Source organism: Armigeres subalbatus, chromosome 2 (genome assembly GCF_024139115.2).
Source record: "Armigeres subalbatus isolate Guangzhou_Male chromosome 2, GZ_Asu_2, whole genome shotgun sequence".
In the NCBI taxonomy this organism is placed as follows: domain Eukaryota; kingdom Metazoa; phylum Arthropoda; class Insecta; order Diptera; family Culicidae; genus Armigeres; species Armigeres subalbatus.
In genome coordinates this window covers 118,991,639-119,279,996 of record NC_085140.1, presented here as the reverse complement: position 1 = coordinate 119,279,996, position 288,358 = coordinate 118,991,639, and the positions used below count along the sequence as shown (strand labels likewise).

The 288,358-nt window shown below is 40.2% G+C and overlaps 8 protein-coding genes and 2 pseudogenes across 8 annotated transcripts; 5 read left to right on the top strand and 5 right to left on the bottom strand.

Moving 5' to 3' along the window:
* Positions 1–5,488: 5,488 nt before the first annotated feature.
* On the bottom strand, positions 5,489–6,386 carry LOC134209190 (uncharacterized; annotated as a pseudogene).
* Positions 6,387–28,340: 21,954 nt separating this feature from the next.
* Positions 28,341–30,538, top strand: LOC134209189 (armadillo repeat-containing protein 8-like; annotated as a pseudogene).
* A 16,694-nt stretch (positions 30,539–47,232) lies between these two features.
* On the bottom strand, positions 47,233–47,802 carry LOC134209188 (uncharacterized). The gene has a single exon (XM_062685171.1). The coding sequence runs from the start codon at positions 47,800–47,802 to the stop codon at positions 47,233–47,235; it is 570 nt and encodes a 189-aa protein (XP_062541155.1).
* Positions 47,803–50,915: 3,113 nt separating this feature from the next.
* On the bottom strand, positions 50,916–51,314 carry LOC134209187 (uncharacterized). The gene has a single exon (XM_062685170.1). It carries the CDS (start codon positions 51,312–51,314, stop codon positions 50,916–50,918), a length of 399 nt encoding a protein of 132 aa, XP_062541154.1.
* Positions 51,315–56,869: 5,555 nt separating this feature from the next.
* Positions 56,870–58,228, bottom strand: LOC134210734 (uncharacterized). Its single transcript, XM_062686972.1, has 3 exons — positions 58,031–58,228; positions 57,659–57,968; positions 56,870–57,556 (listed from the first exon to the last, which is right to left on the bottom strand). Exons 1-3 carry the CDS (start codon positions 58,098–58,100, stop codon positions 57,136–57,138), a joined length of 801 nt encoding a protein of 266 aa, XP_062542956.1. The 5' UTR covers positions 58,101–58,228; the 3' UTR covers positions 56,870–57,135.
* A 4,709-nt stretch (positions 58,229–62,937) lies between these two features.
* LOC134210733 (armadillo repeat-containing protein 8-like) lies at positions 62,938–91,849 on the top strand. Its single transcript, XM_062686971.1, is given in 9 exon segments — positions 62,938–63,085; positions 81,003–81,435; positions 81,438–82,108; positions 82,168–82,239; positions 82,303–82,530; positions 82,593–82,775; positions 82,840–82,983; positions 90,358–90,515; positions 91,282–91,849. Coding segments are annotated over 9 exon segments (1,965 nt in total). The 5' UTR covers positions 62,938–63,055; the 3' UTR covers positions 91,328–91,849.
* A 7,521-nt stretch (positions 91,850–99,370) lies between these two features.
* LOC134215017 (islet cell autoantigen 1-like protein) lies at positions 99,371–101,338 on the bottom strand. The gene is made up of 4 exons (XM_062694283.1): positions 101,175–101,338; positions 100,587–101,104; positions 100,242–100,499; positions 99,371–100,181 (listed from the first exon to the last, which is right to left on the bottom strand). Exons 1-4 carry the CDS (start codon positions 101,236–101,238, stop codon positions 99,594–99,596), a joined length of 1,428 nt encoding a protein of 475 aa, XP_062550267.1. The 5' UTR covers positions 101,239–101,338; the 3' UTR covers positions 99,371–99,593.
* A 5,806-nt stretch (positions 101,339–107,144) lies between these two features.
* LOC134210725 (nucleosome-remodeling factor subunit NURF301-like) lies at positions 107,145–149,974 on the top strand. The gene is given in 12 exon segments (XM_062686964.1): positions 107,145–108,095; positions 126,196–126,690; positions 126,887–126,975; positions 126,978–127,067; positions 127,069–129,513; positions 129,515–130,825; positions 130,883–131,012; positions 131,085–131,510; positions 131,577–131,906; positions 132,041–132,417; positions 146,785–147,997; positions 148,072–149,974. Coding segments are annotated over 11 exon segments (6,939 nt in total). The 5' UTR covers positions 107,145–108,095; positions 126,196–126,338; the 3' UTR covers positions 148,248–149,974.
* Positions 149,975–150,152: 178 nt separating this feature from the next.
* On the top strand, positions 150,153–281,113 carry LOC134209186 (nucleosome-remodeling factor subunit NURF301-like). Its single transcript, XM_062685169.1, is given in 24 exon segments — positions 150,153–150,209; positions 150,264–150,388; positions 150,452–150,706; positions 150,916–151,104; positions 151,401–151,598; positions 165,013–165,082; positions 165,163–165,367; positions 165,450–165,577; positions 165,646–167,074; positions 167,077–168,401; positions 168,459–168,588; positions 168,661–169,086; positions 169,152–169,481; positions 169,616–169,992; positions 189,014–190,226; positions 190,301–190,461; positions 210,433–210,865; positions 210,928–211,239; positions 211,242–211,501; positions 211,560–211,786; positions 211,938–212,096; positions 212,157–212,324; positions 212,387–212,582; positions 281,081–281,113. Coding segments are annotated over 24 exon segments (8,406 nt in total).
* Positions 245,739–280,210, top strand: LOC134210724 (nucleosome-remodeling factor subunit NURF301-like). Its single transcript, XM_062686962.1, has 10 exons — positions 245,739–246,904; positions 246,962–247,091; positions 247,164–247,589; positions 247,656–247,985; positions 248,120–248,496; positions 257,288–258,500; positions 258,575–258,735; positions 278,928–279,360; positions 279,419–279,996; positions 280,055–280,210. Exons 1-10 carry the CDS (start codon positions 245,876–245,878, stop codon positions 280,199–280,201), a joined length of 4,824 nt encoding a protein of 1,607 aa, XP_062542946.1. The 5' UTR covers positions 245,739–245,875; the 3' UTR covers positions 280,202–280,210.
* Positions 281,114–288,358: the final 7,245 nt, after the last annotated feature.

Genomic DNA, 288,358 nt, shown 5'->3' with positions numbered 1-288,358 from the left:
ATCTCCACTAACATCTGGCAGATGCTGGACAACGATCTCCATCTAATTCTGCCAGGCGACTCAAACTTAGTTGCCAAATATGGCGCTGAAGCGATGCCGTACGTCACGATACACAGCTCTATGATTCTGATGGATCGGTGAGGTTACGCCAGAAAATTCTCTCAAACTACGATCACTGGGCTGTATGTACTAGTACCATACGGTACATTTTTCGACGTCGGCCACTATTGCGTATTGATTCCATCGAAAGCGTGGACAATGGATAGCAGATCATCTTGTACTGTGGCCCAACCATAAGGGCATTGTTGAGTGACACTCCTGGTCGTTGCAAACACATCAAATACGACCCGCAGTTTCGTTGTGGTGCTATCTGGCTTCAGGATGCAGTGGTGAGGAATGTGTATTGGGTCTCCTTTCGCCTCAGTCAGCTCTACCATTGATCCAGTCTACGATACTCATGGATGAATTCCATGTACATCCTTTTCGTTTCTGCTGCCTCCAGTCTCTTCTCTAGGCTCAAAAAACGTTTCAGTGCTGTGCTGGGTCTCCCAATCGTTGGATGAGAAACTCCTTCTTCGGTAGCGTTACAACAAGTCTCCGTTGCACTCTCGTAGCCTGGCCAATGCCGCTTACTGAGAAAGACTCTTGGCTCTTCTAAACTTCAGCTTCTGCGACAGGTTCTCGACATAAACTGGACTGGGAACCTAGCACGCCGAACTGACTATGGTCTCTCGACCTTGAATCCGTAAACGAGCGGCTTAAGCGCCCCTCAATCAACATTGAGGCCCCCGTCTGTTTTGTGCCGCAAGAATCCCAACCTCAGGGCAGGTTTCTTGAAGGAATTCAGTGGATGAGAAACGCACTAGCAAACGAACGGTTATAAAGTACTTCCGTTCTTTTCGAGACCGAGCCGTCACGCGTAAATTTGCGATGGCTAGAGATCGTCGTTCGGTTAGTCACTGTAGCTCAAATTATCATCTTGAGAACCAACCTCACAATTCTCCTTCTCCTTTAAGAACGGAAAAGGAGGGACTGAGTTTCCCTAGTCCAACTAGAGAAAATCACAAAATGACAAAAAAAAACACTAACCGAACGACATCAAAAACCTTTAGTACCTGACATACAAACTCTTGCATTTGAATGGAAACATTTATTTTTGTGAGGCAAAACGCAACGATTAACAAACTGTCTTTATTTAGTTGCAACTTATCCTAGGATCATTCTCTTTTCCTTTTCCTTTCTCTCTACTTTATCTTGTCTGTCTACTTCATTGTGCGTATTTATAATTTAGCTAGCTTTTTATGTGTGTGTCAATTCATTTACGCATGCATTTCTACCGGTACCGTGGATGTTTTCTGGTGCTCTGCTTTACCGACCTTTCTTGATGTGGCTCGCTGTCGAAATGGTATTGCGGCAACTCCGCAAGTGACCGCGAGGTTCGCGAGCCGGCGAACGGACTGTTCGATGATGGTTGGTCTTGCGGAGGAACGTTACCAACGCGTGTCGTTGACGCTGCGATCGCAATGGCGATCGATGGCTGCTACACAATAGCGGACGGATGGCGGGTTCGGAAACGATGGTCGAACAATACAGGCGTCTCGTGGAACGCGCCACCGAAGATGGCAACAAAATGGATTCCGTGGGCAGCCGAAATGACTGCTCGGCTACGGACGAAATGATTCGTTTTGAAGGTGGCGGTGGCCAGACAGGGACGCAATGGTGACGTGCGGTCCCTTTCCGGTTCAGGACCAAAAGCCGCAACTCGGAGAGTTTTCAACGAGCGCGTGGATCGACGAAAACGGTGGCCGAGAGGTTGGGCGATCGGTCGATATCCAGAGGTCGGTAGAAGCGTCGGTTCAGATCGTTTTCAAAAACTGGCAATAAGCCGTCAAACGGCTGTTTGACGCGTATAACCATTTTGGAACACACATATTTAACATTATTATCTATTTCTACGATACTCACGAAAATACTAACGAACCGCACTAACCTCTTTAACTGGACTTTAGCCTAACGGAAAGGAATAAACGTAAAATCTAAAAACCAAAGCTTTCTAATGTCGTTTTAACATACCACACAGTTTCACGATACTAGAGACTAAAACTCGCACTCCGGATCTTTCCACGGTCTCATTGAAATGATCCAGTTGTCCCAAATTGCCTCAGATATGGGTCGTGGGTTGCGAATCGTGTCCGGGGTTGTTGAACCTTCCGAAGATCAACCTTCCGATCTATCTTTAGCCATCATAAACCTACGAATGAAACTGCCATCTCATTCCCTCATAACGTATCGGATGCAAGGGTTCTCATCCTTTGAACCTCTTGTCCCACCTTGGTTCAGACGGTCTGAAGTTCACGAAGCGACCTGTGAACTGAGTTCATCTAAGATGAACAACGTTCATTCTTTGAATGAACGTTTACTCAGACATTTAACATATGTGTGAGTAACTTGTCAGGTGTCGAATTGGTATCTATATTGAATAATTTATAACAAAAGATCTAATGAACATTGAACCATAACTTGAATCAAGATTTACATAACAGAACCAAAACAATTTAAATTATTATTATCTAATTTCATTTACCATGTAATCATCTATTATAGTTCTATTTACATATTTACAATAGCCATCATGCCACAAACCACTGTCCAGTAAGGCTCAGGACGACATAGTACTGCAAACTATCTTCAACAATAACTTATGCGTTGCAAGTAAGCTGAGTCGATCGTTTGTTGTTGTTAGAAGAGATGCATTGTACTGTACTTTGGGGTTGTGTTGTGTGTTTTGTGTGCTTGTGAGGTTGGAATTGTGCATTGTTTGATTGCTGAGATGGATGGAATTCTTTGTGGTGTTGTGTTGCTGAGGTTGAAGCATTCTGTGTCTGTATCTCTGGGTTCTGGAGGACGTTGGAATCCTTGACTGGCTGTACTGACTGACGAGGAGAACGATTGAGTTTTGTAGATGTACCGAGTGATGCCTGACACACGCACGAAGCTGCACAATTTAGACACGTGACCACGACCTAAGAGTTAAAGAATAAACGTTCATTATCACTGCATTTCTTCTTTCTTCAACCTTTAGAGTCTTGAACTTTCCGCACATGAATGGTGAATGCTGATTCCTCCCAAAATGGGCAGACGGATGTGGCTTGAAGTTGATTCCAGTGTACGCTGGCCGTTTCGTTGTCTTCTTCTGATACGACTGAAAGCTCTTTACACCAACCGACTGGAGAGCGATACAGTGGTTTTCAGGAACTTTAGCATGGCAACTTTAGCACAAAGCAAGACCATGATTGGCTGGGTTCGATTCCCAGTGCCGGTCTAGGAATTTTCAGTTGAAATTGTCTCGACTTCCCTGGGCATAAAGTATCATCGTTTGGCCTCATGATATACGAATGCAAAAATGGTAACTGGCTTAGAAACCTCGCAGTTAATAACTGTGAAGTGCTTAATGACACTAAGCTGCGAGGCGCTCTGTCCCAGTGTGGGGATGTAATGCCAATAAGAAGAAGAAGAAGAAGCATGGCATTATACGTTGGAACATCTATGATGCTCGGTTTCCAGAGTTTCAGAGTTGTAGTGTCAACTTGCTCGCCAACATGTATGCTAAAATCGTGCTCCTTTCAGCAGTTCTTTTCCCAGCTTATCAAGCATTTGAAGATGTTTATCAAATTCATAAAATGTGATTCAGTGTCGAAGCATTCCTTGCGTACTGGCTCAACACAAAAGAGCGTCCAAATGCGATTTGACCAAGAGCTTCTTGTTTTCATACCTTGACTCAAGAGCCTGCCACGCTATGGTATGTTGACTGCGGTCATCTCATCGACTCTATCTCTTGGAGGCTTCTCCGGGAAAGCGCTTGAACGGATCAACAACAGCACAACAGGATAAACTAGCACGATAGTCTCCGCCAGGTAGCAGATACACTTTCTTTTCGTTCACTTCCCAATAGAATGATTATTCTTCACCACTTTGCTCGATTGTTACAAACTACTATGGCGAACTTGCCTCCTGTAGGCATTCAATCAATTGGCGGAAATGTCCACAAAGTCAGAACACATAAAGTGATTCGTCCCCTTGCTTATTGTTCAATGCGACCGGCACTTTCACTGAGGTCTCAGACCAGAACTATACACTGTCCGTTAAACAATACGTATAGACGGATGAGCGTATCACATCACAATATGATACCGCAATCGAATTAGCACCCGACGATTTGCTATCGATAATCCGCGCATATTTACGATATGCACTTTTCTTGATATCCGGTTTGAAGGACCAAATTAAATTAACGTCTTCGATTTTTGACTGGTTTTAAATAAAACATAACTTTAAGTGCATAAACACGACGCATTTGAAAAGGCACTATCCGTCGCGCGTTTGCTTTATTGATTGGAACTGACTAATTACAGAGGTAGACAGCTTTCTCCCCTCTTCGCGCTAGCTAAGAGTTGCAGAAGAATACTGCAAAGAGATGAGAAGGTATCATCTCTATCCTAGATTGGATGCTGTAAGATAGCCTGACTCTCACAATGACATGTGAATGACATTTTACGACCTGAAACAGTTCAGTAACATTGAAAATTGGTACCAATAAATATATATAGGTTGCCACTGCCCGGCGACGGAAAACAGGCAACAACAAAAATAAAGAAGAACAAATTGAGAAGGGTTTCATGGTCATGGTCATGGTTATGTTGGCTATAGCTGGATATGTGAACATGTAGATCTTACCCGTAACACATCACGTCAAGGGTGGTCAAGGTAATCTATCGTAATATGCCAATAATGTAATATGCAAATAATGTCAAAATTCTCTATATCAAGAGATATAACTCTATATAGTCTGGAAGGGGAAATTAGCTCTATGTAAGAAATGTATTTTCTTTTTCTCTACTTGATTAAAATGACCTTGAGTATTGTTTTATATGATTTTATTTTTGTATTTCAGTGGTAGTACCAAGTTTTTTTGTTCCATGATTTGAATGTAAAAAATAATTGTAGCAAATATTCTAACAATTGTTCATTTTAAATAGAAAATTATTTAAAGCATCCAGTAAGTTAATGCAATGCTCATTTGCACTTTCCAGCAGGTCACCTTCAGTATCTCAACTTCGTCAAGAACAAGACACTGAAGACGATGTTACTGCAGAGGTCGCATATGTAAAGTTAAAATCAATTGTTGAATTTAAATGGAATGGTACTAACTCGTCTTATTCTAAGAAATTGATCATTCACATGAAAGCATATTCATATATTTATATCAAAATTTGTATACAGATATTAGTACTGAATTGAAAAGTCCATGGTGGGGACATATCTTTCCATAAAATCACTATCTCCCGTCTCCGGGGCTATTTTCTGTGCTTGTAACTATACTCATTATAAAATGCTCTTCAAAAGATTCTAGGGTATCACTGTTTACATTGAATGGCAAAGTATGGTGTATTAAATCGTATAACGAATAGAGCTTACCTGCCTTAGTGCCTCAATCCCTCCTTCTGTGCTGCTTCGGACAGAGTTGTTCATCATCAATTAGGAAACAAGTTGCTGGTACCGGCAGCAAGTGGTCATATTGCCCATCCGAGACGTTTGTTCCGGACCCCTCGAGGCATGCTCTCAGTGAAATCTTCCACAACTTCGTTGTAGAACCGAGAACTCCAGTAATGCTCCCCACGCTACAAGCGCGAGGACGATCCTTGGATGGCAGTATCGACGGTGATTATGTCTCAAGGCATCTCTGACGATGTTTTCAGTTGCTCAACTTGATCCTTGTTTGCATGGATGGTAGAGAGCGACGACGGCACCATGCTCCGCGTTATGACCAGCGTTGCGTAGGGACGTATTCATATTCTCCGTACCTTGGCCAAAGCGGGCGATGTGTACCACTGGAAAAAAATAAAAGATTGTATTTCTTCTGGTACTCATGCGCTATTGGATGAACTTGAGGTAATCCAATCGTAATTCATCCCACTTACAAAGTTGGAATCCGTTCTTCATAGTCAATACTGGTGTTCTCCTTGACTTACTGCGCATCCGGAATGTCGTACAAAGGTTATCAGCAGTTCCATTTGTAATCGCCGCTATAGTCATGCCTGTTTCAAACACGGAACACAGTGGAATGGCGAACGTCGTACGGATCGAAATCAATCGTCAATTCTTATGGCATCGTCACAATCCGGATTATCTACGCCCATCAGGATCCGTCCGTCTCGTCTTGTGGGATGCCTTCGATTCCGGAACACTGGAAACCATTCTCCTTTCCATTCGTCTGACAAAACGTATGTTTTTTCATTGACTCAATTTAGATATAAATCGTTCATACCTTTTTCCGCAACTGCAATAATCACAGTCAAACTTAGTAATATATTACTAAGAGCAGACATTTCACCATATTTTATCAAAATAACGGTTGAAATTTACGTCACGAGAATTTGGATTTAGAATATCCAAACCTGAGGAGATTCCAAACAAGTTTCGTTCGACTTTGTTTACGATGAGAAAATAAAACGTCAAATCAAATCCATTTCAGACTTGCTTTTGATAGGGACGAAATTTAAAAGTCATAATTGATTTTTAAAATATTTTCAATAATTAAGAATTTCAATAACTTTCAAGAGAAATCGTTTTTATACAACAAAAGTGGGTTGGGTGGTGAGTATTAATGTTTAAGGCAGTCAATTAATTTAAGTGTTAAATACGTTTTGTGACTTTCGTCCTTATGAAACGAGAATATCAATTTATTTTGTTATTATGTTGACAATAAAACAAAGCAAGCAACGAAACCAAGGAAAGCTTCTGTCACGAAGAGCTTTTATATATAGAAGTCTACGAATAATCAATGATTTTCAAATGATTTCAAATTAGCTAAAAGTTTCCCCGAAAGGAAACATAAACCAACGAATCTTTTAATTATAAATAATTTTGTGGATTTTCTCAAAATGGCACGCGGCGTACCCTTCAGAAAGATACCGCCGCGCTTTCTCCCCGTTACTTGATTCTTAGTTGGTATCGTGTTCAATAGATTTTTTCTATCCCAATCATTTATTATACTATGTTCGCACTATAGGGCCTTGTAACATGTTATTCGGCTATTTGATGAGCTTTCGATAATTTGGGCTGTGAACCATCCCACTGATTCGTTTAACTTTTAGTTAAATTTGACACTTCGATGGTTATTTTCCATCGTGGTTAAAATTTTACTCAAGCCGACCATTTGGTTTTGCAGATTGATAGTTATTCGGAACCAGAAATGGATTGGCGCTAATTTTCTCGCGAACAAAGTTTATTGTCGCGCTTATCTTTAGAATGCGGCGGCGGTCTTACACTCGCAGGCTCGACTGCAATAAAACGTCACGATAGCCGCCGTGTTAAAAGATAGGCAGAATTTTCCCTCAAAACAAAACCACTTGCTTTTCGCGAAATGACAGCAGTGTTCGACTGTTGGTTTGAGGCAACCAGTCACTGAGTACATGGAGAGCTGGGTACTGCGATGAAGCCGCTTTTCTGCGCTCAAGCAAGAAGGGATATTTGAAATCACTCCATAAACAAAATTATTTTGCAGTTACTTGGCTGTCAAACATTTCCCGCTCTTCAATTTCTCTTTCCAGCTGGCAAGAGCGCACAAATGCGCTAGACTCTACTTGACTTTACGATTGTTTACATACATTCATGCTCCGATCAGCTGCTGAATCTCTGAAATTTCGTAACAAGTCTTTTAGTTTGCATTCCCACAATTTTCCTCGAAATATAATGAGAATTTATTTACAAATCTTTGTCTTGTAATCTTGTAATATCAACGCACCCTCTGACCATAGCCTATCTGCGTTGTATTTAAATACCACTAGAGCGATACGTCTACTGGGCAACACGTCCGTGTGCACTCACTAAGATCTCATAGATGCAACCGGACCGAGATCTCAAAGCTCCCAAGGGTCCGTTTCGTTGTGATATGTTGCCATAAAATAGAAATATACTTGCTTTTCAATCTACGGGAATATTTAAATTTACTAATGATGTTGATTGGTGACAAGTAAATTCTTCATCGATCAGATTAGAACGAGCTCATCAATTAAAATTAAACACAATACTTATCTGCAATTCACAGAAGATGTTGGATTGTCTGAAGTAATCACGTTGGGAACACAGACCCTGTATTGACGGTGTTTATTGAATATGAATAGCACTGCTGATACCGGAACAATAAGATTTTCTTCATCACTGGTCGTCTGGAAGAGGTAGATAAAAGAATTGGGCCGCTTTCACTCGCCGACCCGCAAAAACATTAGTAAGTAATTAATCTTACTACAAAGACAAAAATACAGTTCTAATAATTCTGTCTTATTAATGGATATCACACATGCCCATCTGATACTCAACAACCAAAAACATATCCTCAATACTTAATAAAATGATAACTGTATATAGTTTCTATTATTGTCCATATTACCTACTATTCAATCTAGGATTCCAAATCGGATAAATTAATTCGATTTACTTCAAAAGCTTATCCTCAACCTTTGGCTGTCAATAGTCTCCAATATGAACCTTAAAGGTTATAACTTTGTTCAATCCTACATCTGTTTATATTAAAACTCATCTAACTGCCCCAGAAACCGCTTTCTAACACAACTGCCCAGCACACTACATGCCGACCCACAGGACCCCAATCGAGGACAGCCTACACTATACCGTTGTGAGCTTACACCCTCTCTGGGCTGTGCGACGCTGAAAACATGTCCTAACGTTTGATGCTAAAAATAAAAATAATTAAACTAATTACACTAAATCTTACACTTTTGATCGAACCCGGCTGACATTCGCGTTAAACAATGTATTTCCGATGTTGATCCTCATGATAACGCCGAATCGGGAATAAAATTCAGTTTAACGCAGAGTTTAAACCCTCTCTTCGCTAAGTAATGCTGAAAACCTAACTTCTAGGAATTTGATTCGTGAAACAAATTATACTGAAATTATGCGTGGCAAAATAAGTTATACTATTAGCTAATTTATTAAACCCTGACTACCCACATTATACTGGCCCGTTTGGAAGTCATCCAGTGGCACTTGGTCTTAGCATTGTTTTCTTTAAATTCTATAACAATTCACCACGCTTACCCCCATATTTGTAATATATAGAACGAATCTTGACTATTACTATACTAAGTATGATAAAGACGGAAGTAATAATTGGGCCAGCCACCACCAATGATGAGAATATTTTACAAATAATACAAAACTCAAACAAAGTTTATTTTTATTTTTTCTCCAAAATAATAACAATACTTCTCAATGATAATCAGAAACGAACATAACCCAATCTTCAATGTTTGGCTCCGGCACAATAGAAAATTTTGCTTCAGTTTGACAACGATCGATTCTATCCGCACCACCCAGTAGAGTGTTTATCATGGCAAGGTGTACGGTGGGTAAGATTTTCATTGACTCTGTCGTGTTTAGTGATCGTTGCGATTACCTTACACGTAAAAATAACCTTATATGTTATGGCAAAAAAACATTCGAAAATACTTATACTCTTAATACTCCACCTAATGAATGATCCCATTCAAAAGCTATAACATTCATGATTAATGAAAGTATAAGTTTCCGAGATGTATGCGACTAATACGATGTACAGTAGCCATTCGATAACTGCAAAATGTTTACTTTTCAGTTAACGAATGCCGTTCGATAACTGCAACGCATTCTAGACGTCAACATTGTCAATCGACGTCAGATGCAATAAAGTGCATCCTAAATGTGCAGCGCAATGCAGCTGTCCATTGAGTTTGACATCAGTTTGAAGTTTACGGTCGATAACTGCAAGGCTATTGCAACATCGATTGCAGTTAAAAACATTGCAGTTAAATGACTTGCAGTTATCGAACGTCCTGTATAAGTTTTTCTTATACATGTCATTAAGCGCCTGCTTTGGCAAAAAAATATTGATAATAATAAACAACATTAAATTTTTTTACGTGTAAAAGCAACCAGCAGGAAGCCGCAGTATTCTATTTTATCTCGAGATGCATAATAACTATCGAACTGTCAAATCTAATATGCTCCGGAGCAGGGTTATTTTAACCACGGGAAATAACCATCAGACTATCAAATTTTAACTAAAAGTTAAACGAATCAGTGGAATGGTTCACAGCCTGAATAGCATTTATCTAAGGTCAAAAGTAATCTTCTCTGAGCAGGGTTATTGAAATGTTGAACTGTTAAGCGAGCCTTGTAAGTTTAATTTCTCGAGCAACATATGATTACGCCAGCCAACAATGCTGAACCGAAAAATGAGGTTCAAGTTTTCTATGACTAATTTAATTCATTTATTGAATTTGAAACTCATTTCATGGCCAAAACCATGTCAATACTATCGCAAATGGCTTATATTATAACAGCAGATTAAGATTAATTGAAAAACATTCGAAATCTACAAAATTTCAGCAAAACAAATTGCGCCGTTTACTCGCATTACCGGCAACACGTCTGGTTTTAAGCCGTTTTGAAAACTAGTAACATCATCGTTTGTTTAGATTTGTTAGTGAGTAGTTCTGCTATACGATATCAAAACCTAGTAGAATATACATTTGAAATAACTTGAAGCTAGTTTTCCTAAATAAACAATATAAGTGAACGGCCTAAAAACCAAACCAAACATTCCGCATGGTAGTTAAGGGCGCCAACAAAGGACTTAAAACACACTATGGTGCAAATGGTTCATGGACTTCACTCAAAATAACCAATAAATGTGTTTCTTAAGAGATATTAAGTACGGAGTTTTACCTACGATAAAGAATAATTTACAAAGCAATCATTTATGCTAGAAATGAAAATCATGGTTTTGGTTTATAAGCCGTAATCATATGTTACGCGAGATTGATTTTAATTCAAGCCTAAATAATAAATGATCGATAACATCCTTACGCCCATCATCATTATCGGTTCAGACCTATACTCTCATCGAAAAAGCTCCGTGAATGACGATCAAAAGCTTCTGTCATCGTACCTCGATCCGTCATCGCTGTGCGAGAGAATGTGAAAAAAATAAATTGCGTGTGTTTGGATTCGCTTGCAGTCAGTTGATTTTCGGAATTTTACCGTAAAAAAGTGATCCAATCTTCGCCGAAATTCTGCAAACTGTGCACGATGGCTCTGGAACCGTTTGCGTATGTTTATGTGAGTGCTCCCTTCCGGACGTGACCGGAAATTTCACTTTTCAACGACAAGTCTCGGCAGCTGCGGCGGTGTCTCTCCTACTTGGATGGTTCTCCGCTTTTTTTTCAGGTGTACGTGCGATGGCGGACGTACATACACACAGAGACACAGCGGCGACAACCACATGCACATCAGGAACTTTAATATTTCGCACACCTTGAAGGAAAAGATTTTTGTTATTTACAACGGTACACAGCTCTTCTATGCATAGTGCACAGTGGTTTCACTTTCACGGAAGGTGGCGTAAAGTAGATTACGTAACATGTACTATAATCAAAATGTTTTCAGTGAGATTGAGGATTAAATTTATTTAGCTATATCAAGCAAAAATCCTTCGTTGCCATACACAATAGATAAAGAATAAAGAATTTGTTTAGTTTATTGAAAGTAGCACAACAAGATATAAAATGACTCAATGTATCGAAATATAACTAAGATTAAAAACCGCATATCTCAGGCATATTAAAGGACGTATCGTGATTGTAACAAAGATTCCAACATCGATTGTAATCTGATGGTCCTTCTACATAATTAATACGCGAACAGGCAACTGACTCTGCTACCTGGTCGTGTGGTGATGGTTTGAGTAGATGCCATCAGGATTGGAGAAAATCAACGTTTGAATCTTTGTTTGAATCACATACGTCTTTGAATAAGCCCAATTATAGTCTATGATATTCAGTATTTAATGCAATGATATAGCGTTAGGTATTAGCAAAAATAAAAGTAGAGGGCCAAGAAAGATATGATACCAAATTGAACGTAGAATTACGTAAAGTAAGCGAAAGTGGATGCAAACATTGATCATCACATCAACAAAACATCGAAGCCAGAAATGTGGCAGATTTTATTGTTAAAGTGCTATTTCAACATTGACTACGCTAAATTGACATTTTCAATATTAAATGCATTGAATCAGTATTTTACATACCGTATGAACAATATGAACTACAGAATCGTTGAAAACACTGAGTTTATTGGCCTCGTGCACTGGACCTCTTTCCGAGACGGTATTAAATTTGAAACTTGGAATGACCCCATCTTGCGAATGATCAATTCTCGTCAAAGGGAAACAAAAAGACTTTAATTCTTGTTTTGCTGAAATTCTAGAATAGGTTGCTAATCAATTAAAGACTGTCATGTTTTGTAAATCAATTAGATTTGTTTTTGGTTTGATACTCGTCTATCAACATGATAAAATGTATATAACAATTATTGACCATTGAGATTGACATACAACGCCGTTATTCCGCTATGGTCCATGCAGACACAAACGGCCCAGCTCTGCAACTACGGTTTCTCCTGATGTTGCATGATCTGTGCTCCTATGTGGTTGCAAAGTAGTCGTGATACGATCCGCTTTGTACTATGGTGCGTGTTGCTTGTTGGGTCACTCACACACATAATCACGAACGAAAGGTGCATTGATATGCGATCCAAGTGTCGGACAGTAGTTGCGCTTGTCGACGATTATGGAATCTACGCTCATGCACACATGTAAGATAATTCATCGATGGACAAAGTTAGTAATCTGGTACGTGTATGAATTTTTGAGCAGTCTTTCATTATAATATTATTTCTATCCTTACCTCTTGGCGGCAACGATATATTATTGAACTTCGTTTTATTGTCTTCAAGTTATTTATTCCAATCTGATTTGTTGGTTATTTGGTGATAAAACATGATTTAGAAAGAAGATCTACTTATAATATCTATTAATTTAACCACATTTAACATGCCAATGCTGGGAATTTAGATTTATCAGTAAGCTGCGAAGGTAACGGAGGTCCACCGTGGTATAGGGTGGAGAAAGCACTAGAGAGTAGCGTATCATGTGGATCATGAATTCAAACTGCACCGAACGAAGTGGCTACTTTCGAATTAATCCATCATATTGTCTATACTCTTAAACAAGGTAAAAGTTCAGTTGGTTAAAAATACCAGTTCTAGCGCACTGAGGTCGTGAGGTTTGAGTTCCTCTCATATCCAAGAGTGAATTTACCTCACATACATTTTCAATGAAAATTCCCACATAATGCTTGCATATTTACTTCTGGTTTCTTCGACATTGTAAATATACTAATAAAAAAAAAATGAGCCACTAAAATCTTGTTGTGTAGCAAATTAATTCATTTATCTTTATTATTAAACTATCAGACAGAAAACACCAATAACGAAAACAGTCAGCAACAGAACATCAACAATCATTAATATGACAATAAAATATTCGTCATATTTAGGTTGTGGCTTTTCAAACGAAATCAAGTTGTAGAATAGAATTTATTATTCGTTAGGCTATATCCTTTGTATCTTAAGCCAAATTGCCACGTCTTTTCCAACTCTGCGTGCACGCGGTGTCAAAAGGAGGCGCAAGGGGGCTTCTATACAATCGTCGCGGATTTGTCGTTTTTCGCAAATTTCGCGGATCTGTTTTCCGTCGCGAAAATCGCGGTTTTTGAGAATGTTGTCGCGAAAATCGCGGATTATATTTCGATAATTGCAATTTAAGAATTTTTGAAATTGATTGGATAAATTATAATGCTAATTCTTTTAGGTGAGTAGATAGGAATAGGCGTCACTTTTGGGATCCAAACAAATTATATCCTGAATAATAATATTCTAGTTATCGTATGATCGTATAGTGCTATAAGCCAATTTTGGAGTTTGTAGATGGAGGAAGTTTCAGATTCTCATAGTGTTAAGCAAAAATCGTGATTACTATACAATTTGGGCAAGAGCACTTTGTTTTGCTGTCCAATGGTGTTGTCCTCAGATCGCATTGAAATTCGCTTCTTGTAACACCAGAACTTAGCTGAAGATGCTGGTTGTCGAACATAATTTCATGTCTGGTTGTAATCGACTCTGTTCACTGTTGGTTGAGCATAGAAAGCTCTTCATCTTTCTTGACCTTCCCTACATCCAGTTCTGCTCCATAGTGATTTCAGTACTCAGGCTGCTTATTCCAACTATTTGCTTGTCAAGTTCATTGCACTGTCATTAGCTCAATTACACATTCATTGCTTGGTTAGTCATTTTTTTCTTAAAACGTTTTGCCGTTTCGTGATAAAATTCTCGCTTTCTTCGTTGCTTGTACCCTAGCGTTGTAAAGGATCGCATGTATGCAGCCTTCTCTGACTATTAGTCGGAAACTTTTCCTAAAAAGAACCTTAAGCCTTCTGATATTATAGCGCACTTAGACTCATTTTATCAGTATTCGGTATAATTTACCGAGAATCTCGTGACGTGCATAAATTAATTTTGATTTTTTGAATTTTTCCATTGCTCAACTGTCAAATCACCGAAAATCAGTAAAATAATTTGAACAGTTCAGGGTAGATTTGCAAGTAAAAATAGAATCAAGTAATTTATTTTAAGTGTAGTACATGTATATGAACCCACACTTCAGTAATTCCTATATTTTTACGTAAAGGCACATTGTTTAAATATCAACATCTGAGACTGGAGAGTGATTTTTTTCTCAAAATGTCAAATTGTCATTTGATATGATATCTTGCCTCCATACGCCTTGACTGCAAATATTTATCCTCAAAGCCTGCTTGCACTAGTCACTAAAAATCATATAATTTCTGAATTTCTCAACGAGGTGACAATCAACCCCACAAAGAATGTCACTCAGATATCTATTTCTGGAATGGATAATATTTGTATGCATTGCTCATTTGGTTTAGGAAATATTCCGGGGTGTATCTGGTAGGTTTTTTGCATCCTTAGAACATTTGTTTAGCTTGCTTAATTCAGCGTGTGCATGTTAAACGTCTATTTTGCTAAATAAGTTCAATTGTAAACCATCAAGATAGCTTTTTTGAATCATGGAGGACGCGTTCAGGAATAAGTTCATAGACCTGTATCCGCTGTTATATGACTCATTTTCCTATCAGTGATAAACCCCTAAGCTAAGACATCTCAAATCTCACGATTATACAAAACAGATCAAAGGAGCGCATTTTGAAGGGTTTCTGACAAGTTTGAGGAGTCTTCTTCAAGCATTGCTGGGTAGATTTTAGGACTGTCTGAGAATCAGATTTTTGAAGTCCAGTTATCAAGGATTCTGGTCCTCGGGTTTCTAAATAGTTAAACATAAAGTTATTAGCTCAAGATTATCATCTAACAATTTGGAAGGAGTCAAACTGCACGTGTTTGTTAGTGGTGAAGTTGATTTTGAGAAAATGGTGCATCAGCTTTTCCTCTTTTTCGCTTCACAGTTGTATGAAGTTCAAAAATACTTATTTTCGTGAATTTCACATTTTTATTAAACTATACACTATTGGGAAGCTCAAATCAAATATTTTCTGATCATGTCTACCCTCTCACCATGGATTCGTTAAATCTACGCTCTGGCACTACATCGTTCGATGTGTGAGAAATCTGTATATCATTTGGCAAGTACCAACTGTCTTATGCTAGATCAATCAGAATCAGCATCAAACTTCAATTACTGTAAAGAAATAGCCATGAGATTTTTGGCTGAATTTGAAGTCAATTCTGCTTGAACGTATAGCCTATTTTACAGATCTTATCATTTGAAAATAATGTATTTATGAATCATGTAATTCATGTATTTTCAGAACAAATTTCAATCATGAACTTTAAAATCCGAAACACAATTTGTGAAATAGGGAGTTTGATTGGATATTAGAATTATAGGATCCATTTATATAACTGGCGAAATTATTTCTGCTTTACTCAGTTAATTTTCTTCTGATCAAAGTTCGATAAGATTTGCCACAGCTATTGAAATTTTGCATTGAAATGGTTTCACATGATAAATCATTTATTTTGCTGGTCGCGAGTTTTTGGTTTTTTAAGTCGCGGATCTCACTTTCACTAGTCGCGTATTGCATGTTCGAATTTGGTCACTTTGTAACAGCCCCTGCAAGGTATGTATCGTAAAAACGCAGCGTTAATCGCTTACGTTGCACACGATGACTTTACTGTGCGTTATTTTAACGCTTGATCAGTGGCGTTTCTAACCTCAATCTACCTGCAGTGGAGGAATTAGATGTGCCGAAATACGCTGTAGAATAATTCAGATTATGATTAGTTTAAACGACTTCTGATAATTTTGTATTACATTTGGGCTGTCAAAATATCAAATCTTCATTTTTTGGGTCAGTTGCACAGGTAAAAAGTGGAAGATGCGAGTCCACTGCGTTGCATGCACGAGCGTTAAAAACCTTATTACGGGCATCGGGCCTAACGGCTTGTGTCTTCTAACATCGTCATGGGCTGACCGCATTATTTTTGTAAGTTGTGAATAGGGTTATTATCACTGTTGAAAGATATATTCTCTTGTGAACCCATTTTTTGCAGCACTCGTGTTCAAAGTTATTAACCCTTCAGCCCATTTTTAAAAATTTGATATACATTTTGTTTTCGTGATTAATAATTGAGAATGAACAAAACAAGTGAATTTTTTATGATGGTAGATCACTCAAACTGTCCTTGAGCAGGAACTTGCGATACAGTTACCATGTTCCAGATTTTTTTCATCACTCCAAGCTTGGATATGTAAGATCAAAAGGGTAGCAGGTAAGATGGTTCCAGGATATCCTGGGTCATCAAAACGTCCTTGAGTCCAGAACCCGGATCTACAGCCACAGCAAAGCCCGTACGTGCAGCTATAACGTTATCTGAGTGCAAACATGCTTTTACTGGCTCTGTAATAGCTTTCATATTTGAAAGACGGAAATGTGGTTTAACTGGTTACTTTGGTTTCCGTCCCTCAAGAATATTTATGTGCGGTTGTGTATGGAAGGAAACGCAAACTTTATCCAAACAAGTTTTTCTGAACTGTTTGGATCCCAATCAACTATGCAAAATATGACCTCGATTAGTTTAACGTCTTCCTTCTCGTATGAAATTAATATGGAATTAGTATGGAAAAATACTTCTTACATTTTGCTCTTAGCAGCTTCAATTTATCGTCATTCCACATGACTCAATTCGTAAACGAAGTCGGTTGCCAAAGAATTTACGTAGCTGACTCTACAAAAATTATTACGCCTCAAAATTGATTGTTCAAACCAACGCTGCGAACAACCTATGATTGTCAGGGATAAAGAAACCCATCTTCCTTCCTGTCGGAATTTTACATTTGTGAAATGATTGCAAATAACTCCCTGGCTCCAGAAAGCCTGGAGCTCCCCAATACGGCCCGCGGCGTCTTAGAAAGAATACTTCATAACCGACCAACAATTTTTTCTCTCTGGCTCGAGCTCCTTCTTATTATTTATTAACTTTCCGGGACTCGCATGGATTCTGGATCGCTCACTCGCTCGCCCTGTTGTGAACGACAAGCGAGTTTTTTCGAAGGTGTTGTATTTTTCCAATGTCGCGGAGTCGAAAGGTTAATGGTAATGTGGAGTATTAATTTAAAAAATAAATTCAACGAAGTTGAACGGAGGGGCTGTTATGGAATGCATATCGACTGTTGTTGATATGGTGCTCCTAAAAAAACCCAAATTAATCCACCTAACGGTGATGATGCCTTCCTCGTGCATTATAGATTATATTAAAAAAATCCATTAGAAAGGTCAAAAAAAGCTCTTTGGAAATAGATCCCACATTTTTCGATCTTTTAATATTTTTTGCCTGCCATTCAAAAATTGTTCTTTGAATTTTCAAGGGGACCTTTGGGGAAAACAATGTTTTCAATAATTCAACAATGATCAGGCCCATTTCCAATAGCAAACAATTCCATCCAGATGCAACTTGTGCGGTAAATCAGATAATTCTAAGTTCAAAAGTGTGCCTACGGTTGTACACATACACACACACATACACAAAAAACAGACGTCACCTCCAGTTTGTCAGGCTGAGTCAGTGGTATATAACACTATGGGTCTCTCGGGCCTTCTATCAAGTTTTTTAGCAATCATATAGCCTTTTCAATTTTAACTTTGTTGTACGAGAAAGAAAATATATGTTCAGGACCGGATTAGCCGGAAGGGGCCCCAGGGCCGACGGTATGTGGGGCCCCAAATGAACAAAAAGGTTGGTTTTGGTACATAAGATTTGTGGGGCCCGGGGCCATTTTATAAATCCGTGGCCCCTGCATATTACAAATGTCACGATCAGTACATTGATACAATGAACAGCGATAAATAAGCCTGACTGATTAGCGCAACGGCGCGCGTTTTAGAAAAATACATATGGTTAAAATTCGATATGTTTCCAACACCTGATTCCACGTAGTGTTTTTTCACCAATGTAATATTATTAAAGTTCAATAATACTACATGGTTATGTATACATTGATTTGCATCCCTTTGTTAATAATTGTACCAAGTAACGCTTTTCTCACCGAGAATGAACTACCGTGCAAATTTGTTCAAGTACCAAAATAAGTACTCCACACGTCAATTGTATAGAAATTAGCGGCTTCAATCAAAACATCTTCCTTGCACCAGAGACGTTGTTTATGATTAGAGACCCGCAAAGGGTGAAACCAGTACCAAACGAACAAATCAAACGCGGTACCAAACGAGCAAAGTAAACAAACATTGAAATCGGTACTAAATGCGGGACCCAGGTATTGTAATCTACATCAATGAAATTATAAAAAGTTTGAAAAGTTCAGTAAATGAAAATGTTTTCCAGTGTTCTCACTTAGCAAATTTATATTTGTGTAATCATATATTATTTCAATATATGGAAATGGTACTAAAGAGACAAACTATGGTTGGAACGGAAACGAAAAAGCACTCACACTGAGAGTCACTTCAAGTTCTCCACAAATTTTGATGTTGCCGATCGCACAGGATTTTTTTTTGTCTGCTGGCCGTAGGACCAAAATGCTTTTATTCTCTCCGCGTGTCTCTATATAATACCATCGTCTCTGCCTTGCATATAACACACCTCAAACAGCTCTTTCTTCCAGTGGAACGTCATCCATATATACTGGAGAAACTGGTGGGAACATATTTTGGTGGGACAATATTTCTAGATTGCTTTGAGAATAGGTCGTATGTGCAAAGAGATTCTCTTTGATCCGCTCTCTTTCTCGCTAATATATTGGCTAGTTTGGCATGTTTTGCTACATTTCCACTTCAGCATGATGAACAAGCTATTGTCTTTGTATACCTGCAAAATTCGTAATAAACTGTTGTATAGTTTCGCGTAATAATCAAAGAAAATAGATCAAAGAGACTCTCTTTTGCACATACGACCCTATTTCAAAGCACTCTAGATTTGTTGCATAGTAGTCCAGACACACGGCGCAAAATTTGCAATACATTTGTGAAAATGAAACCAACAATTCACATAAATAAATGAAAAAGCCGCATAATATGGAAATAAGGAGGTGTATGAAAACGAACGTTATGTTCAAATCCCCATATGCCCAAATACATCATTCCACCAAACCAGCAAACCACCCAAACCAAAAGCAGTTAGCCTTAATGGCCGCCTTCTTTCGGCCCAAGCATGAAGAACAAAATGGCAGCAAAACGTAACGAGCGCGAAAGCATGCCGTAGGTATGCGATTTTTATTTCCAACGACCAAACTTTTACAGCTGTGTTGGGGCGAGCAGCTGAAGTCATCGGCTTCAGGTCTCTAAGCGCGTGTGTGTTCGTCGTGGTTTTCATTATTCCACATTTGAAGCTTTGGAAACTTTGCTTGAGAGGTTAGCATCGTAATAAAGCACGAAAGAAGCAACACAAACATTCATGTATCAGTTATATACACGGTGCGAATTTATTCACCGCATGCGGAAATGCTACACCCTTAATTTGTTTTACTCAATATTGTTTGATTTACTTGCTAAGTTTTAAACTTTATTAAGTGTTATTTAATCTCAGATTATGTTCAACACCATTACTTGCTAAATGGACACAGTCGGTTAAGTAGCTATTCCTTAAATAGTTCGTTAAAGTAGTCGCTAGATTATTCGCTGTTGGTTGAGCGGACAGAGTATGTCAAAAAATTAACCAGCAATCTGCGAACGTGTTGTTCGAAATGAACGTTTATCAACCAATGGACTTTCTGCTGTACTATAAGATCTCGCATAATTGTCATAATTTATCAAAGGACCTAAGTAACATTTTTTCCTTGAATTAATTTGAGTACTCTGCAATCAACAGAAGAACAACATGAAAGCTATTGCGATTCTTTTCTAAAATTAGCATACTGGCTCACCAGTTACGCTTGAGTCCCATGCGCCGAGTTGTGCGCCATACGAAAATAAATAAACCAATGTCAAATGAATCAAGGCTTTCATTAGCTTTCCACATTCGCCTGTAAGGTATAGCATATTGTCGTCTCTTTACGAAAGATATTTTAAGCGTGAAATTGTTCGATGTTTAGTAGTTTTTTGCTTTTCTTTCAACCTGTGTTGCGTTCAGGATATTGTTTAAGTGGATATTAGTAGTGCAATTATGTTTAATTTGTGATGTAATATTCTACATAAGTTGAGTGAAATACCATAATATGACACAATACATAGCGGCGCACTGACTAAGCGAGGCAGAGGTGAATGAGCAAAATACTATATATCTCGAGAATCACAATGACCAGTTGCAGTATTCAAATTAATTCATGAAAAAAAATGTTACTTACGTCCTTTTGAAAAGTTAAGCGAGAATTCCATGAAAAAATTTACTTAGGTCCTTTTTGAAAAGTTATGCGGGAAATGTAATAAAATACGTAAAAGCAAAATAGAACTTTTTGGAACTTTTACCAAGTGTTCTGATTGTTTAAATTTGACTTTTTTGTAAATTTATTGGTCAATATTTAAAGAAGTGCAGTTAAAGAAAAGAATTGCATGTAGTTTTATTCAAATTTGATTCAGACTATCTTTTGAAAGGATCAAACTTGTTTTACTGATTTTTCAAATGGTATAATCGAAAAACGACCCTTCTAAAAAAGTGTTGTATGGTGACTATCGCAAAATCTGTCAAACTTTCTAATAACTTTTCTTAAAACTTTTTGAAAAACTCAAAATTGAACCCTACACTAAAAAATCGATTTAAAAATTAAAAATCAATTTGCAAAACAACGCCCTTTTTGATTTGAACGAAATTTTGTCTCAAGATAGGTGATTATGTTCCTACCAACCGTCCATACATCGCAAGCTAGGCACTTTGAAGGGAAAAAAAATTTCTAACAAAACTTTTTTCTTGACGGAATTGATTTTTCAGTGTCTTTAAGGGGTGGATTTAGCATATGTATATAATATACTCATATTAAGTATTTCTGTACAGTCAGGCAAATTACAATGTTTTGGTCGTAACTGGTCTAAACTAAAGAAGCTAATATTGAATAATATTTTTTTTGAAGATATAAACCCCTTCTTAATATATTGAGTAGAGTGGGCAAGAGTGCGCGTGGGGTAAGAGTACGTTTTCGATTTTTTTGAAGTAATAAAAAAAGATAAACTAGCAGCACTGCATCAGTTTGACCAAATTATTCTATTGACTAATATCATGTGTAATTATAAACGATTTAGTAAACAACAAGGGAGATATGGAGTTAGATAACTTTTTGGTCATTTGCTAAAAATAATTGGTTCCGCAACTAGTGTTTCATTACCATATATACGTTCAAATCAATTGAACATTATACCATTCGATAACCTATTGTATAAGTACTTTATGGTAGAACACCAATCAGTTAGTTTTCAAAGTCAAAACCATTACTTGCATAATTTTTTGGGACTGTGGGGTAAAAAGTACGCAGGAACCGGTGGGGCAGAGCCATATGAATCTTCAAGTTGATGTCAAACCCGTATCACCGGCCGAAATAAAGACTTCTTCCAAAGCGTAAAAGATCACAACTAAGAAAAGGGACAAATTTGATCATCACAAGTTTTAGGATGATTGAAGTAATTCGGTGTTAGAAAGGACTTAGCGAACAAAGCACTGTGGCTTGAAATAGTAAGTGTAGTTCAGGACTTGTTGTACACTAAACATGGTACGGCTACAATTTCATCTTAATGATAATTTCATTTAATCAAAAGAAACATTCATAAATTACACGCAACGCGTTTAGTTGGGAGGGTTGTGAGATCTGTGACGATCCATATAATTTTAGAGGATTCATACAAATAGTGTAAGATAGGGGGAGGGGTGATGAAAAAGCCAAATTTTACGTTGCAATGATTGGTGGACTTTCTTTAAGGAAAATGACTTTTGTATACGCCACATGAAACTGATATATATTTTCACCTCTGTAGTTTTTGTATATATAAAAAAAACAATGGTTTCGTGAAAGTGCATTTTAGAACCCCCTCCCCTTTAAAAGTTGCGAAATCTTTGAACATTCCTAATATATGCTCATTAAACATCAATTAAATGTTATTAACTCTTATTTGTGTTAATATATACCTAAAGCATGATTGGATAAATGCGTACTCTTACCCCACCGATGCACTTTTACCCCACCGGTGGGTAAGAGTGCGTTTCACTGTCTTGCAATAATAGTTCTACTAAAACGAATCTCAATAATTTCAATATTTTCCACTGGGTAACATAAAGGAAGAGTATATGAATCATCGACACTATGATTTGATATGCGAAGCTTTGCTTATAAGGGCCACATGATCGATTGAAAACTAAGTGCGTACTCTTGCCCCACTCTACTCTACTCTTAATTTAGAAACAAACTATATTTAGTGACTAAATTGAACAATGTATCATAAAAATAAGATTTGCTTGAGGGGTTCTATAACGATGGCTTTCATTGGTTTAATTTCAGATAATACACTGAAAATAATTCCGACAAAGAAAAGTTTTGTTAAGAAAACTTTTTTCCTTAAATGCCCAGCTTGCGATGTATGGATTGGTTGGTAGGAACATAATCACCTATCTTGAGACAAATTCATTTAAATAAAAGGCGTTTTTTCATAAAATCTGACTTTAAAATTTTTAAACTGATTTTTTGTTAACTTGAATCAATTTGGTTCATTTCCGATATTTTCACTAGAAAGTTTGACTGATTTTGATAGTCACCCATACAACACTTTTTGTGGGATGCGTCGTTGTTCTATTATGTCATTTGATATTGTATTTAATTTCAGCTCTTTTCAAGGATAGTCGAATTAAATTTGGAAAAACATTTTTGTTTTCATTTCGGATCATCTGATTTAATTTCTCATTTTTCATTTCTTACTTCTTACTTTCCTCCTCACTTGCGCTTCTCGTCTCCTTTTCACTTCTGCTCATCGGCCATAGGAAAATAATAGAAATGACACTTAACTTTAAAAGAACATATGTCACCCTTTATTCATGAATTAATTTGTGTACTGCAATCAAAAGGCTATCATATTGGTCTGTTGATCGCAATATTAAAATTCATTCATGAAATATCATTCTTAGGTCATTTGAAAAAATAAACGAGAATTTTCAGTGTATACGCTTCAATCTTAGAAATAGGTACTTTTAACTCATTAATGGGTTTCTATGTTTCTTTGTGAAGTTTTTTTCTTCCGTGTAAGCTGTATTCTATGCTGTCAATTGTGCGCAGTTTCGAATAAATTATGTAGGAGAACATAGCCTAAAAATCGATAGCTTATTTATTTGAAATATTGATGTCTCGCAACTTCTTTGAATATTTACCACTGAGAATTGCCATCATTTATAAGAACTCAATAGTGAACAAGAAAACATCAGATACAGCATTTGTATAAAATCGATTCAAGCTTAGTACACAGAAAAATTGGCCTAATGTTTCAATGTGCACACACATACGCACACACACACACGGACACACACACGGACAGACAGACATTTGCTCAGTTTGTCAGGCTGAATCAATTGTATATAATACTATGGGTCTACAAGCGCTCTATAAAAAGTACGTTTGGGGTGAAATGAAAGCCTTTCTGGCTAACTTTGTTGTACAGAGAAAGGCAAAAACTCCTCAGTAACATTAGTTTGTCCTTAAGCACGGCAAAAATTAGAGTTTTCACAGAACATTTAGAAAACTACGTTACATCAGAAAAAACCACTTCCTGAATTTGACTGCTAACAATCGGTGAAAATACTGAACGTAAAAGAAACAAAAGGTACAGTTAGCTCTCTCTGTAAGAAATTGATGATCATCTTTAAATTACAGAGAATTACTTGGTTTTGATTTAAGTAGTGAAAACGACTACCACAGGTATAGACCTGAGGAAGCTGTTGAACATGTAGAAAGAACTCTTGTTGAAAACTTAAGGCCTAACAACTGATGGCTCCGGCCAATGACGGAAAAGAACATAGGCGTTGTGACACTTGAACATTAAAGGCAATTTTGTTTATATGGTAATCGATTGTTAATCTGCCACGAAAGTTAATTTGTATTTCTCTGCACATTGCATTTATCAAAAAGAAGATCTATATGTACAAACAGTCAATATTCGTGTTTAGCAACTTGTCGTTATTAAGAAAATCAACAACACCACTAATTCAAATTATGTTGACGAAAATGGCTGGAGCAGAATATCAATGCAAGCTGTTATCCTGAATGGGTGAGTGGTTGGCCTTTATTATTAGATGTCTGAAACATCTCGTCGTCAACGACGACTTTTATTATCCAACATACAAACTATTGAAACAAAATTGACACAATTCCCAATTGATTGTTGTCCTGTAGAAAACAGTCAAACGACATTCAACAGAAATATTTGATCTATTCGCTATTTTTTTTGGGTTAGTTCCTCAACACCGTTTATTGATGTGAGTAATATATTTGGAATGTTTCAAATGGGAGATAATTGACCTCCAATGCAGCAACGTGCTCAATCTAAATTTCAGAAAAGACTCATCTTTCGTAGATAACTCTCCCCAAGTATATCTGTGGATAACTCTCATCAATAATAAAAGCAGTAAATAGTAATTGTTGATCTTCATTATCTGCTTGCAAACTCGATTGAAAAAAAGATTATTCAAACGTAATTAAATCGTGTTTAGTCTTTTCAAACAATTTGGTCTCAGCAAAACTAATGCCATATTTTGCTTTGGGTATTTTGAAAATGTATGAAAAGTATCAGATATTTTGGCCCGCCAACAAAAGGCCATTCTGAGTGGCCCGTGGCTTGAAAGTTAAGGCAGGCCTGCTATTAGATCCAATAATTATAAAAATAACATAGTTAAATTATTGGTCACGTAGTTCGGCAGTGCTGGCAGAATAAATTTTTGCATATGGTTTGAACAAGCAATCAATTTGAACAATTATAAAGTTTTTCGTGGACGTTCCCATGGCATGCCTTCTTTATGAGATTTTCCGCATCCTTCGGAGTTGTTCGTGAACAGCATGTACTTGGTTTACAATAAACTAAACCTCTAGAGTAAAGATGCAAAAATACGTTTCTCATACTAATTTCCACCCCAAACTTCATTTTCGCTTGCGATGTACGAAGCAAGGAAGCCCATATTCCACCTGATTGTTTGGGACCCTGAATGGTTTTTCGAAAAACCGTTGATACTGCTCTAATGGTTATATACGAAGTAATAATCAGGTTAGGGACAAAAGTCAAAGGGACAAAAGGTCAGAAAAGGATTAAACGTCAGAAAAGGACAATAAGTCGAGAAGAACACAAATCCAAAAGGGACAAAAGATCGGAATAGACAGAAACTGCAACGGAGAATCAATCTCCTCGCACAATGGCTTTATTTATTTCTTAAATCAACAATATTTTTATCTTCTGCAAATTCAGTTGAATATTCATATCGCGCTCAATAGATAACGAGCAACGATAAAGAAAGCCAAAAACAGTTGCGAATCTGTAAGCCATGATAACAAATTTTATCGAAAAGCATAAGTGCGAGAAAATAGAATCGGATGAGCAGTCCACAGAAGTAGTGATTCTCGCTGTTCACGCTCATTTTGTGTTAGGACCTCCACAGCTGTATAGAACAGATTGAAGTCATCATCAGATTAAAAGACCCCGCTTTTGAGCTTAAGTAATTTATCCTTGGTGTAGCCTTCCGAATCAGTTCTTATCATGACACTGAAAAGTCTCTCGGCATTCCACATTATCGTATATGTGCAGGATGATAAAGGGAGACTTTCATTCTCTTTTGAAGTTAAATGCATTTCACAATTCTGTTGAAATATACCCCATGTTATCAACTTGTTCTTGATCGACCTTTCAACATTTTGTCCTGGGACCTTTCACAAGTACGTAACACTCTGGGAGGGGGAGGGGGTTAGGCCGCGCGTTACGATCCATAAAAAAACCAAATTTATCCCCAGTGGTAATGGCGTTGCCTCTCGTTTCAATATATTTGAATTCGAATTAATGTTGTAAATGCAGTGCTTATTTACCTACGTTTCGGCGGTAAAAAGATTCAATTGCAATTCTAGTACGTTGTAAAAATTACTTACCGTAGGTTTGCGCCACAGCTAAAATGATTAATGATTCAATGGGCATTTGTGTTTTTGTTGATTAAAAATAAAATATAATCAAACTGCTTGGTTGTTAAAATACAAAACAATAGTGTCCAACTACGAAATTTGCTCCATCGAATGAAACCAGTTGCACTCGAATCTGTCATGAAACGCATTTAACAAAAAATATTTATGGGCTACACACACACTTACACACTTTTGGAGTGAAATTATAGCCTTCTGAGTACAACTTTGTTGTACGTGAAAACAAAAACAAACCTTTATACAAAAGTGTTACGAGGATAATGAGGTCAAAACCATAAAATTTAGCGTTACGTAATTTCAGAAAGAACCCATTACGGCGCACATCCTTTTCCGATCTTTTATTCCTTTCAATATTTTTGTCCTTTGTTTCTGTCCCCTTTGACTTTTTGTCTTTTTCGGCATTTTATCCGTTCGATCTTTTGTGTCTTTCTACCTTTTGTCACAGATTCACAAAAATCTTACAAGGTACAGTGGGGCAAATGAGTTAAGGAAAGCGTGTAAAATTCCGGTAAATCTTAAAAGTTGAATATAATATTAAAGTTGATCATGCTTATAGTAAAATTATCTGATCAATCTATATATTACATCAGAAAAAGATTTCTGAAAAGTAGTTTTAGGAAAAATAGCTCAATAACAAAAAAAACCGTTAGATTTGCCGCCTTACTTGTAGTAAGTGAAAAATAATGACTTTTGAAAAAGATTTTCAATATAGAAACATTCCTGTTTATATATTTCATGTAAATTATGATTATATTGAAATAGGCATAATTCTGATCTGTTATGTTCCTTCATGTCGAAGCACACATTGTCTTTAGTAGTTTGCCATGCATAACAGAAATGCTGCAGGAATTATTTATTATCGAATCAAAGGGGTTGACTCAGCAAGAAATCTACATAGCAAATGGCTAAGTCTTCTCAACTACGTCATAAACCGTAATTGTTGAAATTTTTAACAATAGCATAAACTGATATATGAGTTCATAAGTAAACTAAACAAGTTTTTTTTACATGAAGAATTTGCCATGGGCCTTTAAGAATACTGTGATATATTTTCCCCTTTTGGTCTATTGACCATTCACTCAAACTATTAAATGCCTTCGAATGATTTCGATTCGCATTATTTGTTTATCTACCTCAATATAAACTATTTGGATCCTGAAAAAAAATCCTTCGATGTTGAAATTTTTCACTTTTACAAAAACATGTTTTTCAATATTTTTTGTAGTTCTTCACTCTATATTTTGCTGGAATGTAAAATTATTAAGATAACCAACATCAATATACTAACTGAACGTGGTTTTGAAATAAACTTGAAAAAATCATATTCATTGAGCGACAAATAACTCGTTCGAAGATCAACCGACAGAGTGAATAAACGTTTTATACTCGCTTGAAATGGTAAAAGATAACATGTTTTACTTATTCAGAGCATTTATTTGAATGGCCATGTAGGATTGTGAAGAGAAATTGATAAATCCGAAACATTATTATTGAAATGTTTGAGATTTTCTTCCTTATCCCACTATGCCTTATGAAATTTTACTTAGATAAACAATTTCTCGCTATTGTTCATTTGTGCGCAATGGATCCCTTGGTTGCAATTCCTGTAGAAGCAGCAAAGATCACGATCGTAGATCGAATAGAATATTTTGTATTTCGGTAACAATTGCAGGGCGAAAGCAGCTTTTCTCGATCTTGATGATTTTTTTTTTGCGTTTTCCGTGTAATGCCAATAACAAATGAGAAGATGACGAGGGTGTTTCAGATTAATCTGGATTACATTGAAATTCAAAAGTCAACCTCGTTTAAACTTTTTGCCTACAATAATGCCATCTTGACTACATCACATCATCTCTTCCAGGACGTGGAACATTCCCGTTCGTACATCGACGAGCTCTATTCGGAGGACAACTACAAGTGCCAGGAGGCGATCGTGTGTGTGAAAATCGGTCATCAGGTCGAACAAGAAGAAAGGCTCCGTTATTTCAGGGCATCGTGCCCGTTTGACTCCTCCTCCGGGACGACACGAAGGATCCGAACCTGCTGGATGCAGCAATCGTCATCGGATCGCTTGCCAAAGGAACAGAATCTCAGTGCACTCGTTGATCTACTGCGAGACGGACAGGTGCTGCTGGGAATCAGTGCTCAGTCCGGGTACCGACAGACCTCGCCTCGGAAACCTGCCTCAGCCTGAAACTTTCTGCATCCGTTTGCACCTGACATTGCACTGTAACTGGGCAATCTGGTGCGATTGATGCACTGGCTTCGCTGGTACTCCATCCAGTGTCAGGTGTACGTGGCCAACATCTTCGTTCCCTTTGCCACTCATCCCACCAGCAGAAGTCTCTCAGGCCAACGTAATTCCATTCCTCGTTAGACTGATGATCAGTCATCTCACGATCCTACAGTACCTGCTCTCAAGGTCTCGCGCTATGTGTTTCACCAAAGTCGTATCGGACAACGTATGTGACCTGTCACGAGGAACGATCATTCTGGACATTCTCCGAGCTCTGCGAACCCGCGACGTCCAGATTCAACTCTCAGCAAGCGCTGTCTAATTATCTACATCATCCGGATCGCTGCAGGGCAGATGACTACGGGATCGTGTCAAAACTCCTTCCAGTTTAGCAAGGCTCTGCTCGGAGGACTTCGATGAGGAGACCCGTGCAACGGCGGCCGAAACTCTGGCTTATTTGGCGAAATTGATTCCAATTGCAGCGTAGCCGCTATCAGCAATCATCTGATCTGCTCGTTGCTAACTTGATCCGGTGTCCTTCACCGCTGTCACGACAGGAGCATTCCGATGCTTCGCCTCGCTGGCTGCCAACGATGAGGACATCCGCAAACGGATTATAAAATGGACGGGCTCATGGAGGAAGTGTAAAATGGATTGAAAGACACGTGTCCGGAGGTAAGCTCGGAATATAGTTTGAATGCGTTTTTTTTGACTCTAAGAATTTTCACCGAAGGTACGACTGTCTGCCGTCCGATGTCTGCATTCGCTGTCGAGGTCAGTTCAACTGCTAAGAACAACGTTCCAGGTAAATAAGTGATTGAAAATGTGAATCTCAAATCCAACTTACGACTTCTTACAGGATCACTCAGTGTGGCGCCCGATGGATCTGGTTGAACTATCTAGACTTCTATTGTTACATCGACGATATGCAACTGCTACTGGGTTTTCCCTGCAAAGACCAATGCTCGATTCCGGAGCAGTGGAAATTGTTGAGTTGACGAAGCACAGCGATCCAGCTTACGACTGAACGGGTTGGGCGTTGATGAACATGGCTTTCCAGGTATATTATGGAAATGTGTTCCTAACACAAAAATCATTATTTTATCTATCGCAAGGCTGAACAAAAGTTAAAAAATCATCGACACGCTGGGAACGGATCGAATATTCAGCTGCTGAGATTCGGACGAACGGGTCATCATGAAAACCCTGGGACTTCTAAGGAATCTCCTTAGCAATACGTTCATTGAGATTATAATGTCGAACATTCTCGGAATGCTGCGAGCGGTAATTTGGTATTTTTCGATTGGTACCAGTTTATTAGAATTGCTTTATTTTGAACTTAGGTGAATTTGGTTCTGGATGGTTCATCCGGCGGAAGTGAAGGAACAGGCTTTAATTATTATAAGCAACATTACGGCTGGTGCGCGTGATAAGGACTACGTAATGGAAGATGAGAACATCATCAAAAAGATAGAAGGTTTTGGTAAGTATCTTGATTTGATGTTTTCAGATTTGCTTCTTTACTTGACATATCGTAATAACTTCATTCTCTCTGATAAAAATATTACAATCCATTATGAAAAAAAATCTAAACACGAGTATGTACTATTACGTATATTTATTTATTTTTACTTTATCATTGTCTACTCTTGTCTCGTACCTAATTGGCAGGTGAAGCTAAGTATGATTCCGCCGAGTTGTCAGATTGAACTGAAATTCAGTAAAGACAGATCGTTAATCATCATTTCAACATTCTGCGGAATTCGACACCTTTATTCCATCGCCGGACGTCTACTCAAGCTTTACGGCGAAAATTGCAAGCAATTGAAGTGAGGTCGAGACTCCAAATAATTTACCTGGCTAGTAAATTCGCCCAACAAAAAGGTTTAATTACCGCTCGATGCAGACGCCTCCTAAGCTGGAGGATTTGAAGCTTCTAAAACAACAAACTTACTCGAAACTGCTGAGGATTCCGTAAGTGCAAGGAACGACATCACTCTGTTCCATGAAAGACCGCTCCTAGCACCATCTCCCACGGCACCCGAGTTACCAGTCAACTCTCTTACACGAGTGTTTCACCTTTGTGTTTTCGACACCTCGTCGTTCTTGTCGAAAAAACGTTTAACAATTTACAGCGGGCTCTATTAGATTGCGTTACAAGCCAACTTTAGCAAATCTTACGAAGAACTGGGGTTGAAGTCAAACCGAATAAACTTGTTGAAAGGATTTTACGGACTGATGCAAATCACCAATTCGTCAGGGTAGATCTGAATTCACGATTACAACATCCGATTCGACTGTGTACTTATCATCAAAGATTGTGCGAATCCGATTCCGCACCAATTCGCCGACATTTGACTGGGAACCATAATGGCCGCCGTTGTCAAATGAAAGTTTTAAAAATTCCCACAAAACGCGTATCACTGGGACCTATGAGAACAGCCCTAGCAGGATTCTTTGAGCCAACAATCTCCACTTAGAAGTCCCCAATATGTTTTGTGCCCAATAACGACTCTGAGGCATAGCCAGCAATTTTTCGCCATTCTGGGAGATAGAATTGAACCAGCAAGCATCGTAGGGAGTTTGTAAAGAAAACACGCAACTACAGTCCTGACGGACGTATGCAATGAAGCTTCCATTTATACAAAATCATTAAGATTGCCTGGCAGCCAGCCACGTTTCAAAGTTTCCTGATCTAGATCTTCCGAAGATCATGTCATCGAATGGTCTGTCGTTCAAGGGCCTTTACAAACCGCCTCAACGTTTGCATACCGTATCTACAGATACGTGTGATCAGGGACAATAGCAAGCTCATCCGACTGCTGTGGTAGGACAGAACAACAGTGGCGAAATCAGGAATCAATGCCATTAGATTTGGTATGTTCTCGCCTGCCGTATCAAAACGTTAAGCTAATACAGGATGAGGTCGCGAATTGCCGTTAGCAAGGAAGGCGATTGAAGACTTTTTGTCAACTTTTTATCTTGCACATACGAAGAAGCAATCGAAAAGCGTCGTCAAATTCCACTATGCTGCAACGAGGAGGTTTTCGGAGAAACCCCAGAAGACCAAAGGTGAATTATTCACACTGTCTATGTCAAGATACTATCATAAGATCCATGGCCTTCATTGGCAGTATCCAGAAGATCTCCTCACTTGCAAGGCAATGTGACTCTCAACTATGATCCATGTCTCGATCGTTATCGCAAAGGATCAGTTTAATCATCAGTGGCGAACGTATCTTCTGCATTTACAAGACGTCTGGCGAATCAGCATACTCGTCCTGCATCACATCAACGATCCGGTGCAATACCAACTGCATGGCTTCAGCGATGTTTGGTGAAGTGGTTGTCTATATTAGGGGATCCACGTGAATATAAATACAGCTTGCATCTGCCCGTTCGCATTTTCGAGTGGCATCAATAATAGGCCGTTTCTCCCAATAGAACTGGAGCATGTGCACACATTGTTGCTGACTTGGTCAAGGTCATGAAAAACTCACTTCAAATTCCATTCCGTTGGAACAATGGGGTATGATTAGACAACCTCAGTAGCATAAATTTCCGGTGATCCCGCTCGATGACAAATATTTGTGGCTAATCGAGCAGTTCAGTCAAGTCCGTCTCCAATATCGGATTGGAGACATGTGCCAACCCACAGAGTAGCACCATGCGCGCTAGCACATCCAAACTTTGACCCGATTGAAGTTATCACTGACACTCTAATATTTCCGACTGTAACCGCAACGGAGAACGAGACATTAGATTTGACGTCTTAAGCAGCCATTCCGTATGCATCACGAGCGCCGACGTAATAGAGGGTTTGACCAACGATTCGTTTTACTCCAAGCTATGGTGACGACATGGATTCCAATGCCGAACGCAGTCAACGTACCACTGATCTCTGTCGCAGCAGAAGTGCTACAGCCGAAATCTCTTGGTTTGATTACGCAACCAAGTCTATGCTCAGAAAGGTAACTAGGGCAGCTGAAAAAGAGTGTAGTCGATATGAATGCATGGTACTTGGCGAGCAGTCCAATGTTCATCTAACAAGCTAGATGTCCCTCACTGTCGCCAGATTATTTTGGAATATAATGCGAAACCCTAATAATCCTGGTGAACTGCAGGCTTGCATCACAGTTCTACCATTGTGGAGTGGACTTGGAACAATCACGTTATTGAGAGGAGATGCCGAGGATCCGAAGGTCGAAACCCTAGAAAATCAGCTGGACGAAGGCCCTTGACCGGATTCCAAGAATAATCTTTCTTGGATATGTCAACAGTACCATCAGCTTGAGTAACCGGACCAACAACGTGCGAGCATCATCATTGCCAACCTTGGCAGCGCGAAACTTAACTTTCTGATATGGCTCCCCATATCTTCGCGGCCAAGCAGAATCGATGATTTTCGCTATGCTCTCATCACCAATGTTTTCTTGGTCCGTGAACGCATTCAGCGATCACACCCCAATTTGTATCACACGGACAAAAGGGCCCTCTTGAGACCTCGAGAAGACTGCGGTCACAACCAAGCTGATTGAAGACTTCCAAACATATTCGAAGCCGAACTGAATACCCATCTCAATTCAATCTCAAATTACTGGGTTTAAACCTTGAACTCGCCAATTCCCGAACAGTCCAAAACCGGACGCCGTGGCTCCACTGCGATAAGATACATTAAAAAAGCCTCAAATTGCGTAGAAAACTTAGAGCAGTAAAGTGCGAGAAGAAATGCTGATCACCCAAGACCCGTACCCTGGACGAGTATCAGGCTGTCCGTAATAGCTGCAGGCAGGTGACCAGAAAAGCGAAAAACAATCCCGGCGAGTTTCTCGACTCCATTAATGAAACCATCCCTCATCAGAGATTGGAGGCGAAATGAATAGTACATTACAGGAAGAGATGACATAAAGGAATGGCTATCAAAGTGAAATACAATAACAAGAGTCCGAAGATTATCGCTGATGCCCTGATGGTCAGACTGCGCGGATACCCGATGCTGTACAATTTTATGACAGAGGAAGATAGCCTTCTCTCCGCCATCAATCAGGTGGACTGCAGAAACGGTTCCGAGCAGCTGGGTTCCTTGGCTTTAATCATAGCTATCCCTAAAACAGCAGGTCTGTCGACGATGTCAGCAGCTACCGGCCAATCGCTCTGACAGCTGGCACTCAATTATGGAGCGAATGGTTAATTGTTGGATGATCAGTTTCTTACTGAAAATCGGAAACTAGACTTTCGACGCCTTCCGGCGGCGAAACCAACTTATCTGGCATCTCTTTGGGCAGATCATTGATGACGATTAACAAAGGGCTCCACATTGAGATGGTGTCATGGATCTTGCCCAAACCTCAATGAGATTGGTGTCCTGGCGTCCTAGATAGAGGATTTGGCGATCTGGGGAATTACTGGAAACATGTGCTTACTTTCATTGATAATTTCTTGGGTAGACTTACCTTCCAGGTTCTCGCGAGCAATTACAGATCAAATATACTCAAAAGAAGAGCAGGCGTCCCGCAAAGCTCAGTTGTTGCAGTCCTCTATTTCTTGGGAATATGGGCGGTATCTTTCGTACTTCCACTGGAATATCGTTTACGCCGACGACATTTGTCTAACATCGTGTCGCGGAATGCGACTCACATTTGGTCAGGCTTCAGCCAAACCGGACCATGCGGCTTTTTGACTGACTTGTGATATTTGTTCGTAAAGGACAACGGCAATAGTTTCACATCATTTAAACATTACATTTGCAGTAGGATATCTTCAGCTATTGGATTGTGAGATATCCGGTACGATTTACATTAACTAAATCTGCTAAACGGTTGAGCGAAAAATGGGTGTATTTTTTTCGTTGGCGCTTGATGATTTGGTTGAACCCGACCATTTAAAGAGTTTGCTACACTGTTCTATTTAGCCAGCCTCCGTGGAGATGCCCCAAAAGATTTACAGCCGCTCCTCCGGGACATTTCTTGATTGGAGAACCATTTAATCAACCACAATAATCAACGATCAGCAATCAAACACGATGAACCGTACAATGCGTTAGATTCGCGCTACATTCACCGGACTGCGTCAGCTTTTTAATTCTCTGGGCCTGATGACATGCTGCATGAAAACGACCTGATACTGATGGTAAAATTACCAACCAATGGATCGTCGAAGGATTCTTTGTCTTCATCAAACACCTGACGGTAGCTTAGACGAACTGCCAACCAACTGTTCTTTGGATATTGCCAAAGCTTTTAGCAGGATTATGGTCCTCAAACAACTTAGAATGGCGCATCACCTTTATAAAAAGCTTCCTCACCGCACCGGACCCTCACGGTTCTGATTGGAGGAACTGCGTCTGAAGAATTCGCCGATGAGACCGGCGTCCCCCGAAGGTCAGTTCTTACGGTCACCCTCTTTGTCGCTGAACAGGGTTTCGGCGTTCTACCAGCGAATATTCAGGTGGTTCAACTCTTCGATACCGCCGACGACATTCTCAGGTCGTGGTGGGTGTCTCCTGGACGAACCGGATAAAGAATTTTGAGCAGCGATTGGTGCCATTCACCGTATGGCTGCCGCCCATCAGGTTTATTATGAACGCCGGAAAATGCATTCGGGGCCGTTTGCCGAAGCCGTCGCAACCCCGGACCTTCCAATGGACGTAGCCATGATCCCAAAACCGAACAGAAAAATCGTCCGTCAGCAGGTGGACATCGATCGCGGTCTTGTTCCACTTCCAGGCTGTTATAAGTCCTATAGGTCCGGATTAGTTTGATGAAAACCCTGGCCAAAACATCGGACTAACAGCAGACACACCAGTTTAATTATGGGCCAGGCGATTCTGAATGGTCGTCTACTCTGCGGCCTGTAGCTAACCAGCTGCGCGGAGCAACCTGTTGATATCCACTCCCGGTTTTCAACAATTGTGTTCCAGTTAGCCCCACCTGGACTACTTCCTTCCACGCTGCAGAAGCCGCTTGTGTTGACGCCGGTATCCTCCTTTCGACACCAGTCCTAATGGATATCTGCTACTTCTTTTTTGCGGCTGCCACCTCAAGTGCAGGATCCCTATCCTCGATGAGAGCTGACCGGATCTTGCAAGCCTTGGCCGACACTAATCTCCCCCAGTAGCGAGGGTCCACTGGCACGGAGCAAAAGCTAGCTAATGCCCACTCTGCAGGAATTGATACACCATAGCCACCCGGTTTAAAAGTGGGAAAATACAGACAGAGTTGAAGATCGTTCCTAGAACTGGCGGAACACGATTTCCAGAACCATAAAATCCGATTCACCGATTCCAGTCTCCAGCCGCGGTGTCCCGGTTTTGGAGTTTCCGGTTCCGGTTTAAATAGATCGAACAGTTTGGCTAGTCAATGCGGCATCTGCTCGGCTGAAGCTGCTGCTCGTCGCAGCCACAGTTCGACCAATAAACCGATCGTAATCGCCACAGGTTAGCTGGCGTCGTCGCTGTTCTCCAGACGACAGTCCTGGTGCCCTTAGATCCAGGAATACTGGCGTATGGCACCAAATGCTTATCGCCTGGATCTCCAGCCATTGTGGCATCAGGGGAAACGTGAAGCCGATGCTCTAGCAAGCGTTGGGCTGAAGGTCTTCTACCCGCTCCGTCCGCTGGTCGACATTAAAAAGTGGACAAAGAAGTGTTGTCAGCCAGAACTAGGCGCGGATTTGGAGTATAACCACACGATCCTAAGGAAGATCAAAACTTACTGGTCCATGGAAGACGGCTTTAGGAAAAGCTGGAGATCGTATCAGTTGACCGGTCATACAAGGTCTCCCACAACTGGTGGAGGCCCTTTCCCACCCTCAATGTGACCTGTGTTGAGTAGAAACAGCGTGGGCATTCACCTGTAGATGCCCTAAATACGAATTCCCTAAAGGAACTTTATGGGATCCCAGAGCGGCATTAGAAGCTCTAGGCAACGACGAAGCCAGAATGGCAGCTCTTGTTTTGAAGGCTGCGGGCTCTATTGCAAATATAGGACCCCCGAACACCTTTTCAGGAATAGGAATCCATCTGTCGAGGCGAACGGGCTTTCCCAGTATAAGTCCACCCCTAAGTGACATGCCTTCAGCTTAGGGCTTCAATCTCTATTTTCAGCCTTGTACACGACATTCTGCCACGTCTTGAATTTTTTCCTTTTCACCAAGGTTTCAAGGGAATACCTTCAAGCAAGATGGCTCCTCCAAAAATTCCGGGCTCCTGAAATTGCCATTTTACCACACATTTGGCTCGAACTTTTCCATGAAGGACTGAACGATCCTCACTGGCGTGCATTAAGGCGTGAAACGGCTGAAAAACATAAAGACCAAAGTATAGGCAGACCCCAACGCAGCCCACATCCTTCAAACCTGAAATTGTACTGAATATCATTTACTATTAGATTTTCTCATGCAAAGTGACTCATGACAAAACACCCTATGAGATTTCTTCTCTGCAGGTCATACGTCTAAAAATAAGCCCTTAAATGGAAGTCCGATGTGGTGAGAAACCTGATGGAAAGGCAAATCAGAAGATGCTATCTTGAGCTTCAACATCGCTGAGAACCTAGAGAGTTAATCACATTACGACCCCGAGAATCGTAACGTATCGTAGAAGAGTAAGTATGAATATCCACGAACACGGGTTATCAGTTTACGTTATTCTTTCTTTCGTTTGTACTTTTCGATACAATAGTTGAAGAGATTGTAATTGATATTTGCAAATATAATTTATACATAAAGGTGAAACCAAAATACGGAAAGTTATCTTCAATCATTTTTTGTTCGTTGACCCATAACTTGATACTTGCCCAACTCGTTCCCAACAGAGAATCAAGACGTTGTCGTGAGGTTGAATTCTACTTACTTAGATCTGGTTGCATTCGTCGTCATACCATGTTGACCACCTATGGTGATGTTGAGAAATGTTGTTACGGTTTTATGGGACTAACGTACTTAAAAAATTATTATTAACAATTCAGGAATTTTTATGAACTTGAAGATGCTTAAAGGGTCTATAATTTTGTCTATTACATAATTATTTCTGAATACAAAGTAGAGACGTGAACGAAATTACATAAATGTCCACGAAATATAAAATTAACGTCTTCGATTTTTCGGCACTGGTTTTAAATAAAACATAACTTTTAAGTGCATAAACACGACGCTTTTAAGAAAAGGCACTATCCGTCCGGCGCGTTTGCTTTATTGATTAGAACTGACTAATTACAGAGTTAGGCGACTTTCTCCCCTCTTCGCGCTAGCTAAGAGTTGGGCAGAGAATACTGCAAAAGAGATGAGAAGGTATCATCTCTATCCTAGATTGGATGCAGTAAGATAGCCTGACTCTCACAATCTCATTGAAGCTGAGGATTGCACAGTGGTTCTGATGAAGGAATGGATAATTTTAGTTACAGTCGCTTTACAGATATTTTACATCACCGGCCGCCTTGAAATACGCGGGATTTCAAACTCAAACTTATGAATAACATCTTGACTTATCAATCTAAGCTTTACAACATTCAATTTCACAGTACATTAAACGACACAAAACAATTTAACCGAGACTGCTCTCATACGAATATGATCTTTAGTGCTTCCAGAAGATGACTGCTTGTTACGACTCCTGTTGACGACCCTCGTTGTTGACCCGCTGCATAGCGACTCTTGCAGAACTTCTCTGGCTTTTACGGAATACTCGGGCGTGCACTCCCAAGTTCCGTAACCTTGCGATGATAAGCGACCTGCATCAGATGAGAGGAGGTAATTTTCAAGAATAAAACGAGAATAACTTAACTTCCCTGGTGCGGAGGCTTGCGCGCCTCCGCGGGCGCTCCTGCGCCGATGTGTTGCGTTCGGCAGTGAGCAAAACGTTAGATGAGAGCTACCTATAGTGCGGCAGCGTGATTCCGTGCATCGTGAGAGTCTTACACCAGATACGCAACTCGTTGTGTGACGTTCGTGTGGACCGGCGTAGTGTGACATTGGGCTCACATCCTTCTTGCATACACTGAAAATAATCTTGTGGTAAAATTAACAGCGCAAACATGTTCAATTCTACTATATCAGAACATAGTAATATTAACTAAAGTGATACTTATTTTAACTAAAATTATTTTGATTCTACTATGAAATGTCAATAATAAAATAGTATTTTCGACAGTCTCTGGTAGTTAACTCCTTCGAACATTCTATAGAAATGTCTCCATTTTAAACGTGTTTGTCTCGGGGTTCAGAGATTTTGCAATTAAATTATTAAACATGAAAACGTCTTCTTGGTTTGCAAGGTAAGTAGATTGTGTACTTCTTGATAAGACAAACGAATGTTTACAACATTTTCAAGGGTTCCCTCGGCAATTGGAACCAGACATTCACAGGAAGATTTTGCACCTGCAATCTCCACCTCGATTTCAACGAGCATCGGAATCGCCACTTGGAAGTCATGCAGCAAAATGGCCTGGCAAGTGGTTTATTCTTTGCGGTATCTTTATCCTCTGGTTCGACAAAGAGATCCTTTCCCGCAGAAGAGAAGCAATCTTAACAGGATCCGTATCAAAATGAAATGACATTCTGTGATTATGTAGATTTTGAATGTACTCTGGCCGCTCCTCCATATGGAATATTGTTATTAAATGTGAAATAATAAATATTCAACCAGTGAGAATGAACAAATAATCGAAATAAAAATTTTTGTTGTTAATATTACTACGATCATTCAATGCGCATAGTAAAAAGGTAAAATATACTACAATGTTTACAGCTGCACATGGTATATTTAACAACAATATACGGTCAACCCGGCGGAATGTCAAAAAAAGCTTCATAGTAAAATCAACTGCAGTTATGGTTGATTCAAACGGTATGTGTAGTCTGCACAAATCAAGTGGTAAAATGTTTTTAATTTTACCCTCGATTCGGTCAATATTACCATGACGCTTCTTTCAGTGTAGTGAGACGTACATCTGAGTACACTGAAAACCAAAACTACCCAAAAGTGGGTTGTTTGCACTCAAAACCGTGGTTTGGGCCAATAACCCAAATTTGAGTAAAATGACTTTTCTGGCACTAGGTAGTTTGCCTTTAATCCCATGTAAACAATTTACCCAAAGCTGAGTTTAATTTATCCAAAGCGGACCTTAATCAACCCAAAATAGAGAATATTGAATTTACTCAAATTTGGGTTATTGGGCTGAGCAACCTCGGTGAGGTGTTTGCATCTTGCTCTAGTTTTGATAGCAATCATGGGAAAGAAAGGGAAAACTACCCAAATTTGGGTAAATCTTCTCTGCGATATTCTCATGAGTGCGTATATTGAACTCAAAGTTTGGGTTGATTTATCTGTCCGTGTAGTGGTGACGTGTTGAGGAGTTGACGTAACCTTGCGTGACCATCATGCATCATCCTTCCAGCGTACTTGTAATGACGATGATAGCTTGACGTTTTCCGAATCAATACATGAAACCAGAATGTGCGCATCATAATGGAAACAAACCGGTTCTCAACCGGTATGATGGAAGTTGTCAGCTAAGGGAATCGAGAATTGAGCAGCGAGGCAAGGAGTGAAGCAACAAGGCATCGCATCGTGGTAGAGGCGCAGAGCCTCCGGAGCAGGCAGGCAGCTATGGCGGACGAAACATTCCATAAGTTTTTTTTGTCAATTGTTAAAACACAAACACTTAACTGGTATGCGGGGACCGGTTAGTCCCCGCAGGTGCACCTGCACCTATGTTGATGTGATGACATCCAGGACACTGATGGACATCTTAGTGGAGGCGCATGCCCTCCTGTGGGCGTAGACGGCTATGGCGGACGGAACATTCTTTGAGTTTTTTCATCATTCATTGAAACAAAAATACTTAACTGGAGTGCGGGGACCGGTTGGCCCCCGTAGGCGCTCCTGCGCCTTCGTAGGAGGACTATGGGGTCCTCTAATCGTGTGGCAGGTTAGTGTTTTCGTGAATGGGCAACACACATATTTTGGAAATTGCCCGGGTAAACGTACCGTCCTTCGTTTTTACCGCCACCACTCTTATCGTTTCCATCCGCTTCTGCGTGGATTTATACCACTCGACCGAGCAACCATTTTAGGGGAGGCATGTTGTCTTCTTTTATGAGCACCATGGTTCCCACACTCAAATTGCTATTTCTCTTTGTCCACTTCGTCCTATTATGTAGATCGGACAAGTACTGCGGTGACCATTTTGACCAGATATATTGAACAAACGCCTGTGTTTGCTTGCACCTTGGTAGTTGATTGTCTGGTAGCTCTGGAACCGATGGCTGGTATAGCTACAAGAGGCCACTGGATAAGAAAGTGTCCAGGAGTCAACACATCCATGCGCCCTGGATCGTTAGTTAACGGTGTAAGAGGCCGTGAGTTAAGGCACGCCTCGATTTGCACCAACATGGTCTCTAATTCGTCTGGAGTTATGATCTTCAACCCGATTTTCCTTCTCAAATGGTGCTTCATCGATTTTACAGCAGCCTCCCAGAGGCCACCGAAATTCGGTGACTTAGGAGGAATGAGGCGAAACTCGATTCCTTTGTCGGCTGCTGTGGACACGATTGCTTTCTGCGCTTGCTCCGTCATGAAGAGCTGCTGGAGTTTCCAGTTTGCGTCTCGCTCCTACAAAATTGGTTGCGTTATCGCACATAATGACTTCTGGGATCCCCCTTCTGCCCGTGAATCGCTTCAGAGCACTTATGAAGGCCAAAGTAGTCAAATCGCCTACCATTTCAATATGGACGGCTTTAGTCAGACAGACAAAAATTGCCACGAAATATAACCATGACCCTCTTCCGGAATGGGTAATTAACTTGGAAGGGGCCACAGTAATCCACGCCCACTCGAAGAAACGGTGGCGCAGGTGTCACTCGAATTGCCGGCAAATCAGTCATTAGCTGTTCCTGAACGCTGGGTTTGTTACGAAAACATGTAACACATTCGTGAATGACTCTGCGTGTTGGGTAGCCGGCTTACCTCCTTCGATTTTTTGGCAGTGGAACCTTCGCCGACTCCAACACTGCCTTGGGGACCTTGTTTCCCGTCCTACTCCCGTACTAGTGGGTAGATGATTTGGGACCGTTTTTCCCTTCTTTCCAGGGAGCAGTCCAGTGGCTGGGAGTTTCCGTTCAATAACACCAGTAACACTCGCGGGTTAATTATACAAAACACGACATTTATTAAAACCAACACTAATCAATTTAACATTTATTAAAGAACTACATTAACTTAACTACGGACAAATTTTAACCGGGTGATATATTCCCGTCGGCGATCGAAGCGTACTGACTCTCATCTGCTACAACGGTCATCCTCTAGCCTATGGTCAGCCATGTGTAGAGACTCTCCTACGAACGTTCAGGTGGTCATCAGGGAAAAGAATAGTTTTCTCTTCCCTCTATCTGCTGCTCTCGATATCAACTAGCCATTGGTTTGTGTTGCTGCCTTGTGATCCATGCAGATGGAAGATTTACCGCGAAACGATGGCGAAATCTAGACAACAGAACTGCAATTGCCTTTGCCCATCAGCTTGACTGGTCAGCTGTAGTAGCGACGGTGATTTTGATCCAGGGCTGTTCAGTCTCGTACATCCTTACCCACCCAGAATATTGCCAAATTTCTGAAAATAAATAGAAAACCTCTTCGACGGGATGGGAATTGGAAAGGTATAGGAGTAGGTGATTACAGCAATGGTTCATCTTCTTCTTCGCGGCTAATTGGTAATGGAAGCAAACAAATTTTTTCAACCGGACGTTTTAGTTCCCCCGAAGAAGTTTTCAGTGTCACGACTCTCACGATATTATCTTCGCCGGGATGTAATGCGATGATTCTTGCCAACTTCCATCTCATCGGAGGTAAATTATCGTCCTTCACAACTACCAAGCTTGCCTACATCAACTGGAACTGCTGGTTTCCACCTCTTCGCTCTTCCTTGCAGTTGACTCAAATATTCTCTACGCCATCTCATCCAGAATAGTTGTAGTTTTTGCTGCATCAAATTATAATAGTTCAGCCGATTCGCTGGGATGGACGTGAGCTCAGGACTGGGGAGAGCATGCAACGATGATCCAACTAAGAAGTGAGCCGGAGTCAAAGGTTCCAAATCGTTTGGATCATCGGACATCGGTGTCAAAGGGCGGGAGTTTAGACATGCCTCGACCTGTGTCAAAAGCGTGGAAAAATCTTCGGCTGAGACCGGTGTTTCGCCAATCACCTTAATGAGATGGTTCTTGGTCGACCGGACTGCAGCCTCCCAAAGTCCACCGAAATGTGGCGCACTGGGCGGATTAAAATGCCATTGGATGCCATCTTTAGCCAATTCACTCGTAACCTTTTCACGATGGGTATGATCCCTCAGCAATCTGTAGAGTTCTCCTAGCTTGTTCCGTGCACCGACAAAGTTCGTACCATTGTCCGAATAGATATCCGAACACCTGCCTCTCCTTGAAATGAACCGTTGTAAGGCCTGTAAGAATCGGTCCGTGGAGAGATCAGAAACCAGCTCCAGGTGAACGGCCTTGGTGCAGAAGCACACGAAGACCGAAACATAGGCCTTCACGGCTGCTCGTCTAGGTGCTGGTCGAATGTAGACTGGGCCAAAGTAGTCTACTCCAGTTTTCAAAAAGGGACGCGAAACAGAGACGCGAGGTGACGGTAATTCTCCCATAAACTGCTGCATGGTAGTTGGTTTCGTGCGGAAACATTTTATACATTGATGAACTACCTCTCTTGCTACATTTCTTCCACCAAGTGGCCAGAATCGCAATCTGACTGTTCCTAACAGTAGTTGTGGGCCCGCATGCAATAGGCGTTCGTGAAAATGGCGCAGAATCAACCGAGTCAACTGGTGCCGTGCCGGTAGAGCAACAGGATGTTTGGTATATTCTGATTCTTCCGAATTTTGCAGTCGCCCTCCAACTCTGATGAGTCCATCCTTGCAAATGAACGGATGAAACCATCTTAGCGGTGATTTTCTTGACACAAACTCTCTTCGCAACAATACCCTTCTTTCTTCGGCGAAAACTTCCAGCTGTACGTTCCGGAGTATTACATTCTCGGCATTCTGCAGCTCAATAGTAGTTAGGAACCCGGTAGCAGATCGATCTGCTGCGGGAACTCGTAAAAGCTTCATGAGACAGAAGCCAGTAAGCTGTACGACGTACTAAATCTGAATACGATGCAAATTTTCCGATATATATTTCTTTGACTTCTGCCGTGGGTGATACAGCACAAGCCACAACTGTGCGGCGCCTTTCTTCTTCTCCTTCTTCCCTATCTGACTTGATGCCTCCAGGCCACAATTCAGGTGCCTCCTTCCAGCCAACTTGGACCTTCCCACCAAAGTGCATTGTGAACGATGTCTTCGGGCAGCACTCCACGTGATATCAGGTCTGCTGGGTTGTCCGTACCAGGAACGTGTCGCCAATTCCAACCCTCCGTAAGCGTTTGGATTTTTGCCACTCTGTTGGCAACGAACGTAGTCCATGTTGTTGGTGGTGATTCTATCCAACGCAACACGCAAGTTGAATCCGTCCAGAAAAGGTTTGGATCGTCAATCTAGTTGATTCTTTCACTTGTTCGTATAGCTGCGACAACAGAACGGCACCACAGAGCTCTAGGCGAGGAATAGATTGGCAGCGTAGTGGAGCCACTTTAGATCGAGATGACAATAGCCGTACCATAGTCGTTCCACTTGAATCTTGACTACGTAAGTAAACGCAGCCGCCATACGCCTTGCATGAAGCATCCGAGAAACAGTGTAACTCCACCAAAACTGCTCTGGGCAAGATTACACACCGATCGACACGAATTTCATTCAAGAAAGGGAGTCCTGCATGAAACTGTTTCCAATTCTCACCCACCATTGAAGGTACGGGCTGATCCCAATCTAACCGATTACCTTCTCCGTCTACCAACGTCCAGAGCTGCTGCATGAAAATCTTGGCTGATGAAGTCGTGGCCCCAATCAAGCCAAGTGGATCGAATAATGTTGCGATCTGTGAGAGTATTTGACGTTTCGTCAAGGGAACTCCTGGTTCGATCGGTGGGACAGCAAACTGGAAACGAAGAGTATCGGTATGGGGTATCCAAGTTAGTCCTAAAGTGTTGACGGATTGCTCAGGATCCAGATTGATCCCCTTGGGATCTCGTATTGCTAGGTTTTCCTCGGGTACACCATCAAGAACTTCTGGGACATTACAAGCCCACTTCCGGAGCTTAAACCCACCGCATTGCATCATCTCCGTCAGTTGATTCCTAGTACTAACGGCTAGTTCCACTTCATCTGTACCGGTGATGACGTCGTCCATGTAAACATCCTCTCGAATTGCTCTTGCTGCGAGCGGGAAACGATCAGCTTCGTCAGCAGCCAACTGTTGAAGGGTTCGGGTGGCTAGATAGGGTGCGGGTTTTGTTCCGTATGTAACGGTGTTGAGTTCGTACACTGCAACTTCCTCCTCCGGGGCAAACCGGAATAGTATGGATTGGAGTGGCAGATCCGTTGGCCAAGCGAGGATCTGCCGAAACATCTTCTCCACGTCCGACACGAGGAGCACCTGCTTTGTTCGGCTGCGTAGAATTATTGACCTCAAATCATCCTGTACAACTGGCCCTACCAGAAGTACATCATTTAAGGACACCCCAGAAGACGTTTTGCATGAAGCATCGAAGACCACCCTGACCTTGGTGGTACTACTGGCCTCCTTGACCACCGGATGATGCGGTAGAAAACATCTTTTAACCTTGTCCTCTGTAGCTTCCTCAACCTTGCGCATGTGTCCCAATTTCAGGTAGTCGTCCATGAAGGAAATGTATTGCTCCCGCAAATGAACGTCCCTTGCCAGTCTTCTTTCTGTACCAAGAAGACGTCGGAATGCGATATCCTTAGACTCGCCCAGGGTTGGAAGAACGTCCTCGTTTTTAGGTAGTGGAACAATGTAACGACCCTCTGGACTTCTCTGAACTCCCCGCTGGAAAATTTCTTCACACTTCTTCTCCTCTAGCGAACAGGTATCCGAAAATTCCACCTCCTCGCAGGACCAGAATCGCGCCATCAACTTTTCCAGATCCTTGGATGTTGAGAAGTGGCAGTTGATTTGGAGGGGTTCGCTAGGAACTGAGCACCCACCACAAACTACCCAGCCAAACACTGAGTCCGTAAGGCTTGGTAAGTTTTTATCGATTGTGATCCGTCGCCCTGACTCGAAGAATTCAAAGAAGGCCTTGATGCCTAACACAATGTCGACTTCCTTGGACGTGAAGAATGCTGGATTCGTAAGCTCAATCCCCTTTGGTAGAACCCACCGCTCCGTATTGATTGAGGTTGTGGGTAGGTTTTCGGTCACCTTGGGCAGTACCAGAAACCTCATGTCTCGCGAGAAGTTCGAGACTCGGGAGCGAATGACTGCTTGAACCATGTGTTTGACCCTGGAAGCCCCTTGTCCTATGCCCAGGACTGAAACGTCGATATTCTTTCTGATCACCTTCATCCTTTGGACTAAGCATTCCGAAACGAAGCTACTCTCTGAACCCGAATCAAGAAGACCATGAGCATGGTACTTTACGCCAACGTTATCCTCAACAATGGGCACCGCTGTTGCCAGCAAAACCTGCGACGTAACTTGATTTGCTATACCGTTCACCGAAACGTCTGTTGCTGCCATATTCTCCACTTGAATAGAAGTGGAACCTGATGAACCCTGAGAATCCTTTGAGTTTGAAGGATGGCTACTCCCCGGCAGCCTCTGCGCCTGATGCAGTATTGCCCTTCTCCGATTTAAAACAAACCAGGGTGTGGTGACGTTTCTACAGATCCGGCAGCGAAATTTGGATAAGCAATCTCTTGCCTGATGCCCCGGCCGGAAAAAAATTCGGCAAAGCCCATGGGATTTCAAAAGAGCATCCTTGTCCGCCACAGAAAGTTTTGGAATGCGGAACATTGAAATAGATGGTGGCTATCCTTGCAAGCCACACATCTTCCTGATGATGCTTCAACCGAGTTATAACTGGCCTTGGTTGTTGAAACTCTTGATTTGGTCGTTGTTTGTTGTGGATGGGTAACCTTGGAATCCGCCTGCCTAGGCGGAAGGATTCAAAACTTGGATTCGCTGGCGCAGGAATTCGATGAGGTCTGCCAGCGAGTCCTTTTCCTTGGAGGCTGAGCATTCCTCCCATGCTCGACGAGTAGACAGGTCCAATCGCATTGTGAGGAAATTCACCAACAAAGATCCTTGTAATCGACAGGTTCCACAACTTGATCTAGTGTTAGAACAATTCGATAAAAGCCCTCTACCAGAGAACGCAGATCAACAAAGGATTCTCTGCCCAAAGTCCGTAGCATGAAGAATGATTGAACCTGTTTCTCCTTCCTTCCTTGTTGTTGATGTACCTTTTCATCAGCGTCTCCCAAGCTATCTGTTAATTTTCCTTGGTAATCTTCAGGGGATCGATTAGGCTTTTCGGCTCACCCTGAAGGCACCCCTTCAAATAATGAAGCTTCTCCACTTCCGGCAAATCGGTTCTCCAGTGGATGAGCGACGTGAACAAGTCTCTGAAGCTCAACCATTCATCGATGTCACCACTGAACGTTTGGAGATGAATTTGAGGTAACCTGACATGATCAATAACACCTGCCACTGGTTGTTCCAGAAGTGAGTGTTCCAATGCCGGAGGGGCATGAAGGGCTTTGCTTTTGTCCAACAAAAACGTTTTAGCTTCGTAATAACGATCACTCATCTGCTTGCGCAACTTCCCATATTGATTCTCTTCGTCTTCAAACTCTTCATGAGATCGTAGCTCGACCAAGTTCTCGCTAAATCTCTCCCACAAATCGTCGATTCGTGCTAATCGAACGTCTACCTGTGTAGCAGTGGTTGCATCAGAGAACTTCTGAATGAAGCCACAGATGTCGTCAAACGAGGATTGCAATTCTTCCAGCTGAACCTTCAGCTGCTTCAGAGACGATAATGCTTTCCGAGTGATGGGCATGATGATGTGACGTCGAACAATCGGTAAAGAGAACGTTGGTGTAGTATTCCACGAGTATCCTTGCTTCGGCGAACATATACTGCTCGCTTTAACTAACCTGGAAGAACAGGTAGCTGTTCTTGTCTAATTCCGAAGCGAACCAATGAAGTCGGTGACGTCACATCAATCTTTCCTCAATAAGATGCACTCAGATTCGGGTTGCAATTAATGAAGAGGAGAAAACAGGGTGTAGTATTCAAAAAGGTATGCCTCGGCAAGGCATATACTGTGGCAGCCTACCTGGAGGTACCATCAGCAGTACCGATGCAACTATGCCGAAACAAATCCAAACCACGTCAATGAAATTGCTCGAAGTGCGCGCAGGTTGTAGGGCGAAGAGAAATAACCAGTATGTAGTAATCGTATTGCCTTGCTTCGGTAGGACATATACCGTGCAACTAACCTGGAGGACTAACAACTGCACCAATCAATAAATCAACCAGTCGAGAATGCAATTTGGGATTGCAGCAGACTTGCTCTAACGAGCAGTTCCAATGCAGGGATTGCGTTGTACAAGAAGAGGTTATACAGGTAATTCCATTAAAATTGTGTATTTCTGTAATGCATAGCTCGGATGTGACATATACGTAAAATATTCACTCACCGGGAAGGGAGTAAATGGCCGCCTCCTCTTCTATCACACGTACAATTATCCTTCAATGGAATGCGGGTCCACAATGGTTTCCTTAATGAGCCTCCAGATTTATTAGACCGTCCGTTAGAATGCTGGCCTCAATCCTCCACAGAAGCTCCGTTCCATGCAACAAACAAAGGGCATGCGTCGAAATGTTGGCTTTAGTATAATAGAAGCCTAGGCTTCGGCTGGACACACACCGAACTTGTAATAATTACCTGGACAAGCAGATATTTCTGCTGATTCGGTGCTCCAGCGATGATAAAAGTTGATATTATCCGATCAACATTCTCAGCATGCACGAAATCCTCATCGACCATGCAATGATCCCGAATGGCTCCGTTTTATCCACTCTCCCCAGAGACGATGGCGCTAATTATCCTGAATAGTCCTCAATATGATGATTGCACTATTATGCACCGGTTGGCGATGGCGATCTTAAAGGTGTTGTAAAGCATCCGCGATGGGGATACCCCAATTGTGTCTTTTCTCTGATGGCGATTGGAATGGCGATAATAAATTCCTCCTCACAATGGTGATCACTTGATGTTGGTTTCCTCTTACTGGTCCCCAGATATCCGGTTCGGTGGACCAAATGTTGGGTAGCCGGCTTACCTCCTTCGATTTTTTGGCAGTGGAACCTTCGCCGACTCCAACACTGCCTTGGGGACCTTGTTTCCCGTCCTACTCCCGTACTAGTGGGTAGATGATTTGGGACCGTTTTTCCCTTCTTTCCAGGGAGCAGTCCAGTGGCTGGGAGTTTCCGTTCAATAACACCAGTAACACTCGCGGGTTAATTATACAAAACACGACATTTATTAAAACCAACACTAATCAATTTAACATTTATTAAAGAACTACATTAACTTAACTACGGACAAATTTTAACCGGGTGATATATTCCCGTCGGCGATCGGAGCGTACTGACTCTCATCTGCTACAACGGTCATCCTCTAGCCTATGGTCAGCCATGTGTAGAGACTCTCCTACGAACGTTCGGGTGGTCATCAGGGAAAAGAATAGTTTGCTCTTCCCTTCTATCTGCTGCTCTCGATATCAGCCAGCCATCGGTTTGTGTTGCTGCCTTGTGATCCATGCAGATGGAAGATTTACCGCGAAACGATGGCGAAATCCAGACAACAGAACTGCAATTGCCTTTGCCCATCAGCTTGACTGGTCAGCTGTAGTAGCGACGGTGATTTTGATCCAGGGCTGTTCAGTCTCGTACACTGCGTGTCAGGCTTCTGATGCTAAGAATCCAATATCTCTCCCTTACGCTGGCGATCAATAGCTGCTGAACGGCATGAAGAAGTTGCTTGTGGTAGTGACGCATTATAAGCAATGACAGAGGATGATTATTGTCGAAGATGATGGGATGCTTTCTACTCGCCGAGATTGGAGCATTCTCCAGCCGGCCGCCGACTCGTATTATGCCATCCACCAGTCGTGGATTCAATGAAACGATGCGGGATGTAGTTTTCACTTATTCTCTTCTGCTCAGATCCGCAATCTCTTGTCCAAAGCATTCTCGTTGAGCGATAAGCGTGAGTCTGTGAATGGTCCCTTCTCGATCAGCATGTGTAAGCGGTCCAATACGTCTTTTTGAGCGGTCAGCTTGGAGCGTGTTATCCTTGAATCTGATCCACCATGCAACAATATTCACTAGCGTATGGAACGACGACGTCCGAGTGAAGATAGTGTTAAACTCCTCAATGTTTACTACAGCGGCAACACTTTGATCTGGATGTACATTCTCCTCTAACAGTGCTTCGTCTACTTGCGATCTGGAGACCGCGATAGTTGTTGGCCAGCTCGACTTGTCTTTTAGCAACCAGCTAGAGTCGTTCCACCAGAGGGAACAGTTTTTGAGCTGTTCCGGAGTTGCTCCTCGTGATATTAAATCGGCTGGATTATCTATGCCAGGGACGTGGCTCCATTGTCATTTTTTCGTCAAATGCTGCACTTCGGACACTCGATTCGCTACAAACATCTGCCACCGTGATGGAATAGAAGCTAGCCAATACAGGACAATCATAGAGTCCATCCAAAAATAGCCCTCAAACGAATTCGGAATACTTTTTGAAACTGCTTCGTACACGTGGGCTAGCAGCAAGGCAGATGACAGTTCAAGCCTGGGGATGCTTTGCAGCTTCCTTTTCTTCTTGGTTGAACCTTCCAAAGGCGCCACCCTGGATTTTGCTATCAGCAGACGTGATATTATCTCTCCATCCCAATGTACGCATCGTATGTAGATACATGCACCGTATGCTTTTGTGGAGGCATCGCAAAACCCATGCAGTTCAACCGACTTGAGTTCCTTTCGAAATCCGATCCATCGAGGAATCTGCAGCTCCTTTAGACCTTCCAAACTGCTTCGATACTCACGCCACTGTTGCTGTAGATCTTCAGCTAGCTCTTCGTACCATGATATCTTAATCATTTACAGATGCTGAATGAATATTTTTCCGGCCACAATAACTGGCCCAATGAGATCACTTGGATCGAAAATTCTTACAAGGTCAGAGACAGCGACGCACTTCGTTATGGCAGACTCATTCCACTCAGGTGCTTTGAAGTTGAAAAAATCTGATTGAGGCTCCCACACAAGCCCCAAGGTCTTGATTGCTGCACTTGAACCATCTAACTCGAAAGAAGTTCTTTCGTCTCGATACTCTGGAGGTATCTGCTCGAGAATCTCGGGACAGTTTGAGCTCCATTTTCGCAGGGTAAACCCTCCACCGCGGAGTAGTTCTTGGACGTCTGCACAAAGTGTAATGCCTTCCTCGATTGAATCAACGCCAGAGAGCATGTCATCAACATAAAAATCCTTCACTAACATCTTGGCAGATGCTGGACAACGATCTCCATCTAATTCTGCCAGGCGACTCAAGCACTTAGTTGCCAAATATGGCGCTGAAGCAGTGCCGTACGTCACGGTACACAGCTCATAGATTCTGATGGGATCGGTAGGGGAGTTACGCCAGAAAATTCTCTGCAAACTACGATCACTAGGCTGTATGTACTAGTACCATACGGTACATTTTTTCGACGTCGGCCACTATTGCGTATTGATTCCATCGAAAGCGTGTGACAATGGATAGCAGATCATCTTGTACTGTGGGCCCAACCATAAGGGCATTGTTGAGTGACACTCCGCTGGTCGTTGCACAAAACGCATCAAATACGACCCGCAGTTTCGTTGTGGTGCTATCTGGCTTCAGGATGCAGTGGTGAGGAATGTAGTATTGTGGTCCTCCTTTCGCCTCGTAATTCAGCTCTACCATGTGATCCAGTCTACGATACTCATGGATGAATTCCATGTACATCCTTTTCGTTTCTGGGCTTGCCTCCAGTCTCTTCTCTAGGCTCAAAAAACGTTTCAGTGCTGTGGCCCTTGAGTCTCCCAATCGTTGGATGAGAAACTCCTTCTTCGGTAGCGTTACAACAAGTCTACCGGTTGCACCTTCTCGTAGCCTGGCCAATGCCGCTTACTGAGAAAGACTCCTTGGCTCTTCTAAACTTCAGCTTCTGCGACAGGTTCTCCGACATAAAACTGGACTGGGAACCTATAGCACGCCGTAGCGACTATGGGGTCCCTCGACCTTGAATCCGTAAACGAGCGGCTTAAGCGCCACCTCAATCAACATTGAGGGCCGCCCGTCTGTTTTTGTGCCCGGCAAGAATCCAAACCTCAGGGCAGGTTTTTTGAAAGAATTCAGTGGATGAGAAACGCACTAGCAAACCCGAACGGTTATGAAGTACTTCCGTTCTTTTCGGCGAGATGACCGTCCCACGCGTAAATTTGCGATGGCTAGAGATCGTCGTTCGGTTAGTCACTGTAGCTCAAATTATCATCATTGGCAGAACCAACCTTCACAATTCTCCTTCTCGCTTTAAGAACGGAAAAGGAGGGACTGAGTTTCCCTAGCAGTCCAACTAGGAGTAAAAATCACAAAATACGACAAAAAAAAACACTAACCGAACGACATCAAAAACCTTTAGTACCTAGACATTACAAACTCGTTGCATTTGAATGGGAAAAACATTTATTTTTGTAGGGCAAAACGGCAACGATTAACAAGCATGCTTTTATTTGAATTACAAACTTATCCTAGGATCATTTTACTTCCTCTTTTCCTTTCCTTTCTCTCTACTTTATCTTGTCTGTCTACTTCATGTGTGCGGTATTTATAATTTTAGCTAGCTTTTATGTGTGTGTGTCAATTCATTTACGCATGCGCATTTCTACTCACGGTACCGTGGATGTTTTCTGGTGCTCTGCTTTACCGACCTTTCTTGATGTGGCTCGCTGTCGAAATGGTATTGCGGCAACTCCACCAAGTGACCGCGAGGTTCGCGAGCCGGCGAACGGACTGTTCGATGATGGTTGGTCTTGCGGAGGAACGGTTACCAACGCGTGTCGTTGGACGCTGCGGATCGCAATGGCGATCGATGGCTGCTACACAATAGCGGACGGATGGCGGGGTTCGGACAATAACGATGGTCGAACAATACAGCGTCTCGTGGAACGCGCCACCGAAGATGGCAACAAAATGGATTCCGTGGGCAGCCGGAATGACTGCTCGGCTACGGACGAAATGATTCGTTTAGAAGGTGGCTTGCGTGACCAAGACGGATGCAATGGTGACGGTGCGGTCCCTTTCCGGTTCACGGACCAAAAGCCGCAACTCGGAGAGTTTTCAACGAGAGCGCGTGGATCGACGAAAACGGTGGCCGAGAGGGTTGGGCGATGCAGTCGATATCCAGAGGTCGGTAGAAGCGTCGGTTCGAATCTCGTTTTCAAAAACTGGCAATAAGAAGCCGTCAAACGGCTGTTTGACGCGTATAAGCACACACATTTTGGAACACACATATTTCACAAATTACCTTCTTTTTCTACGATACTCGCACAAAAATACTAACGAACCGCACAACACTCTTTAACTGGACTTTAGCCTAACGGAAAGGAATAAACGTAAAATCTAAAACACTAAAGACTTCCAATGCCGTTTAAACATACCACGACAGATTCACGATACCAGAGACTACAAAACTCCCACTCCCGGATCTTTCCACGGTCTCGGTTGAAATGATCCAGTGTGGTCCCATATTACCTCAGATAGGTCGTGAGGTTGTTCGAATCGTGTCTGGGGTTATTGAACCTTCCCAAAGGCCATCAACCTTCCCGATATAAATCCTTTGCCATCATAAACCTACGAATGCAACTGCCATTTAAGCCCCTTATAACGTATTGGATCTGAAAGGTCTAATTCTTCTGAACCCTCTTAAGTCCCACCCCTTGGTTTAGACGGTCGTGGAAGTTCACGAAGCGACCTGTGAAGCTGGCGGTTCATCTTAGATGAACTTGAACGTTCATTCTTTGAATGAACGTTTACGTCAGAACATTTAACATATATGCGTTGAGTGAACTTGTCAGGTGTCGAATTGGTATCTATATTGAATAATTTATACACAAAAAGATCTAATGAACATTGAACCATAACTTGAATACAAGATTTACATAACAAGAACCAAAACAATTTAAATTAATTAATATCTATTTCATTCATTTACCGTAATCATCTATTATAGTTCTATTTACATATTTACAATAGCCATCATGCTACAAACCACTGTCCAGTAAGGCTCGAGCGAGCATAGTACTGCCGAAACTATCTTCAACAATAACTATTGCAGTTGCAAGTAGAGCTGGTCGATCTGGTTTGTTGTCATAAAGAGATGCATTGTAGCTTGTACTTTGGGGTCGTGTGCTTGTGAGGTTGGAATTGTTGGCAATGTTTGATTGCTGAGATGGATGGAATTCTTGTAATAGTGGTTGTGTTGCTGAGGTTGAAGCATTCTGTGTCTGTATCTGTGGGTTCTGAGGAGGACGTTGGAATCGCTTGACCGGCTGTGACACTGACTGACGGGAGAACGATTGAGTTGTGCTTAGATGTACCATAGAATGATGCCGTTGACCACACACGCGACACGAACTCCGACTGCATGATTTAGACACGTGACCACGACCTAAGCAGTTAAAGAATAAACGGTTCATTATCACTGCATTTCTTCTTTCTTCAACCTTTAGAGTCTTGAACTTTCCGCACATGAATGGTGAATGCTGATTCCTTCCGCAAAATGGGCAGACGGATTGAGCTTGAAGTTGGATTCCAGTGTAGCTGCCGGCCGGTTTCGTTGTCTTCTTCTGATACGACTGAAAGCTCTTTACACCAACCGACTGGAGAGCGATACAGTGGTTTTTCAGGAACTTTAGCATGGCAACTTTAGCACAAAGCAAGACCATGCTGAGGGTGGCTGGGTTCGATTCCCAGTGTCGGTCTAGGCAATTTTCGGATTGGAAATTGTCTCGACTTCCCTGGGCATAAAAGTATCATCGTGTTAGCCTCATGATATACGAATGCAAAAATGGTAACCTGGCTTAGAAACCTCGCAGTTAATAACTGTGGAAGTGCTTAATGAACACTAAGCTGCGAGGCGGCTCTGTCCCAGTGTGGGGATGTAATGCCAATAAGAAGAAGAAGAAGAAGCATGGCATTATACGTTGGAACATCTCGTGACCGATGCTCGGTTTCCCAGAGTTTCAGAGTTGTAGTGTCCAACTTGCTCGCCAACATGTATGCTAAAATCGTGCTCCTTTCAGCAGTTTCTTTTCCCAGCTTATCAAGCATTTGAAGATGTTTATCAAATTCACTTAAAATGTGATTCAGTGAATCGAAGCATTCCTTGCGTACTGGCTCCAACGCAAAAAGAGCGTCCAAATGCGATTTGACCAAGAGCTTCTTGTTTTCATACCTTGACTCAAGAGCCTGCCACGCTATGGTATAGTTGACTGCGGTCATCTCGATCGACTCTATCTCTTGGAGGGCTTCTCCGGGAAGGCATGAACGGATCAACAACAGCAGCAACAGGATAAACTAGCACGATAGTCTCCGCCAGGTAGCAGATACACTTTCTTTTCCAGTTCACTTCCCAATAGAATGATTATTCTTCACCACTTTGCTCGATTGGCCGTACAAACTACTAATGGCGAACTTGCCTCCTGTAGGCATTCAATCAATTGGCGGCAAATGTCCACAAAAGTCAGAACACATAAAGTACGATTCGTCCCCTTGCTTATTGTTCAATGCGACCGGGCACTTTCACAGTAGGTCTCAGACCAGAACTATAGACACTGTCCGTTAAACAATACGTATAGACGGATAGCGTATCACATCACAATATGGATACCGCAATCGAATTAGCACCCGACGATTTGCTATCGATAATCCGCGCGATATTCACGATATGCACTTTTCTTGATATCCGGTTTGAAGGACCAAATGTAAAATTAACGTCTTCGATTTTTTGGCACTGGTTTTAAATAAAACATAACTTTTAAGTGCATAAACACGACGCATTTAAGAAAAGGCACTATCCGTCCGGCGCGTTTGCTTTATTGATTGGAACTGACTAATTACAGAGTTAGGCGACTTTCTCCCCTCTTCGCGCTAGCTAAGAGTTGGGCAGAGAATACTGCAAAAGAGATGAGAAGGTATCATCTCTATCCTAGATTGGATGCTGTAAGATAGCCTGACTCTCACAATGACATGTAGATGACATTTTACAAGCCTGAAACAGTTCAGTAACATTGAAAAATTGGTACCAATAAATATATGCAGTTGCCACTGCCCGGCAAGCGGGAAAACAGGCAACAACAAAAATAAAGAAGAACAAATATTGAGAAGGGTATTCATGGTCATGGTCATTGTCATGATTTGGCTATAGCTGGATATGTGAACATGGTAGATCTTACCCCGTAACACATCACGTCAAGGGTGGTCAAGGTAATCTATCGTAATATGCCAATAATGTAATATGCAAATAATGTCAAAATTCTCTATATCAAGAGATATGACTCATATAGTCTGGAAGGCGGGAAATTAGCTCTATGTAAGTAAATGTAATTTTCTTTTTCTCTACTTGATTAAAATGACCTTGAGTATTGTTTATCTAGATTTTATTTTTGTTTATTCGTAGTGGTAGTACCAAGTTTTTTTGTTTCCATGATTTGAATGTAAAAAATAATTGTGGCAAATATTCTAACAATTGTTCATTTTAAATAGAAAATTATTTAAAGCATCCAGTGCAATGCCTTTAATTATAATAGGACGAGTTAGCACTGTCCTATTTAACTCCATCATCTGATTGTTACTTTACAAATGTGTATTTTCATTTCAGCAGGTCACCTTCAGTACCTCAACTACGTCAAGAACAAGACACTGATGACACGATGTTACTGCAGAGGTCGCATATGTAAAGTTAAAATCAATTGGTGGATTTAAATGGAATGGTACTAACTCGTCTTATGTCTAAGTAAATTGATCATTCACATAAAAGCATATTCATATATTTATATCAAAAATTTGTATACAGATATTAGTACTGGAATTGTAAAGTCCATGGTGGGGCATAACTTTTCCATAAAAATCAGCTATCTATAAACCGTCTCCGGGGCTATTTCCGTTGCTTGTAACTATACTACATTATAAAATGCTCTTCAAAAGATTCTAGGGTATCACTGTTTACATTGAATGGCAAAGTATGGGTGTATTAAATCGCATAACGCCAATAGAGCTTACCTGCCTAGCGTATTTGCCTCAATCCCTCCTTCTGTGCTGCTTCGGACAGAGTTGTTCATCATCAATTGTGGAAACAACCGTTGCTGGTACCAGCAGCAAGTGGTCATATTGCCCATCCCGAGACGTTTGTTCCGGACCCCTCAAGGCATGCTCTCGAATGAAATCTTCCACAACTTCTTGTTGTAGAACCGAGAACTCCAGTAATGCTCCCCACGCTACAAGCGCGAACGGACGATCCTTGGATGGCAGTATCGACGGAGTGATTATGTGTCTATAAAGGCATCTCTTGACGATGTTTTTCAGTTGCTCAACTTGATCCTTGTTTGCGCATGGATGGTAGAGAGCGACGACGGCACCATGCTCCGCGTTATGAAGCCAGCGTTGCGTAGGGACGTATTCATATTCTCCGTACCTTGGCCAAAGCGGGCGATGTGTACCACTGGAATTAAAAATAAAAAGATTGTATTTCTATATCTGGTACTAAATCATAGCTATTGGATAAGACTTGAGTAATCCATAATCGTAATTCATCCGCACTTACAAAGTTGGAATCCGTTCTTCATAGTCAATACTGGTGTTCATACACTTGTGAATAGCTACGTACGCATCCGGAATGTCGTACAAGGTTATCAGCGGTTCCATATTGTAATCGCCGCTATAGTCATGCCTGTTATCCAAACACATGAACACAGTGGAATGGCGAACGTCGTACGGATCGAAATCAATCGTCAGATTCTTATGGGCATCGTCACAATCCGGATTATCTACGCCCATCAGGATCCGTCCGTGCTCGTCTTGTGGGATTGCCTTCGATTCCGGAACACTGGGAAACCATTCTCCTTTCCATTCGTCTGACAAAACATGTTTAAATGTTTTCATTGACTCCGATTTAGATATAAATTAACGTTCATACCTTTTTCCGCAACTGCAATAATCACGGTCAAACTTATGTAATATATTACTAAGAGCAGACATTTCAACATATTTTTATCGAAAGAACGGTTTAAATTTTCGTCACGAGAATTTGGGACTTTAGAATATCCAAACCTGAGGAGATTCCAACCAAGTTTCGTTCGACTTTGTTTACGATGAGAAAATAAAACGTCAAATCAAAATGCATTTCGAGTTTGCCTTTTGATAGGGACGAAAGTTGTAAAAGTCATGATTGATTTTTTAAAAATATTTTTCAATAATTAAGAATGTTCAGCCAACTTTCCAAGAGAAATCGGTGTTTTATACAACATAGAAGTGGGTTGGAGTGGTGAGTAGTAATGTTTGAAGGCAGTCAATTAATTTAAGTGTTAAATACGTTTGTGACTTTCGTCCTTATGAAACGAGAATATCGAATTTATTTTGTTATTGTGTTGACAATAAAACAAAGCAAGCAACGAAACCGAAACTGGAAAGCTTCTGTCACGAAAGAGCTTTTATATATAGGTCATTACGAATAATCAATGATTTTCAAATGATTTCAAATTGGGCTCTAAAAGGTGTTCCCCGAAAGGAAACATAACCCAACGAATCTTTTAATTATAAATAATTTTTGCTGGATTTTCCAAAATGGCACGCGGCGTACCCTTCAAGAAAGATACGGCCGCGCTTTCTGCTCCCCGTTTACTTGATTCTTAAGGTTGGTATCGTGTTCAATAGAATTTTTTTTTCTATCCCAATCCCATTTTATATACTATGTTCGCACTATAGGGCCTTGTAACATATGTTATTCGGCTATTTTGATGAGCTTTCGATAATTTGAGGCTGTGAACCATTCCACTGATTCGTTTAACTTTTAGTTAAAATTTGACACTTCGATGGTTATTTTCCCATCGTGGTTAAAATTTTACTCCGAAGCCGACCCATTTGAGTTTTGACAGATTGATAGTTATTCGGAACGAAATGGATTTGGCGCTAATTTTCTCGCGAACAAAGTTTATTGTCGCGCTTATCTTTTTTTAGAATGCGGCGGCGGTCTTACACTCGCAGGCTCGACTGCGAATGTAAACGTCACGATAGCCGCCGTGTTAAAAGATAGGCAGAATTTTCCCACTCAAAACAAAACCACGTGCTTTTCGCGAAATGACAGCAGTGTTCGACTGTATTAGTTTGAGGCAACCGGAGTCACTGAGTACATGGAGAGCTGGGTACTGCGGATAGAGCCGCTTTTCTGCGCTCAAGCGAGCAGAGGGATATTTTGAAATCACTCCCATAAACAAAATTATTTTGCAGTTACTTGGCTGTCAAACATTTCCCGCTCTTCGAATTTCTCTTTCCACGCTGCATGAGAGCGCACAAATGCGCTAGACTCTACATGACTTTACGATTGTTTACATACATTCATGCTCCGATCAGCTGCTGAATCTCGTGAAATTTCGTAACGAATGCTTTTTAGTTGCATTCCCACTAATTTTCCACTCGAAATATAATATGAGAATATTTGTTACAAATCTTGTAATCTTGTAATCTTGTAATATCAACGCACCCTCTGACCATAGCCTATCTGCGTTGTATTTAAATACCACTGAGCGATACGTCTACTGGGCAACACGTCCGGTGTGCACTGCACTAAGATCTCCTTAGATGCAACCGGACCGAGATCTTACTTAAGGCTCCCAAGGGTCCGTTTCGTTGTGATATGTTGCCATAAAATAGAAATATATGCACTTGCTTTTCTAATCTACGGGAATATTTAAATTTACTAATGATATTGATTAGTGACAAGTAAATTCATTCATCGATCAGATTAGAACGAGCTCAGTGCAATTAAAATATAAACGCAATACTTATCTGCAATTCACAGAAGATGTTGGGATTGTCCTTGAAGTAATCACGTTGGGAACACAGACTTCCTGTATTGACGGTGTTTGTTATGAATATGAATAGCACTGCTGATACCGGAACAATAAGATTTTCTTCATCACTGGTCGTCTGGAAAGAGGTAGATAAAAGAATTGGGCCGCTTTCACTCGCCGACCCGCAAAACATTAGTAAGTAATTAATCTTACTACAAAGACAAAAATACAGTTCTAATAATTCTGTCTTATTAATGGATATCACACATGCCCATCTGATACTCAACTTAACCAAAAACATATCCTCAATACTTAATAAAATGATAACTGTATATAGTTTCTATTATTGTCCATATATACCTACTATTCAATCTAGGATTCCAAATCGGATAAATTAATTCAGTTGCTAACTAAAAGCTTATCCTCAACGCTTTGGCTGTCAATAGTCTCCACAATATGAACCTTAAAGGTTATAACTTTGTTCAATCCTACATCTGTTTATATTAAAACTCAATCCTAACTGCCCCTGAAACCGCTTTCAACACATAACTGCCCTGAGCACAGCCACTACATGCGACCCACAGGACCCCAATCGAGGACGGCCTACACTATACCGTTGTGAGCTTACACCTCTCCTGGGCTGTGCGACGCTGAAAACATGTTCCTAACGTTTGATGCCTAAAAATAAAAATAATTAAACTAATTACACTAAATCTTACACTTTGATCGAACCTGGCTGACATTCGCGTTAAACAATGTGTTCCATGAGTGCTGATCACTCATGAGCACGCTCTAAATCGGCGAATAAAATTCAGTTTAACGCAGAGTTTAAACCCTCTCTTGCGCTAAGTAATGCTGAAAACCTAACTTCTAGGAATTTGATTCGTAGAAACAAATTATACTGAAATTGGTGCGTGGCAAAATAAGTTATACTATTAGCTAATTTAGTTAAACCCTGACTACCCCACATTATACTGGCCCGTTTGGAGTCATCCAGTGGCACTTGGTCTTAGCATTCGTTTTCTTTTTAAATTCTATAACAATTCACCACGCTTACCCCCATATTTGTAATATGTAGAACGAATGCTTGACTATTACTATACTAAGTATAGTAAAAGACCGGAAGTAATAATTGGGCCAGCCACCACCAATATGAGAATATTTGTTACAAATAATACAAAACTCAAACAAAGTTTATTTTTATTTTTCCCAAAATAATAACAATACTTCTCAATATTAGATCAGAAACGAACATAACCACAATCTTCAATGTTTGGCTCCGGCACAATAGAAAATTTTGGCTTCAGTTTGACAACCAAATCGATTCTATCCGCACCACCCAGATGGAGAGTGTTTATCATGGCAAGTGTATACGGGGGGTAAGATTTTCATTGACTCTGTCGTGTTTAGTGATCGTTGCGATTACCTTACACGTAAAAAAATAACCCTATATGTTATGGCAAAAAACCATTCGAAAATACTTATATTCTTCATTATGCCACCTAATGAATGATCCCATATCAAAAAGCTAATAACATTCATAAGTTAATGAAAAGTATAAGTTTTGGAATGTACAGTAGCCGTTCGATAACTGCAAAATGTTTACTTTTCAGTTAACGAATTCCGTTTGATAACTGCAACGCATTCTAGACGTCAAGCGGTTGTCAATCGACGTCAGATGCAATAAAAGTGCATCTAAATGTGCAGCGCAATGCAGCTGTCATTGAGTTTGACATCAGTTTGAAGTTTAGCGGTCTGATAACTGCAAAACTGTTGCAACTATCGGATTGCAGTTAAAAAGCATTGCAGTTAAATGACTTGCAGTTATCGAACGTCCACTGTATAAGTTTTTTCTTATACATGTCATTAAGCGCCTGCTTTGGCAAAAAAGTATTAGAAATATTAATAATAAACAACATTAAATTTTTTTTACGTGTAGAAGCAACCAGCAGGAAGCCGCAGTATTCTATTTTATCTCGAGATGCATAATAACTATTGAACTGTCAAATCTAACCATGCTCCGGAGCAGGGTTATTTTTAACCACGGGGAAATAACCATCGAACTATCAAATTTTAACTAAAAGTTAAACGAATCAGTGGAATGGTTCACAGCCTGAATAGCATGTTATCTAAGGTCAAAAGTAATCTTGCTCTGCGAGCAGGGTTATTTGGAAATGTTTGAACTGTTAAGCGAGCTTGTAAGTTTAATTTCTCGAGCAACATATGATTACGGCCGAAAAACCAACAATGCTGAACCGAAAAAAATGAGGTTCAAGTTTTCTATGACTAATTTAATTCATTTATTGAATTTGAAACTCATTTCATGGCCAAAACCATGTCAATACTATACGTAAATGGTTATATTATAACAGCAGATTAAGATTAATTGAAAAACCATTCGAAATCTACAAAATTTCAGCAAAAACAAAAATTGCGCCGTTTACTCGCATTACCGGCAACACGTCTGGTTTTTAAGCCGTTTGGTCAAAACTAGTAACATCATCGGATTTGTTTAGATTTATTAGCCAGAGCAGTTCTGCTATGCGATATATCGAAACCTAGTAAGAATATACATTTTGAAATAACTTGAAGCTAGTTTTTCTAAATAAACAATATAAAGTGAACGGCCTAAAAACCAAAGCAAACATTCCGCATGGTAGTTAAGGGCGCCAACAAAGGACTTAAAAACCACTATGGTGCAAATGGTTCATGAGACGTTCACTCAAAATAGCAATAAATGTGTTTCTTAAGAGATATTAAGTACGGAGTTTTACCTACGATAAAGAATAATTTACAAAGCAATCGTTTATGCTAGAAAATGAAAAATCATGGTTTTGGTTTATAAGCCGTAATCATATGTTACGCGAGATTTGATTTTAATTCAAGCCTAAATAATAAATGATCGATAACATCCTTGCACGCCCATCATCATTATCGGTTCAGACCTCTGCGTACTCTCATCGAAAAAGCTCCCGTGAATGACTGTCAAATAGCTTCTGTCATCGTACCTCGATCCGTCATCGCTGTGCGAGAGAATGTGAAAAAATAAATTGCGTGTGTTTTGGATTCGCTTGCAGTCGGTTAGTTTTTCGGAATTTTACCGTAAAAAAGTGATCCAATCTTCGCCGAAAATTGCTGCAAACTGTGCACCGATGGCTCTGGAACCGTTTGCGTGTTTTATGGTGAGTGCTCGCTTCCGGACGTGACCGGAAATTTCACTTTTCCCAACGACAAGGTCTCGGCGGCTGCGGCGGTGTCTGCTCCTACTTCGGATGGTTCTCCGCTTTTTTTCGGGTGTACGTGCGATGGCAGACGTACAATACACACAGAGACACGGCGGCGACAACCACATGCGACATCGGGAACTTTAATATTTCGCACACACCTGTGAAGGAAAAGTATTTTGTTATTTACAACGGTACTGCAGCTCTTCTATGCATAGTGCACAGTGGTTTCACTTTCACGGAAGGTGGCCGTAAAGTAGATTACGTGACATGTACATGTAATCAAAAATGTGTGTTCGGTGAAGTTGAGTTAAATTTATTTAGCCTAATTATCAAGCAAAAATCCTTGCACGTTGCCATACACAATAGATAAAGAATAAAGAATTTGTTTAGTTTATTGAAAGTAGCACGAACAAGACTATAAAAATGACTCAATGAATATCGAAAGGCAATAACAATAAGATTAAAAACCGCATATCTCGGGCACTTATTCAAAAGGACGTATGTCATTTTGTAAACAAAGATTCCAACATCGATTTGTGCAATCTGATGGCCCTTCTACGCAAACCAATACCACGAACAGGTAACCAAAGCCTTCTGCTACCTGTCTGTGGTGATGGTTTGAGTGGGAGTGCCATCAGATTGGAGAAATCAACGTTTGAATCTTTGTTTACGAAATCACATACGTCCTTTTGAATAAGTACCCGAGATATGTTCATGATATTCAGTATTTAATGCGCAAATGATATTAGCGTTAGGTATTAGCAAAAATAAAAGTAGAGGGTTGTATGAAAGATATGACCGCAAATTGAACGTAGAATTACGTAAAGTGCGAAAGTGGATGCAAACATTGATCATCAACATCAACAAAACATCAAGCCGAAATGTAGGCAATTTATTGTTAAAGTGCTATTTCAACATTGACTGGCTAAATTGAATTTTTCAATAATTAAATGCATTGAATCAATTGTTTACAACAGTATAGAATAATACAAAAATCTACAGAATCCGTTGAAAAACTACTGAGTTATTGGCTCGTACTTCCTGACCTTTTTTAGAGACGGTACCAAATTTGAAACTTTGGAATGACCCCCTATCTTAGCGAAGGACGTAATTCTACGTCAAAAAGGGGAAACAAAAAGACTTTAATTCATGATTTTTGCTGAAATTCTAGAATAGGTTGTAACAATTGTAACATACATGTTTTATGAAATCTAAATTAGATTTGTTTTTGGTTTGATACTGTTTGTCTATCAACATGATAAAAAATGTATATAACAATTATGACCATTGAGATTGATGAAGCAGCACGCCGTTATTCCGTTATGGTCACATAGACACAAGACAGCCCAGCTCAACACGGTTTCTCCTGATGTTTATGTATCTGTCAGTCTATGTGGTTGCAAAGTGCATCGTGTATCGTCCGCCTTAACTATGGTGCTGACTCTACACACATAATCACGAACGCAAAGAGTGCATTGATATGCGATCCAAGTGTCGGACAATAGTTGCGTATGTCGACGGATTATGGAATCTACGCTCATGCACACATGTGAAGATAGTCATCGATGGACAGTTATAATCTGGTACCGGTGTTTTAATTTCTTATTGGAAGTCTTTCATTAACATATTATTTCTATCATACTCTTGGCGGCAACCGATATATTATTGAACTTCGTTTTATTGTCTTCAAGTTATTTATTCCAATCTGATTTATTGGGTTATTTGGTGATATAAACATGATTTAGAAAAGAAGATCTGACTATAATATCCATTGAATATAACCACATATAACATCCAATGCTGGGAATTTAGATTTATCAGTAAGCTGCGAAGGCTAACGGAGGTCCACCGTAGCATAGTTGGAGAAAGCACTAGTAGAGTAGCGTACTGTGGATCATGAATTCAAACTGCACCGAACGAAGTGGTACACTTTTCGAATTAAATCCATCACATATTGTTCATACCTTAAACAAGGTAAAAGTTCAGTTGGTTAAAAATACCAGTCTAGCGTACTGAGGGTCGTGAGTTTGAGTCCCTCTCATTGAAGGACAGTGGGTACCTCCAATACATTTTTCAAATGAAAATCTCCCACATAATGTACATATTTACTTCTGAGTTTTCAGAACATTGTAAATATACTAATCCAAAAAAAATGACACTAACAATCTTATTGTGTAGAAAATTAATTCATTTAACTTTATTATTAAATATCAGACAGAAAAACACCAATAACAAAAACATGTGTAACAGAACATAACAATCCATTCAATATGTGCTCATAAAATATTCGTCTATTTAGGTTGGGCGCACTTTTCAAACGAAATCAGAAGTTGTAGAATAGAATTTAATATTTCGTTGTATTATCCTTTGTATCTTAAGGCTCGATGCCCACGTAGCGTCTTTTCAACTCTGCGTGCACGCGGTGTTAAAAGGACGCAATTGCAGGGCTGTTACAACAGTCGCGGATTTTGCGTTTTTCGCAAATTTCGCGGATCTGCTCTTCCAGTCGCGAAAATCGCGGTTCCTTGAAATGTTGTCGCGAAAATCGCGGATTTATATTTCGAAAATTGCAATTTAAGAATTTTTTGAAATTGATTGGATAAATTTAAAATGCTAATATCTTTTAGGTGAGTGTATTAGGAATAGGCAATACTTTGGGATCCAAACAAATTATATCCTAATAATAATATTCTAGTTATCGTATGATCGTATATGGCTATATTGTAATTTTGGATTTGTAGATGGATGGAATTGTGTTCAGATTCTCATGAATGTTGTTGCAAAAATCGTGGATTATTATTACAATTTGGGCAACGGCACTTTGTTTTGCTGTCCAATGGTGTTATTGTCCAAATCAAACGCATTGAAATTCGCTTCTTGTAACACCAGAACTTAGCTGAAGCATGCTGGTTGTCGAACATAATCATGCTGGTTACCGACTCTGTTCACTGTTGGTTGAGCGATAGAGAAGCTCTTCATCTTTCTGACCTTCTGCTACATCCAGTTCTGCTCCATAGTGATTCTCAGTACTCCAGGCTGCTTATTCCAACTATTTGCTTGTCAAGTTCATTGCACTGTCATAGCTCAATTACCACCATTGCTTGGTTAGTCATTTTTTCGGTTAAAACGTTTCTGCCGTTTCGTGATAAAAAATTCCTCGTTTCTTCGTTTGCTTGTACCTAGCGTTGTAAAGGATCATATGCATGCCATTTGACTATTAAGTCTGAAACTTTTTCTAAAAGCCTTAGTAACTTCATATTATACACACTTAGCTCATTTTACAGTATTCGGTAAATTTTACCGAAATCTCAACCGCTGAACTGTGCGGTAAATTAATTTACAGATTTTTTGTAATTTTTTCCATTGCTCAACTGTCAAAATCACCGAAAATCAGTAAAATAATTTACCGAACAGTTCAGCGGTTGAGATTTCGGTAAAATTTTACCGAAGTCGGTGATTTATTTTAAGTGTGTAGCATATTATTAATGAACCCACACTTCAGTGGTCCTATATTTCTAACCAAAGGCACATTGTTTTAAATATAACATCTGAGACTTGAGAGTGATTTTTTTTTCTCAAAATGTCAAATTGTCATTTGAATGACATCTTGCCTCCCACGCCTTAGACTACATATTTATCCTCAAAGCCTCGCTTGCACATAGTCACTAAAAAATCATAATTTCTGCATTTCTCAACCGAGTGTGATAATCAACCCCACAAAACAATCACTCAGATATCTAGTTTCTGGAAATGGGATAATATTTTGTATGCATTGGCTACTTGGTTTGGGAAATATTCCGGGGTGTACTGGGGTAGGTTTTTTGGCATCCTTAGGAACACTTGTTTAGCACTTCTATAAGTCAGCGTGCGGCATGTTAAACGTCATGATTTTGCTAAATAAGTTCAATTAAGGCCATCATGATAGTTTTTGAACATGGAGGACGCGTTCAGGAATGTTCCGTAGACCTGGTCCGCTGGTTAATATGACCATTTCCTATCAGTGATAAACCCTAGCTTGTGACATCTCAAATCTCATGATTATACAAAACAAGATCAAAGGAGCTCATTTGAAGGGTTTCTGGACAAGTTTGAGAGTTCTTCAAGCATTGTTGGGTAGGATTTTAGGACCTGTCTGGAGAATCAGTTTTTAAAGTCCAGTTATTAAGGATTCTGGTCCTCGGGGTTTCTAAATAGTTAACACATTTCAAGTTATTGCTCAAGATTATCATCTAACAATTTGAGGGAGTCAAACGCACGGCTTTGTAAGTGTGAAAAAGTTGATTTTGAGAAAAATGGGTGCACAGTTTTCCCTTTTTTTCGCTTCATACAATTTGTATGAAAGATCAAATAATTACTTATTTTCCGTGAATTTCCACATTTTTTATAAACATCGTACCAACTATATCAACATATTGAGGCAAAGCTCGATAATCAAAGTATCTTTTGCTGTAGTAAACTAAACGAAAATGTCGTTTACACCCCTCTGCTTTTAACCCCCTCATTTGTGATTTACGTGTGAACTAACGCCATCTGGACAACTTACTTTGAACCTCGTATCGATGTCAGTTCAAGTGTGTAGAATCCAAGCTGGCGTCCTCCTACTTTGGTACCACCAATAATTCGGAGACGCCTATTGTTCTTATCACACTAGAATCAAATTCATGCAATTGCAGGCATCGAAACTCTTCAATTTACTGTGAAATAGCCATGAGGTTTTTTGGCTGAATTTGAAAGTCAGATCTGCTTGAACGTATAGCCTATTCACGAGTCTTATCATTTGATAAAATAATGTATTTTGATATGAATCATGTACTTTATTTTCAGTAAAATTTCAATCTATGAACTTTAAAATCAAAACACTATTTAAAGCCTGGAGTCTGATTAGGATATTAGAAATGCTATGATCCATTTATTTATAAACCATGAAATTATTTCTGCTTTACCATTTATTTTTTCTATTGATCAAAATTTCGATAGATTAAAAGCAACAGTATTGAAATTTTGCATTGAAATGTATTTCTACGTGATGAGGCGATTATTTTTGCTGGTCGCGGTTTTGGTTTTCAGTCGCGGATTTCATTTCATTAGTCGCGGATTTCGCGGATTGGAATTTGGTCACTTTGTAACAGCCCTGCAAGTGTGTATCGGTAAAAAAAGCGTTAACGCTGCGTTGCTTTGCACACGATGCACACTTGCGTTATTTTAACGTTGCATCAGTGGCGTTTCCCTAACCTCAATCTACCTGTGCAGTGGAGGAATTAGTGTGCCGAAATACATAGAATAACTAGATTATGATTAGTTTAAACGACTCTGATAATTTTATATTACATTTGGGCTGTCAAAATATCAAAATCTTCATTTTTTGGGTCAGTGCACAGGTAAAAAGTGAGGTTACGCGACGCCACTGCGTTGCATGCACGAGGCGTTAAAAAACCGCTACACATGGGCATCGGGCCTAACGGCTTGTAGTCTTCAACACGTCATGGAGCTGACCGCAGCTTATTTTGTGAAGTGTGAATAGGGTTATTATCCTGCTGAAAGATATATGTTCCTTGTGAACCCATTTTTGCAGCACCGGTGTTCAAGTTTTATTTAACCCTTCAAGCCCATTTTTTAAAAATTTGGTATACATTTTGTTTTCGTGATTAATAATGGAGAAATGACAAAACAAGTAGAATTTTTTTATGTGGTAGATCATCCAAACTGTCCTTGAGTCCAGAACTTGCGATTTACAGTTACCATGCTAGATTTTTTCATCACTCCAAGCTTGGATATGTAAGATCAAGGGCCATGGTAAGATGGTTTCGGGATATCCTGGGTCATCCAAAACGTCCTTGAGTCCAGAACCCGGATCTACAGCCACAGCAAAGCCGTACGTGCGACTATAACGCTATCACAGAGTGCAAACATGCTTTATACTGGCTCTGTAATAGCTTTATATTGCCGAAAAGACGAAATGTAGTGCAACTGGTTACTTTGGTTTTCCGTCACTCAAAGAATATTTATGTGCAGTTGTGTATGGAAAAACGCAAACTTTGTCCAAACAAGTTTTTTTTCTGAACCGTTTTGGGATCCCAATCAACTGTGCAAAATATGACCTCGATTGGTTGCGTCTTCGCTTCTCGTATCGCGTTTTAAATTAATATGGAGATTAGTATGGAAAAACGTACTTCTTACATTTTTGCTCTTAGCGGCTTCAATTTATCGTCATTCACGTGACTCAATTCGTAAGCATAAAGTCTGATTTGCCAAAGAATTTACGTAGCTGGAAGCTCTACAAAAATTATTACGCCTCGAAAATTGATTGTTCAAACCAGCACTACCGAACAACAAACTATGATTGTCAGAGGACAAAACCCATCTTCCTTCTTGTCGGAATTTTTACATTGTGAAATGATTGCAAATAACTCCTATTGGCTCCGAAGCCCTATTAGGGCTCCCCAACGTACGGCCCGCGGCGTGTTAGAAAGAATACTTCATAACCGACCCAACAATTTTTCTCTCTGGCTCGAGAAGCTCCTTCTTATTATTTATTAACTTTTCGGGACTCGCATGGTTCTGGATCGCTCACTCGCTCGCCCCTGTTGTGAACGACAAGCGAGTTTTTTTCGAAGGTGTTGTATTTTTTCCAATGTCGCGAGTCCCGAAAAGTTAATAAGTAATGTAGATTATTATTAATTTAAAAAAAATAAATTCAACGAAGTTGAACGGAGAACTTGTTATGGAATGCATATCGACTGTTGTTGATATGGTGTGCTCTAAAAAAAACCCAGATTAATCCACCTAGCAGTGATGATGCCTTTCTCGTGCATTATAAAATATATTGAAAAAATCACATTAGAAAGGTCAAAAAAGCTCTTTGGGGAAATAGATCACATTTTTTCGATCATTTTTAATATTTTTGCCTTGCCACCATTCAAAAAAAATTGTTCTTTGAATTTTCAAGGGGGACCTTTGGGGAAAAACAATGTTTTTTCAATAATTCCGAAAAGCAATGATCGGGCCCATTTCCAATAGCTAACAATTCGAATGCAACTTGTTGCGAGTAAATCGGATAATTCTAAGTTCTAAAAAGTGTGCCTACAAAATTTGTACACATACACACACACATACACAAAAAAAACAGACGTCACCTCAGTTTGTCGAGCTGAGTCGATCGGTATATAACACTATGGGTCTCCGGGCCTTCTATCAAGTTTTTTTTAGCAATCATATAGCCTTTCGGTACAACTTTGTTGTACGAGAAAGGAAAAAATGCATATGTTCAGGACCGGATTTAGCCGGAAGGGGGCCCCGGGGCCGACGGTATGTGGGGGCCCCAAAATGAACAAAAAAGGTTGGTTTTGGTACATAAGATTTGTGGGGGCCCGGGGCCACGGCCCCCCCATAAATCCGGCCCTGCATGTTACAAATATGCGATCGTGCGGTAGTACAATGATTAGCGATAGTAAATACAATGATTAGCGCAACGGCGCGTTTTGAAAAATACATATGGATTAAAATTCGATATGTTTCCAACTTTCCTGATTCCCACGTAGTGTTTTTTCACCAATGTAATATTAAAGTTCAATAATACTACATAGTTGTATGTCATACATTGATTTTGCATCCCTTTGTGTAATAATTGTACAAGTATTGCTTTTCTCACCGAAGAATAGACTACCGTGGTACCAAAACAAATGCTCACACGTCCAATTGTATAGAAATTAGCGAAAGCACAATCCAAAACATCATTCCTTGCACCAGAGACGTTGTTTATAGATAGAGACCCGCAAAGGGTGAAGCCGAAAGTACCAAACGAACCGTCAAACGCGGTACCAAACGAGCAAAGTAAACAAACATTACAAATCGGTACTAAATGCAGGACGGGTATTGTAATCTACATCATAGAAATTATAAAAAAGTTTGAAAAGTTCAGTAAATGAAAATGTTTTCAGTGTTCTCATAGCAAATTTATATTTTGTACTTAATCATATGTATTGTTCAATATATGGAAATGGTACTAAAGAAGACAAACTATGTAGTTGGAGCAAACGAAAAAACTGCTCACACTGAGAGTCACTTCAAGTTCTCACAAATTTTGATGTTGCCGATCGCACAGGATTTTTTTTTGTCTGCTGGCCGTGAGACCAGAAATGCTTTTATTCTCTCCGCGTGTCTCTATATAATACCATCGTCTCTGCCTTGCACCTTATAACACACCTCAAACAGCTCTTTCTTCCAGTGGAGACGTCATCCATATATGGAGAAACTGGTGGGAACATATTTTGGTGGGACAATATTTCTAGATTGCTTTGAGAATAGGTCGTATGTGCAAAAGAGAGATTCTCTTTGATCACGCTCTCTTTCGCTAATATATTGGCTAGTTTGGCATGTTTTGCTACATTTCCACTTCAGCATGATAGACAAAGCTATTGTCTTTGTATACCTGCCAAGAAATTCGTAGTAAACTGTTGTATAGTTTCGTAATAATCAAAAGAAAATAGATCCAAAGAGAGACTCTCTTTTGCACATACGACCTATTTTCAAAGCACTCTAGATTTGTTGCATAGTAGTCGAACACGGCGCAAAATTTGCAATACATTTGTGAAAATGAAACCAACAATTCACATAAATATAAATGAAAAAAAAAAGCCGCATAATATGGAAATAAGGAGGTGTATGAAAACGAACGTTATGTTCAAATCACCCATATGCCCAAACTACACCATCATTCCACCCAAACCAACCAAACCACCCAAACCAAAAAGCAGTTAGCCTTAATGACACGCCTCTTCTTTCCTTCCAAAGCATGAAACAAAATGGCAGCAAACGTAACGAGCGCACGAGAAAGCATGTACGTAGGTATGCGATTTTTATTTCCAACGACCAAACTTTTACAGCTGTGTTGAGGCGAGCGGCTGAAGTCATCGGCTTCGGGTCTCTAGCGCGTGTGTGTTCGTCCATTAGTTTTCGTGTTCCACATTTGAAGCTTTGGAAAACTTTGCTTGAGAGGTTAGCATCATCAATAAAGCACGAAAGAAGCAACACAAACATTCATGCTGTCAGTTATATACACGGTGCGAAATTTATTCACCGCATGCAGAAATGCTACACCCTTAATTTGTTTTACTCAATATTGTGCGGTTACTTGCTAAGTTTTTTAAACTTTATTAAGTGTTATTTTAATCTCCAGATTATGTTCAACACCGTACTTGCTAAATGGACACGGTCGGTTAAAGTAGCTGTTCCTTAAATAGTTCGTTAAAGTAGTCGCTAGATTATTCGCTGTTGGTTTGAGCGAGACAGAGTATATGTCAAAAAAAAATTAACCAGCAATCTGCGGTGTATTGTTCGAAATGAACGTTTATCAGCAATGGACTTTCTGCTGTACTATAGATCTCGCATAATTTATCATAATTTATCAAAAGGACCTAAGTAACATTTTTTTCATGAATTAATTTGAGTACTCTGCAATCAACAGAACAACATGAAAGCTATTGCGATTCTTTTCTAAAATTAGCATACTGGCTCACCAGTTACGCGCCGGGTCCCATGCGCCGAGTTGTGCGCCATGCAAAAAGTAAATAAACCAATGTCAAATAGATGTGAGCTTTCGGTAAGCTTTTCCACATTCGCCTGTAAGGTATGTAGCATATTGTCGTCTCTTTACGAAAAGATATTTTTAAGTGAAATTGTTCGATGTTTAGTAGTTTTTTGCTTTTCTTTCGCCTGTGTTGCGTTCGGGATATTGTTTAAGTGGATATTAGTAGTGCAATTATGTTTAATTTGTGATGTAATATTCTACACTTAAATTGAGTAAAGTACCATAATATGACACAATACCTTAGCGGCGCACAACTAAGCGAGGCAGAGGTGAATGAGCAAAATGCTATAATATCTCGAGAATCACAATATTGATTGCAGTATTCAAATTAATTCATGAAAAAAAATGTTACTTACTTTAAAAAGTTAAGCGAGAATTCATGAAAAAAATTTACTTAGGTCCTTTTGAAAAGTTATGCGGGAAATGTAATAAAATGCGTAAAGCCAAAATAGAACTTTTTGGGAACTTGCAAGTGTTCTGATTGTTTAAGTTGACTTTTTGTAAATTTATTGGTCAATATTTAAGAAGTGCAGTTAAAAGAAAAGTGCATACTTAGTTTATTCAAATTTGATTCAGACTATCTTTTGAAAAGGATCAAACTTGTTTTTACTGATTTTTTCAAATGGATATAATCGAAAAACGACCCTTCCTACAAAAAAGTGTTGTATGGGTGACTATCGCAAAATCTGTCAAACTTTCTAATAACTTTTCTTAAAACTTTTTGAAAAACTCAAAATTGAACCCTACACTAAAAAAAATCGATTTAAAAAATTAAAAGTCGATTTGCAAAAAAACGCCCTTTTCGATTTGGACGAAATTTTGTCTCAAGATAGGTGATTATGTTCCCTACCAACCGTCCATACATCGCAAGCTGGGCACTTTGAAGGGAAAAAAAATTTCTAACAAAAACTTTTTCTTGACGGAATTGATTTTTTCAGTGTCTTTAAGGGGTGGATTTAACATATGTATACATAATATACTCATATTAAGTATTCCTGTACAGTCAGGCAGAGTACAATGTTTTGGTCGTAACTGGTCGCAACTAAAGAAGCTAATAATGGAATATAATATTTTTTTTGAAGATATAAACCCCTTCTTAATATTAGAGTAGAGTGGGGCAAGAGTGCGCGTGGGGTAAGAGTACGTTTTCGATTTTTTGAAGTAATAAAAAAAGATAAACTAGCAGCACTGCATCAGTTTGACAGGTATTCTGGCCAACTATTATCATGTGTAATTGTAAACGATTTGAATAAACAACAAGGGAGATATGGAGTTAGATAACTTTTTGGTCATTTTGCTAAAAATAATTGGATTTCCGCAACTAGTGTTTCATTACCATATATACGTTCAATCAGGTGAACATTATACCATTTCGATAACCTATTGTATAAAGTACTTTATGGTACAGAACACCAATCCGGTTGGTTTTCCAAGAAGTCAAAACCATTACTTGCATAATTTTTGGGACTGTGGGGTAAAAGTACGCAGGAACCGGTGGGGCAAGAGTACGCATATGAATCTTCAAGTTATGATGTCAAACCCGTATCACCGGCCGAAATAAGACTTCTTCCAAAGCGTAAAGATCCACAACTAAGAAAAAAGGGACAGAATTTGAAATCATCACAAGTTTTTAGGATAAGTTGAAGTAATTCGGTGTTAGAAAGGACTTAGCGAACAAAGCACTGAAGCGAAATAATGAAATTGTATTAGGACTTGTTGTACACCTAAACATAGTACGAAAACACAATTTCATCTTAATGATAATTTCATTTAATCAAAAGAAACATTCATAAATTACGCAACGTTTAGTTGGGAGGGGTTGTGAGATCTGTGACGATCCATATAATTTTTAGAGGATTCATACAAATAGTGTAAGATAGGGGGGAGGGGTGATGAAAAAGCCAAATTTTACGTTACGTGATTGGTGGACTTTCTTTAAGGAAAATGACTTTGTATACGCCACGCGAAACCTGATATATATTTTCACCTCTGTAGTTTTTTGTATATATAAAAAAACAATGGTTTTTCGTATGAAAGTGCACATTTTTAGAACCCCCTCCCCCTTTAAAAGTTGCGAAATCTTTGAACATTCCCTAATATATGCTCATTAAACATCAATTAAATGTTATTAACTCTTATTTGTGTTAATATATACCTAAAGCACATGATTGGATAAATGCGTACTCTTACCCCACCCGATGCGCACTTTTACCCCACCGGTGGGGTAAGAGTGCGTTTTTCACTTGTCTTGCAATAATAGTTCTACTAAAACGAATCTCAATAATTTCAATATTTTTTCCACTGGGTAACATAAAGGAAGAGTATATGAATCATCGACACTGATTTGATATGCAGAAGCTTGCTTCATAAGGGCCACATGATCGATTGAAAACTAAGTGCGTACTCTTGCCCCACTCTACTCTACTCTTAATTTAAAAACAAACTATATTTAGTGACTAAATTAGACAATGTATCATAAAAATAGATTTGCTTGGGGTTCTATAACGATGGCTTTCATTGGTTTAATTTCAGATGAAAATACACTGAAAATAATTCCGACAAGAAAAAGTTTTGTTAGAAAACTTTTTTCCTTAAGAGTGCCCAGCTTGCGATGTATGGACGGTTGGTAGGGAAACATAATCACCTATCTTGAGACAAAATTTCATTTAAATAAAAAGGGCGTTTTTTCGCAAATCGACTTTAAAATTTTTAAACTGATTTTTCAGTGTAGGGCTCAATTTGGATTGTTTCCGATATTTTCACTAGAAAGTTTGACTGATTTTGCGATGGTCACCCATACAACACTTTTTTGTGGGATGCGTCGTTGTTCTATTATATCCATTTGAAAATATTAGCAAACAAATTTCAGCTCTTTTCAAAGGATAGTCTAGATTAAATTTGGAAAAACATTTTGTTTTCATTTCGGATCATCTGGTGATTTTCATTTCTCATTTTTCATTTCTTACTTCTTACTTTTCACTCCTCACTTCGCACTTCTCACGTCTCACTTTGCACTTCTCACTGCGCACATCGGCCCATAGGGAAAAGAAATTGCAGAAATGACGCTTAACTTTTAAAAAGAACATATGTCACCTTTTATTCATGAATTAATTTGTGTACTGCAATCAAAAGCTATCATATTGGTCTGTTGATCGCAATATTAAAATTCATTCATGAAAATATGTTTCTTAGGTCATTTTGAAAAAATAAACGAGAATTTTCAGTGTATACATGCAATCTTAAAATAGGTACTTTTTAACTCATTAATGGGTTTCTATGTTTCTTTGTGAAGTTTTTTCTTCCGTGTAAGCTGTGTATTCTATGCTGTCAGTGTGCCGGTTTCGAATAAATTATGTCTTGGGAGAACATAACCTAAAAAATCGATAGCTTATTTGTTACGAAATAATGATGTCTCATAACTCTTTGAATATTTACTATTTTTTGAGAAGTGCCATCATTATGAAACTCAATAGTGAACAAGAAGAAAACATTCCCCATCGAATGCAACTTGTTGTAGCAAAATCGATTCAGGCTTAGTACTAGAAAAATTGGCTAATGTTTCAATGTGCACACACATACGCACACACACACACACGGACACACACACGGACAGACAGACATTTGCTCAGTTTGTCGAGCTGAATCGAATTGTATATAATACTATGGGTCTACAAGCGCTCTATAAAAAGTACGTTTTGGGAGTGAAATGAAAGCCTTTCTGGTACAACTTTGTTGTACGAGAAAGGCAAAAAGACTCCTCCAGTAACATTAGTTTGTCATAAAGCACGGCAAAGAATTAGAGTTTTCACAGAACATTTGAAAACTACGTTACGTGAAAAAGCCACCTGCTTCTGAATTTGACTGCTAACAATCGATGAAAATACTGAACGTAAAAAACAAGGTACAGTTAGCTCTCTTAATAAGGGAAATTGATGATCATCTTCAAATTACAGAGGAATTAGCAGTTTTGATTTAAATGATGAAAACGACTACCACAGGTATAGACCTGAGGAAAGCTGTTGAGACATGTATGAAAGAACTCTTATTTGAAAACTTAAGGCCTAACAACTGATGTAGCTCCGGCAATGATGGAAAAGAACATGGGCGTTGTGACACTTGAAAATCAAGGCAATTTTGTTTATATGGTAATCGATTGTTAATCTGCCACGAAAGTTAATTTGTGTTATTTCTCTGCACATTGCATTTATCACAAAAAAGAAGATCTATGTACAAAAACGATCAATATTCGTGTTTAGCAACGCTCGTTATTAAGAAAATCAACTTAACCACCACTAATTCCAAATTATGTTGACGAAAATGGAGCAGAATATCAATGCACAAGCTTCATTATCCTGAATGGGTGAGTGGATTGGCCTTTGTATTAGATGTCACGAAACATCTCAATCGTCAACGACGAACTTTTATTATCCAACATACAAACTATTGAAACAAAATTGAAACAATTCCCACAATTGATTGTTGTCCTGTAGAAAACAGTCGAAGCCTTTCAACAGAAATATTTAAGCCTATTCGCTAATTTTTGAGGACATAGTTCCTCAACACCGTTTATTGATGTGAGTAATATATTTGGAATGTTTCAAATGGAGATAATTGACCTCCAATGCAGCAACGTGCTCAAATCTAAATTTCAAAATCTTTCGTAAGATATTTTCCCTTCCCAGAAGTACATATCTGTGTGGACAACTCTCATCAATAATGAAAGCAGTAAAAAGTAATTGTTGATCTTCATTATCTGCTTGCAAAACTCGATTGAAAAAAATAATTTTCAAACGTAATTAAATCGTGTTTAGTCTTTTTTAAACAATTTAAGTCATTCTGTAAAACTAAATGCCATATTTTGCTTTGGGTATTTTGAAAATGTATGAAAAATATGTATCGAATATTTTTTGGCCCGCCAGCAAAAGGCCATTCTGGAAATTGGCCCGTGGCTTGAAAAGGTTGAGCAGGCCTGCTATTAGATCAATAATTATAAAATAACACTCAGTTAAATTATTGGTCCACGTAGTTCGGCAGTGCTGGCAGAATAAACGATTTTTGCATATGGTTTGAACAAGCAATCAATTTGAACAATTATAAGTTTTTTCGTGGACGTTCCAGCAACGTACCTTCTTTAGCAAAGTTTTTCCGCATCCTTCGGGTTATTCAAGTGAACGGCATGTGCCACTTGGTTTACAATGAACTGAAACCTCTAGAAGTAAAGATGCAAAAATATACGTTTTCTCATACTAATTTCCATACAAACTTCATTTCGCTTACGCGATGCGGAAAGCGAGGAAGCCCATATTCCGCACAGTTGTTTGGGACCCTGAATGGTTTCGAAAAACCGTTGATGCCTCACTCTAATGGTTATATACAGTAATAATCGGGTTAGGGACAAAAAGTCAAAGGGACAAAAGGTCGAAAGGATTAAACGTCGAAAAGGACAATAAGTCGAGAAGAACACAAGGTCCAAAGGGACAAAAGATCGGAATAGACAAGAAACTGCAACGGAGAGAATCAATCTCGCACAATACAAGCTTTATTTATTTCTTAAATCAACAATATTTTTTTATCTTCTACAGAACTATTTAGATATTCATAATATCGCGCTCAATAGATAACGAGCAACGATAAAAGAAAGGCAAAAACAGTTGCGAATCATAACAAGCCATGATAACAAATTTATCAAACTTGTATAAGTGCGAAAAAATAGAATCGGATAGGCAGTCCAACAGAGAAGTGATGATTCTCGCTTTGTTCACGCTAATTTTGTTTTAGGGACCTCACAGCTGTGTAGAACAAGTTGAAGTGCATCATCAGACAAAAGACCCCGCTTTTGAAGCTTAAAGTAATTTATCATGAGGTATAGCCTTCCGAATCAGTTCTTTATCATGACACCTAGCGAAAAAAGTCTCTCACGGCATTCCACATATCGTATATGTATGCAGAGATGATAAGGGAGAGACTTTTTCATTCTCTTTTTGAAGTTAAATGCATTTCACAAATTCTGTTGGAATATACCCCACATGTTATCAACTTGTTCTTGATCGACCTTTCAACCTTTTGTCCCTTAGGGGCCTTTCACAAATTACGTAACGCTCTATGGGAGGGAGGGGGTTAGGCCGCGCGTTACGATCCATACAAAAAAAAACCCAAATTTATCCACCGGTGGTGATGATGCCTTTCTCGATTCAATATGTTGAATTCGAATTAATGTTGTAAATGCAGTGCTTATTGCCTACGTTTCGGCGGTAAAAAGATTTGGTGCAATTCTAGTACGTTGCTTAAAAATTACTTACCGTGGGTTGCGCCACGGCTAAAATGATTAATGATTCAATGGGCATTTGTGTTTTTGTTGATTAAAAAATAAAAATATAATCCAAACTGCTTGATTTATTAAAAAAACAAAAACAATAGTGTCCAACTACGAAATTTGCTCCGTCGAATGAAACCAGTTGCACTCGAATCTGTCATGAAACGCGTTTAACAAAAAAAATATTTATGGGCTACACACATACACACTTTTGGAGTGAAATTATAGCCTTCTGGTACAACTTTGTTGTACGAGAAAGGCAAAACTAAACCTTTTATACAAAAAGTGTTACGAGGGGGGTGGTGGGGGTCCAAAACCATAAAATTTAGCGTTACGTAATTTCAGAAAGAACCCATTACGACCTTTTGTCCTTTCCGATCTTTTGTTCCTTTCAATATTTTGTCCTTTCGACTTTCTGTCCCCTTTGACTTTTTGTCTTTTCGACATTTTATCCGTTCGATCTTTTGTCTTTCTACCTTTTGTCACAGATTCGCAAAAATCTTATAAGGTACAGTGGGGCAAGTGAGTTAAGGAAAGCGTGTAGCTAAGGTTCATTAAATCTTAAAAGTTGAATATAATATTAAAGTTGATCATGCTTATAGTAAAGAATTATCTGATCAATCTATATGTGCATGTGGAAAAGATTTCTGAAAAGTAGTTTTAGGATAAAAAATAGTTCAATAACAAAAAAACCGTTAGATTTTTTCATTTGCCCCACTTGGGGTAAGTGAAAAAATGACTTTGAAAAACGATTTTTCAATATAGAAACACATTTCCTGTTTATATATTTCATGTAAATGCCAATTATATTGAAATGAGCATAATTCTGATCTGTTATGTTCCTTCATGTCGAAGCACACATTTGTCTTTAGTGGTTGCCATACGCATAACAGGGAAATGCTGCAGGAATTATTTATCGAATCATAGGGGTTGACTCAGCAGAAGAATCTACATTAGCAAATGGCTAAGTCTTCTCAACTACGTCCACATAAACCGTAATTGTTGAAATTTTAACTGCAATAGCATAAACTGATATATATGAAGTTCATAAGTAACTAAACAAGTTTTTTGCGCGAAGAATTTTACTTACATGGATAACCGAATACTATGATATATTTTCCCCTTTTGGTCCTATTGACCTATTCCTCAAACTATTAAATGCCTTCGAATGATTTCGAATTCGCATTATTTGTTTATCTACACTCAATATAAACTATTTGGATCCTGAAATAAGGAAATTCCTTCAATATTGAAAATTTTTCACTTTTAGTAAAAACATGTTTTTTCAATATTTTTGTAGTTCATATCTATATTTTTGCTGGAATGCAAAATTATTAAGATAACCAACTTATCAATGTACTAACTGAACGTGGTTTAGAAATAAACTTAGAAAAAAATCATATTCATTGAAACGACAAATAACTCGTTCGAAAGATCAACTTGACAAGTGAATAAACGTTTATACTCGCTTGTTGAAATGGTAAAAGATAACATTTTTTACTTATTCAGAGCAATGATTTGAACAACCATGTAGGATTGTGAAGTGAAATTGATAAATCCGAAGCATTATTATTGAAGTTTGAGATTTTTCTTCACTCACCCCACTGTACCTTATGAATTTTTTTACTTAGATAAACAATTTCTCCCTATTGTTCATTATTGCGCAATGGATCCCGCTGGTTGCAATTCCTGTAGAAGCAGCGAAGATCACAGTCGTAGATCGTAATATTTGGTATTTCGGTAACAATAGCAGGGCGAAAGCAGCTTTTTCTAGCGATCTTGATGATTTTTTTTGCGTTTTCCGTATACAATGCCAATAACAAATGAGAGAGATCGAGTAAAGTCACTAGACTTTAAAATCGTGGTGTTTCGTTAATCTGGATTACATTGAGAATTCAAAAGTCAACCTCCGTTTTATAACTTTATTACCCACAATAAAGCCATCTTGACTGACATCACATCATCTCTTCCAGGACGTGGAACATTCCCGTTCGTACATCGACGAGCTCTATTCGGAGGACAACTACAAGTGCCAGGAGGCGATCGTGTGCTTGAAGAATGCGGTCATCGGGTCGAACAAGAAGAAAGGCTCCGTTATTTCACAGGGCATCGTGCCCCGTTTGATCTCCCTCCTCCGGGACGACACGAAGGATCCGAACCTGCGCCTGGATGCAGCCATCGTCATCGGATCGCTTGCCAAAGGAACAGAATCTCAGGTGCACTCGTTGATCTACTGCGAGACGGTACAGGTGCTGCTGGGAATTGTGCTCAGTCCGGGTACCGACAGACGCCTCATGGAAACCTGCCTCGGAGCACTAAAAACCATTCTGCAGTATCCGTTTGCACCTATTGAACTATTGCACTGTAACATAGGCAATCTGGTGCGATTGATACAGCTGGCTTCGCCGGTAGCTCCATCCAGTGTCAGGTGTACGTGGCCAACATCTTCGTTCCCCTTTGCCACTCATCCCACCAGCAGAAGAATCTCTGTCAGGCCAACGTAATTCCGTTCCTCGTCAGACTGATGATCAGTCATCTCACGATCCTACAAGTACCTGCTCTCAAGTGTCTCGCTGCTATGTGTTTCACCAACAAGTACGTATCGGACAACGTATGTATGACCTGTCACGAGGAACGATCTATTCTGGATATTCTCACCGAGCTTCTTTCGCGAACCCGCGACGTCCAGATTCAACTCTCAGCAAGTCGCTGTCTAACTTATCTACACCGATCCGGATCGCTGCGGGCAGATGACTACAGGATCGTGTACAAAACCCTTCCCAGTTTAGCAAGGCTCTGCTCGGAGGACTTCGATGAGGAGACCCGTGCAACGGCCGCCGAAACTCTGGCTTATTTGGCCGAAATTGATTCCGAATTGCAGCGGCTAGCCGCTATCAGCAATCATCTGATCTGCTCGTTGGCTAACTTGATCCGGTGTCCTTCACCGCTGTCACGACAGGGAGCATTCCGATGCTTCGCCTCGCTGGCTGCCAACGATGAGGACATCCGCAAACGGATTATAGAAATGGACGGGCTCATGGAGGAGGTGCTGAATGGATTGAAAGACACGTGTCCGGAGGTAAGCTCGGGAATATAGTTTGAATGCGTTTTTTTGACTCTAACGAATTTTCACCGAAGGTACGACTGTCTGCCGTCCGATGTCTGCATTCGCTGTCGAGGTCAGTTCAACTGCTAAGAACAACGTTCCAGGTAAATAAGTGATTGAAAAATGTGAATATTTCAAATCCAACCATTCGGTACGACTTCTTACAGGATCACTCAGTGTGGCGCCCGTTGATGGATCTGTTGGTAGGTGAACCATCTCTAGAACTTCTCACCGTGGTTACATCGACGATATGCAACCTGCTACTGGAGTTTTCCCCTGCCAAAGAACCAATGCTCGATTCCGGAGCAGTGGAAATGTTGTGTGAGTTGACGAAGCACAGCGATCCAGCGTTACGACTGAACGGGAGTTGGGCGTTGATGAACATGGCTTTCCAGGTATATTATGGAAATGTGTATTTCCTAACACAAAAAAATCATTATTTTTATCTATCGCACAGGCTGAACAAAAAGTTAAATCCAAAATCATCGACACGCTGGGAACGGATCGAATATTCCAGCTGCTAAGCGATTCGGACGAACGGGTCATCATGAAAACCCTGGGACTTCTAAGGAATCTCCTTAGCAATACGTTGCACATTGAGATTATAATGTCGGAACATTCGTCGGAAGTGCTGCGAGCGGTAATATTTGGTATTTGTTCGATTGGTGACCAGTTTATTAGAATTGCTTTATTTTTGAACTTAGGTGAATTTGGTTCTGGATGGTCCCCATCCGGCGGAAGTGAAGGAACAGGCTTTAATTATTATAAGCAACATTACGGCTGGTGCGCGTGATAAGGACTACGTAATGGAAGATGAAAACATCATCAAAAAGATAAGAGAGTTTTTGGTAAGTATCACTTGCGATTTGATGGCTTTTTCAGATTTGTATCTGTACTTGACATATCGTAATAACTTCATTCTCTCTGATCAAAAAATATTACAATCCATTATTGAAAAAAAATCTAAGACACGAGTATGTACTATTAAGTGTATTTAGTTTACTTTATTTGTAACTACTCTTGTCTCGTACTAATTGAGCCAGGTGAAGCTTAATATGTTGTTCCGGCCAGAGTTGTCAGATTGCACTGAAATTAAATGGAAATACTAGATCGTTAATCATCATATTCAACATTCTGCGGAGCACCGTTATTCCATCGCCGGACGATCTACTCAAGCTTTACGAAACGGCGAAAATTGCAAGCAATTGAACGTGAGGGTCGAGACTGCAAATGAATTTACCTGGCTAAGGTAAATTCCGTGACCCTAAAAAGGTTTAATTAGACCGCTTCGATGAAGACGCCTCCTAAGCTGGAGGAAATTTTGAAGCTTCTAAAACAACAAACTTACTCGAAACTGCTGAGGATTCCCGTAAGTGCAAGGAACGACATCACTCTGTTCCATGAAAGACCGCTCCTTGCACCATCTCGCCACACGGCACCCGAGTTACCAGTCAACTCTCTTACACCGAGTGTTTCCCCTTTGTGTTATTCGACACCGTCGTCGTTCTTGTCGAAGCAAACGGTTAACAATTTACGGCTGGGCTCTATTAGATTGCGTTACAAGCCAACTTCATTACGGCAAATCTTACGAAGAAACTGGGGTTGAAGTCAAACCGAATAAACTTACCTTTGAAAGGAATTTTCGAACTGATGATCAAGATCACCGAATTCGTCAGGGTAGATCTGAATTCACGAATTCACGATTACAACATCAGATTCGACTGTGTACTTACCATCAAAGATTGTTGGGAATCCGATTCCGCACCAATTCGCTGACATTTGACTGGGAACTGCATAATGGCCGGCCGTTGTCAAATGAAAGGTTATAAAAATTCCCCACAAAACGCGTATCACTGGGACCTATAAGAGACAGCCCTAGCAGGATTCTTTGAGCCAACAATCTCCACTTAGAAGTCCCCAATATGTTTTGTGCCCAATAACGACTCTGAGGAGCCGTAGTCAAGCAATCGCCAAATTCTGGGAGATAGAAGAATTGGAACCACGCAAGCACCTGACGTAGGAGAAGTTTTGTAAAGAAAACACGCAATCTACAGGACGTAATGCAATGAAGCTTCCATTTATACAAAATACATGTAAGATTGCCTGGCAGCCAGCCACGTTTCAAGGATTTTCCTGATCTAGATCTTCCGAAGATCATGTCATCGAATGGTCTGTCGTTCAAGGGCCCTTTACAAACCGCCTATCAACGTTTGCATACCGTATCTACAGATACGTGTGATCGGGGACAATAGCAAGCTCATCCGACTGCTGTGGTAGGACAGAACAACAGTTGGCGAAATACGGGATCAATGCGCATTAGATTTGGTATGTTCTGCGCGCTGCCGTATCAAAACGTTAAGCTAACAGAGGATGAGGGTCACGAATTTCCGTTAGCAAGAAAGGCGATTGAAGACTTTTTTGTCAACTATTTTATTCTTGCACATACGAAGAAGCAATCGAAAAGCGTCGTCAAATTCCACTATGCTGCAACGAGGAGGTTTTTCGGAGAAACCCCCAGAAGACCAAGCAGTGAATCCTATGCACACTGTCAGTGTCTACTGTCAAGATACTATCATAAGATCCATGGCCTTCATTGGCAGTATCCAGAAGATCTCCTCACTTGCAAGGCAATGTGAAACTCTCAACTATTTTCAAGATTTTTAACTTCCTTGGACTGATCGTTCCTGTGGTCGTCATAGCCAAAATGTTGATGCAGGGACTGTTGAAGATCCAGGTCGATTATTCGAAGGCGAATCAGTTTAATCATCAGTGGCGAACGTATCTTCTGCATTTACAAGACGTCTGGCGAATCAGCATACCTCGTCACTGCATCAGCATCAACGATCCGGTGCAATACCAACTGCATGGCTTCAGCGATGTTTCGGTGGAAGTGGTTGTCTATATTATGGGGATCCACGTGAATAGTAAATACAGCTTGCATCTGCCCGGTTCGCATTTTCGAGTGGCATCAATTAATAGGCCGTCTTCTCAATAGGAACTGGAGCTATGTGCAACAGCATTGTTGGCTGACTTGGTCAAGGTCATGAAAAACTCACTTCAAATTCCATTCCGTTGGAACAATGGGGTATTGAGATTAGACAACCTCAGTAGCATAAATTTCCGGTGATCCCGCTCGATGACAAATATTTGTGGCTAACCGAGCAGCTTCAGTCAAGTCCGTCATCCCAGTATCGGATTGGAGACATGTGCCAACCCACAAAGTAGCACCATGCGCGCTAGCATCATCCAAACTTTGACCCCGATTGGAAAGTTATTACTGACACTCTAATATTTCCGACTGTAACCGCAACAGAACGAGACTTAGTTGACAACAAAATTGGACGTCAGCGCCGACGTAATAGAGGTTTTGACCAACCGATTCTCGTTTTACTCCAAGCTAATTCGAGTGACGACATGGATAATCCGATTAGAGGAAAATTGACATCCGAACGCAGTCAACGTACAACTCTGTCGGCAGCAGAAGTAGCTACAGCGCGAAATCTCTTGGTTTGATATACGCAGCACCAAGTCTATGCTACAGAAATAACGGCGCTGAAAAAGGGACTACAGTTACTACACCGAAGATGCTGGCTTCGAGTCCATTCATCAACAGCTGTTCCCTCACTCGCCAGATTCTCTTTGGAATATAATGCGAAACATCCATTAATAATCTCGGTGAACAGCAGGCTTGCATCACAGTTCTACCATTGTGGAGTGGACTAGGCGGAACCAATCACGTTAATTGAGAGAAGATGCCGAGGATCGGAAAGTTGGCAAACCTAGAAAATCAGCTGGACGAGGCCCTTGACCGGATTCCACAGCCAATAATCTTTCTTGGAGATATGAACAGTCACCATCTAGCTTGGGGTAGACGGACCAACAACGCGCAAGGCATCATCATTGCCAAGCTTGTCAGCCAGCGAAACTTAACTATTCTGAATGATGTTTCACCCACATTCTGCCGCGGCCAAACAGATCTGCGATCGATATTTCGCTCGTATCGGCTCTCATCACCAATCGTTTGCTCTGGTTCGTAGACGATGATTTCAGAGGAAGCGATCACACCCCAATCTGTATCACACTGGAAAATAGGGCCGCTCCTGAGATCTCGAGAAGACTCCGGTGGCTCCGGTGGCTTCCAAACCACATTCGAAGCCGAACTGAATACCCATGCTCCAATGTCAATCTCAAACTTAACTGCGGTTATAAACCTTGAAGCTTAGACCAATATCCCGAATCAGTCCAAAACCCGGATGCCGTGCGCTCCACTGTTGAAATGACTACATTAAAAAAGCCATCAAATTGCGTAGAAAACTATTATGAGCAGTTAAACGTGCGAGAAGAAACCTACTTGATCACCCCAAAACGACCCGCACCCTGGACGAGTATCAGGCTGTCCGTAATAGCTGCAGGCAGGTGATCAGAAAAGCGAAAGACAACCCTGGTCCGAGTTTCTCGACTCCATTATGGAAAACCAGTCCCCATCAGAGACTTGGAGGCGAATAAATAGTACATGTACATGTACAAGGAATGACATAAAGGAATGGCTATCAAAGTGAATGATACAATAACAAGAGATCCGAAGATTATCGCTGATGCCCTGGTGGGTCCAGACTGCATAGGATACCCGATGCTGTACAATTTTACAAACAGAGGAAAGACCAGCCTTCTCTCCGCCATCAATCAAGAGTGGACTGCAGAAACGGTTCCGAGCAGCTGGATTCATAGCTTCGTCATAGCTATCCCTAAAAACACCGAGTCTGTCGACGATATCAGCAGCTACCGGCCAATCGCTCTGACCAGCTGCAACTCAATTATGGAGCGAATGGTTAATCGTTGGATGATCGAGTTTCTTGCAGAAAATCGGAAACTAGACTTTCAACGCCATCCGGCCCGGCTTCGGAAACCGGCACCTATCTGGCATCCCTTGGGCAGATCATTGATAACGATTAACAAAAAAGGGCTCCACATTGAGATGGTGTCCTTGGATCTTGCCTAAGCCTCCAATAGAGATTGGTGTCCTGGCGTCCTGGATAAGTTGGCGATCTGGGGAATTACTGGAAACATGCTTACTTTCATTATTAATTCCTTGAGTAGACTTACCTTCCAGGTTCTTGCGAGCAATTACGAATGAAATATACGCAAAGAAGAAACAGGCATTTCGCAAAGCTCGGTTATTGCGGTCACTCTATTTCTTGTGGCCATAAGCGGTATCTTTCGTACTTCCCACTGGAATATCGCTTATGCCGACGACATTCGTCTTAACATCGTGTCGCGGAATGCACGACTCACATTTGGTCAGGGTTCAGCCAAACCGGACCATGCAGCTTTTTGACTGACTTGTGATATTTTGTTCGTAAAAGGACAACGGCAATAGTTTCACATCATTTTAAGCGTACATTTGCAGTAGGATATCCTCAGTTACTGGATTGAGGAATATCCGTGCGATTTGCAACTAACTAAATCTGCTAAACGAAAGTTTGAGCAGAAAAATGGGTTATTTTTGGTTGGCGCTTGGTGTGATTTGGTTGAACCCCGACCATTTAAAGAGTTTGCTACACTGTTCTATTTAGCCAGCCTCCGATGGAGATGCCCCAAAAGATTTACAGCCGCTCACTCCGGGACATTTCTTGATTGGGAGAACCATTTTAATCAACCACAATAATTAACGATCAGCAATCAAGCTTTGACGAAGCGTACAATGCGTTAGATTTCGCTACATTCACGGACTGCGTCGGCACTTTTGAGTTCTCTGGAGCTACAAGTGACATGCTGCATGAAAACGACCTGATACTGGTAAAACATTCAAAATTACCAACCAATGGATCGTCAGAAGGATTCTTTGTCTTCATCAAACACCTGACGGTAACCCCAGAGCAGACTGCCAACCAACTGTTCTTTGGATATTGCCAAAGCTTTTAGCAGGACCCTTGGTCCTCAAACAACTTCAGGAATGGCGCATCACCTTTATAAAAAGCTTCCTCACCGCACGGACCCTCACGGTTCTGATTGGCGAAACTGCGTCTAGAGAATTCGCCGAGGAGACCGGCGTCCCCCGAAGGGTCGGTTCTTGCGGTCACCCTCTTTTGGTCGCAATGAACGGGGTTTTCGGCGTTCTACCGGCGAATGTTCAGTGGTTCAACTCTTCGTCTACGCCGACGACATTCTCCTGGTCGTGGTGGGTAATACTCCTGGACGAACCAGGATAAAGACACAGGCAGCGATTAGTGCCATTCACCGTTGGGCTGCCTCCATCGGGTTTATTATGAACGCCGGAAAATGCATTCGGGGCCACGTTTGCCGGAGCCGTCACCAACTTACCGGACCTTCCATCAGACTCGGCCATGATCCCAAAACCGAACAGGAAAATCGTCCGCGTCCTTGGAGTGGACATCGATCGCCGATTAACCTTCGTTCCACACTTCCGGGCTGTTATAAAGTGTCCTGTAAGTCCCGGATTAGTTTGATGAAAACCCTGGCCAAAAACATCGGACTAACAACAGACACACCAGTTTAATTATGGGCCAGGCGATTCTAGATAGTCGTCTACTCTACGGCCTGTAGCTAACCAGCTCTGCGCGGAGCAACCTGTTGACTGTCCACTCCCCGGTTTTCAACAATTATGTTCAGTTGGCCTCTGGACTGCTTCCTTCCACGCCAGCAGAAGCCGCTTGTGTTGACGCCGGTATCCTCCCCTTTCGACACCGAGTCCTAATGGCTATCTGCAGTACTTCTTTTGCGGCTGCCACCTCAGGGGAGTGCAGGATCCCTCTCCTCGACGAGGCTGACCGGATCTTGCGAAACGTGGCCGGCACTAGTCTCCCCCCAGTGGCGAGGGTCCACTGGCACGGAGCAAAAAGCTGGCTAATGCCTCCTGCCAGGGTCGACCACACCATAGCCACCCGGTTTAAAAGTGGGAAAAATACAGACGAGTTGAGAAGATCGTTCCTAGAACTGTTGGGAACACGATTTCAGAACCATAAAATCCGATTCACCGATTCAGTCTCCAGCCGCGGTGTCGGTTTTGGAGTTTCCGGTTCCGGTTTAAATAGATGGAACAGTTTAGCTAGTCAATGCAGCATCTGCTCGGCTGAAGCTGCTGTTATCTTCGTCGCAGCCACAGTTCGGCCAACAAATCGATCGCAATCTTTACAGATCCAGCTAGCGTCGTCGCTGCTCTCCAGAGCGACAGTCCTAGACACCCTTGGATCCAAGGAATACTGGCGGCTATAGCACCGAATACTAGTCTCGCCTGGATCTCCATTGTGGCATCAGGGGAAACGTCGAAGCCGATGCTCTAGCAAGCGTTGGGCACGAAGGTCTTCTCTACACCCGCTCCGTCTCGCTGGTCGACGTTAAAAAGTGGACAAAAAGTGTTGTCGGCCAGAACTAGGCGCGGATTTGGAGTAGCAACCACACACGATCCCTAAGGAAGATCAAAGGCTTTACTGGTCCATGGAGGGAACTGACTTCCCAGGAAAAGCAGGAGATCGTATCGAGGTTACTGACCGGTCATACAAGGGTCTCCCACAACTTTGGTGGAGGCCCTTTCCCACCTCAATGTGACCTGTGTTGAGTAAGAAACAGCGTGGAGCATTTCACCTGTAGATGCCCTAAATACGAATTCCCTAGGGAACTTTATGGGATCCCAGGCAGCATTAGAGAAGCTCTAGGCGACGACGAAGCCAGAATGGCAGCTCTCTTGTTTTTTGAAGGCTGCCGGGCTCTATTACCAAATATAGGACCCCCGAACACCTTTTCCGGGAATAAGATCCTCTGTCGAGGCGAACGGGCTTTCCCCGAGTATAAGTCCCACCCCCTAAGTGACATACTGTTCAGCTTAGGGGGCTTCAGTCTACTCCTCTATTTTTCAGCCTTATTTTACACGACATTCTGCCACGTCTTCGAATTTTTTTCACCTTTTTCACCAAGGTTTCAAGAGAATACCTATTCAAGCAAGATGGCTCCTCCAAAAAATTCCGGGCTCTGAAATTGCCATTTTACCACACATTTGGCTTTCGAACTTTTCCATGAAAGGACTGAACGATCCTATAGCGTCCATTAAGGCAGTAAACGGCTGAAAAATATGAACCAAAGTATAGGCAGACCCCAACATAGCCCACATCCTTCAAACCTGAAATTGTATGAATATCATTTACATATTAGATTTTCTCATGCAAATGACTCATAAACAATAATCTACATGGATTTCTTCTCTGCAGGTCGTATCCGACAACAAGCTCCAAATGGGTGCCGTATTTGTGGTGAGAAACCTGATGGAGAAAGGCGGCCGACAGAAGATGCTTCGTGAGTCGGGCATCCTTGAGAACCTAGAGCAGTTACTACACATGACACCCCGAGAATCGCAGTTCTACGAAGAGTAAGTATGAATATCACGAACACGAGTTTATCAGTTTACGTTATTCTTCTTTCGTTTGTAATTTTCGATACAATAGTTGAAGAGATTGTACTGATTTATAATATAATTATACATAAAGGTAGAAACCCAAAATATGGAAAGTTTATCTTCTAATCACATTTTTGTGTCGCTGGTGACCTCGTGTACTTATGCTCACTGCCGCCAACTCGTTCCCAACAGAGAAATTTCAAGACGTTTCGTGGCGTTGAATTCTACTTACTTTGTATCTTCGGTTGCATATTAGTCGTCGTCATACCATGTTGACCACCTATGAACAGTGTTGAGAAATGTTGTTGCGGTTTTATGGGACTAACGTACTTCAAAAATTATTTACAATTCGGGAATTTTTTATGAACTTGACGTGCTTAAAGGGTCCGTTTAATTTTGTCTATTACATAATTGTTCTGAATACAAAGTGAGAGACGTGAGAACGAAATTACATAAATGTCACAAAATGTCGTGACAATAAGCCCATTTGAAATTAATTTGGCTCGCACGCCACTGGAATGTAGTTCTCACTAGCGAACCTGGTGGTGGAAGGCACGCTTTACTGAACAACGAGCATTAGACATCAGCGCATGCTTTGGTACTGCGTCGCTCACGTGGTGCCCCATATTTGAACACAATGCAAACTCGTCTGTTACAATCCTATAGTGAAATAAATGAATTTCTCTATTTTCCTTTCTCTCTGTTTCTCTTCCACCCAATGGATTGCTACATCACACAGCATACGGCAGGAGATTCTAAGGTTCGACTTCTCGGACGACCACTGAAAGATCACAGCCCTGGCGATCGCAAATGGGGGCACAGATGGGCCCTATACCTGCCTACCTGGTGGAGTCTGTTTGGGAGCAGTGATTATTTCGATGGGAATTATTCCTATGCTCCCCCCTTCCCTATAAAGTGTTTTATGATTGTTGACCAACAGTTACGAATTGTTTTGTTTATGCTTGTGTGTGTGCATGTGCGTGTTTGTTGTGTGTAGGTGCGCTGGTGAGTGTGTGACAAGTGCGAAAGGTGATATCGTATAATTTTGACCATTTTGTTGCTGCACTACACCGCGTACGTTTACATTTTTATAAATCCGTATGACAATTGTTTAGTTTTCCTAATTTTGCTTGCTAATTCTACCTCTTTACAAACTCGTGGTAATTATATAAGAAGAGAAGTAGTAGACGTGGTTGACTTCATTCGACCATTGAGTGCGTTCTGAGTGAACATAATTTACAGTAACAAGGAAGGAACAATAGTGAGTTTGGATTCCTATAAGTGGCTCAATAAACCATGCATCTAAATTCGTGTACATTTTCATTGCGAGGCAAGCAACTACTGGATATAAGGACTGCAGAGTTTTGTTAAGTTTATCCTAGTTTTATTTATTTATTCAGTCAAGTGTGAATGGCTTGGTAACTTGAGGGGCTCGAGAGATGCGAAATCAAACGAACACGTATTTCGTTGCACAGCTTTTAGGTTTGTTTTATCTTCTCAAAAATGCTTACATATTCCTTTTGCATGGAAGAATAAAAAAAAAGTTGATTTCGTATTATGACAGATGTAATTTAGCGCCCTCGGCAATGCTATTTGATAAAAAAAAACACATAAAGTACACTGTTGTACATATAAGTTAGCACTTTTGAGATTATGATTGTAAATATTTGGCTAAGATTTGACCCAGAAACTGTGTCTGGGAAAACGAGTCCTTACGAACCTGTGAAAATCGATAGGAATAAGGCACAGTAAGAGATAACAAAATTCCATCATCATGAAACGCATAAGAACTGATTGAGAACCACTATAGTAATGGAAAATGAGATCGAGAGAAAGAGACCGAGTGAGAGAGAAATATGGACAGGATCTTCCAGTGCAATGGAAATAAAACTATTAGGCATTATAGTGTGTAGCGTCAGAACGCATTTATGCATACGAAGTTTATAGCTAACAATCAACCATCAACAATTGTAACACCTCGAAACAGGACTGCAACTTTGGTTTGCTTCGCGCAATGACGATGCCAAAATCTCCTGAGAACGATGGTTTACTACAACTGGCATATAATAAAGGGTGGCCAAAGGGCAACTTGAACGAAATGAAAGTTTGTCTATGTTAATCCGCGACCAGGGATAAGCGAGGAAAAAAAAAGAAAGAAAACTATATAGGTCTTATAAAATTAAAACCATGAGTCTTTTCGTATGTTATATCACATATCCATTGCTTTCCATTATTGTTGTATCTTTCCGCCTTTCTCGTACATATTGGGGGTGAGAATGGGTCATCGCTCTCACCGACAGTCTGGAGGTCGGATAACGAAATCGTTCTTATAACTTAGTCTACTTGCCCTCAGATACATTTAATATTTTACAAGCATTCTAATAACTTGAAACAATGACCCATTGTCATCAACTATGGCGGTACCTACAGGAATGTTCCCTTCAAAATCAAATTTTAATAGTCCCGGAGATCCATAATGTACTGGGGTCGCGTTTTACGAGGATTTTTCGAATTAACGCGGAACGAATTCTCCGCGTAAAACCCGACTACAATCTATTATTACTTGTTCAGACTTATAAGAGTGGCCTCTGTAGTACATAAAAGTCGTCTTCATTCAGCTCGGTCTATGGATGCACGTCGCCAACCACGCAGTCCATCGTTATCCATCTGATTGACCAATCTTCTACGTGCTTCTTCCACCTCGATTTCGTCACCACTGATGCAAGTTCGCGGTGGGTGGCTCACATTGTCTTCTCTTGAACCTTTTCCTATCAAGTACTTCGTCTTCGACGTGTTGATGACTTGTCCGGTCAGCTTAGCTTTCCTCTTCAGTCTGATGTATAGGCTTCCTCCATCTTCTCAATATTCTTAAAGAAACCAAATAGCTGTACGGACTAATTGAAAATTGCTGTTCCACTTGTGTTAATACTTGCTTTTCGTATTAGCCATTTTAAAGCGATGTTGAGTAGCAGACACGAAAGACCATCACCTTGCCGTAAGCCTCTACGCATTTCAAAGGGACTCGAGAATGCGCCTGAAACTCGAAATTCGCACATCACCCGATCAACTCATTAAGTTACAAATACAACAGGCTGTTAGAAATCACAGTAATCGAGTTAATTGTTAACAAGCGTAGCAACCAATGAGTTATTGACACTCCTTCTCTATTCGTTAATTTTTGTCATTCGCATTTAAACCCTCAACCAATATAGAAGTCCAATAAATATTAATTAAGCTGTTTGACCCTGCGTTAGTATCAATTATTCAAAGGTTATGGGCGATGCACGTAAGGAGGTTGCCGTATACGGCATTCCCCAGTTCAAGGGTACCGACTATGAAAATTGGAAGTTCCGGGTTGAAAAATATCTGAAGTCCGTTAGTCTGTCCGGGCATTCATGGTAGACAGAAGAGAAGCTCGAAACAGCAGGCCTGGTAGCGGGTCACTTTTTAGTGACTTGGTCACTAAAAAGTCTCTTTTTTCGACCTCAAGTCACTAAAGTAACTTTTTCTCGCAAAAAGTCACTATTTTCAACTATTTTGAAACTATTGACCAAGATTGTTTATAAAGCTTTATGTATTGATCGGATGATTCTTTGCTCATGGCGGAAATGAAATTACGGATCTTGGAAAATTTAATTCGCTGCTCTTATTGGCATTTCACCAGTAGCTAATTGAAGGTGTTTTACGTCACAATTTATAAATTGGTATACAGTCATCAAGTCCTGTCCGGCAAGAAGACCTGTCGATTTCAAGTTTTTTTTTCTCAAACTCAATCTTTATACAGTAGGGAAAGGTGATCGTTATGTGGCGAGTTATTTTTTTGATTGACAACCTTATTTGCTCTATTATTTTCTGTGTTTTGATCCTCCTAAAGATGTTTTTTAGTGACCACGCAAAATTCGAAGAACTTCTCCCAATAATGACCAAATGTTATCATTTTTTCGCAGCACATATTTATAAATAAGCTTAATGATCTTCATTGATAAAAATGCATTGATAACAAATACATTCTACGATTCTACCACAATTTCAGGATTTATTGGATTTTTAGTTGTTGCCTCAATTTGAGAAGATTTGATCACTCATTAATCATCCATACAAAAAAAATCTAAAAAATTCAAGAAATTTTTTTTTTTCAATTCTTTGTAATTGGAAAGATGTAATGAGGGGTTTGCTCTAAAAAAAAATTATATATATTATAAATAAAAATATAAAAAAATAGATATCATAGAAAGGAGATCAAGTCTCCCCAATTTTGAAGATTGCATGCGCTGTCGAATTCCATAGCAAAAATCGTTCATGAATACGCACAGCAAGTCGGAAAATCTGCGTATTTTGGAGGAAAAATATTTAAAAGTTCAAAGCGCATGGTCCTCATTACAAGCAGGAGGTCGAGCGTTCAATCCCAGGCTCGTTGTACATGAATGTTCACAAGTTTCATTTCGTTTTCTACCAAAACGATCCGTACTGTTATTCCTGTCGCACTAAAAATTCCAAAAACTTCCTCGGCACCAGTGACAAATCGTAGAATTCTCTGCATCTTTCTAAAGTAGGTTTTCAACCAATCCAATGATCGCAGATCGCAGATTTTCGCCGAGAAATCCTTTTTGCGAAAGAAAAACAGGTTTTATGAGTGATAACCATATTTCGCTCATTTCCAGTGGCGTAAAAATTTTATTTGCTTGCAAGACTACTCATAGTTTTGAGTAGTCTTGCTTTTAACTGATATTGAGCATAAGAAAATTATTTTGAGCTTTTTAGTGGAATGTCTTCACTTGTCATAAGACGAGTTAATACAATCCCATTGAATTCCACCACTTAATTGTATCTTGACAGATACGTATTTCGACCTCAACAGTAAGGCCGTCTTCAGTGTCTCGTACTTGACTCGACTTTAGTCAAGTACGAGACACTGAAGACAGCCTTACTGTTGAGGTCGAAATACGTATCTGTCAAGATACAATTAAGTGGTGGAATTCAATGGAATTGTATTAACTCGTCTTATGACAAGTGATATTGAGCAGAATTTCCGTGGGGATAAAAGAGAGGGCAATACAATTTTACTTAGTCACTGATTAGAAAAAAAGTTAGCGTGTACGATTTTCGTTTCTCTTCTGAGTTTCTTTTAATAGAAAAGAGTGGTGAGGGTGGTGAGTGAAAGATGTTTTCCGCCACAAATTACGGAAAAATTATTCTCCTTCGAGGGAAAACGCTTGATTTCGTCTCATCGAACTTGTAACTGAAATTGGAAGTCACTATTTGGTCACTTTTTCAGCAACTGAAAGTCACTTTTTGGTCCCTTTTTTCGTCAGCTTTGGTCACTAAAGTCACTATTTTGAGTGGCTTCGGTCGCTATCAGCCCTGAAACAGCGATGAACGAAAGAAGCTGATATTCAAGCTTGACTCTGGTGCCAGCGACCATCTTGTCAACGAGAAGAATTGCTTCAATCGCTTGGTCAAATTGAATCATCCTATAGTGATAAATGTTGCTAAGGATGACGAATCCATTCAAGCTTGGTACAAAAGCTGTATTTCTAGATTTAACAACATGTGTGTGCAAGTTACTATCAATGATGTTCTATATGTACCTAACCTGCGAGCGAATCTAATTTCTGTTAAGAAGTTGACCAAAGCAAATATCAAGGGAACGTTCGATAAAACAGTTGCGAAAATGGAACTTGAAGGCGAAGTAATCGGAGTATGCCCACTACGCATACGGAGAGATTTCTATGAACTTGACGTTTATTATGAATACGGAACAGCAAACTTATGTGAAGTTAATCATGTGAACCTCTGGCATCGGAGGCTAGGACACCTAGGAAGCAGCAGTATGAAAACACTGACACTGACAATCTGTTCCACAATCTGGAGAAAAAGAATTTTGTGAACCATGCATATTTGCGAAGCAGTGTAGAGAACCATTCAAGGGCACCCGGGTGCGTGCGAAAAGGCCATTGGGTGTCATTCGGGTGTATGCGGCCCTATAACACTAACTGCATGGGACGGTTCGCGCTACTTTGTATCCTTCATGGACGATTATTCACACTTTGCCGTAGTGTACATGCTGAAAAGAAAGTCACAAGTGTTCGAAAATTTTTGAAACTTTGAGTCAATGGCAACTGTTGCCACGGGATTTCAAATATAAAAAATGACTGTCGATCAAGCTAGTGAGTATTTTTCAAAAGTTCAAAAGGATTTCATGAAACGCATCAAAAGGCATTCAAGTAGAACCAACCGTAAGTTATACTCCACAGCAAAATGGAGTGTCGGAACGGTTCAACCGAAGGTTCGTGCTATGCTGACGGAGTCTTAAGTTCCGAAAAGGAACGAAGCAGTATTAGCATCAGAATACTAATTGAACAGAAGCCCGACGAGCGCATTGGATAGTCTTTGGAAGTAAAGCGTTCGCCTGAAGACCGTCTCAATTGCGGAAGAAACTGGATTCGAAGAGTCGAGCAGCTGTAATGGTAGGATATGCACCGAGTGGATATCGCTTGTGGAATACAGTAGATAGAAAGTTGTTCATCGCAAGAGATGTTAAGTTCAATGAAAACTGTTTCCCTTACGCTGGAAAAGACGATAGTTCACAGTCCCATTGGTAGTTGTTCCGTTTGATGTTGACGATGATGTTTTAGAAGCTGCTGAACTGAAGCCCCTGCTGTACACATAATTGATTATCAAGGTGTTCAAGATTATCATGATCCAGATGTTGAATCTGTTGCAGAAGTTGATGTGATGGAAGTAGATGACAATGAAAATATGGATTCTGATCGTATCCCAATAGTCCATCCGCAACCTGAACAAGATGAACATTTATTAAGGCGCCCTGAACGGGACAGAAAGGTTCCGGGTAAATGGATAGATTATATCGTTGGCAGAATCTTCATTGCCCAAAGTACTCCTGTCTCAACACTCGAGTATCCATTTCTTGATCCACCTCAAACGTATAAGGATGTCTACGGACGTTCAGATGAAGACCATTGGCGAAATACAATTGAAGGCGAACTGATGTCTCTCAAAACTAATAAGGTGTGGCGCTTGGTAGAATGTCCAAAAGGTGTAACCCCGTTGAAGTCAAAATGGATTTTTCGTTTCAAGGAGAATGAAAATTAACTATCTGTCCGTTACAAAGCTTGATTGGTCGCAAAAGGCTTTCTGCAACAGTCTGGACAAGATTATGCACAAACATATGCTCCTGTTGCAAAGTTGGTCACCATTCGTACAGTGCTTGATGTTGCTGTTCATAGGAAGCTCCACATTCATCAACTCGATATCAAAACAGCATTTCTTCACGGTGAACTAAAGGAGGATGTGTACATGGTAATTCCAGATGGCATAACTGCGAAACAAAATCAAGTTTGCAAGCTAGCAAAATCCCTCTATGGCTTGAAGCAAAATCCGAGATGCTGGAACGAGAAATTGAACGATTTGCTTATCAGGATTGGATTCAAGCATTCCAGACATGACTACTGTTTGTATGTGAAAAGCACCGAGACTGGAACTACATACGTGATTATCTATGTTGACGATTTGCTGTTAGTTGGAGATGATTATGTTGAAGATAGAAAACAGAAAGTTTTATCAAATGAATTTAAAATGTCAGATTGTGGCACTGCCAAACATTTTCTGGGAATCAAGATAACGTACAATCGAGACGATGGCATAATGGAATTATCACAAGAAGCAGGAATCGATCGAGTTTCAACAAAGTTTGGATTAGAAAACTGCAATTCCGTCAAAACACCGATCGAAAAGATTACAATGCAGCAAGACTCTAAAGAATGTGTTGATCGTCCCTATCATGAGCTTCTGGGAAGCTTGATGTATACAATGCTATGTGCTAACAAAAACCTACTGAAGTTCGTTGGCAGATGCTAAAAAGAATTGTACGCTATTTGAAAGGTACTAAATCAATGAAGCTCAAGTATCAACGTAAAATGAGTGAATCGCCTCTTGTCGGATTTGCTGATGCTGATTGGGCCTCGGACACGATTGACAGGAAGTCAGTAAGCGGTTACTTGTTCAAAGTGTAGGGATCATCCGTATCCGGGGCAAGTAAGAAGCAGCAAACCGTCGCAACTTCATCAAGCGAGGCTGACTATATTGCTTTAATCGCTGCAACATCTGAAGGATTATGGCTTAAAGGTATACTGGAAGATTTGAAGGAAATAGAAGAGAAGGACTCGTTCATCATTTTTGAAGATAACAGAGGAATGCAAACGCGTGAAACATATCGATATCAAGCACCACTTCATAAGAGACCACATCAATAACGGTACACTTGAAGTCGAAGCTGTTAACACCACTGACCAGTTGGCTGATATATTCACGAAAGGCTTAGGTGCCCGCCAGAGTAAACGCGACGCGACGTGCGATGCGACGCGACGCGACAGTGCAATTTGACAGCCTGTTGGTGATGATTGTTATTCTTTTACGTGAGTCGCGTCGCGTCGCATCGCACGTCGCGTTTACTCTGGCTTCACTTTTAGAATCTGGATGTTTGCAGATGCTGAGATCTAGCATAGGATTAGCCGATTAAGACGGATGTTAGAAATAGCATTAATCGAGTTAATTGCTAACAAGCGTAGCAACCAAAGAGTTATTGACACACCTTCTCTATTCGTTAATTTTTGTCATTCGCATTTAAACCCTCAACCAATACGGAAGTCCAATAAATATTAATTAAGCTGTTTCACCCTGCGTTAGTATCGCGCCTGTTATCCACCATTACGATAGAAGGGTGTCATGCAGGCCACCGGATTCAACAATAGAGATATGTTTTTCACAATGTGTATGCTTGGCGAGTACTTATTTTAGTATTACACATTCACGCGATTTTTATTGATTTCCATTAGTGAAGCACGTGATAGTTGTACATACATTCAAAGAAGCTTATACATATGATTAATAAAAAGAACATCGCATAGTCCTGCGAGCTCATCACCATCGTAATCTATCGGAATCATAATTAGATAACACAATGCATAGTAATAACATCTTGATTCTGCGAGTCGTCATTCATCATATACTCGGTTTGATTTTGCCACCCAACTAAGCCGCCAAACTGTTGTTGGGCACATCAGCCTTGGACGGAATTGCGTCCGGATTGGAAAGCGGATCCAACTCGGCGAACAGCTGGTACCATCCGGAGAGATCCTTACCCGTCTTGCCATCTTTGTGAGATTTCTTCGCATCCGGCGCATGACCAGATGCTACCACTCCATTCGCGTTGGAACTCCTGGGGATGCGGGACAGTATAGTTTCAAACATGTCACGTGATGTCTTCTCGGACTTCGGATTCATCGGTGCAGGGAACTGCTCGAGATCGGAAATGTGATCCAAGGTGGACGGTATGATGGTTTCCGGATTTGTGAGCAAAGTCGATGGCATGAACGGAGCCGGCGAGGAAAGGAAGTCGGAAAATTCATCGTCCATGGTTAGACCGAGTAGGTCTGCAGAAGCCGAAGTTGGGTCAGTTCGGGATTTCAGTTCGTTGTTAAGGTCAAGCTGAGGAATGTCCGACAGAAGGTTTGTTGCCGCAGGATTTTCCGAGAGAAGTTGATCGTCATCATCCGGATTGAAACTTGTCGGTTTAGCTTCATTTGGCTTCTTTTCGACATCTTCGTCTTTGAATTCGTCCTGCGAACAATTGATAGATTAGATTACAATTTTTTGGATTTTGAAAATAAATAATTTCACCTGAAAGAACAGCATTTGATCATCGTCTGCCGGTTTGTCCACTTGGTCCTGACCTTCTGTTTCCTCCTCCTTGGTATTGGGGTTCGCTTGAGTGAGTTCCTTTAGAATGGAAAAGTTGTAGTGCGGGTCCTTTGAGAGGCTCTTTAGTGCTGTTTTGTATGTTTCGTTGCTCTTCTTCGCAAACTGAAGCATCGAGTTCTGATAGCCCACCAACGCGTGGGAGAACATGTTGCATCTAGCAGCTGCTAGCAGATCAATCTGTAACCAGTCGCTCATTAAAAACATTTTTCGTAGAGGAAGTCAATTCGATATTATTTTTAAATATTGTTGAAGGTTTTCACCTACCTTCTCCAAACAATCCAACGAGTACTTGTCGAACTTCGTCTTGGCCGTCTTAACGTGTCGCTGCGCTTTGCGAAATTTTTCCAGTCCCCTTCCAGTGTCCGGATCCAGCTGTATGCTGACTGATTTCATCCAGCTCAGCGCCGCCCGGTACTCGGTGCGTTCCCGTTCCATCTGTTGGAGTGTCTTCTGGGTATCCACCACGGCACGCCCCTTGAAGGTTTGCACGTCATGATGCAGTCGCAGCAAAGGCACCCGAATCGTAATACGCTGCTGACCACAGTAGGAGATTGCCTTGCCCGTGTTGGACATCAGTTTACCCGTGGTGGGACATTCCTTGCTGACCTCGCGCAGGAATTTTCCCAACGAGTTTTCCTCCTGAGCTAGTATGCATACCCTTTCCTGATATTGGTCGATGATGCGGTACAGTTGCCGAGAACTGTCCGCCACCGATTGGAATAGCTCAATTTTCGCGTCGAGCTCTCCATCAGAAGCGACTATATTTTCATCCTCTTTTGAGCCTAAACCGAAAACAGAGAATGTCGTCATTAGAGCAGTGCGAGTACATATTGCAAGTTACACCACGCCTACCGAGCTTCCGTTGGACCGCCTTTTTGGTGACCCAAAATTGATGCTGGAATTCGGACTTCAACATTTTAAATCGAGGCAACGACAAAGCAAAATTTTGAAAAAATAAACGGAAAAGCAGGAAAACTTCTCACAGGTGAACTTCTGTGCCTTCCTGTGTGTTGTATTTTGACAACTCAAGAAAGGGAGTCATTTATCGATTTTCCAGCCTTCTGTACAACTGGAACGGTGGATGACATGGGTGAGAAAAACCTTCCCCTTGTTATCACACTTTGGTAGGACGAAACACGTGCGCAGAAGCACCGCTTTACGATAAGAATTTGAACATTTGTATCCACTGTTGTTGATTGATTGACCGTTAGTTGAACATTTGCTATTCTCATGCTTTATGATGCTCAATAACCTAATTTAGAATAGAATAGACCACATCAGAAGATTGCAAGGAATAATCTATATAATAGAATTGAGAATAATATTTGTAAATAAATTACGAATAGAAAATAATATTACAGAATAAAATTAAGTGAAAAAGGTATGTAGGTAGGTATACCAAATAAGTTCAGAATAAATAATAAAATAGGTTCCGATTTAAAAACAAATTTGTGATTTTGTACGCATAATTCGTACATTCCCTAAGATCACGAAGAAATATTCCTTTGAGTAAAAAAATAAACTGGAAGGTTATTTGTATTTTCTTTCTTATTTATTCTGTGTTATTATTTCTTCCTAGGAGCCCTCCTTAGCCGTGCGGTAAGATGCGCGGCTACAAAGCAAGACCATGCTAAGGGTGGCTGGGTTCGATTCCCGGTGCCGGTCTAGGCAATTTTCGGATTGGAAATTGTCTCGACTTCCCTGGGCATAAAAGTATCATCGTTAATGTGACCAGACGTCCAGACGCGTTTCGCGGGACGCTGCATTTTTCAACTTCGTTTTACAAACTTATTGCAATCCATACAGCCTTACAAATATTTTTCTAATTTTTTTTGGGCCAAAATCTATGCGAAATGCACTTTTGGAGGAACCACTTTCAAGCCAGTAACCCAATCCAGACAGGCGTCCCGCGTTTCGCAGGACGCTTGCTGGTCACATTAATCATCGTGCTAGCCTCATGATATACGAATGCAAAAATGGTAACTTGGCTTAGAAACTTCGCAGTGAATAAATGTGCAAGTGCTTAATGAACACTAAGCTGCGAGGCGGCTCTGTCCCAGTGTGGGGATGTAATGCCAATAAGAAGAATAAGATTATTTCTTCCTTTTCTAAATACATTTGTGCAATTTTGTGTTTGAGCATGAGCTGTACATTTCGTAGTTGCTACTCTATTAATGAACGGAACAATCGTAATTGCACTGGGAACCAATGCGGATTTGCTTTTTCGTTTAATTTCAATAAATATAATTATTGATTATTATAAGATTATTCAACAGATTCAACATAGACGGAGGCAAACTTTGTCTCATTTTAGGGCGTAATTGCCTGACGAAAATTCCTGTCGGAATACCACCTCTGGCATCTTGTTAAAGGAATTTGCTCCAGCGTATTTTTAACGATATATCAAGCATAATTTGAAGTCTTATTACGTCCTCAACGTTAATTACATGACCGCATTTTAACCAAACGTATTATTTTGTACTATATTTTGTACTTTTAGAAACCTGAGATATTGACCATGTGCCAAGCGATTCGGTTGGAATGTAAATTAAGCGTTGGTAACAGTAACAGGAACTGCACTTTTCGCCTTTCTCATATACAAAGTATACTTATGTTAAGGTATGTTAAGGCAAAAGGATCACTCCAAAACCGAATTTATGATAGAAGGCTCGGATACCCATAGTGTTATATATACCAATCGACTAAGCATTATCCTATTTGGTCCTTGCAATCGACACGGAATGCGGTCTAGTTATTTGTTATTCACAATTTGCTCGGTTGGTCATTGCGTTCCAGAATTAATAAAAAAAAACTTTGTTTTTTGCCAATAAGGTCCCAATCCATTGAACAAAAAAAATTCAAAATCGATCAAGAATTTTTTTTAACACATACGACGTTAAAGGTATTTACACTCCAATATTTACACACATTCCCGTTACAATATGTGTATGGCTGCCATTTGGCCCCGTTTGGTTGGTTTTATTGTTTCCATCGTTTCCACCAATGGCACGTCGTGTTGTGCATGGTCCCGAGTTTCCATTCATAATTCGAAACAAAGCACGAAATTACAAAAAAGCATAACTTTTACGCGACAATGGCAACACTGTATTTAGCAATGACTAGGGGTGTTTTTTTTATAGATACAATCATTTTGTCGATTTATCTCGTATTGAATAAATTGACCTTTTCCGTCAACATTTTTATTCGCTTAATTGGCGCTTTGATGATGCATGAAGAAGAAGAAGCAGAAAGATGATAATTGAAAAAATCTCGCTTAACTTTTCAAAAGGACCTAAGTAACATTTTTTCATGAATTAAATTAAGTCAATAAAGATTGTCGCTGTCCGGATCATCTTTTGGTGACGAGGATAGGGGGTCTATATGTCAAGTAAGGAAAAATATATACGATTTGACAGTTAGGTACCACACATGCTTCGAACAGCTACAATCTTTATCTGGTAACTAAAATATCTTGACAAAACCGACAAAACCGCATCAGATAAATACAGTCGCGATTCGCTGGTTGGAATTTTAATACTTGGGCCACTTTTTATTAGGGCCTCCGCTGGTTGGGTCATGGCCCAACTAAAAAGTAACCTTACGTCAGAATTTAATGTAAAACGGGTTTGAGCGTCTCTGGACATCATTTGTGATGTTCAAGTCGAAATACACGTGTTTAAATGGCTGTCAGTTGACCCAACTAAAAAAACGAATTCGTTAATTGAGTCGAGGTTGTGGCCCAACCAGCGAATCGCGACTGTAATTCATCTTTATAAATATTTATATAAAATGAATTTGCATTTCGTTTGGGGCAATATTTATAACTCACTAATGAGTGGACCGATTTGCAAGATTATTGCACTTGTCGATTCGTCTTGGGCTGCCAGCTGTGTTTAGATCATCTACAATGATGAACAAAAATTGATGCGTTTGATGGGGAAAAAATAGTAAAAAATACAAGGTTTCACAAATTCGGAAAAAAATCAGTTTTAATTGAAATCCAGAAAAAAAAATTCATTCGTCTCGCCTGAAGGGAAAAAAAATAGAATGCGTAATGTCTTTGCAAATCTATTGAATTAAACTTTACTCACTTACCCAATCTAAACTGAACAGAAATTTGCATACAGTCGCGATTCACTGGTTGGGTCGCAACCTCGACGCAATTAACGAATTCGGTTTTTTAGTTGGGTCAACTGACAGCCATTTAAACACGTGTATTTCGACTTGAACAACACAAATGATGTCCAGAGACGCTCAAACCCGTTTTCCGTGTTTACATTAAATTCTGACGTAAGGTTACTTTTTAGTTGGGCCATGACCCCATGAAAGTGGCCCAAATATTAAAATCCCAACCAGCGAATCGCGACTGTGGTTGTTTCGCTCTAAGGGAAACATATTGGTAATTTGACAATTTTTTGCAAGTGAAATAAAATTGAGCTTTTGTCTAGAAGTTCTTCTATGTGATGCATACGTGACAATTCCCTCTGGAAAGAAGTATTTTAATTTTCCTCATAGGAATGACATTTATTAACAGCCAGACCTTCGTTTTCAGGGCAAAAACATTATTTCTTTTTTGCATAAAAATTGAATTTCAGAAGTAAAAAGATGACTTGCAATAGAGATATTCTCCAAAATCCTCCATGTAGCGAATTCAATGTGCCTGTCTTAAAATTATGAATATCATCTCAGCCTAGACTCCAGCTAAAAATTGTGGCGGTGTTTTTGCATGGAATTATTATTTGGACATTATTTGGATTTTTTCCATCTGAAAGAATCCAGCTTTTTATTATAGCTACGGATCAACTATGGTAGTTCAATTTTGACACATGCTGTGTACAACCATTATAGCGTCGTTATAGTAGTCATTGGATCGTTTTAAAATGTCATATTTTGTCTCATTGTTTCTGTTTATATCCAAAGAAGAGTTGTTTCCAGTGAATAGGTATTCAAATTTTACTATATTTTTATTCAAGAAGCCTTATTATTTGATTTAAGTTATATTCAAGGTTAAAGAGACACCTATCCTGTTTCTTCGACATGCACGTCTAAAATGGATCTGGAACTTGATAGAATTCGATAATTCGATCTAAGTCAAGTACCATTCAAAATCGCTTCATAAAACAATGGCCCTGTTCAACGTTCTTGGTTCTCGGCTAAACAACAGGGACGTGCAAGGAGAAGAAAGAACCATTCGATGTAAAATGACCTTCCCATGGCTATGATCCTGACGTGTGTCTGCCATGAAGGCATCGAAGACATCAAGCCTCAGTGGCTGTACATTGAAGTTCAATGGAGCGGCTTCAGACGTGTTGAGTTCGGTTCGTCCGTTAAGAGCCAAAACGAATGGAAATGTTATTAACATTACGCTAATAAATTAATAGTTACACTTTAACGTTCCAAGTTAGATGAAATAGTAGTATAGACAGAACTTTATTTTTATTTCCTAGGCGATCAAATCCGATTTTACTTCAAAAACTAAATGTCGTTTCCCCAGTGTCATATTTTATTTCCCATATTGCATCCCACCATTTGAGGCAGTAAAATAAAGTAACATCAAATTATTAAAAGATCATCAATAATAAATATGATGAAATAACAATCGGTCTTGAGTTAAAGAAACAGCGCCAAGCTAGAGTATTGTCATGGTCCGTGGACTTAACAACGATTAAATAGTTTTCAAATAATGCTAGAAAGCTCACATTTATCAGAAGAACTATTTGTAGGTGCTTCGAAGTAGCCGGATTTCAATTGTTTTTTTGAATTCGTAATAAATAATCTTTATTTTGGACACATGTATGACTTCGAACCTGCATGAATATTCGTAATCATCTGAAATAGAACAACATAAATTATTGTTTATGTCTATGTAGGTAGGACTCTTTTTATATATTATCCATTTGCCTTCATCTTATTTAGTTTTGATATTGAATTGAATCATCTAAAACTAAAAAACAAATGAAAATTAATTACTAATTAAACAATGAAGTATGAACGACTTATCAGGATGCATCTCACGTAAACAAGGTGAAAATTTGCCCCCTGTAAACAATGTTGTATCCTGTCATAAGACGAGTTTCAACAATCCCATTGAATTCCACCACTTGATTGTATCCTGACAGATACGTATTTCGACCTCAACAGTAAGGCCGTCTTCAGTGTCTTGTACTTGACTCGACTTGAAGAAAATGATCGCAGCTTACACTATTTATACTATGCGTAGGTATAATATCTGTCAGGATACAATTAAGTGGTGGAATTCAATGGGATTGTTTAAACTCGTCTTATGACAGGTGAAAACATTCCACTAAAAAGCTCAAAATAATTTTCTTATCAAAATGTTGTATCCTTGGTAACAAGAGTTGAGCTATAAACGTTGGTCACAGCTAGTGTCAAAACCAAACTACCATAGTTGATTTATAGCTAGCGTAAAAAGCTGGATAGAATTAAAATGCTTTGCACAATAAATTATAAACTTTTGACGACATAATAAATATCATACGACTCAAAATCTCAGCTCTGAATAAACAAGGTGAAAATTTTCGCATTATAAACAATTTGATATGTATCCTAGGAAACAAGAATTGCGCCATAATCGTTGTACACAGCTAGTGTCAAAAAATTATTTACCATAGTTGATTTATGGCTAGCGTAAAAAGCTGGATAGTATAACTAAAAATCACTAAAATATCTTTTGTTTTGTCCGAGCAAAGAATATCGTTTAAATTATATATGCCAATATTTTTCAACACCCCTAGTGCAGCTCACTTGGCTTGGCAGCAACGAACACAACAAACAACAACATCGACGGCATCAGTCAGCGTCAGCGCGGCCTTCGCAGCTTCACGTCGGATACGCTTTGCAACATACCAACCCCGCATACTACGCCAGAGTCCAGCCAGCGACGACAGCCTCCACACAACAAAACGATTCGAGACTCCGTCAGTGGCGGACGCGTTTGTGGAAGTCAGTGCAAATTTATTCGCATAGTTGCAAAAGTCTTATCAACTTGCAGCAGTGTGGTGCGGAAAAGTGTAAACATCGCGATAGAAGCCGATTTCCATCCGGAAAAGGTCCAATTAGAACACGATAAGCGAATTTTCCATCGAATGTGAAATTTTGTACACACACGCATACAGACGCAGCAGAAGAGAGAGACAAGGTTCAAGATTTTCACCTGAGTGCTTGCTAGTGTCGGTGAGACGGGAGAAGGTAGTGACGGTGTGTGCGTTCTGGCGACTGCGAAAAATAGAAGGACGCTTCTGATTGGTTGACCGTTTGACAGGCGCTGGAGAAGATTTTTACAACTTTGTTCAAAGTGCCATAATTTTCGGTGCAAAGTGCAATAATTTGCGGAAAATTGCTTAAAGTGACAAAGTTTTACGAATTTTTAAGCATAAAGTGTGTTTTAGGGTAGTGGATTTACAAGTAGAAAAAGTGACCGAGCGCAGCTCTGTTGGACAAGATGGCGACGGCTGCGAGAGCCAATCAGCGTCGAGCTTCTGTCGCTCGGGTACAGGATGATGATTTTTCATACGTTTTCGCGTCATCGTTCAGCAGCAGCAGCAAAATTTAGTGCGTCCTCGTCGCAGAAGGAAGAACAAAACCCAAGATCAGCAAGTGAGGAAGAGTGTGTGCAAGATTTTGGGCTCGCGCGGAAAAAATCGAACCAAATTGGAGTCCGAGAATATCTCCCTGACATGTGTCAGGTGAAAATTGGTGAAATTGGTTAAAGTGCTGGTGGAAATCGCTGGAAGTGTCCCGAACGAAAATTCGGTAAGTTGCTACTGCAGAGTCAAAATGGTTGCCAGCAGGCGATTTTTCTTGCTTCATGCTGTAGGGGGGAAATTTTTCCTTTTTGCTGCTACGGTGTCCTCTCCCCGACACAGGAAAAATCAAGAGTGCTGTTTCTTGAGACGGCGATCGCGACGGCGGCCTGCTGGCACACAACAGCATGAAAACAAAAACAAATCGAGTTCTGGAGAGACACAATCGAAACATAACCTTTTACCCCTTTCCGTGGGGGGTGGTGGCAAGACGATTCCCTTTATTTCCCGACCTACTACTGCGTTGCGTTATCAGAGGAAAATTTATGGCGATGGGAGGAAGGCACTTTTCCAGAATGCACCAAATTGCACTGGTCTCCCCTCTCCGCCTTTCGAGGCGGAAAAGATGCACTTTTACGATGATGCTTTCTTGATCGGATGGTTTCTCAACAAAGAAAAAGTGGTACATACCTTATTTTAGCATATTTTGAAACGGGATATTTGACAATCAAATTGTTTGTCGATTATGATAATTTTGATCCTAATCAATATTCACAGCAATATCAAATTATGCGATTTTTATGATTTTGGCTGCAGTTCGTGTCAATTGTTTCAATTATTATTGCATTGCAATTGGAAATTTGACGTTCTTGTTGATTTACATATCTTCTAGCCAAGTTGTAGGATGTGTATGCGATTTTATAATAAACTAGAAAACTAATACTTGGTATGTGTAAAATGTAATTATAATTCGTTTATCTATAATCGTAAATCTATTATAAATCGTTTTATGTAATTTGGTAATCTTCCCATAATCACACATTTGAAAATCCAGTAAAGATGAGTATATTTCTCGCAGCTTATAAACCATAGAGTCTAAGCGGAGCCATAGCATTATTTACTAAAGGAAATAAAATGTTCAGTACACCTATTTTATATTAATTTGATCTTATCGAAAAGAAGTAAGCATAAAAAGTTTTGTTGTTCAAAGTCAGTAAATAAGGGCTAGAAGTTCATAGAAATGGCTGAACTGAAAGTTTTTCATGGGTGTCTATAAAGTACATCACAGAGAAAAGGAAGCAGGAAAAGCATTACATTTTTGTATACAAAGTTTAACTTATAGTGGGACTGTGGGTTTATAAGCACGGCTATACAGATCAATAAACGGGCCAATAAAATACAACTCTGAGTCGCCATCAAGCAGGAGGATCAAGGAAAAAAATCAACTTTGGACTAATCTGGAATTGATTTTTATTAGTTTAAGAAAATAAGAAAAATCCATAATGAATACTGATGGTCATTAGGAACATTATCCCCAATCAGCTAATTACCTATTAACAATTTTATTAATTAAATACTTCGTTGTCGAAATCCTTCGATGCAGATTTTCCTATATAGGGTAAATGATCACCTTAGTGCCTAATTTGGCTAACCCTGAAAAACTATCGATCAGTATTTACAGTGAAGAAGCATAAGGGTTATATCTCCTGTTACAGCTAATAAAACTTTCGGAAATTGCTTTATTTTTGGAGTTATGCGAGTATGTTTAAAGTTGGGCATTGATTATTGTTGTTTCGTAGTTTCATTTGCAACATTCTAACGAAACAAGCAATATGATGCATATGAATCGACAGTTTTACACTGAATAGAATTCGAAGAGTTTATTCCATACGCTTTGTACCTATTTTATTTTCTGGCGGATAATCGCCGACATCGACTAATGTTGACTTGACCAATCTTATAGGATAGTGCCTGCAATAGCTTTCAAAGCCGATGAGTAGAATGATGAACATGTCTTATATAAAACACAATTTTTGAAGATGTCCTATGTCAGGCCTGGTAGCGAGTCACTTTTTAGTGACTTAGGGCCGATTTCTTCACCTCCGCTTAGGCCTTAAACCAGGTTTAAACGTATGGGTAAGCACCGCTTAAGAGTTAACCCTTAAATGCGCAATGTTGTTTTAAAACAACAAACCGAAAATACGTTTAATGTTAATGATTTCAATGGTTATTTACGTTAAAAATATTTCCGACGATTTCTAAAAAAATCGCCTTGCGCCTTTAAGGGTTCAGCGAAGGTGAAGAAATTGGCCCTTAGGGTCGATTTCTTCACCTCCGCTTACTTAGTGCTTAAACCAGGTTTAATCGTATGGGTAAGCACCGCTTAAGAGTTAAGCGGAGGTGAAGAAATTGGCCCTTAGTCAATATTTTGAGTCTAGTCGGTATTTGCATCCAAAAGTCACTTAAGTCACTATTTTTCGGAAAATGGTCACTAAAGTCACTATTTTTGCACCATCTGTTGAAAAAAAGTTAAAAAAAAACAAAAAAAAATACAATTGGACCTTCTTTTATTATCAATCGAATCAAATGTAAATCTGGTAGCAATCAGCAATGTATACAGTTTAAGTAATATGCTCCAAAAAAGCGCCAAGTGTACACCCCCGGAAATAATTATGAAGCATTCGTTGATTTTCATACAAGATGATCATAGTTGAGGATCACAATCTCGAGTTATAGCTATCAGATTGAGAACATTTTTGGCATCCCAAATTATGATTGTTTTTTGTAGGTCTGTTTACTGAAAGTTTTAGTTGTAAATAATTACAGGGCTGTTACAACAGTCGCGAATTTCGCGGATTTGTCGCGGATTTGCTCCTCCAGTCGCAAAAATCGCGGTTCCTTTAAATGTTGTCGCGAAAATCGCGGATTTATTGTATTGCAAAATGCAATTTTCGAATTTGATGAAATTGATTGGATTGTGTTTAGAACTTACTCTTCGTTTCCAATATGTTTCTACAGTGGATCCTACAAAAATGGTAGCAAAATAGAGGATTATATTATTACGTTTTGCGGAACGACTCTTTTACTCTTCAAGGGTGTTATCATATTCGGCCATTCTGAACGCCGGTGGGAGCCCTTTCCGTACAACTTGCGACGTCTGTGATGTTCGCGGAACACTTTGTCTGCCGATGCTCCGAATATCAGGTTTCTAGACATACTTGCGGGATACCTGCTAGCATCAGGGAAGTCTATCCGACGATGCTGCCAGTACCGTCGCCCTAATCTGTTTTTTAAAAGATGCGAGATCCTGAGATCGATCCCTGATGGTCAGGCAGCACGGGGACCTTAACCCAGGATCTAAGCCCCATTAAGCATTATCTACGAACTTCAACAAGGTCAGCTGGGGAGGGCTCGCACTTTATGATTTCTAGCACCGTCGCTAAACTTACTTGAATTCCATGGTCTTTTACCGTAGCAGTGTAAGACCGAAAATGCTGCTTTCCAACAATAAGCTATAAAATATTATAATTAAGTTCACTTTTAGTAAATTTTGCCAATATAAGGTTACACGATTGGGCCTGAGGATTCCTTCTCCTCCTGCCAAGTGCTCCTCCTGAAAGAAAAAAGGTTTCTGCCATTTTGCGATTCAAGATTTCTTGTTTTTTTTCGTTTTCACATGCCTGAACACATTACAGAAATTAATACTCTTTGGGACATCACGATTGATAACAAATCCAATGATTCACTGCTCACGGGGGTCAATACTTGTTTGTACATAAGGAATCGTGCAAATCTTGCATACCCCTCTGCTCCAATATGCGCAGTGATTCTTCACATCGTCGACAGCACTCGATCGATTTGTTAGACAATCCACAGACTTTACAGTCATTTTTTTTTCATCCCTGTATCCTTTTGTCAGAGTTTTCTTCAAGCTTTGTTAAGTAAGATTTAAGGCTTTCTCTTCAGAATCAGTTAACCCTTTCCTTCCCATGGTAGCTGTAGAGCTCCATCAAATTTTGCACCTTCCAACATTCATCGATTTATTCCAACAACAAAAAGCAGTATTTGGCACAACTTTATGGTTTCAGTAGACTGCAAATATAATCAAGCAATCAAGTAGTTATTGATTTACAATCAAAAAAATTTTTTTTTTTCGTTTTCCACTAATTTAAGCTATGTTACATAACTTTTGTTCTAGAATTTTTTTCGTAGATGATTTCTTCCTATTGAAATCCTTGAAAAAAGTCGTGGGAAAGAGAGGGTTAAGAAAGGTCGAGTTATAAAAGAATCCGGTATCCTGTGTTTCTAACTAGTCAACGAATTTTTAATTACTGATTTTTAAGATTTTGTGAGATAATAACAGAATAATATGACATAACGCACAAGAAAGTATGCTTCATTTACCAAATTGTGATGTACGTGTGACTAAACGCCATCTGAACAACCTAATACAACAAATCGCACTAGGGGCAGTAGGGGCAATATGAACATACGGGGCAATATGAGCCACCCTCATTTTGAGCTTATTGACAAGTTTTATCATGTAAAAGTTATATCAAGCATAATTTTTCATAACAACGTATGTAACAAATATGAGGATTCGAGAAATCCTTTGCAGAAAGTTGGCAAAACTTTTTCTAAAACTGTTTTGAAACTAAATCTTTTTTCAATACTTTTTTCCGCTGGCATGCATCATTACAAGACACGTAGTAAGCGTGCTTCACAGTAAAGCTCAGTTCATTCAAATTCATTGTGAAAACGATAAAATTATACATACACCGGTATGCTACACGTACGTCGGTGTACATTGGTCGGTTTTCCATAGTGCACGATTGACGCAACTGCAGTTTTGTTCTGTTTTGATTTTTTTGTTACATAGGTCGCTCTTAGTTCCCATATGTTAAAGCGACGTATGTAACAGTGAGACTTCAAAAATAGAAATTTTTACATACGTCGATTCGCAAAAAAAAAAATGAATTAAAGAATTGTAAGATCTGAAATCAGTAAAATCGATGAGTATTATATAAAGCCGCGTGTGATTGTCACGTTGTATTAAAAACCCCGTTTTGTTTACTTTTGTTACATACGTCGTTATGAAAAATTATGCTTGATATGATCTTTAAGAGGATGCTCCACATATGCAGCAACGTGAAAACCGCAATAAATTCAATTCAAACATGATACACTTGAAAATGTAAATTTTCGCTGCATAGGCAAAATTATTATAAGATTTGAAGTTTATAAATGAGGTTTTGCCACAAAACTGATTAAAATACAGGTCAAAAATACACCACAATCAAAAAATATATTAAATTTGAATATTGTGCACACATGTTTGTATTGATCAAAATCTGAATTTATCATAAAACTTTTTCTTCCCAAAACCAGTCTCTATGGCAGGCCTGGTAGCGGGTCACTTTTTAGTGACTTGGTCACTTTTTTCGGGCAAGTCACTAAAAAGTCTCTTTTTTCGACCTCAAGTCACTAAAGTCACTTTTTCTCGCAAAAAGTCACTATTTTCAACTATTTTGAAAATATTGACTATTTTTGAATGAAGCTTTATGTATAATTTTACTCGCTGCTCTTATTGGCATTCCACCAGTAGCAAATTGACCTTTCCCGTCAAAAATTTTAATTTGCTCAATCGATTCTATATTTTATTTAAAGTCAACTTTCCCAAAGAACCCATCTTTTTTACGCCTCTAAGTATTTTTTAAAATTTAAACCAAATTTAAAAAAAGTGCTGTTTTTCAAGATTGGGCTAACATCCGCCTGATTTTGAACGAACAGCGGGTGAATTTTTAAGACCGGGTCACACGTGCAGCATTTTTTCAAACATTCGTTTTCGATTTTTAAAATAGTTAGATGCTTGAGAGAGAGTTGAAAGAGAAAGAAAGTTGAACTTAGATAAGCCAAAGAATCGATTGAGACAATAAAACGAGATGCAATTTTTGACGGAAAAGGATATAGATAATATGTAAAGGGGATAAAGTCTCCCCAATTTTGAAGATTGCATGCGCTAAGATACATCGAAAATGAGAAAAGTGGATTAAGTGCCCAGTATCCCAGTATCAATTGCATTATTGGCGGTTCAGACTAATCTTTTCAATCTTAGATATTCTTCCTGGTGCATCAGGGTAACCAATAGTTGATGGAAGGCTTGTTTTTTAGTGCATACCTAAAACAAACATGCTCATCAGTTTTTATTATAACAGAAAATTGTTTTATTACAAAGCATAGGGGCGTAACTGCATTAATCCATTGCTCTTCGCCGATGTTTTCTTTTTATCATTGTAGCGAATTGCGGTACTTTGCCGAAGATTTAATGGTTTGATAAAGGATGGTTGTATCTTGCACCAGACGCAACAATCACGGTTGTAACCAAGATGAATACACAGCTAGGTGTTGCATTCTGCCCAATTTATGGACAAGAAGAGGGCGGGGGTGAAAAATTCATTTTCGGTGCAAAACATAAACAAACCGGCTGGCTCTCCCATACTAAAATCCAAGATGGCTGAATCGTGAATTTGGCAGATTGGAGCACCTAGTGGTGTATTCATCTTGGTTGTAACTGTTGAGTTATTAACGAAGTTATGCTTCTCAGCGCGTGATATTTTGGTAAAATAAAAATATTATTATTAATAAAATAGGGGGAATGACGGCTTTGGCAGGTTTTGTTCTATTATTGGCAGGGGGGTTTTTATGACTGACTAGGCTCAAATTTGGCCTAAACATTCTTTTCATATCAAAGAATATTGTGGCCAAATTTCATAAAATTTGGTTGACAAAAACCCCCCTGCCAATAATAGAACAAAACCTGCCAAAGCCGTCTTCCCCCCTATTTAAAAATCGAAATAATGATATTTGCATCTATGATTGTACTGCAATCGAATTGAAAGGGCGATACATTGAATATGTAAAGGATCTCCAAATCAATATTTTGGAATTTTTTTTAAATATATTGTGATGATATATTTATGCATTTGAAATAGCATAAAGATTCCAATCGTGAATTTTTTTAGATTTTGTTAGATTCGTTAGCCCGACGGTCCTGCATTATAAGCAGGAGGTCGAGCGTTGAATCCCAGTTCGTTGTAACTGAATTTTCATAAGTTTTGTTTCGTTTTCAACCAAAACAATCCGTACTGATGTTCTGATGTTCCTGATGTTCCTTTCGCAAACCTATAGCAAATCTGCAAATCTGTAATTTTCACTCATTCTTACTCATTTTACTCATTCTTTCATTGTTCATTCACGCAGATTTTTGCCTAGAAATTATTTTTCGGGGAAGAAAAGCAGGTCTTCTGATGAGTGATAGATAACTATGTTTAACTCACTTCCAGTGGCGCAAACGTTTGATTTGTTCGCAGGACTACTCATAGTTTTGAGTAGTCCTGATGCTTTTGACTGATATTTAGTAAAATTTCCTTGGGATAAAAAGAGAGGGTAAAAGTGCACGATTTTCGTTTCTTTTCTGAGTTCGTTATGAGAGAGTGGTGAGTGAAAGATGGTTTCCGCCACAAAATACGAAAAAAATTCTCCCTCGACCCAAAAACGATTAATTTCGTCTCATCGAAATTGCAACTGAAACTGAAAGTCACTATTTGGTCACTTTTTCTGCAACTGAAAGTCACTATTTGGTCCTTTTTTTCGTCAGCTTTGGTCACTAAAGTCACTATTTCGAGCGGCATTGGTCGCTACCAGCCCTGCTATGGGGCAATATGGGCATACCTGCATAGAGCAAGATATCAGGCCCTAAAATGCGAACAAGCTCAAATTTCAGTAGTCAAATACAAGAATATTATCATATACGTAAGATTCATTACGGAAAAATTACAGCAGCGCATAACTGCGATTGAAACAGAAAAACCCAGATTAATCCACCTAGCGTTGGTGGTGCCTTTTTCGCATTTAGTTAAGACACCAACCTTATATGGAGTTAATATGGTCCGATGTACCATTTTCTTCATAACTTTTAAACGCATAACCGATCGTTATCAGTGATCAGAAAGCTCTTGTCCCCTATAGAATAAAACTTGTTGCGAGAAAATCGGTTAAGGATAACTATACGAAAAGTTGTCTAATGTTTTTTATAGCTTTTGTGCACACACATACACACATACATACACACGGACAGACAGACATGTGCTCAGTTCGTCGAGCTGAGTCGATTGGTGTATAACACTATGGATCTCAGAGGCTTCTATAAAAAATTCGTTTTAGGAGTGAAATGATAGCCTTTCGGTGCAACTTCGTTGTACGAGAAAGGCAAAAATGACCATTGACAAATTGAAATGTGGCTGAAGAGTGAAGAGAAATGGTGAAGAGTGGCAAATCGGTTCAGTCCACTGTTGGGCGGTTTTCCAATTTTATTTGGTATGGAATACTCACAACTGTTGTAGGAATATCATATTCCTCCATATTACGATACTTTTTTCGCCTAAATAAACGTTTTGGATGGGTGGCCCATACTGCCCCAACTGCCCGCTAACAGATTTCTCACACTAGATACTAGATACAAACCCTTCAATTAACTGTGAAGAAGCCTGGGCTATTACGAATGCAAGGATCCGTTTATTTATAAACCATGAAATTAGTTCTACGTTACCATTCAATACATTATTGCAAAAGTAACGTAGGAAACGAAAATTTCAAGTTACTTTTTCACTTCGGGCGTAGTTTTATATTGAAATGTGTTTTAGTACTACGGCTATTATTTTTGTTTGTCGCGGTTTTGTTTTGCAGTCGCGGATTTCGCCGATTGAAATTTGGTCTGTAATTATAAAGCTTTTTTATATTAAGCTCCGAACAAGTGGAGTGACTTTATAATGATTTCCAATGATATTTTACAACTATATATTTTTATCAAACGTGCCTTTTCAATAAACATGCATACAAAACACAAACAGGTTGCGTTGGGGACTAACTGCACAAGTACTTGGAGAAAAAAAGTTGCTGATTACAGGCTTCTTTACCAAAAAAATCAGATAGTGACACGGCACCTCTCATTTTTGCTAACGCGGGTGTTCGTTTAGTTCAATTTTACTGTGCTGCCCCCACTTGCATAAGTCACATTTGACTTTTATCAATATACCCTATCGCAATATACCCTACCTAAACAAAGACTGCTTTGATGTCGTAGCTGTTACGATTTTTAAGAGTATTTCTGGCGTAACATAATTACGGCTTATAAACCAAAACCATGATTTTCGATTTTCTAGCATTAACGATTGCCTTGTAAATGAATCTTCATGCTAAGTAAAACTCCGTTATTGATATTCCATAAACAACACTTTTATTGCTATTTTGAGTGAACGTCTCATGAACCATTTGCACCATAGTGGTTTATAAATCCTTTGTTTGGCGCCCTTAACTACCGTGATGTGCCCTAATTTTGCCCGCGCCCTAACTTCGTGCATCATAAAATTATTTATTTTTTTCAATTTTAAGATATCAGTCAAAATTAAAAAAAAACGGGAAGATTATAAAATATTGTTGTTACACATTATTAAAGCTGAAAAAAAAGTTGAATATTTTTCACGAAAGAATTTGAAAAACGAACTTAGTTTAGTACACCAAATAAAATTATTTCAATTTGTTCCTCCCATCGACCGCCATATTTGCTTGTGCTTAGCACAGAGACGAAGAACATGACCTAAGTAAACAAATGATTTTACTGCAATAGTGGTTTTTGGAACTATTTGTATTCATTATGCTCTGTTGGATATGTTTATTTGTCATTACTATTGAAAAGTGTGAAATTTAGTGTATTTTGTATTTATTTAGACTTTTGTTTTGTGCACGAAATTAGGCAGTAAGAGTCAGTAGGGTGCCTAATTTCGTTCATTGTTGTTTCTTAGTTTCATTTGCAATATTCTAACGAAACAGGAATCGATTGTTTTACACTGAATAGAACCCGAAGATTTTATACGCTTTGTATCTAATTTTCTGGCGGATAACCACCGACATAGAATAATGTTGACTTGATAAATCTTATAGGTTAGTGCCTGCAATAGCTTTCGAATGCGATGTCAAAAATGATGCTAATCTTAAGTCAAGAACGAAACTTTCGCAGCTTTTTCGATAATGTATATAATATTGAAGATGCATTATGTAAACACACATATTTAAAGATTTCCTGTGTGAAAAATAGCGGACTCTCATACATGATGTCTCTGAAGTAAAAACTTTTTTCAATTCACCAGCTTCATATTGCTCATACAATGCCTTTTTTCCTGAAATATGTTTTATATAACAGAAAGAAACGATATATGAGGAATTATGACTCGGAGACGAGCCAGCCTCGGGCTGAAAGTCTCCCTAATAAAGACATAAAAAAAGGAATTATGACTTGTGTGAACTTTTAGATCATAAACTAAAATCTAAGCAAAGTACCAGGGTCGAAATATAGGGGTGGGTACTGACGGGTGTCTGTTACCACTATCTGCATATTTTTACCAATGGGTGCATGCTTCTATTGGTCAATTGATTATATTTCATGAAACCAATAACGATATTCAATTCTAAACATGAGCAAAATTAGGACCTTTTTTGCGCCAAATTAGGAACCCTCCTATCTTTATGCGCGAAATAAGGAACATACTATGGTCTCAGATTCATACCGCATTTTTTTTTTTATGTACACTGCAAAAATTCCACACATTTTTATTGGCAAAAATCCATTAATTTAATTCATGATTCTAATTAGTGCACACATAACCACTCTCCACGCGAAGTACAAATATAATCTATAATCAAATAAAATGTATGTGTGGTCTCTAATATGCAGGTATTGAATTTATGTGTGGGTACAAATTGTATATATTTGGGTCGCCAAATTGCAAAAATTTATGTGTGCGACAAATATATTCAATTTAAAGAATTTTCTCAGTGTAGCAGCAAAATTTGCAAGTAACATTTTTTTGAGAACCCAAAATCATTCTACTACGTGATGCAGTAACAAATGTTCCCAAATGGGCATTACCTACATTTTTTTCTATGAACGTTTCAACTTTGTCAGATCTTAAGGTGATTATACAATAAAGCCAGAAATCGGCCATTTTGTAAACCACGTGCTTTTCCAATATTTTTTTTCAAGAGCACGAGATGAAAGAATCATAACGCGTATAGGGCTGAAATAATGGTAGATCGTTTGCTTAGTTATGCTGAACAATCATAATTTGAGTTTCGGCACTGTACGAAAACTATTACGCCAGATTTGGGCTTTTGGAAATGTATGTAAATAAACGTGTGGTGAATTTTAAATTCACCACGGGCTTCGTTCTATGATCACCTTAAGTGCGCGAAATTAGGGTACTTCACGGTACCATGCTGAGCGTTTTGTTTTGGTTTTTAGGCCGTTCACTTTTTATTATTTATTTGAAAATCTGGCTTTAAATTATTTTAAAATGCATACATTCTTACTAGGTTATCAATATTTCGCATAGCAGAACTGCTCTGGCTAACAAATCTAATCAAACCCAATGATATTACTAGCTTTGAGCAAACGGCTTAAGAGCCAGACGGCCGCAGGTAATGCGAGTCAACGGCGCGATTGTTGTTTTAGCTGAAATTTTGTAGATTTTGAATAGTGTTTCAATTAATCTAGATTTGCTGTTATAAAATAACTTTTTTTACGTATATTGCCGTCATACGTATATTTGTCCCATGTTTGCTGGGATTCCCTATATACATGGGACAGTTATGCGTATAACGGCAGTATAGCATTGACATGTTTTTGGCAATGGAATGAGTTTCTACTTCAATAAATGAATTAAATTAGTCATAGAAAACTTGAACATAATTTTTCTCGGTTCTGCATTGTTGGCTTTTCGGCCGTCATCATATGTTGCTCGAGATTTTTACCTCAAACAACATTTAAACAATATAGCTAGCCGATACTTACTTAAAGTTTTATAAAATCTCAATTATTTGATGATATTCACATTTGAAAAAAGTGGTGATTCGCCTTTCAGCTGGCAGATTCGCGTCGGCGAATTAGCATTCTGGTATGGGCCGTGCATGGGGACGCATACTCCTACTGTTATTGGAAAAATCTAATTGCTGATGGAAAAATCGTATTTAAAAAATGTATTCATTATTTTACTTTCTTTAAGTTTTTCTAACTACTAAAGATTTATAAGCTTTGTAAGTTCAAATAATACTCTGTCTAGGAATCAATTAAATTATTTTTTACCATTGCTTTGCAGTTTCACGGAAAACTTCGAGCTCATATTAAGCATTACTACTACAATGCTGTAGAGTTTGCGTCAAATCGTTGCTGAAATTATAAACTTGTAACTCACTACCTGTTTCCGTGACACCGTGTTTATACATTTTTATGGTGTGGCCATGATAAATCATAGGTATTTACCTATGATTTATCATGGCCACATTGCTAGCTTTCGGATGAACTAACGAATACCTTCCTCATCATCCAACTCCGTGGTACTTATGAGGGTGTCGCTAAGTCGGTGGCCTCTCGTTAAGTAAGTACCATCAACACTTCCTTCCTCTTCCCCTTCCTCCTTCCTCTTCCCTTCCACTTCCTAGTTACGGTGAAGATGGGCGTGGCCAGGAGTAGTAATCCTCATGCTTTTGTTATTTTTGTTTAAGACCGGAATCAAGGATCACTTCCCTTCTTAATTTCTGATAGCATTCTAGATAAGGATCTCAAAAGCAAAACATGAATATCACTAGTGTCCAATCTACGAATTACACCGTAACAATGCTAATGCTATGCCAGCGGGAACAACAGCAGGCAATAGCTGGACAAATAGAAAATTAATCCATTAACTCTAGCCTTGAGAAAGGCTGTTTGAGGAGAGCTCCACGGCAAGAAAAAAGGCACGGTTTCACTTCTTAACCCTTTATAAGGCAGACGAATCTAAACAATAAATTAACAAGAACAACAATAGGACACAATGTTGACATGGTATTAAACTCAAATGTATGTTTGTTATACATTAAACAGTTCAGAAACATTGAAAAATTGGTGGCAATATAGTTGCCACTGCCCGCCAAGCGGGAAAACAGGCAACAACAAAAATATAAAAAGATTTTTAAAAATTTGGTTTTACGTAGAACCAGTCAAATCAATGTACGTTACATTTTTTGGTGAAGAGTCCTAGTCAGAAAACGCATTAAAAGTGAAAAAAAAAAAAAATTTCGCGTTTTTTCACAAAAAACACAATTTTGTCAAAAATCCAAAAACCAAATATACAGAAAGGCAAAGCTTTTTTCACGCTAATCACATAGTAATCTAACACAGGAGATTCAAAATAATTGATACCAACGGGAAAAAATATATCTTTGTCGTTTTTTGCCTTTCTCGTATACCGTGGACCCCCGATAATTTGAACGGTACCTCATTCAAATTAAAGGGGTTCATTTTTAATTTGAACTTCTGGTTACTCTATGAGCATCAGAAAAACTGGTTTCTGGCTGCTCTCTTTGCTGGTTTGTTTTGATTCCGTGTTCCATTCCACGATGTTCCATTTTTCTTTTCTCGAATCCACGTGCTAAATGACGTTTGAACCATTTTTAATTTGAACGATGTTCAAACCAACGGGGTTCAAATTAAAAAGTGTTCAGATTAAAAACGGTCATATTATCGGGGGTCCACGGTACTAAGTATACGGTAAAGGCTATATGATCGCTCCAAAAACAAACTTTTTATAGAAGGCCCGGAGACCCATAGTGTTATATACCAATCGACTCAGTTCGACGAATTGAGGTGATGTCTGTGTGTGTGTGTGTGTGTGTGTGTGTGTGTGTGTGTGTGTGTGTGTGTGTGTGTGTGTGTGTGTGTGTGTGTGTGTGTGTGTGTGTGTGTGTATGTGTGTGTGTGTGTGTGTGTGCGCAAAACTACTCAAAAAATGTCACTCATTTTTCGGGCACTTATCCTTAACCGATTTGCTCGCAACAGGTTGCATTCGACGCAGAATCCTGTCCCATTGTTTCCTATTTGAAATTGGCCAGATCGGACTATGGGATCGCAAGTTATGGCCAAAATACAAATTCATACGAATAAATCGCGTTAAAAATGTCACTCATTTTTCGGGCACTTATCCTCAACCGATTTGCTCGCAACAAGTTGCATTCGACGCAGAATCCTGTCCCATTGTTTCCTATTTGCAATTGGCCAGATCGGACTATGGGATCGAAAGTTATGGCCAAAATCCAAATTCATACGAAAAAATCGCGTGAAATATGTCACTCATTTTTCGGGCACTTCTCCTTAACCGATTTGCTCGCAACAGGTTGCATTCGACGCAGAATCCTGTCGCATTGTTTCCTATTTGAAATTGGCCAGATCGGACTATGGGATCGCAAGTTATGGCCAAAATACAAATTCATACGAATAAATCGCGTTAAAAATGTCACTCATTTTTCGGGTACTTATCTTCAACCGATTTGCTCGCAACAAATTGCATTCGACGTATAATCCTGTCCAATTGTTTTCTATTTGAAATTGGCCACATCGGACTATGGGATCAAAAGTTATGGCCAAAATACATTTTTTACGAAAAAATCGCGTAAAAAATGTCACTCATTTTTCGGGCACTTATCCTTTACCGATTTGCTCGTAACAAGTTGCATTGGACAAAAAATCTTGTCCCATTGTTTTCTATCTGAAATTGGCCACATCGGACTATGGGATCAAAAGTTATGGCCAAAATACATTTTTTACGAAAAAATCGCGTAAAAAATGTCACTCATTTTTCGGGCACTTATCCTTAACCGATTTGCTCGCAACAAGTTGCATTCGACGCAAAATCCTGTCTCATTATTTTCTATATAAAATTGGCCAGATCGGACCATGGGATCAAAAGTTATGGCCAAAATACATTTTTTTACGAAAAAATCGCGTAAAAAATGTCACTCATTTTTCGGGCACTTATCCTAAACCGATTTGCTCGCAACAAGTTGCATTCGACGCAAAATCCTGTCTCATTGTTTTCTATATAAAATTGGCCACATCGGACTATGGGATCAAAAGTTGTGGCCAAAATACAGTTTTTCACGACAAAATCGGGTAAAAAATGTCACTCATTTTTCGGGCACTTATCCTCAACCGATTTGCTTGCAACAAGTTGCATTCGACGCAGAATCCTGTCCCATTGTTTTCTATTTGAAATTCGGACTATGGGATCGAAAGTTATGGCCAAAATACAAATTCGTACGAAAAAATCGCGTAAAAAATGTCACTCATTTTTCGGACACTTATCTTCAACCGATTTGCTCACAACAAGTTGCATTCGACGCAGAATGTCTCATTGATTCTTATTGAAAATTGGCCAGATCGGACTTTGGGCTTAGAAGTTATGATAAAATTACTATTTATTGTGAAAAAGAGCTCAAAAAAGTCTAGCACACTTTTTTAGCACTTAGACTTCATCTATTCCCCAAGCAACACAAGTTCAACAAATCTGGTTGCAGTAACCATATTGTGACTGAATCGGGTCATATATAAGTTACTGTGATTGATGTGCAATATGTGTGCTTTTCAGGTCTCTCGCATCAGATTGCATTCGACGCAGAATATTGTCCCATTGTTTCCTATAGAAACTTGGCCGGATCGTACAAATGGGTCAAAAGTTATGGCGAAATGACTAATTTCAAAACTACAAAATAAAATGCCATTTTTTGCTCTTATGCTCATCCGATTTGTTTGCAACAAATTGCGTTTGGCGAGAATTTTTTTTATGCATATAAACAAAAATGAAAAATAAGACCAATCCACATATTGGTGTTATTTTAGAAACCTTTTGAACGAACGAGAAAGGCACCATCACCGCTAGGTGGATTAATCTGGGTTTTAACGAATTATAACTGAAAATCCTTCCTCCACTCGAAACTTACGATCTGTTCGTAAAAAAACTGTTCTCAAATTGACATTTAAATTTTTTTTATGGCTCAAATTCATCTGAAGTGTTACTAGGAAGCAAATAAAGTCACTACATGTGAAATAATAAGTAGAGCTCTTGTTAATAAATAGAAAAACATATTATTTGTTGGTGGCCACTGCCTTATAAAGGGTTAACTGACTAGTGTATTGATCGATTGAATTTTACAAACTGAATGAATGAAATAGGAAAAGCAGACTTGTTATATACTGAAAATTTTTGCATCGGATGTTGAAGTCTCATTTTTTGCTTCGATAAAATGATGCTCGAATGTGTTGGTCGATCGATGACAGATGCAAACCAAACAAACGACAGTGTGTGTGAAAAAGAGCATAAGAAGAATTTTCTAAATCTGTCTAAACGCATTGAAATTTCGCGAATAGGCGCGAACAAATGCCACTTGGCCACTACCGTTCGGCTGAACAAATTTGACGTTTGGAAAGGGGAATGGCTTAAAATGTCATTTAATCGAACGGCCAATAATGTCGCTTGGGCTTGTTTGTGTTTTGGGCTTAATTAATAGTGAATGTAAAAAGTGTGTAGCGAATAATGATAATTGAGGTCAGAAATGGGAAGTGATAAATAAGGAGTGGAGTGAGGAAAGAGAAATAAGTAAAAAGTGTAATGTTTCTCATTCCTCATTACGCATTTCTTAATGCGGAAAGTTAGGAAAGAGAAGTAAGAAGAAATTACTAGTGAGAAGTGAGATGTCTCACTTCTCATAAAAAGTGAAAAATGAGAAGTGAGTGATTCACTTTGCACTTCTTTGTTACTCCTCATTTCTCACTGTAAGAAGTGAGAAGTTATGTAATACGTATCACTTCTCACTACTCACTTCTTTTGTCTTACTTCTTAGAGTTATATAATTTCCGCTTTTAAAATCTGGTTTAATCCCAGTAATCGAATTGTCAGCTTTACAATTTTATTATTTTATTTTTTTTTTCTGTACAAATTTCATGTCAAATTCATGATAAAAACCCAGAATAATCCACCTAGCGTTGGTGGTGCCTTTCTCGCATTTAGTTAAGACACCAACCTTATATGGAGTTAATATGGTCCAATGTACCATTTTCTTCATAACTTTCAAACGCAATGACCGATCGTTATCAAATTTAATAGTGATCAACAAGCCCTTGTCCCCTATAGAATAAAACTTGTTGCGGTTAAGTATTACTATACGAAAAGTTGTCTAATGTTTTTTATAGCTTTTGTGCACACACATACACAGACACACGCACACACATACACACATACATACACACGGACAGACAGACATGTGCTCAGTTCGTCGAGCTGCGTCGATTGGTATATAACACTATGGGTCTCAGAGACTTCTATAAAAAGTTCGTTTTCGGAATGAAATGATAGCCTTTCGGTGCAACTTCGTTGTACGAGAAAGGCAAACGTAACTAATGACTAATTGACGCAAAAAAAAAACAAATTATAAATCTAAACTTCATTAATAATTACTCAGAGCAAACCTGGCTGAGGTTGGGACGAACCTGTGGGGAATCGAGATCCAACCCGATTGAAAAACTTCTCACTTATCACAAGAAGAAGTGAGAATGCGAAGCTAGAAGTAAGAAATAGAATATGAGCAATGAGATGCGATAAGTGCGAGACGTCTCGCACTTCGCGATTCTCGGTATTCGTGCATATGACTTTGTTTAGTAAACGACACTTAGGGCTAACAAATATTTTTAGTCATATGATCTATTCGGCCAAACCAAATGTTGGGTTGTATGACCCGTTCGGCCAAATGACATTTTCGGCCAGATGGGATTCGGCTTAATGGTTTGTTCGGCCAAACAAGTTGCGGCCTAATGGCCTTGGGTCAAATAACTTTCGCCCGAATGACTTTCGGTCAAACGGCCCTTCCTCATTAGACACTCATTTTGTCAGGAATCCTTCTGAAACAATTTGTGGTCCCTTTCGCCCCACAATAATCAGCTCTTGGGACGACCGTTCCGACGTCAAAACATCATATGGCCGATGATTTCTTATCAAATAATGGTTCTAAAACAGTTCAGTTTCTTCTGAATGAGTTTGTGACCACCTTAGGATCCACGGGAAACTTTTTCCTGAATGATCGTTCCGAGAACAAATCCTCAGATGGCGCTTCAACGTTGATAAATCGTAAGGATCGTCTAAGGATTCATAACTCAGGATACAAAATATTTACATGTGATTTATTCAAATGATCTGATCTTAGGCTTTCTGGCCATCTGGCTTAGTAAATCCGGAATTTCGATAACCAGGTGAACGGAATCGGTTCTATATCACATACTTCAGTAGACATAATTCTGTTAAGCCTTAAATTGATGTCAAACCAGTGTTTTTTTCAAGTAGTTCATTTGATAAATTCAGTTCATATCAAGTTGCTTATTCTAATACTGTTGTTATTTTATTTCTTTTCAGCAGATTCTACCAAGTAAACTAGAAAGTACCAAAGAGCACACTAAGCGACTCCATTTTGGAAGTAACGTTACCAGAAACGTTAGTATTGAGCTGGTTCAAATACCAGACCCAACCTCTATAAGACAACAGTTCATCACGGCTTCCAAATGAGTAGCCGGAAGTCTGCGGCGGCAGCCGCCGCAGCCGGGCAGGGCTCCTCTGGTGGTAAGAGGCGCGGTCGCCCACCAAAGTCACAGTCAGCCGCCATGGAGCGGCCGAAGAGCAACTTCCAGTACCATCTACTGAAGAAACCGAAATATCTCTGCAAAGACGGTGGCAACGGGGATTCACGTTTCAGCACCCCGTCGGCATCTCGTGCGTCGTCACCGCAGGGCAGCGAGGAGAGCCGCCCTTCCACATCAAGACGATCGGCTCCGGCCAAGGCACCACGCTCGGCAAAGGCCACAAAGGGACGACGATCTGCGAGTGGACGAGGGCGAGGTGGAAACAGTCGAAAAAGTAAGTTCTATTTTTGCCTTCATTACTTAAACGTTTCGTTTCTATCACTACATATTTTGATGTCCTCCTGTGTTTAATTAATCTACTTATTAAATAAATGAAAGAACATCTTATATCTCGTCTGTTCTCATGTTGATAATATGCAGTTGCTAAGACCAAAAATGTGGAGATATTCTGATATTTACAACCTTCGCAGGTTACACCTACCACGAGTCGGAGTATCATTACGGCTCGGACTTTGGCGACGACAGTGACAAAAGCGACGCCTATGATGATTCCATGCGTGCTCAACCAGTGATTCCGAAGACAGCCTTGCGAATGAATCCGAGTCCGATTTTTCCATTCAAAGTTTCAGTGTGTCGACGGGAGTTGTCTGCACAAAGGGAGCCATCTCCGGATCCGGTGTGGCTTCAGGAACGCAATTATCCGCCATTGGAGTTGCCGGCCTCGTCGGAGGATTTGCTAGTTCCAAACAGTATTGTTCTGAAGTGTACCTCGATCTACGAAATCATCAGACGGTTCAGAAATTTGGTACGACTTTCGCCATTCCGGTTAGAGGACTTTGCGGCAGCGATCATGTGCGAAGATCAAAGCCCACTGATGACGGAGATACACGTTATGCTTCTGAAGGCTATTCTCCGGGAGGAAGATTCCCAACAGACTCACTTTGCACCTTTGGATCAGAAAGACAGTGTCAATATAGCGCTTTATTTGATAGACAATATTACGTGGCCAGAGGTGTTGCGGAGTTACATTGAAAGTGACCCTAATTTAGATCAAAAAGTTTTGGAGATACTCACAGTCAACGAGTATCCATTTGTATCAGCAGAAAAGCGTTTGACAGTGTTGCAATTTTTGACGGATCAATTCTTGGTTACCACCACAGTTCGAGACGACATGTTGCAAGAGGGTCCAATCCATTACGACGACCATTGTCGTATCTGTCACCGGTTGGGAGATTTGCTGTGCTGTGAAACTTGTCCCGCTGTTTTCCATCTGGAGTGCGTTGATCCGCCGTTGGTGGATGTTCCGAGCGAGGATTGGCAGTGTAATCTGTGCAAGCTTCACAAGGTATCTGGAGTGATGGACTGTATTACGGCACAAGAGAAACAAGGAATGCTTTGCAGGCAGGAAATGATTGGATATGATCGACATGGCCGGAAATATTGGTTCATCGGCAGGAGAATTTTTATAGAGACCGAAGATTCTTCCGAGGTGTGGTATTTCAGTACGGTCAAGCAGTTCGAATATTTGTTCTCAAAGTTGGATCCTGATGATTTGGAAATGCATCTCTGCAAGGAGTTGGATGAAAGGAAAGATGAAATAATAAAACATATGACTCTCACCGAGACAATAACCAATCAGCAAAAGGGCAATAAAAAGTCCTACATTGAATTGGACAATCAGCGATTGGAGAGGTTGTTGGAAGAAAGACAGGCAAGTAAAAATCCTGATGGAAAAATGGATGTCGACGAGCTGAAGGACGGTGGCGATAGTGAAGCATCCAATGAGAAGTCCAATGATGCAGCCAACGGAGACGAGTCCTCGAGTAAGGAAGACGACGACTCTAAAGCTTCGAGTGACAAGCATGTGACACGATTGAAGACGGGATCATTGGCTCCACGGACTTTCACTGCCGAAGATATGAAGAGAAAGAATTCGTTAACTAAAGAGGATGATGAGTCACGAATAACTCGTAACAAATTAACTCAGATATCTAATGGGACACTCCACTTCAAGTTGGGTATGGAAAATGGGTTCAAAGCATACGTGAATCAATACTCCATCAATCCGATTGCGCTGAACAAGCCCCAAAGAAATGAAGACAGGGACAAGAAAAGACATTTGTCGCACAAGTTCTCTCTAACCCAAGCTTCTGAGTTCAAATGGCTCGGCGGAGGAATGAATAGCACACAAACGCAAATTATTTCGACGATTAAACAGAGCATCATCGCGTTAGAACAGGCAGTCGCTTCGCCTTACCTTCACCAAAACTGGACAAAGTTAAGAAAAATTTGGATTGGCGCTATTAGCGCTTGTACCAAAGCAAAAGATTTTGCTCGAATCCTGTGTATTCTGCAGTCCTGCATGAGGAGTGTAATATTTGCTGGTGTGTGGCACGAACAACTTGGTCACACTAAAATGTACAAAATAACGTCGGCCGAGCGAGAAGAAAAAAAGAAACTTGAAAAACGGGAGAAGCGAGAACGAGATGATGAAGAAGAGCGCAACCGAAGCACGTTTAATTTCGTCAAGTATTCGCTCGGACTCAGGCATCAGGTTTGGAAGCAGAAGGGAGAAGAATATCGTATACATGGACAGTGGGATTGGGTCTGGATGTCCTTCAGTCGAAGAAAAGTCAAGAAAATTGGCCGAGAAACAAATGATTTGAGTCACGTTTTGTTACCGATTGTGGCTGAAGTGCACAAGAAGCTTCTGAAAATTGACGCCAAAACGCATGAGGCGTACCAACTCGTACGCAATGGAAGCACAGATCTTGACTTTTTAACCGGAAATGAAGCGTTGGATAGTCGGTTAGAGGACAAATTCAATCAGACGGAAACATTCCACGTTCCAGAAACGTACGATCAAATTGACATTTGTAAGGCACTTTCTACACCAGGCGGCCGAATTTTGTATCCCAAGATCGCCAAGACTGCTTCAGTACTGGACGGATTACTTCAACGACGAGTTGATCTAAAAGAAGCGGAAGAGCAAAAATTCGCCAAAGTGAAGGATGATGACGACATCGAAGTGAATGTGATTCACAAGCCGGAAACAGTCCAAACACGGCCAGGCGAATGCGTAGAAAAACAACTGCAAAACCATCATAAACAGTCGTCACAATTCCAACACAAGGAATCAATTGCCAGTCAATAGACAAACGATTCGACTGAACGGTGAACAGTTAGAATCTTTGATTGAAAAAATCCTTCCTCTACGTTCCAAATACCAAAAAGTAAATGCTCTGGTCCAGCAGAGCAAGTGCTACTCGGTAGATTGCGAAAATGGTCAATGTTATTCGCCTTTATGCTTGCAAAAACAATCCATCAAAGATGAACTGTCGCCGCTTCTGAAGCGCGCTCAAGCACTGCAATCCACTCCAATGGCCACCCCAACGGCCGGTGTAAAGTCAATCCTTGAGCAGAAACTGACCGAGAATAAGGCGGAAAATTTCGACTCCATGCTGGCCAATTTTACGATGACTCGGTATCGCTCGATTCTCGATGATTGGGACTGTGCTCATCAGCATCTGATTGAATATGACGAACAACTTGTTCAAACTATGGCGGCTCCCAAAATGCCAGACGAACACAACAACAATATAACGAATGAGGTTGAAATCAAGACCGAGGACGCTCCCGATATGGTTGTAAAAGAGGAAATTGTCAGCACGGAAGGGGAGCCTGATTTAAATGTCTCGGAAAAGGTGGATGATAGTTTGAAGCTGAACGAGAACTCCAATTCTATCTCGGAAAATTCGTGCGATGAACCACGCTCCACCCGTCGGGGACGCTCGCGAAATAGCAAAAACAACTCAATAGTTGTTGAAGAAGCTGAGGTCAAGGTTAAAGAAGAGGAAGTGATTGTTTTACCAAAGAAGGAACACAAACCAAATCGCCGATTTGCTCTGCCATCCCGTTGCGTAAAGAAGGAAGAACCAGAAGAGCAAGAGCTTGCATCCGATGGTAGTCCGCGGATTTATTCCGCCAGTGCTACCAAAGGAAAGATTTATCTTCGTAAAGCCCTGGTGCCCGAAGGAAAAGATGAGAAGGTTAAAAGTGAAAGTAAATCGACTGTTGTCGGTCCGGTAAAACCAAAATATCCTGCGGTCAATTACTTCTGGACTCGCAAACAAACTACCTCGATTATGGTTCTGCCCACACATGAGCTGCTCAAGTTGGCCCGCAACGGAGGTCGCTTGGCAGTGGCAGGTTTCCACCATGTAGCCAAGAACAACAACTCCGTGTGGCCTTATCCGTGTGCGAGACCATTGTTCAAAACATGTTGGCTGTATCGCACGCTCAATTTGAGCACGTTGTCTGCTGTTGGTCTGCAGTTGCGCATCCTATGGACATGCCTACGGTGGGACGACATGGCCATGAAACCGGTCACAAGCGACGGAAAACATCAGGTAAGTGGTGAACGTTGCTTATAAATTATCGATTTTTCAACGTTTCTGCAATAACAGGTAACAACCGAGTCAGAGATTATGTCACTGGAAATTCTCAAACATCGGTACGCAGGAATCTTCAACGAGAGAATGCAATACTTGCGACGAAAAGTAGTCATTCCACTGGAGCTTCCAAAGACTGTTCGTGGTAAGTAGTGAATCGCTTTCAAATCAACATTCTTTGTCAAATGTTAACGTGTTTATTATTTCCGATACTCAGAGGTGCAATCCATCCGTTCGGGTTTACGAAAGCGGAAACGTGCCGAATCTCCACAGCAAACCGAACCGCAGGTCAGCGAAGAGTGGATCGATGAAGACAAGCTAGAGCTGTGGGAAATCAAGCTATACGGAGAAAAGCAAGAGAAAATTGCTGCGGCACAAGCCCAACATGTCACCCGCACCAGTACCGGGAAGCTTCCTGTTACTCGTCCGACACCTACATCGTCTGGTGAATCATCCAATTCGTCGACTCCAACCAACAATGGCAGTGTTAGCAGCAACAATGTCTCATCCGGTAATATCCAAAACAAATCAGCGGTCATTTCCAGTAAAGCCTCTCGAGAGGAGATCACGGAAAAAATGGAACAGCAACTTCGGATACAACGAGCAGCTCACAATCAGAAACGTGCGATGGAACTCAAACAAGGTTTGAATTGTTATATTTGATTAATTTATAGTTCAATTGATTTTGACATTTTTTTTTCTTATCTAGGTCAATCGACGGATGGTGCCACCCCTCCCAAGCAAACAATCGTTCAGCGACGAATAATCGTCAAAAATGCTGACGGCACAACAAAAGTTATTCAGCAAAATATCACCCAACCGGCTCGAGCTTCTCCAACCCCAGCACCATCGGCGACTCCCAGTCCCCAACAATCTAAGGCTCAGCAAGCAGCTACCCCTCCGGCGAAACCCGACGGTCCGCAAAAAGTTCAAATCATTCGGGGTCCAGATGGAAAAGTTAGCGTACGTGGTCTGAACCCGGGACAGCAGCTGATTCAGACCGCCGACGGAAAACTGCATGTTCTCAGCGCAGCACCTGGTACGTTGGAAAAGTTTCTAAAGTTGTACAATAAACGGCGATGTATCGTTCCAGCCAAGAAAGCCGCTGGCGGCCAGGGGGAACGACTTGGCCTTCAAACTTACATTTGTGTTTTCCTCTTATTTCTCTTGAAGGAGCAAACCCCGCTAGCAAACAAACCATAGCCGCGAAGGTCGGTCAGAAAATCATCACCAAGGTGGCTGCTGGCGCTAGTCCTGTTGCAAGTGGTTCCGCCGCTTCCAGCAGCAACGTGGCGCCCAGCACAGCAGCCGCCTCGGTGACGGTGACGCCTCCCGCGATCACTCAGCCCCAACCGCAGCAAATTCAGGTGCAACAGCAGCAAGTCCAAGTGCAACAACAACAGCCGCAGCAGCAGCAAGCTGCCCCTGTGGTGGTTAGCTCCCCTGCGATGGTAACTCAGCAAGTTGTAAATAAATCGCCTAGCATTGTGGTTCGAAATCAGGCCGGTCAGCCAATCAAACAGATTATTCAGAAGCAAGTAGTTCAGAAGGTGAGTTTAGCATTTGGAATCGAATTAGTAATAAGGGCGGTGAAATGTTTAGGAAATACTTGCACAGGTTGTAAAATCTGGTCTATGCAAGTCGATGCAATGAATTGTAGATCGGTTTGGGAGAAAAGCCCAAAGCCTCGGATTACGGTCCTTACACCCGGGTTTGACCCGGAAAGCAAATAAAAACGGTTTAAATTTAGATGCAACGATACAGGTCCCCATCCTTAAGGAAGCAAATGAGGCTCATAATTCTGGCTGCGCTGTCGGCAAGGACATCTCTCATGCTGTTGGGTACTCCGGGGATCCCATACGCTTCTCTATGAATGTGGTATTTTGGACACAGGTATGTTCAACCGAATTATGGGCGCCATAGACCGCAGGGTGTCCGAATGGGAATCGCACCAACATTGTGTGAGAACGGTGTATGTCCGGTTCGGGACGGGTAGATAGTTTGTTGGTCCCTTTAGTTTAGTAATTCAGTCCAACCGGATGTGGTCCCTTTGAATTGGTTTGGTTTCTTCAGATAGACTCTGCGAAATGCGGCAGGCAAGTCCCCCGGTGAATGGGGACTCCGCGCACTTTTGGATTACTTTCTGAGTGAGGATGGGATGCTCCCCCAACCCCAACAATCGGATTTCGTTAAGTGTTTGACCAAGACGGTCAAAGTTTGACACGAAAAGTTTTCCAAAAAGAGGGGGGGGGAGGGTGATACGGGAAAATTTCGAAAACGATTAGTAATGCATGAAACGTAGAGATCTGGTGTTATATTAAAAAAATGACTTTTTGGGATATGGAAAGTTTTTCGAAATCGATTTTTTTTCTATGACGAATGTCATAGACATGCAGAAAACGTCGAGATCTGGTGTTATCTCGAACTTTTTGGGACATGACAAATGTATTCGTGCAGCGTTAAACGTCCCAGCAGGTTCATTGAGCCGATATGATTTTATTAATTATTTTCTCAAACTACAATAGGCCCTCCATGATTCGATGTTCTTCGACTCGATATCGACTCGTGGAAGCAAATGATGCCATACTAAAATTATTTTCTTGGTTACTCTGATGGTTCTGTTCTATTGGTATCATTTTCGGCAGTCACCAGTGAGCCCAAGTACACAAATTCTTCTACCACCTCGATTTCGCCACTACGATGCAAATTCGCGGTGGATGCCTCACATTGTCTTCTCTTGAACCTCTTCCCATCATGTACTTCGTCTTCGACGTGTTGATGACCAGTCCGATCCGCTTAGCTTCCCTCTTCAGTCTGATGTAGGCTTCCTCCATCTTCTCAGAGTTACGTGCCATAATATCTATGTCGTCGGTGAAGCCAAATAGCTGGACGGACTTACTGAAAATTGTACCACTCGTGTTAATCCCTGCTCTTCGTATTACCCATTCCAAAACTCCAGAACGTTTTGGAATACTTTGAGCATCTCGTATTCAAGAAAATTTAGTTTGCATGATGCGTATATGATGCTTATTGGACCAGATTGGGCGAATACCGACGATGAAGACATTGCAAAAGCCTTGGTTGATCTGATAGATACCGTGGGCTGAACTCCAGAACGTTTTGGAGTATCTTGAGCATCCCGTATTTAAGAAAATTATATTTGCATGATGCGTATATGCTTATTGAACCAAATTGGGTGTATATCGACGATGAGCACACTGGTCGAAGTCGTGATTGATCTGATAGATACCGTGGGCTAAACTCCAGAACGTTTTGGAATACTTTGAGCATCTCGAATTCAAGAAAATTTAGTTTGCATGATGCGCATAATCCTATTGAACTTAGTTTGGTGTATACTGACAATGAGGACATTGCAAAAACCTTTGTTGGTTCGGTAGATACAGTGGGCTGAACTCCGGAACGTTTTGGAGTATCTTGAGTATCTCAAATTCCTGAAAATTAATCACACGCATAACGTTCAGGATGGCTCAACTTGTCTTGTCTTTTTTTTTTCTTGAGCAAGGGTAAACGGAAATCTGCAACCAGACACCTGAGGAGGTACTCAGGTAGTGTGGGGATATGTATGTCATGTAACTCTTACCCGACCCACTAAAACCAAAACCCTTTCGCCAGTCCGTACCCCCGGCCCGCAATTAAGCAATACATCAGGGGGGGGGACTATTGAGAACGCTCACGCCTATGCTAACGCACTTGACGTCAATACACACAACATCGACTTCAAGGGTGGCTACCTCACCACCCGTCGATCGCAAGCTATGATAGTAACCTAACGGTCCGTATCATAATCTCACGTTGGAGACGAGCACCCCGACAACAACCACCGCGCGTGAACCGCAATGACCTCTATATCTACATACTGAGGTCCTCGCAGCCCACCCGCGACATGTTGGTTGTCGGGGTGAGCAAAGTGTTCACTGCATCACAGGTGCCCTTACTGCACACGTTGGTTTTGTTCAAGACGCCACCACCGCTGCAGTTTCGACATAATCTGTTGAGATGCTGTGTTCACCGCATTCCATATAGCTTCCTCCCGGCACATCCTCTCGACGAGGTTGTCCGGGGTTGTATCCATACCATTAATAAGCAGCATGGCATTGCGTTCTATCTCGAATCGCGGGCATGCGAACATCACATGCTCTGCCGATTCTACCTCACCTACACATTCAGGACACTCCGCAGAATCTGCGAAGCCAAACCTGTGTAGGAATTTCTTAAAGCAGCCATGTTCAGACAACACCTGTGTTAGGTGGAAGTTGATTTGACCATGCTTCCTATCAACCCAGTTGGACACATCTGGAATCAGTCTGTGGGTCCAACGACCTTTGACTGCGGTGTCCCATGCTCTTTGCCATTTGAGCAACGAAGCTGCTCTCTTGACACGTCGCACCTGCACCGAGTCCCTTTCGTTGTAGCACTCCACATCCTCCTCTAAGAGTATGTCGATCGGCATCATTCCAGCTATAACGCACACCGCCTCATATGATATGGTGCGATATGCGCTCGCGACACGTAAACACATCAGCCGGTGTACTCTGATCAATTTCTTTACATTGTACTTGGCTTTTTAGTGCTACGGCCCATGCCGGCACGCCATAACGGATGATAGACAATGCTACGCCAGCTATCAGCCTACGCACTTGACTATGCACCGCCGATCTGTTGGACATCATTCGTGATAAAGATTTTATCGCCAATGAAGCCCGCTGACATGCATAATCGACGTGGCTCGTAAAATTGAGCTTATCATCGATCATCACGCCCAGATGCTTGAGAGACCTCACGGAGTTAACTGTGCAGGTCCCTACTCTTATCCTCGCCTGTTGCAGCCCATGACTCTGCCAATCGCGTATGAAGCCTTCAGTTCGACTTCGTCGAGAGTGTCTCCTGTTACCTCCAGCATTACGTCATCCGCGAAGCCTTCTATTTTCACACCGGCCGGGAGACTTAGGCGTAATACTCCATCGTACATAATATTCCACAGAACCGGTCCGAGGATCGATCCCTGTGGAACACCCGCTGACACTACGATCGACTTTTGACCAGCATCAGTGTCGTATAACAGCACCCTATTCTGAAAATAGCTTTTCAGTATCCTGCACAGGTAATCCGGAACTCTCAATCGGTGCAGGGAGTCAGCAATTGCTGCCCAGCTAGCATTGTTAAACACGTTTTTTACATCAAGTGTAATCAACGCGCAGTACCTAATACCTCTTCTGTTTAAACCTCTCGCTATCTTGGCCGTATCCGTTACCGCTCGAATTGCTTCGATGGTAGAACGGCCCTTACGGAAGCCATACTGGTTGCTAGATAAGCCACCAGCACACTCTGTATAAGCCGACAATCTATTCAGAATGACCCTCTCTAGAATGACCCTTTCCAGCTGTGTCGAGTAGGCAAATTGGTCTGTATGCCGAAGGATCCCCCGGCTGTTTGCCAGGCTTCGGTAACAGCACCAATTTCTGCCGTTTCCATCGATCTGGGAAGTTTCCTTCGTCCATGCATCTCTGGAGGCAGCTCCTGAACATATCTGGATTGGCAAGAATGGCGTGTTTAAGGGCCAGGTTTGGAATACCATCCGGGCCTGGCGCCTTATTGAGCTTAAGTTTTCTTGCGGCTACGATAAGCTCTTCGTTAGTCACTAGCGGTACCACGTCAACTGACTCGTACGGAGTAGCGGGCCAGTTCGATGATTCATGCCTCGGAAACAACCCGTCGACTATTTTGGCCAACATCCCCGGAGATTTCTCAGGTGGCGTGGTATTGTTCCTAGCCATCACCATCCTGTATGCATCTCCCCATGGATTGTCGTTTGCCATCCTGCACAGCCGCTCGAAGCAGGCTCTCTTACTACATTTGATCTCGTAGTTCAGAGCTCTGCTCGCTGTCTGGAACACCCTGCGTCTCTCGACCTTATCAGTGTCTGTTCTGTCACGTCGCAGCCTTCTCTTTGCTCGAAGACAGGTTCTACGAAGGTCTGCAATTGTGTCAGTCCACCAGTACATAGGTTGCCGGTTTCCGAGAGGTTTGGTCCTCCTAGGCATCGTCACATCGCATGCACGGGTTAGTACATCGATTAACTCGTCGCCACTTAATCCCGTTGTTCGCGTCTCCCATCGTAGTGATTCCTCCAAGAGTTCTGGGTTGAACTGCGAGGTGCGCCATCCTAGATCGGCTTTGCCGATCCGCCTTGTGGTTGCTACGGGGTATACCGGATCATAAAACGAATTTCCTGATGATCGCTGGAGGTATGCCCCTCATGAACCTCCCATTCTGGCTCCACCGTCCATCCCGCGCTGCAGAAGGTCACATCGATGCATGAATCACCGTTCGGTCCCCTGAACGTTGGCACTTGGCCTTCATTCAGCAGGACTACGTTCAATACCGCTAGCGACTCTAGCAGGGTATGACCTCTGGCGTTTGTGGACCGGGATCCCCAGTCCACTGCCCACGCATTGAAGTCGCCTGCTACAACTAACGGTTTTAAGCCAGTTAGTTTTGCTGCAAGAATATCTACTACCCTAGTAAACTGCACTATACTCCACCTGGGAGGACAGTAGCAGCTACAAAAGTAAACACCGTTTACCTTTGCTATAACGAAACCCTCATCATCAGGTGATGATACTATCTCCTGGATGGGATATCGCCCGCAAGTCCAGATGGCCACCATCTGAGACTTATCCGCAATCCAACTACCGTTACCGGCAGGGATGCGGTATGGATCGGACAGCAAAGCTACATCAGCTTTACACTCAGTAACCGACTGTTGTAGCAGCAATGAATCGACTGCTTTGAGCGTGCTTACAGCGGCACACAAGAAGTTAACTTTCTGAAATCAGTATGGCGAAAGGCATCTAAGGTTCGATTTCTCAAAATTAAGCACTTTAATCGAAAAAATATTTGGTATGCGTAGTAGCGGACACCATCCCTCATAACCGGTACCAAATAGTTTTTCATGAAAAGCTCCTAATTTTGAGAAAACCAGCGTTAGATGTCTTTCGCCATACAAATTTCTGGCGGTTAACTCTTGCCGGCTATTTTGTGCATATACTATAGCGCCTGGATGTGGCTGCGGCGAGTAGAAAATCAGCCACTGCCAATAATTCATTGAGCCGCCTTGCAGTGGTTCAGATTCAGCTGTGTTACCTGCGTGTCTGGATCCTTCTAGAGGCCGGACAAGCCTGGACACCGGTGAGGTGTCTGTTGTCTGTACCCGGGGGACAGATCAGACACCTTGGTGCAGCCTGACAGGTGCGAGCTTGGTGGCCTTCAGCTCCACACCTACGGCATAGCTTACTGCGATCAGGTCCTTTACAGTCATAAGACTTATGACCGTTGCAGGACCGGAAACAGGTCTGAAGCGGTTGGCTTATACTTAGCGGACATACCGACCAACCCACTTTCAGTTTAGCCTTATCCATTACCTTTTTGGCCTCAGCCTGAGGTACTTGGAATGAGGCAACCTGCATTCCTCATGAAGTTTTGCGTAACTGAACCGTAGATTCCTGGATCTCGACATTGCACTGATCTCTCAGTGCGTCGACCAGGTCTCTAGCCTCGGTTACTTCATCCAGGCCCTTGCACTGGATGTTCGAAACTGGACATAGGGCTCTTACTTGAACCCCATCGCCCAGGACTTCCTCCGTCAACTTTTTGTACTCAGTACTCTTCTGAGCAGCATCCCGCTTCAAGACGAGAATCATCTCGCCTCTCCGCGTCCTTCGGATGCAGTTGACATCCTCTCCTAGGCCAGCGAGTTTGTCATCAACTCTCATGGCCTTCAAGACTTCGGCGTAGCTCTTGTCATCAGTACTGACGATAATCGCCTCGCCTCTGTCTTTACGCTTACCACTGACATTGGAAGGCGCACCCGTCTCCTTCTGGGCTCTACCCTTCTTAGCAGTGGCGCGTATCGCTCCGCCTGCCGCTTTCTCTGCGGCCTGCTGCCGTTGCCTTCTCGCCTTCTTGGGATTCACGACCTCCCTCCACGGTAGATCTTCCTCCCGGCGAGCTTCAGTGGTCCTCGATGGTGGAGGCACTGGGTTCACCGGCTTGGGATGGCCATCCTTCTGCTCGTCCTTCTTCCTTTTCTCTGGCTTCGGGGCTGCGGACTTCTCGACAGCTGCTTTCAGGTTCGCCTCCTGCGTAACCTTACTCAGCTTCGGGGTCGCCCCTGTTACAGCCATCCTTTTGCGGAGTTCCTCGACCTGGCTCTCCGCCAGTCGTTTGCTTTCGGACAGGAGACGAATTTTCGATTCTGCCTCCTCTTTGTCCTTATCCGCCTGCTTCCGCTCCTTGACAAGTTTGCGGAGCTCTCTCTCCGCACTCTTGCTGGCCTCTAGTAGGGACCTCCACTCCGATTTGGCCTCAACTACTAGGGCACAGAGTGCCTGCACAGCAAGTTTCAGATCCTTGCTGTACTTAACCCGATTGTCTAGGAACGACATAATCACGTCGGATACTTCCGTGACTACCTCCATCGTGTGACCACCGCGTTCTTCGTGGTTCGCCATCACAGATTTGATGACGCGGGTCAGGGTGGGGCCGTCCATCTTTACTTCAACCGGCACCTCCTCAGACCCTCCACGGGCTTCTCCATCGCCTTCCCCGGCGATCTTTGGGGAGACCTTTCAAGGCCGCTACGTCTGGTGAAAGGGTTCTCCTTACCACCATTCGCCTCACCTGCATCCCTCGACGTTTTGTGTTTTGTGTTGTTAGAATTCATCGCTGTTGGGTCCTCTTGCGGCTGCTGTCGAATACTACTGGTGTAGTCGCCTTCGCGATCCCATGGTTATCTATACATACCTTGCGGCATGCAGGGAGGCCATGCGAGGTTGACACTTTCGTGTTCAGAGCCAGATCAGCGCTAGTCAGGGAAAAGCATCTGTTTACTCCCACTCAGCTGCCAGCTGAGCGACAGGATTGTACCGCGTGCTACAAGGCCCGCCACGGTTTTAGGGGACGGAAGACAGCCTGGCCATTAGCCCATTCGCCGTTTCCAGGTCGGTGTCACCCGGCCTTACTAAGAGAATAGAATAACCAGACTACCAGCCCTCGCGTTCACAATATCTCAATATCCAAAAACAAGACCAATAACATGCAACCAGTATACCATAATCAGGATCTTACTGGGATCAATCCTGATGTGCCAATGGCACTCCCTGGGCTTGTGCTTTTGAAGCGGCACACAGTCGCTTTGATAGAGTCTGCTTACGGCACTTGTGGTTTTTTGGGAGGGATTTTAGCAGAGCCCACTGCTAAATCCCTCCACGCCCTAGGCAGTTCTCCCTGACTCACAGACAGCTGGGGAGGGGTCGTCAAGCCCTTGGACATGGTCCCTGCTGCCCCAGGCTGCCCATGGCTCAACTTGTCTGAGTATTCAGAACTATCAAACGATGTGATTTAGGATTCAAACAAGCCAGATTTATTTGCATGATCTCAGAAGCGGAATCTTTCCAAGGCATATACCCATCCGTCCTGAAAGGGTTAACCAAATATTAAACAGTTTATCTGTGTAATATGATTAGTTTGGTTTGTTTTGCGCTCAAGATGGAAGTGAGTCAAGTGGAGAAGCGTGAAAAAAAATGTGTACACTGACTTGGAAAATTCGAAGCTGTCCCATCTTGCTTTAGAAAAAATGCTGCAAATCAGTGACTCAACCGTTTCAAGAATGTCGAAAGGGTTCAATGACCCATTGACTTTGGATGACAAGCGGAGGGCAAGAAGGAAACAGGGCGCTGCATGTAGGAAGATGGAGGGAAAGGTTAAAAGTAATTTCTTCAGAAATCCCAACATATCAACATTTATGTTGCCAAAAAGGTGGGCGTTTTCCAAAGTTACGTCCCGAAGGTGTAGTCAAGAGCTGAATTAACCCTTTATAATGCAGTGGCAACTATATTGCCACCAACAAATAATATGTTTTTCTATTTATTAACAAGAGCTCTACGTATTATTTCACATGTAGTGACTTTATTTGCTTCCTAGTAACACCCCAGATGAATTTGAGCCATAAAAAAATTGAAATGTCAATTTGAGAACGTAACGTAAGTTTCGAGTGGAAGAAGGATTTTCAGTTATAATTCGTTAAAAAAAACGACAAAGATATATTTTTTCCCGTTGGTATCAATTATTTTGAATCTCCTGTGTTAGATTACTACGTGATTAGCGTGAAAAAAGCTTTGCCTTTCTGTATATTTGGTTTTTGGATTTTTGACGAAATTGTGTTTTTTCCCAAGGGTCCCCCCTTGGGAGAAAAAACGCGAAAATTTTTTTTTCACTTATAATGCGTTTTCTGACTAGGACTCTTCACCAAAAAATGTAACGTACCTTGATTTGACTGGTTCTACGTAAAACCAAATTTTTAAAAATCTTTTTATATTTTTGTTGTTGCCTGTTTTCCCGCTTGCCGGGCAGTGGCAACTATATTGCCACCAATGTTGTCCCGCTTCGCGGGCAGTGGCAACTATATTGCCACCAATGTTTTACCGCTTGGCGGGCAGTGGCAACTATATTGCCACCAATCCAGTGAAAACACTCCAGTGTATTTTCAGTGCGCGCGCTCCTGTGGCTCTGGAGTGCAGTTTTTTGACAGTTTGCCATGACATTTAGAAAATCCAAATATCCTTCTATTAGTTGAACTTAGTTGAGACTATAAAAACGTTTAGATGGAGTAAAATCAAAGAGCAGAATTTTTTGCCCTGAGTGTAGGACAACACTGCCCGTAATGCAGGGTAGACACCTTTTTGTGGTGCATTACGGAGTAAGATCTACCAGTTCTCACTAGTCTTGTTCATACTTATGAGTAATGGTCGGAAGAGTATGGACTACTATAACTTGCTTTTAGATGACCCACTTTTTGTACCTTTCGGATGGAGTCAATGGAGTAAATTACAAAAATGTAACTCAATTTAGGCTGGTTTTGAAGCCTGATTAATTAGGAAAGAAGCGGATACGAATATGGTAGATCTGCTAAACTCTGACTGATCAGAGCTCTGTGTTAAGGTGAGATTCCGAAATTCCAAAAGCAATGAAATCAGATCTCTGTACAAAAACGAATTCGGAACTCATAAGAAGAAGCAAAAATATGTTTGAACTTTAGTACCGATGCATGGTTAAAATCAGTGTTAGCCCACTTTTCGATGAAGCCGAAACTGATTGAAAACACTTGAGTAATTCTCGCTGAAACCGGGCCACTATTTGCACGAGGTTCTTAAAAATGCCTAAATTTACATTCTTTCGAAAGCTTTCGGCAAGTATATTAAGGATCCGAGTTAAATTCATCAGAAATATGAACCCCTCGTTAGTTATTCACGAAATCATTTTTATGGATCCCTCGATTTCTGTCAATTCTTGACTCACCAAAACTGTCATAACTCCAGAATTTCTCAACCGATCATAGAGATCAGCATATCGTTGGAAAGAGGAAGAGTGTATCCTCAATTTGCAATAGAAAAAATACAAGCAGCCATTTTGAATTTGGCCGCCATCTTGGATTTCTTTTCAAAAATCATTTTTCCGCCAAGTTCGCAACCACCGATTTTGAATATTAATACATCGATGAAAAGCTTAGCTTATATTGTGCATTGTGTCCGAAAATCTCAGGTGTATGTTTTTTCTATCAAAAGTTATGTATGATTTCCCAAATTATTTTTTGAAGGGCCATCTGACCAACGAACATTATTTTTATGGTTTATATGGTAATACGACGTCAGTTCCTTGATTTCATACACTATTCTTAGCCAAATATGTTTCAAAAATCAAAAGCATATCTACAACAGTATTTTATTTGAAGGGCTCAAAAGTTTAGAGCATAACGAAGCCGTATTCAAGTTATTGTATTAAATAATTCAAGAATTTTTGTATTGGTAAATCGTACATAACTGTTGATAGAAAAAACATACACCTGAGATTTTCGGACACAATGCACAATATAAGCTAAGCTTTTCATCGATGTATTAATTTTCAAAATCGGTGGTTGCAAACTTATCGGAAAAATGGTTTTTAAAAAGAAATCCAAGATGGCGGCCAAATTCAATATGGCTGCTTGAATTTTTATTATTGCAAATTGAGGATACACTCTTTCTCTTTCCAAAGATATGCTGATCTCTATGATCGGTTGAGAAATGTTGGAGTTATGACAGTTTTGGTGAGTCAAGAATTGACAAAAATCGAGGGATCCATAAAAATGATTTCGTGTATAACTAACGAGGGGTTCATATTTCTGATGAATTTAACTCGGATCCTTAATATACTCGCCGAAAGCTTTCGAAAGAATATAAATTTAGGTATTTTTAAGAACCTCGTGCAAATAGTGGCCCGGTTTCAGCGAGAATTACTCACTTTGAGAGTGGATATAAGTCATATCTCGAAGGGTATAAATAGCGGGGTATCTCAATGTAAAGAGGCCTCCCATTAAGTTTAAGAAAAGAAGTTTTGCAAAGAAGTTTTATGATTTCTCGACGAATCGGGGAAAATGGAGCAACTTTGCAAAAATTACACGGCCGTGTAAAAAATATTTGTGTAAAAACAGAATCGGGTGTACTTCATTTTTGGCTCAAATTAGTATGGGAAAAACTTTTTTCAAATTTCTTGATAGGCCGCTCTCTTCGATTCCATTTGATGCCCTGATGCTCTGGACAAAATTTTAGTCAAATCGGTCAACGTTTGGTCGGTGGAAGTTTAGGCTAGATCTGGGACGGGACTTGCAAAGAGGAAGAAATGTAACTTCAGCAGCTGCCAGTCAACTGCTGTCACGAACTGTCAGGTGTAGCCAGCACCTTTTTGTGTGAAAGTATTGGAATCCCAAATAAAATATTCCGCATGAATTTTGTTTTACGAAGACTTTTTCACTTAAACGAGTATTCCAAATCATCCGTTAGGCTTATTAATAATCAGTTATTAACGTGTGTTTTGTTCCCGGTATAAAAATCCTTATGAAAATAAATTTACTAATTCGTGAATTGGATACACTTTTATTGTGCTCAGAAGAGTCCACCCGGGGCTTAGGTGAAACAGCCAAGGAAACAGTTGAAACTCGATGGTCAACTGTGATGAAAAAAAGAACAAGTGTCAAAACAAGGAAAAAGAAGCTGTCTTTGCCGGTCTCGTCTCAGGGCTAGATGTACCAGTTATGGCTACAGAATCAGTTGTCGCACTAGTGCTTTATATGTCAAATGGCCAATCAAATCACCGCAAACCAAGTTCATATCGATAAAGCATATTCATATGATACGATAACACCTTTGATCTCTTCCAAAACAAGCAAAGCATAATTGTAAAAATTGATTTTGCTTAATTTTTGACGTCCTTTGCTTATTTGCACCAGTCGCACTAGTGGTCCCAATTTAGCCAATCGCATAAGAAAACAATGGGATTTGCCAAATAAGAAACCAAAAATAAGAATAGTGCTACAACTGGTGCATGCGTTTCTATTATGGATTAATCAATTTTGAGAATTCTAACAAATTTGGCTGTTCTAAAGAGCAGGAAATAAACCTTTCGCTTGATATATAAAGAACACCCACATGCCTTTTACTTATTTTTTTTAAACAAATAGTTTTTCTTATGTATGTTCTTCTTCTTTCTTTCTTATTGGCATTACGTCCCCACACTGGAACAGAGCCGCCTCGCAGCTTAGTGTTCATTAAGCACTTCCACAGTTATTAACTGCGAGGTTTCTAAGCCAGGTTACCATTTTTGCATTCGTATATCATGAGGCTAGCACGATGATACTTTTTATGCCCAGGGAAGTCGAGACAATTTCAAATCCAAAAATTGACTAGACCGGCACCGGGAATCGAACCCAGCCACCCTCAGCATGGTCTTGCTTTGTAGCCGCGCATTTTACCGCACGGCTAAGGAGGGCCCCTTCTTATGTATGTCTATATGGGAAAATGTATGCAAAAACATCGAAAAACATTAATTTGCAGTTTGACGGTAAAATTTACGATAAAAAATATGATACTTATCCAGTTCCAGTATAATTTGATACAGTATTTTTAACGATTAACGATTTTGGCTTACTTTGTGTTGTCCCATCTTTATACATAAAAGTTCAGAATATACACAAATCCAAGCCTGTCCACTAGGGTGGCTCAAATTAGTACGGAAAAAAACTTTTTTAAATTTTTGAATGGGCCGCCCTCTTATTCGGTTCTATTTGATGCCCTGATGCTCTGGACAAAATTTCAGCCCAATCGGTCAACGTTTGGGCGGTGCTAAACTCGTTGGAAGTTTATATGCAAAAATGTATGCAGAAACATCCAAAAACAGTAAATTGCAGCTGGACTACACAACTTACGATGAAGAACTATGATACTAATTCAGATCTTGGGGAATTAAAAAACAGAATGTTATGCTGAAAACCGCGAGAAGATTAGAGTTTGTCCGGCTAAGTTATTAGCATTTCTCTGGAGTGGGGTTTGAGCATAGGGGAAATGACGGCTTCGGCAGGTTTTGTTCTATTATTGGCAGGGGGGTTTTTATAACCAATTATGCTCAAATTTGGCCTAAACATTCTTTGCATATCAAAGAATATGGTGGCCAAATTTCATTAAATTTGGTCAACAAAAACCCCCCTGCCAATAATAGAACAAAACCTGCCAAAGCCGTCTTTCCCCCTATTTCGTTTCTTTTACCTTTGAAAAGAAATAAATTCACCCCTACAACACTCCAGTAAAATGCTAATATCTTAGCGTGATAAACTCTAATATTCTCGCGGTTTTCAGCATAACATTCTGTATTTTATTCTACAAGAACTGAATGAGTATCATGGTTCTTGATCGTAAATTGTGCCGTCCAACTGCAAATCACTGTTTTTGGATGTTTCTGCATACATGTTTCCATATAAACTTCCAACAAGTTTAGCACCGCCCAAACGTGTCAACGCGATTTGGCTGAAGTTTTGTCCAGAGCATCAGGGCATCAAATAGAACCGAATAAAAGGGCGGCCCATAAAAAATATGGAAAAGTGTTTTTTGAGCCACCCTAAAGTCCACGTTAAATTTTGGACACCTATTTTCCAATGCGACTTTTTAACATTTTCACAAAGCACTGAGACGATCAATTTACATGACAGCTGAATATCTCCGCTTTATGTGCAGCTTTCAGCATGTTTCCATTCTCGTCCAAATTGATCAAATGGCCATAATAAATTGACCATTATCCCAGTGTTCGGAATTTAACGTGGACAGGCTTCAATTATCCCCTACCAAAATGTATACAGATAAAGAATATTATGTCAAATTTTTAGAAAGATTCCAGTTTCTTTTATCAATTGATTAGATTTTCTTGTATTTCTGTAAAACAAGTTTGGAAAATTCAACGGCAACTGAAAGTCCAGTCGGAGAAAACTGAAATCGGACTGCCACGCAAATAAGGGTAGTCGTAGTATACAGTATGCATCAAAGTCACACGCGTAATTTTTAGGGGCAAAGTTCCAGATAACCAAACTACGCTCTACGAATAAAAGTTATCCCATTGGTTACCTCCTACTGGTGAATACTTGAATTACTTTTCAGGATGGTTCATTATTTGGTTCACTGAATTGTGCGCTTGATGTGGTTGTTTTTCTGCTTCCCAACCCCTACTGGGACATTGCCGCCTCGCAGCTTAGTGTTCATTAAGCATTTCCAAAGTTATTAACTGCGAAGTTTCTAAGCCAATTACAATTTTTGCATTCGGATATCATGATGATACTTGCCCAAGAAAGTCGGGAAAATTTCCAAACCGCGAAAAATGAACCGGCAGCGGGAATTGAACCCAGCCAACCTCGACATGGTCAGCATGGCAGACAAAATCGGGGAGCGACATAATCGGGTCAACACTGTATTTATGTATTGTAACAATCAGACATGGCTTACAGTTAAAATTACCTCATTTATCATCCTTTTCTCCCTCAGGTGCAAGCGACCAGTACGACACCGCAACAGCCGGTTACTCCGCAGAAGATAATCATCAACAATCAGCAGGGAACAGTGCAGAAAATTATCACCTCAAGTGGACAGCTGATAACCACAACAGGAAGTCCCGTTCAGAAAGTGGTTACACAATCCAATTTACAGCAACTGCTGCAAAACGCTGGGCAAAAAGTCGTGGTTGAATCGAACTCTGGTCAGAGTCCGGTGCAGACGCAGAAGGTTCTGGTCGCCACAACTCCCACCGGCCAGCCCGTGCAGAAACAGATACTAATCCAGAACGCTACATCTCCCCAGCAGATTATTATCAACCAAGCCGGTGGGCAAAAGGTAGTTCAACAGATCGTTGCCTCACCAGGTCAACAGATCATGATCGGTGGCCAACGGATTATGATAGGTGGCGGTCAAAAGATTATCAGCAATCAACCCATTCAAATCCAGCAGAACCAACCGATCCAACAGATACAGCCAATCCAACAGGTACAACCGAAAGTACAGCAAGTGCATCAAATCGTTACCTCCTCGCCACAGCCTCAGCAACCCCAGCAGATTCAGATACAGATACAGCAACCTGTTGCTACACAATCAACCCCGCAGCCACAGGTTCAAACTATTCAAGCGCAATCGTCTCCTCTCTCCCAAGGCCAAAGCCTAACCCAACAGCTGTCCAGTGGCAAGCTCCAACTGGCCAACTTCAATGGTCAGCAAGTGCTAATACGGCCCTTGGGTAATAATCAGGCACAGGTTGTTGCCCACATTAAAACACAACCCAACGGAACCGCGCAAATCATTCCTTTGGCAAATGCGGTCGATCCTCCCGCTGCACCAGTTCAAGCTCAGCCAATGCAACAAGTCATGCAAGCCGCTCCGGTGCAACAAACGACCATCCAGCAGGTTGTACAGCAGCCAATAGCACAAACCACGGTCGTCCAGCAAGCATTCAACGCATCAGGAACCTCTCAAACTACGTTCCAGCAGCTTGCCGCCGCGACTCAACAACAGCAGCAGGCACTGGATCCGGTGGAGCAGACCTTACTGCAAGGCCAACCGCCAGGAACGGTCATCAAATGCGTCACTGCCCAGGTGATACAGACTCAGCAGGGCCCGCGGATAGTGCTGCAAGGTTTGCAAGGTTCCGAATTTACCCCTGCGCAGTCCGCCCTAGTGCAGCAGCAGGTCAAACAACAGCTGCTCAAAGGTTAGTAATCCATTGCATGCAACACGCAATTCGAATGATTCACCTAACGTATTGATTTTCTTTTTGTTGAGTAGCCCAGGAATCGAACGGTAAGCAGGGTGTTCTCGGACCGACGAAAATCTACTTGGCCATTCAGCCGTCCCAGCAGCAGGCCGTGGTAGCCCAGCCGCCGCCATTGGCCCCGGTACAGATTAAACACGACGGTGGCACAACCCATATCCAGCTGCACCAGCAAGTAAGTCGCTACTAGAGATTTTGTTTTATTTTCGTTTGTTCTTTATTTTACCATTTTCGGATTTATTTTTTATTCCGTATCGTGATGAGATTTTTGCGAGCCCATGTGATGGGTCGCGCGATAAAGAGAATGGTATGCACGATTTCTTCTTTCCTGGAGAGACACGGCTCGAAGAAGGGAAAGTGGTGCGCGAATCGAGATTAGGATTATTGTACATATAGTGCCCTTATAATTAACAGTATTGTATATATATATATAGATTAGACGCGCTTTTTTCAGAGAAGCATTCAACAAATTCTAAAACCTTAGTGTGTAGGTGAGAAGTTATCGTGCATTCCAAAGTATTTGAAATTGTAGACAAAGGCCTAGATTGTGGGTTTTGTGCAGTCATACCCCACGGTGCAGTAATCTTGAGGTATATGTCTCTTTTTAGCCTTAGCGTTTAAGTAAACTGTGTCCTGTGTTTTAATACTTTTTTTTAACTGATCGATTATGAAATCTATATGGGCATACATTTTATCTGTGACCAACTACACAATTATTTTAGAATTGAAAGTAACCAGAATAGCGATCCATTTATATATGGAAGTAAATTGCATAATCTCATTACCAATATCCTCAGTTTAGTTGATTTAGTTTGTGAGTTCTTCTCACGGCAGTATAACTTTCAGCCTCCCATTTTTTTTACGAATTTTGCGTGACCTAAAATAAACGATATCTGCTCCACTATTCAAAACATGTTCATATATAAGTTGTATTCGCACTCAATCACACACAATCGTTGTTCACTGAATCACAAGGTTTTGAATATTTGTCCTTGAATATGGGTACATGAGTCTGAATTGTGGAGCAGAAACACTGTAGGTTGAAAGTTTTAGAGCAAATTTTATTTTTTGAGCTCCCGCTTTGTTTACGATAACCCACCTTTTTACGCATTGCATTGGAATATCCAAATTTTGCTTGATTACTGATTTGGGTAGACGATGTACGAACTTTGAATACTACATGTGATAATCACAACCAGCCTGATATCATATGCTCGTATCTTGGACTTCACTCAGATGTTACGAGTTGAAAAATAGAGAAATTCAAAATTTTACAATTTTTTGAAGTTTCGAGTTTTTTGGGAGCTGTAATCTGTAACTGTAACTGTAATCATTCAAAGGCTGTCGATACAAAATTCCAAAATTTTAAAATTAAATTTGCTTTATATTTCCAACAACGTTTTCGTATTTCACCGTCATTGACATCACAGATTTTACGTACCTTTTATCAAGTTCCTAATGTACATGATCGATCCAAATACTATAGAAATTGGTAAACATTCTAGATTTTTCATTCTTATTGAACCTATTCGCCGTCAACTTGTCAGCTCTTATTGGTTCATTGTCTGTCCTTAGTCAAGTTAATTCAAAATATTCCATGACAAACAGCAAACAAAACAAAGCCTATACATAAAGCATCTCTTGAGACTGAACAAATGGAAATGGACAGCATTTACGATTGGTTTTTCCTGTTCCTAAGAATAAGCAAAGCTCCAGAAGTCTAACAATACATGCATAGCTTTCAAGCGACATTCCCAGTTCTCCACTTCCGTTTAATGTCCTGACTAACGATAAACAATCTGCTGATGCCACGTCCCATTCAACTCCAATCGTGGTAGAGCACTTCTCGATATGCCTATCCTAACGAAAGAAAAAAAAAACGACGTAGCAGCAAATCTCCGCAACGTTGCAGAGTAATCATTACGAGTGCTCGTTGGCCGCAACGGAGGTCGCTTTAGTGGCAGGTTTCACCATGTAGCCAAGAACAACAACCTGTGTGGCCTTATCCGTGTGAGACCATTGTTCAAAACATGTTGGCTACGCACGCTCTAATTTGAGCACGTTGTCTGCTGTTGGTCTGCAGCGCATCCTGGACATGCCTACGGTGGGACGAATGGCCATGAAACCGGTCACAAGCGACGGAAAACATCAGGTAAGTGTGAACGTTGCTTATAAATATCGATTTTCAACGTTTTCTGCAATAAAGGTAAACAACGAGTCAGAGATTATGTCACTGGAAATTCTCAAACATCGGTACGCAGGAATCTTCAACGAGAGAATGCAATACTGCGCGAAAGTAGTCATTCCATGGAGCTCCAAAACTGTCGTGGTGTAGAATCGCTTTCAAATCAACATTCTTTGTCAAATGTTAACGTGTTATATTTCCGATACTAGAGGTGCAATCCATCCGTTCGTTACGAAAGCGAAAACGCGCCGAATCTCCACAGCAAACCGAACGCAGGTCAGCGAAGAGTGGATCGATGAAGACAAGCTAGAGCTGTGGGAAATCAAGCTATACGGAGAAAGCAAGAGAAAATTGCTGCGGCAGCCCAACATGTCACCCGCACCAGTACGGAAGCTTCCTGTTACTCGTCCGACACCTACATCGTTCGTGAATCATCCATTCGTCGATCCAACCAACAAGGCAGTGTTAGCAGCAACAATGTCTCATCCGGATAAATCCAAAACAAATCAGCGGTCATTTCCAGTAAAGCCTCTCGAGAGGAGATACGGAAAAATAACAGCAACTCGGATACAACGAGCAGCTCACAATCAGAAAGTGCGATGGAACTCAAACAAGGTTGAATTGTTATATTTGATAATAAGTTCAATTGATTTTGACATTTTTTTTCTTCTAGGCTCACGACGGATGGGCCACCCTCCCAAGCAAACAATCGTTCAGCGACGAATAATCGTCAAAATGCGAGGCAACAAAGTTATTCAGCAAAATATCACCCAACCGGCTCGAGCCTAACCCCAGCACCATCGGCGACTCCGTCCCCAACAACTAAGGTCAGCAAGCAGCTACCCTCCGGCGAAACCCGACGGTCCGCAAAAGTTCAAACTATTGGGTCCAGATGGAAAAGTTAGCGTACGGTCTGAACCCGGGAGCAGCTGATTCAGACGCCGACGGAAAACTGCATGTTCTCAGCGCAGCACCTGGACGGAAAAGTTTCTAAAGTTGTACAATAAACGGCGATGTATCGTTCCAGCAAGAAAGCCGCTGGCGGCGGGAACGACTTCCTTCAAACTTACATTTGTGTTTTCCTCTTATTTCTCTTGAAGGAGCAAACCCGCTAGCAAACAAACCATAGCCGCGAAGGTGTCAGAAAATCATCACAAGGTGGCTGCTGGCGCTAGTCCTGTTAGTGGTTCCGCGCTTCCAGCAGCAACGTGGCGCCCAGCACAGCAGCGCCTCGGTGACGGTGACGCCTCCCGCGATCACTCAGCCCCAACCGCAGCAAATTCAGGTACAGCAAGTCCAAGTGCAACAACAACAGCCGCAGCAGCAGCAAGCTGCCCTGGTGGTTAGCCCTGCGTGGTAACTCAGCAAGTTGTAAATAAATCGCCTAGCATTGTGGTTCGAAATCAGGCATCCAATCAAACAGATTATTCAGAAGCAAGTAGTTCAGAAGGTGAGTTTAGCATTTGGAATCGAATTAGTAATAAGGGCGGAATGTTTAGGAAATACTTGCACACGTTGAAAAATCTGGCATGCAAGTCAATGGATTGTAGATCGGTTTAGGAGAGAGACACGTAATACCAAGAAAAGCCCAAAGTCTCGGATTACGGTCTCTACACCGGTTTGACCCGAAAGCAAATAAAACGGTTTAATTTAGATGCAACGATACAGGTCCCCATCCTTGGAAGCAAATGAGGCTCATAATTCTGGCTGCGCTGTCGGCAGGGACATCTTCATGCTGTTGGGTATCACCTGGGATCCATACGCTTCTATGAATGTTTGGACACAGGTATGTCAACCGAATTATGGGCGCATACGACCGCAGGGTGTCCGAATGGGGCTCGCACCAACATTGTGTGAGAACGGTGGCGTCCGGTTCGACGGTAGATAGTTTGTTGGTCCCTTTAGTTTAGTAATTCAGTCCAACCGATGTGGTCCCTTTGAATTGGTTTGGTTTCTTCAGATAGACTCCGGAAAATGTGGCAGGCAAGACCCCGGTGAACAATCCGCGCACTTTGATTACTTTCTGATTGAGGATGGATGCTCCCCAACCCCAACAATCGGCTCGTTAAGTGTCACCAAGACGGTCAAAGATTGACACGAAAAGTTTTCCAAAAGGGGGAGAGGGTGACACGGAAAAATTTGAAAACGATTAGATGTATAGAAACGTAGAGATCTGGTGTTATATTAAAAAATGACTTTGGGAATGGAAAGTTTTTCGAAATCGATTTTTTTTCTATGACCAGTCATAGACATGCAGAAAACTCGAGATCTGGTGTCTGAACTTTTGGGACATGACAAATGTATTCGTGCAGCGTTAAACGTCCCAGCAGGTTCATTGAGCCGATATGATTTTATTAATTATTTTCTCAAACTACAATAGGCCTCCATGATCTGATGTTCTTCGACCTGATATCGACTCGTGAAGCAAGATGCCATACTAAAATTATTTTCTTGGTTACTCTGATGGTTCTGTTCTATTGGTATCATTTTCGGCAGTCACCAGTGAGCCAAGTACACAAATTCTTCTACCACCTGATTTCGCCACTACGATGCAAACTCGTGATGCCTCACATTGTCTCTCTTGAACCTCTTCCTATCATGTACTTCGTCTTCGACGTGTTGATGACCAGTCCGATCCGCTTAGCTTCCTCTTCACTGGATGGTTCCTCCATCTTCTCAGAGTTACGTGCCATAATATCTATGGCGTCGGTGAAGCCAAAAGCTGGACGGACTTACTGAAAATGTACCACTCGTGTTAATCCCCGTTTCGATACCCATTCCAAAACTCCAGAACGTTTTGAAACTTTGAGCATCCTCATTCAAGAAAATTTAGTTTGCATGATGCGTATATGATGCTTATTGGACCAGATTGGGCGAATACCGACGATGAAGACATTGCAATAGCCTTGGATGATCTGATAGATACCGGGGCTGAACTCCAGAACGTTTTGGAGTATCTTGAGCATCCGTATTTAAGAAAATTATATTTGCATGATGCGTATATGCTTATTGAACCAAATTGGGTGTATATCGACGATGAGCACACTGGTAGTCGTGATTGATCTGATAGATACCGTGGCTAAACTCCAGAACGTTTTGAATACTTTGAGCATCTCGAATTCAAGAAAAGTTTGCATGATGCACATAATCCTATTGAACTTGGTTGGTATACTGACAGAGGACATTGCAAAACCTTGGTTGGTTCGGTAGATACGTTTGAACTCGGAACGTTTTGGAGTATCTTGAGTATCTCGTATTCCTGAAAATTAATCACACGCATATCGTTCAGGATGGCTCAACTTGTCTTTTTTTTTTCTTGAGCAAGGGTAAACGGAAATTCCAACCAGACACCTGAGGAGTACTAGGTAGTGTGGGATTTTGTTGTCGCAACTTTACCGACCCACTAAAACCAAACCCTTTCGCCAGTCCCGTACCCCGGCCCGCATAAGAAACATCAGGGGGACTATTGAGAACGCTCACGCCATGCTAACGCACTTGACGTCAATACACACAACATCGACTTCAAGGTGGCTACCTCACCACCCGTCGATCGCAAGCTATGATAGTAACCTAACGGTCCGTATCATAATCTCACGTTGGAGACGAGCACCGAAACAACCACCGCGCGTGAACCGCAATGACCTCTATATCTACATCGAGGTCCTCGCAGCCCACCCGCGACATGTTTTGTCGGGGTGAGCAAATGTTCACTGCATCACAGGTGTCTACTGCACACGTTGGTTTTGTTCAGACGCCACCACCGCTGCAGTTTCGATAAATCTGTTGAGATGCTGTGTTCACGCATTCCATATAGCTTCCTCCCGGCACATCCTCTCGACGAGGTTGTCCGGGGTTGTATCCATACCATTAATAAGCAGCATGGCATTGGGTTCTATCTCGAATCGCGGGCATGCGAACATCACATGCTCTGCCGATTCTACCTCACCCACATTCAGGACACTCCGCAGAATCTGCGAAGCCAAACCTGTGTAGGAATTTCTTAAGCAGCCATGTTCAGACAACACCTGTGTTAGGTGGAAGTTGATTTACATGCTTTATCAACCCAGTTGGACACATCGGAATCATCTGGGGTCCAACGACCTTGATGCGGTTCCCATGCTCTTTGCCATTTGAGCAACGAAGCTGCTCTCTTGACACGTCGCACCTGCACCGAGTCCCTTTCGTTGTAGCACTCACATCCTCCTCTAAGAGTATGTCGATCGGCATCATTCCAGCTATAACGCACACCGCCCCCATATGATATGGTGCGATATGCGTCTGACACGTAAACACTGCCGGTGTACTCTGATCAATTTTTACATTGTATTGGCTTTTAGTGCTACGGCCCATGCCGCACGCCATAACGGATGATAGACAATGCTACGCCAGCTATCAGCCTACGCACTTGACTATGCATCGCCGATCTGTTGGACATCATTCGTGATAAAGATTTTATCGCCAATGAAGCCGCTGACATGCATAATCGACGTGGTCGTAAAATTGAGCTTATCCGATCATCACGCCCAGATGCTTGAGAGACCTCACGGAGTTAATGTGCAGGTCCCTTACTTATCCTCGCCTGTTGTGGCCCATGACGGTTATGCACTACCAAGACTTCCGTCTTGTGATGTGCAAGGACAACGCCTCGAGTTGAGCCATTCTCCACTCTGCCAATCGGCATGAAGCCTTCAGTTCGACTTCGTCGAGAGTGTCTCCTGTTACCTCCAGCATTACATCATCCGCGAAGCCTTCTATTTCACACCGGCCGAGACTTAGGCGTAATACTCCATCGTACATAATATTCCACAGAACCGGTCGAGGATCGATCCCTGTGGAACACCCGCGACACCACGATCGACTTTGACCAGCATCAGTGTCGTATACAGCACCCTATTCTGAAAATAGCTTTTCAGTATCCTGCACAGGTAATCCGGAACTCTCAATCGGTGCAGGAGTCAGCAATTGCTGCCCAGCTAGATTGTTAAACGCGTTTTTACATCAAGTGTAATCAACGCGCAGTACCTATACCTCTTCTGTTTAAACTCTCGCTATCTTGGCGTATCCGTTACCGCTCGAATTGCTTCGATGGTAGAACGGCCCTTACGGAAGCCATACTGGTTGCTAGATACACCAGCACACTCTGTATAAGCCGACAATCTATTCAGAATGACCTCTAGAATGACCCTTTCAGCTGTGTCGAGTAGGCAATTGGTCTGTATGCCGAAGGATCCCCGGCTGTTTGCCAGGCTTCGGTAACAGCACCAATTTCGCCGTTTCCATCGATCTGGTTTCCTTCGTCCATGCATCTCTGGAGGCAGTCCTGAACATATACGGTGCAAGAATGGCGTGTTTAAGGGCCAGGTTTGGAATACATCCGGCCTGCCTATTGAGCTAAGTTTTCTGGCTACGATAAGCTCTTCGTTAGTCACTAGCGGTACCACGTCAACTGACTCGTACGGAGTAGCGGGCCAGTTCGATGATTCATGCCTCGGAAACAACCGTCGACTATTTTGAACATCCCCGAGATTTCTCAGGTGGCGGTATTGTTCCTAGCCATCACCATCCTGATGCATCTCCCCATGGATTGTCGTTTGCCATCCTGCACAGCCGCTCGAAGCAGGCTCTCTTACTACATTTGATCTCGTAGTCTTGAGCTCTGCTCGCTGTCTGGAACACCCTGCGTCTCTCGACTTATCAGTGTCTGTTCTGTCACGTGCAGCCTTCTCTTTGCTCGAAGACAGGTTCTACGAAGGTCTGACGTGTCAGTCCACCAGTACATAGGTCCGGTTTCGAGAGGTTTTTCCTCCTAGGCATCGTCACATCGCATGCACGGGTTAGTACATCGATTAACCTGCGCCACTTAATCCTTGTTCGCGTCTCCCATCGTAGTGATTCCTCCAAGAGTTCTGGGTTGAACTGCGAGGTCATCCCAGATCGGCTTTGCCGATCCGCCTTATGTGCTACGGGGATACCGGATCATAAAACGAATTTCCTGATGATCGCTGGAGGTATCTCATGAACCTCCCATTCTGGCTCCACTGTCCATCCCGCGCCGCAGAAGGTCACATCGATGCATGAATCACCGTTCGGTCCCTGAACGTTGGCACTTGGCCTTCATTCAGCAGGACTACGTTCAATACCGCTAGCGACTCTAGCAGGGTATGACCTCTGGCGTTTGTGGACCGGGATCCCAGTCCACTGCCCACGCATTGAAGTCGCCTGCACAACTAACGGTTTTAAGCCAGTTAGTTTGCTGCAAGAATATCTACTACCCTAGTAAACTGCACTATACTCCACCTGGGAGGAGTAGCAGCACAAAAGTAAACACCGTTTACCTTTGCTATAACGAAACCCTCATCATCAGGTGATGATACTATCTCCTGGGGATATTGCCCGCAAGTCCAGATGGCCACCATCTGAGACTTATCCGCAATCAACTACCGTTACCGGAGGATGCGGTATGGATCGCAGCAAAGCTACATCAGCTTTACACTCAGTAACCGACTGTTGTAGCAGCAATGAATCGACTGCTTTGAGCGTGCTTACAGGCACACAAGAGTTAACTTTCTGAAATCAGTATGGCGAAAGGCATCTAAGGTTGATTTCTCAAAATTAAGCACTTTAATCGAAAAATATTTGGTATGCGTAGTAGTGGACACCATCCCTCATAACCGGTACCAAATAGTTTTTCATGAAAAGCTCTAATTTTGAGAAAACCAGCGTTAGATGTCTTTCGCCACTAACTGGCGGTTAACTCTTACCGGCTATTTTGTGCATATACTATAGGCCTGGATGTGGCTGCGCGAGTGAAAATCAGCCACCGCAATAATTCATTGAGCCGCCTTGCAGTGGTTCAGATTCTGGCACCTGCGTGTCTGGATCCTTCTAGAGGCCGGACAAGCCTGGACACCGGTGAGGTGTCTGTTGTCGTACCGGGGACAGATCAGACACCTGGTGCAGCCTGACAGGTGCGAGCTTGGTGGCCTTCAACTCCACACCTACGGCATAGCTTACTGCGATTAGGGCCTTTACATTCATAAGATTTATGACCGTTGGGGAGAAACAGGTCTGAAGCGGTTCTTATACTTAGGACATACCGACCAACCCACTTTCAGTTTAGCCTTATCCATTACCTTTTTTCCTCAGCCTGAGGTACTGGAATGAGGCAACCTGCATTCCTCGAAGTTTTGCGTAACTGAACCGTAGATTCCTGGATCTCAACTGCACTATCTCTCAGTGCGTCGACGATCTCTAGCTCCATTTATCCAGGCCCTGCACTGGATGTCGAAACTGGACATATTTACTTGAACCCCATCGCCCAGGACTTCCTCCGTCAACTTTTGTACTCAGTACTCTTCTGAGAGCATCCGCTTCAAGACGAGAATCATCGCCTCTCCGCGTCCTTCGGATGCAGTTGAATCTCTCCCAGGCCAGCGAGTTTGTCATCAACTCTCGGCGGCTTCAAGACTTCGGCGTAGCTTTGTCATCAGCATGACGATAATCGCCTCGCCTCTGTCTTTACGCTTACCACTGAATTGAAGGCGCACCCGTCTCCTTCTGGGCTCTACCCTTCTTAGCAGTGGCGCGTATCGCTGCCTCGCGCTTTCTCTGCGGCCTGCTGCCGTTGCCTTCTCGCCTTCTTGGGATTCACGACTCCCTCCACGGTAGATCTTCCTCCCGGCGAGCTTCAGTGGTCCTCGATGGTGGCGACTGGGTTCACCGGCTTGGACCATCCTTCTGCCTGTCCTTCTTCCTTTCTCTGGCTTCGGGCTGGGACTCTCGAGCTGCTTCGGTTCGCCTCCTGCGTAACCTTACTCAGCATCGGGTCGCCCCTGTTACAGCCATCCTTTGTGGAGTTCCTCGACCTGGCTCTCCGCCAGTCGTTTGTTTCGGACAGGAGACGAATTTCGATTCTGCCCCCTCTTGTCCTTATCCGCCTGCTTCCGCCCTTGACAAGTTTGCGGAACTCTCTCCGCACTCTTGCTGGCCTCTGAGGGACCTCCACTGATTTGGCCTCAACTACTAGGGCACAGAGTGCCTGCACAGCAAGTTTCAGATCCTTGCTGCTCTAACCCGATTGTCTAGGAACGACATAATCACGTCGGAACCGTGCTCTCATCCATCTGTGACCACGCGTTTCGTGGTCTGCCATCACAGATTTGATGACGCGGGTCAGGGGCCGTCCATCTTACTTCAACCGGCACCTCCTCAGACCCCAGCTTCTCCATCGCCTTCCCGGCGATCTTTGGGGAGACCTCTTCGCCGCTACGTCTGGTGAAAGGGTTCTCCTTACCACCATTCGCCTCACCTGCATCCCTCGACGTTTTGTGTTTTGTGTTGTTAGAATTCATCGCTGTTGGGTCTTGCGGCTGCTGTCGAATACTACTGGTGTAGTCGCCTTCGCGATCCCATGGTTATCTATACATACCTTGCGGCATGCAGGAGGCATGCGAGGTTGACACTTCGTGTTCAGAGCCAGATCAGCGCTAGTCAGGGAAAAGCATCTGTTTACTCCCACTCAGCTGCCAGCTGAGCGACAGATTGTGCGTGCTACAACGCACGGTTTTAGGGGACGGAAGACAGCCTGGCCATTAGCCCATTCGCCGTTTCAGGTCGGTGTCACCCGGCCTTACTAAGAGAATAGAATAACCAGACCTCAGCCCTCGCGTTCACAATATCTCAATATCCAAAACAAGACCAATAACATGCAACCAGTATACCATAATCAGGATCTTACTGGGATCAATCCTGATGTGCCAATGGCACCCTGGCTTGTGCTTTTAGCGGCACAGTCGCTTTGATGAGAGTCTGCTTACGGCACTTGGTTTTTGGGAGGGATTTTAGCAGAGCCCACTGCTAAATCCTCCACGCTCCAGGCAGTTCTCCTGACTCACAGACAGCTGGGAGGGGTCGCAAGCCCTTGGACATGGTCCTGCTGCCCCAGGCTGCCCATGGCTCAACTTGTCTGAGTAGAACTATCAAACGATGATTTAGGATCTCAAAGCAGATTTTTTTGCATGATCTCAGAAGCGAATCTTTCCAAGGCTATACCCATCCGTCCTGAAAGGGTTAACCAAATTAAACAGTTTATCTGTGTAATGATGTTTGGTTTGTTTTTGCTCAAGATAGGAGTCAAGTGGAGAAGCGTGAAAAAATGTGTACACTGACTTGAAAATTCGAAGTCCCATCTGCTTTAGAAAAAAATGCAAATCAGACTTAAACCGTTTCAAGAATGTCGAAAGGTTCAATGACCCATTGACTTTGGAAGACAAGCGGAGGCAAGAAGGAAACAGGGCGCATGGAGATGGAGGGAAAGGTTAAAAGTAATTTCTTCAGAAATCCCAACATATCAACATTTATGTGCAAAAGGTGGGCGTTCTTTCAAAGTTACGTCCCGAAGGTGTAGTCAAGAGCGAATTAACCCTTTATAATGTAGTAACTATATTGCCACCAACAAATAATATGTTTTTCATTTATTAACAAAAGCTCTCACGTATTTCACATGTAGACTTTATTTGCTTCTAGTAACACCCAGATGAATTTGAGCCATAAAAAATTGAAATGTCAATTTGAGAACGTAACGTAAGTTTCGAGTGGAGAAGGATTTTCAGTTATAAATCGTTAAAAAAACGACAAAGATATATTTTTCCGTTGGTATCAATTATTTTGAACTCCTGTGTTAGATTACTACGATTAGCGTGAAAAAGCTTTGCTTTCTGTTATTTGGTTTTTGGATTTTGAGAAATTGTTTTTTCCCAAGGGTCCTTGGAGAAAAAACGAAAATTTTTTCACTTATAATGCGCTTCTCAGGACTCTTCACCAAAAAATGTAACGTACCTTGATTTGACTGGTTCTACGTAAAACCAAATTTTAAAAATCTTTTATATTTTTGTTGTTGCCTTTTCCTGCTTGCGCAGTGGCAACTATATTGCCAAATGTTGTCCGCTTCGCGGGCATGGCAACATTGCCACCAAGTTTTACCGTTGGCGGGCAGTGGCAACTATTTCACCAATCAGTGAAAACACTCCAGTGTATTTTTAGTGCTCGCGCTCCTGTGGCTCAGGCATGCAGTTTTTGACAGTTTGACATGACTTTTAGAAAATTCAAATATCCTTCTATTAGTTGCACTTAGTTTAGATTATAAAAACGTTTAGATGTAAAATCAAAGAGAATTTTTGCCCTGAGTGTAGGACAACACTGCCCGTAATGCAGAGTAGACACCTTTGTGGTGCATTCGAGTAAGATCTACCAATTCTCACTGTCTTGTTCTACTTATGAGTAATGTGAAGAAGTGGACTACTATAACTTGCTTTAGATGACCCACTTTTGTACCTTTCGGATGGAGTCAATGGAGTAAATTACAAAATGTAACTCAATTTAGGCTGGTTTTGAAGCCTGATTAATTAGGAAAGAAGCGGATACGAATGGTAGATCTGCTAAACTCTGATGATCAGAGTCTCTGTGTTAATGAGATTCGAAATTCCAAAAGCAATGAAATCAGATCTCTTGCAGTAAAAACGAATTCTGGAACTCAAGAATAGAAGCAAAAAAGTTTGAACTTATACGCATGGTTAAAATCAGTGTTAGCCTACTTTCGATGAAGCTTTGCAAACCAGATTAGTACATCATTGAGATTAAATTTTGATCTCAATTTGAATTTAGCTCAGCCATCTCGATTATTCGTTCCATTTTTCCAAGTTCGCAACCACCGATTTTGAATATTAATACATCGATGAAAAGCTTAGCTTATATTGTAGTGTCCGAAAATCTCAGGTATGTTTTTTCTATCAAAAGTGTATGATTTCCAAATTATTATTTGAAGGGCCATGACCAACGAACATTATTTTATGGTTAATATGGTAGTACGACGTCAGTTCCTTGATTTCATACACTATTCTTAGCCAAATATGTTTCAAAAATCAAAAGCATATCCAAAGTATTTTATTTAGAAGGCTCAAAGTTTAGAGCATAACGAAGCCGTATTCAAGATGTATTAAATAATTCAAATTTTGTATTGGTAAATCGTACATAACTGTTGATAGAAAAAACATACTGAGATTTTCGGACACAATGCAAAATATAAGCTAAGCTTTTCATCGATGTATTAGTTTTCAAAATCGGTGGTTGCAATATCGAAAAATGGTTTTAAAAGAAATAAGATGGCGGCCAAATTCAATAAGGCTGCTTGAATTTTATTATTGCAAATTGAGGATACACTCTTTCTCTTCCAAAGATATGCTGATCTCTAGATCGGTAGAGAAATGTTGAGAGACAGTTTTGGTGAGTCAAGAATTTACTAAAATCGAGGGATCCATAAAATCGATTCCGTGTATAACTAACGGGTTCATACTTGATGAATTTAACTCGATCCTTAATATACTCGAAAGCTTAAAGAATATAAATTTAGGTATTTTAAGAACCTCTAAATAGTCCGGTTTCAGGAGAATTACTACTTGAGAGTGGATATAAGTCATATCTCGAAGGAAAATAGGGTATCTCAATGTAAAGAGGCCTCCATTAAGTTTAAGAAAAGAAGTTTTGCAAAGAAGTTTTATGATTTCTCGACGAATCGGGGAAAATGGAGCAACTTTGCAAAAATTACAGCGTGTAAAAAATATTTGTGTAAAAACAGAATCGGTGTACTTCATTTTGGCTCAAATTAGTATGGGAAAAACTTTTTCAAATTTCTTGATAGGCGCCTCTTTCGATTCCATTTGGCCCTGATGCTCTGGACAAAATTTTAGTCAAATCGGTCAACGTTTGGTCGGTGGAAGTTTAGGCTAGATCTGGGACGGACTTGCAAAGAGGGAAAATGTAACTTCAAGCTGCCAGTCAACTGCTGTCACGAACTGTCAGGTGTAGCCAGCACCTTTTTGTGTGAAAGTATTGGAATCCCAAATAAAATATTCCGCATGAATTTTGTTTTACGAAGACTTTTTCACTTAAACGAGTATTCCAAATCATCCGTTAGGCTTATTAATAATCAGTTATTAACGTGTTTTGTTCCCGTATAAAATCCTTATGAAAATAAATTTATAATTCGTGAATTGGATACACTTTTATTGTGCTCAGAAGAGTCCACCCGGGGCTTAGGTGAAACAGCTGCGAAACAGTTGAAACTCGATGGTCAACTGTGATGAAAAAAGAACAAGTGTCAAAACAAGGAAAAGAAGCCGTCTTTGCTGGTCTCGTCTCAGGGCTAATGTAAAGTTATGGCTACAGAATCAGTTGTCGCACTAGTGCTTATATACAAATGCAATCAACTCACGCAAACCAAGTTCATATCGATAAAGCATATTCATATGATACGATAAACTTTGATCTCTTCCAAAACAAGCGCATAATTGTAAAAATTGATTTTTTAATTTTGACGTCCTTGTTTATTTGCACAGCCGCACTAGTGGTCCAATTTAGCCAATCCATAAGAAAACAATAGCATTTGCCAAATAATGATCCAAAATTAATAATAGTGCTACAACTGGTGCATGCGTTTCTATTATGGATTAATCAATTTTGAGGATTCTAACAAATTTGGCTGTTCTGAAGAGCAGGAAATAAACCTTTCGTTGATATATAAAGAACACCCACATGCCTTTTACTTATTTTTTAAACATATAGTTTTTCTTATGTATGTTCTTCTTCTTTCTTTCTTATTGGCCTTACTTCCCACACTGGAACAGAGCCGCCTCGCAGCTTAGTGTTCATTAAGCACTCCACAGTTATTAACTGCGAGGTTTCTCAGGTTACCATTTTTGTCGTATATCGTAGGCTAGCACGATGATACTTTTTATGCCCAGGAAGTCGAGACAATTTCAAATCCAAAATTGACTAGACCGGCACCGGAATCGAACCCAGCCACCTCAGCATGGTTCTTTTGTAGCCGCGCATTTTACCGCACGGCTAAGGAGGGCCCTTCTTATGATGTCTATATGGAAAATGTATGCAAAACATCGAAAACATTAATTTGCAGTTTGAGGCAAAATTTACGATAAAAATATGATACTTATCCAGTTCCAGTATAATTTGATACAGTATTTTTAACGATTAACGATTTGGCTTACTTTGTGTTGTCCCATCTTTATACATAAAGTTCAGAATATACACAAATCCAAGTCGTCCAATAGGTGGCTCAAATTAGTACGGAAAAATACATTTTGAATGGGTTGTTCCTGATTCTGGACAAAATTTCAGCCATTGGTCGTTTATGAGAACTGTTGGAAGTTTATATGCAAAATGTATGCAGAAACATCCAAAACAGTAAATTGCAGCTGGACTACAACATACGATGAAGAACTATGATACTAATTCAGATCTTGGGAATTAAAAAACAGAATGTTATGCTGAAAACCCGAGAAGATTAGAGTTTGTCCGGCTGTTATTAGCATTTCTCTGAGTTTAAGAAAACAGGGGGTTTTTATAACCAATTATGCCTCCATTCTAAACATTCTTTGCATCAAAGAATATGGTGGCCAAATTTCATTAAATTTGGTCAACAAAAACCCCCAATAATAGAACAAAACCTGCCAAAGCCGTCTTTCCCTATTTCGTTTCTTTTACCTTTGAAAAGAAATAAATCATACAACACTCCAGTAAAATGCTAATATCTTAGCGTGATAAACTCTAATATTCTCGGTGTTTCAGCATAACATTCTGTATTTTATTCTACAAGAACCGAATGAGTATCATGGCTATCGTAAATTGTGCCGTTCAACTGCAAATCACTGTTTTTGGATGTTTCTGCATACATGTTTCCATATAAACTTCCAACAAGTTTAGCACCGCCCAAACGTGTCAACCGATTTGGCTGAAGTTTTGTCCAGAGCACGGGCAACAATAGAACGAATAAAAGGGCGGCCCATAAAAAATATGGAAAAGTGTTTTTGAGCCACCCTAAAGTCCACGTTAAATTTTACACCTATTTTCCAATGCGACTTTTTAACATTTTCACAAAGCACTGAGACGATCAATTTACATGACAGCTGAATATCTCGCTTTATGTGCAGCTTTCAGCATGTTTCATTTCCTAAATTGATCAAATGGCCATAATAAATTGACCATTATCCCAGTGTTCGGAATTTAACGTGGACAGGCTTCAATTATCCCTACCAAAATGTATACAGATAAAGAATATTATGTCAAATTTTAGAAAGATTCCAGTTTCTTTTATCAATTGATTAGATTTTCTTGTATTTCTGTAAAACAAGTTTGGAAAATTAACGGCAACTGAAAGTCCAGTCGGAGAAAACTGAAATCGGATCGCCACGCAAAAGGTAGTCGATACAGTATGCATCAAAGTCACACGTAATTTTAGAAAGTTCCAGATAACCAAACTACGCTCTACGAATAAAAGTTATCTCCATTGGTTACCTCCTACTGGTGAATACTTGAATTACTTTTCAGGATGGTTCATTATTTGGTTCACTGAATTGTGCGCTTGATGGTTGTTTTCTGCTTCCCAACCCCTACTGATTGCCGCCTCGCAGCTTAGTGTTCATTAAGCCCAAAGTTATTAACTGGAAGTTTTAAGCCAATTACAATTTTGCATTCGAATATCGAGGCTAATATGATGATACTTGCCCAAGAAAGTCGGGAAAATTTCCAAAACGCGAAAAATGAACCGGCAGCGGAATTGAACCCAGCCAATCGACATGGTCAGGCAGACAAAATCAATGGGAGCGACATAATCAGGTCAACACTGTATTTATGTATTGTAACAACTGACATGGCTTTCAGTTAAAATTACCTCATTTATCATCCTTTTCTCCCTCAGGTGCAAGCGACCAGTACGACACAACAGCCGGTTACTCCGCGAAGATAATCATCAACAATCAGCAGGAACAGTGCAGAAAATTATCACCTGCGGACAGCTGATAACCACAACAGGAAGTCCCGTTCAGAAAGTGGTTAATCCAATTTACAGCAACTGCTGCAAAACGCTGGGCAAAAAGTCGTGGTTGAATCGAACTCTGGTCAAAGTCCGGTGCAGACGCAGAAGGTTCTGGTCGACAACTCCCACCGGCCAGCCGTGCAGAAACAGATACTCAATCCAGAACGCTACATCCAGCAGATTATTATCAACCAAGCCGGTGGGCAAAAGGTAGTTCAACAGATCGTTGCCTCACCAGGTAGATCATGATCGGTGGCCAACGGATTATGATAGGTGGCGGTCAAAAGATTATCAGCAATCAACCCATTCAAATCCAGCAGAACCAACCGATCCAACAGATACAGCCAATTCAACAGGTACAACGAAAGTACAGCAAGTGCATCAAATCGTTACCTCCTCGCCACAGCCTCAGCAACCCCAGCAGATTCAGATACAGATACAGCAACCTGTTGCTACACAATCAACCCGCAGCCACAGGTTCAAACTATTAAGCGCAATCGTCTCCTCTCTCCCAAGGCCAAAGTAACCCAACAGCTGTCCCAGTGGCGATTGGAGAGGTTGTTGGAAGAAGGTCAGGCAAGTAAAAATCCCGATGGAAAAATGGACGTCGACGAGCTGAAGGACGGTGGCGATAGTGAAGCATCCAATGAGAAATCCAATGATGCGCCCAACGGAGACGAGTCCTCGAGTAAGGAAGACGACGACTCTAAAGCTTCGAGTGACAAGCATGTGACACGATTGAAGACGGGATCATTGGCTCCACGGACTTTCACTGCCGAAGATATGAAGAGAAAGAACTCGTTAACTAAAGAGGATGATGAGTCACGAATAACTCGTAACAAATTAACTCAGATATCTAATGGGACACTCCATTTCAAGTTGGGTATGGAAAATGGGTTCAAAGCATACGTGAATCAATACTCCATCAATCCGATTGCGCTGAACAAGCCCCAAAGAAATGAAGACAGGGACAAGAAAAGACATTTGTCGCACAAGTTCTCTCTAACCCAAGCTTCTGAGTTCAAATGGCTCGGCGGAGGAATGAATAGCACACAAACGCAAATTATTTCGACGATTAAACAGAGCATCATCGCGTTAGAACAGGCAGTCGCTTCGCCTTACCTTCACCAAAACTGGACAAAGTTAAGAAAAATTTGGATTGGCGCTATAAGCGCTTGTACCAAAGCAAAAGACTTTGCTCGAATCCTGTGTATTCTGCAGTCCTGCATGAGGAGTGTAATATTTGCTGGTGTGTGGCACGAACAACTTGGTCACACTAAAATGTACAAAATAACGTCGGCCGAGCGAGAAGAAAAAAAGAAACTTGAAAAACGGGAGAAGCGAGAACGAGATGATGAAGAAGAGCGCAACCGAAGCACGTTTAATTTCGTCAAGTATTCGCTCGGACTCAGGCATCAGGTTTGGAAGCAGAAGGGAGAAGAATATCGTATACATGGACAGTGGGATTGGGTCTGGATGTCCTTCAGTCGAAGAAAAGTCAAGAAAATTGGCCGAGAAACAAATGATTTGAGTCACGTTTTGTTACCGATTGTGGCTGAAGTGCACAAGAAGCTTCTGAAAATTGACGCCAAAACGCATGAGGCGTACCAACTCGTACGCAATGGAAGCACAGATCTTGACTTCTTAACCGGAAATGAAGCATTGGATAGTCGGTTAGAGGACAAATTCAATCAGACGGAAACATTCCATGTCCCAGAAACGTACGATCAAATCGACATTTGTAAGGCACTTTCTACACCAGGCGGCCGAATTTTGTATCCCAAGATCGCCAAGGCTGCTTCAGTATTGGACGGATTACTTCAGCGACGAGTTGATCTAAAAGAAGCGGAAGAGCAAAAATTCGCCAAAGTGAAGGATGATAACGACATCGAAGTGAATGTGATTCACAAGCCGGAAACAGTCCAAACACGGCCAGGCGAATGCGTAGAAAACAACTGCAATCCATCATAAACAGTCGTCACAATTCCAACACAAGGAATCAATTGCCAGTCAATAGACAAACGATTCGACTGAACGGTGAACAGTTAGAATCTTTGATTGAAAAAATCCTTCCTCTACGTTCCAAATACCAAAAAGTAAATGCTCTGGTCCAGCAGAGCAAGTGCTACTCGGTAGATTGCGAAAATGGTCAATGTTATTCGCCTTTATGCTTGCAAAAACAATCCATCAAAGATGAACTGTCACCGCTTCTGAAGCGCGCTCAAGCACTGCAATCCACTCCAATGGCCACCCCAACGGCCGGTGTTAAGTCAATCCTTGAGCAGAAACTGACCGAGAATAAAGCGGAAAATTTCGACTCCATGCTGGCCAACTTTACGATGACCCGGTATCGCTCGATTCTCGATGATTGGGACTGTGCTCATCAGCATCTGATTGAATATGACGAACAACTTGTTCAAACTATGGCGGCTCCCAAAATGCCAGACGAACACAACAACAACATAACGAATGAGGTTGAAATCAAGACCGAGGACGCTCCCGATATGGTCGTAAAGGAAGAAATTGTCAGCACGGAAGGTGAGCCGGATTTAAATGTCTCGGAAAAGGTTGATGATAGTTTGAAGCTGAACGAGAACTCCAATTCCATCTCGGAAAATTCGTGCGATGAACCACGCTCCACCCGTCGGGGACGGTCGCGAAATAGCAAAAACAACTCACTAGTTGTTGAAGAAGCTGAGGTCAAGGTTAAAGAAGAGGAAGTGATTGTTTTACCAAAGAAGGAACACAAACCAAATCGCCGATTTGCTCTGCCATCCCGTTGCGTAAAGAAGGAAGAACCAGAAGAGCAGGAGCTTGCATCCGATGGCAGTCCGCGGATTTATTCCGCCAGTGCTACCAAAGGAAAGATTTATCTTCGTAAAGCCCTGGTGCCCGAAGGAAAAGATGAGAAGGTTAAAAGTGAAAGTAAATCGACTGTTGTCGGTCCGGTAAAACCAAAATATCCTGCGGTCAATTATTTCTGGACGCGCAAACAAACTACCTCGATTATGGTTCTGCCCACACATGAGCTGCTCAAGTTGGCCCGCAACGGAGGTCGCTTGGCAGTGGCAGGTTTCCACCATGTAGCCAAGAACAACAACTCCGTGTGGCCTTATCCGTGTGCGAGACCATTGTTCAAAACATGTTGGCTGTATCGCACGCTCAATTTGAGCACGTTGTCTGCTGTTGGTCTGCAGTTGCGCATCCTATGGACATGCCTACGGTGGGACGACATGGCCATGAAACCGGTCACAAGCGACGGAAAACATCAGGTAAGCCATGAACGTTGCTTATAAAGTATCGAATTTACAACGTTTCTGCAATAACAGGTAACAACCGAGTCAGAGATTATGTCACTGGAAATTCTCAAACATCGGTACGCGGGAATCTTCAACGAGAGAATGCAATACTTGCGTCGAAAAGTAGTCATTCCACTGGAGCTCCCAAAAACTGTTCGTGGTAAGTAATGATTCGCTTTCAAATCAGCATTCTTTGTCAAATGTTAACGTGTTTATTATTTCCGATACTTAGAGGTGCAATCCATCCGTTCGGGTTTACGAAAGCGAAAACGCGCCGAATCTCCACAGCAAACCGAACCGCAGGTCAGCGAAGAGTGGATCGATGAAGACAAGCTAGAGCTGTGGGAAATCAAGCTATACGGAGAAAAGCAAGAGAAAATTGCTGCGGCACAAGCCCAACATGTCACCCGCACCAGTACCGGGAAGCTTCCTGTTACTCGTCCGACACCTACATCGTCTGGTGAATCATCCAATTCGTCGACTCCAACCAACAACGGCAGTGTTAGCAGCAACAATGCCTCATCGGGTAACATCCAAAACAAATCAGCGGTCATTTCCAGTAAAGCCTCTCGAGAGGAGATCACGGAAAAAATGGAACAGCAACTCCGGATACAACGAGCAGCTCACAATCAGAAACGTGCGATGGAACTCAAACAAGGTTTGAATTGTTATATTTGAATAATTTATAGTTCAATTGATTTTGACATTTTTTTTCTTATCTAGGCCAATCGACGGATGGTGCCACCCCTCCCAAGCAAACAATCGTTCAGCGACGAATAATCGTCAAAAATGCTGACGGCACAACAAAAGTTATTCAGCAAAATATCACCCAACCGGCTCGAGCTTCTCCAACCCCAGCACCATCGGCGACTCCCAGTCCCCAACAATCTAAGGCTCAGCAAGCAGCTACCCCTCCGGCGAAACCCGACGGTCCGCAAAAAGTTCAAATCATTCGGGGTCCAGATGGAAAAGTTAGCGTACGTGGTCTGAACCCGGGACAGCAGCTGATTCAGACTGCCGACGGAAAACTGCATGTTCTCAGCGCAGCACCTGGTACGTTGGAAAAGTTTCTAAAGTTGTACAATAAACGGCGATGTATCGTTCCAGCCAAGAAAGCCGCTGGCGGCCAGGGGGAACGACTTGGCCTTCAAACTTACATTTGTGTTTTCCTCTTATTTCTCTTGAAGGAGCAAACCCCGCTAGCAAACAAACCATAGCCGCGAAGGTCGGTCAGAAAATCATCACCAAGGTGGCTGCTGGCGCTAGTCCTGTTGCAAGTGGTTCCGCCGCTTCCAGCAGCAACGTGGCGCCCAGCACAGCAGCCGCCTCGGTGACGGTGACGCCTCCCGTGATCACTCAGCCCCAACCGCAGCAAATTCAGGTGCAACAGCAGCAAGTCCAAGTGCAACAACAACAGCCGCAGCAGCAGCAAGCTGCCCCTGTGGTGGTTAGCTCCCCTGCGGTGGTAACTCAGCAAGTTGTAAATAAATCGCCTAGCATTGTGGTTCGAAATCAGGCCGGTCAGCCAATCAAACAGATTATTCAGAAGCAAGTAGTTCAGAAGGTGAGTTTAGCATTTGGAATCGAATTAGTAATAAGGGCGGTGAAATGTTTAGGAAATACTTGCACAGGTTGTAAAATCTGGTCTATGCAAGTCGATGCAATGGATTGTAGATCGGCTGGGGAGAGAGCACACGTGTAATACCAAGAAAAGCCCAAAGCCTCGGATTACGGTCCTTACACCCGGGTTTGACCCGGAAAGCAAATAAAAACGGTTTAAATTTAGATGCGACGATACAGGTCCCCATCCTTAAGGAAGCAAATGAGGCCCATAATTCTGGCTGCGTTGTCGGCAAGGGCATCTCTAATGCTGTTGGGGACTCCCAGGGGTCTGCAAAGTGGCCATGTTTCTGATGCCAGCATCAAAATCATCGATTAATTTATTACAAAGGCGTAATCATAGTCGTTGAAACTTGCCATTAAAAATATGTTTTAAATATCATGATATTTTGGCGAAGTTTGGTGCCGATTGAAATATGAAAATTTATTAAAGATATCAATATTTTGGTTGAAATACACCTCGCATTCATACTTTCGCACAAGTTCTTGAAAAATGATGAAAAATAATTACGTCTATTTGGAAAAAATCACTTCGGAATAGTGGTTTGTTTACAAAATAGAATTGTCAGTGGGAAACCCAATTTCAACCGAACAATGGGAAACTCAAAGATGTTGGCTATTGTTAAACGTAGAGGTAGGATTGGGGGTGCCAGATACCTGGGGACTCCATACGCTTCTCTATGAATGTGGTATTTTGGACACAAGTATGTTCAGCCGAATTATGGGCGCCATAGACCGCAGGGTGTCCGAATGGGGCTCGCACCAACATTGTGTGAGAACGGTGTATGTCCGGTTCGGGACCAGTAGATAATTTGTTGGTCCCTTAAGTTTGGTAATTCAGTCCAACCGGATGTGGTCCCTTTGAATTCACGGAGCAGCGTGGTGGCGAATGCTCTACAGTTTCTTCAGATAGACTCCGCGAAAATGCGGCAGGCAAGACCCCCGGTGAATGGGGACTCCGCGCACCTTTGGATTACTTTCTGATTGAGAATGGGATGCTCATGCTCCCCCAACTCCAACAATCGGACTTCGTTAAGTGTTTGACCAAAACGGTCAAAGTTTGACTGAAACACGAAAAGTTTTCCGGGGGGGGGGATACGGGAAAATTTCGAAAACGATTAGTAATGCATGAAACGTCGAGATCTGGTGTTATATTAAAAAAAAAAATGACTTTGGGATATGGAAAGTTTTTCGAAATCGATTTTTTTTCTATGACGAATGTCATAGACATGCAGAAAACGTCGAGATCTGGTGTTATCTCGAACTTTTTGGGACATGACAAATGTATTCGTGCAGCGTTAAACGTCCCAGCAGGTTCATTGAGCCGATATGATTTTATTAATTATTTTCTCAAACTACAATAGGCCCTGCATGATTCGATGTTCTTCGACTCGATATCGACTCGTGGAAGCAAATGATGCCATACTAAAATTATTTTCTTGGTTACTCTGATGGTTCTGTTCTATTGGTATCATTTTCGGCAGTCACCAGTGAGCCCAAGTACACAAATTCTTCTACCACCTCGATTTCGCCACTACGATGCAAACTCGCGGTGGATGCCTCACATTGTCTTCTCTTGAACCTCTTCCTATCATGTACTTCGTCTTCGACGTGTTGATGACCAGTCCGATCCGCTTAGCTTCCCTCTTCAGTCTGATGTTGGTTTGCTCCATCTTCTCAGAGTTACGTGCCATAATATCTATGGCGTCGGTGAAGCCAAATAGCTGGACGGACTTACTGAAAATTGTACCACTCGTGTTAATCCCTGCTCTTCGTATTACCCAGTCCAAAACTCCAGAACGTTTTGGAATACTTTGAGCATCTCGTATTCAAGAAAATTTAGTTTGCATGATGCGTATATGATGCTTATTGGACCAGATTGGGCGAATACCGACGATGAAGACATTGCAAAAGCCTTGGTTGATCTGATAGATACCGTGGGCTGAACTCCAGAACGTTTTGGAGTATCTTGAGCATCCCGTATTTAAGAAAATTATATTTGCATGATGCGTATATGCTTATTGAACCAAATTGGGTGTATATCGACGATGAGCACACTGGTCGAAGTCGTGATTGATCTGATAGATACCGTGGGCTAAACTCCAGAACGTTTTGGAATACTTTGAGCATCTCGAATTCAAGAAAATTTAGTTTGCATGATGCACATAATCCTATTGAACTTGGGTTGGTATACTGACAATGAGGACATTGCAAAAACCTTGGTTGGTTCGGTAGATACAGTGGGCTGAACTCCGGAACGTTTTGGAGTATCTTGAGTATCTCGTATTCCTGAAAATTAATCACACGCATATCGTTCAGGATGGCTCAACTTGTCTGAGTATTCAGAACTGGTTGTATGTCAATGCCCAGAATACCAATCCCCAGAATCAGTTCCCCAGAATGGTATTTCCCAGAATTCCATTTCCCAGAACGACCAATTCTCCAGAATGATATTCCCCAGAATGCACCATTTCCCGGAAAAGAAATCCCCAGAATGACCCATTCCCCAGAAAAAAAATCCCGAATGACCCATTCCCCAGAAACCAAAAACCCAGAATGACCCGTTCCCCAGAAAAAGGTATCAGTCTAAGAAACTATGTTTTCGCTGTCATTTCTATAAATTAAAAATACTAGATACTATATTTCTATGCAAAAATACTTATATTGAAGTACGCATTTGCCCGGAATAAGGCAAAACGACATATGCTGCCTTATTTTAAAGCGCGCATTTGCCCGGAATGGAGCCCATTTGATATGTTCGTTAGGGCTCACATATAATACGAAGGAGCATATAATCAATTATACTCGTTGTTCATATTGGGGGAAGCCCATATGGCATAATGCAGTTTGGCATAAAGCCGTTTGGCATAATGACCATTTGGCATAATCGTTGAAAAGAGTATGAAATGCAATGGGTCGTAAGAATATATGATTTCCATTTTTGGAAGTATGTATTTACCTGGAATAAGACAAAAGAGTAGATGACTCCTTTTTTTAAAGTATGCGTTTGCCCGGAAAAAGGCAAACGAGTAGATAACTACCCGAGCAAAGCCTGACATCATAATGAGAGCAAAAAGAAAACATATTTTGATATCGACATCAAATTGAAATCATAAACTTAATCATAAACATAAACATCATATCATAAACATAAACATAAACAACACATCATAAACATAAACTTTGATATTTATGATTGATAACTTATTTAGGTATCAATTTGATGTTGATTTCTGAATAATATGAACTGATATTAAACTGATTACTTATTTCGTTATCCAAAACCAATATCAATATCAGTTTTCGATTTGCTCTCATCGACAGCAGAAATAGTTTTCAATTTGATGTCACAGTAAGATTTTTCTGCTATACATTTTGTTATTTTAACCGTTAAAACGACCAAAAGGATATCATGCTGAGTTATCAAAACTAGGCGATTTCACAACAACAAAATTAGTTATCGATTTGCTCTCCATCTTTGCTCGGATACTTCTTCAGAAGTATGCATTTGCTCAGAAAAGGTAAAAGAGTTAATCACTCATTTTTTAAAGTACGCATTTGCCAGGATAATGCAAAAGAGTAGATGACTCCTTCTTTAAAAGTACGCATTTGCCGGGATAATGCAAAATATCAGATGACTTCTTCTTTAAAAGTATGCGTTTGCCCGGAAAAAGGCAAACGAGTAGATAACTTCTTCTTCAAACGTACGCATTTGCCAGGAAAAAGGCAGAATAGTAAATGACTCCTTTAAAAGTATGCATTTGCCGGAATAAGGCAAAAGAGTACATGACTTCTTCTTTAAAATACGCATTTGCAGGATGAAGCAATTACGAACTATTTAGACTAAGCTAGGAAATGGTGCATTCTGGGGATTAGGACATTCTGGGGAATGTCTTTCGGAGGATGGAGGCATTCTGGGAAATGTCTTTCGGGGGATAGGGGCATTCTGGGGAATGTCTTTCTGGGGATTGTGGTATTCTGGGGAATGGTTTTCTGGGGAGTAGTGCATTCAGGGGAATTCATTTCTGGGGAATCACTTTCTGGGCAATGGGTTTCTGGGGTATGACATACAATCTTCAGAACTATCAAACGATGTGATTTGGGATTCAAACAAGCCAGATTTATTTGCATGATCTCAGAAGCGGAATCTTTCCAAGGCATATACCCATCCGTCCTGAAAGGGTTAACCAAATATTACACAGTTTATCTGTGTAATATGGTTAGTTTGGTTTGTTTTGCGCTCAAGATGGAAGTGAGTCAAGTGTAGAAACGTGAAAGAAATGTGTACGCTGACTTGGAAAATTCGAAGCTGTTCCATCTTGCTTTAGGAAAAATGCTGAAATCAGTGACTCAACCGTTTCAAGAGTACCGAAAGGGTTATGACCCATTGACTTTGGATGGCAAGCGTAGAGCAAAAAGGAAACCGGGAACTGCATGTAGAAAGACGGAGGGAAAGGTTGGAAGTCATTTCATTAGAAATACCAACATATCAACATTAATGTTGCCGAAAAGGTCGGCGTTTTCCAAAGTTACGTCCCGAAGGTGTAGTCAAGAGCTGAATTAACCCTTTATAAGGCAGTGGCAACTATATTGCCACCAACAAATAATATGTTTTTCTATTTATTAACAAGAGCTCTACGTATTATATCCCATGTAGTGGCTTTTTTGCTACCTAGTAACACCCCAGATGAATTTGAGCCATACAAAAATTGGAATGTCAATTTGAGAACAGTTTTTTTTACGAACAGATCGTAAGTTTCGAGTGGAAGAAGGATTTTCAGTTATAAATCGTTAAAAACGACAAAGATATATTTTTTCCCGTTGGTATCAATTATTTTGAATCTCCTGTGTTAGATTACTACGTGATTAGCGTGAAAAAAGCTTTGCCTTTCTGTATATTTGGTTTTTGGATTTTTGACGAAATTGTGTTTTTTCCCCAAGGGTGTCCCCCCTTGGGAGAAAAAACGCGACTGTTTTCACTTATTATGCGTTTTCTGACTAGGACTCCTCACCAAAAAATGTAACGTACCTTGATTTGACTGGTTCTACGTAAAACCAAATTTTTAAAAATCTTTTTATATTTTTGTTGTTGCCTGTTTTCCCGCTTGCCGGGCAGTGGCAACTATATTGCCACCAATGTTGTCCCGCTTGATGGGCAGTGGCAACTATATTGCCACCAATTTTTCAATGTTTCTGAACTGTTTAATGTATAACAAACATACATTTGAGTTTAATACCATGTCAACATTGTGTCCTATTGTTGTTTTTGTTAATTTATTGTTTAGATTCGTCTGCCTCAGAGGCGCATCCACGTTCGGAGTCGTGGGTAGGACAAATAGGAAATGCCGATTTGGGCAACAGTTCTGGTATTAACAGTAGCATTAAGCGCTTCGCAGGCGTTACAAGACTATTTCGTTACTTACATCCGTTCACAAAAATAATAATTTTGGACTGATCACTGGAAGCAAGACACTCTTCAACAGTCGAGATCTGTCCTGACCACGTTCTTGTGAATGCTGGAGGGAAAAGAATTAATAGTGTGGGCACCTATATTTGATAAAGGAGCAGAGAACTCTACGTCCTCCCATCGGTGTCACAGGCATACAGAATAGGAAAAGGCGAGCCTGTGATCGAACCCATGATCTCCTGCTCAATGGCAGAAACGATAGCCGCTAGATCACCGATCATGTCTCCGATTTGGGCAACAGTTCTGGTATTGAGAAATCGATGCAAATTTTACGTATACTGCCGCTGAAAGCATAACTGTACCATGTTGATATGAAATCCAGTTCAAAATGGAAAAGTTATTCTTGCAATATAATCAATTCTAGAAATAATCTGAACTTGAAAAGTTCTTGCGGCGTTCTTGTTATTGATATAATTTGATAAAATTTCCTCGATTTTATCCTCGAATATATTTACAAGCTTCCAGAAGAAGTCACCGGTCACAGAAATAAAAAAAATTCTTTCTAACTGCTAGGATTTCATATTACCTCCAGGATTTAGCGATCCAAACTACCAAAAAATCGCAGGATTGTCAAAGAATCTGTTTTCGAATCTCAGAGCCCTTTAAGAGCGGTCTTCGGTATGTTTCTGGTTCCTCAGATTTCAATAGATCTTTTGAGGTTTGAAGAAGACTTTTTCCGTAGGCTTTAATTAATCCATTCAATCGTGCTTTATCATAACATCCCTGTCCATGGATAAGAGGCTTGACGTTGATATTTCAAGTGTCTTAAAAAGATTTTTATTTTATTTTTATTTTTGTTGTTTAATAGAGTAATAGAGTAATTTTCAAACAAATTAAAAAAATTAAGATATTTTTCCATTTGTTAGATCTCCTTCACAAGAATATCGTTATTTTAATGGTAATGGTTTGAAAATAAGCTCCGTAGAGAAACTTTTATCACATCTTACTTAAATAAGGTCAACAGTTATACCAAACACTTGAGGTACCATGCCTCCAAGTTAACTAATGGTTAGTGTCGCACGATCTAACAACAACTGCCTATTGGTAAATTTGGAGGTGCCGGCAGGGCTCAGTAGGGGTCTAACTAACATAACTCTAATACTAACAAGACCCTGAAACAAACGCTTATCCAAATAGCATACATCTATTTATACTTGTAGTAGTAGCTAACAATCATTCATTTTGTACCCGTATAGCTGAAGTAGAATTTTAGTAGTGAAAAGTAGAATTTGTAGATTTACTAATTTGGCATTGGAGATAGTGAATGTATCTATTATATCTTCTCGATAATCTTTTTATTTTAGTCTCTCTAGCTGCATGGATCAACGCAAAAAAAACTGTTTCTCTCTTCCTTCTATTAGGTTAGTTAGAAAAATTAGCGGATATATAGGGAACAAGGGAACATGACTTAGTGTTTCTCGTATTAAGACAAATTCGCTGACCTTTACCTTATAATAAAATAAATGACCGATAGTAAAATAAATGACTGAAATTTAATGATATCAAATAAATAATAAAAAACGAAAATAAATACATGACCATCGGTGGACAGAAAGACAAGAGACAGAGTTCTGTTTAGAATAGTTAATTGAGACCATTGCACTCACAAGATAGAGAATAACTAGTACCACTATTATTGCTACAAGACTAATAACTTGACCACTTACGGAAATGAGGATAGACCATATGATGCGTTCATCCGCTATTATATTGAATATTGTATACCCTGAATCTGAATAACTGAATTTTAGACCTCATTATTTTAATAAATAATAAAGGTTTGAATATTAGAAAAGGGAATAGAACTTGACCAACAAAAAGCAATTACGGAACAACTGGAGAGAAATTTTGTATAATGATCACTATTAGACTACTGAAACTTTAACATATGACATTACTGTGACTGATATGATACAATTAACTCGACGACGTATTGACAAACATCCGATACTCAATCGTGTTAAAATAAGGGAAGCTCTTCAATGTGTCCATTTATTAGAATAGTACTTGCATTAATCTATTTTGTAACTACCCTACCAGAATGATATCATTACATCTTTGTTCAAGATTATTACATGGAAATGACACCAGTACCACCCGTTGTCAACATAGACTACTATTAGGTATTGAATGTCGGCTCCAAGTAACTAATAATTAAATTTACATATTAACTACTTATTCAGAAAACATCTATGTACATGTTGAGCTTCCATTATTTGTTCGGTTTATAATTGACAGACTGTAGATAGAAAGAATAATGTATCGGTATGATCACAATACAAACCCAGGCCGCAGTGACCTAGTGAGCAACATAGCTTGAGTCGTCTGCTAGTATTGTGTATCACATGGAGAGCCCAGTCGAGATACCAGTCTATTAAGACTACAACTGGTCAACTCAAGATTTATCATAACATCTGAAATATTTAAATAATCACATTTGCAAATTTCAGCAACTTCTATTTCACCTCTGTAAAACCTAGACATCTTAGAGCGCTTTAAAGATTTTAAAGTGCCTGAAGTCCTGAACAACAATCAGTAGTCTATTGCTTTAGGATCCCAAATACATCTATGACTATTGTTTGGACTCTGATAAACTTTAAAATCATCTTCTGCTAACACACAAATTCGTGCCATCCAATGTCTTCATATGTTCTTATCACAATCATGGGTAGGACAATGCTTTGACTGTCCCACCCAGGAAAATTCATGCGTAGGACATGTCCTACCTGTCCCACCCACTCCCGGCGCCACTGGTCTGCCTTATAAAGGGTTAAAAGCCTAAAAGATACAAAACTTTCCAAACCGTGATAAACGACAGAAAACTGTTGCCGAGACCCATGCTACGAAGCTCTACATGGAGCTGCTGACCAAATACAAACCATACGTGAAAGCTGACCTTGAACAAAAGCCAGGGCAGGAACTTTACACTGGCAAAGATAAGTGGTCGCAGTGGTACAGCCGAACAGGAAAAAAATGTAGGGCTCAGGACAGAGTACTCCAAAAGTCCAAACGGTGCATGTTAGTGTTCGGATGATTATTCTTCTACAGTGACTTCCAAAGTTCTGTCCTCCTGGAAGCTTTATCATTATTTTAGGACTCGAGTGGTGAAGTGGACCCGGCGCGTTTTATACAGAACCGCGTCATGCCACACCGAACCATAGGCTTTCTCCAGGTCTAACAAAATTAGCACAGTAGAGTATTCTTCGTCAAATTTTTGTAACAGGATCAGCAGCAAACTGGTTACTCTAAAACATGCTTTATCTCAGTCGAATTCGAAGTATTGGAAGTGCTTAATGAATACTATGCTAGGCTGCGACTTTGTCCAAGTAGATGGATGCAATTTCAAGAAAAACAAGGGAGAATATATATTAAAGAGAGCAGGGTATGCAGAATTTGATCTATATTGATTATGATAGACGACGAGAGCATACATCCATCTCACACATCCATCTCTTGTGCTCACACAAGATTATCGCAATCCGATATAAGCGTAAAACAATATTTGAAGATAAATTATCTCAGCTAAGGTAAAATACTTTGTTCTCGATCTTTTGCCTTTGGTGACCTTTAATAAGGTGTGCGCGAAATCATTTGTGTAGTTTGTATACGAGGATGTCTTCCCGTAATCAGTGTTGTCCTACACTCAAGGCAAAAAATTCTGCTCTTTGATTTTACTCCATCTAAACGTTTTTATAGTCTCAACTAAGTAAGTTCAACTAATAGAAGGATATTTGGATTTTCTAAAAGTCGAGGCAAACTGTCAAAAAACTGCGCTCCAGAGCCACAGGAGCGCGCGCGCGCTGAAAATACACTCCAGTGAAAACACTCCAGTGTATTTTCAGTGCGCGCGCTCCTGTAACTCTGGAAGTGCTGATTGACAGTTTCATATTTATTAGAAAAAAGGTAGTGGTTGATCCTAGAAGTTATGCCTACCTCCGTTCTGCTCATGTATCTGGAGTTGTCAGCACTCATTATTATATAATGTAAGGGGCTTGCGTGAAATAGAACTTGAAACAAATGAGTGTTTAGAACAGGTATCCAACACTAAACGGATCAACTTAAAATATAAATTTATGCTTATGCAATCTGATAACTTTTATTTTTTCACGCATCAATTTCTTAGGAGGTTTGTTTTAGTGCATATTACATAACGCAAGAGAGGGTTTAAACTCTGCGTTACATTGCATGAATTCCCCGATTCGATGCGTTATTACTACAGTAATAAGCTGTTTCAGGGGTAGTTGGGATCGAGTTTGGATAACTAAAGTAAACATGATTTATTAAAGCATGTGCATGTAAATGTTGTAGTGTACTTCTTAAATACTTTACGAACTACCGAAACGTTCCATTCATATGACAGCTGATTCTTTTAGAAACGAATGTGCTGCTTCAAATATGTTTCAATTCTCGTCAAAATTGATAAAATTACGTCGAATCCTTTGGATATAACATAAGTGTTTAATATAGTCAGACTTTTTTATGTTTAGGCAAACAATCTGGTAGGGACACGGCAGGTATTTCCGTTCATCGTCGTAAGGGCTAAAACCAATGAAAACAACATCCATTTGCTAGAACTCCACTATAGCAGAACGTTTCTCCTGAGCTTACGATTTGGTACGGATGAGTTTGGGAAAAGTGTCTCTTATATTGGTTTTCATGACTATGACGAACAGACGAAAAGGCCTGACTTAACCCCATAGAATAAGACTGTGTGAAAACTAATAGTAATAACAATAATATGAATGACAAAAGTTTATACTTGTTAAGGGGGTCAATTAGGGGAAACCGCCAAATGTTGAATGGCTAATTTTGTCGCCTATTGTTGAACTCCCATAAGAATTGCACGTGCGTTCAACAATAGGCGAAGAAATTAGCCGTTCAACATTTGGCGAATTACCCTATGTGACGAGTAATTTTATATTTATATTACAGAGAAACAGATGATGCGTGGAATTGGGTGAAAATTTTCGAGAAACTGATTTAATTTTATTTTGTTTTAAATGTAACGTATCTTTGAAGCAGTTGTCCAGTGTTTGGAATGTTTCTTTAGTGACTTTAATATCAACAAGAACTTTATTTGGACAATTACTAATATTCCAGGGTCAATTGGCGGAGGCCCTTTTATTATTTTTGTTACAGACGACCGGCATTTGAAGAAAATGAAAATCCATATGAACAGAAAGATTATACTCCCACCAAACATAGACGGAGCTACAGATATCGGTTGAAAGAAAGGCGTGGAATCGAACATCTAGGGATGCAAGGACTAGCATCCGTCCGTGGTGCACAATTACCATACTAATCATAATTCATTTGTCTCGTTTCAGCAAACGCAACTCTTCTCCACTAATATTTCCCTTTCCTGTCAACTCTCTTTTCTTTAATGTATCCGACACTTGTGGGACTGGTTAAGCCCAGCGCCTGCTTGTGGTTGGAAACCGGTGTACTATACGGTCTAGCGCATGCTAACGGTGAAGGCTTGGTAGGTCTTCACCTAACTTAAGTGTAGATGGGCGGACAGTGTCTGCCAGGGTGAAGGCTGATAAATTACAATTACAATTACAATTACAGTTTGCCATGACATTTAGAAAATCCAAATAACCTTCTATTAGTTGAACTTAGTTGAGACTATAAAAACGTTTAGATGGAGTAAAATCAAAGAGCAGAATTTTTTGCCCTGAGTGTAGGACAACACTGCCCGTAATGCAGGGTAGACACCTTTTTGTGGTGCATTACGGAGTAAGATCTACCAGTTCTCACAGTCTTGTTCATACTTATGAGTAATGGTCGGAAGAGTATGGACTACTATAACTTGCTTTTAGATGACCCACTTTTTGTACCTTTCGGATGGAGTCAATGGAGTAAATTACAAAAATGTACCTCAATTTAGGCTGGTTTTGAAGCCTGATTAATTAGGAAAGAAGCGGATACGAATATGGTAGATCTGCTAAACTCTGACTGATCAGAGCTCTGTGTTAAGGTGAGATTCCGAAATTCCAAAAGCAATGAAATCAGATCTCTGTACAAAAACGAATTCGGAACTCATAAGAAGAAGCAAAAATATGTTTGAACTTTAGTACCGATGCATGGTTAAAATCAGTGTTATCCCACTTTTCGATGAAGCCGAAACTGATTGAAAACACTTTGAGAGTGGATATAAGCCATATATCGAAGGGTATAAATAGCGGGGTATCTCAATGTAAAGAGGCCTCCCATTAAGTTTAAGAAATATCTGCAAAGAAGTTTTATGATTTCTCGACGAATCGGGGAAAATGGAGCAACTTTGCAAAAATTACACGGCCGTGTAAAAAATATCCGTGTAAAAACAGAATCGGGTGTACTTCATTTTTTCTCATTGGAAATGGAGCAGAAAGACATGCACTAGGGTGGCTCAAATTAGTATGGGAAAAACTTTTTTCAAATTTCTTGATAGGCCGCTCTCTTCGATTCCATTTGATGCCCTGATGCTCTGGACAAAATTTTAGTCAAATCGGTCAACGTTTGGTCGGTGGAAGTTTAGGCTAGATCTGGGACGGGACTTGCAAAGAGGAAGAAATGTAACTTCAGCTGCTGCCAGTCAACTGCTGTCATGAACTGTCAGGTGTAGCCAGCACCTTTTTGTGTGAAAGTATTGGAATCCCAAATAAAATATTCCGCATGAATTTTGTTTTACGAAGACTTTTTCACAAACGAGTATTCCAAATCATCCGTTAGACTTATTAATAATCAGTTATTAACGTGTGTTTTGTTCCCGGTATAAAAATCCTTATGAAAATAAATTTACTAATTCGTGAATTGGATACACTTTTATTGTGCTCAGAAGAGTCCACCCGGGGCTTGTGAAACAGCCAAGGAAACAGTTGAAACTCGATGGTCAACTGTGATGAAAAAAGAACAAGTGTCAAAACAAGGAAAAAGAAGCTGTCTTTGCCGGTCTCGTCTCAGGGATAGATGTACCAGTTATGGCTACAGAATCAGTTGTCGCACTAGTGCTTTATATGTCAAATGGCCAGGCTTCGGAATTCTCACTCATATGAATAAAAACCCGGGATTGATCCCAACAGCGGAGTGCAATTTTTCCAAATTCTCCTTTGAGCAAGTGTTCTCACACAATATTTTATCCGGATAGAAAGACGGGCGATAAACTCGCGAGCGGCGGCTTGCCGGATAATTTAATTTTGGGCCTCCAAATTCTCCATATCGCCACTTCTCCAGATAAGTTTTAAAAGCATATTCACAAAAATGTAGGTCCGCGACGGGATTCGAACCCAAAACAATTTTAAAATGTATAGAGCGCCCACTATAACCACGCCACCACACGAACCGATTGAAAGCAAATAGAAAAACTGCTGTCTTGAACCTACTACTTATCGTGGCGCATCGTCGTATGCAATCAGTTCGGAGAAGCAAAGTAAGCAGCATTTGATTTTCACGAAACATGGGAAGAGGGATAACAATTTTTCGCAACATCGCTTGTGCCGGAGTTTATCGCACTGTAATTTATCCGGATAAAATGGATGGTGGATCGATCTGTTGTCGCGTGAGTGAGTGAGAAATCCGAACCCTGCAAATGGCCAATCAAATCACCGCAAACCAAGTTCATATCGATACAGCATATTCATATGATATGATAACACCTTTGATCTCTTCCAAAACAAGCAAAGCATAATTGTAAAAATTGATTTTGCTTAATTTTTGACGTCCTTTGCTTATTTGCACCAGTCGCACTAGTGGTCCCAATTTAGCCAATCCCATAAGAAAACAATGGGATTAGCCAAATAAGGAACCAAAAATAAGAATAGTGCTACAACTGGTGCATGCGTTTCTATTATGGATTAATCAATTTTGAGGATTCTAACAAATTTGGCTGTTCTAAAGAGCAGGAAATAAACCTTTCGCTTGATATATATGTGGGTGTTCATGCCTTTTACTTATTGTTTTTAAACAAATAGTTTTTCTTATGTATGTTCTTCTTCTTTCTTTCTTATTGGCCTTACTTCCCCACACTGGAACAGAGCCGCCTCGCAGCTTAGTGTTCATTAAGCACTTCCACAGTTATTAACTGCGAGGTTTCTAAGCCAGGTTACCATTTTTGCATTCGTATATCATGAGGCTAGCACGATGATACTTTTTATGCCCAGGGAAGTCGAGACAATTTCAAATCCAAAAATTGACTAGACCGGCACCGGGAATCGAACCCAGCCACCCTCAGCATGGTCTTGCTTTGTAGCCGCGCATTTTCCGGCACGGTTAAGGAGGGCCCCTTCTTATGTATGTCTATATGGGAAAATGTATGCAAAAACATCGAAAAACATTAATTTGCAGTTTGACGGCAAAATTTACGATAAAAAATATGATACTTATCCAGTTCCAGTATAATTTAATACAGTATTTTTCACGATTAACGATTTTGGCTTACTTTGTGTTGTCCCATCTTTATACATAAAAGTTCAGAATATACTCAAATCCAAGCCTGTCCACTAGGGTGGCTCAAATTAGTACGGAAAAAAACTTTTTTAAATTTTTGAATGGGCCGCCCTCTTATTCGGTTCTATTTGATGCCCTGATGCTCTGGACAAAATTTCAGCCCAATCGGTCAACGTTTGGGCGGTGCTAAACTCGTTGGAAGTTTATATGCAAAAATGTATGCAGAAACATCCAAAAACAGTAAATTGCAGCTGGACTACACAACTTACGATAAAGAACTATGATACTAATTCAGATCTTGGGGAATTAAATACAGAATGTTATGCTGAAAACCGCAAGAAGATTAGAGTTTGTCCGGCTAAGTTATTAGCATTTCTCTGGAGTGGGGTTTGAGCATAGGGGAAATGACGGCTTCGGCAGGTTTTGTTCTATTATTGGCAGGGGGGTTTTTATAACCAATTATGCTCAAATTTGGCCTAAACATTCTTTGCATATCAAAGAATATGGTGGCCAAATTTAATTAAATTTGGTCAACAAAAACCCCCCTGCCAATAATAGAACAAAACCTGCCAAAGCCGTCTTTCCCCCTATTTCGTTTCTTTTACCTTTGAAAAGAAATAAATTCACCCCTACAACACTCCAGTAAAATGCTAATATCTTCGCGTGATAAACTCTAATATTCTCGCGGTTTTCAGCATAACATTCTGTATTTTATTCTACAAGAACTGAATGAGTATCATTGTTCTTGATCGTAAATTATGCCGTCCAACTGCAAATCACTGTTTTTGGATGTTTCTGCATACATGTTTCCATATAAACTTCCAACAAGTTTAGCACCGCCCAAACGTGTCAACGCGATTTGGCTGAAGTTTTGTCCAGAGCATCAGGGCATCAAATAGAACCGAATAAGAGGGCGGCCGATAAAAAATATCGAAAAGTGTTTTTCGAGCCACCCTAAAGTCCACGTTAAATTTTGGACACCTATTTTCCAATGCGACTTTTTTACATTTTCACAAAGCACTGAGACGATCAATTTACATGACAGCTGAATATCTCCGCTTTATGTGCAGCTTTCAGCATGTTTCCATTCTCGTCAAAATTGACCATTATCCCAGTGTTCGGAATTTAACGTGGACAGGCTTCAATTATCCCCTACCAAAATGTATATACAGATAAAGAATATTATGTCAAATTTTTAGAAAGATTCCAGTTTCTTTTATCAATTGATTATATTTTCTTGTATTTCTGTAAAACGAGTTTGGAAAATTCAACGGCAACTGAAAGTCCAGTCGGAGAAAACTGAAATCGGACTGCCACGCAAATAAGGGTAGTCGTAGTATACAGTATGCATCAAAGTCACACGCGTAATTTTTAGGGGCAAAGTTCCAGATAACCAAACTACGCTCTACGAATAAAAGTTATCCCATTGGTTACCTCCTACTGGTGAATACTTGAATTACTTTTCAGGATGGTTCATTATTTGATTCACTGAATTGGGACATTGCCGCCTCGCAGCTTAGTGTTCATTAAGCACTTCCAAAGTTATTAACTGCGAAGTTTCTAAGCCAATTACAATTTTTGCATTCGAATATCATGAGGCTAATATGATGATACTTGCCCAAGAAAGTCGGGAAAATTTCCAAACCGCGAAAAATGAACCGGCAGCGGGAATTGAACCCAGCCAACCTCGACATGGTCAGCATGGCAGACAAAATCGGGGAGCGACATAATCGGGTCAACACTGTATTTATGTATTGTAACAATCAGACATGGCTTACAGTTCCTTCCCCTCGGATATGTTACCTTGCCGCGGTGGGTCGGCTTACGCCATTAGCACTGATATGGCAACCAAAGACATATCCTGTCGTGGTGGTATCACATGTTGACTATTTTTGTTTGGTGCCGCGTTACATATCTGGCATTGACGCACCAATTTACGGCATATGCATTAGACCTGTTCACCATTTTCAAAAGTATTCCAGATTAAAAGTGCCACCCCTCTGTTTCAATGAGTATCTTAAATGGAGTCCCCTGACCAATTTTCAGCCAAATCCATGAAGATTTGGAGGTGCATCAAACGAGATTTGTGATTTTTTAGACTTTTTCGTAGAAATGTCGTCTCAATGCATCAATTTAACTCCACATAATAAAAGGATTAATCGTTGATAGCTTCTTTAGACTATTATCTACCACTTTGTCATTGATACTAGGATGTTTAAATGGCTTATTCTATGACTTTTTATTAGATTTAGCTGAAAAAAATGCCTGAAAACCAGAAAAATAATTTTAGGTGCTTCTGGGGTAGTATAAATTTAAATATGTGCCCAATTCAATTTTTCCTTTCATTTCCTTCGAGTGTTGCGGAAGTTTCGTCCATACATCACTTTATTCTGAAAAATAAACTTCGCCATGTAATAATGCAGTTTTCATGAAATACTCAACATTTGAATAGGGTAGTCAAGCAAGACCATTCCCCCCATGCTAAAACAAAGTTGACCATGATTTATGAGCAATGTCATCCAGTATTTTCGACCCATTGGTATGGATCTAGAGTGGGCTATGTGGTAGTGTCAGGGCCTGCAGATCAACAGGTCCACGGTTCGAGGCGCCGAGTAGATAAAGATTTTTTCTTGTCAAGTCTTATGGAAATGCCATGTTTTCAATGACCTTTTGGGGTCGTTAACTACATTTGAATGTTATTGATCCTATACCCTCCTCCTAGTTATTGCATCACTCATGCCACTGACTAATTTCAAACAACTTTCACTGATTGAGATTATAATAAGTATATGTCCATCATTGCAGTCATCAATTGTGAAGTAATGGTTTGTTAATGGGAGGATCGATCAGGTTTTGTTCGATGTTCGTTGTGCCATGAGTGTGGTACAATAACTAAGGAGAGGATAACTAGTAAATCACGATGTTTTTTAAACCACATAAGATTTTTTTATCACGTTCAATTTAAAGTATGTTTCCGACCGCGACAACAGATTATCGACAAAATGGAATTGAATACATGGCTTGATAAATAAAATATTTTCAACTGCTAGGCGCCTCGAACCGTGGACCTCTTGATCTGCAGGCCCTGACACTACCACATAGCCCACTCTAGATCCATATCAGTGGGTCGAAAATACTGGATGACATTGCTCATAAATCATGGTCAACTTTGTTTTAGCATGGGGGGAATGGTCTTGCTTGACTACCCTATTCAAATGTTGAGTATTTCATGAAAACTGCATTATTACATGGCGAAGTTTATTTTTCAGAATAAAGTGATGTATGGACGAAACTTCCGCAACACTCGAAGGAAATGAAAGGAAAAATTGAATTGGGCACATATTGAAAATTTATACTACCCCCAGAAGTACCTAAAATTATTTTTCTGGTTTTCAGGCATTTTTTCAGCTAAATCTAATAAAAATTATAGAATAAGCCATTTAAACATCCTAGTATCAATGACAAAGTGGTAGATATTAGTCTAAAGAAGCTATCAACGATTAATCCTTTTATTATGTGGAGTTAAATTGATGCATTGAGACGACATTTCTACGAAAAAGTCTAAAAAATCACAAATCTCGTTTGATGCACCTCCAAATTTACATGGATTTGGCTGAAAATTGGTCAGAGACTTCATTTAAGATACTAATCGAAATAGAGGGTGGCACTTTGAATCTGGAATACTTTTGAAAATGGTGAACAGGTCTAATATGCATGTAATCCAACGGACATCGTGTCTTGGAGCCTTGAATGGTAGTGCAGTCAGGCAGAGGCCTTTTTCATCAGTGATAATGATGTGAGTTCTCTTCTTTTCGGCAATACTTTTCTGATGCGTTCCCTGTGACGATGAGTCGTAGCCACGCTTACATTTAGCTAGCTAGGCATTTATTGAAAAACAAAGTATTCAAGACATTTGTAGGGAATCGACTGCTGGATTCACTGAGTAGAAGTTTTTCCAAAACTAGGAACGTGGCGCCAGTTTTATTTTGTTATGCCTCACTTCGAAGAGCAATAATAAAAAATACCACACATTATAATGATGGTATATGAACAATCTTATGACGGCTTCATTCTCGATAATTTTTACTAGTAGTAGGGAATAGGCGTGATGAAGCTTTACTTTGCCACCGAAAAGTGAATCCTATAGCTGACTCATAGCTGATAATTAGTACATTATAGATATTGACAGTTTAGAAACGATTAAGCTACTTCTTAGAACATTATAATAGTCTTAGACTACCTTGACAAATGAATAACAATAAAATAGACCAAATGCACGAACAGTTTCAACTTTTTACAAGACATAATTTACATTGTGTTTGAGAGTATTGACACAGAACGAAACCATGAAGAACCAATATCTTAGGTAAACAAAGTAATTCGAGGAACCCATACTTCATACCTTCTGACCATAAAGACAAAAATGACATCGTACACATCAATCTATATAATTAAGAATGAGATAATGGGAGAGAATATCTATTAAAGTTGTAAAAGACATTATTTTTGACCCAGTTCAACAGTGTCTTAATGGACGACATGATCCTTGTACGGCTGGAAAACTGCTTCAAAAGTTATTAGCTCGTCATTTTTCATAAATCGGGAATTGAACACTTTCTTATATTTGATAAAAAAAAACTTCCGTCTCAGTTTCTACGATGAAGCATTGGGCAGCATGTACCATGTGAGTCGGATAAACTGCTTCGGTTGATTTTGAACGCGTACAATGACAATAGACGTCTAAACTGGCTAAATTATGTGACTCTGACAAGAAAATGACAAAAATGACTATAAACGATTACGATGTTAGTTAGCATGAGACCTCTCTGACTGTCTATGAACGTAATTCCCTCTGATTCAGTTGCAACAGCGTCTTCTTGGACGACATGTTCCGTGTACGGCTGGCAAACTGCTTCGAACGGAATTATGCAACGGTATCATCAAAGGCCTGGTGCAGAGGTTTCTACTCTATTCAGAGTCCCGCCAGTCAACCTTCCTAAAAAAAAAAAAAAAACAATCAGACATGGCTTACAGTTAAAATTACCTCATTTATCATCCTTTTCTCCCTCAGGTGCAAGCGACCAGTACGACACCGCAACAGCCGGTTACTCCGCAGAAGATAATCATCAACAATCAGCAGGGAACAGTGCAGAAAATTATCACCTCAAGTGGACAGCTGATAACCACAACAGGAAGTCCAGTTCAGAAAGTTGTTACACAATCCAATTTACAGCAACTGCTGCAAAACGCTGGGCAAAAAGTCGTGGTTGAATCCAACTCTGGTCAGAGTCCGGTGCAGACGCAGAAGGTTCTGGTCGCCACAACTCCCACCGGCCAGCCCGTGCAGAAGCAGATTCTAATCCAGAACGCTACATCTCCCCAGCAGATTATTATCAACCAAGCCGGTGGGCAAAAGGTAGTTCAACAGATCGTTGCCTCACCAGGGCAACAGATCATGATCGGTGGCCAACGGATTATGATAGGTGGCGGTCAAAAGATTATCAGCAATCAACCCATTCAAATCCAGCAGAACCAACCGATCCAACAGATACAGCCAATCCAACAGGTACAACCGAAAGTACAGCAAGTGCATCAAATCGTTACCTCCTCGCCACAGCCTCAGCAACCCCAGCAGATTCAGATACAGATACAGCAACCTGTTGCTACACAATCAACCCCGCAGCCACAGGTTCAAACTATTCAAGCGCAATCGTCTCCTCTCTCCCAAGGCCAAAGCCTAACACAACAGCTGTCCAGTGGCAAACTCCAACTGGCCAATTTCAATGGTCAGCAAGTGCTAATACGGCCCTTGGGTAATAATCAGGCACAGGTTGTTGCCCACATTAAAACACAACCCAACGGAACCGCGCAAATCATTCCTTTGGCAAATGCGGTCGATCCTCCTGCTGCACCAGTTCAAGCTCAGCCAATGCAGCAAGTCATGCAAGCCGCTCCGGTGCAACAAACGACCATCCAGCAGGTTGTACAGCAGCCAATAGCACAAACCACGGTCGTCCAGCAAGCATTCAACGCTTCAGGAACCTCTCAAACTACGTTCCAGCAGCTTGCTGCAGCGACTCAACAACAGCAGCAGGCACTGGATCCGGTGGAGCAGACCTTACTGCAAGGCCAACCGCCAGGAACGGTCATCAAATGCGTCACTGCCCAGGTGATACAGACTCAGCAGGGCCCGCGAATAGTGCTGCAAGGTTTGCAAGGTTCCGAATTTACCCCTGCGCAGTCCGCCCTAGTGCAGCAACAGGTCAAACAACAGCTGCTCAAAGGTTAGTAATCCATCGCATGCAACACGTAATTCGCATGATTAAACTAATGTATTGATTTTATTTTGGTGGAGTAGCCCAGGAATCGAACGGTAAGCAGGGTGTTCTCGGACCGACGAAAATCTACTTGGCCATTCAGCCGTCCCAGCAGCAGGCCGTGGTAGCCCAGCCGCCGCCATTGGCCCCGGTACAGATTAAACACGACGGTGGCACAACCCATATCCAGCTGCACCAGCAAGTAAGTCGCTACTAGAGATTCTGTTTTATTTTCGTTTGTTCTTTATTTTACCATTTTTCGGATTTATTTTTTATTCCGTATCGTGATGAGATTTTTGCGAGCCCATGTGATGGGTCGCGCGGTAAAGAGAATGGTATGCACGATTTCTTCTTTCCTGGAGAGACACGGCTCGAAGAAGGGAAAGTGGTGCGCGAATCGAGATTAGGATTATTGTACATATAGTGCCCTTATAATTAACAGTATTGTATATATATAGATTAGACGCGCTTTTTTCAGAGAAGCATTCAACAAATTCTAAAACCTTAGTGTGTAGGTGAGAAGTTATCGTGCATTCCAAAGTATTTGAAATTGTAGACAAAGGCCTAGATTGTGGGTTTTGTGCAGTCATACCCCACTGTGCAGTAATCTTGAGGTATATGTCTCTTTTTAGCCTTAGCGTTTAAGTAAACTGTGTCCTGTGTTTTAATACTTTTTTTTAACTGATCGATTATGACATCTATATGGGCATACATTTTATCTGTGACCAACTACACAATTATTTTAGAATTGAAAGTAACCAGAATAGCGATCCATTTATATATGGAAGTAAATTGCATAATCTCATTACCAATATCCTCAGTTTAGTTGATTTAGTTTGTGAGTTCTTCTCACGGCAGTATAACTTTCAGCCTCCCATTTTTTTTTACGAATTTTGCGTGACCTAAAATAAACGATATCTGCTCCACTATTCAAAACATGTTCATATATAAGTTGTATTCGCACTCAATCACACACAATCGTTGTTCACTGAATCACAAGGTTTTGAATATTTGTCCTTGAATATGGGTACATGAGTCCGAATTGTGGAGCAGAAACACTGTAGGTTGAAAGTTTTAGAGCAAATTTTATTTTTGAGCTCCCCTTTGTTTACGATAACCCACCTTTTACGCATTGCATTGGAATATCCAAATTTTGCTTGATTACTGATTTGGGTAGACGATGTACGAACTTTGAATACTACATGTGATAATCACAACCAGCCTGATATCATATGCTCGTATCTTGGACTTCACTCAGATGTTACGAGTTGAAAAATAGAGAAATTCAAAATTTTACAATTTTTTGAAGTTTCGAGGTTTTTGGGAGCTGTAATTTGAAACTGTAACTGTAATCATTCAAAGGCTGTCGATATAAAATTCCAAAATTTTAAAATTAAATTTGCTTTATATTTCCAACAACGTTTTCGTATTTCACCGTCATTGACATCACAGATTTTACGTACCTTTTATCAAGTTCCTAATGTACATGATCGATCCAAATACTATAGAAATTGGTAAACATTCTAGATTTTTCATTCTTATTGAACCTATTCGCCGTCAACTTGTCAGCTCTTATTGGTTCATTGTCTGTCCTTAGTCAAGTTAATTCAAAATATTCCATGACAAACAGCAAACAAAACAAAGCCTATACATAAAGCATCTCTTGAGACTGAACAAATGGAAATGGACAGCATTTACGATTGGTTTTTCCTGTTCCTAAGAATAAGCAAAGCTCCAGAAGTCTAACAATACATGCATAGCTTTCAAGCGACATTCCCAGTTCTCCACTTCCGTTTAATGTCCTGACTAACGATAAACAATCTGCTGATGCCACGTCCCATTCAACTCCAATCGTGGTAGAGCACTTCTCGATATGCCTATCGTAACGAAAGAAAAAAAATGACGTAGCAGCAAATCTCCGCAACGTTGCAGAGTAAAAACACAATGAGAAAGAGGCATTACAATCAAATTGACCCTAGGATCTAAGAACATAACAATTATATAGTCAAACACAAAGTTAATATCTTATCTCCCTCAACACAACTGCAGATCATTTACTGAACAAAAAATACTAGCACTTAAACAATTTAGCTGATACGAGTAATTTAATGTTGAAAACAACAAACATCAAGAAACAAAAGTATCCTTAGTAGAGATTAGTAAAGCAAGCTATTATTTGTTTCCTAAACAAAACAGCACGCATGACTTGCATGCGTTGTCGTGCGACTGAGTCATGTCACAGTAGAACAACAAGTGGTCTTTTGAAGAAAAGAGCATAAGAAAAATAAATTAAATCATAGACGAATGCCTGTGTACTGAGAGAACGAGCAGCACTGATTGGCCCGTTTCTGGGTGTGTTGAACCTTGGAGCAACACTCTCCGCAAGGCTAAAATAATGAAAATATACCTATTCATTGTGCATTTGAAAGAACGGAATGAGACATTCGGGAAGAAACGAAATTTTTTAGATTCGTATGTTCGATGGTAGAATATTCAAATTGAAGAAAAGCAAAATGTTGCAACATCTGTCAGCATTCATTTCTTTTTATGTTTGGTTTTATCAAATATTATCGATTTTTTTTTTGTAATTTTTGCTATTGACTTACCTACTTATTATTTCTTTTTATGAGAAATACCGGAATTCCAATAAACTACACAAAACAAAGAAAACATTCGGCTTAGGCTAGAAACTATTTGTTTATTAAGTTTTCCTTTAATCAAATAATTTGAAATGTCAGCATCGTCGATTGTAAGAATTTGATTAGGCAGATAAAAATGTACATTGCAAACAAATGAAGAGATAAAGAAAAGTAAACACGAAATAAAATTGAAAGCTTTTCATATTAAATGAGTTAAAAAAAACATATTTGTGTTCAGCTAGTTTTTCTTTTCCGATACAATATCAATTGCCCTCCAATCGATTCCCCTGGGTATCGATTTAAAGCAAGCTAGAAAAGAAGCCACATACAAAAAAACAAGCAAGCTACCAAAAACTGCCAGAGAAATGTACCCAATTCTGTTGGTTTCGCTTTTCCTTGAGACCTCAGATATTGACTCAACCGCGTGCTCTACGTTCCGCCAAGAGAAAGAGCAAAAGAATTCCCTATCAGATCGAAAAAATCGAAAAGAAAAATAAACCGAGCAAGAAAATAATGCACACGGTTGCAGCAACACACAAAGATAATATGCCTTTGGTTTAATGTCAAACTTCTCAGTTAGTTTATTAGTTTGTTCAAAATTATTGTACAGAATCACATTTCATTGGATTTGTTACATCACTTGATCTTCTCTATCCCGGGTTCCATTCCAAACGCGCGACCTTCTGTTAGAAAGCCAGAAAAAGGCAAACAACGCTTGACAGAACCACCGGATTGTTGAATCCGTTGCATTTCAACGATGAAATAATCGAAGGCGAATCGTTCCGAAGCGATGTAGATATCGAATTGAACAAAACGTATTTCTAACAAAAGCACGATGAAATGGTGTATTTTGATTATTCCGACATAATTTAATTTATTTTCACCCTTCAGAACAAAATAACTTGTAGAGACACGAATCAGTAGAATATCGTTTAAGTTTTGTTGTTTCAGTAAGCTTCGTTTATTTCTTTGTTGAGACCGCCGCCCGTTCATGCTTGAGCCGCAAGCCAAAATTTCCTGTTGAAATGTTCCATACTTGTTGACAACCAGATACAGTTACCTGCTGTAAAGATTACTAATCATTTCCCGTACGAAGCATGGAGATTTTCTGTTTTGAGTTTTGTTTTTGCGTAATTATTGTATTGGTTTGATTTTATTTTCGAACAAGCTAAAAAGCTACGATAGACGGTCCACTAACTCGCAATCATCACAAATATGAAATATATGTTAGAATAATGATGAATTTAAGCTAAAGGCACATTTATTCAGATTGGAGTATTTGCTGAAACTGTGAGCAACCGATGTAAAGCATTTAGACCAGGAAATACTACTCTCGAAACGCGGAGCATATCAGAGGATTCTTTTGTTGCTAGATACGATCGGGAGCATGCAGTTCAAACATTCTGTGGTTTTAACAAAATATTATTTTATTGTCCTAATTGGTGTGGCTACTTTACTACTTGCGTGTCTCGTTCTCCTGAAAGATACGTCGTCGAGTTTTGTCCACCTTGCCAAAGACGTGGTTTCTACACCAATACTTTTGAAAACATCGAGTTATAAGGTAAGTACAAATTATTAAAAAATGATGCGTAAATAATTTTTTTGAAGGCGGTGAACATGTGCTACTACTTGTAGCTTTTATTGATCAATGTACGTGTTAGAAAAGGAGACCGTGATTTTTTTTGGAAAACTGGAAGGGGTATTATACTGCCCATGATCGCATATTTGTAACACTCGCATTTTTGTTCATTTTGTAAAAAGCCTTCGAATCGTTCAGAAAGCTTAATGTACTGCATCTAATCCCATAACAGTAAAATAGGCTTTACTATCTTGCTTATCCGTGGTAAGCTGGAAATGATTTAATTTGTGGGGTGGATTTACAAACGATTTACAAAATCAACCAAAATGCAAATGTTACAAATATGCGATCATGGGCAGTATACTCTCTATAATAGAGATGATCGACGAATTATTAAACACGCGTAAGCCGATATTACCGATATTGCCGACTGGTTACTGATGAATTCAAGCCCATGGTCCAATATTCGCAATCTATTTTCAGAATAAGCTCTTTTCGCGCACATTGTTGTAGCACATTCAAATCAAAAGAGGAGTCAGATTTCGTTTACCACGGTGATGTCAAATCATACTACCTAATAAGGTTGAAAGAAAAATCACAGCGATGGGTGAAATATTCAAAGGGCGGAACGTAATCACCGGCTAATGACTGCCACTTACTGGAAATTCCAGGTTCATATGGACCAATTCAAAGCCAGACTGGATGAGCATTTGGAACGAATTCTCGGCCCTATTAAGCAGAAGTCAATCGTGATGGAGTGAAGTATTAGGGTTCTTTCACAAATTATGTAACTCTAAATTTGATGATTTTGGAATCCCATCCTCCCCCTCGTAACGTATGTTGTATGGACCGTTTAATTTTTTTTGTATGGATCATAACGCTCAACCTGGTCGCCTTCTTTCTCCTCCAGCGTTTTGTATTTTGTAAATGCCCCTTAGTATGTCACTCTATCCCTACCGTTAGGGCTGACAAATATTCATCGTGATAGCACGAAATGCCACAGGCATTTTAAATGTTATGAAGGCATTTTAAATGTTATAGATATATTGTTACCAAAGTTCCTACTTTGTTTATTTGAGACGTCATTATGTCGGCACAAAGAAATCAAATAGCTGTTGCGTCGTGCAATGACAAAGACTATTTTTTCGCTTTCTTTTTTTTTTTTTTTTTTAGCTAATTTTATTTGCAAATTATCTAATACATGCATTCATCTCTTGACTAGGTGTTCCGTGTTTTCTTAACACTATCATCCTTATTTGCTATGTCATATTTTTAGTTATTATTAATACATTTCAATTGCCTCTGGCGGTTAGAATTTTTTTCCTCTGGTTGAATTGAACCATGTAGGAATTACAATGTTTTCAACTTAAACTAAACTTAACCTATTTTATACTAAGGGTACAAGGAGTTAATCGTTGCAATAGAAGATTGCAACGATTTTTGTCTAAAATTGGAAATTATTTTGTTGGACATTTGTTGTAATGTCTCAATATTAGAAATTCTATGAAGTTCATTGGTACTATACCACGGAGGCAACTTCAGAATCATTTTCAAAATTTTATTTTGATTTCTCTGGAGTGCCTTCTTTCTGGTATTGCAGCAACTAGTTCATATTGGCACTGCATACAACATGGCAGGTCTAAAAATTTGTTTGTAAATTAAAAGTTTGTTCTTAAGACAAAGTTTTGATTTTCTGTTTATAAGTGGATATAGACACTTAATATATTTGTTACATTTGGCTTGAAGGCCTTCAGTGCGACTTTGGAAAGTTAATTTTTGATCTAGCAGAAGTCCTAAATATTTAGCTTTGCTAGACCAAATAATTGGAACCCCATTCATAGTGACAATATGTCTGCTAGAAGGTTTCAAATAAGAAGCTTTTGGCTTAAGTGGGAAAATTATAAGCTGAGTTTTGGAAGCATTCAGGAAATTTTCCATTTTGCAAGTAAGTGGAGAAAATATCCAAACTTTTTGCAATCTACTACAAATGACACAGAAAGGCTACGCCCTTTGGCTGAGAGAGACCTGTGTCATCTGCGAACAAAGATTTTTGACACTTTGGTGGTAAATCAGGTAAGTCAGAAGTAAAATGTTATACAATATGGGCCCCAGTATGCTGCCTTGGGGAACACCAGCTCTTACAGGTAATCTATCAGATTTAGAATTCTGATAGTTTACCTGCAGTGAGCGATCTGATAAATAATTTTGGATCAGTTTAATAATGTACAGAGGAAAATTAAAATTCATCAATTTTACAATCAAACCTTCATGCCAAACACTATCAAATGCTTTCTCTATATCAAGAAGAGCAACTCCAGTCGAATATCCTTCAGATTTGTTGAGCCGAATTAAGTTCGTAACTCTTAATAACTGATGAGTGGTTGAATGCCCATGGCGAAAACCAAATTGCTCATCGGCAAAAATAGAATTGTCATTAATATGAACCATCATTCTATTTAAAATAATCTTTTCAAACAATTTGCTTATTGAAGAAAGTAAACTGATCAAGGATAACTAGAAGCCTCAGCTGGATTTTGTCCGGCTTCAAAATTGGAACAACTTTGGCGTTTTTCCATTTGTCTGGGAAGTATGCCAGTTGAAAACATTGGTTAAATATATTAACCAAAAAAGATAAAGAGCTCTCAGGAAGTTTTTTGATAAGTATGTAGAAAATACCATCATCACCCGGGGCTTTCATATTTTTAAATTTTCTAGTAATAGATCTCACTTCATCCAAATTAGTTCCCAACGAAGGGTCAAAAACATTCTCTTGATTGAGAATGTCATCGAAGCTCCGTGTAACCTGATCCTCAATTGGACTAGTGAGACCTAGACTAAAATTATGGGCACTCTCGAACTGCTGAGCAAGTTTTTGAGCCTTTTCGCCATTTGTTAATAAAATTTTATTTCCCTGTTTAAGCGCTGGAATTGGCTTTTGAGGTTTTTTAAGAATTTTTGTTAATTTCCAAAAGGGTTTCGAACTGGGATCCAACTTCGAGACATTATTCTCAAAGTTGGTATTTCTCAGAATAGCGAAACGTTTTTTAATTTCATTTTGCAAATCTCGCCAAATAACTTTCAACGCGGGATCGCGAGTTCTTTAGTATTGCCTTCTTCTCACATTTTTAAGACGGATCAGTAGCTGAAGATCGTCGTCAATAATAATGGAGTTGAATTTAACTTCACATTTCGGAATTGCAATGCCTCTGGCTTCGACAATTAAATTTGTTAAAGATACGAGAGCATTATCAATATCACTTTTGGTATCGAGAGGAATATCAACATCAAAATTCCTATCGATATACGTTTTATATAAATCCCAATCAGCTCTATGATAATTAAAAGTAGAGCTGATTGGATTATAAATGGCTTCTTGTGAGATTTCAAACGTCACAGGAAGATGATCAGAGTCAAAGTCAGCATGAGTTACCAATTGGCCACACAGCTGACTTGAATCCGTTAAAACTAAATCAATTGTAGAAGGATTTCGACTGGAAGAAAAACAAGTAGGGCCATTGGGATATTGAATAGTATAATATCCCGCAGAACAATCTTCAAGCTTTGAGCATTATTCCATGAACGGTGTTTGGCATTGAAGTCACCAATTACGAAGAATTTTGATTTGTTGCGAGTCAGAATTTGAAGATCAGCTTTCAACAAATTCTTTTGCTGCCCATTGCATTGAAAAGGCAAGTAGGCTGCAATGAAGGAAAATTGTCCAAAATTTGTTTCAACAGAAACTCCCAAGGTTTCAAAAACTTTGGTTTCGAACGAAGAAAATAATTTATGTTTGATACGTCTATTAATGACAATGGCGACCCCACCACAGGCGCTGTCAAGACGATCATTTCTGTAGATAAAATAATTTGGATCTCTTTTAATGGAGAGTCCTGGTTTTAAATACGTTTCAGTTATAATGGCAATATGCACATTATGAACTGTTAGGAAGTTGAATAATTCATCTTCCTTACCCTTTAGAGAGCGGGCATTCCAATTTAGAACTTTCACACAATTATTTGGATCCATTAAAACGGAGTCCGATAACAATTTTTTGTGTACTTTATACCAACCTGAACAGCTTCAGGTATGGTATTTGCTTTGAACATTGCATCAATCATGTGGTGCAATTGTTCAGTTAAAAAATCAAAATCGGAAGCAGACATGCTACCTGAATCGGCAACATGACCATTATTTTCCGTTGGGACATGGGTATAAACCTCATTTTGAGAAGAGAAATTTTGTCTACCAGCAGCGATGTTTGCATACGTAGGTACATTGGAAAAATTGGAATTTACTGAAGTGCTTGCTACCCGTTGACGAGCGTCAAAATTTGTTTGTGAATTGTGGTGGGTATGAATTGCTCGACCGGTAACCGGTTTCGAAATTTGAGCGTTTGAAATATTTCTACCCGTCGAATCTGGGATCCGATTGGAATTTCCCGTCATCAATTTTGCACGGGAATTCAAAACTTTTTTGCGTGAAGGGCATTCCCAGAAATTGGATTTATGATTGCCCCACAATTTGCGCACTTAAATTTATTGGAATCTTCTCTCACAGGACATGCGTCCTTGGCGTGAGAGGTTCCACCACAAATCATGCATTTAGCATCCATGTGACAATGTTTGGTTCCATGACCCCACTTTTGGCACTTACGGCACTGGGTGGGGTTTTGGAAATTTCCCCCAGGCCTGCGGAAATGTTCCCATGTAACACGGACATGAGACATAATACAGGCCTTTTCCAAACTTTTCATATTACACCCAGGTTTTTTTACACGGTTTGGTTTTAGTTGTTTAAGACCTTCAGCGTCAATGAAACAATGAGTTAACCCCACGAAAAAATTCACAAAAAATCAAAGAAAAATCAGGTGTTATTTAAAAAGCTCTAAAAGTTCGAGTTAACCGAGAAATTAATGAAATCCAACCGCGTAAAAAAAAACCTGGATGTATTTAGTTCACTTTTGTTAAAATGAACTAAATAAAATTCTTGAGAAATGCCCCTCTGGGAAGTACCAGAGTGGGATTTCTTTTTCATCTCAATTACTCGGACTGGTGAAAATCCAAGTAATTGAGAAGTTTCAATTTTAATCTCATCCAGTGATTTGTCATCACTGGGGAGACCTTTCAAGACGACTTTGAACGATCGCTCAGTTTTGTCGTCGTATGTGAAGAATTTATGGCGCTTCTCAGTTAAATACTGAAGAAGACGTTTGCGATCGTCAAAAGATCCCGGCAAAACGCGGCAGTCACCCTTCCTAGCAATTTGAAATGAAACCTTGATCCCTTGAAGGTTACTCAAGATTTCATTCCGAAAGCCAGAAAACTCGGCAACAGATACCACAATTGGCGGAATCCTTTGTTTCTTCGCATGAATCGAATCACCTGGGCTAAAGGTAGATTCGATTTGCTCAATTTCATCATTAATCAAATCGAACTGATTGCTCAGTTCGATAGGAGAAGAAACAATGTCAACATTAGATTTAGAAGGAATATCTGAAGTCTCCAGCTTCCTTCTATTTTTTTCCGCGCTTGGGCAGGACGGTCTTGAAACCTTGTTTCTTTGAAGGAAGTGGAGAATTCAGAGACTCCCCCTTCCTCTTGTTTTTATTAATGCTCATGGCTGAGCGTGGAGACGTGACCTTCTAAGAGTTTTTTTTTCCCAGAACGGTGTCCCTGCAGGATTACCACCGCTTGTCGGAATTTTACTTCCGCAAACGGGTCCAACGTAAAACGAAGGCACGGGTCCTTGCAAAGATCGTAACGCTGAGAAGCACTGTTGAAATTAAAATAGCTTCGGGTAGTATTAAAAACTTCCTTCCGCAAAGAGAGAAAGAACCGCACAGCACGAAAGCACGATGCGGTCTGATTTTCGCTTTCTTCATAAGACGAGAATGACTATTAGGGGCAGTAGGGGCAATATGAACATACGGGGCAATATGAGCCACCCTCATTTTGAGCTTATTGACAAGTTTTATCATGTAAAAGTTATATGATCTATAAGAGGATGCTCCACATATGCATCAACGTGAAAACCGCATTAAAATTCAATTCAAACATGAAAATACACTTGAAAATGTAAATTTTCGCGGCATAGGCAAAATTATTATAAGATTTGAAGTTTATAAATAAGGTTTTGACACAAAACTGATTAAAATACAGATCAAAAATACACCACAATCAAAAGATATATTAAAATTGAATATTGTGCACACATGTTTGTATTGATACAAATCTGAATTTATCATAAAATTTTTTTTTCCCAAAACCGGTCTCTATGGGGCAATATGGGCATACCTGCACCGAGCAAGATATCAGGCCTTAAAATGCGAACAAGTTCAAATTTCAGTAGTCAAATACAAGAATATTATCATATATGTCAGATTCATTACGGAAAAATTACAACATCGCATTACTGGGGTTGAAACAGAAAAAATGACCATTGACCAATTGAAATGTGGCTGTTCAAACGGTGAAGAGTTACAAATCTTTTCAGTCCGCGGTTGTGCGATTTTTTAATTTTATTTGGTGTGGAATACTCACAACTTTTGCAGAAATATCGTATTCTTCCATATTACGATACTTTTTTCGCCTAAATAAAGGTTTTGGATGGGTGGCCCATACTGCCCCAAATGGTGGCTCATATTGCCCCGTATAGTCGGGAACACACATTGAAATCAATACATTTTCAAAAGTGCATTCCAACAATTTTCAAACGCATTTTTCGTCATTCATCGACGTTATATGAAAGGTAACATTCTCTAGTATAAGTCAACTACATTTAAACGACGTTTTTTTGGGGTTTTCCGCGCTTTTCGGAACGATTTCCTTAGGTGGCCCATATTGCCCCGATCACCCCTATCAGCCCTGCCTACCGCTCTTCAGCACGCAGGTCCGGAGCCATTATCACCATCTGATTGCTGGTAGCGTTCTATTTAACTTGAGAGAGTTTAGTTCGTTATCGTAATTGACCAGACCTAAGAACGGACATACCGTGCTGTGCCCTTATTCCGTTCACCTAAGACAATGCACTATGTCTAAAAGCTCTAAAAAATAGCCGTTTAGTATTTTGAAGCTGCAATTTCGCTACATAGTGTCATTTTCTATATACAATTGAAAATAAAATATGTTGGGATGCATCCATAAACTTAGGGTCCACTAGTGAAAACAAAATTGACCAATTATGTTGTCCTAATTCCAATCATCTGAAATGGCATTGTTCCTAATTCCGTTCATTCGTGTTCCTAATTCCAATCACCCGAAAAACATTTAATTTATTGGAGATGCTAATACCAGGCATCATTTTTCTCATAAATCCATCTTTTCATTTATTATAATATTGCAAATAAAAAGCTTAAAATGTAATTTCCTTCCAAATTTAAAATACAATGAATGATATTTCCCTAGTATAGCCAAGTTGATTGTTTTTTCGTTTGTTTCACGTACCATTCGAGATATATTCAACATGAACATTGATGCTAGCTGCCCAGTTGCATTAGGTACCTCAGAAAAGGACTTATCGGAGTTTTACATCTTATCCTCAACGTAGTTTTGACTAGAGCCTGGATACTAGGCCTTTAATTCTGATCTGAACCTTCCAAAACAATGTCTCTGTTTGTTTGGAATTGTTTGTATCACTGTTTCGTTCAATTTGAATATTCTTTAAAGTTCCGGTTCTTTAAAGTACCGGATAACCCTACTTCTACGAAGAATTAAAGGATTTCGGTAAAGCATAATCTTATTTGCAGCTCAGAGTTGGCAGTGTTTTTTAATAGAAATTCGCCAAGAAATTTCCGGATAAAGCTTTTAAACAAGAACGGACTGCTTAAAACTGTCCGTATTCTCCGGAAACCCTTTCTTAACATTGTCCAGCATTCACTTTATAAATCATCATTAAATCATTACCTGGAAAAAATGTATTTTCCCAGCACGAGTTGAAAAAGGTCTCGAGTAGAGTCGTTAACGGAATTCTTTTCGGTCTGCCTGCTCGCGGAATAGAATTTAAAATGTTCACCATTCATATGGCTTCATGTACGATGTACTTTTTCTTGCTCACAGATTGTATTCTCAAACACGGAATTTTCGGAATCCATCCTCTAAACCCAATGAACGGAATAAGGAACGAGTAGATTTAGATGTACCCTTATTCCGGTCAAGATATTTTTCACTTTTCAACATTTTCTATCGGGAAAATACAGGCAACAATTTGGTGATACGCTATTATGTTGCCTGTTTTGTCTTGTTATGCTGCTGTGCTTGAAATCCAGGGCAAATTTTCACTTAAAAATGCTTAAATATTATGACAGACGTTCTTAGCAAGTGGAGTAATGAAAACAGTCAAAATGGCGCTCGTAGTGACGACCAACAAATTTTGTTTAAATTTTCAATATTAATCGCTAAAAATGACGCTGGTTTTCATTTCATTTCATGCATACATAACCATAGAAAAGTACAAGGATATTTTTCTGTTGTTTTTAGACAAAAACTCTTTATTATTCATCATTTTGTCTTGCGTGAACGGAATTAGGCGCTGATTGGAATAAGGGCACAGCACGGTACCTACGCTAGGAGAAGAAAGAACGCTGTCATCAAAAGAAAAAGTAAAATCATGATGAAATTGCCACAGCAATGGTTGCGGCTTTCCAAATAATTTAAAAAATTTCCGACCTATGATCGAAGACAGTGATCCTATTTTATAACTGGCCGGGGTTTTGCCAAATTGCACCAACCGCCTATACAAAATTAATCATATGTTTAACCTTTTGTCTGTGCTCTGGGGTCAATATGACCCCAGGCCACTTTGAGTGGCTGCCATTTTTTTTAGTTTTCAACCGATTCTCCTAATTTTTGGTAATTTAGTAAAACTCGCCGAGATCTGTCTGCAAATTCAAGGTGCAAATTCGAAAAATCTTGAAAATATGCGCTACAGTGTACATTTTTCACGCTACAGTGTACTTACGTTGTCCACAGACAAACAGACATAACACTCCTCAAATTCCCATCGTTTACTGATTTACTGGTCAATTCAAATAATCATTAGTTGACCAATCGATCACTCGTGGCGCGTGCATAGTTTTTGCTCGAGTTTGACGTTTGCTCACTACCGCCATCTGGTTCGTGATTTGCCCAACTAACTGAAATCAACAGATGTCGTTAGTGTTTGAACGACGATGAATTTGGTGAGTAAATGTTCAATGTGTTATGTCTGTTTGTCTGTGCGTTGTCTGTGCTCTGAGGTCAAATTGACCCCAATTTTGGATTTATGGGGCAGTTGAATCGAAAGATAATTTAATTATCTTTTAGGTAATTACCAAAGATTGACTATAGGTGGGCGGGTACATCGCGGGGAGGGGTTTTCGTAAAAAAGGGTACAAAAACAGTGATTTTTTATGCTTATTGTACTTATATCTGAAAATCCTACCCATTTTGAACTGCACCTTTTCAAAAAGGTTATGCAGGAAGGCGTGTGCTTTGACATGAGGCATTGATTAGTTTAGAGCTTGGTCGCTAGGTGGCGGTATATTTGAATTCATTATTTTAGATTACTCAAGTAATTCCGATTTATGGAATTTTCCTCATTGTAAATATTCTTATCGCACAAATTTGAAATTTGTAAAAATGACGTTTTTAGCAAAGGTCGTCTGGTGGGATGGGACTCTCATGTGACCGAATAAATAATTAGGAAATTTATAAATAGGCGGCGCTAGTGTACTTGCAATATTCTTGCATATTTGAAATATTGCTGTAGCTTGAGATCCCTCATACCTACACCCAAGTTGTAATCGGCAAAATTGTTCAGGATGTCCAGGACTGCAAAACGGTGCTCAATATAATGAGCACTTCTTCCAAGATACGGCGCTAGTGAGCTGTTATATTTGAGTATATTGTTCCATGTGAGATCTGATGTAGTCCAAGTGGATCAAATAGTTTTGCAACCTCAGAGCACACAGTTCGTTTCGTGATTGACTGTGACAATAGTTGTGGTAGGGTTGATGTGCTGGCGATGAGAAAGTTGTCGGCTTTGGGATCCCAAAGCAATCCTAGCACCTTGATGACATCGTTCACTCCAGATTCATGCAAAGACATCTGTTTTTCCCGTTCATGCGGTGGTATATGTTGCAGAAATCCTCAGAATTCGAATACCACTTGTGTAATTGGAAGCCACCGCGAGCTAGCAGAGCCTTCAATTGGGAGTGACATTCGCTGAGCTCATCCAACGTATCGGCGCCGGATAATACGTCTTCGACGTAGAAATCTTCCCTCACAATCGGAGAAGCGACAGGGAAATCAAAAGCTTCATCCTCAGCTAGTTGCATGAGACAGCACGTTGCTTGGTACGGAGCCGAAGCTGTTCCATATATAACCGTATTTAGCTCCAATACTCTTAGCGGTTGTGATGGGTTCTGTGGCCAAAAGATTCGCAGAAATCGTTGGTCCTCCGGCGCAATGAGCACTTGACGAAACATTTTCTATATATCAGCGGAAAAAGCATACGAGTATTTCCGGAAGCGCAGCATGATCGAGTATAAGTCACTCTGTACGACAGGACCTATCTGTAGAACCTCGTTCAAAGACAGTTTCGTAGGTTCCGACTTCGCACTAGCATCAAAAACCACTCGACATTTTGTACTAGACTTCATAGGGCTTAGAACTGCGTGGTGCGGTAGGTAGTACTTGGCTTGATGTGGAGGGTCGTTGGCTTCATCAACTTGATGGCAGTGCCCAAGTGACTCATACTCAGGAAGAAAATCAATATATTGACTTTGTAAGATGTGATCACGCTTGAACCGCTTTTCCAACATCAGGAATTGTTTGAGTGCTAAAGCGCGACAGTCGTCAAGTTGGACCAAATTCTGCTTTAATGGAAGCTGCGCTACAAATCTTCCGGAAGAATTACGCTTATACGTTGACAAGAAATGGTCCTCACAAGACTGCTCTTCGGCTGAGCGACTGGAAGCGGTTGGCACTTCTTCGAGTTTCCAGAATCTGTGCATCAGATCCTCAACATCTTCAATGGTTGCAACATTGGAATGAAAAGCATTTGCACTTGAATCTCCTGATGTACTGATGGTTCCTGCGACAATCTATCCTAGGCTGGTTTCACGAAGTGTCGGTAGATTTGGACCTAGTGCGATGTGACCGGACTTGAAAAAGTCGAAGAAAATTTTATTTATTATCAGACTAAGGCCGGAGTGGCCTGTGCTGCACATAAAAGTCTTCTCCGTTCAGCTCGATCCATGGCTGCACTTCGCCAACCACGCAGTCTGCGGAGGGTCCGCAAATCGTCCTCCACCTGATCGATCCACCTTGCCCGCTGTGCACCTCGCCTTCTTGTTCTCGTCGGATCGTTGTCGAGAACCATTTTCTCGGATTACTGTCCGACATTCTGGCTACGTGCCCGGCCCATCGCAGTCTTCCGATTTTCGCGGTGTGAACGATGGATGGTTCTCCCAACCGCTGATGCAACTCGTGGTTCATTCGCCTCCTCCACGTACCGTCCGCCATCTGCAACCCACCATAGATGGTACGCAACACTTTCCTTTCGAAAACTCCCAGTGCGCGTTGGTCCTCCACGAGCATCGTCCAGGTCTCGTGTCCGTAGAGAACTACCGGTCTAATAAGCGTTTTGTAGATAGTCAGTTTGGTACGGCGGCGAACTCTATTCGATCGGAGCGTCTTGCGGAGTCCAAAGTACGTACGATTTCCAGCCACTATGCGTCTCCGAATTTCTCTGCTGGTATCGTTATCGGCGGTCACCAGTGAGCCCAAGTACACGAATTCTTCAACCACCTCGATTTCGTCACCACCGATGGAAACTCGTGGTGGGTGGCTTACATTGACCTCTCTTGAGCCTCTTCCTATCATGTACTTCGTCTTCGACGTGTTGATGACTAGTCCAATCCGTTTAGCTTCGCTTTTCAGTCTGATGTAGGCTTTCTCCATCCTCTCAAAGTTGCGTACCATGATATCAATGTCATCGGCGAAACCAAATAACTGGACGGACTTCGTGAAAATCGTACCACTCGTGTCAATCCCTGCCTTTCGTATTACTCCCTCAAAAGCGATGTTGAATAGCAGACACGATAGACCATCACCTTGCCGTAACCCTCTACGCGTTTCGAAGGGACTCGAGAATGTCCCTGAAACTCGAACTACGCACATCACCCGATCCATCGTCGCCTTGATCAACCGTATCAGTTTATCCGGAAATCCGTTTTCGTGCATTAGCTGTCATAGCTGGTCCCGATCGATTGTATCATATGCGGCTTTGATGTCGATAAATAGATGATGTGTGGGCACGTTGAATTCACGGCATTTCTGCAATACCTGACGTATGGCGAACACCTGGTCTGTGGTAGAGCGTTCACCCATAAATCCGGCCTGGTACTGCCCCACGAACTCTCTTGCAATTGGTGTTAGTCGGCGGCATAAAATTTGGGAGAGTACCTTGTAGGCGGCGTTCAGCAATGTGATTGCGCGGTAGTTGCTACAATTCAGCTTATCGCCCTTTTTGTAGATGGGACACACGACACCTTCCATCCACTCCTGCGGCAGAACCTCATCCTCTCAAACATTGGTAATGACCCAGTGCAGCGCTCTAGCCAGTGCCTCACCACCGTGTTTAAACAGCTCTCCTGGTAGTTGGTCAACACCAGGATTTGTTGTTTTTCTGCTGCGCGTAGTCTTGGGCTAGTCTACCGTCTTGTAGCCGCCCAATGTTTAGCCGTGGCGGACGACTCCGACGCGTGTTGATCACCGTCGAGAGTTTTGAGCGCAGGCATACTGCAACGAGGTAGTGGTCGGATTCAATATTCGCACTGCGGTAAGTGCGTACGTTCGTGATGTCGGAGAAGAATTTACCGTCGATTAGAACGTGGTCGATTTGGTTTTCCGTTACTTGATTGGGTGATTTCCATGTGGCCTTGTGGATATTCTTACGGGGGAAGAAAGTGCTTCGGACTACCATTCCGCGGAAGGCTGCAAAGTTTATGCATCGTTGGCCGTTGTCGTTCGATACGGGATGCAGACTATCCGGTCCGATGACCGGTCTATACATTTCCTTCCTTACTACCTGAGCGTTCATGTCACCGATGACGATTTTTACGTCCCGCAGTGGGCATCCATCGTATGTCTGCTCCAGCTGCGCATATAACGCTTCTTTCTCGTCGTCGGATCTCCCTTCGTGTGGGCAGTGCACGTTGATGATGCTATAGCGCGTCTTACCGCACGGCTAAGCAGGTGCTTGTCCTTTTTTGCATAAGTTCTGAAAAATGCGCGCATTGAACGGTATGAAGCACCCGTTTTGGACAAAAATAAACTTTGAACGTTTTAACCGCAACAAATTTAGTAAAGTTAGTGGAGCTGGATATACTTCGGCAGATGGCATCAGACTTGCCCTCCACTGAATCTTTGTTGAAGGATTTATGCTCAACTAATTCTAATTATTAGACGTCATAAAAGAGTCTTATATTGTAATTTCTCGTCACTACCCCCCGTGCCGGCATTGGGTAATTTACGCGCCAACCATGGTGGTTCTCTAAACTGCCATCAATAGTTGATAGTGCTGATAATTGAAAGATCCGTCGGCTGTGCGAGATCATACGATCAACAAGATTATCCAGATTTCAACTCCAGTGTCACTCCAGTGGATTGACTAATAATGGCTCTTGCATAGCTTAACGTTTGAAACAAGTGCATATTACTGCTAGGATCGATTATAATTCTCGGCGTATACAGCCATTCAGACATGCACAAGGCCATTCAGACACGAAGAAAGCTATTTATGGTTGAATGAACGCTCTATCAGCTTCCAATGTTTGATAGGAACTTACCTTTTTCGCTTTTTTTCTCAACTTATAAACCAACTCTACTAGATACAAATCATAAATTATAATTTTATTAGTGTTTTGGTGGTTCGAAAATATTGAGCAGAGTTTTCACGCATTCAGTGCAGTATAAGCTTGCTAATCAGAAATTTCTCTGAAAGAATAAATTAAGTATCCAGCCTTTTATATGCACTGTTCATCATAATTCATCATTTGCTCACTGCAAACACTCATCTGATAGGCACGATTTTCGTTTATATTCCAAGGCTAGCTATAGAGAATAGTATATTCCAAATTATCACAGACAAACAGACATAACACATTGAACATTCACTCATCAAATTCATCGTCGTACACAAACACTAACAACATCTGTTGTTTTCAATTAGTTGGGCAAATCACGAACCAGATGGCGTTAGCGAGCAACGTCAAACTAGAGCAAATCCGATGCGCACGCCACTAGTGACCGATTGGCCAACTAATTATTATTTAAAATGGCCAGTAAATCAGTCAACGATGACAATTTCATGAGTGTTATGTCTGTTTGTCTGTGAAATTATTATACAGTTTCTGTACACTCTGAAAAATCTTCACGTCATGTTTACCTGAAAACAAATGTGGTTCTCATCCACCACACTTTTCACGTAAGAGTGACCTGAATGGCATGTAACCTGAACAAAACTTAGCTTCGGTGAGTTACGTGATTTATCAGGTGAATCTGACTGGATTTTCCAGTACTAATGACGTGAAGTTTGAAAGTAGTTACGTGTTTGATCAGGTGAACCTTACGTGATTGCTACGTACTGGTTACGTGAACTTTTAGTGAAAGCTACATGATATCAGGTATGCTTTGAAATATATTACAAAATTGTTTTTTTTTAATGAATGCAAAATAAGTTAGTAACTGCCAGCAGCCGTAAATAGGAAACCTCTTCGCGTTGCTGATGCGCTTGATGCGTTGAAATGCATTTGATGCAAAATGATGTCTTTAATATTAGACAAGGAATGCTGTCATTCGGCAATTGCACTTCGGAGTTATCGCTAAAACACTGTTGGAGAACAAATCAACGAATGTCGAATGAAATTTATCAGATTTGGACAGCAATGTTGAAACTAGATTCTTTCACAAACATTGCTGCTATTTCCGATGTTGAACCAATCAAAAGGTAGTCCATCCTTGGACGTTGAAATCTGAAATAAATTTTTTATGCTAACGCTGCCGAAAAACTGTAGTTCTAGACTTCATACAGCTTAAACTTCTTCCAAATCACTTTTCTACGAATCTTCTAAATTTCATGCGACTTCCGTTGATATTTTTTTCCAAGGAAGGAACTGAAGGTTCGGAAAATTCTCGCCTAGTTGCACCTAAAATATCCTTTACCTCTGCGAAGCCTAACTATGTTTAGGTTATGTATCATTCATTCTTACGTGATTGTCAAGTCACTTCCACGTGAAAAGTATGGTGGATGATAACCACGTTTGTTTTCAGGTAAATCTGACGTGAAGATTGTTTACAATGCTGGTTTTCCGTAAATGCCGAAGCTGCAATCACACTAACACAATCTCACTTAAGTTGTTTACGAGTACATACAAACATATTCACCAAGATTTTTAGTAAAAAGTTACGTGAATTTCAGGTGAACATTACCAACGTCACGTAACAATCGTCGTTTGTTCAAGACAGTTCAGTTACGTGATTTTTCACGTGAATATGACGTGATGATTATTTAGAGTGTAAGGTTCTTATGCAAAACTGTATTAAAATCTGCCATCCACTGCACAATGGAAGAAAATTGTCCATAAAGCGAATCAATTCAATATCTCGGTTCGGTACGGGCGATCGACACAAATCGTAGAACTTTCAAGGGAATCGTGCAAAGGTGGATAAGTTCACTGCACGAAGCTGCAAGACCTTGTTTTACCCCGTATAATACGTCTGATTTAGATAGCCATTCCGAAATGTTTTGAAAATATTTTTTTTTCGATTTTATCACATTTCCTATTTTATCACCCCAAATTCACCAGAGGGATTTGGTTGTCGATATAGACTGAGTTAATAGTAACTTCTACACCACAGCTTGCCTAGCCTAATACAATACCGAATAACTCAACGTTTGTATTTGTGCCCTATAGGCCGATTCAACGGTTACAACGACAACGCCAACCATGGAGGATTCAGAACTTCCTGTTTCGGGTTCACTAACAACTACCATAAAAACGGCAGCCAGCACCAGCAGTAATGATAGCAAGCCCCAAATTTTGTCCAACATTGTTATCAACGGAAGTAACAATTCGGCCATTAATCCGATGGTTAAGAAAGAGTTGCAGAAAGTTCTCGCAAGTAACCTGAGTAAGCAAAATGTGATACGGATACAACCGCAGCAGCTGCTACCATGCCCGCAAGCACAACCGATGCATGTGGAGGAGCATCAATCGGAGCAGCCGAACCAACCACTGACAGAGGAAGCTGAAACCGTGAAGGACGAAAATGTGCCCGAAGGGGATCCTAAAATAATCGACGGAAAGGATGACTCGTTTGTATTGACGCCGGATTACATTCAACAAAGTAAGTTTCTTCGTTGATTGGTCTCAGAAGTTTACACTACATGTGTTAATCTTTTATTTCAGCAATCAAAAACGCCTTGAAGCAAGAGAACCTTAACCCAGAAATAGAGGAAAAATTGCTTAACCTGCAGCGGTATCAAGAAAAGCAAATGAAAACGGATGATCGATCCGCAGCCATCGCCCTTCAGCACAATTACAGCAACTTGAGTTCGAACAGAGAACATCATCACAGCACACCAGTCAAGTCAAAGAAGCGACCCCACCGTGGCGAGGACGATGATGATGAATGGATGATGGATACACCGAAGCGACGACCAACCAAATCCGGTGGTAGCTCTCTTAGTTCTGTCGAGCGAAAAGTTCACCAGGGTGCTTCCAGGATGGTGATGCACCCAGTTCCGCTAAGAAGCGGACGATCTCTCAAAATGATTCTACCGCGGCAGCTGCTGCTGCAGCAGCTGCGGCAGTGTTAGCTTCTGTTAGTGCTGAGTGTGCGGCGGCGAAGGAGATGTCAGTTCCGGAAAGCACGGCTACTCCTATTCCCAATGCTCGCTCGGAAGCTGCTCGCAGGAGCAACGAGAAGCGCAAACAGCAGCAAGCTTTGTTGCAGCAACAACAGCGGCAGAACAAGTTGCAGGTATGTATATGGGTGTATAAATGGTGGAATTTGTTACGCAGGATATACATTTTCCCAGGCTCAACTGAACCGCCACAAAGAACAACTGAAGAAAGACATTCTCAAGAAGCGATCTCATCTCGAACGGGAATTACAGGTACAAATTCAGAAGGAGCTGTCCGCTGAACTAGCAGCAAGGTGCAAATCGGAACAGCAACAGGCTAAGCAGGAACACAGTGGGAAGCAACATTCGGCGGCGGCGACTGCATCGACGCCCGCCGAGAAAGGTGCCCAAAGTAAGAAGAGGTACGTCATTATAGATATGCATATTGTTGGATTGTACACTCTTTCCGTAGAGATGAATTAAGTTTGTGTTAATTTGCTACTGTTGAACTTATCGTACCCAAAAGTAAAACGAAAGAATGCAAACAGTAATTCAAAATGAATCATATTACAGATCATCGGCATCCGCCTCGAAGGAGAATCAGAAAACAACAGCAAAGCATGCACAAGGCTCGAGCAAGGCAGAGAAGCCGTCCAAATCGAGTGCCAAGAAAGGATCCAGAAAGAAAGAGAAAATTTTATGCCTCTGTCGAACGCCGTACGACGACACCAAGTAAGATCTGTCAGATTGTGTCCTCACACGAATAAACTAATTATTTAACAAATTCGTTAGGTTCTACGTTGGTTGTGACCTGTGCCATAATTGGTTCCACGGGGACTGCGTGGGAATCTCCGAAGAGCAGTCGAAGGAGATTGACGAGTTCGTGTGTAGTGAGTGCAAGCATGCTCGGGAGACACAAGAATTGTATTGTCTATGCAAGCAACCGTACGACGAATCCCAGTAAGTTACTTGTGTACGTTCTTATGCATCAGCAAACCTATCAACAAGTTTTCTTGCTACAGATTCTACATATGCTGTGATAAATGCCAGGACTGGTTCCACGGGCGTTGCGTGGGAATCCTGCAGAGTGAAGCTGAGTACATTGATGAGTACATTTGCCCCAACTGTCAGATCAACAATTCGGTCAATTTTGCTAACATGAAATCGTTGAGTGTAAAAGAGTTTGACAATTTAAAAAAGTTGATCAAGCAAATCCAGGTAATTGGCATGCATTGAACGGTGAACAGTTAGAATCTTTGATTGAAAAATCCTTCCTCTACGTTCCAAATACCAAAAGTAAATCTCTGGTCCAGCAGAGCAAGTGCTACTCAGATTGCGAAATGGTCATATTATTCGCCTTTATGCCCAAAACAATCCATCAAAGATGAACTGTCGCCGCCTAGGCGCGCTCAAGACTACAATCCTCCAAGCCACCCCAACGGCCGGTGTAAAGTCAATCCTTGAGCAGAAACTGACCGAGAATAAGGCGGAAAATTTCGACTCCATGCTGCCAACTCACGGACCCGGTATCGCTCGATTCTCGATGATTGGGACTGTGCTCATCACATCTGATTGAATATGACGAACAACTTGCCAAACTATGGCGGCTCCCAAAATCCAGACGAACACAACAACATAACAAAATGAGGTTGAAATCAAGACCGAGGATGCTCCGATATGGTCGTAAAGGAAGAAATTGTCAGCACGGAAGGTGAGCCGGATTTAAATGTCTCGAAAAGGTAGATGATAGTTTGAAGCTGAACGAGAACTCAATTCCTATCTCGGAAAATTCTTGCGATGAACCACGCTCCACCCGTGGGACGGTCGCAAATAGCTCTTCAATGATGTTGTTGAAGAAGCTGAGGTCAGTTAAAGAAGAGAGTAGTTGTTTTACCAAGAAGGAACCAAATCATGGGATTTGCTCTACTGATCCGTTGCGTAAAGAAGGAAGAACCAGAAGCAAGAGCTTGCATCGATGATGGCATTCGCGTTGTCCGCCAGTGCTACAAAGGAAAGATTTATCTTCGTAAAGCCCTGGTGCGAAGGAAAGATGAGAAGGTTAAAGTGAAAGTAAATCGACTGTTGTCGGTCCGGTAAAAAAATATCCTGCGGTCAATTACTTCTGGACGCGCAAACAAACTACCTCGATTATGGTTCTGCCACATGAGCTGCTCAAATTGGCCCGCAACGGAGGTCGCTTGGCAGTGGCAGGTTTCACCAGAGCAAAGAACAACAACTCCGTGTGGCCTTATCCGTGTGCAGACCATTGTTCAAAACATGTTGGCTGTATCGCACGCTCAATTTGAGTTGTCTGCTGTTGGTCTGCAGTTGCGCATCTTATGGACATACTGGTGGGACGACATGGAGAACCGGTCAAGCGAGAGAAACATCAGGTAGATCATGAAGTTGCTTATAAAGTATCGAATTTAACGTTTCTGCAATAACAGGCTGAGTCAGAGATTATGTCACTGAAATTCTCAAACATCGGTACGCGGAATCTTCAACGAGAGTAATGACGCGCGTCAGAAAGTGTCATTCCTGGATCTGAGCTACTGTTCGTGAGTAATGATTCGCTTTCAAATCACATTCTTTTGTCAAATGTTAACTTTTATTATTTCCGATATTCAGAGGTAATCCATCCGTTCGGGTTTCGAAGCGAACACGCGAATCTCACACAAAGAACCGACCAGTCAGCGAAGAGTGGATCGATGAAGACAAGCTGAGCTGTGAAATCAAGCTATACGGAGAAAAGCAAGAAAGATGCTGGCACAGGCCCAACATGTCACGCACAGTACCAGGAAGCTTCCTGTTACTCGTCCGACACCTACATCGTCTGGTGAATCATCCAATTCTCGACTCCACAACAACGGCAGTGTTAGCACAACAATGCCTCATCAGGTAACACACATCAGCGGTCATTTCCAGTAAAGCCTCTCGAGAGGAGATCACGGAAAAATGGAACAGCAACTCGGATACAACAACAGTCACAATCAGAAACGTGCGATGGAACTCAAACAGTTTGAATTGTTATATTTGAATAATTTATAGTTCAATTGATTTTGACATTTTTTCTTATCTAGGCCAATCGACGGATGGTCCACCCTCAAGCAAACAATCGTTCAGCGACGAATAATCGTCAAAAATGCTGACGGCACAATTATTCAGCAAATATCATTCAAATCAATCGGAGACCCAGATGGAAAAGTTAGCGTACGTGGTCTGAACCCGGGACAGCAGCTCAGTTCAAACCGCCGACGAAAACTGCATGTTCTCAGCGCAGCACCTGGCGTTGGAAGAGTTCTAAAGTTGACTAAACGGCGATGTATCGTTCCAGCCAAGAAAGCCGCTGGCGAGAGGAACGACTTGGCCTTCAAACTTACATTTGTGTTTTCCTCTTATTTCTCTGAAGGAGCAAACCCAGCAACAAACACCATAGCCGCGAAGGTCGGTCAGAAAATCATCACCAAGTGGCTGCTGGCGCTGTCCTGTTGCAAGTGGTTCCACTGCTTCCAGCACAACGTGGCAGCCAGCAGCCGCCTCGGTGACGTGACGCCTCCCGCGATCACTCAGCAACCACGCAAATTCAGGTGCAACAGCAGCAAGTCCAAGTGCACAACAACAGCCGCAGCAGCGCGCCCCTGTGGTGGTTACCCGCGTGGTAACTCAGCAATTGTAAATCGTACATTGTGCGAAATCAGGCCGGTCAACCAATCAAAAGATTATTCAGAAACAAGTGGTTCAGAATGAGTTTAGCATTTGGAATCGAATTAGTAATAAGGGCGGTGAAATGTTTAGGAAATACTTGCACGTTTGAAAATCTGGTCTATGCAAGTCAATCAATGGATTAGATCGGTTTAGAGAGCACACGTGTAATACCAAGGAAGGCCCAAAGTCTCGGATTACGGTCCTACACGGTTTTGACCCGGAAGCCAATAAACGCAGTTTAAATTTAGATGCGACGATACAGGTCCCCTATGGACGCAAATAGGCTGTTGAATTCCATCGTGAGAGAGTACTACAAACGACGGAATACATAACTAACCCCAAGGAAAGATGGCGCAAATGAGTGAGAAACATGATTTTAGCTTACATCAGTATGAAAACGCATTTTATGTCCCTATGCTTTCCCTAGCAAATGGTGGTTGCGAACCAAGATGCATTTTCTTTATCAAGACAGGGATTTTACTCACGGTACCGGGCACACGCTAAACCTACGCCGCCACGCCATGTCGGCGGTGCAACATGACACAGTGGCCGATTCTTCGGCTCGTCGGTTGGCGGAAACGATCCATCCGCCTTGCGCTCGCCGCGCGTGGTCGTGGCGCGAGAACAACCTCGAATTCCCTCTGGTCTCGTTGGGCTCCTTCACAGCACCGGACTGAATGACCGCCCGTCGATGCCCGCTTCCCGGACTGTCCGGTTTGCCTTCCTGCTCTCGTGGAGATCACTGCCTCGTTACGGTCCGCTTCTGGCAGGCCTCACCGCTAATCGAATCCGGGCTGCAGCTGTCAAAAACACCCTTTCGGGGTATTTTTCCGTCTCATCAATTAGACACTGCGCGACCTTTTGACCAACCGTTCGGATTGATGCGGAAACCCGTTACTCGCCGAGTGCACGATGCTACTGGCACTTATTTCCGTAGTTGCCAATTCCGTTTCGTTGCATGCTATAGTGCGGTCGTCAGCGGAAAGTGTCGCGTCCTATCCGTGATACCAGAGGTGCGAGGCCACTTATTTTCAGTACCAGGCCACGTGTCCAATCAATCAGTTGATTTTCCGATTCGAAACGCTGCAAATAGTTGCCAGGGGATTTTTCAATGGCGTCGGCGTGCCCTTTTCACTGCGCCGAGACAGTGGATTTAACACTGGCACTATCACGCACAATCGTGGGCGACCCCTTCCCCTGCGGACAATGAACGACTCAAATGTCGATACGACGATGCGTTTCTGCCTCTGACGGATAATTGTAGTAGTGGTGATGTAATGGGTTGACTTGACGGTTTCTTTCTTTACGTTTTCTCGCCCTTATCATTGACGGATGCGAATCGTCGTATCGACATAGCTCGTTCGTTGATCAAGGGTGCATTTGAGTTGGCAGTTGACGTTCGACGTGGACTACCGTTTGATGATTACATTTTTGTTCTCGTTTCGAGTACTATAATGGTACGTGCGTGCTGATGTTACCTCACTAAACTAAACTGTAACAAGGCCCATAATTCTGGCTGCGTTGTCCAGGGGATCTCTAATGCTGTTGGGGACTCCATCGCCTCTCTGATTGGTATTTGGAACAGGTATGTTCAACCGAATTACGGACGCCATTGACCGCAGGGTGTCCGAATGGGGTCCCCTAACATTTGTGAGAATCGTATGTCGGTTCGGACCGGTAGACAATCTGTTGGTTGGGTATGTCATTCCAACCGGATGTGGTCCTTTGAATTTACGGAGCTGCGTGGTGGCAGCCTCTACAGTTCTTCAGATGGACTCCGCGAAAGGGGGTAGGCAAGTTAAACCCCCGGTGAATGGGGACTCCGCGCACCTTTGGATTACTTTCTTATTGATGGGGATGCTCCCCAACTTTGTATTCGGACCTTTTATGATTCTCCTCTGCAAACAACCCACGGACGTATTTAATTCGGTCAAGAAAGAACATCCAACAAAATGTCGCATATTCCTACAATAATCGAATGGACTTCCAGATCGGATGTTTCCCAAAAGAGTGAGTAAATTTTTATCCAAATATGCGTAATGCATGAAACGTCGAGATCTGGTATTATATTTAAAAAATAAGTTTTGGGACTCGAAATCGATTTTTTCTTTGACAAATGTCTTAAAAATGCGAAAACAGATCAGCCTGCGTCCACTATTTGTCTCTTTATCTCCGCTGATCTTATGCACGCAAATATGACTTACTATTTTCGTTGCATGAGATCACAGGTGTGAATAGACAACTATAAGTAACGCTTTACGCAGCGCTGATCTCCCCTACACGCACATTGATATACTCTTTTCGCGAAATACACTCTTTGCGGAGAATGGGATACCCACAAAGGAGTAAATTTGATCATAAAAGGATAAGTTTTACACATTTTCCTGTTTTCATGCATAAAGTTAATCATTTTGAATAAAATAAGTCATAATTGTGCATAATATTTATTCCTTTTTTGTGTAGTCCCATTCTCCCACGAAGAATACTTTGAAGTCATAATTGAATACTTTATAGTCAAAAGAGAAAACTTCAAAGTCTTTTTTTAAACTTTTTAGCAGTTGAAGTTAAGTCAGCTCACTGATCTGGTGTTATCTCGAACTTTTTGGGACTTGACAAATTTTTGGGACTTTTTTCTCTTTGATGCCAAATTCTTTACAATTTCAACCAGATCTCATAAGTTAATTTTTGAATTTTTCTGTTGTATATATCTTGACGATTCATGCATTTCTGAGACATTTGGCATCAAACACAAATAGGTCAGCGTAATGTTCTGGATGTAACATTGGCTCATCACGCAAAATATATCAATATTTCAGCGATAATACGTCGATTTGTGGGAGATATTAATCATTGGTTCTTTAGAAAGATGTATCAAACATATATCTGCTTCATAACTCTAGATTTATACACTTCTTAAACTATTAAAAGCAATTATCTTGCGTGAAAATCACTTTGACTCGTTTTTAGCATGATGTTTGCTGACTTATAGGCTGGCTGTTCTACAGTTTTTGCCCAATAAAAGATTTTCTGAATGAACATACCTTCGCACATCAGATGAATGGATAACAACCACACTATGTTAGCTATCATTTTTATCTCACAATTTCCATTAGTATAGCGACATAATTAACCAAAACTTTTATAGAACCACATGGGGCAAATGGTGGCAGCTATTCGATTTAGCACTACGTTAGTATAGGTGAAACTCTAAAATCAAATTCTCCAATAACCCGTACTGGAGAAAATAACCAAGCTGCAGATAGAATATCCGATGCTTGCGATTAGGTTGCTAAAATTTTTGTAAAACAGTTAATCCACTCAGCGGTTAAATTTCATTCGCAAATGTCATACAGCTAAACTCACCCAAGCCTCAAGTAATGCTTCATGTATGGTATATAATTTAAAGTCCTTAACGCTCAGACAAGTACCTCCCACCTAAACATCATGTAGTTTGTGATCCCTCATGATGCTCTTCTCGAATCACGATATAATCGCTTTCATTCACAGAACATACCAAAAATAATTGCCTACCTTGGCCTCAAACACGATTCAAGCAAAAGCAGTTCAAGCATCAACCTGGTTCGATACATTTTCTTCATAAGTTCGCAATAAATTATTCAAATTGTAAGCAGTGATGGGAAATGTAAAAAAATGTCATGGCAGTATTACTAATTTCAAACGCTTTTTCAAAAGTCATTTACGATTCTGTTTGATTAACATGTAGTACTTAAAGGGTCCTAGAACTTTGTCAAACAGATAATTGTTCTATACAAAGTGTGAGCCATGAGAGCGAGATTTAAAAATGTCACGGAATCAGACATTAATGTCATTTGACACTAATTCGGCTCTCCGCCTGCCAATATCATATTAGAGAAATACCTGTAATAAAGGTTTTCGAGTTCTTTGGCTACATGTTTATAGAAAACATAATTATAAATACTTGTGAGAAAATTATAACAAGATTAGTCCCATGACATCGATATGACATCCCGTCACTGAGTGTAAGCATATTTAGTTTTATCATCTTTCGCAGAATCCATTTCTCATTTAATAATGGAAGAGATACAATGGATCAGTGTTTCATTAGATAAACTTTCAACGTCATTTCATGATTTCATGGGAATAATTTCAAGTCAATGCCTTGACAAATATCTTCATCAATTTAGATTTATTACTTGCAAAAGATATTTTGATCTGTAAAATGATACCGAAAAGTATTCTCTCAACTCGGAAGTTGAAACATGTGAGAGTTTTAGAGGATTCCAGCTAATCGATATAGAGAGGTGGAATCAAACGCACGTACCAATCATGAAACTTCAATGCAGGCAGAGTTAAAACAAGCATCCAATAATTGTATTTATGAATAATGTGTAATAATATCAGGTATTGGCACAGTTATAACTGTTTATGCACAGTACATGAAGAAATTGCCTTGAATAAGTTTTACAATTGCTTTCTTAGTAGTGCGTTGCATCATCCCCAAAAGCATTGTTTACGTTTTTGGAAAAAGTTTCTTTGAGAGTATCGCAGGAGCAGGCAACACAACTGCCATGGTTTCAACTAGCTAAAATCTCAAAATTATGCGGCAGAATAATTCGTATGCAATTTGTTTGAAGGCACAAAATGGGGGCTGGAACATGTAGCCTTTTTTGTAGTTTTAATCTGATTTCATTTTCTAAACTTCTTCGCACAAATATGGTGAATATTTGGGAAATAAATGATTCATATAAGTATTTTCGTTAGCATGTCTGGCGTGCGTGTATTGAATGTGAAACGCACTCTCAATCAATGTGGTAGTATTTACATACAACCAATAAAATTCACGTACAATAAGATGTTTTGATTTTCTCTGTTTGTTTGCATGCCTTTTTCAACAAACAAAATGACTGGTACTATAAACACAACCCATCTTTATCTCTTGTTCGAAATCACAATCACTCGTCCAAGTGGGCTGAAAAATTATCCACTTGATAGGGACAAGGATGCCAACATTTTGTTCATTTCTCTCGAGACTTTCGCTGGTTTTAATGAGATATTGCGGACGTTCATCGTCGTTTTTGCTATTTGGCGTCAAAACCAAATGTAAGCAAGCCGCTGGTGGAATAATTCTGGCAAAATGCAATATAAAGATTTATAACGATAAATGTGCTCAACCAGCATAATGGGCCAAGGTTTGAGCCGTTACCCTATTTCAATTTCGCAACAAGTCAAAAGACTTCACTATTCTCCCATCTCTACCCTTGTATCAACACTCAACAGATATTTTGATTCAAATTCTGAACATGACTGATATTCAAACAATCGCTTTTAAATGGTCATTATGGCTTTATTCGTCAGTTTTCTCAATAAGAGTTTGAATTAGTTTGTAATATTCACCCTCAGTAAGAAAAATCTATTATTGTTTTGGTTTGAGGGCTAAAGCCAGTGTTCGGAATATGAGTCATGTTTGGGATTTGAGTCAAAACGGTACGTATTTTGTTTTCTACTTGAAAACCTTCTCACTCTGAAAAATCTTCACGTCATTTTACCTAAAAATAAATGTGGTTTTCATCCACTATACTTTTCACGTAAGATTGACCTGATGACAAGTTACTAGAACAAATATTTCCTTGATTTACGTGATTTCGGTGACTCTGGATCTTCCAGTACTAATGACGTGAAGCTTGAAGAAGTTATTGGAAGATTATTTATCCATAGTAATGGGTATTCGACATGCATTAAACACTATCCTAAAGGATACGGGCAGTTTTATGTCTTTCTAAGTTTAGTTTCTTTGAACTACGTATTCAATTTGTGCAGAATTTGCGAAGAATGTTTGCAATTTATGGAAATGTTCGACTTTTGTTTCCAAAATTTCGGACACGGGTGGGGTTGGATTCATATTTCGCCACAAAGATTCATACTTCGGACACCTGATTACATAGTACCGGGAAGAATAAATGTAAACCATTTTCACTGCTCAGGCTGTCTTTAAATAATTTCGTCGCATTGTTTTAACATGTCATATTGGGTAACTATACTAATGAGCTAAAACTATTAGTCCTTGACAGTTTGGAGTCATTTCGATAATATATCAGAAAATTTCCATACGAATTGAGCGTCAAGTTTGAGTGTGTCCGAATATGATTATCCACGGTACATGGGCTTCATTTTCATTGGCAAATGTTTTGAGATCACAAACTTACTTTTAGCTTTTAATAATATTTTCGGATATTCCAAACGCTTTGAATACATGTGTTGTACTCTTAGCATTCTTTAAACAAATGTTATGGAGGATAGAATATGACACACACAAACACGAGAATGTTCTTTGGTTTGATGCAGATCCTCGTTTTAATAGGTGCTTCCACAGAATGACGTTCAAAATTAGAAGATGATTCTCAAAAGTTATTTCTCTAGGATTTTTACGATATTTTCGGATAACTTAAATGGTATTTTACAGGATTACCAACAGAAAACGAAGAAACCTCCTGAAGCAATTTCTCACAAGGACCCTATGAGAATCCTTGCATAAATTCCTTTTATACATTTCACAGTTCATCAAAGTTAATGAACCACCGCTTGGACATATTTACAATGTTGGAAACTCATGGTGAATAAGTACATTATGTTGAAGATATTGATTTGAAAATGTATGAGGTAACCACTTTCCTTCGATGCTGATGAGGAATGTGTAGCCGCCAGACATTCTAAATACTCACGCTCCTCTAATGTGAACGTGTACTATACACATGTTTTTACTCGACTAATGGATTGCGCCAATTTGAGAATCTCGAGCCGCTAGGCTGCGAAGGCCGAGATCCTTTAGCTTAGTCGGTTAAAGCTTCTAGCGTACTAAGGTCGTGGGTTCGAGTCCCATCGAAGGGAAAGTGGTTACCTCCAATACATTTTTCAAATCAATATCTTCCGCAAATGTACATATTCACATGAGTTTCACAGCGATTGTCATTTCAGCCTAAAGAAATTCTGCAATATTTAAAATTCGAAAATAAGACAATAAAAAAAAAAAATCGAAAATTATAAAGAATTTTTTGGAGAACTGCCTGCAGATTTTCTTGTTATCGCAGGAATGACTAAAAATCTGCAAGAATGCTTGAATTAACAAAAAAAATAATCAGGAAGATTATCGGGCTCTAGCGATGATAACAGAATTTCTTAAAAATACAGCGGTTTTTTTCTAAAGCGATTTCGCAGAATTTCAGAGATTTTCCACTGGTTGTTTTTGGAGAATTTACTTGAAGCCAGAACTGATTGAGAATAAGGACCATTTGAGAGTTGATATAAGCCATATCTCGAATGGTATAAATAGGAGGTATCTCAATCTAAAGGGCTCACTTAAGTTTAAGAAATATCTGAATAAAAACGCTGCTTTTTTCTCATTAGAAATGGAGCAGAAAGACATCATGTGTCTCAAATTAGTAGGAAAAACTTTTTTAAATTTCTTGATAGGCTTGATTCCATTTGATGCCCTGTTGCTCTGGACAATATTTTATCAAATCAACGTTTAAGCAGGTGCTTAACTTTGGAAGTTTACAGTCAAACCTCCATGATGTCATGTACTGATATCGACTACATGGAAGCAAATATCCATATTAAAAAATATTTTCTGATACTCTGTGTCCTTAAACAGCTTGCCAAGGATTTCTATTCCATCATCGATATTCCATGAGTCGATGGTCCTTCAATATCGACTCATGGAGGTTTATTTAATATGAGAAAAATGTGAGAAACATCGAACCATTGATTTGTAGTTAAAGGTACATCAAAGACACAACATGCTAGGGTCAATGTACTGAATAGCAAACTACTACAGATGAAGTTATGTTGATTACCTCTACTGGTGAATACTTGAATTACTTTTCAGGATGGTTCATCATTTGGTTCACTGAATTGCGCTTGATGTGTTGTTTTCTTCTTTGTTGACATTATAACTCCTACTAGGACATTGCCCCTCACAGATTAGTGTTCGAATATCATGGAGGCTAACACGATGATACTTAATGCCCAGAAAGTCAGGAAAATTTCCAAACCGCGAAAATTGAACCGAGAATCGAACAGCCAACCTCATGGTAGCATGGTAGACAAAATCGAGGAACGACAAAAGTATCAACCTTTATGTATTGTAACAATTAGACATGGTTTACAGTTAAAATTACCTCATTTATTATCCCTCAGTAGTGGTACAGATTACTCACGCGAAGATAATCATCAACAATCAGCGAGAAATGCAGAAAATTATCACCTCAGAGTGGAGCTGATAACCAGAAGTCCGTTCAGAAAGTGGTTCATTCCTTTTACAGCAACTGCTGCAAAACGCTGGGCAAAAAGCGTGGTTGAATCCTCTTCAGAGTCCGGTGCAGACAGAAGGTTCTGGCGCCACACAGCCAGCCCGTGCAGAAGCAGATTCAATCCAGAACGCTCATCTCCAGCAGTTATTATCAACCAGGCCGGTGGGCAAAGGGTTCAACTCGTTCCCTCACGGGCAGAGATCGCGATCAATCGTGGCCAGATTGAATAGGTGGCGGCCAAAGATTATCAGCAATCAATTCAATTCCAGCAGAACCAACCGATCAACAGATACACCAATCAACAGGCACGCAAGGTCAAGCAAACGTGTCAGTCCTCCTCCGCCTCAGCCAACCAGCGAGATTAATACAGATGCAAAACCTGTTTCTACACAATCAACCCAGCCAGGTTCAAACTATTCAAGCGCAATCGTCTCCTCTCTCAAAGGCTAACCAACAGCTGTCAGTGAGCTCAACTGGCCCCTTCGTCGGCAATTCGGCCCTGGGTAATAATCAGGCACAGGTTGTTGCCCACATTAAAACAACCCAGAACCGCGACCAAATCATTCCTTTGGCAAATGCGGTCGATCCTCCCGCTGCACCAGTTCAAGCTCAAATGCAACAAGTCTGCAAGCCGCTCCGGTGCAAAACGACCATCAACAGCAGCCAACACAACACCACGGTCGTCCAGCAAACATTAACAGGAACTCTCATCCATTCACAGCTTGCACGGCTCAACAACAGCAGGCACTGGATCCGGTGGAGCAGCTGCAGACCGCCCGCCAGGAACGGTCATCTGCGTCACTGCCCAAGTGATACAGACTCAGCAGGGCCCGCGAAAGTGCTGCAAGGTTTGCAAGGTTCCGAGTTTACCCTGCGCAGTCCGCCCTAGTGCGAGCAGGTCAAACCAGCTGTCAAAGGTTAGTAATCCATCGCATCAACACGTTATTCGAATAATTTATTAATATTGATTTGTCGAGTAGCCCAGGAATCGAACGAACAGGGTGTTCTCGGACCTACGAAAATCTACTTGGCCATTCAGCCGTCCGCAGCAGGCCGTGGTAGACCGCCGCCATTGCGGTACAGATTAAACACGACGGTCACAACCCATATCCAGCTGCGCCGTGGTCGCTACTGAGAGATTCTGTTTTATTTTCGTTTGATCATTTTTGGTTTTTTTATATCGTGATGAGATTTTTGCGAGCCCATGTGATGGTCGATAAAAGAATGGTATGCGTATTTCTTCTTTCCTGGAGAGACACGGCTCGAAAGGAAGAGGCGAATCGAGATTAGGATTATTGTACATATAGTTTATAATTAACAGTATTGTATATATATAGATTAGACGCGCTTTTTCAGAGAACATTCAAAAATTCTAAAACCTTATGTGTAGGTGAGAAGTTATCGTGCATTCAAAGTATTTGATGTAGACGAGCCTAGATTTGGGTTTTGTGCAGTCTTACCCAGCGTGAGTAATCTTGAGGTTATGTCCTTTTAGCCTAGCGTTTAATGTAAACTGTGTCCTGTGTTTTAATACTTTTTTAACTGATCGATTGTAAATCTTATATACATTTTATCTGTGACCAACTACACAATTATTTTAGAATTGAAAGTAACAGAATAGCGATCCATTTATATATGAAGTAAGTACATAATCTATTACCTATATCATCAGTTTAGTTGTTTTACTTTGTGAGTTCTTCTCACGGCATATAATCAGCCTCCTTTTCTTTTACGAATTTTGCGTAACCTAAAATAAACGACATCTGTCACTATTCAAAACATGTTCATATATAAGTTGTATTCACCTCAATCACACACAATCGTTGTTCACTGAATCACAAGGTTTTGAATATTTGTCCTTGAATATGGGTACATGAGTCTGTGTGGAGCAGAAACACTGAGGTTGAATGTTTTAAAACAATTTTATTTTTTGTGCTCCCTTTTTTCGATAACTCACCTTTTTACGCATTGCATTGGAATATCCAAATTTTCCTTGATTACTGATTTGGGTAGACGATGTACGAACTTTGAATACTACATGTGATAATCACAACCAGCCTGATATCATATGCTCTATTTTGGACTTTACTCAGATGTTACAGAGTTGAAAATAGAAATTCAAATTTTACGATTTTTTGAATTTCGAGTTTTTGAGAGCTCATGGACTTAATCATTCAAAGGCTGTCGATATAAATTCCAAAATTTTAAAATTAAATTTGCTTTATATTTCCAACAACGTTTTCGCATTTCACTCATTGACATCACAGATTTTACTACCTTTTATCAAGTTCCTAATGTACGATGATCGTCCAAATACTATAGACAATTGGTAAACATTCAGAATTTTCATTCTTATTGAACCTATTCGCCGTCAACTTGTCAGCTCTTATTGGTTCATTGTCTGTCCTTAGTCAAGTTAATTCAAATATTCCGACAAACAACAAACAAACAAAGCCTATACATAAAGCATCTCTTGAGACTGAACAAATGGAAATGGACAGCATTCGATTGGTTTTCCTTTCTAAGAATAAGCAAAGCTCCAGAAGTCTAACAACACATGCACTAGCTTTCAAGCGACATTCCCAGTTCTCCACTTCCGTTTAATGTCCTGACTAACGATAAACAATCTTTGATGCCACGTCCATTCAACTCCAACCATGGTAGAGCACTTCTCGATATGCCATATCGTTACGAAAGAAAAAAAGACGTACAGCAAATCTCCGCAACGTTGCAGAGTAAAAACACAATGAGAAAGAGGCATTACAATCAAATTGACCACGAATCTAAGAACATAACTTATATAGTCAAACACAAAATTAATCTTATCTCCCTCAACACAACTGCAGATCATTTACTGAACAAAAATACTAGCACTTAAACAATTTGCTACGGTAATTTAATGTTGAAAACAACAAACATCAAGAAACAAAAGTATCCTTGTAGAGATTATAAAGCAACTATTTGTTTCCAAAAAAACAGCACGCATGACTTGCATGCGTTGTCGTGCAAACTAGTGTATCCAAGTAGAACAACAAGTGGTCTTTTGAAGAAAGAGCATAGAAAAATAAATTAAATCATAGACGAATGCCTGTGTCTGAGAGAACGAGCAGCACTGATTGGCCCGTTTCTGGGTGTGTTGAACCTTGGGCAACACTCTCCGCAAGGCTAAAATAATGAAAATATACCTATTCATTGTGCATTTGAAAGAACGGAATGAGAGACATTCAGGAAGAAACGAAATTTTTGATTCGTATGTTCGATGGTAGAATATTCAAATTGAAGAAAAGCAAAATGTTGAACATCTGTGCATTCATTTCTTTTTATGTTTGGTTTTATCAAATTTATCGATTTTTTTATATTTTTTGCTATTGACCTTACTTATTATCTTTTTATGAGAAATACCGAATTCCAATAAACTACACAAAACAAAGAAAACATTCGGCTTAGGCTAGAAACCATTTTTTTATTAGTTTTCCTTTAATCAATTAATTTGAAATTCAGCAGCGTCGATTGTAAGAATTTGATTAGGCAGATAAAATGTACATTGCAAACAAATGAAGAGATAAAGAAAAGTAAACACGAAATAAAATTGAAAGCTTTTCATATTAAATGAGTTAAAAAAACATATTTGTGTTCAGCTAGTTTTCTTTTCCGATACAATATCAATTGCCTCAATCGATTCCCCTGGGTATCGATTTAAACAACTAGAAAAGAAGCCCACATACAAAAAACAAGCAAGCCAAAAACTGCCAGAGAAATGTAACCAATTCTGTTGGTTTCGCTTTCTGAGACCTCAGATATTGACTCAACCGCGTGCTCTACGTTCCGCCAAGAGAAAAGAGCAAAATTCCTATCAGATCGAAAAATCGAAAAGAAAAAAATAGAACGAAAATAGAATACAGGTTGCAGCAACACAAAGATAATATGCCTTTGGTTTAATGTCAAACTTCTCAGTTAGTTTATTAGTTTGTTCAAATTATTGTACAGAATCACTTTCATTGGATTTGTTACATCACTTGATCTTCTCTATCCGGTTCCATTCAAACGCGCGACCTTCTGTTAGAAAGCCAGAAAAAGGCAAACAACGCTTGACAGAACCACCGGATTGTTGAATCCGTTGCATTTCAACGATGAAATAATCGAAGGCGAATCGTTCCGAAGCGATGTAGATATCAAATTGAACAAAACGTATTTCTAACAAAAGCACGATGAAATGGTGTATTTTGATTATTCCGACATAATTTAATTTATTTTCACCCTTCAGAACAAAATAACTTGTAGAGACACAGAATCAGTAGTATATCGTTTAAGTTTTGTTGTTTCAGTAAGCTTCGTTTATTTCTTGTTGAGACCGCCGCGTTCATGCTTGAGCCGCAAGCCAAAATTTCCTTTGAAATGTTCCATACTTTTTGACAACCAGATGATTACCTCTGTAAAGATTACTAATCATTTCCGTACGAAGCATGGAATTTTCTGTTTTGAGTTTTTGCGTAATTATTGTATTGGTTTGATTTTATTTTCGAACAACTAAAGCTACGATAGAGTCCACTAACTCGCAATCATCACAAATATAAAATATATGTTAGAATAATGATAATTTAAGCTAAAGGCACATTTATTCAGATTGGGTATTTGCTGAAACTGTGAGCAACCGATGTAAAGCATTTAGAACAGGAAATACTACTCTCGAAACGCGGACATATCAGAGATTCTTTTGTTGCTAGATACGATCGGGAGCATCAGTTCATTCTTGTTTTAACAAAATATTATTTTATTGTTCTAATTGTGTGGCTACTTTACTACTTGCGTGTCTTGTTCTCCTGAAGATACGTCTCGAGTTTTTCCACCTTCCAAAGGATGTTTCTACAATACTTTTGAAAACATCGAGTTAAAGGTAAGTACAAATTATCAAAATGACGCGTAAGAAGAAGACGGTAAACATGCTACCGTGAAGTACCCTAATTTCGCGCATTAAGATCTGAAAAGTTAAACGTTTATTAAAAAACATGTGTAGCCATTTGGAAACATTTGCTACTGCATCGTAGTAGAAGGATCCTAGGTTCTCAAAAAATGTTACATTTTGCTGCTATTTAAAAAAATTGGAGTATGAATCCGAGAGCGTTGTATGCTCCTTATTTCGCAGCAAAATGGGATAGTTCTAATTTCCAAAGATTTTCTAACTTTGCTCATGTTTGGAATTGAATAACGTTATTGGTTTGATGAAATATAATTAATTGACACAGAGTCATAATTCTAAAATATCGTTTGCTTCTGAAATATAAACCATATTTTGAAAAAAGGCATTGTATGAGCAATGTTTAGCTGTGTATAAAAAAGTTTAAATTTTCGAGACGTCATGAAAGAAAGTCTTAAATTCATATCTCTTAAAATTCTTCAAATATGTGTCAAGGCATCTTCAATATTATATACATTATCGAAAAAGCTGCTGTAGTTTTATCTTAAGTTCAGCATCATTTTACACATTTTTTACACATCGGATTTGGTAGCTAATGCAGGCACTGATCTGTAAGGTTTTAGGTCAACATTGAGTCGATGTCGTGGTTATCCACAAAATTAGATAAAAAGCGTGGGAATGAACTTTCGGTTCTATTCAGTGTAAAACTGTCCTGTATTATATTGCTTTTGTTTCATTAGAATGTTACAAATGAACAGCAACAATAAACAAAATGGCACCATAATTACTCTCATATACCTAATTTCACTCACAAAGCGAAAGTCTAAATAAACACAAAATACACAAGGGCTGTCCACCACGTAGACCGAAATTTCAATTTTCAAACCCCCTCCCCTGGTAACTTTCAAGACTTTTCCAAACCCCTCCCCCACCTTGAAGTCTACATGACTTTCCATATTTACAAAATATCTATGTGATTGGACAATCAAAATCGAAATCAAATTTAATCCTCTGTTCTGTCACGCTCCTGAAACCAAATCTCAAAGTTAATCAATTTTTCTGAATTGACTCCTCTACCACCAATACTTTTGCATCGCGCGCCACAGCTAAAAGTCTCACGCATCTGAACTATAATTCTCCGCCGGTTCTAGTTTGTAGAAAACTTGAAAAATTTCGTGTTTAAATTCGAGAATTCGAATCTACATTCAATAAGTTTTCGTGGAAATTTTCTAGAGAATCCGATTAATAATCTTCAAAGCTTCTCAGTATATTTAAAGAACTCTCCGTGAAAATTCCGATGCTTTTCTTGAAAATTCCATGCAATATCCCATTAAATAGTCATCCGTTGAAATCGAAAGAATTTCCTTATAAATTCAAACTATTCCTGTTATTCTGAGTAAATTTCCGTGAAAGCTTGGAATTATTTCGAGATAATTTTAAGTTTAAATGGGCATTCGAAATATTTCCATGGAATTTTAAAATGGTTTCCTACATTCTGCAGATTTGGAACAATTTTTGAAGAAATTGGAAAAAAATCCTACAAAAAATGTCTATAAGACTAATCCGAATATTTGCGTGGAAATTATATGAGAATTTTCAGTTGTAATTTTGATGAGTTTCTCGTAAAAAATTCAGATAATTTTTATAATAAAGCTTTCTTACAAAATGTAATTTTTGCGGAAACTTAGAGTTTTGATGAGAATTCAAATAATTTCTCGTGGAAATTTTCAATGGTTACTCTAAAATTCCGAAGATTTTCCATTGATTGTGAGCGTAATATGATGGTCTGGCTGTTTCAAAGTGTTACGTAATAGCTTTCATCGAAGTGCGAAACCGTGGTTTTCGATTATAGTATCGGGAAGAATTTTTACAACGTGAATCATGTTAAAGATCTAGAGCAACACGACGGATGACAGGCTAACTTTCAGACGTCATTTTCACTACGATCGACAAAGCGCATCCTAAGCTTGGTTTATTTTAAAATCTCAAATGAATTCCGCAATCCTTTATGCTACAAAACCTTATACTGCTCATTGGTACGCTCTCAACTCAATTTGCTTCTGCTGTCTGGAATCCATATCAAGCTATTTGGACTGCTGTGCAATCAAGTTCTTACGATATGCCCTCGCCATCTCCATGGACGGACCCGCTGAATTTACCACCGTATGCAGTCGCTGTGCGTCTGGGGCTGTACTCTTGATAACGGAAATGTGGCGCAAGCCGTTTCATCGCCAAACTTCTGTTATTCGAGTACAACGTCCGTTTTGGCAAAAATTCTATTGTATGCACCCTCATCCCTTCGACCTCGAGATTTGCTCTTCGAAGAAGGCTTAACACCAATTATCTGCCAATAGCTACTTGTCGCTGATCCGTCATTTCAACGAGATGTCGGACCAATTTGACTTCAACATCAGTTCATCGCGTTTCGTCAACAGCTAACAGATATTTTATCAACTGACCTTTAGTTTAAGTTTTCATGAGACGACAGTCAGATGAAATAAGCAAAATAAATAAATATTAGTCAAAGAATTCCGCATTAGTACTTCCGAAGAATTTCGTGATAACGAAAATTTCCATGGATATTTCGTTTATTCATCGAAATTCTCCGAACATTCCGAAGAATTTCGAAATTAAGAAAAATTTCTAGGAACTTCCCAGAAGATTTGAAGGGTTTCTCGAAATTTCGTGAATTTCCTGTTGAAGTGCGACATATTTTTTCGTGAGAATTATAAAGAATCACTCTAAAGATTTTCCGACGAAAATCAAAGATATTCTAGTAGAATCAGCAATAAAATCCAAGTGGAAATTTTGAAATTTTCAAATTTTTTATAGAATACTTCGGAATTTCCCTTAACACAGAAGAATATCAAATCCATAAGTTTAAGCCACAGACTATTACATCAGTGAAACTCATTAGATTTTTCTAGAAATAGAATTATTTCAATAAAGTCTTGCAAAAAATTTGGGAAGATCCTTAAAAAAATCAAACAATAGTGAACCTTGCACATAGCTTCTATCAATCGTTTTTCTAAAAAAGTCTACTACACTTTTTGTAAACCCCGTCCCTTATGAACTAACGTAGACTCATGACTATAATAACAGTGTCGTCAAGTGTCAGAATTGGAACAGAATCGGCTGTCAGTTCATACAAATGCGTTCCAAATGGCAGAGGACCTGTCAAACGTGACACACGACGTTACTCTTATAGGACTCTAACGTGACTTTTCAAACCCTCCTCCCCTCAAGAGTCTACGTGGTTTATGGACAGCCAAATTTACACTTTTCAATAGTAATGACGAATAAACATATCCAACAGAGGATAATGAATACAATATTTTCAAAAGTAGCCAGTTTGTACAGTAAAATCATTTGTTTACTTGGGTCTTCTTCTTCTCATTATATAGCACAAGCAAATATATGATCGATGGGAGGATCAAATTGAAATAATTTTATTTGGTGTACTAAACCAAGTTTGTTTTTCAAATTTTTCGTGAAAAACATTCAACAATTATTTTGTAATCCTCCAGATTTTTCAATTTTGACTGAGTCTTAAAAATTGAAAAAATAAATGATTTTTATAATGCGCGAAGTTAAGGCGCGCGAAATTAGGAGCACATTACGGCACTACTTGTGGCTTTTATTGATCATTGTACGTGTTAGAAAAGGAGACCGTGAATTTTTTTTAAATGGGAAGAATATTATACTCTCTATAATAGAGATGATGCGAATTAACACGTTAGCCGATTTACCGATTGATGTGAATTATCTACATTACCTGTTTTGTTTATTTGAGACGTCATTATGTCGGCGCAAAGGAACCGAATAGGTGTTCGTCGTGCATGAGCATGAGTATGAGCATTATGACCACACAATTCGCAGTTCTACCACTCCGTGTTTGACTGAACTTGCGAATTACAAGAACACAATAAATGGGGCTTGGGATTTAGCTACCCATTCTCAATGCACGTTTCAGGAGCTTAAGTATTTAAAGTCAAAACGGCCAGGCACGTCCTTAAGGTCATATAGGAAGGAAAGAGTTGTTATCAACTCTCGTTGCTACGGTGCGAGTATACCTCTGCATCTCCACGATTGACTTGGGATAGGATATCGTTTTAGTTACAAAGGATAATTTATCTGGACGCACGCCCGCTGGCTATATGAAACTGAGGGGAGATCGTGTTTTGGACGATCGAACGGATGCAGTACTCTTTACTCACTTGCTCGATGGCTGCCGCAAACTATCAAAGATCCATCGAAGAAGCCATCAGAACACAACATTGATGTTTATTATTTTCCGACGACTAAAACGCACCGCACTTCTTGCTCGATGGCTACTCTGCCGATTCACATCAGGTCCATGTCAATTTTGACGATTTTGATTTCCTTCAGAAATAAGCTTAAAATGACCTCATCTTTTAGAAAAAACTAATTAAATAATTGCTTTGTTCTAGAAATTTGAAAAATCTTCTTGTATCTGTCCCATCTATTTTCGCATTTCAGTCACATTCCAGATTTTAATAAACTTTGCATAAAATAAATATAATTATTGTTCATTTAATGGTTTTATGGCAAGTATACAGATAAAGAATATTATGCCAAACTTCCAGAACGATTGCAAGTTTTATCAATTTAGTTTTTTGTATTTCTGTAAATGAATTTGAAAACTTCAGCGGTTTATTACTAAGTTAAAGAAAACTGACATGGGACCTTATGCGAATAGGGCAGTACTCCAAACTCACCGTACAATACCCTAACATTTCGATAAGCGCCGATCGATTTGCTTTCCACATTTGTGGATGTTCTCCCAACAGCGTATCAACTCTTGGTTCATTGCTCCCTCCACTACCGTCCGCCATCTACCCCACCATAGATGGTATGCAACACTTTCCTTTCGAAAACTCCCAGTGCGCGTTGGTCCCCACGAGCATCGTCCAGTCTCTGTAGGAACTACCGGTCTTATAAGCGTTTGTAGATGTCAGTTGTACGGCGGCGAACTCTATTCGAACGGACGTCTTGCGGAGTCAAAGTACATATTCCAGCCACTATGCGTCTCCGAATTTCTCTCGTATCGTTCGGCGGTCCACAGGTGCACGATTCTTCAACCACCTCGATTTCGTCACCACCAGAGAACTCGGGTGGTGGCTCATTGACCTCTTGAGCCTCTTCCTATCATGTACTTCGACGTGTTGATGCTGATTCAATCCGTTTTGCTTCAGTCTGTGTAGGCCCACCCTCTCAAAGTTACGTGCCATGATATCAATGTCGTCAGCGAAACCAAAAGACGGACTATCGTGAAATCGTCCCTCGTGCAATCCCTGCCTTCTATTACTCCCTCCGGCGATGTTAGAATAGCGAGACGAGCCATCACCTGTGTCCTCCCGCGTTTCGAAGGGACTCGAGTACCCCTAGAACTCGAACTACGCACATCGATCCATCGTCGCCTTGATCCAACCGTATCGTTTATCCGGAAATCCTTTTTCGTGCATTAGCTCCATAGCTGGTCGATCGATTGTATCATATCGGCTTTAGTCGATAAATAGATGATGTGGGCACGTTATTCAGCATTTCTGCAATCCTGACTATGGAACACCTGGTCTGTGGTGAGCGTCCCATAAATCCGCCTGGTACTACGAACTCTCTTGCAATTGGTGTTAGTCGGCGGCATAAATTTGGGAGATACCTTGTGGGCGGCGCAGCAATGTGATTGCGCGGTGGTGCTACATTCAGCTTATCGCCTCGTAGATGGGACACGCACCTTCCATCCCCTGCGCAGAACCTCATCCTCCCAAACTTGTAATCACCCAGTGCAGCGCTCTAGCCATGCTTCACCACGTGTTTAAACAGCTCTCCTGTGGTTGGTCAACTCCAGGGCTTTGTTGCCGGGCCGCGATCCCTCCTGGATTTCCTGGAGATTCAGCAGCCGGAAGTCGCATTCCTGCGCGCGTGCTCCTAGATTCTTACCATACCACCGTTGTCTGCCTATATCGTCATTCAGGTGCTCTTCGTAGTGCTGCCGCCACCTTTGGATCACCTCACGCTCGTTCGTAAGAAGGTTCCCGTTTATGTCCCATATCGGGCTGCGGCACGTGCCATGAACGGTTCAACTTCTCCTAGAATTTTCTGCGTTATTAGCGCGGTACAGTTCCTCCGTCTCTTCACGGTCTCGATCTTCCTGCTGGCGCTTTTCCTCCGGAAAATCGAGTTTCTGTTCCGCGCCGTTTGTATAGTGCCTCGTTCGCCCTCGTGCGGTGTTGCGCAATCTTGCCCATGCTGCATTCTTCTCTCAACTAACTGCTCCATTCATCCATACCAGTCGTTTCTCTGATCCGACGCCATTGCCTGCGATAAAATGTACTACTGGTTCAATGTGTAAACAATTGAATTACAATACAATGTACGGTATACACGATGCATTGTTTCTTGATGGTTACAGATTATTATCAACACTGAGGATACAATACATCAACATATTTCTTTAATGTAACAATAGACAATTGTTTTGGAACGTTTTCATTAAGATTCATACATTGATAACTTTGAAACGTTTCTATACATTGCATATAAACTGTTAACAATATTTCTCTAGGCCAAATATGCATTTTTCACTTTAAATTGTATTTTTGAACAGTAAAGCTGTCACAGCGAAATCAAAAATCAATGTTTTTTTTATACAAATCAATACAATCCATTTATTTTGAACAGTTTTGTTCGGATATTCAACAATATATTTACGATACACTCTATTGTTTGACAAAAGAAAGTGTAGAAAAAATCTCAGATTTTGTATAGTTACGATACTTAACCCGTACATTCTATTGCGAAAACTTCATTTTTTTTGAGTAAATGGTTCATAACAATACATTCTAATGTATTTCTATGGTTTCATTTACAATATAATCTATTGCCAACTTAATGTTACTAATAGTAGTGTTACAATAAATTGTATTGTTACTACCTGTATTTTTATTCGGTAGTGCAGCGTTTGCGGTGCTTCAATGGCGGATCGAATATCTCTCAGTCATCTTCAAGAGATGCTGCGCCTAGCTTCTCTTCCGTTGGATCACTTCCAGCTGCTGCGCGTAGTCTTGGCTGATCTACCGTCTTGTGATGCCAATGTTAACCGGCGGACGACTCGACGCGTGTTGATCACCACACAAAGCAGAACTAAATTTCGCGACCGGCCGATAGCTCTGCTTACTGGAAAACACGACTGGATAAGTAACAAACTTTCACTTTCGAAAACCGAATAGGTGTGCAGTGACGAAGTTTTTTTTCGTTTTCTCCAGACGAGAAGTATTATCTACCTTGCTATCCTCTTCAGCACGGGTCCGGAGCCATTATCAACACCTGACTGCTGGTACGCTTCTGTTTACGCGGAGAGTTTAGTTCGTTATCGTATTGGCCAGACCTAAGAACGGCCATACAGCTGAAAGAAGAATGAACGCTCATTAAAGAAAAAGAAATCATGATGAAATGTGCACAAATGGGTGCGCATTCAAATAATTTCAAAAATTTCAACCTATGAGTCCAATCTTTTAACTGGCCGGGGTTCTGCCAAATTGCACAAAAACAAAATTACTCATTTTTAAACAGTTTTTCGTAAACAGATCAAAATGATCAAAATTCAATCATTCAACCCCATAACTGAGGTTATCCTTCACGTCTATGATACTACCGCGTGGTCACTTCCGAATTTGATGAAACATGAAAAAAAAATACTCACTTTTCACTTTATTAGATTGCGTTTCAATAAATCACTAACTGGGCTATGGACCCTATTCCCTCACTGCACAGAAAACTAAGAGTTTAGCTTGGAAGCCGTGAGCTTATGATCGATAATTTAAAAAAAAGTCTCCCTTATTTCCAATGCTAATTTTTCAACCATTTATTTCACTTCAAATTGATCAATAATCTTCTTCTATATAATAAAAATAAGTTGAGATTTCCTTCTGACGATTTAATTCGCGAACAGGTTGACTGATTTTGCAAGATTTTTCCCTAATCGATTCGTTTTGGGATCCTCAAAAGTTGGTGACTTCAACGGCAAAATGTTCAAAATCATTGAATACAATTTTGGGTCCCTTGGAAAACAAAATAAACGCATGGAAATTGATTTAGAGTGCGGTGCTGCAAATTGTTCATTGTGACATTTGCAATATCCGGGCAACTGTTTTCTCGCTAGTAGAAAATGAAATGGCTCTGAACATTTGTCTTGTTGCTACACCACTGAGCTCAGTGAGTCTTTCCACTTTTACAAAACGTATTATATAAACACCTACCTAAATCATCACAGTTCTCGTTAAAGTGAGCGATTTTCATTTGAATTTTGGATTAGGCGCCTTCTTAATTTCTAAGGAAGTGAAGAAACGGAATTAAAATTAAAATAAGGAGATATTCACGGTTGTTCAACCACAGGAAGCTAATGTCAATCAGCAAATCTTATTTTATCTCAATTTGAGGTTAAATAAGACTGCAGCTCATATTTTGTTAAACTACGTTCTACTTGAATTTGAAAAAGTTTTTACGACACAGTAATTTTCGAGTTTCGTATGCCTTACAAAAGGTTAAAACAGCTATCATATACACACAAAACGCGACGCAGACTGAACACAACACTTATGGTTCTTAAAACAAAAAAGTTTTTAAAAATTTTTTTTGTCAACGGTTTCTGGCTGTGTTGCCATCTACAGGACGTGGTCCAACTGGTTCAAATGGGGACGTTCTTTTGTACTGGCTTTGATACGTCAAAAAGAGATGGCATTCACATTATTTTTGTTTCGTCAAATTAGAAAGGAGATGATGATATTGGCGCTTCATCTTCGTTCATTAGCGGCTGTTTAACGGTGGCAATGTAGGACTCCCAGGCGTTACGTTGAGAATACTTTCGGCATTTTATAAACTTGTTGCTTCCAATCTATGGTGTGGTTCTAGGTCACTAGTGTGTGCTGCGAGTTGGAACCTGTCGTTGTCAACTGCGTTCTTATTCTTTTAAACGAACCAGTTTCGCGTGTTGACCAATATACACTGCAGGGCAGTCTTGGCATGGAATTTCTATATGCCATACATTTCCTCGAATCGTATCTTTTAAAGCACATAAACGATCCTTAAAGTGTTCCACTTTATAGACTGCCTGGAAACCATGCTGCTTTAGGGTAGCCTGAACAGCGTTTGTCACCTTCGGGTAAAGGTAAGCTAATTCTTCTAACCTCTTCCTTTCGGGCTGAAGTTTATTCTTTAGTGGCGTTCTGACGGTGCTTTTTCCTTTCTGTTTTTGAGATTTTACAACGAATTCGTCATCGATCCTTCAACCTAGCTACTTCGTGGATCTTTTTTTCTCGCTTCAAAATCTATCTTCTCCATGATTCTCCATGGTATGATATGAACAACCGGTGCGCCATCGAGTGAAAAGCGGCTTGTTTTGTGCACAAAATGGTTTGATTCCGATCAATATACTGATCGTAGATGTGGGTTTACGTAGTTCTATATAATACGTCTGAACGGACTTACCTTTGCAGCTCAAATTTTAGGTAATTCCGCACTATCGAAACTTAGTTTTTCGGCAGATAATATCCTTGATTCAACTGTACGCACTTTCCAATCCTCAGAATGCAAAACGATACCTGAAGTTTCATCCAGCTATAATTCTCCAGAGTACAGAGAAAAAATTCCGGAGAAATCTTGAAATTCCTCAAATGTCTCATATATCCTGAGTCAAATTTCTCCGAAATCTTGAGACAATTACTAAATTTGTTTCTGTAAAAATAATTGTAGTAATATATGAATACATTCGATTCTTTTCTCTACACGGGGATGCGTTTCGTGTAAAACAAGTTTTCAGTTCAAAATTGATAATCCGTGTAAAAAGTTTTATGATTTCTCGACGAATCATACAAATAAGCAACTTTGCAAAATTTTGTGAGATTTTTATTGACCGATAAAAACAGAATCGAGTGTATGAAAATTGAAATTTCGACAATATTATGATTAATATGGTGCGTGTGTTGTTGTCACCCTTACTATCCAAGGCTGAATTATTAGAATTATATTGGGGCTTCTGCTGTCCTCAACTTAAACTAAATTCATCTTGGCCGAAAAGAATCAGCTATAGAGTTTATGGAGTTCTCAAACACAACGTGAGGCCTGTAATCTGAAAAGTGACGTATCGCCATTTCCGAAAAGAGTGTTGACCCTTTATAATATGGGAGCTCCACTTGTATTCGTACCATGGTACAAGGCGACAAGAAAATAATTTCAAGGTATCTCATTTCAAGATTTTTGTACCATGGTATGAATACCACAAGTGTGTCGCCCATGTAAGCAGAGAATCTAAAAATAATTAAAAACAACAATGGGACACAATGTTGACATGGTATTAATACTGTATGTTTGTTATACATAAACAGTTCAGAAAACATTGAAAAATTGGTGAATATGATACACCACTGCCCGGCTAACAGAAAACAGGCAAAAATAAATAAAAGATTTTAAAATTGGTTTTACGTAAAACCAGTTAAATCAAGGCACTGACTTTTTTGTTAAGAGTCCTAGTCGGAAAACGCATTGAATTGAAAAAAAATCGCTTTTGTTCCCAGAGGGGGACCCTTGGAAAAAAAAACTCAATTTCGTCAAAATCCAAAAATCAAATCATGAAAGTGAAGCTTTTTTCACGCTAATCATACTAATAATCTAACAGAGATTCAAAAAATTAATACCAACGAGAAAAAATATATGTTTTGTCGTTTTTTAACGAATTATAACTGAAAATCTCTTCCACTCGAAACTTACGATTCATTCTTACTGTTCTCAAATTAACATTTCATTTTTTATGGCTCAAATTCATCAGGGGTTACTAGAAACAAATAAAAGCCACTACATGGAAATAATAAGTAGAGCTCTTGTTGATAAATAGAAAAACATATAATTTGTTGGTGGCAATATAGTTAACTGCCTTATGGGTTAACAGTACTGCCATCGAGCTCTTTAACAGAAAAAATGGAAAACATGCATGTTGAAATAAACTATACGTCACTTTTCCAGATTACGGCAGTGTCCGTTTGATCATCGTGCTTTATTTTTGTTACAATGTTTTTTCTTGGACTTACTCATACAGTAAGTTCGGTTTTGGGAAATTTTGAGAGATCGAGAATTTCTTCTGAAAATTCGAAATAATTTCTCGTGGAAATTTTGAAATATTTCTTACAATTCAGGATCTTCCGTGCTCATTTTGAAAAAAAGCTATGAAAATTTGGATGAAATTTGAAGAGATTTTCTGCGATTTTGAAGTAGACCTTTCAAAGAAATTACTGAATTTTACAGGAGTCAAAGTCTTTCGTCGCGCTCTTTGTGCATAGCTTTTAAATTTATGAATTTTCAAAATTACTCTCTATGGGGCAATATGGGCATACCTGCAAGAGCAAGATATTTGCATTAATATGCGAACAAGTTCAAATTTTAGTTGCCGAATACAATAATATTATCATCTATTTAGATTCACATAATTACAATAAATTACAACACCGTGTTACTGCGATAGGAACAGAAAAAATGATCATTGCCAATTGATGTCTGTTACGATAAAAGATAAATTTGATTTCAGAAAAGATTGTCGCTACGGTTCCCTTTGTTCTGCTGTCCGAAACATGTGTGGTACACCTGTCAAATCTGATATGTTCTTCTGACATTGCTCCCCTATCCTCGCAGCAAAGATGTTTCGGACAGCGACGACAGCGACATACTTTGTCTAGTAACTAAAATATCTTTGCAAATATGAAAAGTGGCAAATCGATTCAGTTCGCTTATTGTACACTCCCTATCTTATTCCGGGCAGGGTGGTTTAAAAGATAGAGCATTCACTCTTTGCATATTCGAACAAACGGTCTTCTTCCTTATTATTAGCATTACATCCCCACACTGGGGGAACCGCCTCGCATTTTGTGTTCATTAATACACTTCCATAGTTATTAACTGCGAGGTTTAAAGCCAATTCCATTTTTATTATCATGAGGCTATAACACGTTAATGCATGCCATGGAAGTCGAGACAAATTTCCTAGACTGGCACCAGGGTGGAACTCAGCCACCCTCAGCATAGTATTGCTTTGTAGCCGCGTCTTACGCACGGCTAAGCAGGTGCTTGTCCTTTTGCATAAGTTCTGGAAAATGCGCGCATTGAACGGTATGAAGCACCCGTTTTGGACAAAAAAACTTTGAACGTTTTAACCGCAACAAATTTGGTATACCGCCGGAAATAGAGTATAAGAACAACACGATTTTCATACATTTTCATCATGATTGATGATCGATATCTCGATTTCAGTGCATTCGATTTGGCTGAAATTTGCGCCGACTGTTTTAACTTGAACTTTCGATCTTTGGGTAAATTGTATACATCTCTTTGATTTTGACCTCAAAATCTGGAAATATTATAAAGACACCACTTTTTTTATGGGAGCTCCATACAACGGAACTGTCTTTATAATTATTTCCAACGAGCTGTATCAAGCAGAATATATGCATAAATTGAACTATCATTGACTAAAATTCAAGTCATTTTGGAAGCTTTGTGCAAAAAATCAGCCCAGTCGAATCGCTAAGAATCAGATATTGCCTCCCAATATGGCCATTTATGTGAAACCAGCTTGTCTTTAAGGTACACCAAGGCGATTGAAATGCGTAAGTTGAAACAGAAGCTGTAATTCAGAAAGGAAATGATCAGAATGTTCTGATATTTTTTTCAACACACTCGCCTAACGCATCTCTGACTGCCATTCCCGAAAGATTGCAGTTTTCAAAAGGAATCCCTGCATTGTTTTTTTTCGCCCTTTGCAAAATCACTAACTATTTGACGTTGCCAATGAAACAGGTCTCAAGATGTTTGGAAGAGTTTTTCATCAAATTTTCACGGGAGGTAATCATTCAATTTGAATAAGCATAATGATTGAAAAAATCAATGAAAGACCCTTTTTTAATTCTTGTATTTTGTTTGTTTGATATTGCTCTGCATGCTCAACTCATCAGGAAATAGAAATGCGTGGTGCAGGGTAAGTTGAAACAACGATTGAAAACGTCACCCTCGCAATTAAAGTTTTTTTTTCAAAAATTCAACATGTCCGTAAATATTCAAAAACATAAATTTGTAAAAACATGCAATCTTCTGAACATAAATTTAATTAATTTCCGCCCATTCTGTCATGACAACCTTCTACAATCTCCACTAAGAATGAAAAGGGTCATGAAACTGCAGTTTTGAGATTCTTAATCTTCTGATTGACTCTCAGAAAATAAAACATAGAGTATAGTAAACATTTCATTAATCTCCTTTCACTTTCCACGCACTTTCTCCAATCCATGAAGAGTTTATGAGAGATATGATAGCTGGAATTAATGTAATTTATGAAGAAAACAACAGAATTAATCACTGCGCAATATACAAGTAGACAAATAGAAAGCATTCTGAATAGTAATCCGAGTGGTCACCAGTGGAGAAAAATCAATTTGATAAATTTTCAATAGTGCGTTCTCTAGTTCTGCTCTGAAAATACGCTTGTGACTTTGTTGTTGTGGTGACCGTGCCTCGTTTAATATGTGCGTACATCATATTGATATACTTATGTCCATCTTGAAGTACACCATGAGCCCCACTAGCTTAGTAGATAGGAGTGCAACACAAACCATGCTATGCAACCCAGTTAAACTGAAGCGTCTAGATACACCTTCAGTAGCTTGATGCACGCTGATCACCAAGATTGTACCTGCCCTTATTCGCAAAAGTCTCATGTCACTCTCGCCGACTTGAGTAATATGCCGTTGAATTGATCAAACTTGTTTTACATGGACCGAAAACAAAAATTATAGAAAAAAAAATGGTATCTTTCAAAAAATTAGTGTATTCTTTATCCGTATTATGTGCTGTGGGACAATTAAATAGACCATCTTAAGTGTTATTTTTGTGTAAAAGAGCAATGTACCAAAATCTGAATCTGATTTTTATGCGAGTAAATAGTCAAGATGAGACCAACTAAAGTGGATTTGTTTCAAATTTCTAGAACAAACCATACTATTCATCAGTATTTTCTAAACAGGAGACAATTTTAAGCTAATTTCTGAAAGAAAATCAATATCGTCAAAAACTTACATGGGACTCTTTATGGAATCCACAACGTATGTATATCCAGTTTATCCCTCGATGACTTGATTAGCTCACTGAGTACATACATTTTGTTGTATAGGAAAAATTAGCTTACGTCTGAATATAACGTCAGTGTTCAAGCTTGCACCCGATTCGCGGGGCAAGTTGAAACAAGCTTAACAAAATAATAAAATATAAAAAATATTCATAAAAGTTTGTTAGTATTAATTTTTATGTATAATATTTGGCCCGAACTGCCAAACAGCGCAAACGGATTCAAAATATATCAAAGGTGATTTTTTACAGCTTGAATTTAAACTTTCTTACCTTTTCGCTTCTTTTATCAACTTATAAACAACTCTACTTTTACATAGATACAAATCATAATATAGATATAATTTGATTGGTTTTGGTGGTTCGAAAATAATGAGCAGGTTTTCACGCATTCAGTGGATTATAAACTTGCTTATCAGAAATTTCTCTGAAAAATAAATTAAGTATCAGCCTTTATAATGCACTGTTCATCATAATTCATCATGTTGCTCACTTAAACACTCATCTGATAAAGCTTTCGATTTTCGTTTGTTTTCAAGGCTAGCTATAGAGAATAGTATATTCCAAATTATTATACAGTTTCTGTAAGGTTCTTACTTTCAAACTGTATTAAAATCATACCATCCACTGCAATGAAGAAAATTGTCCTCGTGAATCAATGATTCAATATCTCCGGTTCCATTTTTGAACGATCGACACAAATCGTAAAGACTTTCAAGGAATCGTACCGGATCCGGTGTGGCTTCAGGAACGCAACTATCCGCCATTGGAGTTGCCGGCCTCGTCGGAGGATTTGCTAGTTCCAAACAGTATTGTTCTGAAGTGTACCTCGATCTACGAAATCATCAGACGGTTCAGAAATTTGGTACGACTTTCGCCATTCCGGTTAGAGGACTTTGCGGCAGCGATCATGTGCGAAGATCAAAGCCCACTGATGACGGAGATACACGTTATGCTTCTGAAGGCTATTCTCCGGGAGGAAGATTCCCAACAGACTCATTTTGCACCTTTGGATCAGAAAGACAGTGTCAATATAGCGCTTTATTTGACAATATTACGTGGCCAGAGGTGTTGCGGAGTTACATTGAAAGTGATCCTAATTTAGATCAAAAAGTTTTGGAGATACTCACAGTCAACGAGTATCCATTTGTATCAGCAGAAAAGCGTTTGACAGTGTTGCAATTTTTGACGGATCAATTCTTGGTTACGACCACATGTTGCAAGAGGGTCCAATCCATTACGACGATCATTGTCGTAATCTATCACCGGTTGGGAGATTTGCTGTGCTGCGAAACTTGTCCCGCTGTTTTCCATTTGGAGTGCGTTGATCCGCCGTTGGTGGATGTTCCGAGCGAGGATTGGCAGTGTAATCTCTGCAAGCTTCATAAGGTATCTGGAGTGATGGACTATATTACGGCACAAGAGAAACAAGGAATGCTTTGCAGGCAGGAAATTATTGGATATGATCGACATGGCCGGAAATATTGGTTCATCGGCAGGAGAATTTTTATAGAGACCGAAGATTCTTCCGAGGTGTGGTATTTCAGTACGGTCAAGCAGTTCGAATATTTGCTCTCAAAGTTGGATCCTGATGATTTGGAAATGCATCTCTGCAAGGAGTTGGATGAAAGGAAAGATGAAATAATAAAACATATGACTCTCACCGAGACAATAACCAATCAGCAAAAGGGCAATAAAAAGTCCTACATTGAATTGGACAATCAGCGATTGGAGAGGTTGTTGGAAGAAGGACAGGCAAGTAAAAATCCCGATGGAAAAATGGACGTCGACGAGCTGAAGGACGGTGGCGATAGTGAAGCATCCAATGAGAAGTCCAATGATGCACCCAACGGAGACGAGTCCTCGAGTAAGGAAGAAGACGACTCTAAAGCTTCGAGTGACAAGCATGTAACACGATTGAAGACGGGATCATTGGCTCCACGGACTTTCACTGCCGAAGATATGAAGAGAAAGAACTCGTTAACTAAAGAGGATGATGAGTCACGAATAACTCGTAACAAATTAACTCAGATATCTAATGGGACACTCCATTTCAAATTGGGTATGGAAAATGGGTTCAAAGCATACGTGAATCAATACTCCATCAATCCGATTGCGCTGAACAAGCCCCAAAGAAATGAAGACAGGGACAAGAAAAGACATTTGTCGCACAAGTTCTCTCTAACCCAAGCTTCTGAGTTCAAATGGCTCGGCGGAGGAATGAATAGCACACAAACGCAAATTATTTCGACGATTAAACAGAGCATCATCGCGTTAGAACAGGCAGTCGCTTCGCCTTACCTTCACCAAAACTGGACCAAGTTAAGAAAAATTTGGATTGGCGCTATAAGCGCTTGTACCAAAGCAAAAGATTTTGCTCGAATCCTGTGTATTCTGCAGTCCTGCATGAGGAGTGTAATATTTGCTGGTGTGTGGCACGAACAACTTGGTCACACTAAAATGTACAAAATAACGTCGGCCGAGCGAGAAGAAAAAAAGAAACTTGAAAAACGGGAGAAGCGAGAACGAGATGATGAAGAAGAGCGCAACCGAAGCACGTTTAATTTCGTCAAGTATTCGCTCGGACTCAGGCATCAGGTTTGGAAGCAGAAGGGAGAAGAATATCGTATACATGGACAGTGGGATTGGGTCTGGATGTCCTTCAGTCGAAGAAAAGTCAAGAAAATTGGCCGAGAAACAAATGATTTGAGTCACGTTTTGTTACCGATTGTGGCTGAAGTGCACAAGAAGCTTCTGAAAATTGACGCCAAAACGCATGAGGCGTACCAACTCGTACGCAATGGAAGCAGAGATCTTGACTTCTTAACCGGAAATGAAGCATTGGATAGTCGGTTAGAGGACAAATTCAATCAGACGGAAACATTCCACGTTCCAGAAACGTACGATCAAATCGACATTTGTAAGGCACTTTCTACACCAGGCGGCCGAATTTTGTATCCCAAGATCGCCAAGACTGCTTCAGTACTGGACGGATTACTTCAGCGACGAGTTGATCTAAAAGAAGCGGAAGAGCAAAAATTCGCCAAAGTGAAGGATGATGACGACATCGAAGTGAATGTGATTCACAAGCCGGAAACAGTCCAAACACGGCCAGGCGAATGCGTAGAAAAACAACTGCAAACCATCATAAACAGTCGTCACAATTCCAACACAAGGAATCAATTGCCAGTCAATAGACAAACGATTCGACTGAACGGTGAACAGTTAGAATCTTTGATTGAAAAATCCTTCCTCTACGTTCCAAATACCAAAAAGTAAATGCTCTGGTCCAGCAGAGCAAGTGCTACTCGGTAGATTGCGAAAATGGTCAATGTTATTCGCCTTTATGCTTGCAAAAACAATCCATCAAAGATGAACTGTCGCCGCTTCTGAAGCGCGCTCAAGCACTGCAATCCACTCCAATGACCACCCCAACGGCCGGTGTAAAGTCAATCCTTGAGCAGAAACTGACCGAGAATAAGGCGGAAAATTTCGACTCCATGCTGGCCAACTTTACGATGACCCGGTATCGCTCGATTCTCGATGATTGGGACTGTGCTCATCAGCATCTGATTGAATATGACGAACAACTTGTTCAAACTATGGCGGCTCCCAAAATGCCAGACGAACACAACAACAACATAACGAATGAGGTTGAAATCAAGACCGAGGATGCTCCCGATATGGTCGTAAAGGAAGAAATTGTCAGCACGGAAGGTGAGCCGGATTTAAATGTCTCGGAAAAGGTAGATGATAGTTTGAAGCTGAACGAGAACTCCAACTCCATCTCGGAAAACTCGTGCGATGAACCACGCTCCACCCGTCGGGGACGGTCGCGAAATAGCAAAAACAACTCAATAGTTGTTGAAGAAGCTGAGGTCAAGGTTAAAGAAGAGGAAGTGATTGTTTTACCAAAGAAGGAACACAAACCAAATCGCCGATTTGCTCTGCCATCCCGTTGCGTAAAGAAGGAAGAACCAGAAGAGCAAGAGCTTGCATCCGATGGCAGTCCGCGGATTTATTCCGCCAGTGCTACCAAAGGAAAGATTTATCTTCGTAAAGCCCTGGTGCCCGAAGGAAAAGATGAGAAGGTTAAAAGTGAAAGTAAATCGACTGTTGTCGGTCCGGTAAAACCAAAATATCCTGCGGTCAATTACTTCTGGACGCGCAAACAAACTACCTCGATTATGGTTCTGCCCACACATGAGCTGCTCAAATTGGCCCGCAACGGAGGTCGCTTGGCAGTGGCAGGTTTCCACCATGTAGCAAAGAACAACAACTCCGTGTGGCCTTATCCGTGTGCGAGACCATTGTTCAAAACATGTTGGCTGTATCGCACGCTCAATTTGAGCACGTTGTCTGCTGTTGGTCTGCAGTTGCGCATCTTATGGACATGCCTACGGTGGGACGACATGGCCATGAAACCGGTCACAAGCGACGGAAAACATCAGGTAAGCCATGAACGTTGCTTATAAAGTATCGAATTTACAACGTTTCTGCAATTACAGGTGACAACCGAGTCAGAGATTATGTCACTGGAAATTCTCAAACATCGGTACGCGGGAATCTTCAACGAGAGAATGCAATACTTGCGTCGAAAAGTAGTCATTCCACTGGAGCTCCCAAAGACTGTTCGTGGTAAGTAATGATTCGCTTTCAAATCAGCATTCTTTGTCAAATGTTAACGTGTTTATTATTTCCGATACTCAGAGGTGCAATCCATCCGTTCGGGTTTACGAAAGCGAAAACGCGCCGAATCTCCACAGCAAACCGAACCGCAGGTCAGCGAAGAGTGGATCGATGAAGACAAGCTAGAGCTGTGGGAAATCAAGCTATACGGAGAAAAGCAAGAGAAAATTGCTGCGGCACAGGCCCAACATGTCACCCGCACCAGTACCGGGAAGCTTCCTGTTACTCGTCCGACACCTACATCGTCTGGTGAATCATCCAATTCGTCGACTCCAACCAACAACGGCAGTGTTAGCAGCAACAATGCCTCATCGGGTAACATCCAAAACAAATCAGCGGTCATTTCCAGTAAAGCCTCTCGAGAGGAGATCACGGAAAAAATGGAACAGCAACTCCGGATACAACGCGCAGCTCACAATCAGAAACGTGCGATGGAGCTTAAACAAGGTTTGAATTGTTATATTTAATTAATTCATAGTTCAATTGATTTCGACGTTTTTTTTTTCTATCTAGGCCAATCGACGGATGGTGCCACCCCTCCTAAGCAAACAATCGTTCAGCGACGAATAATCGTCAAAAATGCTGACGGCACAACAAAAGTTATTCAGCAAAATATCACCCAACCGGCTCGAGCTTCTCCAACCCCAGCACCATCGGCGACTCCCAGTCCCCAACAATCTAAGGCTCAGCAAGCAGCTACCCCTCCGGCGAAACCCGACGGTCCGCAAAAAGTTCAAATCATTCGGGGCCCAGATGGAAAAGTTAGCGTACGTGGTCTGAACCCGGGACAGCAGCTGATTCAAACCGCCGACGGAAAACTGCATGTTCTCAGCGCAGCACCTGGTACGTTGGAAAAGTTTCTAAAGTTGTACAATAAACGGCGATGTATCGTTCCAGCCAAGAAAGCCGCTGGCGGCCAGGGGGAACGACTTGGCCTTCAAACTTACATTTGTGTTTTCCTCTTATTTCTCTTGAAGGAGCAAACCCCGCTAGCAAACAAACCATAGCCGCGAAGGTCGGTCAGAAAATCATCACCAAGGTGGCTGCTGGCGCTAGTCCTGTTGCAAGTGGTTCCACTGCTTCCAGCAGCAACGTGGCGCCCAGCACAGCAGCCGCCTCGGTGACGGTGACGCCTCCCGCGATCACTCAGCCCCAACCGCAGCAAATTCAGGTGCAACAGCAGCAAGTCCAAGTGCAACAACAACAGCCGCAGCAGCAGCAAGCTGCCCCTGTGGTGGTTAGCTCCCCTGCGGTGGTAACTCAGCAAGTTGTAAATAAATCGCCTAGCATTGTGGTTCGAAATCAGGCCGGTCAACCAATCAAACAGATTATTCAGAAACAAGTGGTTCAGAAGGTGAGTTTAGCATTTGGAATCGAATTAGTAATAAGGGCGGTGAAATGTTTAGGAAATACTTGCACAGGTTGTAAAATCTGGTCTATGCAAGTCAATGCAATGGATTGTAGATCGGTTTGGGAGAGAGCACACGTGTAATACCAAGGAAGGCCCAAAGTCTCGGATTACGGTCCTTACACCCGGTTTTGACCCGGAAAGCCAATAAACGCAGTTTAAATTTAGATGCGACGATACAGGTCCCCATCCTTAAGGACGCAAATGAGGCTGTTGTGAATTCCCGACTCGGTAGAGCAGAGTACTACAAACGACGGAATACATAACTAACCCCAAGGGAAGATGGCGCAAATAAGTGAGAAAACATGATTTTAGCTTAACATCAGTATATTGAAACGCACATTTTATGTCCCTATGCTTTCCCTAGCAAATGGTGGTTCCTTGAACCAAGATAACATTTTCTTTATCTTAAGACTAAGGGATTGTTACTCACGGTACCGGAGCTTACGCTAAACCTACGCCGCATCCCCTTGACCATGTCGGCAGTGGCAACATGACAACAGTGGCCGATTCTTCGGCTCGTCGGTTGGCGGGAAACGATCCGTCCGCCTTGCGCTCGCCGCGCGTGGTCGTGGCGCGAGAACAAGCCTCGAATTCCCGTCTGGTCTCGTTGGGCTCCTTCACAAACGCAGGACCGAATGACCGCCCGTCGATGCCACGCTTCCCGGACTGTCCCGGTTTCAGCCTTCCTGCTCTCGTGGAGATCACTGCCTCGTTACGGTCCGCTTCTGGCAGAGCCTCACCGCTAATCGAATCCGGGCTGCAGCTGTCTAAAAAACACCCCTTTCGGGGTATTTTTCCGTCTCACAGTCAATTAGACACTGACGCCGACCTTTTTGACCAACCGGTTCGGATTGATGCGGAAACCCGTTACTCGCCGAGTGCACGATGCTACTGGCACTTATTTCCGTAGTTGCCAATGTCCGTTTCGTTGCATGCTATAGTGCGGTCGTCAGCGGGAAAGTGTCGCGTCCCTATCCGTGATACCAGAGGTGCGAGGCCACTTATTTTCAGTACCAGGCCACGTGTCCCAATCAATCAAGTTGATTGTTCCGATTCGGAAACGCTGCAAATAGTTGCCAGGGGGATTTTTCAATGGCGTCGGCGTGCCCTTTTCCACTGGCACCCGAGAACGTGGATTTAACACTGGCACTATCACGCACAATCGTGGGCACGACCCTTCTGGCCTGCGGACAATGAACGACTCAAATGTGCGATACGACGATGCTTTAGTTTTCTGCCTCTGACGTGATAATTGTAGTAGTGGTGATGTAATGGGTTGACTTGACAGGTTTCTTTCTTTACGTTTTCTCGCCCGTTATCATTGACGGATGCGAATCGTCATTGTCGACATAGCTCGTTCGTTGATCAAGGGGTGCATTTGAATTGGCAGTTGACGTTCGACGTAGGACTACCGTTTGATGATTACAATTTTTGTTCTCTTTTCGAGTACTATAATGTGTTTCGACGTGCGTGCTGATGTTACCTCACTAAACTAAACTGTAACAAGGCCCATAATTCTGGCTGCGTTGTCTGCAAGGGGATCTCTAATGCTGTTGGGGACTCCATACGCTTCTCTGAGTGTGGTATTTTGGACACAGGTATGTTCAACCGAATTACGGACGCCATTGACCGCAGGGTGTCCGAATGGGGTCCCCTAACATTGTGTGAGAATCGTGTATGTCCGGTTCGGGACCGGTAGACAATCTGTTGGTTAGGTATGTCATTCCAACCGGATGTGGTCCCTTTGAATTTACGGAGCTGCGTGGTGGCGCATGCTCTACAGTTGCTTCAGATGGACTCCGCGAAAAGGCGGTAGGCAAGTTAAACCCCCCGGTGAATGGGGACTCCGCGCACCTTTGGATTACTTTCTTATTGATGGGGGATGCTCCCCCAACTTTATGTTCGGACCTTTTAGCTGATGTCTCCCTCTGCAAACAACCCACGGACGTATTTAATTGCGGTCAAGAAAAACCCGAAGACATCCAACAAAATGTCGCATATTCCTACGCAAAATTGCTGCTCAATCGGACTTCCGAATCGGATGTTTCCCAAAAGGGGGGGTACGGTAAAATTTTTTATGCCAAATATGCTGGTAATGCATGAAACGTCGAGATCTGGTATTATATTTAAAAAAATAAGTTTTTGGGACTTTTTTTCGAAATCGATTTTTTTTCTTTGACAAATGTCTTAAAAATGCAGAAAACAGATCAGCGCTGCGTGCCACTATTTGTCTCTTTTACTCTCCCGCTGATCTTATGCAACGCAAATAGTGACGTTACTATTTTCGTTGCATGAGATCAGCGGGTGAGTGAATGAGACAACTATAGTAGCGCTATACGCAGCGCTGATCTACGCCAACTACACGCACAGCTGAAAGTATGCTCTTTTCGGCAGAAATACACTCTTTTGCGGGAGAATGGGACTACCCACAAAAGGAGTAAAATTTGATGCATAAAAAGGATAAGTTTTACACACTTTTCCTGTTTTCATGCATAAATGTTAATCATTTGTGAATAAAAAATAGTCATAATTGTGCATAATATTTATTCCTTTTTGTGTGTAGTCCCATTCTCCCACGAAAGAGCGTACTTTGAAGTCATAATTGAATACTTTATAGTCAAAAGAGCATACTTCAAAGTCTTTTGTGTGTAAACTTTTTTAGCAGTGTAAGTTAAGTCTAGCTCACTGATCTGGTGTTATCTCGAACTTTTTGGGACTTGACAAATTTTTGGGACTTTTTTTTCTCTTTGATGCCAAATTCCTTTCACAAAATTTCAACACCAGATCTCATAAGTTAATTTTTTGAATTTTTTCTGTGGTAACACCATATCTTGACGATTCATGCATTTCTGAGACATTTGGCATCAAACACAAATAGGGTAACCGGCGGTAATGTTGGCCCTGGATGTAACATTGGCTCATCACGCAAAATAATCAATATTTCAGCGATAATACGTCGATTTGTAGGGAGATATTAATCATTGGTTCTTTAGAAAAGTGTATCAAACATATATCTGCTTCATAACTCTAGATTTATACACTTCTTAAACTATTAAAAGCAATTATCTTGCGTGAAAAATCACTTTGACTCGGTTTTTTAGCAGCCATGTTTTGCTGACTTATGCAGGCTGGCTGTGCTACAGTTTTTCTTTTGCCCAATAAAAGAGTTTTCTGAATGAACATACCTGCTTTCGCACATCAGATGAATGGATAACAACCACACTATGTTAGCTATCATTTTTATCTCACAATTTCCATTAGTATAGCGACATAATTAACCAAAACTTTTATGGACAACACTGGGGGCACCCGTAGCCAAATGGTGGCATGCGTTTTCGATTTGTAGCACCTCGTTAGTATAGGTGCAACTCTAAAATCAAAATTTGATTTAATCATTCTCACCAAAAACCCGTACTGGAGAAAATAACCGAAAGCTGCAGATAGAATATCCGATGCTAGCGATTAGGTTGCTAAGAATTTTTGTAAAAACAGGTTAATCCACTCAGCGGTTAAATTTCATTCGCAAATTACATAACGCTAAACTCAACCCACACCAAGCCTCTAGTAATGCTTCATGTATGGTATATAATTTATAAAGTCCTTAACGCTCTGACAAGTACCTCCCCACAACCTAAAACGTCATGTAGTTTGTAAATGGGCCCTCATGATGCTCTTCTCGAATCACGATATAATCGCTTTCATTCACAGAACATACCAAAAATAATTGCCTACCTTACGGCCTCCAAACACGATTCAAGCAAAAGCGATTCAAGCATCAACCTTTCGTGGTTCGATACACCATTTTCTTCATAAGTTCGCAAATAAATTATTCAATTAGTGTAAGCAGTGATGGGAAATGTAAAAAAAATGTCATGGCATTGCTATTACTAATTTCCAAACGACTTTTTTCAAAAGTCATTTACAGTTCGGATTTTTTGATTAACATGTAGTACTTAAAGGGTCCTAGAACTTTGTCAAACAGATAATTGTTCTAAATACAAAGTGTGAGCCATGAGAGCGAGATTTAAAAAATGTCACGGAATGTCATGACATTAATGTCATTTGACACTAATTCGGCTCTCGCGCCGCCAATATCATATTTAGAGAAATTACCTGTAATAAAAAGTTTTCGAGTTCTTTGTGGGCTACATGTTTATAGGGAAAGCATAATTGTAAATTACTTGTGAGAAAAGTTATTAGCAAGTTAGTCCCATGACATCGATATGACATATCCCGTCACTGAGTGTAAGCATATTTAGTTTTATCATCTTTCGCACGAATCCATTTCTCATTTAATAATGGAAAGATACAATGGATCGTATGTTTCATTAGATAAACTTTCAACGTCATTTCATGATTTCATGGGAATAATTTCAAGTCAAATTACTTGACAAATATCTTCATCATAATTTAGATTTATTATTGCTTGCAAAAAGTATTTTGATCTGTAAAATGATACCGAAAAAGTATTCTCTCAACTCGGGAAGTTGAAACATGTGAGAGTTTTGAGAGGATTCACAACAGCTGATCGATATAGAGAGGAGTGGAATCAAACGCACGTACCAATCATGAAACTTCAATGCAGGCAGAGTTAAAAACAAGCATCCAATAATTGTATTTATGAATAATTGTGTAATAATATCAGGTAGTTGGCACAGTTATAACTGTTTATGCACAGTACAATGCAAGGAATTGCCTTGAATAAGTTTTACAATTGGCTTTCTTCAGTAGTGCGTTATGCATCATCCCCACCCAAAGCATTGTTTACGTTTTTGGAAAAAAGTTTCTTTGAGAGTATCGCGAGAGCGAGAGCAACACAACTGCCATGGTTTCAACTAGCAGTAAATCTCAAAATTATGCGGCAGCCAATAATTCGTATGCAATTTGTTTGAAGGCACAAAATGAGGGCTGGAACATGTAGCCTTTTTGCAATTGCAGTTTTTAATGCAGTTTTCATTTTTCTAAACTTCTTCACTTGCAAATATGGTGAATATTTGGGAAATAAATGATTCATATAATAGTATTTTCGTTAGCATGTCCTTGGTAAGCGTGCTATTGGGGGAATCTGAAACGCACTCTCACAATCAATGTGGTAGTATTTTACATGCAACCAATAAGAATTCACGCTCAATAAGATGTTTTGATTTTCTCTGTTTGTTTGCATGCTGCCTTTTTTCAACGCAAGCAAAATGACTGGTACTATAAACAGCAACCCATCTTTATCTCTCGTATGTTCGAAATCAACAATCACTCGTCCCAAGTGGGCTGAAAAATTATCCACTTGATAGGGACAAGGATGCCGACATTTTGTTCATTTCTCTCGAGACTTTCGCTGGTTTTAATGAGATATTGCGGACGTTCATCGTCGTTTTTTGCTATTTGGCGTCAAAACCAAATGTAAGCAAGCCGGCTGGTGGAATAATTCTGGCTGGAAATGCAATATATGAAGATTTATAACGATAAATGTGCTCAACCGTAGCATAATGGGCCAAGGTTTGAGCCGTTACCCCTATTTCAATTTCGCAACAAGTCAAAAGACTTCACTATTCCATTTACTTCCATCTCTACCACTTTGTATCAACACTCAACAGATACCGTTTTGATTCAAATTCTGAACATGACTGATATTCCAAACAATCGCTTTTAAATGGTCATTATGGCTTTATTCGTGCAGTTTTCTCAATAAGAGTTTGAATTAGTTTGTAATATTCACCCTCAGTAAGAAAAATCTATTATTGTTTTAGTTTTAGGGCGCTAAAACGCCAGTGTTCGGAATATGAGTCATGTTTGGGATTTGAGTCAAAACGGTACGTATTTTGTTTTCTACTTGAAAACTTCTTCTGCACTCTGAAAAATCTTCACGTCATTTTTACCTAAAAATAAATGTGGTTTTCATCCACTATACTTTTCACGTAAGAGTGACCTGATGACAAGTTACTAGAACAAAATTTAGTTTCCTTGATTTACGTGATTTATCCGGTGACTCTGACTGGATCTTCCAGTACTAATGACGTGAAGCTTGAAAGAAGTTATTGGAAGAAGTTATTTATCCATAGTAATGGAGTATTCGACATGCATTAAACACTATACACTAAAGGATACGGGCAGTTTTATGTCTTTCTAAGTTTAGTATTCATCTTTGAACTACGTATTCAATTTGTGCAAGATATTGCGAAGAATGTTTGCAATTTATGGAAATGTTCGACTTTTGTTCCATTCAAATTTCGGACACGGGTGGGGTTGGATTCATATTTCGGCCACAAAGATTCAAACTTCGGACACCTGATTACATAGTACCGGGAAGAATAATTGTAAACCATTTTCACTGCTCAGGCTGTCTTTAAATAATTTCGTCGCATTGTTTTAACATGTCATGTTAGAATGTAACTATGCTAATACAAGCTAAAACTATTAGTCCTTCCGACCCAGTTTGACGATCATTTCGATAAAATATATCAGAAAATTTCCCATACGAATTGAAGCGTCCGAAGTTTGAGTGTGTCCGAAATTTGATTATCCACGGTACATGGGCTTCATTTTCATTGGCAAATGTTTTTGAGATCAAACCAAAACTTACTTTTAAAGGCTTTTAATAATATTTTTCGGATATGTCCAAACGCTTATTGAATGGCATGTGTTGTACTCTTAAGCATTCTTTAAACAAATGTTATGAGGATAGGGATATGACACACACAAAACACGAGAATGTTCTTTGGTTTGATGCAGATGCCTCGTTTTAATGAGTGCTTCCACAGAATGACGTTCAAAAATTAGAAGATGATTCTCAAAAGTTATTTCTCTAGGATTTTTTACGATATTTTCGGATAACTTAAATGGTATTTTTACAGGATTACCAACAGAAAACGAAGAAACCTCCTGAAGCAATTTCTCACAAGGACCCTATGAGAATCCTTGCATAAATTCCTTGTTAATACATTTTCACAGTTCAATCAAAGTTAATGAACCACCCGACTTGGACATTATTTACAATGTTGTGGAAACTCATAGGTGAATAAGTACATTATGTTGAAGATATTGATTTGAAAAATGTATTGGAGGTAACCACTTTCCCTTCGATGCTGATGAGGAATGTGTGTAGCCGCCAGACATTCTAAATACTCACGCTCCTCTAATGTGAACGTGTACTATACACATGTGTTTACTCGACTAATGGATTGCGTCCAATTTGGGAATCTCGAGCCGCTAGGCTGCGAAGGCCGACGGAAGTCCTTCGTAGCTTAGTCGGTTAAAGCTTCAGTCTAGCGTACTAAGGGTCGTGGGTTCGAGTCCCATCGAAGGGAAAGTGGTTACCTCCAATACATTTTTCAAATCAATATCTTCCACATAATGTACATATTCACACATGAGTTTTCACAGCATTGTACATTTTTACAGCCTAAAGAGGAATTCTGCAATATTTAAAATTCGAAAAATTAAGACAATAAAAAAAAAAAAAATCGAAAAATTATAAAGAATTTTTTTGGAGAACTGCCTGCAGATTTTCTTGTTATCGCAGGAATGACTTAAAAAATCTGCAAGAATGCCGCCTTGAATTAACAAAAAAAAAATAATCAGGAAGATTATCGGGCTCTAGCGATGATAACAGGAATTTCTTAAAAATTGCAACGGTTTTTTTTTCTAAAGCGATTTCCGCAGAATTTCAGAGATTTTCCACTGGTTGTTTTTGGAGAATTTACTTGAAGCCGAAACTGATTGAGGAATAAGGACCATTTGAGAGTTGATATAAGCCATATCTCGAATGGTATAAATAGCGGGGTATCTCAATCTAAAGAGGGCTCACATTAAGTTTAAGAAATATCTGAATAAAAAACGGCTGCTTCATTTTTTCTCATTAGAAATGGAGCAGAAAGACATGCAGGGTGTCTCAAATTAGTATGGGAAAAACTTTTTTTTTAAATTTCTTGATAGGCTTATTTGATTCCATTTGATGCCCTGTTGCTCTGGACAATATTTCAGTCAAATCGGTCAACGTTTGGGCAGTGCTTAACTTGTTGGAAGTTTACAGTCAAACCTCCATGAGTCGATGTTCCATGACTCGATATCGACTCATGGAAGCAAATTATGCCATATTAAAAAATATTTTCTGGGCTACTCTGATGGTCCCTTCAAACAGCTTGCCAAGGATTTCCTATTCCACATCTCGATATTTCCATGAGTCGATGGTCCCTTCAATATCGACTCATGGAGGTTTGACTGTATAAGGAAAAATGTATGCAGAAACATCGAAAAACATTGATTTGTAGTTAAAAGGTACATCAAAGACACAAGCGTAATTTTCAGGGTCAATGTACTAGATAACCAAACTACGCTCTACGATCAGAAGTTATCCGATTGGTTACCTCCTACTGGTGAATACTTGAATTACTTTTCAGGATGGTTCATCATTTGGTTCACTGAATTGTGCGCTTGATGTGGTTGTTTTTCTTCTTTGTTGACATTATAACTCCTACTAGGACATTGCCGCCTCACAGATTAGTGTTCGAATATCATGAGGCTAACACGATGATACTTAATGCCCAAGGAAGTCTAGACAATTTCCAAACCAAAAATTGAACCGGCACCGGGAATCGAACCCATCCAACCTCAGCATGGTCAGCATGGTAGACAAAATCGGGGAGCGACAAAATCGTGTCAACACTGTATTTATGTATTGTAACAATTAGACATGGTTTACAGTTAAAATTACCTCATTTATCATCTTTTTCTCCCTCAGGTGCAAGCGACCAGTACGACACCGCAACAGCCGGTTACTCCGCAGAAGATAATCATCAACAATCAGCAGGGAACAGTGCAGAAAATTATCACCTCAAGTGGACAGCTGATAACCACAACAGGAAGTCCCGTTCAGAAAGTGGTTACACAATCCAATTTACAGCAACTGCTGCAAAACGCTGGGCAAAAAGTCGTGGTTGAATCCAACTCTGGTCAGAGTCCGGTGCAGACGCAGAAGGTTCTGGTCGCCACAACTCCCACCGGCCAGCCCGTGCAGAAGCAGATTCTAATCCAGAACGCTACATCTCCCCAGCAGATTATTATCAACCAAGCCGGTGGGCAAAAGGTAGTTCAACAGATCGTTGCCTCACCAGGGCAACAGATCATGATCGGTGGCCAACGGATTATGATAGGTGGCGGCCAAAAGATTATCAGCAATCAACCCATTCAAATCCAGCAGAACCAACCGATCCAACAGATACAGCCAATCCAACAGGTACAACCGAAAGTACAGCAAGTGCATCAAATCGTTACCTCCTCGCCACAGCCTCAGCAACCCCAGCAGATTCAGATACAGATACAGCAACCTGTTGCTACACAATCAACCCCGCAGCCACAGGTTCAAACTATTCAAGCGCAATCGTCTCCTCTCTCTCAAGGCCAAAGCCTAACCCAACAGCTGTCCAGTGGCAAGCTCCAACTGGCCAACTTCAATGGTCAGCAAGTGCTAATACGGCCCTTGGGTAATAATCAGGCACAGGTTGTTGCCCACATTAAAACACAACCCAACGGAACCGCGCAAATCATTCCTTTGGCAAATGCGGTCGATCCTCCCGCTGCACCAGTTCAAGCTCAGCCAATGCAACAAGTCATGCAAGCCGCTCCGGTGCAACAAACGACCATCCAGCAGGTTGTACAGCAGCCAATAGCACAAACCACGGTCGTCCAGCAAGCATTCAACGCTTCAGGAACCTCTCAAACTACGTTCCAGCAGCTTGCTGCAGCGACTCAACAACAGCAGCAGGCACTGGATCCGGTGGAGCAGACCTTACTGCAAGGCCAACCGCCAGGAACGGTCATCAAATGCGTCACTGCCCAAGTGATACAGACTCAGCAGGGCCCGCGAATAGTGCTGCAAGGTTTGCAAGGTTCCGAGTTTACCCCTGCGCAGTCCGCCCTAGTGCAGCAGCAGGTCAAACAACAGCTGCTCAAAGGTTAGTAATCCATCGCATGCAACACGTTATTCGAATAATTTATCTAATGTATTGATTTTCTTTTGGTGGAGTAGCCCAGGAATCGAACGGCAAGCAGGGTGTTCTCGGACCTACGAAAATCTACTTGGCCATTCAGCCGTCCCAGCAGCAGGCCGTGGTAGCCCAGCCGCCGCCATTGGCCCCGGTACAGATTAAACACGACGGTGGCACAACCCATATCCAGCTGCACCAGCAAGTAAGTCGCTACTAGAGATTCTGTTTTATTTTCGTTTGTTCTTTATTTTATCATTTTTCGGATTTATTTTTTATTCCGTATCGTGATGAGATTTTTGCGAGCCCATGTGATGGGTCGCGCGATAAAGAGAATGGTATGCACGATTTCTTCTTTCCTGGAGAGACACGGCTCGAAGAAGGGAAAGTGGTGCGCGAATCGAGATTAGGATTATTGTACATATAGTGCCCTTATAATTAACAGTATTGTATATATATAGATTAGACGCGCTTTTTTCAGAGAAGCATTCAAAAAATTCTAAAACCTTAGTGTGTAGGTGAGAAGTTATCGTGCATTCCAAAGTATTTGAAATTGTAGACAAAGGCCTAGATTGTGGGTTTGTGCAGTCATACCCCACGGTGCAGTAATCTTGAGGTATATGTCTCTTTTTAGCCTTAGCGTTTAAGTAAACTGTGTCCTGTGTTTTAATACTTTTTTTTAACTGATCGATTATGAAATCTATATGGGCATACATTTTATCTGTGACCAACTACACAATTATTTTAGAATTGAAAGTAACCAGAATAGCGATCCATTTATATATGGAAGTAAATTGCATAATCTCATTACCTATATCATCAGTTTAGTTGATTTACTTTGTGAGTTCTTCTCACGGCAGTATAACTTTCAGCCTCCCTTTTCTTTTTACGAATTTTGCGTAACCTAAAATAAACGACATCTGCTTCACTATTCAAAACATGTTCATATATAAGTTGTATTCGCACTCAATCACACACAATCGTTGTTCACTGAATCACAAGGTTTTGAATATTTGTCCTTGAATATGGGTACATGAGTCTGAATTGTGGAGCAGAAACACTGTAGGTTGAAAGTTTTAGAGCAAATTTTATTTTTTTGAGCTCCCGCTTTGTTTACGATAACTCACCTTTTTACGCATTGCATTGGAATATCCAAATTTTGCTTGATTACTGATTTGGGTAGACGATGTACGAACTTTGAATACTACATGTGATAATCACAACCAGCCTGATATCATATGCTCGTATTTTGGACTTTACTCAGATGTTACGAGTTGAAAAATAGAGAAATTCAAAATTTTACGATTTTTTGAAGTTTCGAGTTTTTTGGGAGCTCATGGACTGTAATCATTCAAAGGCTGTCGATATAAAATTCCAAAATTTTAAAATTAAATTTGCTTTATATTTCCAACAACGTTTTCGCATTTCACCGTCATTGACATCACAGATTTTACGTACCTTTTATCAAGTTCCTAATGTACATGATCGATCCAAATACTATAGACAATTGGTAAACATTCTAGAATTTTCATTCTTATTGAACCTATTCGCCGTCAACTTGTCAGCTCTTATTGGTTCATTGTCTGTCCTTAGTCAAGTTAATTCAAAATATTCCATGACAAACAGCAAACAAAACAAAGCCTATACATAAAGCATCTCTTGAGACTGAACAAATGGAAATGGACAGCATTTACGATTGGTTTTTCCTGTTCCTAAGAATAAGCAAAGCTCCAGAAGTCTAACAACACATGCATAGCTTTCAAGCGACATTCCCAGTTCTCCACTTCCGTTTAATGTCCTGACTAACGATAAACAATCTGTTGATGCCACGTCCCATTCAACTCCAACCATGGTAGAGCACTTCTCGATATGCCTATCGTTACGAAAGAAAAAAAACGACGTAGCAGCAAATCTCCGCAACGTTGCAGAGTAAAAACACAATGAGAAAGAGGCATTACAATCAAATTGACCCTAGAATCTAAGAACATAACAATTATATAGTCAAACACAAAATTAATATCTTATCTCCCTCAACACAACTGCAGATCATTTACTGAACAAAAAATACTAGCACTTAAACAATTTAGCTGATACGAGTAATTTAATGTTGAAAACAACAAACATCAAGAAACAAAAGTATCCTTAGTAGAGATTAGTAAAGCAAGCTATTATTTGTTTCCTAAAAAAACAGCACGCATGACTTGCATGCGTTGTCGTGCGACTGAGTCATGTCACAGTAGAACAACAAGTGGTCTTTTGAAGAAAAGAGCATAAGAAAAATAAATTAAATCATAGACGAATGCCTGTGTACTGAGAGAACGAGCAGCACTGATTGGCCCGTTTCTGGGTGTGTTGAACCTTGGAGCAACACTCTCCGCAAGGCTAAAATATTGAAAATATACCTATTCATTGTGCATTTGAAAGAACGGAATGAGACATTCGGGAAGAAACGAAATTTTTTTAGATTCGTATGTTCGATGGTAGAATATTCAAATTGAAGAAAAGCAAAATGTTGCAACATCTGTCAGCATTCATTTCTTTTTATGTTTGGTTTTATCAAATGTTATCGATTTTTTTTTTTGTAATTTTTGCTATTGACTTACCTACTTATTATTTCTTTTTATGAGAAATACCGGAATTCCAATAAACTACACAAAACAAAGAAAACATTCGGCTTAGGCTAGAAACCATTTGTTTATTAAGTTTTCCTTTAATCAATTAATTTGAAATGTCAGCAGCGTCGATTGTAAGAATTTGATTAGGCAGATAAAAATGTACATTGCAAACAAATGAAGAGATAAAGAAAAGTAAACACGAAATAAAATTGAAAGCTTTTCATATTAAATGAGTTAAAAAAAAACATATTTGTGTTCAGCTAGTTTTTCTTTTCCGATACAATATCAATTGCCCTCCAATCGATTCCCCTGGGTATCGATTTAAAGCAAGCTAGAAAAGAAGCCACATACAAAAAACAAGCAAGCTACCAAAAACTGCCAGAGAAATGTAACCAATTCTGTTGGTTTCGCTTTTCCTTGAAACCTCAGATATTGACTCATCCGCGTGCTCTACGTTCCGCCAAGAGAAAGAGCAAAAGAATTCCCTATCAGATCGAAAAATCGAAAAGAAAAATAAACCGAGCAAGAAAATAATGCACACGGTTGCAGCAACACACAAAGATAATATGCCTTTGGTTTAATGTCAAACTTCTCAGTTAGTTTATTAGTTTGTTCAAAATTATTGTACAGAATCACATTTCATTGGATTTGTTACATCACTTGATCTTCTCTATCCCGGGTTCCATTCCAAACGCGCGACCTTCTGTTAGAAAGCCAGAAAAAGGCAAACAACGCTTGACAGAACCACCGGATTGTTGAATCCGTTGCATTTCAACGATGAAATAATCGAAGGCGAATCGTTCCGAAGCGATGTAGATATCGAATTGAACAAAAACGTATTTCTAACAAAAGCACGATGAAATGGTGTATTTTTGATTATTCCGACATAATTTAATTTATTTTTCACCCTTCAGAACAAAATAACTTGTAGAGACACGAATCAGTAGTATATCGTTTAAGTTTTGTTGTTTCAGTAAGCTTCGTTTATTTCTTGTTGAGACCGCCGCCCGTTCATGCTTGAGCCGCAAGCCAAAATTTCCTGTTGAAATGTTCCATACTTGTTGACAACCAGATACAGATACCTGCTGTAAAGATTACTAATCATTTCCCGTACGAAGCATGGAGATTTTCTGTTTTGAGTTTTGTTTTTGCGTAATTATTGTATTGGTTTGATTTTATTTTCGAACAAGCTAAGAAGCTACGATAGACGGTCCACTAACTCGCAATCATCACAAATATGAAATATATGTTAGAATAATGATGAATTTAAGCTAAAGGCACATTTATTCAGATTGGAGTATTTGCTGAAACTGTGAGCAACCGATGTAAAGCATTTAGAACAGGAAATACTACTCTCGAAACGCGGAGCATATCAGAGGATTCTTTTGTTGCTAGATACGATCGGGAGCATGCAGTTCAAACATTCTGTGGTTTTAACAAAATATTATTTTATTGTCCTAATTGGTGTGGCTACTTTACTACTTGCGTGTCTCGTTCTCCTGAAAGATACGTCGTCGAGTTTTGTCCACCTTGCCAAAGACGTGGTTTCTACACCAATACTTTTGAAAACATCGAGTTATAAGGTAAGTACAAATTATCAAAAATGACGCGTAATTTTTTTTTTGAAGACGGTAAACACATGCTACCGTGAAGTACCCTAATTTCGCGCACTTAAGATCTGACAAAGTTAAAACGTTCATTAAAAAACATGTAGTGGCCATTTGGAAACATTTGCTACTGCATCACGTAGTAGAAGGATTCTAGGTTCTCAAAAAAATGTTACTTGCAAATTTTGCTGCTATTTAAAAAAAATTGGAGTATGAATCCGAGACCGTTGTATGCTCCTTATTTCGCGCAAGAAAATAGGATAGTTCCTAATTTCGCGCAAAAGTGTTTCTAACTTCGCTCATGTTTGGAATTGAATAACGTTATTGGTTTGATGAAATATAATTAATTGACACAAGTCATAATTCCTAAAATATCGTTTGCTTCTGAAATATAAACCATATTTTAAGAAAAAATGCATTGTATGAGCAATAATTAGCTGGTGTATAAAAAAAGTTTAAATTTTCGAGACGTCATGAAAGAAAGTCTTAAATTCCGCTATCTCTTAAATAGTACATCTTCAAATATGTGTCAAGGCATCTTCAATATTATATACATTATCGAAAAAGCTGCTGTAGTTTTATCTTAAGTTTAGCATCATTTTACACATTTTTTTACACATCGGATTTGGTAGCTAATGCAGGCACTGATCTGTAAGGTTTTTTAGGTCAACATTAGTCGATGTCGGTGGTTATCCGCCTGAAAATTAGATAAAAAGCGTATGGGAATGAACTTTTCGGGTTCTATTCAGTGTAAAACTGTCCTGTGTATTATATTGCTTTTGTTTCATTAGAATGTTGCAAATGAAACTACGCAACAACAATAAACGAAATTAGGCACCATAATTACTCTCATATACCTAATTTCACTCACAAAGCGAAAGTCTAAATAAACACAAAATACACAAGGGGCTGTCCACAAACCACGTAGACCGAAATTTCACATTTTCAAACCCCCCTCCCCCCTGGTAGACTTTCGTAGACTTTTCCGAAACCCCTCCCCCACCCCCTTGAAGTCTACGTAGACTTTTCCATATTTTACAAAATATCATATGTGATTGGACAATCAAAATCGAAATCAAATTTAATCCTCTGTTCTGTCTACAGCTCCTGAAACCAAATCTCAAAGTTAATCAATTTTTCTGTTGAATTCGACTCCTCTACCGCTACCAATACTTTTGCATCGGCGCGCCACAGCTAAAAGTCTCACGCATCTGAACTATAATTCTCCACGCCGGTTCTAGTTTGTCGAAAACTTCGAAAAATTTCGTTTTTAAATTCCGAGAATGTCAAGTCTACATTCCAATAAGTTTTTCGTGGAAATTTTCGTAGAAGATCCCGATTAATAATCTTCAAAGCTTCTCGGTAATATTTAAAAGAACTCTCCGTGAAAATTCCGATGCTTTTCTTGAAAATTCCATGCAATATCCCATTAAATAGTCATCCGTTGAAATCGAAAGAATTTCCTTATAAATTCCAAAACTATTCCCGTGATTATTCTGAGTAAATTTCCGTGAAAGCTTGGAATTATTTCCCGAGATAATTTTAAGTTTAAATGGGCATTCCGAAATATTTCCCATGGAATTTTTAAATGGTTTCCTACATTCTTGCAGATTTGGAACAAATTTTTGAAGAAATTGGAAAAAAAATCCTACAACAAAATGTCTATAAGACTAATCCGAATATTTTGCGGTGGAAATTATATAGAGAATTTTCAGTTGTAATTTTGATGAGTTTCTCGTAAAAAATTCGAATAATTTTTTATAAAAATACAAAAGCTTTCTTACAAAAATTGCAATTTTTTGCGGAAACTTAAAGAGTTTTTGATGAGAAATTCAAATAATTTCTCGTGGAAATTTTCAATGGTTACTCTAAAAATTCCGAAGATTTTCCATTGATTGTGAGCGTAATATGATGGTCCTGGCTGTTTCAAAGTGTTACGTAATAAGCTTTCATCGAAGTGCCGAAACCGTGGTTTTCGATTATAGTATCGCAGGAAGAATTTTACAACGTGTGAATCATGTTAAAGATCTAGGCCAACACGACGGATGACAGGCTAACTTTCAGACGTCATTTTTCAACTACGATCGACAAAGCGCATCGCTAGCTTGGTTTTATTTTTAAAATCTCAAATGAATTCCGCAATCCTTTATGCTACAAAACCTTATACTGCTCATTGGTACGCTCTCAACTCGAATTTGCTTCTGCTGTCTGGAATCCATATCAAGCTATTTGGACTGCTGTGCAATGCAAGTTCGTACGATATGCCCTGCGCCATCTCCCATGGACGGACCCGCTGAATTTACCACCGTATGCTGATCGCTGTAGTCTGCTGGGGCTAGATACTCTTGATAAGCGGAGAAATGTGGCGCAAGCCGTTTTCATCGCCAAACTTCTGTTATTCGAGTACAACGTGCCAGATTTGTTGGCAAAAATTCTATTGTATGCACCCTCACCATCCCTTCGACCTCGAGATTTGCTCTTCGAAGAAAGGCTTAACACCAATTATGCTGCCAATAGCTACATTGTCGCTATGATCCGTCATTTCAACGAGATGTCGGACCAATTTGACTTCAACATCAGTTCATCCGCGTTTCGTCAACGGCTAAACAGATATTTTATCAACTGACCTTTAGTTTAAGTTTTCATGTAGACGACACAGTCAGATGAAATAAGCAAAATAAATAAATAAATTAGTCCAAAGAATTCCGCATTAGTACTTCCGAAGAAATTTCGTGAAGTATACGAAGAATTTCCCATGGATATTTCGAAAAATTTCGCTTATTCATCCAAAGAATTCTCCGCGAACATTCCGAAGAATTTCCGAAATTAAGAAAAATTTCCTGGGAACTTCCCAGAAGATTTGAAGGGTTTCTCGTGGAAATTTCGTGGAATTTCCTGTTGAAGTGCGACATATTTTTTTTCGTGAGAATTATAAAGAATCACTCTAAAGACGTTTCCGACGAAAATCAAAAGATATTCTAGTAGAATCAGCAATAAAATCCAAGTGGAAATTTTGAAATTTTTTCAAATTTTTTTTATAGAATACTTCGGAGAATTTTCCTGCTCAACACAGAAGAATATCCTGGGGAAATCCATATAGTTTTAAGCCATAGTTCAGACTATTACATCAGTGAAACTCATTAGATTTTTCTAGAGAAATAAAAGAGATTATTTCAATAAAGTCTTGCAAAAAAATTTGGGAAGATCCTTAAAAAAAATCAAACAATAGTGAACCTTGCACATAGCTGCTTTATCAATCGTTTTTCTAAAAAAAGTCTACGTACACTTTTTGTAAACCCCCCCGTCCCCCTTCGTAGACTAACGTAGACTACAGTGACTATAATAACAGTGTCGTCAAGTGTCAGAATTGGAACAGAATCGGCTGTCAGTTCCATACAAATGCGCGTTCCAAATGAGCAGGAGACCTGTCAAACGTGACACACGACGTTACTCTTCTTATAGGACTCTAACGTAGACTTTTTCGAAACCCCTCCCTCCCCCTCAAGAGTCTACGTGGTTTATGGACAGCCCCTAAAATTTTACACTTTTCAATAGTAATGACGAATAAACATATCCAACAGAGCATAATGGATACAAATATTTCCAAAAAGTAGCCAGTTTTGTACAGTAAAATCATTTGTTTACTTGGGTCATGTTCTTCTTCGCTGTGCTAAGCACAAGCAAATATGGCGGTCGATGGGAGGATCAAATTGAAATAATTTTATTTGGTGTACTAAACCAAGTTTGTTTTTCGTGAATTTTTTCGTGAAAAACATTCAACAACAATAATATTTTGTAATCCTCCAGATTTTTCAATTTTGACTGGTACTTAAAAATTGAAAAAAATAAATGATTTTATAATGCACGAAGTTAAGGCGCGCGCGAAATTAGGGCACATTACGGTACTACTTGTAGCTTTTATTGATCATTGTACGTGTTAGAAAAGGAGACCGTGAATTTTTTTTTTAAATGGGAAGAATATTATACTCTCTATAATAGAGATGATCGACGAATTAACACACGTTAGCCGATATTACCGATTGGTTACTGATGAATTCAATCCCTATTCCTACTGTTTGTTTATTTGAGACGTCATTATGTCGGCGCAAAGGAACCGAATAGGTGTTGCGTCGTGCATGAGCATGAGTATGAGCATTATGACCGCACAATTCGCAGTTGCTACCACTCCGTGTTTGACTGAACTTGCGAAATTGTACAGAGAACACAATAAATGGGGCTTGGGATTTAGCTACCCATTCTCAATGTACACGTTTCGGGAGCTTAAGTATTTAAAGTCAAAACGGCACCGGGCACGTCCTTAAGGTCATATAGGAAGGAAAGGATTGTTAGTCCAACTCTCGTTGCTACTAGTGACCGAGTATACCTCTGCATCTCCACGATTGACTTGGGATAGGATATCGTTTTAGTTACAAAGGATAATTTATCTGGACGCACGCCCGCTGGCATATGAAAACTGAGGAGAATCGTGTTTTGGACGATCGAACGGAAGCGCAGTACTCTTTACTCACTTGCTCGATGGCTACTGCAAACTATCAAAGATCCATCGAAGAAGCCATCGAACACAACATAGATGTTTTATTATTTTCCCGACGACTAAAACACGCACCGCACTTACTTGCTCGATGGCTACTCTGCCGCGATTCACATCAGAGTCCCATGTCAATTTTTGACAATTTTGATTTCCTTCCAGAAATAAGCTTAAAATGACCTCATCTTTTAGAAAAAACTAATTAAATAATTGGCTTTGTTCTAGAAATTTGAAAATCAAATCCCACTTGTGTTGTCCCATCTTGCTATTTATTCGCATTTCAGTTACATTCCAGATTTTAATAAACTTTTGCATAAAATAAATATAATTATTGTTCATTTAATGGTTTTATGGCAATGTATACAGATAAAGAATATTATGCCAAACTTCCAGAACGATTGCAAGTTTTATCAATTTATTAGTTTTTTTTGTATTTCTCCATGTAAAATGAATTTGAAAACTTCAACGGTTTATTACTCAAGTTAAAGAAAACTGACATGGGACGCTTATGCGAATAGGGGCAGTACTGCAAACTCACCCGTACAAAGTACCTAGCACAAAATTTCGGTAACCGGCCGATCGATTTGCTTTCCACACAATTTATGGATGGTTCTCCCAACAGCTGATGCAACTCGTGGTTCATTCGCCTCCTCCACGTACCGTCCGCCATCTGCACCCCACCATAGATGGTATGCAACACTTTCCTTTCGAAAACTCCCAGTGCGCGTTGGTCCTCCACGAGCATCGTCCAGGTCTCGTGTCCGTAGAGAACTACCGGTCTTATAAGCGTTTTGTAGATAGTCAGTTTGGTACGGCGGCGAACTCTATTCGAACGGAGCGTCTTGCGGAGTCCAAAGTACGTACGATTTCCAGCCACTATGCGTCTCCGAATTTCTCTGCTGGTATCGTTATCGGCGGTCACCAGTGAGCCCAAGTACACGAATTCTTCAACCACCTCGATTTCGTCACCACCGATAGAAACTCGCGGTGGGTGGCTCACGTTGACCTCTCTTGAGCCTCTTCCTATCATGTACTTCGACGTGTTGATGACTAGTCCAATCCGTTTTGCTTCGCTTTTCAGTCTGATGTAGGCTTCCTCCATCCTCTCAAAGTTACGTGCCATGATATCAATGTCGTCGGCGAAACCAAATAACTGGACGGACTTCGTGAAAATCGTACCACTCGTGTCAATCCCTGCCCTTCGTATTACTCCCTCCAAAGCGATGTTGAATAGCAGACACGAAAGACCATCACCTTGCCGTAACCCTCTACGCGTTTCGAAGGGACTCGAGAATGCCCCTGAAACTCGAACTACGCACATCACCCGATCCATCGTCGCCTTGATCAACCGTATCAGTTTATCCGGAAATCCGTTTTCGTGCATTAGCTGCCATAGCTGGTCCCGATCGATTGTATCATATGCGGCTTTGAAGTCGATAAATAGATGATGTGTGGGCACGTTGTATTCGCGGCATTTCTGCAATGCCTGACGTATGGCGAACACCTGGTCTGTGGTAGAGCGTTCACCCATAAATGCCGCCTGGTACTGCCCCACGAACTCTCTTGCAATTGGTGTTAGTCGGCGGCATATAATTTGGGAGAGTACCTTGTAGGCGGCGTTCAGCAATGTGATTGCGCGGTAGTTGCTACATTCCAGCTTATCGCCCTTTTTGTAGATGGGACACACGACACCTTCCATCCACTCCTGCGGCAGAACCTCATCCTCCCAAACCTTGGTAATCACCCAGTGCAGCGCTCTAGCCAGTGCTTCACCACCGTGTTTAAACAGCTCTCCTGGTAGTTGGTCAACTCCAGGGGCTTTGTTGTTTTTCAGCCGGCCGATCCCCTCCTGGATTTCCTGGAGATTCGGAGCCGGAAGTCGCATGTCCTGCGCGCGTGCTCCTAGATTCATTACCATACCGCCACCGTTGTCTGCCATATCGTCATTCAGGTGCTCTTCGTAGTGCTGCCGCCACCTTTGGATCACCTCACGCTCGTTCGTAAGAAGGTTCCCGTTTATGTCCTTACACATATCGGGCTGCGGCACGTGGCCCTTACATGAACGGTTCAACTTCTCATAGAATTTTCGTGCGTTATTAGCGCGGTACAGTTCCTCCGTCTCTTCACGGTCTCGATCTTCCTGCTGGCGCTTTTTCCTCCGGAAAATCGAGTTTTGTCTGTTCCGCGCCCGTTTGTATAGTGCCTCGTTCGCCCTCGTGCGGTGTTGCAGCAATCTTGCCCATGCTGCATTCTTCTCCTCAACTAACTGCTCGCATTCACCGTCATACCAGTCGTTTCTCTGATCCGGAGCCACCGTGCCTACCCGGATAAAAATGTACTACTGGTTCAATAGTGTAAACAATTGAATTACAATACAATGTACGGTATACAATAGGATACATTGTTTCTTGATGGTTGCACAGATTGTATCAACACTGAGGATACAATACATCAACATATTTCTTTAATGTAACAATAATTGCAATTGTTTTTGGAACGTTTTCGTACATAAGATTCATACATTGATAACTTTTGAAACGTTTCTTTACATTGCATATAAACTGTATAACAATATTTGCCTCATAGCGCCAAATATGCATTTTTCACTTTAAATTGTATTGTTGAACAGTAAAGCTGTCACAACTGAGAAATCAAAAATCGTATTGTTTTATTATACAAATACAATACAATCCATTGTATTTTGAACAGTTTTGTTCGGATATTTCAACAATATATTTACGATACACTCTATTGTTTGACAAAAGAAAGTGTATGAAAAAATCTCAGATTTTGTATAGTTACGATACTTAACAACCCGTACATTCTATTGCGAAAACTTCATTTACATTTGAGTAAATGGTTCATAACAATGCATTCTAATGTATTTCTATGGTTTCATTTACAATATAATCTATTGCCAACTTAATGTTACTAATAGTAGTGTTACAATAAATTGTATTGTTATTCTACTGTATTTTTTATTCGGGTAGTGCAGCGGTTGCGGTGCTTCCAATGGCGGATCGAATATCTCTCCAGTCATCTTCAAGAGATGCTGCGCCTAGCTGCTCTTCCGTTGGGAGTGCCACTTCCAGCTGCTGCGCGTAGTCTTGGGCTAGTCTACCGTCTTGTAGCCGCCCAATGTTAAGCCGCGGCGGACGACTCCGACGCGTGTTGATCACCGCACAAAGCAGAACTAAATTTCGCGGACCGGCCGATAGCTCTGCTTACTGGAGAAACACGACTGGATAAGTAACAAACTTTCACTTTCGAAACCGAATAGGTGGTGCAGTGACGAAGTTTTTTTTTTTCGTTTTCTCCATACGACGAGAATGACTATTGTCAACCTTGCCTATCGCTCTTCAGCACGCAGGTCCGGAGCCATTATCAACACCTGACTGCTGGTAGCGTTCTATTTAACTTGAGAGAGTTTAGTTCGTTATCGTAATTGGCCAGACCTAAGAACGGCCATACGCTAGAAGAAGAATGAACGCTGTCATTAAAGAAAAAGTAGAATCATGATGAAATTGCCACAGCAATGGGTGCGGCATTCCAAATAATTTCAAAAATTTCCGACCTATGGTGATCCAATCTTTTAACTGGCCGGGGTTCTGCCAAATTGCACAAAACAAAATTACTCATATTTTTAAACTAGTTTTCGTAAAGCAGATCCAAATGATCAAAAATTCAATCATTCAACCCCATAACTGAGGTTATCCTTCAACGATTCTATGATACTACCGCGAATGGTCACTATCCCGAATTTGATGAAACATGAAAAAAAAATGCACTCACTTTATCACTTTATTAGATTGCGTTTCAATAAATCACTAACTTGGGCCTATGGACCCTATTCCTGGCTCACTGCACAGAAAACTAAGGATTTATACTGCTTGGAAGCCGTAGGCTTATGATCGATAATTTAAAAAAAAAGTCTCCCATTTATTTCGCGCAATGCTAATTTTTCAACCATTTATTTCACTTCTAAATTGATCCAATAATCTTCTTCTATATAATAAAAATAAGTTGAGATTTCCTTCCTGACGATTTAATTCGCGAACGAGTTGACCGATTTGCAAGATTTTTCCCTAATCGATTCGTTTTGGGATCCTCAAAAAGTTGGTGACTTCAACGGCGAAATGTTCAAAATCATTAGAATACAATTTTGGGTCCACTTGAGGAAAACAAAATAAACGCATGGAAATTGATTTAGAGTGCGGTGCTGCAAATTGTTCATTGTGACATTTGCAATATCCGGGCAAAGCTGTTTTTCTCGCTAGTAGAAAATGAAAATGGCTCTGAACATTTGCTCTTCGTTGCTACACCACTGAGCCGAAGTGAGTCTTTCCACTTTTACAAAACGTATTATATAAACACCTACCTGAAAATCATCACAGTTCTCGTTCAAAGTGAGCGATTGTTCATTTGAATTTTGGATTAGGCGCCGCTTCTTAATTTCTAAGGGAAGTAGAAAAGAAACGGAATTAAAATTAAAAATAAGGAGATATTCACGGTTGTTCAACCACAGGAAAGCTAATGTCAATCAGCAAATCTTATTTTATCTCAATTTGAGGTTAAATAAGAATGCACAGCCAGTCATATTTTGTTAAACTACGTTCCTACGTGAATTTGAGAAAAAGTTTTTACGAACAGTAATTTTTCGAGTTTCGTATGCCTTACAAAAGGTTAAAACAGTTCTATATACACACAAAACGCGACGCGAGACTGAACACAACACTTATGGTTCTTACAAACGAAAAAGGATTTTAAAATTTACCTTTTTGTCGACCGGTTTCGGGCTCGATGTTGCCCATCTACAGGACGTGGTCCAACTGGTTACAAATGGGGACGATTACACTTTTGTACTTGGCACAGTACACGTCAAAAAGAGATGGCATTCACATTATTTTTTGTTTCGTCAAGTTGAAAAGGGATGATGATATTGGCGCTTCATCTTCGTTCATTAGCGGCTGTTTAACGGTGGCAATGTACAAGGACTCCCAGGCGTTACGTTGAGAATACTTTCGAACGCATTTTATAAGCTTGGCTTGCTTCCAATCTATAGTGTGGTTCTGGTCACTAGTGTGTGCTGCCAAGCACGAGTCATGGAACCTGTCGTTGTCAACTGCGTTCTTATGTTCTTTTAAACGAACCTTCAGTTTTCGGCGTGTTTGACCAATATACACTGCAGGGCAGTCTTGGCATGGAATTTCGTATATGCCATACATTTTTTCCCTCGGAATCGTATCTTTTAAAGCACATAAACGATCCTTCAAAGTGTTCCCACTTTTATAGACTGCCTGGAAACCATGCTGCTTTAGGGTAGCCTGAACAGCGTTTGTCACCTTCGGGTAAAAGGGTAAGCTAATTCTTCTAACCTCTTCCTTTTCGGGCTGAAGTTTAGTCGTTTAGTGGCGTTCTGACGGTGCTTTTTCCTTTCGTGTTTTTTGAGGATTTTACGAACGAATTCGTCATCGTATCCGTTCAACCTAGCTACTTCGTGGATCTTCTTTTTCTCCGCTTCAAAATCTATCTTCTCCATGATTCTCCATGGTATGATGAACAACCGGTGCGCCATCGAGTGAAAAGCGGCTTGTTTTTGTGCACCAAAATGGTTTGATTCCGATACAATATACTGATCGGTAGATGTGGGTTTACGGTAAGTTCTATATAATACAGTCATGGAACGGACTTACCATATTTGCAGCTCAAATTTTAGGTAATTCCGCACTATCGAAACTTAGTTTTTCGGCAGACCATATCCTTGATTCAACTGTACAGCACCTTTCCAATCCTCCAGAATGCAAAGTACGGGCCTGAAGTTTCATCCAGCTATAATTCTCCAGAGTACAGAGGAAAAAAATTTCCGGAGAAATCTTGGAATTCCTCAAATGTCTCATATATCCTGAGTGCAAATTTCTCCGGAAATCTTGAGACAATTACTAAATTTTGTTTTCTGTAAAAATAATTGTAGTAATATATGAATACATTCGATTCTTTTTCTCTACACGGGGGATGCGTTTCGTGTAAAACAAGTTTTCAGTTCAAAATTCGATAATCCGTGTAAAAAAAGTTTTATGATTTCTCGACGAATCATGCAAAATAGAGCAACTTTGCAAAAATTTTGTATGAGATTTTTTTTATGCGGCCGTGCAAAAACAGAATCGAGTGTATGAAAATTGAAAATTTCGACAATATTATGATTAATATGGTGCGTGTGTTGTTGTCACCCTTAGCTGTATCCAGCAAAAGCTGTAATTATTATTGAGGCTATATTGAGGCTTCTGACTGTCCCCACTCAACTGCATTAAATTCATCAACATGGCCGAAAAGAATCCGATGCATAGAGTTTATGGAGTTCTCAAACACAACGTGAAGGCCTGTAATCTGAAAAAGTGACGTATACGCCATTTTCCGAAAAGGGTGTTGACCCTTTATAATATGGGGCACACACTTGTGGTATTCGTACCATGGTACAAGGCGACAAGAAAATAATTTCAAGGCTATCTCATTTCAAGATTTTTGTACCATGGTATGAATACCACAAGTGTGTCACCCATGTAAGGCAGACGAATCTAAAAAATAAATTAACAAAAACAACAATGGGACACAATGTTGACATGGTATTAAACTGTATGTTTGTTATACATTAAACAGTTCAGAAACATTGAAAAATTGGTGGCAATATAGTTGCCACTGCCCGGCTAACGGGAAAACAGGCAACAAAAAATAAATAAAAGATTTTTAAAAATTAGGTTTTACGTAAAACCAGTTAAATCAAGGCACGTGACTTTTTTTGGTTAAGAGTCCTAGTCGGAAAACGCATTAGAAGTGAAAAAAAAATGCGCTTTTGTTCCCAGAGGGGGGGACCCTTGGGAAAAAAACTCAATTTCGTCAAAAATCCAAAAATCAAATATACAGAAAGGTGAAGCTTTTTTCACGCTAATCACGTAATAATCTAACACAGGAGATTCAAAATAATTAATACCAACGAGAAAAAATATATGTTTGTCGTTTTTTTAACGAATTATAACTGAAAATCTTTCTTCCACTCGAAACTTACGATTCTGTTACTTACTGTTCTCAAATTAACATTTCATTTTTTTTATGGCTCAAATTCATCAGGGGGGTTACTAGGAAGCAAATAAAGCCACTACATGGGAAATAATAAGTAGAGCTCTTGTTGATAAATAGAAAAACATATAATTTGTTGGTGGCAATATAGTTGCCACTGCCTTATAAAGGGTTAACGAGTACTGCCCATCGAGCTCTTTAACAGAAAAATGGAAAACATGCATGTTGTAAAATGGCTGTTACGTCACTTTTCCAGATTACGGCAGTGTCCGTTTGATCTATCGTGCTTTATTTTGTTACACGTTAATGTTTTTTTTCTTGTGACTTACTCATAATGTAAGTTCGGTTTTGGGAAATTTTGAGAGATCGGAGAATTTCTTCTGAAAATTCGAAATAATTTCTCGTGGAAATTTTGGAAATATTTCTTTACAATTCAGGATCTTCCGTGCTCATTTTGAAAAAAAAAGCTATGAAAATTTGGATGAAATTTGAAAGAATTTTCTGCGATTTTGAAGTAGACCTTTCAAAGAAATTATTAAGAATTTCCCTTGGGAAATCGAAAGTCTTTCCTTCGTCGCGCTCTTTGTGCATAGCTTTTAAATTTATGAATTTTCCAAAATTACTCTGTATGGGGCAATATGGGCATACCTGCAGAGAGCAAGATATTTGGCATTAATATGCGAACAAGTTCAAATTTTAGTTGCCGAATACAATAATATTATCATCTATGTTAGATTCACATAATTACAATAAATTACAACACCGTGTTACTGCGATAGGAACAGAAAAAATGATCATTGCCCAATTGAAATGTGTCTGTGCAAATAAAAGATATTTTAGTTACTAGATAAAGATTGTCGCTACGGTTCCCTTTGTTCTGCTGTCCGAAACATGTGTGGTACATACCTGTCAAATCGTATGGATTTTCCTTCTTTGACATTTAGCTCCCCTATCCTCGCCAGCAAAAGATGTTTCGGACAGCGACGACAGCGACAATCTTTATCTAGTAACTAAAATATCTTTTGTGCAAATGGTGAAAAGTGGCAAATCGATTCGGTTCGCTGTTTTATACACTCCCTATCTTATTCCGGGCGGGGTGGTTTAAAAGATGGAAGCATTCACTCTTTTGCATTATTCCAGACAAGCAGGTCTTCTTCTTCTTATTATTAGCATTACATCCCCACACTGGGCCAGAGCCGCCTCGCAGTTTAGTGTTCATTAAGCACTTCCATAGTTATTAACTGCGAGGTTTCAAAGCCAAGTTCCATTTTTGCATTTGTATATCATGAGGCTATAACACGATGATACTTTTATGCCCATGGAAGTCGAGACAAAATTTCCTAGACTGGCACCGGGAGTGGAACTCAGCCACCCTCAGCATAGTATTGCTTTGTAGCCGCGCGTCTTACCGCACGGCTAAGCAGGTGCTTGTCCTTTTTTGCATAAGTTCTGGAAAATGCGCGCATTGAACGGTATGAAGCACCCGTTTTGGACAAAAATAAACTTTGAACGTTTTAACCGCAACAAATTTAGTATACCGCCGGAAATAAGTATAAAGACAAGCACGATTTTCATACATTTTCATCATGATTGATGATCGATATCTCGATTCGTAGCGATTCGATTTGGCTGAAATTTTACTAGGCACCTGTTTTTAACTTGAACTTTCGATCTTTGAGTAAATTGTATACATCTCTGTTGATTTTGACCTCAAAATCTGGAAATAATTATAAAGACACCACTTTTTTATATGGAGCTCCATACAACGGAACTGTCTTTATAATTATTTCCAACAGAAACGTGTATAAGCAGAATATATGCATAAATTGAACTATCATTGACTAAAAATTCAAGTCATTTTAGGCTTGTTGGCAAAAAATCAGCCCAGTCGAATCGCTAAGAATCGAGATATTGCCTCCCAATATGGCCATTTTGTATGGAAACCGAGCTTGTCTTTAAGGTACACCGGGGCAAGTTGAAATGCGGGGTAAGTTGAAACAGAAGCTGTAATTCAGAAAGGAAATGATCGAATGTTCTGATATTTTTTTTCAACAAACTACTCGCCTAAACGCATCTTCTGACTGCCATTCCCGAAAGATTGCAGTTTTCAAAAGGAATCCCTGCCATTGTTTATTTTTCGCCCTTTGCAAAATCCAAACTAACTATTTGACGTGCCAATGAAACAGGTCTCAAAACGATGTTTGGAAGAGTTTTTTCATCAAATTTTCACGGGAGGTAATCATTCAATGTTGAATAAGCATAATGATTATGAAAAATCAATGAAAGACCCGTTTTAATTCTTGTATTTTGGTTGTTTGATATTGCTCTGCATGCTCAACTCATCGGGGCAAATAGAAATGCGTGGTGCGGGGTAAGTTGAAACAACGATTGAAAACGTCACCCTCGCAATTAAAAGTTTTTTTTTTCCAAAATTCAACATGGTCCGTAAATACATTCAAAAACATAAATTTGTAAAAACATGCAATCTTCTGAACATAAATTTAATTAATTTCCGCCCATTCTGTCATGAATGCAACCTTTCTACAATCTCCACTAGAATGAAAAGGGGTCATGTTTAAACTGCAGTTTTGAGATTCTTAATCTTCTGAGCACTGACTCTCAGAAAATAAAACATAGAGTATGTAAACATTTCGTTAACTCCTCCTTTCACTTTCCCAGCTGCCTATTTCTCCAATCGAAGAGTTTATGAGAGATATGATAGCTGGAATTAATGTGCATTTATGAAGAAGCCACAACAGAATTAATCAACTGCGCAATATACAAGTGAACCAAATAATGAAGCATTCTGAATAGTAATCCGAGTGGTCACCAGTAGGAGAAAATCAATTTGATAAATTTTCAGCGTAGTGCGTTCTCTAGAATTTGGTCTCTGAAAATACGCTTGTGACTTTGTTGTTGTGGTGACCGGTGCCTCGTTTAATATGTGCGCTACATCATATTGATATATCTTATGTCCCATCTATGAAGTACACTCATGTGAGCCCCACTAGCTTAGTAGTAGTGCAACAGCAAGTCCATGCTATGCAACGCAGTTAAACTGAAGTCAGTCTAGTATACACCTTCGTGCTTGATGCACGCGAATACCACAGTTGTACACTGCCCTTATTCGCATAAAAGTCTCATGTCACTCTCGCCGACTTGAGTAATATGCCGTTGAATTGATCAAACTTGTTTTACATGGAGAAATACAAAAAATCTAATAAATTGAAAAAAAAAAATGGTATCTTTCCAAAAAATTGATATATTCTTTATCCGTATTTATTGCTGTGGAACAAATAGATGGACCATACTTAAGTTTATTTTTTTGTGTGAAAGAGCATCAAAATCTGGAATGTAATTTTTATGCGAGTAAATATCAATATTAGACAACGAAAGTGGGATTCGTTTTCAAATTTGTAGAACAAAGCCTACTATCTTATCAGTATTTCTTAAACAGGAGACAATTTTAAGCTAATTTCTGAAAGAAAATCAATATCGTCAAAAACTTACATGGGACTCTTATGTGAATCCTGGCAGTATTATAGTCCCCTCGTGCTTCTTGAGTCTCACTGAATACATACATTTTGTTATTAATACCGCAAAATTAGCTTGTGTCTGTATATAACGCAGTATTCAAACTTGCCCCGATACGCGGGGCAAGTTGAAACGATGCATATAAAAAAATAATAAAAATATAAAAAATATTCATAAAAAAGTTTGTTAAGGTTGTTTATTTTTTATGTATAATATTTGGCCCGAACTGGCAAACAGCGCAAACGGATTCAAAATATATCAAAGGGTGATTTTTTTACAGCATTTCGAATTTCAACTTTCTTACCTTTTTCGCTTCTTTTTATCAACTTATAAACCAACTCTACTTACTACATAGATACAAATCATAAATAATATAGATATAATTTGATTAGTTTTTTGGTGGTTCGAAAATAATGAGCAGAGTTTTCACGCATTCAGTGGAGTATAAGCTTGCTTATCAGAAATTTCTCTGAAAGAATAAATTAAGTATCCAGCCTTTTATAAGCACTGTTCATCATAATTCATCATTTGCTCACTGCAAACACTCATCTGATAGGCACGATTTTCGTTTATTTTCCAAGGCTAGCTATAGAGAATAGTATATTCCAAATTATTATACAGTTTCTGTAAGGTTCTTATGCAAAACTGTATTAAAATCTGCCATCCACTGCACAATGGAAGAAAATTGTCCATAAAGCGAATCAATTCAATATCTCGGTTCGGTACGGGCGATCGACACAAATCGTAGAACTTTCAAGGGAATCGTGCAAAGGTGGATAAGTTCACTGCACGAAGCTGCAAGACCTCGTTTTACCCCGTATAATACGTCTGATTTTAGTCATTCCAAATTTTTTGAAAATATTTTTTTTTCGATTTTATCACATTTCCTATTTTATTACCCCAAATTCACCAGGGGGATTTGGTTGTCGATGTAGGCTGAGTTAATAGTTACTTCTACGCCACAGCTTGCCTAGCCTAATACAATACCGAATAACTCAACGTTTGTATTTGTGCCCTATAGGCCGATTCAACGGTTACAACGACAACGCCAACCATGGAGGATTCAGAACTTCCTGTTTCGGGTTCACTAACAACTACCATAAAAACGGCAGCCAGCACCAGCAGTAATGATAGCAAGCCCCAAATTTTGTCCAACATTGTTATCAACGGAAGTAACAATTCGGCCATTAATCCGATGGTTAAGAAAGAGTTGCAGAAAGTTCTCGCAAGTAACCTCAGTAAGCAAAATGTGATACGGATACAACCGCAGCAGCTGCTACCATGCCCGCAAGCACAACCGATGCATGTGGAGGAGCATCAATCGGAGCAGCCGAACCAACCACTGACAGAGGAAGCTGAAGCCGTGAAGGACGAAAATGTGCCCGAAGGGGATCCTAAAATAATCGACGGGAAGGATGACTCGTTTGTCTTGACGCCGGATTACATTCAACAAAGTAAGTTTCTTCGTTGGTCTCAGAAGTTTACACTACATGTGTTAATCTTTTATTTCAGCAATCAAAAACGCCTTGAAGCAAGAGAACCTTAACCCAGAAATAGAGGAAAAATTGCTTAACCTGCAGCGGTATCAAGAAAAGCAAATGAAAACGGATGATCGATCCGCAGCCATCGCCCTTCAGCACAATTACAGCAACTTGAGTTCGAACAGAGAACATCATCACAGCACACCAGTCAAGTCAAAGAAGCGACCCCACCGTGGCGAGGACGATGATGATGAATGGATGATGGATACACCGAAGCGACGACCAACCAAATCCGGTGGTAGCTCTCTTAGTTCTGTCGAGCGAAAAGTTCACCAGGGTGCTTCCAGGGATGGTGATGCACCCAGTTCCGCTAAGAAGCGGACGATCTCTCAAAATGATTCTACGGCGGCAGCTGCTGCTGCAGCAGCTGCGGCAGTGTTAGCTTCTGTTAGTGCTGAGTGTGCTGCAGCGAAGGAAATGTCAGTTCCGCTGGAAAGCACGGCTACTCCTATTCCCAATGCTCGCTCGGAAGCTGCTCGCAGGAGCAACGAGAAGCGCAAACAGCAGCAAGCTTTGTTGCAGCAACAACAGCGGCAGAACAAGTTGCAGGTATGTATATGGGTGTGTAAATGGTGGAATTTGTTACGCAGGATATACATTTTCCCAGGCTCAACTGAACCGCCACAAAGAACAACTGAAGAAAGACATTCTCAAGAAGCGATCTCATCTCGAACGGGAATTACAGGTACAAATTCAGAAGGAGCTGTCCGCTGAACTAGCAGCAAAGGTGCAAATCGGAACAGCAACAGGCTAAGCAGGAACACAGTGGAAGCAACATTCGGCGGCGGCGACTGCATCGACGCCCGCCGAGAAAGGAGCAAGTAAGAAGAGTACGTCATTATAGATATGTATATTGTTGGATTGTACACTCTTCCGTAGGATGATAAGTTTGTGTTAATTTCTACTGTTGAACTTATCACTAAAAGTAAAACGAAAGAATGCAAACAGTAATCAAATGAATCATATTACAGATCATCGCATCCCTCGAAGGAGAATCAGAAAACAACAGCAAAGCATGCACAAGGCTCGAGCAAGGCAGAAGCCGTCCAAATCGAGGCCAAGAAAGGATCCAGAAAGAAAGAGAAAATTTTATGCCTCTGTCGAACCCGTACGACGACACCAAGTAAGATCTGTCAGATTGTGTCCTCATTCAATAAAATAATTATTTAACAATTCGATGGTTCTACGTTGGTTGTGACCTGTGTATTGGTTCCACGGGGACTGCGTATCTCCGAAGAGCAGTCGAAGGAGATTGACGAGTTCGTGTGTAGTGAGTGCAAGCATGCTCGGAGACACAAGAATTGTATTGTCTACGAACAAACGAATCCCAGTAAGTTACTTATGAGTTTTATGCTCAGCAAACCTATAACAAGTTTTCTTCTACAGATTCTACATATGCTGTGATAAATGCCAGGACTGGTTCCACGGGCGTTGCGTGGAATCCTGCAGAGTGAAGCTGAGTACATTGATGAGTCATTTGCAACTGTCAGATCAACAATTCGGTCAATTTTGCTAACATGAAATCGTTGAGTGTAAAAGAGTTTGACAATTTGAAAAGTTGATCAAGCAAATCCAGGTAATTGCCTAGTTGAAATAATAAGACATAAATTGAATATATGGCTTTTCTTTGCAGCATCATAAAAGCGCATTTTCATGGAACCGTTGATCCGGACGAAGCACCTGACTATTATCGTGTAATCAAGGAACCGATGGGTAAGCATTGTCTTGTTTGGCTCTGAACCGCAAGTAAGTCATATTATCTCTACCCCAAACAGATCTCCAAAAGTGGAAAATAAAGTGAATAGCAAAACCTACAACACCCTGTCGAGTTTATCGGTGATATGACCAAAATATTCGACAACTGCCGATACTACAATCCAAAAGAGTCGCAGTTCTACGGTGTGCGAGGTTTAGAGTCGTTCTTTGTAAAAGATAAAGTTTTTCCGGAAAATTTGGTGGGAAGAAATCGCCGGAACGAGTTCTACGTCGACCACGGTGTAGGAAATGAAGGAAGGATAGTTGGAATTCGCTTTTCCAAGCACAATAAAGTTTGAAGGTTTTTCTTTTCATTTGATTTATCATTGTACCTTTGTAACTATTCCACACTGAGGCAATACACAAACCGTATAGATTTCCTAAGTAGGTATCAGTTTTTCATCTTAATCTCTATTATAGTTCTAGATGGATATATTTTTAGAATTAAACCAAACAAGTTTCTGTAGAGCGTTCACGAATTTCAACTGTACATAAGCAATGCTATTGTGAAATATAATCGAGCTATGAATTATAATCCCAACCTCATCGGGAATCCTGTTCCTTGCTGATGGAGGTGTAATAAATTCATTGGAAATAAAATGTACAGTTCTCCAAATGCCTTCTCCAAACACGACAAATATTCACACTCTTTCATTGGAATGGAATGCAGATAAATTGTTATCACTTTCTTCATATTATGTTTGACTTAGTGCTGTTCTATGCTTTCCTCCAAAAATGTAAATACTAGATTATAAAATTGATTGTTGTTAAAAGTTGTTGAAGAAATACACTTATTTAGAAAAGTGCACATTTTTATCAGTCAATGAATTCTCTCACGCATGTTTTAATCACTGATAGTTCAGAACTGTGAAAGTACAAGATATTTTGTACATTTTCCTGTTTTAACCATTCAAATTTATATGGGATGAAGGGGTTTTTGTGTTTGGCTGTATTGCGATATTTTCGATTTTGTAACATAAGATCTTCACTAGTGTCGTAATGTAGTTATATAGGAATAGGAAATCGTATCATGGTATGCTCTTATTGTAAATGGGAGCATTCACGCTATAAGAAACTAGCTGTACTAAAAGTTATAATTATAAGCAAAAACAAAATACATTTTTTTGTATACATATTTGCAGAAATAAAATAAATTTATTTTCGAAAAGTATGAATTATTTATTTATTAAACATTTTCACAGGTTACTGTCCGAAATTCTGCTTACTTGGCCCACCAGTCTCCCGGTTTTCGCATTGTGAACGATGAATGATTTCCTAACAGCTAATGCAACTTGTGGTTCATTCGGCTTCTCCGTGTACCGACTCCATCTGCACGCCACCATAAATGGTAAGCAGCTCTTTCCTTTCAAAACTTCCAAGTGCGTTTGTTCGCCACGAGCATCGTCTAGGTCTCGTGTCGTGTCCATAGAGAACTACCGATGTAATGAGCGTTTTGTAGATACTACCCCCATTCAGCTCTCGCCGGTTCCGCTGATTCAAAATTTTCCGGATTAAAAGTATCAACACCCATCTGAACACATTGTGCTGTCCGTTTTCAAATTTATACTGTGTTTTGTTGTGGTTCATTTGCATGGATTTGACGTCGAATTAACGAGAGAAATCTCGAAAGTCTGACCATAAATTTGTCGGATTAGTGGAGATACTGTAATCAGTTTGGTACAGTACGTGATAGGAAGGGGTCAAGAGAAGACAACGTAGTCACCCACCACGAGTTTGCAGTGGACACTGATGGTCGCAGAAAATGATACGAGCACAGAAATTCGGAGACGCATTCCCAACAAACAACGACAAGCTACAAACAAGCATCTAGGTTGAATTATTGTTTATTTGTGATCTTTGTAGCTGAATAAAATGGATGCTGAATAATTTGCTAGACAGATTTCATTTCAGTATTTAATCTAACTAATATTCGACATGGCCTATTTATTTGTTTACTACCTTTATTTGAAGTCGAACTTACGTTTTCGTTTAATCACATTTCAGCACATTGGGGAAGTTTAACAATGTACTGAACTAATGAGTTTTAAAGTTCTTTGTTCGACTATGATGTGATGCTCTGAAAGGGTGGTCGAATTGAGTTTGAATAGTAAGTTAATAAGCAGGCATTAGACATCCTTCTTTACCTTTGTCCTTCTTAACCATTGGATTTCACATTATTTATCTGATCTATCGCACAGTGGGAAAAAACATGCTTTTTCAGTTTGAGAGAAAATCTGGATTCTAGATCTTTTAATTTATAGAAAAATAATGATTTATTTTCTAGACATGCTTTTTATTTTCATGATTTATTAAACTGTCGGAGATTATAACGAACGAAACTGCTGGAGCAATAAAAAAAAATCATGCATTCATGCGAAACTAAATTTACTAAAAGCCGGACATAACGCCGTTGAATAACATCAGAAAATTATTGAATCTTTTATGTGTGGAATCCCAATATTATCGCATGGATGTTGATCTTTATTGCTGCGAAATTGGAATTATCTTAGCATTTGACAATCATATCGCAACCGATTATCAAGAGATTCTGAGGAAGGCCGAATATACATTGATTTTATTTTCATAAATCCATAAATAGCATTAGGGACGGATTTTATTTTATCGTTTATCGACATTATTTTTACGTATTTTTCCTAGTGTGCGATAGTTATGACTGGCTGAACTTGGTTGAAATAAAAATATTGTACAGTTATTAACAAACTGTAGTTTGACAGATCGACTTATTGAATAAGAGTCCAATTATGATTCACTAGTTTATTTGTGGACGCAATAGCGCCCGTGGCAAGTGTTTTTTTTTTAATTTTTAAGAGTGATAGATTTTTTCTCGCATTTAAAAAAAATCAAATTTTTCAACGTCTGTTGTCTGTGATTTTTTTCATCAAATACTGTGTCTGGTTATCTAAGGTTGTCACTGGTTTTGTTTTCTGTATCTGATAGTAAAAAATAATTTAAGTGTCAAATATTTTATTTTTTTGTGAGAAATTCCCCGCGTGCTGCGTCTGATTGGCTAGTCACCGGACAGACAAACAGGGCTATTATATATATGATGATATTCAGCAATAAGATTATTTATGTTATGCACTGAGTGAGCCATATCTAACAAATCAAGGATGGCGTGGATGACAACGTTACCGGCGGATGATCAAATGACAGCAGTTCGAGACCCGATTTAGGAAAATTTTAAAATGATTTTACATATATGAAAATAGCAATTGCTTCAAAATACGTTCATTGGAGATCTTACTAATGTTACCTTCTATGCGTTATTATTTTCGAAGAATTCACATGTAGCTGAATTGAGGCTTAGTAAAATGCTTATTAAAGGTTTAACGAATCAGTTAATAAAGTTGTTTTTCAAAATGAGATGTTGTAGTTGTATAACTTCGCCAAAATTGTGTGAACAAAGCTTGAACAGAAGTTGTGATAAGAAATAGTACAGACATTATTCAACACAGCGCTGACATGCATGTCACACGTCCAATCGAACCAACAATGGCAGAAGAACAAAATGAAATTTTGGTGGATAGATTTGTGGCCCCCTAGTAGCCCGTATCTTAATCCGTTGGGTAATACGATTGGGGCATATGTAGAAGCCGAGCCTGCAAATCATCGCACCCTTGTGGGAAGACCCTAACGTCAACCCTAACATGCACATGGCAATTGATGTCGGAGGACTAGGTTCGAAAGATGTGTTTTAGCTCCGGCGTCGTCTTGAAGATATTTTTAATAGAAATAGAGCACACATTCAGTAAATTTGTTTGCAAGGGCCTTATAATGATAACTGAACTCGAAAATGTTGATATTTTTGCTTGGAGTAGTTCAAATGGGATTTGAAAGAAATGGAACCAATTTTCGCATTATTTTCTGCCGCACCCTGTACATATCAAAAAGAATCGTGGCTCCGTACAGTGTTATACATGCCTGAGCCTTCCAAATAAACGAACTTGAAAAAAAGCATCTTATCTAAGTCTGTTCGAAATACTGGAAAGCTTCTCGAAAGTTAGAATTTAGGAATATATTTTTTTTTAACAAAAAAAAAATCAGAGACGACAGCGCCAATCTTCCTCTATAGTTTATTACCTCTATTGTTCAGACTAGCTTCGAGCTATTGACGTCGCGATTGAGAGGCCCCAACTATCCCCAATCTATAATCGTTTCGTTGCATGATGTGTGAAAAGTGTGCGTTATTACATGCTGCTTTTTATTAATCACACCTTCATTGATATTTGGTTGAATTTCTTCTACCTAGTACCTTCTGGACGAAGACTCAAACAGCAAGGCTAGTATACGTGTCCAAAAGATATTTTAGATACTAGATAAAGATTGTCGCTGTCGTCGCTGTCCGGAACATCTTTTGCTGGCGAGGATAGGGGAGCTAAATGTCAAAGAAGGAAAATCCATACGATTTGACAGGTATGTACCACACATGTTTCGGACAGCAGAACAAAGGGAACCGAAGCGACAATATTTATCTAGTAACTAAATTATCTTTTACGTGTCCTTAGGGGCCATCCAGAAACCACGTGGTCATATTTTTGAAGATTTTCAACCCCCCCTTCCCCATGTGGCTTATCGTGGTCATTTGGCAGACCCCCCTCCTCTATGACCACGTGGTTTTTTCAAAGCACAAAAATTAAAAAACCTTGTGTATTTTGAAGATGGACAATTTCAATTGATTCAAAATTAAACTAAACCCAGCATGGAAATTATAAATTTTCATGAAGTCGAAAATTTTGATTATGTTATCATGTTGTAATGTGTATCAGGTATTAGGATATCTAGAACTCACACACCTTCAATGCTTCAGGAGGATACAAAAAAATGTGGGCTCGCGAATATCTTATAAAAATTTCGAGAAAAGTGTTTTTTTAAATAACTATAAAGTTCATCACTGAATATCCCTATAGATTCCTTAGAGTATTTGGGACCTTCCATAGCTCTGGAGCTACTGAAAATTCTTAAGATATTAACCTCAGCGAAGCATCTGAACTGAACTTATACAATGAAAGGTTTATCAGAGAATCACAAAGTTAATATGTAATATTAGAGATGCAAATGAAACCTCCTACTGTTGTTTCTTTTGAGTAGAATTCCTGTAGAAATTTCATTATTGTTTTCAGAATCATCAATGTCAGAAATAAATATTAATAAACTTTTTTTTTGCTGATATTGCTAATATTGATTTATTCATGAAAATTTTGTATTTCTCCATTGAACATTTTCATTTATTTATGGAAAGTTCTTATTTCATAATTGCAATTTTTGCTTTTACAAGTGCTAATTTATTATTGTTGTGTGTATTATTGTTCTTTATTGGCAATTTCCTATTTTATTATGGAAAATTTCTTTTTTTTCTATACTAAAGAGATTTTATATCCAGAGCTGGCTCATCTCTCAAAATTTCTAATTCTTCATTGAAATTTTATTTTGATATCGACTCGTGGAAGCAAATGTTGCCATACCAAAAATATTTTCTCGGTCACTCTGATGGTTCTTTGGAATAATTTTCCAAGGAACTTCTATTCCACATCTCGAATATGCTTCAGTCAATGGTCCTTTCATAAGCGACTCATAGAGAAATGGATGTATTATAGACCAATTATTATTTTGGAGTTCGGATCATTCGATTTATCCAATTAACCAACTTATGAATGATGTATGATATAATATCCCAGTAGGTCCATTTGGTTAATATGACTTCAATTATTATTTATACAAGCTACTACAGACTTTTTAGTTTATACAAAACGTCCTGGAACTACTTGATCATTCAAGTCCGTGAACCCAGTGCTTCTAAGGCCCTACAAAAACAGTTTGCGAACAAACCTCATAGTCATTGCGCAACTTGCTGTTGACTCAAGATAATTTTGAGTACCTTGTCTCTTGGATCTCATGTTAATGTAAATTAGGGTCATATGCTTATTTCATCGGTATATACCCATACCGATGATGATAACATTGCAAATGTCTTAATTGATCTGGTAGATTCGTGGGTTGAACTTGAGAGAATTTTGAAGTACCTTGAGCATCTCGTGTTCCTGAATATTAATCACTGGCTTAACCTTCAGAATGACCCATCTTATCTGACCACCCATCTGTTTAGAATGATTCAAACATTTAAACTTTATTTACACGCTCTTAGAATCGAAATCTTCCCAAGGTTTTGGATATCTGAGTTTTCATGGTCAGTCAAATTTGAGCTCCCATATTTTTTCTGTAAAGCCAATATCTAGATGAACAATTTTACTGAAGAAAATGGTGGCCTAGCTTTCTTTTGTGATTTTATAGACAATCTAAAACGCTGGGCATATATGACCCTTCATTCCTGAAAGGGTTGAGATTTGTTTTAGAATTCAATTTCAATCGTTATTTTAACACTATTTTTTAGCTTAGATTATTTTAGGAATTGGAGAGTTTTTTTCTGGAACACTGCCACTTTTTTTCATATCGCAGGAATCTCCTTAGAATTTAAAAGCATTTTATTTAGAATTTCATGTTGATTTTTTAAATGCAAGCTTCTCTATGTCATAAACTTTTTCATGCGCACTACTTGAATTTTGTGCATTTAGAACATTTAGGTGCATTATTAATTTTTTCGATCAATTATGATAATTATTCAATATCATAAAAGCTAGGCTTCTTAATAAGAAAATTATTTTGAGCTTTTTAGTGGAATGTTTTCACCTGTCATAAGACGAGTTTATACAATCCCATTGAATTCCACCACTTAATAATTGTATCTTGACAGATACGTATTTCGACCTCAAAAGTAAGGCCGTCTTCAGTGGAGTCGAGTCAAGTACGAGACACTGAAGACGGCCTTACTTTTGAGGTCGAAATACGTATCTGTCAAGATACAATTAAGTGGTGGAATTCAATGGGATTGTATAAACTCGTCTTATGACAGGTAGGCTTCTTAAGCCTAAATTATTGTCTACATTTATTGCTTGGATTAATTTTAAATTCCAAGATCTTCTTAATTTTCAAGAATAATTATTCTGGAGTTGCAAGGGAAAACCCTTCGGAATATTGATAAGAAATTTTTCAGAGTCTCCCCGGAAAATCTTTAGAATTTCAACAACATTTTTTCCGAAATTCTGTGGAAGAGTTCCGAAAATGGTCGGTAGAAATTTTT

Bases quoted from the DNA above. Each gene is read 5' to 3' on its own strand.
- LOC134210724 (XM_062686962.1), top strand. From the start codon at position 245,876: ATGACCACCCCAACGGCCGGTGTAAAGTCAATCCTTGAGCAGAAACTG. The intron at 247,092-247,163 runs GTAAGTAATGAT...TCCGATACTCAG, and splicing joins GCTCCCAAAGACTGTTCGTG to AGGTGCAATCCATCCGTTCG. The intron at 279,997-280,054 runs GTATGTATATGG...ACATTTTCCCAG, and splicing joins AGCGGCAGAACAAGTTGCAG to GCTCAACTGAACCGCCACAA.
- LOC134210734 (XM_062686972.1), bottom strand. From the start codon at position 58,100: ATGTTGAAATGTCTGCTCTTAGTAATATATTACATAAGTTTGACCGTG. The intron at 57,969-58,030 runs GTATGAACGTTA...ATGTTTTGTCAG, and splicing joins TATTGCAGTTGCGGAAAAAG to ACGAATGGAAAGGAGAATGG. The intron at 57,557-57,658 runs GTAAGTGCGGAT...TTTTAATTCCAG, and splicing joins GAAGAACGGATTCCAACTTT to TGGTACACATCGCCCGCTTT.
- LOC134209188 (XM_062685171.1), bottom strand. From the start codon at position 47,802: ATGCCCATCACTCGGAAAGCATTATCGTCTCTGAAGCAGCTGAAGGTT.
- LOC134215017 (XM_062694283.1), bottom strand. From the start codon at position 101,238: ATGTTGAAGTCCGAATTCCAGCATCAATTTTGGGTCACCAAAAAGGCG. The intron at 100,500-100,586 runs GTAGGTGAAAAC...GACTGGTTACAG, and splicing joins CGTTGGATTGTTTGGAGAAG to ATTGATCTGCTAGCAGCTGC. The intron at 100,182-100,241 runs GTGAAATTATTT...AATTGTTCGCAG, and splicing joins ATCAAATGCTGTTCTTTCAG to GACGAATTCAAAGACGAAGA.
- LOC134209187 (XM_062685170.1), bottom strand. From the start codon at position 51,314: ATGTTAGTGAAGGATTTTTATGTTGATGACATGCTCTCTGGCGTTGAT.